Here is a 288,358-nt window from a genome sequence, read left to right as displayed (position 1 = left end):
AATGGAAAAACAAGGCATCAGAAGGAAAGGCAATGAAGGTGAGGAACAGCAGCGGGGAGACGGTGACCATGAGGGAAAGTAAAGGAATCAACGCAAGTAGAATAGGAAGAAAAACAGCAGAGGGGGAAAGGAAGGGGGAGGGGGAGGGGGTGGAGGGGGGAAGGGGGTGGAGGGGGAGGGGGAAGGGGGTGGAGGGGGAAGGGGGTGGAGGGGGAGGGGGAAGGGAGGGGGAAGCAAAGGGGAAGACAAGACAAAAGCAGGATATAGGTAGCAACAGGATAGAACAATTGAAGATATTATGTGGCAAGCTACTTGGCTCTTCAAGCCTGCTTCAACATTTATCAGATCATGGCTGATGCTCCATCTCAGAGCCAGTCTTTCTGCATCACGATGCCTTTTGTGTCCAGAAATTATTTGCCTCCTTCTTAAACCTACTCAGTGACTTGGTCTCTACAGCCCTCAGTGGAAGCAAAATCCACATGTTCACAGTCTTCTGAGTGAAAAAGGTTTTTCTTATCTCTGCCCTAAATATCTTACCTGTAACCTGTGACTGTGACCCCTTGTTCCAGACCCTACAGCCAGAGGAAACACTTCCAGTGTGTCCAGCTGTCAGAATTATCTGTGCTTCAATGAGATCTGCTCTCATTCTCCGAACCTTACGTGAATGCAAACTGAGTTCACTCAATCTCTCCTTATGTCTAGGTTCTTCCATTCCAGAACTTAGTCTGGTGAGCAGTTGAGGTATGCTGACGTACCTCCTCCCTTAGGTAAGGAGATGACACCGCACACATTACTGCAGATGTGATCTTACCATGTGTAACAGTAGCAAGACATCTTTGTTCTTGAACTCCAAACCTCTTGTAATGAAGACAACCTACCATTTTCCTTCTTAACCGTTTGCCTCATCTGCACGTTTGATTCCAGTGACTGGTGTTCAAGGACACCTAGAACCCTTTACAAATCAACATTTCCCAATCTATTGCCATTTCTGTTTATCCTTTGAAGTGGGTTTCTCCCCATTGTTTACAGACCTTGAAGACTTTTTGCATCCTCCTAGTAAATCACAACCCCCCCCATTTTTCATCAGCTCACATAAATAAACTGCATTCACTTCACTCATCCAAATCATTTATATAAAATGTTGGAAACTCTCAGCAGGTCCGGCAGCATCTGTGGAAAAAGAAACAAAGTTAACATTTCAGATCACAGAACCTTCATCCGAACTGAGGAATAGGAAAACGGGATCCCGGGAAAGGCAAAACTGCTGCAGGAGAGGAAAAAAACACCGGCAGGGAAGATGTAAAAAAACTTCAGGGGAAAAGGGAATTCACATCAGGAGAAGGAACGGGCAGCACCAGGGACAAGGGAAAATATACATCATCATGTATAAAGAAAAATATGTCACGAGAAAAATGAAATCACCTTTGGCTTGAAGGAAATCCATAGCAGGATGCAAGGGAAGTGACAGCAGACAGTAAACTAGCAACACACGAAGGGAAACCAACAACAGAAGAAATGGGGAAAAGGAAGGAACGATTTTAACAGAAAAGAAAATTGGCAACAGGGTGAAAGAGAAACAACTTCCTCTGAGATGAAAGGAGCAGAAGAGAGAACAGCATTTGGGGAAAAGTTAAACCTCAGAAAGGTAACGAGTGAACAGCTGAGGAATGGGAAAGACCAAACAATTCCAGCAGGGAAACACCAACAAGGGAAGTGACGAAAGCATCGAGAGGAAAGATATATAGTGTCAGGAAGCAAACGACATTAGAAGGAAGATAAATGGCTGCAGAGAGAAGGGGAAGGTCTACAGGGTTACAGGAAAGCAGCAGGTTTAGGGATCAAAGCAGGAGAAAGGGGAGTGGGAGAGAGGAGCAGCGTCAGGGGAGGGGGAGAGGCATCAGGGGAGGGGGAGAGCAGAGCAGCGTCAGGGGAGAGGGGAAAAGGGAAAGGGAACTGAGAGAGAGGGAAGCAGGAACAGAAGAACAAACGGCATCAGGAGAACAGGAAAATAGCAACAGGTTGAAAGGAAATCAGCAGCACGACAAAAGCTCAGCATCTGAAAACGAAACAGCGGCTGGGCAAAGGGAAAAGCAGAGAGGAGAGTGAAATACGCTTCAGGAGAGTAAACGAGAAAAGGGGAAGCAGCATTAGGACCGGCAACAACTGAACACAAACAAAGCTACAGAAAAGAAAACGGCAACGGAGGAAAGAGGGAATGAACCCCATGGAAAGGAAAGCAGCAACAGGGGGGATGCGGAGAGGACAAGGGTGGCGAGGAGAAGTAACCGAGGAAGGAAAGGAAGGTGCAAGAGGAGGGATGGAAACAGCCTCAGTGGAAAAGAAAATGCACAGCAGATGGGGAAATAGAACAGTGTAGCAGGAGAAAAGGAGGGGCAGCACTGAGGACAGGACAAGGAGAAACAGCTGCAGGGGAAGACAAAGAGCAGAAGGCAGGGAAAGTAAACAGGTGTTGGGTAAACAAAGCAGCAAGACCAGGAACAGAACAGCAGCAAGAGGAAGGTAAAAGAGGGGTAAACATTGACTGGGAGAAAAGAAAAAACTGTGGCAGAAATAAATCAGAAAAGTAAAGTAAAGGCCAACATCCTCAAGGAAAGCGGAACATTGGATTTGAGGAAAAGGAAAAAACAGGAATAAACATCTGGGGAAAGGGTGAAACATCAGTGAAAATCAGCAGGAGGAACATCTGGAGCAGCGTTGGGGAGCAGCGTATGGGAACATCTGGAGCAGCGTTGGGGAGCAGCGTATGGGAACATCTGGAGCAGCGCAGGGGAGCAGCGTATGGGAACATCTGGAGCAGCGCAGGGAAGCAGCGTATGGGAACATCTGGAGCAGCGTTGGGGAGAAGGGAGAGAAATGGAAAAGATGAGCTGGGACAAGGGGAAACAGCTGCTGGAAGGCATCAGTGGGACAAAGTGAACACTGCCACCAGGAAAGGGAAACAGCCGTGTCACTGGAAAACAGCAGTATGAAGGGAAAGCATCACCAGGAAAAAGGAAACTACAGCTGGACAAAGGGAAAACAGGAGCTGGTTGAATAGAAAACAGCGGCTGTTGGAATGGGAAGCGAGCAGCAGAAAGGGAAGGCATCAGCTGGAACAAGGAAAATATCAGGTGGACAGAGGGAAATCATCAGCAGATGGACACAGGAAACAAACTGCAGCTGGACACAGGAAAGGCTACGACTGGACACAACCCAACAAGTGGAAAACAGCCATGGACAGAGGAAAAGCCACACCTGGTTAGGGAAACCCATGGATAAACATAGGAAAAACTACAGCTGGACACAGGAAAAAGGTAAGCTGGTCAAAGGGAAAATTGTAGCTGGATGCAGGAAAAGTACAGCTGGACACATGGATAATACAGCAGGACTCAGGAAAAACTAAAGCCCAACAAGTTGAAAACAGCAGCTGGAAAAGGAAAATACAGTCGGACAGGGAAATCCTCAGAAAGACGCAGGAAAAATTACAGCTGGACACAGGTAAAACCAAATCTGGAGAAGGCGGTAACACCAGCTGGAGACAGCAAAAGCTACAACTGCACAGAAAATCTGCATCGGGACACAGTAAAATTTATAGCTGGACAAAGATAAAACACAGCTGGACAATGGAAAAATTGGAGCTGAATACAGGAAAAGCTACAGCTGGACAAATGGAAGCAGCAGCTGGATTCAGGAAAAGCTATGGATGGACGCAGGAATAATTACAGCTTGGTACAAGCAACAGGACAGGGAAAACAGCTGGAGAAGGGAAAACAAGCTGAAAACAGGGAAATTGTGATGATTGGAAAACCTACAGCTGGACAAAGAAAACAACAGCTGGACACAGGGAGCACAGCAGCTGGGAAACAACACAACTGCAGCTGTAACAGGGAAAGCTGCAGTTGGACAAATGGGAAACAGCAGCTGCACACAGGAAAGATACACGACGATGCTGGAGGAACTCAGCAGGCCAGGCAGCATCCGTGGAGAAAAGCAGGTGGTCAACGATTTGGGTCAGGACCCTTCTTGAAGATAGGAAAAGGGGAAGCCCAACATATAGGGGGGAAAAGCAGAGCAGTGATAGGTGGACTAAAGAGGGGAGGCGGGGTGGGCACAGGGTGGTGATAGGTAGATGCAGGTAAGAGGTAGTGATGGGCAGGTGCGGGGGAGGAGGGGAGAGCAGATCCACCGGGGGATGGGGCACAGGTAAGGAGGAAAAAGGGGGTAGGTAGAAAAAAAGAGGGATAGGCTGGGAAAGGGAAGAAGAGGCACGGTTGGAGGTGTGCTGGGGGGAGGGGTGTGGGGATTCCCCCGGTTTGTGCTTGGAATTCTCCTGGCAGTGGAGGAGGCCGAGGACTGACATGTCAGTGATAGTGTGGGAGGCCTCCCCCACTGCCAGGAGCAGTCAACTCAACAATGGGAAAACTACAGACAGAGCTGAAGTTACACCTCAGAAAAGCTGAAGCCGAAGACAGGAAAACCACATCTGGTCACACAAGAAGGGCCGATGTACACATGAAGAACTACAGCTGGACACAGGAAAAGCTACCACTGGACACAAGAAAAAGTACAGGTGGACAGGTGGAAAACCAAATCTGTAGAAAGCGAAAACAGCAGGTACACTCGAACACAGGAAAGTCAACAGGTCAGTGCACGAAAAGCTACAAATGGTCACAGGAAAATCCAGAGCTGGTCACAATAAAAAAAAGTCAGATAAAGCAAAAATCCAGCTGTACAGGGGAAAACAAAACTACCGTGTGATACTCAAAAGGCAACATGTCGACTCTGGAAAATCGACATCTGGGTAAAGAAAAAGCTGCAGCTCAACACAGGAATTACTACAGCTGAACACAGGAAAATTACAGCAGGACACAGTAAAACCTACAGCTGGAAACACGAGAAATACAGGTTGATCCAAGGAATACTGAACAAGGACAGGGAAAACTGTTGCTGGAGGAAAACAGCTGCTGGATAAAGGGAAAAGAGCAACAGGACCGAAAACTGCAGCTGAACAGGAAAATCTACACTGGACAGCTGGACAAAAGGAAAAACTGCAGCTGGACGGGAAAGGCAACAGCTGGACACAGGAAAAGCTATAGATGGACAGGAAAAGTACAGCTGGACACAGCAATAAGTAGAGCAGGAGACAGGGAAACGGAACTAGGGTAGGGAATAGGGAAACGGAACTAGGGTAGGGAATAGGGAAACGGAACTAGGGTAGGGAATAGGGAAACGGAACTAGGGTAGGGAATAGGGAAACGGAACTAGGGTAGGGAATAGGGAAACGGAACTAGGGTAGGGAATAGGGAAACGGAACTAGGGTAGGGGCAATGGAAGTAGCAAAAGGAAAACAGCAGCTGGAGGAAGGGAACAGCACTGCAAAACTGGACAGAGCGCAAAGTGTAGCTGGATAGTGGGAAAGCTTCAACAGGACACAGGAAAAGAGAGAGCTGGATCTAGGAAACACTACTGCTGGACACAGGAAAAGCAACAGCTGGACAACAGGAAAAATTGCGGCTGGACAGGAAAACTACGGGTGGACACAAGAGAAATGATGTGGACACAGAAAAATACAACTGGATACAGGAAACTTACAGTTGGGAACAGTGAAAACTACAGCTGGAAACAGTAATATTACAGATGAACATAGGGAAAGGTAAGACTGTACACAGGACAAACTGCAGCTAGACACAGAAAAAATACAGCTGGGCACAAGAAGATGCAGCTGAATATGGTACAGCTGGAAACAGGGAAAAATACAGCCAGACGCAAGGAATACTGAACTAGGACAGGGAAAACAGCAGCTGGAGAAAGGAAAACAGTCACTAGAGGAAGGGAAAACTGCAGCTGGACACAATAATATTACAGGTGGATAGGTAATGGGTAAGGTGGATAAGGTACAGGGAAGATTACGATTGACAAAGCAAAACAAAGTAGAAGCGACAGCTGGACACAAGAATCACTAAATTTGACAAAGTGGAAACAGCAGCTGTACACAGAAAAGCACAGCTGGAAGCAGGAAATGCAACAGCTGGACAAGAAAAGCTGCACCTGGGCATAGGATGTTACATCTGGACATAGGTAAAGCTACAGCCAGGAAAAGGGAAATTAAGATGTAAGATTTCTTTATTAGTCACATGTACATCGAAACACACAGTGAAATGCATCTTTTTGCGAGTGTTCTGGGGGCAGCCCGCAGGTGCTGCCATACTTCTGGCTCCAACATAGCACGCCCACAACTTCCTAACCCATACGTCTTTGGAACGTGGGACGAAACCAGAGCACCCGGAGGAAACCTACGCAGACACGGGGAGAATGTACAAACTCCTTACAGACAGTGACGGGAATTGAACCCGGGTCGCTGGCACTGTAATAATGTTAAGCTAACCGTTACACCACCATGTCTGTGTTCTGTTGTACCATACCGTACAACAGAACACATGCAAAGCTACAGCTGGACACAGGAAAAGCTAAACCTGACGAGTAGAAAACAATAACTGGACACCTGAAACTACACCAGTACACTGGAAATCCACGGATAAACACAGGCAAAACTATGGCAGGACACAGGAAAAACAACAGCTGGACACCAAATTTAGATAAAGTGAAAATGTCAGATGGGCACAGAAGTAAGTCTACATTTGGGCACAGACAAATAAAAAGATGGACACAGGAAATGATACAGCTCAACACAGGAACAACTACAGGTGGACAGAGGGAAAACTGCAAGTGGACAGATGAAAACCCAAATATGTACAAAGTGAAAACAACAGATACATTCAAAACACAGGAGAGTCGACAGGTCGGTACACGAAAAGCAACAGATGGTCACAGGAAAATCCAGAGCTGGTCACAATAAAAAAATTAAAGCCAGATAAAGCGAAAATCCAGCTGTGCACGGGGAAAAAAACTACCGTGGGATACTCGAAAAGCAACATGCCGGCATGGGAATATCAACATCTGGGCACAAAAAAACAACTTGACACAAGAATAACTACAGCTGAACACAGGAAAGTTATAGCAGGACAGAGTAAAATCTACAGCTGGAAACACATGAAATACAGTGAGATACAAGGAATGCTGAACAAGGTTAGGGAAAACATAATCTGCAGAAAAGGAAAACAGTTGCTGGAAAAAGGGATAGAGCAACAGTGGACATCGGAAAATTTGCAGCTGGACACAAGAATTGCAACTGGGCACCTTAGAAACTACAGGTGGACACGGAAAAATACAGCTTGACGCAAGGAATACTGAACAGAAACGGACAGCAGTCTGGGCAAAGGAAAAGAGGAGCTGGAAGAAGAGGAAACATCAAATGCAGGATGGGTAAACAGCAGCTGGACATAGTAGTATTATCAGGGAAAGGTAGCGCTGGACAAAGCAAAACAGAGCTGGGAAACTGTAGGTGACAGCTGGACACAGAAATAGCTACAGCTGGACACAGGAATGGCAACAGCTGGACTCACGGAAAGCGCAGTTGCACACAAAAAATTACGCTGGACTCGGTAAATACTACAGCTGGAAACAGGGAAAATTCCTTATGAATAGACTGAATAATGACAGGGAAAACGATCTGGAGAAAAGAAGTCACTGGACGAAGGAACATCGGCAGCTGCACACAGGGAAAACTACATCTGGAGAGCTGGACACGGTAGAAGCGACAGTTCGGCACAGGACGGAGGACAGCTAGACACAGGAAAAACTACAGATGGACACAAGGAAAACGGTACAAGGACAGTGGAAACATAAGCTGTACAAAAGCAAAGCAGCAGCTGGATGATGAACACCGGAAAAGCTAAAGCTGGAGACAGGAAAAGGTAGATGGACAAAGGGAAAGATACAGCTGGACACAGGAAAAGCTACAGGTGACACAAGAAAAGCTATAGCCTGACGTAAGTAAAACTGAACACGAACAGGGACAATGTACATTGCACAATGGAAAACTACCGCTGGGCTCAGGACAAGCTACAGCTGGACACAGGAAAAATGCAGCTTGACACATGGCAAACTAATGAAGGACAAAGGAAACACAAGCTGGAGAAAGGAACAGGGCAGCGGGACACAGGAAAGGCAGCTGGACACAGATGTAACTAGAGATGGACAGGGAAGAAGCCAAGCTGGAAATTGGAATAACTACAGCTGGACATGAGACAAAGTTCTGCTGGACACAGGACAACATTCAGCTGGAAATTGGATTTAATACAGCTGGATACAAGAACAGCTACAGCTGGGCACAGTAAAAGCAACAGCTGAACATAGGATAAAGCTGGACAGAGGAACAAATGGAGGTTATCACAGGAAACTACAGCTGGACACAGGAGGAACTACAGACAGACACAGGGCAAACTACAGCTGGACACAGGAAGAACATGGACACAGGGCAAACTACAGCTGGACACAGGAAGAACTACAGCAAGATCTAGGAAAAGTGCAGCTTGACACTGGAAAACAGCAAAAACAGGGAAAAGAAGCTGGAGAAAGGAACACTGCAGCTGGACACAGGAAAAACTGCAGGTCCACAGAAAGAAAACGGCAGCTGGACAAATGGAAAACGGCAGCTGGACAGACAAAAAAAGCAGCAGGACACATTGATATTAAATGTGGATACAGATGATGGGACCTGGGAGAACAGCAGCTCAAAAGAGAAAAAAGTAACCTCCACAGGGAAAACTGTAGCTGGACACAGGGAAAATGACAGCTGGACACAGGGAAAGTTGAACAAGGACAGTGAAAGCATAAGATGAACAGAGGGAAATCAGCAGCTGGACAAAGGAAACACAGCCGCTGGGAACACGTAGAAGTAGTTGAGCACAGGAAATACTGCAGCTGGACACAGGCCAAACTGCAGATGGACAGAGGAATGACCGAAACATGACAGTGTGAACATAAGCTGAACAATGCAAACTACAGATTGTCAGGAAAATCAGTACAGATGGACACTGGAATAGCCATAGCTGGACAAAGGATAAACTACTGCTGGTCAGAGGAAAACTGCAGCTGGACACGGGGAAACCGCAGCTGGACAGAAGGAAAACTGAACAAAGAGTGAAAACGTAAGGTGGACACAGCGAAAACTGCAGCTGGACACGGGGAACCAGCAGCTGGACACAGGACAAAGTACAGCTGGACACAAGGAAAACTGAACAAAGAGAGTGAAAACGTAAGGTGGACACAGCAAAAACTGCAGCTGGACACAGAGAAACCGCAGGTGGACACGGGGAACCAGCAGCTGGACACGGGAAACCAGCAGCTGGATAAAAAGTAAAGGGCAACTGGATACAGAAAAAACTAGAGCTGGACACAGGAAAAAATACAGCTTGATCCAATGAACAAGTACACGGAGAGTAGTGGTCGAGGGGTGCATGAGGGAAAGGTGTAAAAACAACAGGGTTGTTATAGTGGGTGACTTCAACTTCTCTAGTATAGACTGGAACCTTCTGAGCGCAAGAGGTTTAGATGGGGCAGAATTAGTTAGACGCATCAGAAGGGTTTAACTCAAAATGCAGATAGTCCAACAAAAGGAGGGGCCGTACTGGACCTGGTGTTGAGTGACGAGCCTGGCCAGGTGACTGACCTTTCAGTGGGAGAAATACTAGGGAACAGTGACCACAACTCCTTAAGTTTTAAGATGGCTACAGGTAGGGATAAGCATGGGCCTCGCAGGAGCTTATTAAATTGGAGCAGGGCAAATTACGGGAACATTAAAAGCATTAGGCTGAACTAGGGGGGTTTACTGGGAACAGCTGTTTCTCGGCAAGTCCACATCTGACACGTGGAGGGTGTTTAAAGACCAACTGCACAGAGTACAGGACAGGGATGTTCCAGTAAGAAGGAAGGCCAAGGATGGCTAAGGGAAGGGAACCTTAGACCAAGAGAGGTGGTGAATTTAGTCAACAAGATAAAGGAAACGCATGTAAGATTTAGAAAGCTAAAATCAAACAAAGCACTTGAGAATTATAAAGAAGCCAGAAAACAACTCAAGAACGGAATTAGGAAAGCCAGGAGAGGCCATTAAAAGTCCTTGGCAAGTAGGACTAAAGAGAATCTCAAGGCATTCTATACATACGTCAAGAGCAAGAGGATAACCAGGGTGAGGGTAGGACCACTCAAGGTCAAAGGAGGGAACATGTGCTTGGAAGCAGAGGATGTGGGTGAGGTCTTTAATGAGTACTTTGCATCAGTATTTACCAAGGGGAAGGACGTGCTAATATGCTGGGGCATTTTGAGATACCGAAGGAGGTAGTGTTGGGTCTCTTAAGGAACACTGAGGTGAATGTCCCCGTGGCTTGATGGGATATACCCCAGGTTACTGAGAGGCAAAAGATGAGACTGCTGGGGCCTTGACTAAGATCATTGTGTCCTATCTAGCCACAGGCGAGGTCTCAGAGGACTGGCGAGTAGCTAATATTGTTCCATTATTCAAGAAGGGAAACGGGGATAATCCTGGAAACTATAGACCGGTGAGTCTCATGTCAGTGGTAGGGAAGTTACTGGAGAGGATTCTTAGAGATAGGATTTATGAATATTTGGAAAACCATGGTCTAATTAGGGACAGTCAGCATGGCTTTGTGCAGGGCAAGTCATATCTTGCCAACTTGATTGAGGAGGTGACAAAGGTGGTTGATGAAGGTAGAGCTGTAGATGTTGTCTACGTGGATTTTAGTAAGGTGTTTGTCAAGGTCCCTCATTGGAGGCACATCCAGAAGATTAAGATGCATGGGATCCACAGTCAACTGGCTGTTTGGATTCAGAATTGGCTTTCCCATAGAAGACAGAGGGTGGTGGTTGATGGGACTTATTCTGGCTGGAGGTCTGTGACCAGTGGTGTCCCTCAGGGATCTGTCCTGGGACCTCAGCTGTTTGTGATAGATATAGATGTAGATGGGCAGGTTAGTACGTCTACCAATTATGCAAATTGGCGGTGTTGTGGACAAGACCCTTTACAGTTAATGGCAAGACCCTTAACAGTGTTGATGTAAAGAGGGATCTTGGGGTCCAAGTCCATAGCTGCTTGCAAGTGGCTGCACATTGATAGGGTGGTAAAGAAGGCATATGGCATGCTTGACTTTATCAGTCAGGGAATTGAGTTCAAGAGCCAGGAAGTTATGTTGCAGTTTTATAAAACTCTGGTTAGGGCACATCTGGAATATTGCATTCAGTTCTGGTCACCCCATTACAGGAAGGATGTGGATGCTTTGGAGAGGGTGCAGAAGAGGTTTACCAGGATGCTGCCTGGATTAGAGGGCATATTAGGGGAGGCTGGACAAACTTGGGTTGTTTTCTCTGGAACAGCGGAGGCTGAGGGGAGACCTGATAGAAGTTTATAAGATTATGAGAGGTATAGATAGAGAAGACAGCCAGTAAGTTTTTCTCAGGGTTTAAATGTCTAACACCAGAGTGTACGCATTTAAGATGAGAGCAGGTAACTTCAGAGGAGACGTGCGGGGCAAAATATAAGCTGTAGGAAAACAAAACTGCAGGTGGAGACAGGGAAATCAGAAGCTGGAGAAAGGAGAAACTACATTTGGACACAAGGAAATTTGAACAAGGAGCTGGAAAACATAGGCTGGAGGAAAAGGAAACAGCAGCTGGAGACAGGGAAACAGCAACAGGACACGGAAACAGCAGCTGGACAGGAAAAACAGTAAATGGACGGGTGAAAGCTGCTGGGTTAAGGGAAAACTGTAGCTGGACGGGGAAAGCAGCTGGACACAGGGAAACAACAGCAGGACACAGGGAAACAGCAGCTGGACAAAGGGGCAAATGCAGCTGGACAAAAGGGCAAATGCAGCTGGACACACAACAACCTATATCTGGATACAGGGAAAACAGTACCTGGACCAAACAGAAGCTGGAGGAAAGAAAAACAACAGCTGGAAACAGGGAAACTATAGCTGAATACAAAGAAAACTGAACAATGACCAGGAAAACAGCAGCAGAACACAGGGAAAACTGCAGCTGGAAACAGAGAAAACATAGCTGGACATAGAAAAGGCCAGAGCACGACACTAAAAAAGCCGCAACTGTACACAGCAAAATATCTGGAAACAGCAGCTGGACACAAGGAAACTGAACAAGGACAGGGAAAACACACAGGAGAAAGGAAAATTATAGCTAGAGGAAGTGAAGCAGCAGGAGAACAGAGGGATCTTGGGGTCCACGTCCATAGATCCCTCAAGGTTGCTGCACAGGTCAATAGGGTTGTTAAGAAGGCGTATGGTGTGTTGGCCTTCATTTGTCAGGGTATTGAGTTCAAGAGCCGCGAAGTGATGTTGCAGCTCTATAGAACTCTGGTTAGACCACACTTGGAGTATTGTGTTCAGTTCTGGTCGCTTCATTATAGGAAGGATGTGGAAGCTTTAGAGAGGGTGCAGAGGAGATTTACCAGGATGCTGCCTGGACTGGAGAGCATGTGTTATGAGGATAGGTTGAGCAAGCTAGGGCTTTTCTCTTTGGAGAAGAGGATGATGAGAGGTGACTTGATAGAGGCGTACAAGATGATAAGAGGCATAGATCGAGTGGACAGTCAGAGACTTTTTCCCAGTACGACAATGGCTAACACGAGGGGATATAATTTTCAGGTGATTGGAGGAAGGTATAAGGGGGATGTTTTCTTACACAGAGAGTGGTGGGTGCGTGGAACGCACTGCCTGCAGAGGTTATGGGGGCAGATACATTAGGGACATATAAGAGACTCTTAGATAACCACATGAATGATAGAAAAATAGGGGTCTATGTGGGAGGGAAGGGTTAGATAGATCTTAGAGCAGGATAAAATGTCGGCACAACATTGTGGGCCGAAGGGCCTGTACTGTGCTGTAGTGTTCGATGTTCTATGTTCTATGAGAAGGAAGAGTGAAGGGCAGCGGGATACAGGGAAAGCTACAGTTGGTCACAGCAGATACTACAACTGTACACAAGAAACTGCAGTAAGACACAAGAAACTACGGCAGGGCCAACCACAAACTACCACTGTATACAGGTAAAATGCCAATTGCCACAGGAAAAATTGAACGGCGAGCAGGAAAACAACCTCTGGACACCAGAACATATACAATTGTGCAAGGAAAAGCTACAACTGGGCATTGGAATATCCACAGCTAGGAAAAGGGAAACCAGCAGCTGGGTGAAGGGAATCATTAGTTGTATGGAGGGAAAATTCAGCTGGACACAGGGAAACCTAAAGCAGGACAAAGCGAAAACAGCAGCTGGACATGGAAAAGACTACAGCTGGACACAGGAAAAGCTGCAGGTTAACTAGGAAAATCCACAGCTCTACAGAGGAGAAAGCAAACGATGACAAAGGGAACACTGCAGCTGAACAAAGGGGAACAGAAACTGGAAAAGGAGTAACTGTAGCTGGATACAGGACGTACTCCCTCTGGACACAAGGAAACATATGTTGGAGGATAGGAAAACAGCAGCTGGGCACATGGAAAAATACAGCTGGATATGGGGAAAACTACAGCAGGTCACAAGAGAAAATAAGTGAAGACACAGGAAGAACCATAGCGGGACCCAGTACAAACTAGCGCTGTAAACAGGTGAAATACATTCTGCCACAAGGAAAATTAAACAGGGAGCAGGAAACCATCAGCTGGAACGATGGGAAACAGCAGCGGGGGTAGGGGAAAGCTACATGTCGGCACCGGAAAATATACAAATCTGCACAGGAAAAGGTACAACTGGGCACAGGCAGAGCCACTGCCAGAAACAGGGAAACCAAATGCTGGAAGAAGGAAATCATTAGCTGTATAGAGGGAAATAGCAGCTGCACACAGGAAAAATGAAGCTGGACTCAGAGAAAACTAAAGATGGACAAAGCGAAAACAGCAGCTGGACACAGGAAAGGCTAGCGGTGCACACAGGAAAATCCAAATCTGGATGCAGGATAAACAACTGCACAAAGTGAAACAGCACTTGGACAAAGTGAAAACAACAGCTGGACCCAGGGGAAACATATGTTGGAGGATAGGAACACAGCAGCTAGACACAGGGAAAACTGCAGATTGACACAGAGAAAACTTCAGCTGGTCCAGGAAAAATGACAGCTGGACACAGGGGAAACTACATCAGGACACAATGAAAATGTGTGTTGAAGGAAAGAAAATCAGCAGCTGGATGAAGGGAAACCTGCAGCTGGACATGATAAAAACATCAGGTGGAGAAATGAAACCTGCTGTTCCTTGAAGAGAAAAGAACAGCTCGACCCGGGGAAAGAGCAGTTGGATGAAGAGAAATTGGAAGCAAGACACAGGAAAATCTGGACAAAGCGAAACGCAGCAACACACTGGAAAAACTAGAGGTGGGCACATTGAATCCTGCAGCTGGTTACAGGTAAAGCTACAAATGGACACAGGGAAAACTGCAGCTGGACAAAACAAAGCTTGAGTTGGACACAGTAAAAGATACAGCTGGACAAAGGAATAGCTACAGCAGAACACTGACATTGCAACTGCTGGACACACAAGCAGCTGGAAAAAGAAAGAACTAAGGTAGAAAATGGAAAAACTGCAGCCAGAAACAGGGAAAACAGTAGTGGACACAGGAAGACAGCAGCTGAAAAGAAAGCGAGTTGGACACGGGAAAATAGACAGCTGGACCCTAAAATAGTAACTGCAGGACACAAGAGAAACAGGAAAATCTACAGGCGGAAAATGGAAAAAACTAGCAGCTGGACAAAGGGAAAGCATCAGCTGGAAAAGAAAACAGCAGCTGGACAAAGCAAAAAAAGCATCTAGACACCAGGAAAACAGCAGCTGGATAAAGGAAAACTGCAGCCGGACTCAGGGAAAACTGTAACTGAACAGTGGGAAACAGCAGCTGGACACAAGAAGACAACAGCTGGACAAAGTACAGGAAAATACACAGCTGGGCACAGGAACATCTGCACCTGGATCCTGTAATAGTAACTGCTGGGCACAAAAACACAGCTGGAAACTGGAAAATCTGCAGGTGGAAAATGGACACGGAAAACAGCAGCTGGACAAAGGAACTGGAATTGGAAACAGGACAATATACAGCTGGGCACAGGATTAGCTTCAGCTGGACACTGAAATAGCAACTACGGGACACAAGAAGAAACACAGCTGGAAACAGTAATGTCTACAGGTGGAAAATGGGAGAACAGCTGCAGGAAGAACGGAAAACGGCAGCTGGACACTGTGGAACAGCATCTGTACACAGGGAAACAGCAGCTGGACACAAGGAGACAGCAGCTATATACACACATATATATATATATATATATATATATATATATACACATAGGGAAAGAGCCGCTGGACCGAGGAAAGCTACAGTTGGACACAAGAAAACATACATCGAGACACATGAAAATATACGGCTGGGGACAGAAAAATACACAGCTGAGCACAGTAATAGCAACTGCTGGACACAAAAACACAGCTGAAAACAAGAAAAAGTGAAGGAGAAAAATGGAAAAACACCAGGTGGATGAGGGAAAACTGCAGATGTGCTCAAGCAAAGCAACAGCTGGACAGGGAAAACAGCAGCTGGAGAAAAGAAAGCTACAATTGGATGCAGGAATAGTTAAAAATGGACACTGAAATAGCAACTGCTGGACACAAGAAGAAACACACAGGAAACTGGAAAATTGAAATAATGCAACTAGACCAATGGAAAACCGCAGAGGGACAAAAGGAAAGAAGAGGTGAAAGAAAGAAAGCTAGATATGGACACCAGGAAATATACAGCTGGACACAGGAATTGCTACAGCTGTATATTGAAACAGCAACAGCTGGACACAAAAACGTAACTGGAAACAGGAAAAAACAACAGGTGGAAAATGGAAAAATTGCAGCCAGACACAGGAAAAACCATCTGCTGTACAAGGGGAAAACAGCAGCTGGACACAGAAACAGTAGCTAGACACATAGAAAACAGCAGCTGGATACAGAAAAAAAACACAGCTGGACACAGGGAAAACTGCAGCTGCATAATGGGAAAACAGAAGGTGCACCCAGGAAAACAGCAGACAAACACGGGAAAACAACAGCTATACTCAGGGAAAATAACAGCTGTATACAGAGAAAGAGCAGCTGGACACAAGGAAATAGCAGCTGGAAAAAGGGAAATTACAGGGACAAAGGAAATAGCAGCTGGATACAGGCAAATATACATATGGGCATGAAAAGCCACAGCTGGACGCTGAAATGGCAACTGCTGTTCATAAAAAGAAACACAGCTGGAAAGAGGAAAATGAATAGGCCAAATATGGAAAATCTGCAGCCGGTCAAATGAAAAGTGGCAGCTGGTCACGGGGAAAACAGCAGCTGGACACGGGGAAATATACAAGTGGACACAGGAATAGTGGCAGTTGGACACTGAAATAGCAACTGCTGGTCACAAGAAGAAACACACAGGAAACTGGAAAACCCACAGGTGGAAACCAGTAATCTGCAGCTGTACACAGGGAAACGTCAAAATAGCAGCGGGGCACAGGAAACACATCTGCTGGAAAAGGGGAAGCACCAGCTGGACACAAGGACACTGAAGGTGTATGCAGGGAAAACAGCAGGTAGACACAGGAAAACAGCAGACGGAAAAGGAAAAACGCAGCTGGATACAGGTGAATAAACAGATAGACACAGGAAAAACTACAGCTTGACACTGAAATAGCAACTGCTGGTAATAAGAAGAAACACGGCATGAAAGAGGAAACTCGATGGGTGGAATGTGGAAGAACTGCAGTCAGTCAAAGCAAAAACAGCAGCTGGACGGAGACAGCAGCTGGACACAGGGAGACTACAGCTGGATAAAGGGATGGAACAGCTGGGCACAGGGAGACTGCAGCTGGATAAAGGGATGGAACAGCTGGACACAGGGAGACTGCAGCTGGACACAGGGAGACTGCAGCTGGACACAGGGAGACTGCAGCTGGATAAAGGGATGGAACAGCTGGACACAGGGAGACTGCAGCTGGACACAGGGAGACTGCAGCTGGACACAGGGAGACTGCAGCTGGACACAGGGATGGAACAGCTGGGCACAGGGAGACTGCAGCTGGATAAAGGGATGGAACAGCTGGGCACAGGGGAAAGAGCATCCGGACACAAGGAAAACTGCAGCATGAAAAAGGGAAAACAGGAGCTGGACAAAAGGAAGCTGCAAGTGGACACAGGAATGTCTGCAGCTGGGCACGGGAATAGTTGCAACTAGACCCGGGAATAGTAACTGCCAGACAAAAGAGGAAACACAGCTGGAAACTAGAAAATCTACAGCTGGAAAACTGAAAAACCTGCAGCCGGACTAATGGAAAACAGCAGAGGGACAAAAGGAAAACAGAAGGTGGAAACAGAAAAGCTAGAGTTGGACACGGAGAAATATACAGCTGAACAAAGGAATAGCTACAGCTCAACACTGAAATAGCAACCGCTGGGCACAGAAACACATCTGGAACCAGGAGAGACTTCAGATGAATAACGGAAAAAAAGCAGCCGGGCATTGGAAAAATATCTGCTGCACAAGGGAAAGAGCAGCTGGACACAGGGAAAGCAGAAGGTGGACAAAGGAAAATAGGAGCTGAATACAGGCAAATATACAGATGGACACAGGGGACAATGAAACGGCAACTGCTGGGCACAAGAAGAAACATGGCTGGAAAGAGAGAAATCGAAAGGCAGAATTTGGAAAAAATGCAGCCAGTCAAAGGAACACCGGCAGCAGGACACAGGGAACACAGCAGATGGACACAGGGAACACAGAAGCTGGACATACGGAAAGAGTAGCTGGGCACAGGGAAAACCACAGTATGACAGAGGGAAAACAGCAGCTGGACAAAAGGAAGCTACAGTTGGACACAGGAATAGATACAACTGGACATTGAAATAGCAATTGTTGGACACAAAGAAATACAGCTGAATACTGGAAAATCTATGGTGGCAAATCTACTGCAGTCGGACAAATGGAAAACAGAAGGTGGAAAAAGGAAAACTAGATATGGACAATGGGAAATATACAACTGGACATAGGAAGTGAAACAGCTGGCCACTGAAATAGCAACCGTTGGGCACAAAAACAGCTGGAATCAAGAAACACTAACACTACAGGTGCAAGATGCAAAAATGCATTCGGACACAGGAAAAACATGCAGCACAAGGGAGCACAGCAGCTGGGCACAGGGAAACTGCAGCAGCTGGACACAGGGAGCACAGCAGCAGCTGGACACAGGAAAAACGTGCAGCACAAGGGAACACAGCAGCTGGACACAGGGAGCACAGCAGCAGCTGGACACAGGAAAAACGTGCAGCACAGGGAACCTGCAGCAGCTGGGCACAGGGAACCTGCAGCAGCTGGACACAGGGAACCTGCAGCAGCTGGACACAGGGAACCTGCAGCAGCTGGACACAGGGAAACTGCAGCAGCTGGACACAGGGAAACTGCAGCAGCTGGACACAGGGAAACTGCAGCAGCTGGACACAGGGAAAATGTGCAGCACAAGGGAGCACAGCAGCTGGACAAATGGAAAACAGCAGGTGGACAAAGGAAAAACAGTGGAAATGGGAACATGGCTGGACCCAGGAAAAATATCTGCTGGACAAGGGGAAAGAGCAGCTGGACACAGAGAAAACACCCGGTGGATACAGGGAAAACAACAATTGGACAAAATGAAAAATGCAGCTGTAGCCTGGGAAACAACAGCTGGGCACAGGGTAAAACAGCAGCTGGACACAGGGAAACAACAGCTGGACACAAGGGAGCAAAATCTGGACACAGGAAAAACAGCAGCTGGATAAAGGAAACCAGTTGCTGGACACAGGGAAATCAGTAACTGGACAGGGAAAACAGGTGGAAAAGTTTTTTTAAAGTTTTTTTTATTTACAGCATGGTAACAGGCCCCTCCGGCCCAACGAGTCCGCGCCGCCCATTCTAAACCCAAGTTAACCTACCTGTACGTCTTTGGAATGTGGGAGGAAACCAGAGCACCCAGAGGGAACCCACGCAGACACGGGAGAACGTACAAACTCCTTACAGACAGCGACGGGAATCGAACCCCGATCGCTGGCGCTGTAATAGCGTCGCGCTAACCGCTACGCTACCGTGCCGCTATAGAGTTAGACACCAGGATATATGCAGCTGGAGACATGGACACTGAAATAGCCTCCGTTGAGGACAAAAACACAGCTGGAAACACGAAGAGCAAGGGTGGAAAATGGAAAAATTGAAACCAGACACAAGAGAAACATCTGCTGGACAAGGGTTAGACAGCAGCTGGGCACAGGGAAACAACAGCTGGATATAGGTATGTACACAGATGGGCAAAGGAAAACGTACAGCTGGACACTGAAGTAGCCACTGCAGGCGATAAGATGAAACACCGTTGGAAAGATCAAAATCGACAATGGAAAAAATGCAGCCGGTCAAAGGAAAATTGGCAGCTGGACAAAGGGAAACAGCAGCTGGACACAAGCTCAAAAGCAGCTGAGTACAGGGAAATCTGCAGCTGGATGGAAGGAAGAAAAGCAGCTGGATCCAGGTAAACCACAGGTGGAAAAAGGGAAAACACTGGATGGGGGAAAACAGCAGCTGGATACAGGAAAACCACAGGTAGACAAAGGAACAAAGAACAGCTGGGCACAGGGAACGCAGCAGCGGGAAAAGGGGAAAACAGCAGCTGGACACGGGGAAAACAGCTGCACAAAAGGAAAAAGCTGCTGGATACAGGAAAACAGCAGCTGGACACACGGAAACACCAGCTGAACAAAGGGAATTCAGCAGTGGGACAAAGGAAAAATGAACAGGAGTTGGAAACAGGGAGCAGAGCAGATGGACACAGGGAACCCAACAGCTGGAAAAAGGGAAATCAGCATCTGACTCAGAGAACAGCAGCTGGACACAGAAATCAGCAGCTGGACACGGAACACAGTAGGTGGACAGGGAAAATTTACAGATGGACACAGGAAGAGGTACAGCTGGACACTGAAAGAGCAACTGCTGGTCATAAGAAAAAACACAGCTGGAAAGAGGAAAATCGATGGGCCGAATATGGAAAGATCGTGGCAGGCCAAAGGAAATCAGCAGCTGGTCAGAGAGAACAGCAGCTGGACACCAGGAAGACAGCAGCTGGACACAGGAAACTGCCGCTGTAAGAAGGGAAAACTGCAACTGGACACGGAAGAAAAGCAGCAGGACACAGGGAAAACAACACCTGGTGACGATAAAGATAGCAGCTAAGCACAGGGAAATTCACAGCCGTATTAAAGGAAAATAGCAGCTGCATACAGGGAAAACGCAGGTGGACACAGGGAAAACAACAGCGGGACAAAGGGAATTCAGCAGCTGGACACAGGGGAACAGCAGAATGACAAAGGAAAATTGGTGCTGGACACAGGTAAATACACAGAAGGGCACAGGAATAGGTACAGATGGAAACTGAAATTGCAAACGTTGGTCATAAGAGGAAACGGCAGGAAAGGGTAAAATGGAAAGGCACAATATGGTAAACTGCAGCTGGACACAGGGAACACAGCAGCAGGACACAGGTACTCTTACAGATGGACAGGAAGAGGTACAGCTGGACACTGAAAGAGCAACTGCTGGTCATAAGAAGAAACACGGCTGGAAAGAGGAAAATTGACAGGTCAAATATGGAAAAATTGCAGCAGGCCAAAGGAAACCAGCAGCTGGACATGGGGAATGAAGCAGATGGACACAGACAACAATGGGCTGGACAGGGAAAAGAGCAGCTGGACAAAGGGAAACCAGCTGGACACAGCAGAAACTGCAGCTGCTTACAAGGTGGACAAAGAGAAAAAAAGCAGCTGGACTGGGGGAAATTGGCAGCTGGACAGAGGGAAAACAGCATATGGACACGGAACACTGCAGCTAGACGCAGGGAAATGTAGATCTGGACAGAGAGAACAGCAGCAGGGCACAGGGAAGATAGCAGCTGGACACAGGGAAGAGCAGCTGGACAGGGAAATCAGCAGCTGGACAGTGACTACAGCAGTAGGATATAGGGAAAACATCTGTGGTAGGTAAGCTGCTAGAAAGGATTCTAAGAGATGGGATCTATGATCATTTATAGAATCATGGACTGATTAGGGACAGCCAGCATGGATTTGTGAAGGGAAGATCTTGCCTCACTAGCCTGATAGGGTTCTTTGAGGAGGTGACCAGGAAGATTGATGAGGGTAGAGTAGTAGATGTGGTCTACATAGATTTTAGTAAGACGTTTGACAAGGTTCCGCATGGTAGGCTTCTTCAGAAGGTCAGAGGCCAAGGGATCCAGGGAGGCTTGGCCGTGTGGATTCAGAATTGGCTTGCCTGTAGAAAGCAGAGGGTTGTGGTAGAGGGAGTGCATTCGGATTGGAGGGCTGTGACTAGTGGTGTCCCACAGGGATTGATTCTGGGACCTCTACTTTTTGTGATATTTATTAATGACTTAGATGAGGGGGTGGAAGGCTGGGTTGGCAAGTTTGCAGATGACACAAAGATTGGTGGTGTTGTGGATAGTGTGGAGGGCTGTCTAAGCTTACAGAGGGATATTGATAGGATGCAGAGCTGGGCTGACAAGTGGCAGATGGAGTTCAATCCGGAGAAGTGTGAGGTGGTACACTTTGGAAGGACAAACTCCAAGGCAGAATACAAGGTAAATGGCAGGATTCTGGGCAGTGTAGAGGAGCAGAGGGGTCTGGGGGTTCATATCCACAGATCACTGCAAGTTGCCACACAGGTGGATAGGATAGTTAAGAAAGCTTATGGGATGTTAACTTTCATAAGTCGTGGGATCGAGTTTAAGAGCTGCGAAGTAATGGTGCAGCTTTACAAAACTCTGGTTAGACCACACTTAGAGTACTGTGTCCAGTTCTGGTTGCCTCATTATAGGAAGGATGTGGAGGCGTTGGAAAGGATGCAGAAGAGATTTACTAGGATGCTGCCTGGTTTGGAGAGTATGGGTTATGAGGACAGACTAAGGGAGCTAGGGCTTTACTCATTGGAGAGGAGGAGGATGAGGGGAGACATGATAGAGGTATACAAAATATTAAGAGGAATAGAGAATGGACAGCCAGCGCCTCTTTCCCAGGGCACCAATGCTCAATACAAGAGGGCATGGCTTTAAGGTAATGGGTGGGAAGTTCAAGGGAGATGTCAGAGGGAGGTTTTTCACCCAGACAGTGGTAGGTGCGTGGAATGTGCTGCCTGAGGTGGTGGTGGAGGCTGATACGTTGGTCAAGTTCAAGAGATTGTTAGATAAGCATATGGAGGAATTTAAGATAGAGGGATATGTGGGAGGAAGGGGTTAGATAGTCTTAGGTGTGGTTTGAAGGGCGGCACAACATGGTGGGCCGAAGGGCCCGTATTGTGCTGTATTGTTCTATCGTTCTGTGGTTAAAACAGCAGCTAGTCAAAGGGATAGTAACACCTAAACACTGGGAAAACAGTATCAGGACATTGGGAAGATAGCAGCTGGACATGGAATTCGGCAGCTATATAAAAAGGGAAACAGCAGCTGGATACAGGGAAACCACAGGTGGACAAAGAGGAAAAAGCAGCTGGAAAAGGGAAATCAGTTACTGCACAGAGGGAAAACAGCAGCTGTGCACAAGGAATGCAGCAGCTGGACAAAGGGAAATCAGCAGGTGGACACAGGGAAAACCACAGCTGCATAAAATGAAAACAGCAGCTGGAGATGGACAACAGCAGCAAGATGGGGAAATCAGCAGCTGGATATGAAAACAACATCTGGACATAGGGAAAATAGTAGCTGCACAGGGAAATCTGCGGGTGGACACTGGGAAAAATGCAGCTGCATAAAATGAAATCAGCAGCTGGACAGAGGGATAATAGCAGCAGGACACGAAGAAAAATCAGCTGCAAACAGGGAACACCGCAGCTGGACTGAAGGAAAACAGCAGCCGGACAATGGGAAATCAGCAACTGGGCAAAGGGAAATCAATGGATGGACACAGGGAAAACAGCATGTGGAGAAAATGAAACAACTGCTAGTCACAGGAAATACAGCAGCTGGAGACAGACAATAGCAGCTGGACACGGGGAAATCAGCAGCTGGACACAGGGAAAGCTGCATAAAATGAAAACAGCAGCTGGATACAGGGAAACACAGCTGGATTCAGAGAAAACTGCAGCTGCACACCGGGAAAACAGCAGCTGGACAGACAATAGCAGCAAGACAGGGAAATCAGCAGCTGGGTACGAAAACAGCATCTGGACATAGACTGGGGGAAAACAGCAGCCAGACACAGAACTCAGCAGCTGGATTCAGGCGACACAGTAGCTAGACAGGGATAACAGCAGCTGCAAACAGGGAACACCACATCTGGACTAAAGGAAAGCAGCAGCTGGACACAGGTACAACAGCAGCAGGTCATAGAAAAAAACAGCATCTGGTCTCAGGGAAAACAACAGCTGGACAGAGAGAACGCTAGCAGGACATGGGGAATACAGCAGCTGGACACAAGGAACAGGTGGCTAGACACAGGGAAGATAGCTGCTGGACACAGGGAAAATGCAGCAGGTCACAAGGAACACAGCAGCTGGACACGGAACACACACCTGCACAAATGGAAAACAGCTCATGGACACAGGGTTATAGGAGCTGGATACAGGTAAATATCCAGATGGACACAGGAGAAGCTTGGCTGGACACGGAAATAGCAACTGCTGGTCATAAGAAGAAACAGCTGGAAAGAGGTAAACCGAAAGGCAGAACACAGGAAAAAATGCAGCCTGTCAAAGGAAAAGAGCAGCTGGACAGAGGGAAACAGCAGGTAGACACAGGAAAAATAGCAACTGAAATACAGGGACATCAGCAGCTGGACACAAGGAAAAGATCACCTGAAAACAGCAAAATCTGCAGCTGGACAAAAGCAAAACAGCAGTTGGAATCAGCGAAACGACAGGTGGACAAAACAAGAATAGCAACTGCACGGGGGGAAATCAGCAGCTGGAGACAGGGGAATCCGGCAGCTGGAGACAGAAGTAGCAAAGAAATATAGGACTGAAGAGGCTGGAATCTAGATGTAAAACACTGTGATGCTCGAAGAACTCAGGAGACCAGGCAGCATCCGTGAAGAAGAGCAGGCGGTTAACGTTTCAGGTCATCGTTTTTGACATCTTCTACTAACCCACTGATGCCCACAGCTACCTCCATTACAGCTCCTCCCACCCTGTCTCTTGCAAGGACGTGATCCCTTTTTCCCAATTTCTCCGCCTCTTTGTCGCATCTGCTCCCATGATGAGGGTCTCCACTCCAGGACACTAGAGATGTCCAATTTCTTTTCTAACCAGGGCTTCCCCCGACTGTGTTTGAGAGAGCTTGCACCCATATCTCTGCCATTTCCCACACCTCTGCTCTCACACCCACCCCTCCCTGACCCAACAGGGATAGGTTCCCCCTTGTCCTCACATTTCATCCCACCAGCCTACATATCCAACACGTCATCTCCACCACTTCTGCCATCTCCAATGGGACCTCACTACTAATCATATCTTCCCCTCCCCACCCCTTTCTGCCTTTCTAACCGACTCCATAGTTCACTGCTCCCCCCCCACCCATCCCGCTCCCACCCCGGGAACTTTCCACTGCCCTCGCCATAGGTGCAACACCTGCCCCTACACCACCTCCATCCAGGAACCAAACAGTCCTTTCAGGTGAGACAGAGATTCACCTGCACCTCCTTTAATATCATCTACTGCATTTGGTGCTCCAAGTGTGGCCTCCTCCACATTCGTGAGACCAAACGCAGACTAGGTGACCATTTCGCAGAACACCTGCACTCTGTCCTTAACCACGGCCTGTATCTCCCTGTTGCCAGTCACTTCAACTCCCCCTCCCACACTGTCACAGATATGTCAGTCCTCGGCCTCCCCCACTGCCAGGAGAAATTCCAAGCACAAACTGGAGGAACAGCACCTCATTTTCCATCTTGGAACCTTGCAGCCTAACAGCATGAACATTGAATTCTCCCACTTTAAGTAATCCCCCCCCCCACCCCTTCCCCACAACCCAGCCCCATCGCCATGTTTCTTCTCTTCTTCCCCTTCCCAGCCTCTCTCTCCTTTTTCTCCCTTTTTTTCCTTTTTCTCCTTACCTGTGACCCATTCCCCGGTGGATCTGCTCTCCCCTCCTCCCCTGCACCTGCCCATCACTATCTCTTATCTGCACCTACCTATCACCACCCTGTGCCCACCCCACCTCCCCTCTTTTGTCCACCTATCACTGCTCTGCTTCTCCCTCCTATATATCGGGCTTCCCCTTTTCCTATCTTCAGTCCTGAAGAAGGATCCTGACCTGAAACATTGACCGCCTGCTTTTCTCCACAGATGCTGCCTGGCCTGCTGAGTTCCTCCAGCATCATCCTGTTTTTAATATGGAAATAGCAGCTGGACAAAGGGGAATTAGCTGCTGCACACAGGGAAAACATCAGCTGGACACAAGGAAAAGGGCAGCTGGATAAAATGAAAACTGCAGGTGGATGCAGGGAAACCGCAGCTGGACACAGGGAAAACAGCATCTAGACTAGGGAAATCTGCAGCTGAACACAGAAACAACAGCAGGTGGACAGGGAAAGAATCAGCTGAAAACAAGCAAATACACAGCTGGATAAAAGGAAAAACAGCAGCTGAATACAGGGAAACAGCAGATGGACAAAGGGAAAACAGCACTGGACACAGGGAACACAACAGCTGGACACAGGGAACACAACAGCTGGACACAGGGAACACAACAGCTGGACACAGGGAACACAACAGCTGGACACAGAAAGTACAACTGCTGGTCATAAGAAGAAACACGGCTGGAAAGAGGAAAATTGCAGGGGATCTGCAGGTGGACCCCGGGAACGCAGCAGGTGGAAAAAGGGAAATCAACAGCTGGACAACGGGAACAAACAGCTCAAAACAAGGAAATCTGAAGCTGGATGAAAGGAGAACAGCTGCTGGATACAGGAAGATCAGCTAATTGACACAGGGAACACAGCAGCTGGACAAAGTGAGCACAGCAACTGCACACAGCAAGATCGGCAGCTGGACATGGGGAAAACCACAGCTGCATGAAATGAAAACAGCAGCTGGATATAGGGAACAAAGCCGCTGGGCACAGGGAAAGGCAACTGGACACAGGGAATAGAGCAGTTGGCCAAAGGGAAATCAGCAGCTGGACACGGGAAACAGCAGCTGGTCAAATGGAAATCAGCAGCTGGACACTGGGACAACAGAAGGTGGACACAGGAAACACAGCAGCAGGACGACGGGTATCAGCAGCTGGTCATGTAGAAATAGCAGATGGAAATAGGAATATCAGAGATGGATAGAGGTGAATACACAGATGGACACAGGGAAAGGTGCAGCTGGACTGAAATAGCAACGGCTGGTAAGAAGAAACAGCTGGAATAAGAATAATCTAAAGTATATGTAAACACTGCAGCCAGTCAAAGGAAAAGTGGCGGCTGGACACAGGGAAACGAGTGGCTGGACACAGGGAAACGAGTGGCTGGACACAGGGAAACGAGTGGCTGGATAAAAGGAAAACAGCAGGTGGTACAGGTAAACAGCAGCTGGACAAAGGGAAAACCGCAGCTGGACTAGGGGGACACAATAGCTGGACACGGGGAACACATCAGCTGGACACGGGGAAAACAGCAGCTGGACACGGAAACAGCAGCGGGATAAAGATAAGTACACAGATGGACACAGGAAAAGGAAGCCAGTGAAATGCAGCCAGTGAAAGGAAAAGCAGCAGCTGGACTGAAAACAACAGCTGGTCAAAGGCAAATCAGCAGCTGGACATGGGGAAAGCAGCAGCTGGACAGGCAACACAGCAGCTGGACACAGGGAACACAGCAGCTGGAAACAGGTAATAGTAGCTGGACACTGGGATATCAGCAGGTGGACAATGGAAAAAGCAGATGGACAGGGCACTCAGCAGCTGGACAGGCAACACAACAGCTGGGCACAGGGCACTCTGCAGTTGGACAGAGGGAACAGCAGCTGGATAGGGCACAGCATCTGGACAGGGAACACAGCAGCTGGACAGGGCACTCAGAAGCTGGACACAGGCAAAAGAGCAGCTGGACAGGTAATAGTAGCTGGACACAGGGAACACAGCAGCTGGAAACAGGTAATAGTAGCTGGACACTGGGATATCAGCAGGTGGACAATGGAAAAAGCAGATGGACAGGGCACTCAGCAGCTGGACAGGGAACACAGCATCTGGACACAGGGAACACAGCAGCTGGGCCAAGGGAAAAACCAGAAAACAAGGAAATCCACAGCTGGATACCAGGAAAACAGCTGGACACATAGATCAGCTAATGGCACAGGGATCACATCAGCTGACAGGGAAAACAGCAGCTGACACCGGTAGATCAACAGCTGGACACAGGTAATAGTAGATGGACACTGGGATATCAGCAAGTGGACAACGGAAAAAAAGCAGATGGACACAGGGCACTCAGCAGCTGGACAGGGAACAGCAGCTGGACACAAGGAATCTGCAGGTGGACCAAGGGAACACAGCAGAGCAGGGGAAAAAGGGAAAAACCAGAAAACAAGGAAATCCACAGCTGGATAAAAGGAAAACAGCCTGTGGGTATAGGTAAACACAGCTGGACAAAGGGAAAACCGCAGCTAGACTAGGGGGTAAACAATAGCTGGACACAGGGAACAGCAGCTGGACAATGAAAACAGCAGCTGGATAAAGATAAATACACAGATGGAGACAGGGAAAGGTGCAGCTGGACTGAAATAACATCTGCTGGTCATAAGGAAACATGGCTGGAAATACGAAAATAGAAAGGCAAATATGGAAAAATGCAGCCAGTGGAAGGAAAAGCCGCAGCTGGACACAGAAAACAACAGCTGGTCAAAGGTAAATCAGCAGCCAGACGGGGGAAAGTAGCAGCTGGACACAGGGCACAGCAGCTGGATACAGGGAACACAGCAGCTGGACACGGATATCAGCAGGTGGACAATGGAAAAAAGCAGATGGGCACAGGGCACGCAGCAGCTGGACAGGGAACAGCAGCTGGACACAGGGAAAGGCAGAGTTGGACACTGGGATATATACAGCTGGACACAGGAATAGCGAGACATGGACACTGAAACAGCAACGCTGGGGACAAAAACGGCACTGGAAGCAGGAAAAACTAAGGTGGAAAAAGGAAAAACTGCAGCCGGACACAGGAACCCAGCAGCTGGACACAGGTAATAGTAGCTGGACACTGGGATATCAGCAGGTGGACAATGGAAAAAAGCAGATGGGTACAGGGCACTCAGCAGCTGGACCAAGGGAACACAGCAGGGGAAAAGGGAAAAACCAGAAAACAAGGAAATCCACAGCTGGATAAAAGGAAAACAGCAGCTGCATACCGGGAAAACAAAGCTGGACACATAGATCAGCTAATGGCACAGGGAATACAGCAGCCGACTCAGGGAAAACAGCAGATTGACACAGGTAGATCAGCAGATTGACACAGGGAGTGCAGCAGGTAGACAATGGAAAGGCAAATATGGAAAAATGCAGCCAGTGAAAAGCGGCAGCTGGACACAGAAAACAAAAACTGGTCAAAGGTAAATCAGCAGGTGGACACGGGGAAAGCAGCAGCTGGACACAGGGAACACAATAGCTGGACAAGGAACACAGTGGCTGGACACAGGTAATAGTAGATGGACACTGGGATATCAGCAGATGGACATGGAAAAATGCTGGTGGACAAGGCACTCAGCAGCTGGACGGAATACAACAGCTGGACAGGGGACAGCAGCTGGGCACAGGCAACACAACAGCTGGGCACAGCACTCAGCAGCAAGACGCAGGCAACAGAGCAGCTGGATACAGGCAACACGGCAGGTAGACAATGTAAAAAAGCAGATGGGCACAGGTAATAGTAACTGGACACAGGCAACACAGCAGCTGGACACAGGTAATAGTAACTGGACACTGGGAAATCAGCAGGTAGACAATGTAAAAAAGCAGATGGGCACAGGGAACACAGCAGCTGGACACCGGAAACAGAAACTGGACACCGGGAACACAGCAGCTGGACAAAGGCAACACAGCAGCTGGATACAGGGAACACAGCAGCTGGATACAGGGAACACAGCAGCTGGATACAGGGAACACAGCAGCTGGATACAGGGAACACAGCAGCTGGACAGGTTATAGTAGCTGGACACTGGAATATCAGCAGGTGGACAATGGAAAAGCAGATGGGCACAGGGCACTCAGCAGCTGGACAGGGAACTCAGCAGCTGGACATAAGGAATCTGCAGGTGGACCAAGGGAACACAGCAGGGCAGGGGAAGAAGGGAAAAACCAGAAAACAAGGAAATCCACTGCTGGATAAAAGGAAAACAGCTGGACACATAGGTCAGCTAATGGCACAGGGATCACATCAGCTGACAGGGAAAACAGCAGCTGACACTGGTAGATCAACAGATGGACAAAGGGAACCCAGCAGCTGGATACAGACACAGCAGCTGGATACAGACACAGCAGCTGGATACAGATACAGCAGCTGGATGACGGGTATCAGCAGCTGGACACCGAGACTGAGAAAGGCAAATTGGAGATGGATACAGGTAAATACACAGATGGACACAGGGAAAGGTGCAGCTGGACTGAAATAGCAACAGCTGGTCATAAGAAGGAACTGCTGGACTGAGAATAATCTAAAGTATATGTAAACACTGCAGCCGGTCAAAGGAAAAGTGGCAGCTGGACACAGGGGAAACAGCAGCTGGACACAGGGAAACGAGTGGCTGGACACAGGGAAACGAGTGGCTGGACACAGGGAAACGAGTGGCTGGACACAGGGAAACGAGTGGCTGGACACAGGGAAACGAGTGGCTGGACACAGGGAAATCAGCAGCTGAACACAGGGAACACCGCAGCTGGATAAAAGGAAAACAGCAGGTGGTACAGGTAAACAGCAGCTGGACAAAGGGAAAACCGCAGCTGAACTAGGGGGACACAATAGCTGGACACGGGGAACACATCAGCTGAACACGGAGACAACAGCAGCTGGACAATGAAAACAGCAGCGGGATAAAGATAAATACACAGATGGACACAGGGAAAGGTACAGCTGGACTGAAATAACATCTGCTGGTCATAAGGAAACATGGCTGGAAATACGAAAATAGAAAGGCAAATATGGAAAAATGCAGCCAGTGGAAGGAAAAGCAGCAGCTGGACACAGAAATCAGCAGCTGGATGGGGAAAGTAGCAGCTGGACACAGGGAACACAACAGCTGGACACAAGGAACACAGCAGCTGGACAAGGAACACAGCAGCTGGACAAGGAACACAGCAGCTGGACAAGGAAAACAGCAGCTGGACAAGGAAAACAGCAGCTGGACAAGGAAAACAGCAGCTGGACAAGGAAAACAGCAGCTGGACAAGGAAAACAGCAGCTGGACAAGGAAAACAGCAGCTGGACACTGGTATATTTGCAGCTGAATAATGGAAGAAAGCAGGTGGACACTGGGCACTCAGCAGCTGGACAGGGAACAGTAGATCGACGGGGAACACAGCAGCTGGACAAGGGGTAAAATCTGCTGAAAATTAGGAAAAATGCAGCTGGATGAAAGTAAAACAGCAGGTGGACACAGGGAACACAGCTGACAAGTAAAACAGCAACTGGACACAGGAAAAACAGCAGCTGGACACAGGAAAAACAGCAGCTGGACACAGGAAAAACAGCAGCTGGACACAGGAAAAACAGCAGCTGGATGAGGGGGAAACAGAAGATCAACAGAGAAATGAGCAGCTGGACACAGGGAAGTCAGCAGCTGGACAAGGAACAGCAGCTGGACAAAGGGGAAACTACAGCTGGATACAGGGTACACAACAGCCAGACATAGGGAAATGAGCGGCTGGACATGGGGAAATCAGCAGCTGGGCACAGGAAACAGCAGCAGCAAGACACAATGAAGACAGCAGCTGGATACAGAAACAGCAGCTGGACAGGGAAATAAGCAGCTGGACACAGGGAAATAAGCAGATGGACACAGGGATATGAGCAGCTAGACAGTAAAAATGGCATCTGGACTAGGGGAAAACAGCAGTTGGACAATGAAAAAAAAGCAGCTGAACACGGACAACAACAGCTGGACGAGGGGGAAAGCAGATCAGAGAAATGAGCAGCTGGACACAGGGAAGTCAGCAGATGGACACAGAGAGAAAGCAGCCGAACACAGGGAACACTGCAGCTGGATAAAAGGAAAACAGCAGGTGGTACAGGTAAACAGCAGCTGGACAAAGGGAAAACCGCAGCTGGATACAGAGATCAGCAGCTGGACACGGGGAACACAGCTGCTGGACACGGGGAACACAGCTGCTGGACACGGGGAACACAGCTGCTGGACACAGTAAAATATCATGATGGACACAGGAAAAGGTAGAGCTGGACACTGAAATAGCATCGCTGGTCATAGGAAGAAACATAGCTGGAAATAGGAAAATAGAAAAGCAAACGGGAAAAATGCAGCTTGCCATAGGAAAAGCAGCAGCTGGACATTGAAAACAGCAGCTGGATGGGAAAACAACAGCCAGACACAAGGAAACAAGCAGCTGGACACAGCAAATTATCAGCTGGACACAGGGAACATCGCAGCTGGACAAAGGGAAAACAGCAGCTGGACACAGAGATCAGCATCTGGACAGGTGCATATACAGATGGACACAGGAAATGATACAGCTGGATAATGAAATAGTCACAGGCCATAAGAAGAAACACAGATGGAAAGAGGAAAATCAACAGGCGGAATATGGATAAACTGCAGACAGTCAAAGGGAAGCAGGGAAACTGCAGCTGGACAAAAGGAAAACAGCAGCAGGATACAGGGAATAGCTGAATGGAAGGAAACGACAGCTGGATACAAGGAACACTGCAGCTGGAGAAAAGGAAAACAGCTCGATAAAGGGAATCAGCAGCTGGACACAAGGAAAGCAGAAGGTGGAAAAGGGAAAGGCAGAGTTGGACACCGGGATATGTACAGCTGGACACAGGAATAGTGAGACATGGACACTGGAATAGTGAGACATGGACACTGAAACAGCAACGCTGGGGACAAAAACAGCACGGAAAACAGGAAAAACTAAGGTGGAAAAAGGAAAAACAGCAGCCGGACATGGGAACACAGCAGCTGGACACGGGGAACACAGCGAATGGACATAGGGAACACAGCAACAGGACACAGCAGCTGGACACAGGGAACACAGCGGCTGGACACAGCAAAACTGCAGACTGACAAAGGAAAATTGGAGAAGGATACGTAAATACACAGATGGACACAGGGAAAGGTTCAGCTGGACTGAAAGAGCAACGGCTGGTCATAAGAAGAAACAGCAGGAAATAGAAAAATCTACAGAATATGTAAACACTGCAGCCGGTCAAAGGAAAAGTGGCAGCTGGACAGAGGGGAAACAGCAGCTGGACACAGAGATCAGCATCTGGACAAAGGGAAAACAGCGGCTGGACACAGGGACCACAGTGCCTGGATACGGGGGACACAGCGGCCGGACACGGGGGACACAGCGGCCGGACACGGGGAATGCAGTAGTTGGACACAGGGAACACAGAAGCTGGACAATGGGAAATCAGCATCTCGTTAAAGGGAAAACAGCAGCCGGACATGGGGTAAACGGCAGCTGGACAAAGGGAAAACAGCTGCAGAATACTGAACAAGCAGCTGGACACAGGGATATCAGCAGGTGGACAATGGAAAAAAGCAGATGGGTACAGGGCACTCAGCAGCTGGACAGGGAACAGCAGCTGGACACAAGGAAAGCAGAAGGTGGAAAAGGGAAAGGCAGAGTTGGACACCGGGATATGTACAGCTGGACACAGGAATAGTGAGACATGGACACTGAAACAGCAACGCTGGGGACAAAAACGGCACTGGAAGCAGGAAAAACTAAGGTGGAAAAAGGAAAAACAGCAGCCGGACATGGGAACATAGCAGCAGGATACAGGGAAAACTGCAGCTGGGCAAAGGGAAAACAGCATCTGTACAAAAAGCAGTTGGACACAACAAAATATGCATTTAGACACATGAAAATATAAAGCTGGGCTCAGGGATAGCTACACCTGGACACTAACATTGCAACCACTGGACTCAAAAACACAACTGGAAACAGGAAAACTACATGGAAAATGGAAAAATTTCATACGGACAAAAGAAAAACTGCAGCTGGAGAATGGGTGGAAAATCGAAAAACTGCAGCAGGATGAAGGAAAAATGCATGTGGACTGAGGGAAAGCATCAGCTGGACAAAGGGAAACAGCAGCTGGACAGGGAAAAGCAGTTGCATACATGGAAAACAGCAGCTGGACTGAGGGGAAAACAGCAGCTGGACTGAGGGGAAAACAGCAGCTGGACTGAGGGGAAAACTGTAGCTGGACTGAGGGGAAAACAGCAGCTGGACTGAGGGGAAAACAGCAGCTGGACTGAGGGGAAAACAGCAGCTGGACTGAGGGGAAAACTGTAGCTGGACTGAGGGGAAAACAGCAGCTGGACTGAGGGGAAAACAGCAGCTGGACTGAGGGGAAAACAGCAGCTGGACTGAGGGGAAAACAGCAGCTGGACTGAGGGGAAAACAGCAGCTGGACTGAGGGGAAAACAGCAGCTGGACTGAGGGGAAAACAGCAGCTGGACTGAGGGGAAAACAGCAGCTGGACTGAGGGGAAAACTGTAGCTGGACTGAGGGGAAAACAGCAGCTGGACAAAGAAAAAGGAGCAGTTGGTCAAGAGTAAGCTAGAGATACACACAGGAAAATATACACTGCACATGGACATTGGAAAACAGCAGCTGGATTCATGAAACTATACAGATGGACACAGGAAGAGCTACAGCTGGATATTGAAAAAGCAACTGTTCACAAGAAGAACCACAGCTGGAAGGTAGAAAATCTACAGGCGGAAAATTGAAAAACTGCAGCCAGAAAAAAGATAAACAGCAGCAGGACACAGGGGAAAGCATCTGGACACAGGGATAACAGCAGCTGGACAAGGGAAACAACAGTCGGACAGGGAAAGGAGCAGCTGGACAGAGGAAACCAGCAGCTAGACATGGAAAACTACAACCACACAAAGGAAAGCGGTTGGATGCAACAAAATATACACTTAGACATGAAAATATGAAGTTGGACACAGCTGGACACTGACTTAACTACTTCTGGACACAAAAACGCAGCTGCAAACAGGAAAACTACAGATGGAAAATGGAAAAACTACAGCGGGACACGGAAAGAGCAACTGGACAAAAGCAAAGCAGCATCTGGAGGCAGGAGAAAGCATCTGGACAGAGGGAAAAAGCAGCTGTAAACAGGAAAACAGCATCTCAACAATGAAAAAGGGTCTGCGTGACAGAAGTGAGCTAGAGTTGCACACAGGAAAATATACGCCTGGGCACAGGAATAGATACAGTTGGACACTGAAATACTATCTGCTCGACACGAGGAAACACAGCTGGAAAACGGAAAAAAACTGCCGCAGGACAAAAGGAACACGGCAGATGGACACGGAAAACAGCAGCTGGATACAGTGAACACTGAAATCCACATCTGGACAAGTGTCTCAGCACGGATATAGGCCTTTTGGCCCAACGAGTCCACGCCGACCATAATACAAACTCACCTAGTCCTAATTTCCTGGGGTCAGGCCATATCCCTCTAAGCCCCGCCCCTCCATGTACCTATCCAAGTGGTTCTTAAATGACACTGTTGTACCTGCCTCACCCACTTCCTCTGGAAGCTCGTTCCATCTACTCAGCACCCTCTGTGTGAAAATGTTGCCTCTCGTCCCTTTTAAATATTTCCCTTCTCACCCTAAATCCGTACCGCTTCCTCCCCACACCCCCCAGTTTTGGAATCCCCTACACTGTGGAAAAGACTGCTATCATCAATCTATTCCCCTCATGATTTTATCAAGCTCTATGAGATCACCCCTCAGTCTCCTCCGCTCCAAGTAATAAAGACCTAGCATGGCCAACCTCTCCCTGTAACTCAGGCCCTCGAGTCCTGGCAACATCCTCGTAAATCTTCTCTGCACTCTTTCCAGTTTAACCACAACTTTCCTATAACAGGGTGACCAAAACTGTACACAGTGCTCTGTGCAGCCTCATCAATGACTTATACAACTGCAACATAATGCCCCAACTCCTACACTCAGTGCCCTGACTGACGAAGGCCAGCATGCTAAACACCTTTTTCACCACCCTGTCTACCTGTGATGCTGCTTTCAACAAACTATGCACTTATACTCCTCGGTCCCTCTGTTCCATTACACTCCCTCGTGCCCTACCATTCATCGTACGTCCTCTGCTGGTTTGAGTTTCCAAAATGCATCACCTCATATTTCTCTGTATTGAAATCCATTTGCCACACCTCGGCCCACTTCCCCAGCTGATCAAGATCCCCCTGTAATCTACAATAATCTTCTTCACTATCAACAGCACCTCTTAAATTCGTATCATCCACTAAGTTACTCATCAAGCCTTGTGCATTCGCATCCAAATCATTTATATAAATAACGATTTACAAGGGCCCCAACACCGACCCCTGCAGTACAGCACTAGTCACCGGTCTCCATTTCAAGAAACAATCTTCAACCACCACCCTCTGCTTCCTACCTCCGAGCCAATTTTGAATCCACCTAACTAGATCTCCCTGGATTTCATGGGATCTAACCTTCCAGACCAGCCTACCATGTGGGACCTCGTCAAGGGCCTTGCTAAAGTCCAAATAGACAACATCCACTGCCCTCCCCTCATCTACCTTTTTGGTTACCACTCCAAAAGACTAAAATGTTTGCCAAGCATGACTTTCCACACACAAAGCCATGCTGACTCCTCCTAATCAGATTCTATCTATCCAAATGCTGGTAGATCCTGTCCCTCAAAATTCCCTCCAGTAACTTCACCACCACTGATGTCAGGCTGACCAGCCTGTAGTTCCCTGGCTTGTCCTTGCTCCCCTTCTTAAACAACGGAACGACATGAGCCACCTTCCAGTCTTCAGGAACTTCACCAGTGGCTAACGATGAAGCAAATATCTCCACAAGGGCCTCTGCAATTTTTCCTCCAGCCTCCGAGGATGCACTTGGTCATGCCCTGGGGATTTATCCACCTTAATGCGCTGTAAGGCTGCAAATACCTCCTCCCTGGTAATATGAATATTCTCCAAATCACCTCTACTTGTTTCCCTTATCCCTTGAGCAACCACGATTTTCTCTTCAGTAAACATCGAGGAGAAATACTCGTTAAAAATCCCACCCACCTCCTGTGGCAGCCCTGCTGATCTCTAAAGGGATCTACTCTCTCCCTGGCCACCCTTTTACTCTTAATAAAGCTATAGAACCTCTTGTGATTTTCCTTAACCTTAGCTGCCAGATCCATATCATAACCTGTTCCTGCCCACCTGATTTCCCTCTAAAGAGTACTTAACCTTATTAAGGGATTCACTCGACCCTGACCTCCGAAACCCAGTGTACACTTTCTTTTTTTTTTGAGCAGAACCTCAATATCTCTTGTCAGCCAGGGTTGCCGAAACTTACCAGGTTTACCTTTCACCTTTACAGGAACAGACAAAGGGAAAAGAGCAGCTAGACTTAGGGAAAACAGGAATTGGACACAAGGAAAACAGCAGCTGGAAACAGGGAAATAGCAGCTGGACAAAGGGAAAGGAGCAGCTGGACAAAAGTAGACTAGAGCTGCACACAGGAAAATGTACACCTGGACACAGCAATAGCAAGAGTTGGACACTGAAACAGCGACTGCTGGGCACAAGAAGAACGCAGCTGGAAAATGGAAAATCTACAGGCGCAAAATGGTAAATTGCAGCAAGACAAAGGGAACACAGCAGCTGGACACAGGGTAACAGCAGCCGGATAAAAGGAAAACAAGAGCTGGATAAAGGGAAAACAGCAGTGGAAAAAGAGAAAACAGCAGATGAAAAAGGGAAAACAACAGCTGGACACAAGGAAAACGGGAACTCAACAGGGAAAGCAGCAGCTGGACAAGGGAAAGAGCAGCTGCACAAAGGCAAAACAGCTGGATAAAGGGAAAACAGCCGGACCCAGGGAAAAGAGCAACTGCACAAAAAGCAGGGATAGCTGCAGTTGGACACTAACATTGCAACTGCTGGACACAAAATCACAGCTGGAAACAGAAAACTACAAGTGGAAAATGGAAAAATGCATGTGGTAAAAACTGCAGCTGGACAAAGAAAATACAGCAGCTGGATACAGAAACAGCAGCTGCAAAATGCGAAAATAGCAGCTGTGCACAGGGAAAACAGCAGCTGGACACGGAAACAGCAGGTGGATACAGAGAAACACTAGCTGGATGAAAATTAGCAGCTCGATAGTGGAAACAGCTGGATACAGCAAAAACCTCCTGTGCGAGGGGAAACAGCAGCTGGATACAGGGAAAAAGCCGCTGAATGGAGGAAGCCTACAGTTGGACATGGGAAAATATACATCTAGACACATGAAAATATACAGCTGAGCACGAACAGCAACTGCTGGACACAAAAACAGCTGGAAGGAGGAAAAACAACAGGTGGAAAACAAGAAAACTGCAGCTGGATAAAGGAAAAAACTGCAGCTGTACTGAGGGAAAACAGCAACTGGACGAATGGAAATGGCAGCTGGACAAAAGTGAGCTAGAACTGCACACAGGAAAATATACACCTGGGCACAGGAAAAGCTGCAGTTGGACACAAGAAGGAACACAGCTGGAAACAAGTAAATGTACAGATAGAAAATGGTAAACAGTAGCAGCACAAAGGGAAAGTGACATCTGGACACATGGAAGGGCTGGACACAGGGAAAACAGCAGCTGAACAAAGGAAAGCTACAGTTGGACACAAAATATACATTTAGACAAATGAAAAATTAAATCTGGGCACAGGAATAGCTGCAGGACTGAAATGCAACTACTGGACACAAAACACAGCTGGAAGTAGGAAAAACTGCAGGTGGACAGAGGATAAACAGCAGCAGGACAGTGAAAACCAGCTGGACACAGTGAAAACAGCAGCTGGATGGAAATCAGCAGCTCGACAGTGGAAACAGCTGGACATGGCGAAAACATCTGATGGACAAAGGGAAAACAGCAGCTGGATATCGGAAAAGAGCCGCTGGACAGAGGGAATCAACAGTTGGACAAAGGAGGCTATACATCTAGACATGAGAGTACACTGCTCGGCACAGGAATAGCAACTACTGGACATAAGATCAGAAAGGGAGAGCAACAGATAGACAAAGGCTGAGTGGAAACAGCAGCTGGACACAGGGAAAAGTAGCTGGACAGAGGGGGATCAGCAGCTCGAAACAGGAAAACAGCAACTGGACAAAAGTAAGCTAGAGTTGCACAGGAAAATATACACTGGACAGAAGAATAGTGACAGCTGAGCAGCTGGACAAACGGAAAGCTGCAGCTGGTGATAAGGAAAAGCAGCTACACTGAGGGGAAACAGCAGGTAGAAACAGGAAAACCTACCAGTGCAAAAGGAGCATCTGGACAAAAGTAAGCTGGAGTTGCACATGGGAAAGCTGGAGTTGCACATGGGAAAGCTGGAGTTGCACATGGGAAAGCTGGAGCTGCACATGGGAAAGCTGGAGCTGCACATGGGAAAGCTGGAGCTGCACATGGGAAAGCTGGAGCTGCACATGGGAAAGCTGGAGCTGCACATGGGAAAGCTGGAGCTGCACATGGGAAAGCTGGAGTTGCACATGGGAAAGCTGGAGTTGCACATGGGAAAGCTGGAGCTGCACATGGGAAAGCTGGAGCTGCACATGGGAAAGCTGGAGTTGCACATGGGAAAGCTGGAGCTGCACATGGGAAAGCTGCACATGGGAAAATATATACCTGGACACAGGAAAAACAAGAGTTGGACACTGAAACAACAACTGCCGCCCACAAGAAGCAACACGCTGGAAACTGGAAAATCTGCCGGTGGAATATGGTAAACTGCAGCAGGGTAAAGGGAACTAGGCAGATGGGCACAGGGAAAACAGCAGCTAGACAAAGGGAAAACATCAGCTGGAGGAGGGAAAGAGCAGCTGGACAGGAAGACAGCTGCTGGACAGTGAAAACAGCTGCTGCACAAAGGAAAGCAGTTCGACACAAAAATGTACTTTTAGACACATAAAAATATAAAGCTAGGCACAGGAATAACTACAGCTCGACAGTGACATTGAAACTACTGGACACAAAAACACAGATGGAAACAGGAAAGCTACAAGTGAAAATAAAATAATTGCATCCGGACAAAATAAGAAGTGAAAACTGCGGCTGGAGAAGGAAAAACATCAGCTGAACAAACGGAAAACAGCAGTTGGGACCAGGGAAAACAGCAGCTGGACAGAGGGAAATATACAACTGGCCACAGGAATAGCTACAACTGGCCACAAAAACGCAGCTAGAAACAGGAAAAACTACAAATGGAAAAACTGCAGCAGGACAAAGGTAAACCTGCAGCTGGGTTCAGGGAAAGAGCAGATGGACAGCGGAAAGCAACAACTGGACACAGGAAAATGGCCGCTGAACACGGAGAAACGGCAGCTGGACGTAGGGAAAAGTAGCTGCGCTGAGGGGAAGCAGCAGATGAAAACAGGAAAACGACAGCTGGATAAAGAAAAAGGAGCAGCTGGACAAAGTAAGCTGGAGCTGCACACAGGAAAATGTACACCTGGACACAGAAATAGCAAGAGTTGGACACTGAACTAGCAATTGCAGGACACGAAGAAACACAGCTGGAAACAGGAAAATCTACAGGTGGATATATATGGTAAACTGCAGCTGGACAAAGGGAAAACAAGCAGCTGGACAGAGAGAAAACAGCAACTGTACACAGGGGAAGCAGCAGAGGGGCACAGGGGAAGCAGCAGAGGGGCACAGGGGAAGCAGCAGAGGGGCACAGGGGAAAGCAGCAGAGGGGCACAGGGGAAGCAGCAGAGGGGCACAGGGGAAGCAGCAGAGGGGCACAGGGGAAAGCAGCAGAGGGGCACAGGGGAAAGCAGCAGAGGGGCACAGGGGAAAGCAGCTGCTGGAGAATGAAAAGCTACAGTTGGACAGCAGAAAATAGCTGGACAGGAATAGCTACAACTGGATGACAGAGCAACTGCTGGACACAACTTTACAGCTGGAAACATGAAAAAATACAGGTGGAAAATGGAATAACTGCAGCTCAACAAAGGAAAAACACCAGTTAGAAACGGAAACTGCCAGCTGGAGAAATGAAAGCTACAGTTGGACAGTGGAAAATATACAGTTGGACACAGGAAAAGCTACAACTGGATCCTGAAATAGCAACTGATGGACACAAAAACATAGCTAGAAACAGGAAAAACTACAAATGGAAAATGGAAAGAACTGCAGCCGGACAAAGGAAAACCTGCAGCTGGGCTCAGAGGACGAGCAGATGGACACAGGGAAAACAGCAGCTGGACAAAAGTAAGCTGGAGCTGCACACAGGAAAATATACACCTAGACACAGCAATAACAAGAGTTGGACACTGAAACAGCAACTGCCCAACACAAGAAGAAACATGGCTGAAAACAGGAAAATCTCAAGGTAGAAGGACAAAGAAACCAGCAACACAAAGAGAAAATGGCAACTGGACACAGGGTAACAGCAGTGGACAATGGGAACACTGCAGCTGGACAACAAAATATACCTTCAGCTTCATGAGTACTTAAAGCTGGGCACAGGAACAGCTACAGGTGAACACTGAAATTGCAACTACTGGACTCAAAAACGCAGCTGGAAACAGGAAAAAAAACACAGGTGGAAAATGGAAAAACTGCATCCAGACAAACAGAAATCGGCAGCTTGGTTCGGGGAGACAGCAGCTGGACAGAGGAATGCAGGAGCTAGTCAAAGGGAAAACTGCAGCTGACGAGAAGGAAAAGCAACTGGACTGAGGGGGAACAGCAGCTGGAAACAAACTGCAGGTGAAAAAGGAGCAGCTGGACAAACATAAGATAGAGTTGCACACAGGGAAGTATACTTCTGGACACAGAAACAGCAAGTTGGACACTGAAGTAGCAACTGCTAGAAACAAGAAGAAACAAAATCAATAGGTAGAAGGACAAAGGGAAACTGCAGCTGTATAAAGGGAAAACAACAACTGGACAAAGGGAAACATCAACTGGACGGGGAAAACAGCAGCTGGAGACAGGGAAAGAGCATTTGCACAAAGGGAATTGTATAAAGGGAAAACCAGCTCGACAAAAGGAAAATAACAGCTGGACGGGGAAGGTACTTACACACATCGAAATATACATTTAGACACATGAAAACACAAAGCTGGGCACAGGAATACCTGTAGCTGCATAGTGACATTGCAACTGCCGGACACAAAAACACAGCTGGAAACAGTAAAACTACAAGTAGAAAATAGAAGAGCTGCATCTGGACAAAACAGAAACTGCAGCTGGACAAAGGAAAAACTGCAGCTGCACATAGGGAAAACTGCAGCTGCACATAGGGAAAACTGCAGCTGGAGATAGGGAAAACACCAGCAGGACACAGGGAAACAGCAGCTGGGAAAACAACAGTTGGATGCATATTTCACCTTTCACCCACAACCTATGTCCTCTAGTTCTAGTCTCACCCAACCTTAGGGGAAAAAGCCTGCATATATTCACGCAATCTATACCCCTCACAATTTTGTATACCTCTATAAGATCTCCTCTCATTCTCCTGCACACCAGGGGATAAAGTCCTAACCTATTCAACCATTCCTGATAACTCAGTCCCAGCAACATCCTTGTAAATTTTCTCTGCACTCTTTCAAGCTTATTGATATCTTTCCTGTAGGTAGGTGACCAGAACTGCACACAATACTCCAAATTCAGCCTCACCAACATCTTGTACAACTTCAACATAACATCCCAACTCCTGTACTCAATGCCCTGATTTATGAAGGACAACATGCCAAAAGCTCTCTTTAAGACCCTGTCTACCTGTGACACCACTTTCAAGGAACTATGGACCTGTATTCCCAGGTCCCTTTGTTCTACCGCACACCTCAGAGCCCTGCCATTCATTGTGCAAGTCCTACCCTGATTTGTCCTCAGAAAGGACACCTCACACTTGTCTGCATCAAATTCCATCCGCCATTTTTCAGCCCATTTTCCTACCTGGTCAAGATCATGCTGCAAGCTTTGATAGCCTTCCTCGCTGTCCACTACGCCCCCAATCTTGGTGTCATCTGCAAATTTGCTGATCCAGTTTACCACATTATCATCCAGATCATTGATATAGACAACAAACAACAACAGACCCAGCACCGATCCCTGCAGCACACGACTAGTCACTGGCCTCCAGTCAGAGAGACAACCATCTACTACCACTCTCTGGCTTCTCCTGCTAAGCCAATGTAGAATCCAATTGGCTACTTCATCCTGAATTCCAAGTGACTTAACCTTCTGGACCAACTTCCCCTGTGGGACTTTGTCAAAGGCCTTGTAATAGTCCATGTGGACAACGTCAACTACGTTTCCTGGATCAACCTTCTTGGTAAAGTTGGACACAAAAAAATATACATTTAGACTCATAAAAATATAAAGCTGGGCACAGGAAGAGCTTCAACCGGACACTGACTTTGCAACTGCTGAACACAAAAACACAGCCGGAAACAGGAACAACCTCGGGTGTAAAATGGAAAAACTGCATCTGGACAAAGGAAAAAAAGCAGCGTGATATGCAAATACCGGCAGGACAGTGAAAGAGCCGCTAGACAAAGGGAAAACAGCAGCTGGATACAGTGAAACAGCTGTTGGGCGTAGGAAAACAACAGCTGCACAAAGGAAAAATTGTAGCTGGACACAGTGAAAGGAAGCTGGACAGGGAATACAGCAGCTGGATACAGGTTAAACTGAAGCTGGAAACAGGAAAACAGCAGCTGGACAAAGAAAACAAAGCAGCTGGACAAAAGTAAGCCAGGAAAATATACAGCTGCTCATGGGAATAGCCTCATCTGGACAATGAAATTGTAACTGCTGGACACGAGACACAGCTGGAAACAGGAAAACCTACAGGTAGAGAAAGGTAAACTGCAGCAGGACAAAGGGAAAACGGAGCTGGACAGTGAGAAGCAGCTGGACACAGGGAAAAATAGAAGCTGGACAATTGGAAAACAGCAATGGGAAAACAACAGCTGGACACAGGGAAAACCTGAGTTGGACAAAGGGAAAACAGCAGCTGGTCAAAGGAAAGATACAGTTGGACGCAACAAAATATACATTTATACAAAGAAAATATAAAGCTGGGCACAGGAAAAGCTACAGCTGGACACTGACGGTGCAACTGCTGGACATAAACACAGATAAAAACAGAATAAACTACAGGTGGAAAATGGAAAAACTGCAGCCAAAGGAAAAACTGCAGCTGGGCTCGGGGAACCAACAGATGGACATAGGGCGTCAGCAGCTGGGGACAGGGAAGCAGCTGCTGGACTGATGGGAAACAGCAGCTGGACAAAGAAAGAGAAGCAGATGGACAAAAGTAAGCTGGAATTCCACACAGGAAAACACACACACGGGCACAGGAATAACTTGTTGGACAATGAAATAACAACTGCTGGACACAAGAAGAAACTTAGATGGAAACAGAAAATCCACAGGTAGAAAATGGTAAATTCGAGCAGGACAAAGGGAAAACAGCCGCCCACACAGGGAATAGCAGCTGGACATAGGGAAAACATCTACTGGACAAGGGGAAAACTGCAGCTGGCCATGAAACAGCAGCAGGACACAGGGACAGAAGCAGACAGGTAATGGGAAAACAGCAGCTGGACACGGGGAAACGGCAGGTGAACAGTGGAAACAGTTGGACATCAAAAACATCTGCTGCACAAGGGGTATACGGCAGCAGGATACAAAAACAGCAGCTGGATATAGGAAAAGAGCCGCTGGACGGAGGAAAGCTACACTTGGACACAGGAAAATACACATCTAGACAAGTGAAAATATACTGCTGGCCACAGGAATAGCAACGGTTGGACACAAAAACAGCTGGGAACAGGAAAAACCAGGTGAAGATTGACAGCAGCTGGACATGGGGAAAACAGCAGCCGGACGAGGAACACAGCAGCCGGATATGGGGAAATCAGCAGCCGCACACGGGGAAAACAGCAGCTGCACACGGGGAAAACAGCAGCTGCACAACGCAGTTGGACACAACTAAATAAACATTTAGACACATGAAAATATAAAGCTGGGCACAGGAATAGCTACACCTGAACATTGACAATTACAGTTGGAAACAAGAAAACTACAGGTGGAAAATAGAATAACTGCATCCGGATAAAAGACAATTGGCAGCTGGACAGAGGGAAATATACAGCTACACACAGGAATAGTTACAGCGTGACACTGAAATAGCAACTGCTGGACACAAAACCACAGCTGCAAACAGGAGGTTGCTAACCACAAATGGAAAATGGAAAATCTTCAGCCAGACAAAGGAAACCCTGCTTCTGGACACAGGGAAACAGCAGCTGGTCAAAGAAAAAGAAGCTGGACAAAAATAAGCGAGAATTGCACACAGTAAAATATGCACATGGGCACAGGAATAGGTGCAGCTGGACACTGAAACAGCAACTGCTGGACACAAGAAACTCAGCTGGAAACAAGAAAACTGCAGGTAGAAAATGGTAAACAGCAGGACAAAGGGAAAACTGCAGCTGGACACGGAAAACATTTGCTGGACAATGGAAAACGGCAGCTGGACACAGGGAATCGGCAGCTGGACAATGGAAAATGGCAGCTGGACACAGGGAATCAGCAGCTGGACGATGGAAAACAGCAGCTGGACGGAATCAGCAGCTGGACAATGGAAAACAACAGCTGGACGGAATCAGCAGCTGGACAATGGAAAATGGCAGCTGGACATGGAATCAGCAGCTGGACAATGGAAAACAGCAGCTGGGCACAGGGAAAACATCTACTGGACAAGGGAAACACAGCTGCCTGACAGGTTAAACAACAGCTGGATACAGGGAAACAGCAGGTGGACAGGGAAAGTAGCAGAGGGACAATGAAAAAACAACAGCTGGATGAAGGGAAAACAGCAGCTAGACAAAGGAAAGCTATAGAGTTGGACACATGGAAAACAGGAACTGGACAGGGAAAACTGGAACTGGACAGGAATAGCTACAGCTGCACACTGACAACTGTGGTTGGAAATATGAAAACTATGGATGGAAAATAGAATAACTTCTCAAACTACAGCACGTTTAAACTTAGAAAAAATTAGGAGTGGTACTGTTGATCCTTTGCTTAAATTTGAGGAAATTTGGAGCCCATTTATTCAGTATTTCCATATGATGTAAGCAGACCTTTTTCAAATCCCTTTCAATAACCTTCTATTTGAATACAGAGGAGAGGAGCTAACGACATCAGAATGTTTTTCAACCAAGAAATATGACAGTCCAGCTGTTTTTTTTGTAGTTTTTGGTTTGCTTTTGATTATTATTATCCTTTTTATGGTTTTTTTTTAATCTTGGGGTTTTCTTTTCATATAATCAAATTTCTTTTCAAATTCTTTTGTACCATGTTCATTTAGTAAGAAATTGGGAGGTTCAGATTATATATTTTACTCCCTGTGTTTGTATATGTCAACTGTTATCAGTGTAATCCCGGTCTCTTCGCACCGTGTGTATAATCACTATTATGTGTAATAGTTTGAAATTTAATAAAAAGATTGAAAAAGAAAGGAAAATAGAATAACTGCATCCAGACAAAAGGAAAACAGCAGTTGGACAGAGGGAAATATACAGCTAAACACAGGAATAGTGCAGCGGGACTGAAATGGCAACTGCTGGACACAAAACACAGCTGGAAACAGGAGGTTGCCAACTACAGATAGACAATCTGCCACAGGAGAAAGGAAACCCTGCAGCTGGACACAGGGAAACAGCAGCTGGGGGCAGCTAAAAGAGGATGGACTGAGGGAAAACAGCAGCTGGACAAAGAAAAAGGAGCTGGACAAAAGTAAGCCAGAATTGCATACAGGAAAATATGCACATGGGCGCAGGAATAGGTGCAGCTGGACACTGAAATAGCAACTGCTGGATGCAAGAAGAAACACAGCTAGAAACAGGAACATCTACAGGTAGAAAATGTTAAACTCTCGCAGGACACGGAAAACATCTGCTGGACGAGGGAAAACGGCAGCTGGACATGGGGAAAATGGCAGCCGGATAATGGGAAATGAGCAGCTAGACAGGGAAATGGCAGATGTCCAGTGGAAACAGCTGGACACAGCAAAAACATCTGCTGGACCAGGGGAATACAGCAGCTGTACACAGGAATACAGCAGCTGGACAGGGAAACAGCAGCTGGACAAAGGAAAGCACGGATTGGACATCAGAAAATATACCGCAGGGCAGAGGAATAGCTTCACCTGGACACTGAAATAACAATTCTGGACAGAAGAAACAGCTGGAAACAGGAAAATCTACGGGTGGAAAATGTAAAAACTGCAGGCGGACACAGGGAAAACCACAGCTCGACAAGAAATAACTACAACTGGACACTGAAATGCAACCTCCTGGCGCCAAAACAGCTGGAAATAGGAAGAACCGCATTCAGACAAAGTTAAAACAGCTGTTGGACATGGGTAAGCAGCTGAAAACAGAGAAAACTGCAGCAGGACACAGGGACAATAACAAACAGCAGCTGGACATGGAGAAACAGCTGGACAACAAGAAGGTTGATGAAGGAAAGACGGTGGACGTTGTCTAAATGGACTTCAGCAAGGCCTTTGACAAAGTCCAGAAGGTTAAGTCACTCAGCATTCAGGATGAAGTAGTCAATTGAATTCAACATTGGCCTAGTGGGAGAAGCCAGAGAATGGTAGTAGGTGGTTGTGTCTCTGACTGGAGGCCCGTGACAAGTGGTGTGCTGTAGGGATCGGTGTTGGGTCTGTTGTTGTTTATCATCTATATTCATGATTTAGATGATAATGTGCTAAACTGGATCAGCAAATTTGCAGATGACACCAAGATTGGGGGAGTAGTGGACAGCGAGGAAGGCTATCAAAGCTTGCAGCGTGATCTTGACCAGCTAGGAAAATGGGCTGAAAAATGGCAAATGGAATTTAATGCAGACAAGTGTGAGGTGTTGCACCTTGGGAGGCAAACCAGGGTAAGACTTGCACAGTGAATGGCAGGGCTCCAAGGTGTGCGGTAGAATAAAGGGACCTGGGAATATAGATCCATAATTCCTTGAAAGTAGCAGCACAAGTAAAGTCATAAGGTCGTAAAGAGAGCTTTTGGCACATTGGTCTTCAGAAATCAGGGCACTGAGTATACAAGATTGGATGTTATGTTGAAATTGTACAAGACATTGGTGAGGCTGAATTTGGAGTATTGTGTGCAGTTCTGGTCACCTACCTACAGGAAAGATATCAATAAGCTTGAAAGAGTGCAGAGAAACTTTATAAGGATATTGCCAGGACTTGAGGACCTGAGTTATAGGGAAAGGTTAAATAGGTTAGGACTTTATTCCCTGGAGCACAGGAGAATGAGGGGAGATCTTATAGAGGTATACAAAATTATGAGTACAGATAGGGTGAATACATGCAGGCTTTTTCCCCTAAGGTTGGGTGAGACTAGAACTAGAGGTCATAGGTTTAGGGTGACAGACTTAAAAATTTGAGGGGGAACTTCACTCAGTGGAAGTGGCAGATGCGAGTTCAATTGTAACACTTAAGAGAAGTTTGGATAGGTACATGGATGGGAGGGGTTTGGAGGGATATGGTCCGGGTGCAGGTAGATGAGACTAGGCAGAAGATCAGGCCGGCATGGACTAGATGGGCCGAAGGGCCTGTTTATGAGCTGTAGTGCTCTATGACTATGACTCTATAAGAAAAAATACTGCTGGACACGGGGAAAACTGCATTAAGATGCAGGAAAAGCTACAGCCGGACATAGAAAAACCCTGAATTAGGACAGGGAAAACAAGCTGGTGAAAGGGGGAATAGCAGCTGGATGCAAGGTAAAGAGCAGCTGGATATAGGGAAAGGTACCGACAGACACACGTTAAACTACAGCTGGACACAAGAAAAATAAAAGTTGGAGAAAGCAAGAACAGAAAATGCTACAGCTGGAATGTGGACAACCGGACAAGGGAAAACAGAAGTTGGACAAAATAAAAAAAAAACTCCCAGCAGGGGAAACAACAACCGGACAAAGAGAAAATGGAACCAAGACTGGGAAATTATCAGCTGGAGAAAGGAACACTGCAGCTGGACACTGGGAGAACAGCAGCTGAAGAAAGGGAGCACGAACTGGATAAGCGGAAAGCTGCGGCTGGACACACAAAGAGCTTCATGTGGACACAGGAAGGGTTACAGGAGTTACAGGCGGACACAGGAAAAGCTACAACTGGAAAACTTACAGCTGAACAAAATGAAAACAACAGCTGGACACTGGAAACACTAAGGCTGAAGACAGGAAAAACTACAGCTGGACACACAGAAAGCTACAGATAAGGGCAAGAAATACTACAGTTGGACACAAGGAAAGCAAAAGCTGGACACAGAGAAGATAGGAGGGCAGGAAAATCTTCAGATGAGTACAAGTAAAGCTATAGCTGGACACAGGAAAACTGAACTATTACAGGGAAAACATAAAAACTGAAAAACTGAAGCTGGACAAAGTGAAACCAGCAGCTGGACAAAGGAAAGGTTGCGGGTGGAGGGACAATCTATATCTGAACAAAGGAAAAGCTACATCTGGACACAGGTGAAACTATAGCTTGGTACCTGAAAAGTTACAGCTAAACCCAGGAACATCTACAGATGGACACAGAAAAAATCTACAAGTGCACAAAAGAAACACTGCCGCTGAACACACGAAAAAGTAAAGCTGGACAAAGGGAAGTCGGCAGGTGGACACAGGTAAAGTTGCAGATGAACACACACTGGAGAAAGGGAAACAGCAGCTGTACACAAGGTCAAGAGCAGTTGTATATGAGGAAAGCCTCGGTCAGAAACAAGTAAAACTACAGATGCACACAGGAAAATCTAAAGCTGTACAAAGTAAAAGCAACGGCTGGATGCAGAAAACGCTACAACTGGACACAGGAATATCTACAACTGGGCGGAGGGAAATCAGAAGTTTGACAAAAGGGAAAAAGCAACTGCCCACAGGGGAAACTACAGCTGGACACAGAGAAACAGAACTGAGATTGGGAAATTATCAGCTGGAAGAATGGAGAATATCCGTTGGACACAGGAACAGTTACAGCTGGACACAGGAAGAGCTACAGCAGGAAAATGTACAGCTGGACAAATAGAAAACAACAGTTGGACACAGGAAAAGCTACGGCTGAAGACAGGAAAAACTACAGCTGGACATGAAAATCTGCAGCTGGACACAATAAAAGCTGCAGATAAACGCAGGAAAGTCGATGGCTGGAGATGGGGAGAGCAATAGCTTCACATGGGAGGTAAGAGTTGGAGGGAATATCTATAGATGGGTACGTAAAACTACAGACGGACACAGGAAAAGCTACAGCTGGAAACAGCAAAAGCTACAGCTGTGTACAGGTGAAGCTACACCTAAGCACGGGGGTGGGGGGGATCGACAGCTGGACATAGGAATGCAGCCGTATACAAGAAAAACTGCTACTCAACACATGTAAAGCTGGACAAAGGGAAAACAGCAGGTGGGTGCAGGAAAAGCTACATCTGGAGACAGGAAAAGCTACAGCTGGACACAGGAAAAGCTACAATTGGACACAGGAAAGCAAGCTGCAGAGAGAAAAACAGCAGCTGGATTAAAGGTAAAGAGCAGCTGGAAATAGGGAAAGCTGCCATCGGAAACAATAAAACTACAGATGAACACAAAGATAACTAAAGTTAGACAAAACAAAAACAACAGCTGGACTCAGGAAAAGCTGCAGCCGGACTCGGGAAAAGCTACAGCTGGACTTAGGAAAAGTTGCAGCTGGACTGGGAAAAGCTGCAACTGGGCACAAGAAGGCAATCTGGAGAAAGGAAAACAGCATATGGATAAAAGGTAAAGAGCAGCTGGAAATAGGGAAAGCTACGGTTGGAAACAAAGAAAACTACACATGAATACAGGAATAACTACAGTTGGACAAAGCAAAAATAGTAGCCGGATACGGAAAATGCTGCAGCTGGACACAGGAAAATCGTCAAATGGACTGAGCAAAAACAGAGGTTGGACAAAAGGAAAAAACAAAACAACTGCCCACAGGGGTGTAACTACTGCTGGATAAAGGGAAGTAAGACGGGGAAATTATCGGCTGGAGAAAGGAATACTGCCACTGGAGGAAGGGAGGACAGCAGCTGGACACAGGGAACACTGAAGGTGGATACATGGAAAGCTACAGCTGGACACTGGAAATGCTTCAGGTGGACAGGTGAAGAGTTACAGGTTGATTACTGGAAAATCTACATCTGGAAAATCTACAGCTGTGTATAGGTAAGGCTACAGCTGGACACAGGAAAAGTAACATCCAGTCACAGGAAACACTTTACTACAGGAAGAGCCGTAGATGGACACAGGAAGAGCTACAGGTGGATACAGGGAAAGGAAACACTACAGCTGGACTCCCAAAACACTGCAGCTGGACAATGGGAATATCACAGACTGAGAGAGGAAAATTACTGCCGGACACAAGAACAGCTAGACACCTGAAACCTACAGATACACACAGGATATACCACAGACGAACATGAATAAAGCCATAGCTGGACACGGGGAATGCTACAACTGTACAGAGGAAAGCTAACAACTGGACACAGGAAAAGTAAGAGCTGGAAACGGGAAAAAAACTACACCTGGATACAGGAAGACCCACAGGTGGACAAAGGACATAACCAAGCTGAGCAAAGCAAAAAACAGAAGGACACAGGAAAAGCTACTGGAGACAGGAAGCACTGGAGCTGGACATGGAACACTGGAGCTGTATACATGGAAAACTACAGCTGAACATAGGAAAAGCTACAGCTGGACATGGGAAGAGTTACAAGTTTATTACTGGAAAATCTACGGCTGGACAAATAGAAAACCACAGCTGGACACAGGAAAATCTACAGTTAGACACAAGAACAGCTACTGCCAAAGACAGGAAAAACTGCAGCCGGACTCACGTAAATCTGCAGCTGGACACACAAAAAGTTACAGATAAGCACAGGACACACTGCAGCTGGACACAGGGAAAGCTACAGCTGGACATATGGAAGATAAGATTTGGAGGGAAAATCTACAGATGGGTACAAGCTACAGCCGGACACAGGAGAATCTCCTGCTTGACACAGGAAAAGCTACAACTGGACTCACAAAAAAACTGCAGCTGAATGCTGGAAATATTACAAATGGAGAAAAGAAAAACTACAGCTGGACCCAGGGAAGGCTGCAGCAGGACAGAGGAAAAATAGGAGGACAGATGAAAAGCTACAGGTGGAGAGATGAAAAGCTACAGAACAACACAGGAAAAGCTACAGCTGGACACAAAAAACTACATCAGAACACGAAAACCGCAGCTGGACACTGTAAGTATTACAGCTGAGAGAGGAAATATACAACAGAACCCTGGGAAAGCTACAGCTGGACAAGGGAAAACTTAGCTATTACAGGGAAAACATAAAACCTAGAAGACTGAAGCTGGTCAAAGCAAAACCAGCAGCTGGACAAAGGAAAGGTTGCAGGTGGAGGGACAATCTGCATCTGGACAAAGGAAAAGCTACATCTGGATACAGATGAACTAGAGCTTGGTACATGTAAAGTTACAGCTAAACACAGGAAAATATACAACAGGACACAGAAAAAAAAATCTATGAATGGACACAGGAAAACCTGCCGCTGGACACATGACAAAACTACAGCTGGACAAAGGGAAAACAGCAGGTAAAGGTACAGATGGATACAGAAAAAGCCACATCTGGACATGGAAAAGCAAGCTGGAGAAAGGAAAACAGCAGCTGTATACGAGGTAGAGAGCAACCGGAAATGGGGTAAGGTAAAGTCGGAAACAAGTAAAGCTACAGCTGAACACAGGAGAAAACTAAAGTTGGAGAAAGCATTTGGGTTAAATTGTGGACAAATAGTAAGCAACAGCTGGACACAGGAAAAGCTGTGGCTGACAAAGGAAAATTTATGGTTCGACACAAGAAAAGCTATTGATGGAGACAAGAAAAACTACAGCTGAACTCACAAAAATCTGCAACTGGACAGGAAAAGCTACAGATACACACAGGAAACACTACATTTCGACACAGAAATGTAATCGCTGGGAAGATAGGTGCTGGGGGAGAAATCTACAGCTTGGTATAAGTAAAGCTACAGCTTGACACAGGAAAAATTACACAGAAAACTGCAGCTGAATGCTGGAAATATCACAAGTGGAGCAGAGAAGAACTACAGCTAGACACGGGAAAGGCTACAACTGGAGATAGGAAAAGCTACAGCTGGACACGGGAAAGGCTTCAGCCAGACAGAGTAAACAAAACAGGAGGTCAGGTGGACACCAGAGGAGCTACAGACGGATACAGAAATAACTACAGCTGGGCTTACTGGGCTCTGGAAATATTACAGTTGGAAAGAAGAAAACATAGCTAGATACTGGCAAAGTTAGAGCTGAAAGCTGGAAAAGAAACAGCTGGATGGGAAAAACTACAGTTAGACACCGGCGATATTACAATTAGAGAGGGGAAAATACAGCTGGACACTCGGAAAGATACATATGGACACGGAAAGTTGCAGCTATAACCACAGCTGGACAGAAGATGACACATCAACAGGGAAAAGCCACCACTGGACACAGGAAAAGCGACAGCTGGACATGGGAGAAAGCACAGCTGGAGAATGGTGAAATGCATCTGGACACTGGAAAATCAACAACTGGCACAGGAAAATCTACAGCTGGAGAGGAAAGGTGACAACTGGACAGGCAAAAGATGGACACAGGCTAGAGTACAGCTGGATGCATGAAATAATACAGCTGGAGAAAGGAAAAGCTACAGCTGGACACAAAAGGAAAACAGCAGGTGGACACGGAAGGTTACAGCTGGAGGGAAATTCTACAGCTGGGGACAGGCAAGCTGCAGCTGGACACTGGGAAAGCTACAGCTGGATACAGGAAAAACTGAACTATAACAGGGAAAGATAAGCTGGAGAAAGGAAGACAGTAGCTACAGGTGGACACAGGAAAGGTTACAGCTGAAGGGAAAATCTGCAGCTGGGTACGTAAAGCTGCAGCTGGGCACAAGAAAAGTAACATCTGGATAGAGGAAAGACGACAGTTGGACACAAGCAAAGCTACTGCTGGAGATTGGAAAAACTACAGCTGGACGTGAAACACAACAGCCGGACGCTGGAAATACTACAGTTGGAGAGAGGAAACATGCAAAACAGACGAATCAAGAGGAACAGATTGAAACAGGAAAAGTTACATCTAGACGCAAGAAAAGTTAGTCAGACACTTGAAGACAGGTGGACATGGGAAAAGCTACAACTGAAGAGAGGAAAAAACTGAGCTTGGATAAAAGGAAAAACCAGCTGTCCACAGGGACAACTACAGCTAGATACAGAAAAAAACTGAACTGAGGCTGGGACAGAATAAGCTGCAGCAAGAGAAACAGTAACTGAGGGGAGAACAGCAGATTGACACTGGGAAAAAGTAGCAGGACACAGGCAAATCTACAGCTGGAGACAGGAAAACCTACAGCTCAGCACAGTAAAATCTACAGATGGAAAATGCAGCTTAGATACAGAAGGAAATGAAAGAACAAGTGCTGCAGAAAGAAAACGGAGCTGGACACATCGAGGTCGCCAGCTCACACGGGGAAAAGTGGCAGCTGGACACAGGAGGAACTGTGGATGGAGAAATGAATAAATGGAGCATGACAACGTGTAAACAGCAACGATACAGGAAAATGGGCACAGGAAAGGCTGCATCTGGGCACGGGTAATATTACAACTGGACACTGGGAAAGCTACAGATAGAGGCGGGAAAACTACATCTGGAGAGAGGAAAATCTGAAGAAAAAGCGGCTGCCCACAGGGGAAACAACAGCTGGACACAGGAAACAACAGCTGGACACAGGATAAACTACAGCTGCACAAAGCGAAAACTACATCTCGACACAGGAAAGACTACAGCCAGATGCAGGAAAATCTACGGTTGGACAAAGGGAAAACTGAACTAGGACACGGTAAACAAGGTGGAGGAAGGAGGAGCAGCAGATTGGCATAGGGAGTGCAGCCGCTGAGAAAGGGAAAGCTGCAGCTGGCCTTGAGGAGAAGCAACAGCTGGACACAGGAGAAGCAACAGCTGGACACAGGAGAAGCAACAGCTGGACACAGGAGAAGCAACAGCTGGACACAGGAGAAGCAACAGCTGGACACAGGAGAAGCAACAGCTGGACACAGGAGAAGCAACAGCTGGACACATGAAAACTGAACTAGAACAGCGAAAACATCTGCTGGAGAAAGGAAAACTAGCAGCAGCTGGACATGGGAGGCTACATTTGGAGGCAAAATCTGCAGCTGGATACAGGTAAAGCTGCAATTGGACACAGGAAAAGCAATAGCTGGACACGGGGAAAGATGCAACTGGATACAGAAGGTTACATCTGAAGGGGCAATCTACAGCTGGGTACAGGTAAAGCTACAGTTGGACATGGGAAAAACTAGAAATGGACACAGGAAAATCTACAGGTGGGCACAGGAAAAGCCAGAGGTGGACAGAGGAAAAGTTACAGGTTGACACAAGAAGAGCTATGGGAGGACACATGAAAAGCTACAGGTTATCAGGAAAATCAAAAGGAAAAAGGCAGCTGCCCGCAGGCCTAAGGGCAATGGACACAGGAAGAGCGACAGCTAGACACGGGAAACGTGACAGTGGGACACAGGGACAAATACAGCTGGACATGGGGTAAGCACAGCTGCACAAAGCAGAAACTATGCCTGGACACAGGAAAGGTTACAGCCAGATACAGGAAAATCTATAGCTTAACAGAGGAAAAGTAACAGGTTGACAGAGGAAAAACATCTCAAAACAGGAAAAAACTACAGGTGAACACAGGAAAAATTACAGCTGACACATGAGAAACTACATTTGGGCACAGGAAAAGCTATGTCTGGAAACAGGAAAATCTGCAACTGGACACAGCAGGGCAAAGGAAAACTTACAGGTGTACACAGAATAAACGACAGCAGCACAGTCAAAAAGCCACTGCTGCACACAGGAAAAGCTACTGCTAGAGATAAGGCTACAGCTACACCTACAGCTGGAAACAGGAAAGGTTACAGCTGGACACAAGGAAAGCGACAGCTCGAGAAGGTAAAGCAACCGCTGGACACACGGAAAGGACAGCTGGACATAGGAAAAGGTACAGCTGAATGGAAAAATGCATCTGGACACAGGAAAATCTACAGCTCAACATAGGCGAAGCTACAGAGGGAGGCAGGAAAAGCTACACATGGACACAGGAAAAACTAGTCTGGACACAGGAAGGGTTACACCTGGACAGGAATAAATACAGCTATACACAGGAAAAGCTACAACAGCACAAAGTGAAAGCAATACATGGACACAGGAAAGGCTACCCCTTGCTGCAGGAAAAGCTGGAGCGGGACACAGGAAGATTTACAGCTGGACACAGGTGAAACCCATAGCTGGACACGGGAGAAACCACAGCTGGACGCGGGTGAAATCCATAGCTGGACGCGGGTGAAATCCATAGCTGGACGCGGGTGAAATCCATAGCTGGACGCGGGAGAAACTCATAGCTGGACGCGGGAGAAACCCATAGCTGGACGCGGGAGAAACCCATAGCTGGACGCGGGAGAAACCCCACATCTGAACACGGAAAAATATAGAGCTGTACAAAATAAAACTAAAGATGGACACAGGTAATTCACAGCTGGATACAGGGAAGATGGCAACAGGGCATGGGAGAGGTTACCACCAGATGCAGGAAAACCTGGATGTGGACATAGAAAAAACTAAACTAGGACAGGGAAAACATACGCTGGGGGAAGGGGGGTTGACGTATGGGGTACAGCAGCTGCAGCAAGGGAAAACTGCAGCTGGACGCAAGGTCAAATGCAACTGGATATAGGAAACGCTCCAGCTGGATACATGAAAAACTGCAGATAGAGGCGGGAAAACTATGTCTGGAGAGAGGAAAAACTGGGGGGAAAGCAGCTGCTCACAGGGGAAACAACAGCTGGGCACAGGGAAAACTGTAGATGAGCCCAGGAAAAGATACAGGTACATGAAGTAAAGCGATCGCTGGACACATTAAAAGCTACAGCTGGACACAAAGAAAATTGCAGCTGGAGACAGAAAAAGCAACCAACAGAGACAGGAAAAACTACAGCTGGACAGAAAAAACTACAGCCGGACACAGGAAACACTACAGCCGGACACAGGAAACACTACAGCCGGACACAGGAAACACTACAGCCGGACACAGGAAACACTACAGCCGGACACAGGAAACACTACAGCTCAATACATGAAAAACTACAGCTGGACATTGGAAATATTATGGACGGAGAGAGGAAAATTTACAACTGGATAGAGGAAAAGCTACGGGTGGCCAGAGGGTACATGAAAACCTACAACTAAACACATGAAAGCAACAAATGAAAACAGATAAAACTACAGACACAGGAAAAATGTAACTAAACACGTGCAAAGCTGATAAAGCAAAAACAAAACCTCGACACGGGAAACCCCACAGACGGTCACTGGAAAATGCAGCTGGACAAGGAATACAGCTGGGCATAAGGAAACTTACAGGTGGACACAGGTAATTCACAGCTGCACAATGCAAAAACAACACCTGGACATGGGAAAGGCTACGAGACAATGCCAGCTGGAAATGGAATAAAACAGCAGCTGGATGGGGAAAGCAGCTGGGAGCGAAGGAAAACGTTGATGGAAAGGAGGAAGTCAGCAGCTGGAAAGGCAGGAGACAGTAGTTGGGGCAAAGGTAAAACAGCAGCTGGACAAACGGACAACTGGAGCGAGACAGAAAGGGGAAGACATACGTGGAGGACAGTGAGATCAACGTGGAGCGTGCCAATATGTGAGGGCATTTTGAGATTAAGGAAGAGGCAGTGCTGGATCTCTTAAAGAACATTAAGGTGGATAAGTCCCCAGGGCCTGACAGGATATACCTCAGGTTATTGAGAGAGGCAAGAGAGTAGCTAATGTTGTTCTGTTGTTTAAGAAGGGAAATGGGGATAATCCGGTATCTTTTTCCCAGGGTCAATATGTCTAAAACTAAGTGCATGCATTTAAGGTGAGAGGGGTAAGTTCAAAGTAGATGTGCAGGGCAAGTTTTCTTTACACTGAGAGCAGTGGGTGCCTGGAAATGTGCTGCCAGGGGTGGTAGTGGAGGTAGATGCGATGGAGGCGTTAAAGAGATAGGCACATAAATGTGCAGAGAATGGAGGGATATGGTACTGTAAGGGCAGAATGGATTAGTTTGGTTGGGCTTTTTATTACTAGTTTAATTAGTTTGACACAATATCATTGTCCCTTGTTCCTGTGCTGTTCTATGTTCTATCTTTGAGGGAAGCTGGAGAAAGAAGTTTGCAGTGACAAAGAGAAATGTGGAGCTGGACATAAACAACAGCTGGATAAAGGGAATAATGCAGCTGGAGACAGCAGCTGCACAGACAGAAACAGCAGCTGGACAAAGGGAAAACTGCAGCTGGACGAAGCCAAACAGCTGCTGGAGAAACAAAATACAGCTGGTGCAAGGCACCTGGACAGGGGTCAGAGTGCAGCAGGACAGGGGAAGAGCACCTGGAGAAAGAAAACAGCAGCTGGAGCAAGAAACAACAGCTGGAAAGGGGGAAGGCAGCAGCTGGACAATGGAAGACAGAAGATGCTGCAAGGGCAAACATCAGCAGGATCAAAGGCAGCAGCTACAGAAGGGCAAAGAGCAGCTGGAGGAAGGGAGCAGCTGGACAAAGCAAAACAGCTTCTGTAGAAATGGAATACAGGAGTTGGACAATGGGAAATCTACTGGAGAAAGGGAAGACAACAGCTGGTCACAGGTACAGCAGCAGCTGGACAAACAGAATCAGCATCTGGGCAGTGAAAATAGCTGCAAGGGAAAAGAGCAGCTGGGCGAGAATATCTGCAGCTGCACAAAGGGAAAGCTGCAGCTGGATGGAGAAAACTGCAGCTGGACACAGGGAAATACAGCTGGAGCAATGGAAGACCAGAGCTGGACGAGGGTCAGACAGCAGCTGAACAAAGGAAAAAGATGAGCTAGTCATAGGGACAATGGGAGCTTGACAAACTGAGAAGGCAAGCTGAAGAAAGGGAAAACTGCAGCTGGATCCAGGGAAAGAACATGTGGGCACAGGAAAAGCTACAGCTGGACATAAGGAAAACTGAAATAGGACAGGGAAAACCAACAGAAGAACAGTTGTGCAGGAAAAGCTGGACAGTGAAGACTGCAACTCGGCACAAGGAAACAGCAGATGCACAAAGTCAAACAGCTGCAAAGTCAAACACAATACAGCAGCTGGAGAGTGGGAAACCAGCAGCTTTGGGAAAGCTAAGAGAATAGCTGGAGCAAAGGAAAACAGCAGCTGGAGCAAGAGAATGGCAGCTGGAAAGGGGAAATAAGCAGCTGGACGGGTCAGACAGCAGCTAGGGCAGGGGGAACTAGCAGCCGGGGCGAGGTAAACTGAAAAGGGAAGACAACTGCAGGAAACAGGAAGGCAACATCTGGAAAATGGTCAACACCATCTGGAAAGGGGGACAACAGCAGCTGGAAAGGGGAAGGCAACAGCTGGTGCAAGGAAAACAGCAGCTGGAGAAAGATCAGATGGTCAAAGGGACAATGGGAGCTACAGAAAGAACAAGCTGAAGAAAGGGAAAACTGCAGCTGCTTCTTGGGAAACAGCAGCTGGACAACGGAAGCTGGGCGGTGGAAGACTAGCTGGGGGAAGACAACAACTGGACAGAGGGAAGATAAGAGCTGGACAGGGAAATGGCATCTGGGGCAAAGGCAGCTGGAGCACGGGAAGCATCTGGAAGGGGAGAAGACAGAAGCTGGGCAAGGGAAAAGCAGCTGTGACGAGAGGCAATGGCACTGGACAGGGGTCAGAACAGCTGGAGGAAGGGAAAGCCACAACTGGAGCAGGGGTTGGCAGTTGCTGGGGCAGGAGCTGGAAAGTGGGCAGAGAGCAGGGAATACTGCTGCAGGATAAAGTAAAATGGCAGCTAGACAAACTGAAAGGGAAGCTGGAGAAAGGGAACCTGCAGCTGGACAGAGCGAAACTGGAGCAAGGGAATACAGCATCTGGAAAGGGGAAGGGAGCAACAGCTGGGCATGGGAATACAACAGCTGGGGCAACAGACAAAACAGGCGGAGCAGGGAAAAGCATCTTTGTCAAGGGAAAACAGCAGCTGGGGCAAGACAATGGCAGCTGGAAAGGGGGAAGATCTGCTGGGCAAGGGAAAAGTGGTTGCAACAAGGGAAAGCAGCAGCAGGATCGAGGGTAAATACTAGCTGAAGAAAGTGCAAAGAGCTGCTGGAGGAAGGGAAACCAACGACTGGAGGAAGTGAAAACAGCAGCTAGAGCGAGAGAAAATGTCAGCTGGAAAACTGAAAAGCTGCAGCTGGAAAGGGGAAGAGCAGTCGGACAAAGCAAATTGGCTTCTGAAGAAATAAAATACAGCTGCTGGATAGTGGGAATTGCAAATGGGAAAAGGAAAATCTGCAGCTGGAAGCATCAGCTGAACAAACGGAGAGCAACAGCTGGACGGGGAAAACGAGTTGGACATGACAGCTGCAACAAGCAAAAACAGCTGCTGGAGCAAGGCAAGACAGCAGCTGGAAAAGGGAAAGGGAGCAGCTGAAAAGGGCAGCTGGACAAGGGAAAAGCAGGTCCAGCAAGAGACAATGGCAGCTGGACAGAAGACAACAGCTGGGGAAAAGGTATACAACAGCTGGAGCAAGAAACAGCAGCTGGAAAGGGGAAACACAGAAGATGGGCAAAGGAATACAGCAGCTGGACAAAGTAAAAATAACAACTGGACAAACAGAAAACGAGAGCTAAACAAGCTGAGAAGGGAGCTGGAGAAAGGGAAAACTATCTGGAGCAAGGGAATACAGCATCTGGAAAGGGGGAAGGGAGCAGCTGGGCAAGAAAAAGCAACTGTAACAAGAGACAACGGCAACTGGACAGGGGACAAAAAAAGCATCACAGGAAAAAACAACAGCTGGGGCGACGGAAAACAGCCGGAGCAAGGGGGAAAAACAGCCGGAGCAAGGGGGAAAAACAGCCGGAGCAAGGGGGAAAAACAGCCGGAGCAAGGGGGATAAACAGCCGGAGCAAGGGGGAAAAACAGCCGGAGCAAGGGGGAAAAACAGCCGGAGCAAGGGGGAAAAACAGCCGGAGCAAGGGGGAAAAACAGCCGGAGCAAGGGAAACAGGAACTGGAGAGGGCATGCAGCAGCTGGAACTGGCAACAACAGCTGGCAAGGAGTCAGAGAGCTGGATAGAGGAAAAGGAGCTCTGTCAAGAGACTTCTAGACAGCCGGACAGTGGACAAAAAGCAGCTGGACAGGAGGCTAACAGGCAGGACAAGGGAAAACTACACCTGGATGGAGAGAAAACAACAGCTTGAAGGGAAAACAGTGTCAGGATCAAGGGAAAGCAGCACCTGGAGAAGGGAAGAGCATCTGGCAAGGGGGAAGGGAGCAGCTGGGCAAAGCAAAAGCAACTCCAGCAAGAGACAATGGCATCTGGACAGTGGTCAGAAATCAGGCGGCTGGGAAAAGGGAAAATGACAGCTGGAGCCAGGGCGGAAGAGCAGCTACAGCGAGGGAAGCCAACAGCTGGAGGAAGACAAAACAACAGCTGGAGGAAGTGAAACAACAGCTGGAGTGAGAGAAAATGTCAGAGTGAAAACTGAAAATCAGCAGAAAAAGGGAACAACGGCTGGCCAAAGCAAAACAGCTTCTGGAGAAACTGAATGCAGCAGCTGGACAGTGGGGGAAAAAGGGAAAACTGCAGCTGGAAGTGGAAACAGTAGCTGAACAAATGGAAAACACTGGCTGGATCAAGGGGAAGCAGCAGCTGGACGTGAAGCAGCACCTCGAGAGGAGGAAGACAGCAGCTGGAGCAAGAGGAACCAGCAACTGCGGAGGCAAAACAGCTGGAGCAAGGGAAAAAGCAGCTGACAAAGGGAAACAGCTGCTCAACAGGCAATCAGCTTCTGGACAGACAGAACGAGCAGCTGGACGGAGAGAGAGCAGCAGCTGGACAGAAGGAAAGAGCGGTCGTACCAAAGGAAAATAGCAGCTGGCAAAGGGGAAAACAACAGCTGGAAAGTGGTAAAGCAGTAGCTGGAGAAACAAAATACAGCAGCTGGAGAGTGGTAAAACAGCAGCTGGAGCTAGGAAAAACAACTGGCGCAAGGGGAACCAACAACTGGGGCATGGGAAAACAGCTGGAGCAAGGGAAACTGGCTAAACAAAGGGAAAACAGTAGCTGGACAAAGGGAAACCTGCTTGACAGAGGCAATAAGCATTTGGACAGACAGAACGCAGCTGGGTGGAAGTTCAACAGCTGGATCAAGGGGAAAACAGCAGCTGGACACAAACAGCAGTTGGAAGTGAAAACAGCTGCTGGGCAGAATATCTGCAGCTGCACAACGTGAAACCAGCAGATGGACGGAGTAAATTGCAGCTGGACAAAGAGAAAAGAGCAGCTGGAAAAATGAATACAACAGCTGGACAATGTGAAATATGCAGCTGGACAGAGAGAAACAGATGCTGGACAGAAGAAATAACTGCAGCTGGACCCGGGGAAAACAGCAGCTTCGAAAAGCCCAACAGCAGCTGGAGAAAAAATATACAGCAGCTGGAGAGTGGTTAAGCAACATGTGGAGCAAAGAAAACAACAGGTGAGACAAGAAGCAATGGCAGCTGGAAAGGAGGAGACAGCAGCTGGACCCGGGGTAAACAGCAACTGGGGCGAGTGGATACAGCTGGAGTAAGGAAAAAAACTGGAGCAAGGGAAAACAGCTGGAGCGGGGGATATAGCAGCTGGCCATGGAAAACTAGCTGGCACAAGGGGAACCAACAGCTGGACACATGGAATACTGCAGCTGGCCAAAGGAGTAACAGCAGCTGCACAAAGCCAAACAACTGCTGGAGAAACAAAATACAGCAGCTGGAGAGTGGTTAAACAACAGCTGGAGCAAGGAAAAACAGTAGCGGCAGCAATGGAAAACAACAGCTTGCACAGTAGGAACCAACAGCTGGAGCGAGGGAGAACAACAACTGGACACTGAATACTGCAGCTAGACAACGGGATAACAGAAGCTGTGCACAGCCAAGCAGCTGCCAGAGAAAAAGCAGCTGGAAAGTGGTAACATAACAGCTGGAGCAAGGAAAAATGGCAGCTGGATGGAATCAGCAACTGGGCAACAAAAACAACAGCTGGACAGGGAAAATAGCAGCTGGACGGGGAAAACAACAGCTGGCAGTGAAAACAGCAACTGGGAAGTGGTAAAGCAGCAGTTGTAGCAAGAGAGAATGGCAGCGAGAGAGGTCAGAAAGCAGCTAGGGAAAGGGGAACCAACAACTGTGGTGAAGGATAACAGCTGGAGCAAGGGAAAAAAGCAGATGAACAAAAGAAAAGCAACAGCTGGAAAAGGAAACCCCTGCTTGACAGAGGGAACCAGCAGCTGGCCAGAGAATCAACATCTGGACAGAGGAGACCATTATCTGGACAGACAGAACTAGCAGCTGAACAGAAGTGGTTCAGCAGCTGGATAGAGGTAGTTCAACAGCTGGACGTTCAGTAGCTGGACGGGAAAACAGCAGCTGCAAAAAAGCGAAAGAGCTGCTGTACAAACACAAGGGTGGTAATACAGCAGCTGGGGTAGGGTAAAACAGCTGGAGCAAGGGAAAGGAGCAGCTGGACATGGAATAATAACAACAGTTATACTGGTAAAACAACAGCTGAGCGAAGGGAAAACAGCAGTTGGAGCAAGGAGCAACAGCACGTGGACACATGGAATACTGCAGCTGGACAAAGGGAAACAGCCACTGCACATAGGCAAACAGCTGCTGGAGAAACAAAATACAGGAGTGTATTTTGCTAGGGAGGTAAAACAACAGCGTGGGCAAAGGAAAACAGCTGGGAAACGGAAGCTGGGCCAGAGGGAAACAGCAGCTGAAAAATATGAAAACAAACAGCTGGAGTAGGAGAAAGCAGCAGTTGGAGCAAGAGACAATGGCAGCTGCACAGTGGTCAGAAATCGCTGGAGCAAGGGAAACAGCAGCTGGACAAAGAAATAATGTCAACTGGGAAGAGGGAAATCACAACCGGAGCAAAGGATGGCAGCAGCTGGTCAAAGACAACAGCTGGACAAACGAACAACGGGAGACAGACAAAAAGAAGAGAAGCACGAGAAACGGAAAACTGGAAAGGAAAACAAGGTGAACCAATAGCTGGGAAGAGGAAAAACAACAGCTGGAAATGGAATACTGCAGCTGGACAAAGGGATAACAGCAGCTGTACAAAGCCAAACAGCTGCTGGAGAAGCAAAATACAGCAGCTCGAAAGTGGTAAAACAACAACTGGAGCAGGGAGAACCAGAGCTGTGAGCAAAAACAGCTGGAAAGCAACAGCTAGACAAAGGAAAGCAACAGCTGGAGGGGAAAGCAACAGCTGGAGTGAGAAAATGGGAGGTGGACGTATCAGAAAGCAGCTGGAGCAAGTGGAACCAACAGCTGGGGCAAGGGAAAACAGCTGGAGCAGGGGAAAACTGCAGCTGGACAAAGGGAAACAGCTGCTCGACAGAGGGAACCAGCATCTGGACAGAACAAACAAAAATCTAAACAGACCAAACTAGCAGCTGGTCGGAGGACTGCAGATGGACAACAGAGAACAACAGCTGGATGTGAACAACTGGAGAATGGGAATTCCGCAGATGGACAAAGGGGAATGCAACAGCTGGACAGGGAAAACAGCAGCTGCACAAAAGGAAAACGGCAGCTGGAGAAATTGAAAATGCTGGGCAGGAATATCTGCAGCTGCACCAGGTGAAAGCAGCAGCTGAACACGAAGAAACAAGAGCTGGACAGGGAAAAGCAGCTGGACAGGGAAAACAGCAGCTGGACAGGGAAAAGCAGCTGGACAGGGAAAACAGCAGCTGGACACGAAGAACGCAAGAGCTGGACACAGGGAAACACTTCTGAACAAATTAATACAACAGGCAGACAATGTGAAATATGAAGCTGGACAAAGAGAAATAGCAGCTGGACGGAAGGAAATTCGTAGCCAAAAAGCTAAACAGCAGCTGGAGACTGGGAAACCAACAGCTGGGGAAGGGCAAAATAGCAGATGGATACAAGCAGCAGCTGCAAAAAGTGAAGGCTGTGAGAGAAACAAAATATAGCAGCTGGAGAGAGGGAAATCAGCAGCTGGGGCAACGGAAAACAGCAGCTGCAGTGAGGGAAAAGTGGCTGCAGGAAGGGAAAGAGACAGCTGGACAAAGGGAAAATGGCAGCCGGAGCAAGGTAAACCAACAACCGGAACGAGGGAAAACAGCCTGGACAAGGAAAACAGCTGGGATGAGGAAAAATAACAGCTGGAAACATGGCATACTGCAGCTGGACAAACAACAAAAAGTGGTAAAACAACAACTAGAGCAGGGGGAACAAGCAGCTGAGGCAAGCAAAACAGCTGGAACAGGGGAAAACAACAGCTAGACAAAGGGAATCAGCAGATGGACAAATAAATCAACAGCTGGAGGGGAAAGCAGCAGCTGGAGCGAGAAAATGGGTGGACAGGTATCAGAAAGCAGCTGGAACAAGTGGAACCAACAGCTGGAGCGAGGGAAAACAGCTGGAGCGGGGAAAACTGCAGCTGGTCAAAGGGACACAGCAGCTGAACAACCAACGGAGACAAAGAAAGAAGAGAAGCTGCAGAGGGAAACCTGCAGATGGACAGAGAGTAAACTGTAGCTGGAGGTGGACAACAGCTGGACAACTGGACAAACAGAACACAGCAGCTGGACAAAGCAAACGACAGGTGGAAGGGAAAGCAGTGCGGGAGCGAGGGGAACCAGTGGCTGCAGCATGGAAAACAGCACTTGGAGCAAGAGAAAATGGCAGCTGGACAAGGTGAAGACATGAGCTGGTCAGGGGAAAGCAGCAGCTAGACGACGGAGAACAACAGCTGGAAGTGAACGTAACAGCTGGATCAAGGGGAAACAGCAGCTGCAGTAACAGAAGTCAGCAGCTGGAGTGTGAAAACATCTGCTGCAGCAAGGGAAACAGCAGCTGTACAATGGAGAACAACAGCTGGAAGTGAACACAACAGCTGCATCAAGGGGAAACGGCAGCTGGACAATGGAGAACAACAGCTGGAAGTGAACACAACAGCTGCATCAAGGGGAAACGGCAGCTGGACAATGGAAAAAAAACATGTGGAAACAGCAGTTGGGCGGGAATATCTGCAGCTGGTCAACATGAAAGCAGCAGCTGGACAGTGAAAACACTGGACAAAGGAAAACACTGCCGGACAAATTAATACAACAGCTGGACAATGTGAAATAACAGAGGAACAGCAGATGGACAGAAGAAAAATACTGCAGCTGGACACAGGAAAACAGCTTTGAAAAACAAAACAACTGTTGGAGTTACAAAATTCTGCAGCTGGAGAGTGGTAAAACAACATCTGGAGCAAGACAATGGCAGCTGGAAAGGGGAAGACAGGATCTGCGGCAATAATCAGCAGCTGGACAAATGGACAACAGCAGCTGGACAAACAGACAATGGGAGTCAGACAAAGAGAAGCTGCAGAAAGGGAAAAACTGCATCTGGGTGGACCCAGCAGGATCAGGGGTAAACAGCAGCTGGAGAAAGGGAAAACAACAGCTGGAAGTAAACACAAAAGCTGGAGAAAGGGATAACAACAGCTGGACAAACAGAAAACAGCAGCAACATCAATGGGAAACAGCAGCTGGACCCAAGGAAAACAGCAGCAAATGTGCTGGAGCATGTCGAGGTTAAGAAAGAGGCAGTGTTGGTGCTTCTGAAAAACATTAGGATAGATCAGTCCCTGGAGCCAGACAGGATATACCCCAGGTTCCTATAGGAAGTGAGGGAAGAGATCACTGGGGCGTTGACAATGATCTTTGCATCTTTCCTAGCCACAGGAGTGGTACCAGAGGATTGGAGGATGGCAAATGTTGTTCCCTTGTTCAAGAAAGGTAATAGGGATAATCCTGGAAACTATAGACCAGTAAATCTTGTGTCAGTGGTGGGCAAACTATTGGAGAGAATTCTTAGAGACAGGATTTATGAGCACTTTGGAGAAGCATAGTATTATTAGGGATAGTCAGCATAGCTTCATGAGGGGCAGGTTGTGCCTCACAAGCCAGATTGAGTTTTTTGAGGAGGTGACAAAGCAAATTGATGAAGGTAGAACGGTGGATATGGTGTACATGGATTTTGGTAAGGTTTTTGACAAGGTTTCCCATGGTAGGCTCATCCAGAAAGTCATGAGATCCATGGATATTTGACAATGGATTCGGAATTGTCTTACCTACAGAAGGCAGAGGGTGGTAGTGGATGGAGAGTATTCTGCCTGGAGGTCGGTGACCAGTGGTGTTCTGCAGGGATCTGTTCTGGGACCCCTGCTCTTTGTGATTTTTATGAATGGCTTGGATGAGGATGTGGAAGGGTGGGTTAGTAAGTTTGCTGATGACACGAAGGTTAGAGGTGTTGTGGATAGTGTAGAAGGTTGTCGTAGGTTACAACAGGATATAGACAGATGCAGAGTTGGGCAGAGATGTGGCAGATGGAGTTCAATCCCAACAAGCGTGAAGTGATGCACTTTGGAAGATCGAACTGTAAGGCAGAATACAAGGTTAATGGCAGGACTCTTAGCAGTGTGGAGGATCAGAGTGATCTTGGGGTCCACGTCCATAGATCCCTCAAAGCTTTCGTGGAAGTTGATAGGGTTATTAAGAAGGTGTATGGTGTGTTGGCCTTCATTAATTGGGGGATTGAGTTCAAGAGCCGCGAGGTGATGTTGCAGCTCTACAGAACTCTGGTTAGACAACACTTGGAGTATTGTGTTCAGTTCTGGTCACCTCATTATAGGAAGGATGTGGAAGCTTTAGAGAGGGTGCAGAGGAGATTTACCAGGATGCTGCCTGGATTAGAGAACATGTCTTATGAGGAAAGGTTGAGTGAGCTAGGGATTTTCTCTTTGGAGCAACGGAGGATGGGAGGTGACTTGATGGGTGTGTATAAGATTATAAGAGGCATACATAGAGTGGACAGCCAGCACCTTTTCCCCAGGGTGGAAATGGCCACTACCAGAGGACATCCATTTAAGGTGAGTGGAGGAAAGTTTAGGGAGGATGTCAGAAGTAGTTTTTTTTTTTACACAGAGAGCAGTGGGTGCCTGAAACGCACTGCCGGGGGTGCTGATAGAGGCTGATACAATAGGGACATTTAAGAGACTCTTAGATAGGCACATGATTGTAAGAAAAATGGAGGGTTATGGGCTGTGTAGGAGGGAAGGGGTAGGTTGATCGTGAAGTAGGTTTATATAGGTCGGCACAACTTCGAGGGCCGAAGGGCCCCTACTGTGTTGTACTGTTCTATGTGACAACTGGTCATCAATATCTGCAGCTGCACAATGTGAAAGCAGCAGCTGGACACGAAAGAAACAACAGCTGGACAGAGGGAAACTGTGACAGCTGAACACAGGGAATACTGCAGCTGGACAAATAAATAGCTGGAAAGTGTGAAATCACAACTGGTCAAAGGTACAATGGGAATCAGACAAGTGAAACCTGAGAAAGGGAAAACTACAGCTGGACAGAGAGTAAACTGCAGCTGGAAGTGGACACAGCAGTTGGACAAACACAAGACGGCAGCTGGATCAAGGGGAAATGGCAGCTGGACAGAAAAAAACAGCTGCAGCGAAGGAAACATCTGGAGCCAGGGAAAGCAGCAGCTGGAGCAAGAGAAAGTGTCAGCTGGACAAGGTGAAGACAAGAGCTGAAAGTAGCAGCTGCAGCAATACAAATCAGCAGCTGGAGCATGAAAATATCCACTATATCAAGGGAAACTGCAGCTGGACAATGGACAACAGCTGAACAGGGGAAACTGCAGCTGGAGCAAGGGAAAGGGGCAACGGGATTGAAGGAAGACAGTGGCTGGACAGGAGGGAACATCTGGACGGGAGATACAACATCCAGACAGAGTGAAGAGGTAGCTGGATGGAGTGAATTCAGCAACTGGACAGGTGGAAAACAGCAAATGAAGCAGGAGACAGCAGCTGGACAGGTGAAGACAACATTTAAACAGGGGAAGACAACATCAGGACTGGGCGAAACAGCAGCTGGACAGAAGGAACAGCTGGAGCAGTGGAAATCATCAGCTGGCGCAAAACAGATGCTGGGGCAAAGGAAGCAGCTGGACAGATGGAAAATGAGAGCTAGATAACAAGAAAGGAAGAAAGGGAAACAGCAGCTGGACAAGGGCAAGTGAACATCTGGACAGGGGGAAGGGAACATATGGACTGGGGAGAACAGGAGCTGGACAATGGAAAAAAGCAGATGAAGCACAGAAAATGACACCTGGAAAAATGGAAAGCAGCAGTTGGACAAACGGGCATCGGGAGCCAAACAGAAGCAATGCTGGACAAAGGGAAAACAGCAGCTGCAGGAAGGGGACAAAGCAGCTGGAAAGGAGCAGCTGCTAATGACGGGCAAGACAGCAGCTGGGCAAATGGATGACGGGAGACAGGTACAGCTGGAGAATGGGAAAAACAGCAGCTAGAAGTGAAAGCAGCAGATGGACACGGAGATAACCAGCTGGGTAAAGGAAAATGGCAGCCGTACAAAGCAATAACAGCATCTGGGACAAGGGAAACCAACAGCTGGAGTGAGGGAAAACAGCTGGAATGAAGGCAGCAACTGGAGGGGAAAACAGCTGCAAAGGGGAAAACAACAGCTAAAGCAAGAGAAGTTAGCACCCAGAAAACTAGAGCAGCAGGTGGAACAAGAGAACAGCCGGACAAAGCAAACCAGCTTCCGCAGCAGTGGAATACAGCAGCTGGACAGCAGGAAATCACAACAGGAGCAAGGGAAGACGGCAGCTGGTCACAGGTACAACAGCAGGTGAACAAACGGACAACGAGTCAGGAAAATGAAGCTGCAGCTGAAAGTGGACACAACAGCTGGAGAAATGGAAAACGGCAGATGGACAGGGAAAACTGCAGGCAGAGGGATAACAGCAGCTGGAGAATGGGAACAGCTAGAGCAATGGAAGTGGGCATCTGAAGCTAGAAACAGGAGCAGCTGGTACAACAGCTGGAGAGGGAGGTTAGCAGCTGGACAGGGAAGTCAACAGTTGGAAAGGAGACAACATTTGGACAGTGGTGCAGACAACATCTGGACTGGGAAGAGAACAGCTGGACGTGGAAAACTAGCTGGACAAGGGAACTAAGGAACTGGGGCAAGAAAAAACAGCTGTCGAATGGGAAACCAGCAGCTGAACCAAGGGAAAGGGGCATCTGAAGTGAGGGGCAGGGCAGCTGTAACAAAGGAAGACAGCAGCTGGATGGTGGAAACATCTGGATAGGGCACGGGGGTGGTGAGCAGATAACATCTGGCCAGGTGCAGACAACATCTGGCGAAGGGAAAATAACAACTGGAGCAAGGGAAAACAGCAGCTGGAGTGAGGGAAGAGCAGCTGGACAAAGCTTCTGGGGTAGTGAATGCAGCACCGGAGAGCAGGAAATGACAGCTGGAGTAAGGTAAGAGAGCAGCTGGTCAAACGGACAACGGGAGTCAGACAAAGGGGGGAACAGCCGAGGCTGCAGGGAGGGAAACAGCTGGGGTGGGGGGGGAACAGCCAGATAGGGGCGGGATCGGCCTGATCCGGGGGGGGGGGGGGGGGGGAGGGGAACAGCCGGGGGGGGGGTGGGGGGGGGGGAACAGCCGGGGGGGGGGTGGGGGGGGGAAGCAGCTGGTATGGGGAGGCCAGCTGGAGCGGGGGGGAAGTGCAGCCGTAGGGAGAAGCCGCAGCTGGGGACACAGAGACGGAGCTGGTCACAGGAACGGCGGCAGCTGGAGGACAGACAACACACTGCAGCGGGAAAACAGGGAACCGCAGGAGAGGAAAACCAACGGAATGGGAATGCAGCGGTTTGGGAAAGGGAAAGAGCTGTGCCGGGGACAGAGCAGGCACCGTCACCACATGTGAAACTCAGCAGTGGGAATGGGAACGGCGAAAGGGATGGGTGGAGGACGGAAGCAGCAGTTGTGGGGCGCTGCCTGTGGCATCGGTACTGGAGGAGCGGCGGTGGATCACCGGGGTGAGAGGAGAGGGACGTGTAAAGAATGTGCAGCCGGTGTGGAGAACACACCAGCAGCTCCGCGCAGTCCCGGCGGTGGCCGGGGGCCGGGCACTCGGACCCGGCGGCCAGACACTCGGACCTGGCGGTGACAGGGAAACACACAAACTGCTGGGGCCACATCAGTGGAGAATTCGGCACATCTGCCGATCCCCCTCTCCTCCCTCCGCTCCCATCTCCCCTCCCCACCACCTCCGCCCTTCCCCACCACTCCCCCTCCCCGCCCCCCACAATCCCTCCCCCTCCCTCTCCACCCCCAACCCTCCAACCCCACTCCTCCTTCACTCCCACCCACTCACCCCACCCACCCATCCCCTCCCTCACCCCTCTCCTACTCTCCCCTTCCCTCCCCATCCCCCTCCCCCTCCCCACAGCCTCCCTCCTCCCCTCCCCACTCTCCCACAGTCTCCCTCCCCTTCCACATTTCCTGTTTCTCTGCCTGTGCCCCTCACATTTCTCCCACTGCTGCCTTGTCACCCAATGCTGTCAGAACAGGCTGCACCACAGGTCCTGCCGATCTCACCCCACCCTCACTCCCTGATCACTGCTCCAACTGCAAACCACCCACGCCCCTGACTGTTCCCAATTCCAAGCTCTGCTCCAGCGTCTCACCTACCCCCTTGTTCTCCCTACACATGAACCTTTTCGAATCACACACCAGCACCCCCGAACCCTCTGTAATCTCAAAACTCTGAAGTCTCTCACCATTTACAAAATTTCCTGTCAACATGGACGGTTTCATATTTTCCCACATTGTACGCCACTTGCCAGACTTTTGCCCACTCACTTGACCCTCTGATGTTCCGGTCTAGCCTACTTTTAACCTCCTTACAACTTATATTCCGCTCTATGTGGGTGTCATCAGCAAATTTCACAACCATTCCTTCAGTTTCTACATCAAAGTCTTTTTGAATATATTGTAAGAGTTGTCAGGGTGGACAATGGTATCCTCAAGGTTCAGTGCAGGGACTACTTGTTTCAGCATCAGTCAATGACGGGAGGTAGAGGTTCAGGGATGGGCAGGCACATGACTGCTGGAATCTAACAGAGAAGTGTGGTGGCACAATTTTGGCAGAAAGAATACAAGACAATTTAAACAGCAGCGGAGCTCGAAAGAGTGAGCTAGAACTATCAGACATTACAAATGGGCATAAATCTTAGCAAGTGGTTGAGGACATGGTTTATATGGCATGGGGAGGGGGGTCCTGTGAGTTATGATCAGAGGCCTCAAGTACAAAAGGGAGGTTATGTTGAACAATATAGACCAGTGGTTGGACCACTGCTGCGATATTGTCTCCTGTTCTGAAGACACTTTACAGAGGATGTGAAGTTTCAAGAGAGGATGCAAAAGAGATTTCCTGGAATTGTTTCAGGGATGAGGGATCTCAGCTCCAAGGCAAGACTGGACGAGCTGGTCTGCTCTCCTGGGAGTAAAGAAGTTTAGGAGGACATTAATGGACACAAACATGATCATGACTGCTTTATTCGGCAAATAATGGGCAGTGATCCCACGTGTGAATTGGTTCCAGGACATTTGTAAAGTGACTGGCAGAAGATACATGGAGGAAGGAAGGAAGACCCAATCTTACAGAGAGAGAAGTTGCAACAGATGGTGGAAAGAGCATCGATCAACTCTTTGTAAAGGGAACTGGATAATGGAAAAAAATTACAGAATGCTAATTCTAGTTCAGAGATAATTACTGAATAAACTTCCAAGGGGTCTTTATGATTGTCCAGGAGAAGAGCAAAGGAAATTTGTTTTGATGTCTCCTCGAAAAGGTGAATGAGAGAAGAGTTATGACTGGAGTTGTTTGGACCACATCAAGAGCTGCCCAGCGTAACCCATTTCCCACACTGCGGACTGGTCCTGCAGATCATAGCTCCTGAAACACACATCCACAGATGTATATGTGTGGGGAGGGTCACTGCAGAACCCATCATCTGGCTGGAAGAACCTCCTCTTCCTGATCTCTGCCCTAACCCTCCTATCAATGACTTTAGATTTATCCACTCCACCCTGGCTCTTTACCGTTCTGCTGAGAGAAACAGTCCTTCCTATTTACTCCATCTGGATCCTTTAAGAACAGAATCGCATGTTAATTGACTGCTGTGATTTATCTCTGTGTAGATAAGTAGACAGAAAGCAAAGGGAATGGGAGAGAATAAGGTGCAGGGATTCATGTGAATGGGACTGATGGGATAGCTCCCCTGGGGGCCAGTGTGGACCCAGTGGGCTGAATGGCCTTCTGTGTCATAATAAGAAAGAAAGAAGCAAGTGTAGGCCATTCAGCCCCATTCAGTCTGTCTGTGCCTGTGTGTGTATGCCTGTGCATCTGTCTGTCTTTATGTATCTGTGTGTCTGTCTGTGTGTCTCCACCCTAGCCTTCCCCTCCTTTTCTTTCCCAGCTCTTGTGCCCAGTTCTCCGTTCCCCTCCACCCTCACCCTGAGCTCCCGTTCTCTGGTTGGACCAGGTACTTGCCGTAGGGGCAGCCATAGACTTCGACCCTCAGACCGACGTAATGTCTTGGTCTCCAACTGATGGCCACGAAGCGAACGAACTGTGCAAGGACCGGTCGCCACAGCTCATGCAGAACCACGCTGTCCGCATTCCGATTGCCTGCAAATGTCTTCAACACAGCACCATCGTTAATGACCACCAACGGGAGGGGGGGAGGGGGATGAGGGGGAATCAGGTGGAGGGAGTAGAAGTGGGAGGAAAATGAGGGGAGGGGAGGGGAAGGGAAGTGAGAGGGAGGGAGGCGAGATGGATTGCAGGAGCAGAGAGCAGGATGAGGAGAAGGTGGAGGAGGAGGGCAGGAGGAGAATCAGGGATGGGGATCAGGGAGGAGGGATGGTGATGGTTGAGGGAAGGACAGAAACAGCCTGGGTGGAGAAAGGTGAATGGAGGAGAAAGGTAGGTGTGGAAGAAAGGGATGGAACAGAGAACAGTACAGCACGGGAACAGGCCCTTCGGCCCATGACGTTGTGCAGAACTAATTAAACTAGTAAATTAAATGCCTAACTAAACCCTTCTGTCTACACAATGTCCATATCCTTCCATTCTCTGCACATCCATGTGTCTGTCCAAGAGTCTTAAATGCCTCTATCTTATCTGCCTCCACCACCAGCCCTGGCATTGCATTCCAGGCACCCACCACTCTCTATGTAAAACACTTGCCCCGCACATCTCCTTTGAACTTTCCCCCTCTCACCTTAAATGCATGTCCTCTAGTATTACACACTTTGATCCTGGGAGAAAGATACTGACTGTCTATTCTATCTATGCCTCTCATAATCTTATAAACCTGTATCAGGTTAAGGAGAGGTAAGGGGAAGAGACAGACACTGCAGGGTCCCCCGTCCCCCTCTCAGCCACAAGTCTACCCCTTTGGATACTGCTGGACCTATCAGAGCACAGCAGCAGCAGCCAGGTCAGTGGCACTGTGGCCGGCTCTGCGGCTCAGCAGGAAAGGGTAAAATCAGGCAGAGCAATAGTGAGAGGAGACTCGATAGAGGACAGACAGGAGATTCTGGGGCCATGAAAGAAACACCAGGATGGTGTGTTGCCTCCTGCATGTCAGGGTTGAGGATGTCTCAGAGCAGCTGCAGAACATTCTCAAGGGGGAGGGTGAGCAGCCAGAGGTCGTGGCACACATTGGCACCAACAACGTAGGTAGAAAGGGGAAAGAGGTCCTGTACAGTGAGTAAAGGGAGTTAGGCTGAAGGGCAGGACCTCCAGGCAGTAATCTCTGGATTACTCCCAGTGCCACGTGCTGTCAGGGCAGGAATAGGATGATAGGACGAATGAGTGGCTGAGGAACTGGTACAGGGGGCAGGGTTTCAGGATCTTGGATCACTGGAACCTCTTCTGGGGCAGGGACAACCTGTACAAGAGGGACAGGTTGCACCTTAACTGGAGGGGAACTAATATCCTGGCCATGAGGTTCACTGGTGCTACTCGGGAGGGTTTAAACTAGTTTGGCAGGGGGATGGGAACCAGAGCACCGGGTCAGTAAGTGAAGGGATTGAGACGAAAGAAGATGTCATGTCCAGTAAGTCTGTAAGGAAGAACAGGCCGGAGCAGAGTAATAGACACAATGGGACGGACGGGTTGAAGTGTGTGTATATTAATGCCAGGAGTACTATGGCTGAGGATGATAAACTTAGAGCATGGATCAGTACATGGAATTATGATGTTGTGGCCATAACAGAGACTTGGCTGAGAGAGGAACAGGAATGGATGCTCAATGTTCCAGGGTTTCAATGTTTTAGAAAAGAGAGAGAGGGAGGTAAAAAGAGGAGGGGGAGGGAAGAAGAGTTGTGCTGTTAATCAAATACAATATCACAGCTGCTCTCAGAGGGGACATAATGGAGTCTTCTTTCATTGAGTCTATATGGGTAGAACTCAAAAATAAGAAAGGTGTAATCACTCTGATGGGATTATACTACAGACCCCCCAATAGCTACTGGAACATTAAGGAACAGACATGCAGGCAGATTAGGGAAAGGTGTTAAAACAAGAGTTGTTGTGGGTGACTTCAACTTCCCCAATATAGACTGGGACGTCCTTAGAGCAAGAGGTTTAGACAGGGCAGAATTTGATAGGTGTATCCAGGAGGGTTTCTTAAATCAATATGTAGATAGTCCAACAAGAGGAGGGGCTGTACTGGACCTAGTGTTGGGTAATGAGCCTGGCCAGGTGACTAGCCTTTCAGTGGGAGAACAATTAGGGAACAGTGACCACAACTCCTTAAGTTTTAAGATAGCTATAGATAAGGATAAGTATGGACCTTGCAGGAGGACTGGAGCAGGGCAAATTATGAAAGTGTTAGGCAGGGACTAGAGAGAGTTAACGGGGAACAGCTGTTTTTTGAGCAAGTCCACATCTCAAGTGTGGAGGGTGTTTAAAGACCAACTGCACAGAGTACAGGACAGGGATGTTCCAGTAAGAAGGATAGCAAGGTAAGGGAACCTTAGATGATGAGAGAGGTGGTGAAAGTCAAGAAGGAAAAGAAAATGTATGTAAGGTTTAGGAAGCTAAAATCAAACAGAGCACTTGAGGATTGTAAAGAAGACAGAAAAGAACTCAAGAACAGAATTAGGAGAGCTAGGAGGGGCCATGAAAAGTCCTTGGCAAGTAGGATTAAAGAAAATTTCAAGGCATTCTATACATACATTAAGAGCAAAAGGATAACTAGGGAGTGGGTTGGACCACTCTAGGATAAAGGAGGCAACACATGCATGGAGGTGGAGGATGTGGGAGAGGTCCTAAGTGAGTATTTTGCATCAGTATTTATGAAGGAGAAGGACATGGAGGACAGGGAGATCAGTGAGGAGCGTGCTAATATGCTAAGGCATTTCGAGATAAAGGAGGAGGTAATGTTAGGTCTCTTAAATAGCATTAAGGTGGATGTCCTCAGGGCCTGATGGGATATACCCCAGGTTACTGAGAGAGGCAAGAGATGAGATTGCTGCGGCCTTGACCAATATCTTCGTGTCTTCTCTAGCTACAGGTGTGGTCCGGAGGACTGGCAAGTAGCTACTCATGTTCCATTATTCAAGAAGGGAAATAGGGATTATCCTGGAAACTATAGACTGGTGAGGCTCACATCAGTGGTAGGGAAGCCATTGGAGAGGATTCTTAGGGATAGGATTTATGAGCATTTGGTAAACTATGGCCTAATTAGGGACAGGCAGCATGGTTGTTGCATTTTGGGAGATCAAATGTAAAGAGAGAGTACACTTAACAGTGATGATGTGAAGAGGGATCTTGGAGTCCAAGTCCATAGCTCCCTGAAAGTGGCTAAACAGGTTGAGAGGGAGGTAAAGAAGGCACATGGCATGCTTGCCTTTATTAGTCGAGGCACTGAGTTCAAGAGCCAGGAAGTTATGTTGCAGCTTTTTAAAACTCTACTTAGGCCACATTGCCATTGAGTCATGGATTACCACAGCATGGAAACAGGCCCTTCAGCCCAAATAGTCCATGCTGACCACATTGTGTGTGGGAGGTCATGCCTGACACATCTTTTGGAGTTTTCTGAAGAGGTAACTAAGGGGATAGATAAGGGGAGGGCAGTGAATGTTGTCTATATGAACTTTAGTAAGGCCTTTGACAAGGTCCTGCATGGTAGGCTGATCTGGAAGGTTAGAGTGCATGGGCTCAGGGGGAGCTAGCCAGGTGGATGCTAGTCCCAGTTGCCTGCATTCGGCCCATAACCCTCCAAGCCCCTTCCCTCCATGTACCTGTCCAAATGCCTCTTAAATGTTGCAATTGTACCCGTCTCGACCACTTCCTCTGGCAGCTCATTCCAGGTACTCACCACCCTCTTATCTTGTATCTATGCCCTCTAGGGTTGACTCCACAACCCTGGGGAAAAGTCTATGACCATCCACCTTATCCATACCCCTCATGATTTTATAAACTTCTATGAGGTCACTCCTCATTCTCCTACGCTCCAAGGAATAAAGATCCAGCATGACCAACCTCTCCCTATGACTCAGGCTCTCTAGTCCAGGCAGCATCCTCATAAATCTCTTCTGCACCCTCTCCAGTTTGGCATTGTCTTTCCTATAACAGGGTGACCAAAACAGTACACAATACTCCAAGTGCGGCCTCACCAACAACTTGTATAACTGCGATATAAAGTCCCTACTCTTAAACCCGATGCCCTGACTGATGAAGGCCAGCATGCTAAACACCTTCTTCACCATCCTGTCTACTTGTGCGGTCGTTTTCAGTGAACTGTGCACTTGTACTCCCAGGTCCCTCCATTCCACAACACTCATGCCCTGTCATTCACTGGATAGGTCCCACCCTGGTTTGAATGTCCAAAATGCATCACCTCACACTCATCTAAGTTGAAAACTTTTTGCCATTCCTCAGCCTATCTCCCTAAATGATCAAGATCTCTTTGCAATTCATTGAAACCTGATTCACTAACAACAAGACCTTCTAATTTAGTATCATTGGCAAACTTACTAATTGTGCCATGTACATTCATATCCAAATCATTTACATACATAATGAATAACAGAGGTCCCAACACTGACCCCTGGGGCACCCCACTAGTCACAGGCCTCCAGTCAGAGAATTGACCTTCAGCCATCACCCTCTGCTTCCTATCACTGAGCCAATTCTGAATCCACCTCGCTAGCTCCTCCTGAATCCCATGCGACCTAACCTTCCAGATTAGCCTGCCATGCGGGACCTTGTCAAAGGCCTTACCAAAGTCCATACAGACAACATCCACTGCCCTATCTTCATCTATCCTCTTAGTTACCTCTTCAAATAACTCCAAAAGATTCGTCAGGCATGACCTCCCACGCACAAAACCGTGCTGACTATTCCTGATCAGGTCTTTACTATCCAAGTGATGGTAGATCTTGTCCTTCAGAATTCCCTCCAGTAACTTCCCTACAACTAAAGTCAGGCTCACAGGCCTGTAGTTCCCTGGCCTGTCCTTGCTACCCTTCTTGAACAATGGAACAACATTAACCACCCTCCAGTCTTCTGGAACTTTGACAGTGGCTAATGACGAAGCAAATATCTCTACAAGGGCCTCCACGATTTCTTCCCTGGCCTCCCAAGGTCCGGGGGTGCACTTGGTCAGGCCCTGGGGACTTGCCCACCTTAATGAGCTTCAAGGCTGCAAATCCCTCCTTCCTCGTTATAAGCATGTGATCCAAGACCTCACTACTTATTACCCTCATTTCTTTGTCGTCCGTGATATTCTCCTTAGTAAACACCGAAGAGAAATAGACATTAAAAATCTCAGCCATCTCCTGTGGCTCTACACATAGGTGGCCCTGATGGTCTTTAAGGGCACCTCATCTCTCCCTAGTCACCCTTTTACTATTAATGTAACTGAAGAATATTTGGGGATTATCTTTAAACCAGCCTACCAAACCCATTTCATACCTTCTTTTTGCCCTCCTGATTTCCCTCTTAAGTCTGGTCTTAAACATTTTATATTCATCAAGGGATTCATACCCAGCTGCCTAAACACGACGTACACTTCCTTCTTTGTCCTGACCAGAGTCTTAATATCGCTCGTCAGCCAGAGTTCCCTGAACTTGGTATGTCTATCCTTCACCCTGATGGAAACATGCTGCCCCTGAACCCTTTTAAAAGCCTCCCACTTGCCAACTGTGCCTTTGCCTTTAAATAGAGTCACCAGGTCGACCCCAGTTAGATCTTGCCTAATGCCCTCAAAGTTGGCCCTGCTGCAGTTCAGGATTTTAACCTGTGGACCTGTTTTATCTTTTTCCATAACTATTTTTAAAACTAATAGAATTGTGGTCATTGGACCCAAAGTGCTCCCCAATGGCCACTTCAGTTACTTGACCCACTTTGTTCCCCAAGAGGAGGTCCAGTATTGCTCCTTCCCAAGTAGGTTATTCTATACATTGCGTGAGGAAACTGCCTTGGGCACACCTCACTAATTCCACCCCATCCAGGACCTTTGCACTCTGGGTGGCCCATTTGATACTGGGAATATTGAAATCTCCCACTTGCAAGGGTCAAGCAGATCGGCCATTGTATGAGTGGACAATGTTAGACTGGGGAATTGAGGCTTTAGCTCAAGAGGCATCGGTGTAAAGAGGCAGAGTAGATGAGCGGAGGCTTCTGGTAGGTTCTCTTTCTTTCTTTGTTTTTTGTTATTTTCTTTGTACAGAACAGTGGGAATGGCAGTCAGGGCAGGAGTCTGCTCCTCCTGTAGGATGTGGGAAGTCAGGGAGACCTCCGGTGTCCCTGAGGACTACACTTTCAGGAAGTGCATCCAGCTGCAGTTCCTTACAGACTGCGTTAGGGAGCTGGAGCTGCAGCTGGATGAACTCCGGATCATTCTGGAAGCTGAAGAGATGATAGATAGGAGTTACCACGAGCCAGTTACATCTTGGTGCAGGATGTAGGTAGTCGGGTGACCGTTCGGAGGGGGAAAAGGAATAGGCAGTCGGTACAGGATACACTGGTGGGTGTTTCTCTTGATAACAAGTATATCGTTTTGGATGCTGTTGGGGGGGGTGGTGGGGGGGGAATGAATCACCGGGTGGAGAGTCACAGCAGCCGGATCTCTAGAGCAGAATGTGGCTCTGTGGCTCAGTAGGGAAAGGGGGGGGGGGGGCAAGAGGATTGCAATGGTGATGGGGGATTTGTTGGTTAGGAGGACAGACAGGAGATTCTGTGGACAAGAACGAGGCTCCCGGATTGTATGTTGCCTCCCAGTGCCAAGGTCAGGGACATCTTGGATCGAGTGTACAGCATTCTTAAGGGAGAAGGTGAGCAGCCTGAAGTCATGGTACACATTGCCACCAATGACAGAGGTAAAATAAAGGATGAGGTCCTGAAGAGCCAGCTTTGGGAGTTAGGAAGGAAGTTAAAAGCAGGACCTCCACGGTAGTAATCTCTGGATTGCTGCCTGTGCCCGTGCCAAGGAGGGAAAGAATAGGAAGATAAGGCAGATCAGTGAGTGGCTGAAGAGTTGGTGCAGGGGTCAGGCGTTCAGATTTGTGGATCATTGGGATCTCTTCTGGAATAGGTATGACCTATACAGAAGGGACCCATGTCTTTGGGGGCAAGTTTGCTAGTGCTGTTGGGGAGGGTTTAAACTAGGTTGGCAAGGGGATGGGAACTAGAGTGTTAGATTAGTTGATGGATCAGTTGGTGTAGAAGTAGATTCACTGTGTACAGAGAACGCGAGGAAGGATAGGCAGAGGATAGGGCATAAATGCAGTCGGGTGGGTTGAAATGTGTTTAATGCGAGGTGTTAAAAATAAGGGTGATGGACTTAGAGCACGGATCAGTACATGGAATTACGATGTTGTGGCCATTACAGAGACGGCTGTCACAAGGGCAGGAGTGGCTGCTTGAGGTTCCGGGATTTAAATGTTTCAAAGGGGATAGGGAAGTGGGTAGAAGGAGTGGGGGGGGTGGCATTGCTAATCAGAGATAGTATCACAGCTGTAGGAAGGGAGGACATCATAGGATTTTCTATTGAGTCAGTGTGGGTGGAAGTCAGAAACAGGAAGGGAGCAATATCTCCATTGGGAGTATTCTATAGGCCCCCAAATAGCTTCCGGGACACTGAGGAGCAGATAAGTAGGCAGATTTTGGAAAGGTGCCAAAATAACAGGGTTGTTATCATGGGTGACTTCAACTTCCCTAATATTGATTGGCACCTCCAAAGTGCAAAAGGTTTTGATGGGGCAGAATTTGTTAAGCGTATACAGAAAGGATTCCTGACACAGTATGTAGACAGGCCAACAAGAGGAGAGGCCGTACTGGATCTGGTACTAGGCAATGAACCTGGTCAGGTAACAGACCTCTCAGTGGGTGAGCATTTCCGGGACAGTGACCACAACTCCCTGACTTTTAGCATAGCCATGGACAAGGATAGAAGCGGACATTATGGGAAAGTATTTAATTGGGGGAGAGTAAATTATGATGCTATTAGGCAGGAACTTGGGAGCGTAAATTGGAACAGATGTTCTCTGCTAAATTCACTGCAGAAACGTGGAAAGAATGGTAGGATGAAGGAACATGGTTAACAAGAGAGATGGAAGGTTTAGTCAAGAGGAAGAAGAAAGCTTATTTAAGGTTTAGGAAGCAAAAATCAGTCAGGGCTCTTGAGAGTTATAAGGTAGCCAGGAAGGGAGTTTAAGAAGGGACTTAGGAAAGCTAGAAGGGGGCATAAGAAGGCCTTGGCAAGTAGGATTAAGGAAAACCCCAAGGCGTTCTACACATGAGGAACAAAAGGGTGACTAGGGTGAGGGTAGGACCGCTCAGGGATAAGGGGAGAAAAATGTGTTTGGAGGCGAAGGAGGGAGGGGACGTCCTGAATGAATACTTTGCTTCAGTGTTCACCTAGGAGAGGGACTTAGATGAAGGGGAGGTTAGCTTAGAACAGGCAAATGTGTTGGAGCATGTCGAGGTTGAGAAAGAAGCAGCATTGGAGCTACTAAAAAGCATGAGTATAGTTAAGTCCCTGGGGTCAGATAGGATATACCCCAGAGTACTTTAGGAAGCCAGGAAAGAGATTGCTGGAGCATTAACAATGATCTTTGAGTCCTCGCTGACCACAGGAGTGGTACCAGAGGATTGGAGGATGGCAAATGTTGTTCCATTGTTCAGGAAAGGTAAAAAGGGATAATCTTGGGAATTATAGACCAGTTATTCTTATGTCAGTGGTGGGCAAGCTATTGGAGAGGATTCTTAGGGACAAGATTTATGAGCATTTGGAGACGCATAGTCTTATTAGGGATAGTCAACATGGCTTTGTGAAGGGCAGGTCATGCTTCACGAGCCTAATAGTGTTTCTCGAGGGAGTGACAAGGCAGATTGATGAAGGTAGAGCGGTGGATGTGGTGTATATGGATTTTAGCAAAGCATTTGACGAGGTTCCCCATTGTAAGCTCATCCAGAGGTCATGAGGTATGGGATCCATGGAAAATTAGCTATGTGGATTCGGAATTGGCTTGCCCTCAGAAAGCAGAGGGTGGTTGTAGAAGGAAAGTATTCGACCTGAAGGTTGGTGACCAGTGGTGTTCTGCGGGGACCCTGTTCTGGGACCCCTGCTCCTTGTGATTCTTATAAATGACTTGGATGAAGAAGTGGAAGGGTGGATTGGTAAGTTTTCAGATGACATGAAGGTTAGTGGTGTAGTAGATCGTGCAGAAGGTTGTCATAGGTTGCAACAGGATATTGACAGGATGCAGAGCTGGGCAGAGAAGTGGCAGATGGAGTTCAATCCAGAGAAATGTGAAGGGATACACTTTGGAAGATCTAACTTGAAGGCAGAGTACATGGTTAATGACAGGATTCTTAGCAGTGTGGAGGAATAGAGAGACCTTGGGTTTCTAGTACCTAGGTTCCTCAAGGTTGCTGTGCTAGTTGATAGAGTGGTTAAAAAGGCGTATAGTGTGCTGGCCTTCATTAGCCGGGGGATTGAGTTCAAAAACTGCGAGGTAATGTTGCAGCTCTACAAGACCCTGGTTAGACCGCATCTGGAATATCGTGTTCCGTTCTGGTCGCCACATTATGGGAAGGACGTGAAAGCTTTGGAGAGAGTGCAGAGGGGATTTACCAGGATGCTGCCTGAATTGAACAACATTTCTTATGAGGAGGGGCTCTTATGAGGATGAGAAGAGACTTGACAGAGGTGCATAAGATTAAGAGAGGCATAGACAGAGTGGAGAGCCAGCATCTTTTCCCCAGGGTGGTAATGGCCAATACTAGAGGTCACCCATTTAGGGTGCGTGGAGGAAAGTTCAGAGGGATGTCAGAGGTAGGTTTTTTTTTTACACAGAGAGTGGTGGGTGCCTGGAATGCACTACCGGGGGTGGTGGTAGGGGCTGATACAATACGGTCATTTAAGAGACTCTTAGATAGGAATAGGGATGAAAGAAAAATAGAGAGTTATGGGAGGTGAAGTAGTGAGGGGGATAGATAGAATAGAATGTGGATAAGATTTATATCGGCTGGCACAACATCATGGGGCAAAGGGCCCGTACTGTGCCGTCTGTTCTATGTTCTAGCACTACCCTACTGTTCTTACAGCTACGTGCAATTTCTCGGCACATCTGCTCCTCAAATTCCTGCTGACTATTGGGGTGTCTACAATATAGCCCCACCAAGGTGACCATCCCCTTCTTTTTTCTGATTTCTACACAAATGGCCTCATTAGATGATCCCTCAAGAATATCCTCTCTAAACACTGCGGTTATGTCTTCCCTTATCAAAAAGGCAACACCCTCTCCACTCTTACCTGTTGCTCTGTCACACCTAAAGCATCGGTATCCCAGAACATTGAGATCACAAGACAAAGGAGCACAAGTAGGCCATTCGGCCCATCGAGTCTGCTCCACCACTTCACCATGAGCTAAACTATTCTCCCACCTAGCCCCAATTCCCAGCCTTTTCTCATATCCCTTGATACCCTAATTAGATACCTATCAATCTCGGCCTTAAACACCCCCAATAATCAGGCCTCCACAGCTGTACGTGGCAACAAATTCCATAAATCCACGACCCTCTGGCTAAAGAAATTTCTCCGCATCTCTGTTCTAAATGGATACCCTCTAATTCTAAGACTGTGCCCTCTAGTCCTGGACTCACCCACCATGGGAAACAACTTAGCCATATCTACTCTGTCCAGTCCTTGCAACATTCAAAATGTTTCTGAGGTTCCCTCTCATTCTTCTGTACTCCAATGAATACAGTCCAAGAGCTGACAAACGCTCCTTGTATGTCAGCCCTTTCATTCTGGGAATCATCTTCGTAAATCTTCTCTGAACCCTCTCCAACATCAGTACATCCTTTCTAAGATAAGGGGCACAAAACTGCACACAGTATTCCAAATGAGATTTCACCAGTGCCCCATAGAGCCTCATCAACACATCCTTACTTTTATACGCTATTCCTCTTGAAATGAATGCCAACATAGCATTTGCTTTCTTTACCGTCAACCCAACCTAGAGGTTAACCTTTAGGGTATCCTGCATGAGGACCGCCAAGTCCCTTTGCACTTCCGAACTTTGAAATTTTCTCCCCATCTAGATAATAATCTGCCCGTTTATTTTTTCTTCTGAAGTGTAAAACTGCACATTTCTCAACATTGAATCTCATCTGCCATTTCTTTGCCCATTCTTCTAAACTGTCCAAGTCTCTCTGCAACCTTTCTGTTTCTTCAACACTTCCTGCTCCTCCACCTATCTTGGTGTCATCTGCAAATTTAGCCACAAAACCATTTATTCCACAATCTAAATCATCGATATACAGTGTAAAAAGAAGCGGCCCCAACACCAGCCCCTGCGGAACACCACTGGTAACTGGCAGCCAACCAGAACAGGATCCCTTTATTCCCACCCTTTGCTTTCTGCCTACCAGCCAGTGCTCTACCATTCTAATATCTTCCCTGTAACTCCATGGGCTCTCATCTTATTAAGCAGCCTCTTGTGCAGCACCTTGTCGAAGGCCTTTTGAAAATCCAAATACACAGCATCCACTGCTTCTCCCTTGTCCATCCTACTTGAGATTACCTCAAAGTTCTAATAGGTTGGTCAGGCAGGATCTTCCCTTAAGGAAACCATGCTGACTTGGACCTATCTTGTCACGCACCTCTAGGTATTCCATAACCTTGTCCTTGAGGATCGATTCCAATAACTTTCCAACCACCGATGTCAGACTAATAGGCCTGTAATTTCCTTTTTGCTGCCTCCCTCCTTTCTTAAACAGCCAAACTACATTTGCGACCTTCCAGTCCCCCGGAACCATGCCGGAATCTATTGATTCCTGGAAAATCATCTCCAATGCCTCCACAATCTCTAAAGCCACCTCCTTCAGAACCCGAGGGTGCACTTCATCTAGTCTGGGAGACTTATCTGTCCTTAGGCCATTCAGCTTCCCGAGCACCTTCTCTCTAGTAATCTTGACTGTACTCAATTTTATTCCCTGAGACCCCTGACTATCAGGTATACTGCTGATGTCTTCCACATTGAAGACCGATGCAAAATACTCATTTAGTTCCTCTGCCATTTCTTTGTTACCCATTATAATTTCTCCAGTATCGTTTTCAATCGGCCCTATATCTACCCGTCTCTCTTTTACTCTTCATATACTTAAAAAATACTCTTAGTATCCTTTTGTATGTTATTTGCCAACTTCCTTTCATAATTCATCTTTTACTTCCTAATGACCTTCTTAGTTTCTTTCTGTAAGTCTTTAAAAGCTTCCCAGTCTTCTGTTTTCCCACTAATTTTTGCTTCCTATTATGCCCTCCCTTTTGCTTTTATTTTAGCCTTAACCTCTCTCGTTAGCCACATTTGTGCGATTTTTCCATTCATAATTTTCTTCTTTCTTGGAATGTACCTATCCTGCACTTTCCTCATTTCTTACAGAAATTTCATCCATTTCTGCTCTGCCGTCCCTCCAGCTAGCTTACTTTTCCAATCAATTTGGGCCAGTTCCTCTCTCATGCCGCTGTAATTTCCTTTGTTCCACTGAAATATTGACACACCTGATATCAGCTTCTCCTTTTCAAATTTGAAATTGAACTCAATCATATCATGATCACTACTTCCTATGGGTTCCTTTACCTTTAGTTTCCTAATCACCTCAGGTTTGTTACACAGCACCCAATCCAAAACAGCCAGTCCCCTGGTGGGCTCATCAACAAACTGCTCCAAAAAGCCATCCCACAGACATTCCACAAACTCTCTCTCCTGAGATCCAGTACCTTCCTGACTTTCCCAATCGACTTTCATGTTAAAACCCCCCCATAATTATCTTGACATTGTCTCTCTGACACGCTTTTTCTATTTCCAGCTGTAACTTGTAGTCCACATCCCGGCTGCTGTTTGGGGGCCTGTATATAACTGCTATTATTGTCCTTTGACCCTTGCTATTTCTTAACTCCACCCATAAGGATTCTACCTTTTCTGATCCTATGTCGTTTCTTTCTAGTGATTTAATATCGTTGCTCACCATCAGGGCCATGCCGGCCCCTCTACCTAACTGCCTATCTTTCCTATACACTGTGTACCCTTGGACATTCAGCTCCCAATCACATCCATCATTAAGCCATGACTCGGTGATGGCCACAACATCATATCTTTTAATCTGTAGCTGTACTACAAGGTCATTCACCTTATTTCTAATACTACGTGCATTTAAGTACAGTACATTCAGACCAGTATCTGCTACCGATTTCAGTGTATTTCTATTGCACAGCACATTATCCTGTCCTTTCACCTGCCTGTCCCTCTTGCCATCTTTGCTGCACACTATCTTTGACTTGTTTCTATTTTCCTCTTCCTCGACCCTAACGCCCTGCTTTCCTTCCCCCTGCCAAATTAGTTTAAACCCTAACAGCTATATTAAACATTCCCGCCAGGATATTGGTACCCTTTGAGTTCAAGTGTAACCCAGCTGACAGTCCTGCCCTTCTCTCAGCCATGTTTCTGTTCTGGCCACAATATCCCAGTCCCTCGAGGCAATCCACACCCTCAGTTCATCTGCTTTACCTGTTAAGCTATGTGCATTGAAATAGATGCAGTTTCCAGCAGTGGTCCTCTCTGCCCTGTCACTGTGAACACGGCCGTCCTGATTGCTGGGCTCACACTCTTTGGTTGCTGCACGTACCCGTCTTTTCACTGACCAGTCACTCGAGTCCCACCCCCCCCACCCCTGCCAGTTGAGTTTAAACCCTCCCTGGTGGCAAAAGCAAATTTCCCTGCGGGGATATTGGTCCCTCTCCAGTTCAAGTACAACCCGTCCATCTTGTACAGGTTGCCTTTACTGCAGAAGAGATCCCAATGATCCAAGAATTCCAGTACCCTACACCAGCTCTTCAGCCACACATTCATCTGGCCTATCTTTCTATTCCTGGACTCACGAGCAAGTGGCACTGGAAGTAATCCAGAGGTCTGTGGAGTACTGGAGGATCTGGCGTGTTGCATTCAATTCTGGTCACCCCATTACAGGGAAGATGTCAAGGCTTTGGAGAGGGTGCAGAAGAGGTTTACCAGGATGCTGTACGAGTTAGAGGGCATGTGCTATAAGGAGAGGTTGGACAAACTTGGGTTGTTTTCTCTGGGCAGCAGAGGTTGAGGGGAGACCTGATAGAGGTTTATAAGATTATGAGAGGCACAGATAGAGTAGACAGTCAGTATCTTTTTCCCAGGGTCGAAATGTCTAATACCAGAGGGCATGCATTTCAGGTGAGGGGGGGGGGGGGGGAGTTCAAAGGAGATGTGCAGGGCAAGTTGTTGTTTTTTTTACACACAAGAGTGGTGGCTGCCTGGAATTCACTGCCTGAGGTGGTGGAGGCAGATACGATAGAGGCATTCAAGAGGCTCTTAGATAGACACATGAATGTGCAGGAAATGGAAAGATGTGGACATTGTATAGGCAGAAGGAATTAGTTTAGTTGAGCATTTGGTTACTAATTTAGTTAGTCCGAAGGGCCTGTTCCTGTGCTGTACCGTTCGATGTTCTATATTCCAGGTCTCCCCTCAGCCTCCACTGCTCCAGAGAAAACAACCCATGTGTGTCTAACCTCTAAGGGGGGGAACGTTGGTGGAAGGGGAAGGGGTTGGATTGGAGGGGAGAAGGGACTGCAGGAAAGATGAGCAACCTCACCACAGCACTGTGGTTCAGGGTGCCATTCAAAAGGGGGGAGAGAAGAGAAATGTAGCTGTAATTGGAGAAAGTATAGTCAAGGGAATAAGCACTATTTTCTGTCACCAGGACAGAGTCACCACAGCTGTGTTGCCTGCCTGGTGTCCAGGTTCAGGACATCTCATCTGGCCTGCAGAGGAATTTGGAGTGAGAGTGGAAAGATCCAGTTGTCGTGGTCCATGTGGGTACCAACAACATAGGTAGAACAAGGAAAGAGGTTCTGCTGAGAGAATATGAGCAGATAAGGACTAAATTAAAAAGCAGAACCAAAAAGGTAATAATCTCAGGATTACTACCCGAGTCACATGCTAATTGGCAGAGTCCACAAGATTAAAGAGCTAACGTGTGGCTCAAAGACTGGTTTGGGAGAAGTGGGTTTGAATTCGTAGGACAATGGCACCAGTACTGGGGAAGGATGGAGCTGTTCCGATGGGACAGGGTCCACCTGAATCATGTTGGGACCAGAGTCTTGGTGAATTGCATAACTAGGGCTGAAGATAGGGCTTTAAACTAAACAGTTTGGGTGGGGGGTGGTTAGGTTCAACAGCAGGGAAACTTCAAGAAAGGTTAAAGGGAGGGAGAGGTTATTAAAGATCCAGAACAAACAACAGGACAGAGAGTTTAGAAAGGGTTAGAAATCTAACTTCAGGCAACACAGGGATGACTTTGAGAGGTGAGGCAGTGAATACAGGACTGAGGGTGTTGTATTCGAATGCACGCAGTAAACGTAACAAGGTAAATGAGTCTACAGCACAGATCGAAGTTGGCAGGTACATTGTTGTGGGCATCACGGAGACGAGGCTGAAGGAGGGTCAGAGCTGGGAGCTAAACATCCAAGGATACACATCCTAGCGAAAAGACAGGCAGATGGGCAAAGGGGAGGGTTGGCCCTGTTGTTAAAAAATGAAGTTAAACCAACAGCAAGGAGTGATATAGGATCAGAAGGTGCACAATCGTCGTGTGGCGTTGAGGAACCGCAAAGGTAAAAAGACCCTGATAAGAATTGTGTAGAGGCTTCCGACTACTAGTCAGGATGTGGGGTACAAAAAACACCAGGAGATAGAAAAGGCATGTGAGAAAGGCAATGTTACAGTGATCATGGGGGAAAATGTAGATATACTGGGAAAATCAAGTTGGCAGTGGACCGCAAGAGAAGGAATTTGTGGAATGTCTACGAGATGGCTTTTTAGAGCAGCTTGTGGTAGAACCCACTAGGGAACAGGCGATTCTGGATTTGTTATGTAATGAGGCGGACTTGATCAGGGAGCTGAAGGTGAAGGAATTCTCAGGGGGCAGTGACCATAATGATAGAATTCACCCTGCAGTTTAAGAGGGAGAAGCTGAAATGTGATGTATCGGTATTACAGTTGAGTAAAGGTAACTTCAGAGGCATGAGAAGAGCTGGCCAGAGTTGATTGGAAGAGGACCCCAGCAGGGAAGACAGTGGAGCAGCAATGCAGGACTTAGAACATTGAACACAACAGCACAATACAGGCCCTTCGGACCATAATGTTGTGCCGACATTTTATCCTGTTCTAAAATCTATCTAACTCTTCCCTCACACATAGCCCCCTATTTTACTATCATTCATGTGTCTATCTAAGAGTGTGTTAAATTTCCCTAATGTATCTGCCCCCACAACCTCTGCCGGCAGTGCGTTCAACACACCCACCACTCTCCGTGTAAAGAACTTACCCCTGACATCCCCCTTATACCTTCTCCAATCACCTTAAAATTATGTCCCCTCGTGTTAGCCGTTGTCGCCCTGGGAAAAAGTCTCTGACTGTCCACTCGATCTATGTCTCTTATCATCTTGTACACCTCTACACCTCTATCAAGTCACCTCATCCTCCTTCTCTCCAAAGAGAAAAGCTCTAGCTCACTCAACCTATCCTCATAACACATGCTCTCCAATCCAGGCAGCATCCTGGTAAATCTCCTCTTCACCCTCTCTAAAGCTTCCACATCCTTCCTATAATGAGGTGACCAGAACTGAACACAATACTCCAAGTGTGGTCTAACCAGAGTTCTACAGAGCTGCAACATCATCTTGTGGCTCTTGAACTCAATATCCTGACTAATGAAGGCCAATACACCATATGCCTTCTTAACAACCCTATCGACCTGTGCGGCAACCTTGAGGGATCTATGGACATGGACTGCAAGATCCCTCTGTTCCTCCAAACTGCTGAGTCCTGCCATTAACCTTGTATTCTGCCTTCAAATTCGATCTTCCAAATTGTATCATTTCACACTTCTCTGGGCTGGACTCCATCTGCCACTTCACAGCCCAGCTCTGCATCCTATCAATGTCCTGTTGTAACCTACAGCAACCTTCTACACTATCCACAACACCACCAACCTTTGTATCATCATCAAACTTACTAACTCACCCTTCCACATCCTCATCCAAGTCATTTATAAAAATCACAAAGAGCACAGGTCCCAGAACAGATCCCTGCGGAACACCACTGGTCACCAACCTGCAGGCAGAATACGCTCCATCTACCACTACCCTCTGTTTTCTATGGGCGAGCCAATTCTGAATCCACACAGCCAAGTATCCCTGGATCCTATATCTCCTGACTTTCTGAATAAGCCTTCCATGAGGAACCTTATCAAACGCCTTACTAAAATCCATGTACACCACATCCACTGCTCAACCTTCATCAATGTGCTTTGTCACATCCTCAAAGAATTCAATCAGGCTCATGAGGCACGACCTGCCCCTCACAAAGCCATGCTGATTGTCCCTAATCAGCCTATGCTTCTCCAAATGCTAATAAATCCTGTCTCTAAGAATCTTCTTCAGTAATTTGCCCACCACTGAAGTAAGACTCACTGGTCTGTAATTCCCAGGGTTATCCCTACTCCCTTTCTTAAACAAAGGAACAACATTTGCCACCCTCCAATCGTCTGGCACTACTCCTGTGGCCAGAGAGGACATAAAGATCATCGCCAAGGGCACAGCAATCTCTTCCCCAGCTTCCCGTAATAACCTTGGATATATCCCATCCGGCCCCAGTGACTTATCTATCCTAATGTTTTTCAATAGTTCCAGCACATCCTCTTTCCTCACGTTGACATGCCCTGGCGTATCAGCCTGTCATACTCCATCCTCACAAACGTCAAGGTCTCTCTCTCTCTGGGGAATACTGAAGCAAAGTATCCATTAAGGACCTTCCCTACCTCTTCCGACTCCAGGCACGTTTCCTCTTTTATCCCTGATTGGTCCTACCCTCAACTCTAGTCATCCTCTTATTCTTCACATATGTGTAGAACGCCTTGGGGGTTTCCTTGATCCTACTCGCCAATGGCCTCTCATGCCCCCTTCTAGCTTCTATTAAGTCCATTCCTAAGCTCCCTTCTGGCTATCTTGTAACTCTCCAGAGCCCTGTCTGATCCATGCTTTCTAAACCTCAGGTAAGCTTCTTGCTACCTCTTGACAAGATATTCTACATCTCGTGTCAACCACGGTTCCTTCACTCTACCATCCTTACCCTGCCTCAATGGGACAAACCTATCCAGAGCCCCATGCAAGTACTCCTTAAACAACCCCCACATTTCCGCTCTGCACTTCCCCAAGAACATCTGTTCCCAATTTACGCTCCCAAGTTCTTGCCTAATAGCATCATAATTCCCCCTCCCCCAGTTAAATATTTTCCCATATCGTTTGCTCCTATCCCGCTCCAAGGCTATGGTAAATGTCAATATCTCCAAAATGCTCTCCCACCAAGAGATCTGAAATGTGATCAAGCTCATTGCCTAGTACCAGGGCCAGTATGGCCTCTCTTCTAGTCGGCCTGTCCACATACTGTGCCAGGAATCCTTCTTGTACACACCTAACAAACTCCGTCCCATCGATCCCCTTTACACTAAGGATGTGCCAATCAATATTTGGGAAGTTGAAATCACCCGTGACAACAACCCTGTTATTTTTGCACCTCTCCAAAATCTGTAATTCAGGAGACACAGCCGAATTTCATCCCAAGGAAGAAGCAGTATACTAAACTGAGGACAAGGCAACCATGGCTGACAAGGGTAGTCAGGGACAACATAAAAGCAAAAGAGAAGGAATACAATATGACAAAAATTAGTGGGATGCCAGAGGATTGGAAAGCCTTTAAACACCAACAGAGGACAACTAAAAAAGCTTTAAAGGAGGAGAAAATGAAGTATGGTAAACTAGCCAATTATATAAACTATTCCAAAAGTCTTTTTTGAATACATAAAGGGTGAGAGAGAGGCTGGAGTGGAATTTCGACCGCTTGAAAATGATGCTGGAGAAGTAAAAACGGGGAACAGGGAAATGGTGGAGGAGCTAAATAAGTCCTTTGCATCAGTCTTCACAGTGGAAGACACCAGTAACATGCCAGAAATTCGAGAGAGTCAGGGACAGAGGTGAGTGTAGTGGCCAGTACTAAGGAGAAGGTGCTGGAGGAACTGAAAGGTCTGAAGGAGGACAGATCACCTGGACCAGTTGGACTTCACCCCAGAGTTCTGAAAGAGATAGCAGAAGAGATTGTAGAGACATAGAAGTGATCTTTCAAGAAACATTGTAGTCAAGGAGGGTCCCTGAAGACTGGAAAATCGCAAATGTGACACTGCTGTTTAAGAAGGGAGGGAGACAAAAGACATCAAATTATGGACTGGTCAGCCTGACCTCAGTGGTTGGTAAGATTTTAAGTCCATTATTAAGGATGACATTTCAGAGTACTTGGAAGTACACGATAAAATAGGACAAAGTCAGTATCGTTTCATTAAGGAGAGATATTGCCTGACAAATCTGTTAGAATTCTTTCAGGAGGTAACAAGCAGGTTAGACAAAGGAGAGTCAATGAATGTTATTTACTCGGATTTTCAGAAGACCTTTGACAAGGTGCTGCACACAAGGTTGCTAAACAAGGTAAGAGCCCATGGTGTTAGAGGCAAGGTACTAGCATGGATGGCAGATCGGCTGACTGGCAGAAGGCAGAGAGTGGGGATAAAAGGGTCCTTTTCATAATGGCTGCCGGTGAGTAGTGGAGTTCCACAGAGGTCAGTGTTGGGAGCACAAATTTTCACTTTATACATAATGATCTGGATGAAGGAATGATGGCATTGTGGCCAAGTTTGAGAGGCAGAAGCTCAAATCAGATGTATCGGTACTACAGTTGAGTAAAGGTAACTACAGAGGCATGAGAAAGGAGCTGGCCAAAGTTGATTGGAAGGAGACCCCAGCAGGAATGATGATAGAGCAGCAATGGCAGAAGTTTCTGGGAGTAATTCAGAAGACGCAGGATCAGTTCATCCCAAAGAAGAAGCGTTCTGAAGAGAGGATGCGGTAACCATGTCTGACAAGTCAAAGATGGCATAAAAGCAAAAGAGAAGGCAAATAATATTGCAAAAATTAGTGCCAAGGTTTTAAAAACCAACAGAAGGCAACTAAAAAAGCAGTAAGGGGAGAAAATAATAATGGGAGCAATAAGGGACATTTAAGGGACTCTTAGATAGACACATGAATGATAGAAAAATAGGGGGCTATGTGGGAGGGAAGGGTTAGATAGATCTTAGAGCAGGATAAAATGTCGGCACAACATTGTGGGCCGAAGGGCCTGTACTGTGCTGTAGTGTTTTATGTTCTATGTTCTAAAAGATGAAGTATGAAGGTGAGCTGGCTAATAATATAAAAGAGGATACCAAAAGTTTTTTCAGATATATAAAGAGTAAAAGAGAGGCAAAAGTGGGCTGCTAGAAAATGATGCTGGAAAAGTAGTAATGGGGAACAAAGAAATGGTGGACAAACTGATTAAATATTATGTGTCAGGCTTCACTGTGAAAGACACCAGCAACATGCCAGAAATTCTAGAGAGTCAGGGGACAGAAGTGAGCATAGTCTCTATTACTAAGGAGAAGGTGCTTGGGAAGCTGAAAGGTCTGAAGGTGGATGTCTACCTTGGACTACACCCCCAGGGTTCTGAAAGAGGTAGCTGAAGAGATTGTAGAGGCATTAGGTGTGGTCTTTCAAGAATCACCAGAGTCACGAATGGTTCTGGAGGACTGGAAAATGTCACTCCACTCTTTAAGAAGGGAGGGAGGCAAAAGACAGGAAATTATAGGCTGGTTAGCCTGACTTCAGTGGTTGGTAAGATGTTAGAGTCCATTATTAAGGATGATGTTTCAGGATACTTGGAAGTACATGATAAAAAAGGCCAAAATCAGCATGGTTTCCTTAAGGGGAGATCTTCCCTGACAAATCTGTTGGAATCCTTTGAGGAAGTAACAAGCAGGATAGACAAAAGAGATAGACAAAAGTGGATGTTGTTTCCTTGGATTCTCAGAAGGCCTTTGACAAGGTGCCACACATGAGGCTGCTAAACAAGATAGGAGCCCATGGTATTACAGGAAAGGTACTAGCATGGATAGAAGATTGGCTGATTGGCAGAAGGCAAAGAGTGGGAATAAAGGGGGCCTTTTCTGGTTGGCTGCTGGTGACTAGTGGTGTTCCTCAGGGGTTGGTGTTAAGTCTGCTACTTTCCACAGTATATGTTAAAGATCTGCATGACAGAATTGATGGCTTTGTGGCCAAGTTTGTGGATGATACAAATGTAGGTGGAGGGGCAGTTAGTGTTGAGGAAGCAGGGAGTCTGCAGAATGGGCAAAGAAGTGACAGATGGAATACAGCGCAGGGAAGAGTACGGTCATGCACTTTGGTAAGCAGAATAAAGGCATGGACTATTTTCCAAATGGGGAGATAATTCAGAAATCGGCGGTGCAAAGGGACTTGGAAGTCCTAGTGCAGGATTCCCTAAAGGTTAACTTGCAGATTGAGTGGGTAGTAAGGAAGTCAAGTGCAATGTCAGCACTAGAATATAAAAGCAAGGATGTAATGCTGAGGCTTTATAAGGCATTGGTCAGACCACATTTGGAGTATTGTGAGCGGTTTTGGGCCCCGTATCTAAGGAAGGACTTGCTCGCATTGGAGAGGGTCCAGAGCTTTACGAGAATGATCCCAGGAATGAAAGGGTTAATGTATGAGGAGTGTTTGATGGCTCTGGGCCTGTACTCACTGGAGTTTAGAAGGATGAGGGGGGATCTCATTGAAATATTGAAAGGCCTGGATAAAGTGGACGTGGAGAGGATGTTTCCAGTGGTGGGAGAGTCTAGGACCAGAGGGCACAGCCTCAGAATAAAAGGACGTCCCTTTAGAACTGAAATGAGAAGGAATTTCTTCAGCCAGAGGGTGGTGAATCTGCGGAATTCATTGCCACAGACGGCTGTGGAGACCAAGTCATTGGGTGTACTTAAAGCAGAAATTGATAAGCTCTTGATTGGTAAAGGGGTTAAGAGTTACGGGGAGGTGGGAGAATGGAATTGAAAAAATGTGCCACGATTGAATGATGGAGCAGACTCAATGGGCCAAACGGCCTAATTCTACCCCCTTATCTTCTGATCTTATGGGAGAGGCGGGAGCAAGGAAAGTGCAGCAGAAGGCAGAGTGATGCAGGATGGAAGGAGGGAGGAGGGAGGAGTGAATGAAGGAAGGGGAGACAGACAAGGGGAGGAGAGCAGTTGGAGTTGTGTAAGGAGAGGTGAGAAAGGACAGAGGTGGGGGGGGGCATCAGAAGGGGGTGGGGAGTAGAGTCGACATGAGTGCCCACTTTACATTGCACAAGGGGAGACACATGTTTTAAATTTCAACCTGATGCCTCACCATCATGTGTGGGGGAGAACCTGTGGGAGTTCCAAGTGTGGCCACTGTGGGACCTTGCTGAACTGGTGGGTGTTTTCTATGATTTAAACCCCAGGGACAGCCTCAGGACAGGAACTGGGACCCTTGGATGGGCTCTCGATGTGGGTCCTGGGAGAGGACCCAAGGACTGGGTGTTGGCGACTGAGTGCTGGAGAATGAACTGATCTCCACCTTCCACATCTGCAGAATGAACTCGCCCTCAGTAGTGACCGAGGCCTAAATACACACCTTCGCCCTCACCCCACCTATTGTCCTTGGAACAATGTTCTGGAACCTCTCCCCAAGGTTGGTTCTGAAGGTTCTCACCCAGTTGTGCCCCTGCTGGTAGAAAGGATTCCAGTTGCGTCCTTGGTCACTGTAGAGGAAGAGGTACTTGGTCACCCAGTCGTTGGAGTTGTAGGTTCCCTGGGTGGCGATGGCCGTGATCTTTGACCTCTGCGACAGGTTGATCTGAAGCCATGGGAGTCGGTCTGAAATCTGGGGAGACCATCCCCCTCCCCCTGCAGGACACAACACTGTCTGGGTCAGCACACACGTGTCTGCACTGGACCAGGTCAGCACACGTGTCCGCACTGGACCAGGTCACACTTGTGTCTGCACTGGACCAGGTGCAGATCAACAGGAAGACCCAGGCCTGGGACCAAGGGAGGAGCAAAGTGAGAGGGGCCCAGAGTGGCCCAAGCCCCGCATATGCACACTGCGCCCCACACAGGCCCTCCCCACCACCCATCGCCCCTCTCCCACCCCCCCACCACCCATCGACCCTGCCCCACCCTCCTCACCACCCCTCACACCCCCAACCTCCCCACCACCCATCACCCCCCACCACCCATTGCCCCTCCCCCACCCTCCCACCCACCCAATGCCCCTCCCCCACCCTCCCCACGACCCACCACCCCTCAGACCCCACCCACCCCTCCCCAAACTCCCTATCCGCACCACCCCTGTTCACCTCTCCCAATCACGGCCCCTCACCCTCCTCCTCTGACACCACCCCCACCCCACCTCATCCCTTTTTTCTCCCCTCACCCCCACATCTCCAACCCCCTCCCCTCCCCCTCCCCCTCCCTCCCCACCCCCACCTCTGGGTGAGCCTCACCGTACAGCCGGCCGTATCCAGGTGAGTAGGAGATGGAGTAATACGAAGAGGCAGTGAAGGAGCTGGAGAACTGTGGAGTGGCCAGGCTCTGGTTACAGCGTTCTGTCAACACAGGGCAACAGTCAATGTCATCCAACTCCCCCCCAACGTTCCCCCAACACCATCTCCCCCCCTACACCTCCCCCCCAACATTCCCCCAACACCATCTCCCCCCTACACCTCCCACCCCAACATTCCCCCAACACCATCTCCCCCCTACACCTCCCACCCCAACATTCCCCCAACACCACCTCCCCCCCACACCTCCCCCCCAACATTCCAACACCACCTCCCCCCAACACCCCCTACACCACCTCCCCTACACCACCATACACCTCCCCCCACCTCCCCCAATACCCCCCTACATCTCCCCCCCAACACCTCCCCTTACACCACCTCCCCCAATACCCCCCAACATCTACCCCCTAACATCTACCCCCTCTCCCCCACCACCCGACACCTGAGGCCAGTGCTGGGCCAGGCGCGGGACCAGGCGCTTGCGCAGATCCCAGGGCTGAGCCACACAGAGGCCCAGGCAGGAGCTCATCCTCAGGGTATCACTAGGACCAGTCTGGTGCAGGTCACAGGGCAGGGGAAGGAGCTGACCAACAGGAATCTGTCTCAGGCCCTACAGCAGGAGCACCAGTCATGCAGCTTGGAAACAGGCCATTTGGCCCACCGTGTCCATGCTGACTACCCAGTCCCCATCTACATCTGCTATGGTGACTCAAGTGCACATCAGATGCTTCTTAAATGTGGTGAGCGTCTCTGCCCCACCCCAACACCACCTCAGGAGCTGCTTGCAGCTTGCAACTATTTTCTAAATTAAATAGTTCCTCCTCGAAATTTCATCAGGCTCTAGGGATTTAGCCATCTTTATTCTCACTGAAACCTCTGGTACCTCCTCCTCTTTAATAGGTTTGAAAACTTCATCTCTCACCCTCCCCCCACTCCCAACCCATCGTGTACAAGAAGGAGCAGTAGGTGAGCAGCTGGAGTGATTGTCAAGTAAATCTAATAGCAAAAACAGGCAGGGCCAGGTTAGTGAACACGTTGGGACTGACAGTCTGAAGTGCAGTTATTCTAATGCAAGGAGTATAAGGGGTAAGGCAGGTGAACTTGTAGCCAGGATTAGTACATGGAATGATGATATTGTAGTCATTACAGAGACTTGGTTGAGAGAAGGGCAGGACTGGCAGCTCAAGGATTCCAGGATCTCAGACATGACAGAGAGGGATGTAAAGGAGGTAGGGGAGTTGCATTATTGATCAGAGAGAAGGTCACAGCTGCTCCGAGAGGATATCTTGGAGGTATTGGGATTGGTTTATTATTGTCAATTGTACTGAGGTACAGTGAAAAACTTGTCTTGGCTCATCCAGCAAGGCAAAATGCAGAGATCTCAGGAATAAGAAAGGTCCAGTCACCCTAAAGGCCTCCTAATAGCCAGCAGGAGACAGAGGAACAGATATGTCAGCAGATTATGGAAAGATGTAAAAACAACAGGGTTATTGCAGTGGGTGACTTTAACTTCCCCAATATTGACTGGGACTTCCTTCATGCTAGAGGCTTATGTGGAGCAGAATTTGTTTGGTGCATCCAAAAGGGTTTCTTGAAACAATATGTGGATAGTTCCACAAGGGATGGAGCCGTACCAGACCTCATATTGGGGAATGAGCCTGGCTGGGTGATTGAAGTTTCAGTGGGAGAGCATTTTGGGAACAGTGACCATAATTCCATAAGTTTTCAGATAGTCATGGATAGTTGGTCCTTGGGTGAAAGTACTAAATTGGGCAGACTAATGACAACAGAAACTGAAGAATCCAGATTGGGAGTGGCTGTTTGAGGGCAAATCTTCAAGGCTAGCTGATCAGAGTTCAGGATCAGCATGTCACTGAAAAGATGAAAGATAAGGATGACAAGGTTTGGGAGTCAATCCTGGATGACTTGAGATATTATAAGTCCAGTTAAAAAGAAAAAGGAAGCTTATGTAAGGTTTAGGAAGCTGAAATCAGACAAGGCCCTTGAGGAATATAAAGAAAGCAGGAAAAAACAAGAAATGAGGACAGATCAAAGGGGAAATGAAATGTCCATGGCTAGTAGGATCAAGGAGAATCCTAAGGCACTTTATATGTTTATTAAGGGCAAGGCAGCTAGGGAAAGGGTAGACCCCCTCAGGGACAAGGGAGGGAGTTTTACGCAATGGGGCCAGAGGAAGTGGGTGAGGTCCTTAATGAGTACCAAGGAGGACAAAGATGATAGTGAGATTATAGTGTGTATTGATATTCTAGGGCATGTCAATATTAAAAAGGGTAGAGGTGGAAGGGTATTATTCTGGCTGGAGGTTCATGACCAATGGTATCCCACAGGAATCAGTGCTGGGACCTCTGTGGTTTGTGATATACATAAATTACTTGGACGAAAATGTAGATGGGTGGGTTAGTAAGTTTTCAGATGACACAAAGATTGGTGGAGCTGTGGACAATGTAGAAGATTGTCCAAGGATGCAGCAGGACATAGATCAGTTACAGATATGAGCAGAGAAATGGCAGCTTTCCCCATAGAGGACATACAGCCTTATTTGAAGATCCTGCTCAGACATGCTTTCTTGTTACTGCAATAATGGATTCCTTAATCAAAGTCTCTTCCTCTCTTACATCTCCCCTATCGTGCCTGAAGATTCTAGACACTGGAAAGCTGAGTTGCCAGTCCTGCCTTTCCTTCAACCCTGTCTCTGTGACAGCAACAATAACATAGTCTCAAGGGCAGGTCAATGCTCCAAATTCACCAGCCTTACTTGTCAGACTACTTACATCAAAATCAATGCAATTTAGCCTTGCATTGGTCCCATACCCCATTATAACTCTATGTTTCATCCAAATCATAGAGCAGAGCATAATCCAGGTCAACAAGTGGACCCCGGGCAGGAGGGGATCCCAGGACTCGAGCTGTTTCAGCAATCAGGGCACAAGGACACCCAAGTCTTGATGCACCTTTTCCCAAAATATCATCATTCAGATGTTTAAGAAGAGAGTGCTTCACCTCACATTTATCTACGTTGAACTAATCTGCCATTCACCTACCCTATCTAAGTCACATTGGACCCTCCTCACAGTTTTCAATACCACCCACACCCCCTCAGCTCTGCGCCATTTGCAAACTTAGATCTTCCTTCATCCAAATAATTGGTACATATTGTAAACAGCTGGGGTCCTCTATGGAACAGCAATCTGAAAAGGGCCCTTTTATTCCCACCCTCTGTTTCCTGTCACGAATCAGTTCTCAATACATTTTCTCCAGCCCAATGTGTTGTAAGTTTGACACTGACATAGGGCTTTGTCAAAGTTCAACGAGCCCCACATCCACTGGCCCCCTCATCTGCTCCCCTGGTTACTTCAGTGGATTTCTTCAGCATGCTTTCCCTTTCACAGACCCATGCTGACTGTGCAACCCTGTTAATATTTTCCGAGTGCTCTGTTATTGCACCTTTTGGAAGAGGTGTGAGCATTTTCCCCACCACTGATGTCAGGCTGACTGGTCTGGCAGTCCCTGGCTCCCACCTTCCTCCTTTTTTCCACTAGTGGGTGTCTCCTGAGGAACAATGGGACAGGCTAAGCTTGTGTCTGTGGTAGTTCAGAAGTGGGAGAGGGCATTTCACTGCAACTGCTCCCATTTCAAAGCTTTGAATGTCATTATGTAATTAATTCCAAGCACAGGAGAGGAACTGATCACAAGCCCAGTACAGCCCAGTGCAGACAATCCCTGGGTTACGACAGGCTTCTGTTCCTGAGAACTGTTGGTGAGTCGGGAATGAACAGGAACAGCGTGTGGGAGAGGATCATAGAAAGGCTGTGACAGGAGAGCTTGCAGGCGTAGGCAGAACAGCTGCCAGCCGGCCTTACTGACTCAGTGAGTGTGTTCAGTGCCCCCAGCTCTGCTCGACTCCACCCAGCCCCCATTCGTTGGTGGGTGAGGGATGGGGTGAGGGGAGAAGGCCGGTGGAAGTGCCCTGTTCACACCCAGCAGAAGAACACTGCAGCAGCTGGCAAATCCCCATCCATCCCACCACTCTCCCAAACACTCGTTCGTATGTATGGGATGTCCACAGGTCTGGGCAGGACCTGTACAAAACTCCTCAGGTGACATCAGACCCAGGCCTGTAGATGATTCCACGCAGAGAACAGGAGAAGGCCCCACGTGGTCTCCCTAAATATTTGCTCCTCTAACTCCCACTGACTACTGGGGGGGCTGAAGATTAATCCCATCCAAGTGATTCCCCCCTTTGTATTTCTAAGTTCTACCCTTACAGCCTCATTGGATGATCCCCAGGAACTGTTGACTGACATTCTCCCTAATCAGCAGGACAACTGCCCCTCCTGACTCACTGCCACCATTCCACTGTGTTTGGGCTCGCTGTACCTGTGGCTGCTACCCTGTACACTGTTCACTCTGTGAGCTTCACGCCAGCAAGGAATTTCATTGCATCCTGGTGTACATGACATTAAACGGATCTGAATCTCTGTAGCGCCTATAGCACCTGTACTCCAGAACGTGTACCCAGTCCTGCCCATCCCTGAACCATGTCTCTGTAACAGCTGTAATATCCCAGTCCCGTGTGCCAATCCATGCCCTGAGTCCCTCTGCCTCACCTGTCAAGGTCCTTGCATTAGAATAAATGCAGTTTAGCCTGTCAGACCTTCCTCGCTGGAGATGTTCTCTCTGAGGGCGGTGGGTCTTTGGAATCTCTTCCTCAAAGGACGGTGAAAACAGAGTCTTTCGATGTGTTTGAGGCAGGGGTCAACAGATTCTTGGTAAGCAAGGGGGTGAAAGGTCACCAATGGTAGGGGGCAGGGTGGCTGCCCTCAGATCAGCCACAATGATAAAAGGTGGGGCAGGGATGAGGGGTGGTGGTCAATCCCACTCCCAGATAATGAATTTAGGGCCAGAGGCAGGTCCCAGTCTCTCAAGCCCTGGGATGGGACTGATCCCCTCAGCTGTTCACCAACTCTCGGGGAAAACACACCCCAGCCCCTCTGCACCAACACACAACCTGTTGGACGAACTCAGCGGCTGAGCAGCATCTGTGGGGGGAGAGGGCCGAAGCCCTGCAGTAGGACTGAGAGTGGAGAGGGCAGGTGGCCGGTCCAAAGGGGAGAATGTCTGATCCTGGGGTGTTTAATCTGCTGACTGACACCAGCTGTTCTCTGACATACCTGCTGGTCATGGAGGGAGGGGAGGGGAGAGGAGGAGGAGGAGGGGAGAGGAGGAGGAGGAGGGGAGAGGAGGAGGAGGAGGGGAGGGAGGGAGGGAGGGAGGGAGGGAGGAGGAGGAGAGGGGGAGGGAGGGGGGGGAGGGGGAGGAGAGGGGGAGGAGGGGGGGGAGGGAGGGGGGGAGGAGGAGGAGGGGGGGAGGAGGAGGAGGGTGGGAGGAGGAGGAGGGTGGGAGGAGGAGGAGGGTGGGAGGAGGAGGAGGGTGGGAGGGAGGGGGGAGGAGGAGGAGGGGGGGAGGAGGAGGAGGGGGGGAGGAGGAGGAGGGGGGGAGGAGGAGGAGGGGGGGAGGAGGAGGAGGGGGGGAGGAGGAGGAGGGGGGGAGGAGGAGGAGGGGGGGAGGAGGAGGAGGGGGGGAGGAGGAGGAGGGGGGGAGGAGGAGGAGGGGGGGAGGGGGAGGAGGGGGGGAGGGAGGGGGGAGGGGGAGGGGGAGGGAGGGGGGGAGGAGGAGGAGAGGAGGAGGAGAGGGGGAGGGAGGGGGGGAGGAGGAGGAGAGGGGGAGGGAGGGGGGGAGGAGGAGGAGAGGGGGAGGGAGGGGGAGGAGGAGGAGAGGGGGAGGGAGGGGGAGGAGGAGGAGAGGGGGAGGGAGGGGGGAGGAGGAGGAGAGGGGGAGGGAGGGGGGAGGAGGAGGAGAGGGGGAGGGAGGGGGGAGGAGGAGGAGAGGGGAGGGAGGGGGAGGAGGAGGAGGAGAGGGGGAGGAGGAGGAGAGGGGGAGGAGGAGAGGGGGAGGAGGAGGAGAGGGGGAGGGAGGGGGGAGGAGAGGGGGAGGGAGGGGGGAGGAGAGGGGGAGGGAGGGGGGAGGAGGAGGAGAGGGGGAGGGAGGGGGGAGGAGGAGGAGAGGGGGAGGGAGGGGGGAGGAGGAGGAGAGGGGGAGGGAGGGGGGAGGAGGAGGAGAGGGGGAGGGAGGGGGGAGGAGGAGGAGAGGGGGAGGGAGGGGGGAGGAGGAGGAGAGGGGGAGGGAGGGGGGAGGAGGAGGAGAGGGGGAGGGAGGGGGGAGGAGGAGGAGAGGGGGAGGGAGGGGGGAGGAGGAGAGGGGGAGGGAGGGGGGAGGAGGAGAGGGGAGGGAGGGGGGAGGGGAGGGAGGGGGGAGGAGGAGGAGAGGGGGAGGGAGGGGGAGGAGAGGGGGAGGGAGGGGGAGGGAGGGGGAGGGAGGGGGAGGGAGGGGGAGGGAGGGGGAGGGAGGGGGAGGGAGGGGGAGGAGAGGGGAGGAGAGGGGGAGGAGAGGGGGAGGAGAGGGGGAGGGAGGGGGAGGAGAGGGGGAGGAGAGGGGGAGGGAGGGGGAGGAGAGGGGGAGGGAGGGGGAGGAGAGGGGGAGGGAGGGGGAGGAGGGGGAGGGAGGGGGAGGGAGGGGGAGGGAGGGGGAGGGAGGGGGAGGGAGGGGGAGGGAGGGGAGGGAGGGGAGGGAGGGGAGGGAGGGGAGGAGGAGGAGAGGGGGAGGAGAGGGGGGAGGAGAGGGGGAGGAGAGGGGGGAGGAGAGGGGGAGGGAGGGGGGAGGAGGAGGAGAGGGGGAGGGAGGGGGGAGGAGGAGGAGAGGGGGAGGGAGGGGGGAGGAGGAGGAGAGGGGGAGGGAGGGGGGAGGAGGAGGAGAGGGGGAGGGAGGGGGAGGAGGAGGAGAGGGGGAGGGAGGGGGGAGGAGGAGGAGAGGGGGAGGGAGGGGGGAGGAGGAGGAGAGGGGGAGGGAGGGGGGAGGAGGAGGAGAGGGGGAGGGAGGGGGGAGGAGGAGGAGAGGGGGAGGGAGGGGGGAGGAGGAGGAGAGGGGGAGGGAGGGGGAGGAGGAGGAGAGGGGGAGGGAGGGGGGAGGAGGAGGAGAGGGGGAGGGAGGGGGGAGGAGGAGGAGAGGGGGAGGAGGGGGGAGGAGGAGGAGAGGGGGAGGGAGGGGGGAGGAGGAGGAGAGGGGGAGGGAGGGGGGAGGAGGAGGAGAGGGGGAGGGAGGGGGAGGAGGAGGAGAGGGGGAGGGAGGGGGGAGGAGGAGAGGGGAGGGAGGGGGGAGGAGGAGAGGGGGAGGGAGGGGGGAGGAGGAGAGGGGGAGGGAGGGGGGAGGAGGAGAGGGGAGGGAGGGGGGAGGGAGGGAGGGGGGAGGAGGAGGAGAGGGGGAGGGAGGGGGGAGGAGGAGGAGAGGGGGAGGGAGGGGGGAGGAGGAGGAGAGGGGGAGGAGGGGGGAGGAGGAGGAGAGGGGGAGGGAGGGGGGAGGAGGAGGAGAGGGGAGGGAGGGGGAGGAGGAGGAGAGGGGAGGGAGGGGGAGGAGGAGGAGAGGGGAGGGAGGGGGAGGAGGAGGAGAGGGGGAGGAGGAGGAGAGGGGAGGGAGGGGGAGGAAGAGGAGAGGGGGAGGGAGGGGGAGGAGGAGGAGAGGGGGAGGGAGGGGGAGGAGGAGGAGAGGGGGAGGGGGAAGGAGGAGGAGAGGGGGAGGGGAGAGGGGGGAGAGGGGGGGGAGGGAGGGGAGAGGGGGGGAGGGAGGGGAGAAGGGGGGGGAGGGAGGGGAGAGGGGGGGAGGGAGGGGAGAGGGGGGGAGGGAGGGGAGAGGGGGGGAGGGAGGGGAGAGGGGGGGGAGGGAGGGAGAGGGGGAGGAGGGGAGAGGGGGAGGAGAGGAGGAGGGGAGGGGAGGGAGGAGGAGGGGAGGGAGGGAGGAGGAGGGGAGGGAGGGAGGAGGAGGGGAGGGAGGGAGGAGGAGGGGAGGGAGGGAGGAGGAGGGGAGGGAGGGAGGAGGGGAGGGAGGGGAGGGAGGGGGGAGGGAGGAGGGAGGGAGGAGGGAGGAGGGAGGAGGGAGGGGGAGGGGGGGGAGGGAGGGGGAGGGGGAGGGGGAGGGAGGGGGAGGGGGGGGAGGGGGAGGGAGGGGGAGGGGGGGGAGGGAGGGGGAGGGGGGGGAGGGAGGGGGAGGGGGAGGGAGGGGGAGGGGGAGGGGGGAGGGGGAGGGGGGAGGGGGGAGGGGGAGGGGGAGGGGGACGGGGGAGGGAGGGGGAGGGGGACGGGGGAGGGAGGGGAGGGGGAGGGGGAGGGGGAGGGGGGAGGGAGGGGGAGGGGGAGGGGGGAGGGGGAGGGGGAGGGGGAGGGAGGGGGAGGGGGAGGGGGAGGGGGGGAGGGGGAGGGGGAGGGGGGGGAGGGGGAGGGGGGGAGGGGGAGGGGGAGGGGGAGGGAGGGGGAGGGGGAGGGGGAGGGAGGGGGAGGGGGGAGGGGGGGGGAGGGGGAGGGAGGGGGGGGAGGGGGTGGGAGGGGGAGGGGGGAGGGAGGGGGAGGGGGGAGGGGGGAGGGAGGGGGAGGGGGGAGGGAGTGGGAGGGGGGAGGGGAGGGGGGAGGGAGGGGGGAGGGGAGGGGGGAGGGAGAGGGAGGGGGGAGGGGAGGGGGGAGGGAGAGGGAGGGGGGAGGGGAGGGGGGAGGGGAGGGGGGAGGGGAGGGGGGAGGGAGAGGGAGGGGGAGGGGAGGGGGGAGGGGGAGGGGAGGGGGGAGGAGGAGGGGGGAGGGGGTTGGGGGGAAGAGGAGGGGGAGGGGAGGGAGGGGGAAGAGGAGGGGGAGGGGGAGGGGAGGGAGGGGGAGGGGGAGGGGGAGGGGAGGGAGGGGGAGGGGGAGGGGGAGGGGAGGGAGGGGGAGGGGGAGGGGGAGGGGGAGGGGAGGGGGAGGGGGAGGGGGAGGGGAGGGGGAGGGGAGGGAGGGGGAGGGGGAGGGGAGGGAGGGGGAGGGGGGGGGAGGGAGGGGGAGGGGAGGGAGGGGAGGGGGAGGGGGAGGGGAGGGGAGGGGAGGGAGGGGAGGGGGAGGGGAGGGAGGGGGAGGGGGAGGGGAGGGAGGGGGAGGGGGAGGGGTGAGGGGAGGGAGGGGGAGGGGGGAGGGGGAGGGGGGAGGGGGGAGGAGGAGGGGGAGGGGGTTGGGGGGAAGAGGAGGGGGGGAGGGGGTTGGGGGGAAGAGGAGGGGGAGGGGAGAGGGGCTGTGATGAGGGACAGTGCGGGGGGTCTTCACCAGCTGCAGTATTTGCCTGGCGGCGGTATCGGTGACTCGCTGATTGCGGTGGCGGTGAAGCCGAGAGGGTCCGGGGCGGCAGCGGGGTGACGAGCGGTGCCCGCAAGGATCCGCAGCCGCTGCGCTGGCAGCGAAGGGCCGGGCCCGGAGAATCCGCAGTGAGCGGTGCCGACACCACGCCCCGCGCGGCCCGTCCGACGGGCTGTTTCACCCCCGGTGTGAGGCCGGACCCGGTCCCCGGCTGCAGGGAGGGAGCTCCGGGAACGCGGCCGATATCCCGCCCCGTCCAACAGCCGAACCCCTGCGCCGCTGCACGGATTTCCGGGGGTCCCGAGAGCGGCGCACATCAAGTGCAAGATGGCAGCGACGCCGGGAGGGGGATTTACTGGGAGATTGCATTGTGCACCCGCTCCCCACACCTGCACACATCTGCACCCGCTCCCCACATCTGCACACATCTGCACCCGCTCCCCACATCTGCACACATCTGCACCCGCTCCCCACACCTGCACACATCTGCACCCGCTCCCCACATCTGCACCAGAATCCAGAGGCAAAGAGCAAATAAAAATATCGGCAGAATTCTCAGAAAAATATCCGAGACAGTAATGTCAGCACATCTGGCTGAATGCTGATGCAGCCAGCGGTGCTCGGCTAGCTGCAGGCCACTGGACGAGCAGGAACCGCCGCGGCGGGATGAACCAGCGCCGGGTGTTCGGAGCCCGGAGCCCGGGGTCCGCCCCGGCCCACGCTTCCGTCACTCACCGGCTGTACAGGCAGCGGCGGCGGCCGTCAGGAGCAGCCACAACACGGCGGCAGGACTGTTCCGAGACATGTCTCCGGCTGCCCGAACCGCAGGCTCGGTGCGGTCAGGATGGCGCTCCGGGTCAGATCGCGCTTCTGCAGCGCTGCCGCAGTCTCCGCTCTGCCCGGGAAGGGATGCCGCAGTCGGTGACGTGCAGTCTCCCCACCCACCGGCGCCAGGCCGGGACTGCAGGGGGCTGAGACTAGAAAACGCCCATCCCAGACGCCGCGGTAGCGCGGTGGGACAGGAGCGCGCTGTGTGCTGGTTCAGGCAATCTGTGATAGTGGTCCGCAATCTGTGATAGTGGTCCGTAATCTGTGATAGTGAATCGCAATCTGTGATAGCGGTCCGCAATCTGTGATAGTGGTCCGTAATCTGTGATAGTGAATCGCAATCTGTGATAGCGGTCCGCAATCTGTGATAGTGGTCCGTAATCTGTGATAGTGAATCGCAATCTGTGATAGCGGTCCGCAATCTGTGTTAGTGGTCCGCAATCTGTGATAGTGAATCGCAATCTGTGATAGTGGTCCGCTGTCTGTATAGGTTATCAATAATCTTTAACAATGATCACCAATGTGTAACGGTGGGTTCCATTATAGTTATCAACAACTTCTAATAGTGATCACTAATCTGTAACAGCCATCACAATCTCTATAATATATATATTCAAGGGATGTGGGCTTCACAGGCTGAGCCAGCACTTAATTACCCAAACCTAATTGCCTTTGAGAGCTGTCTTCTTCAACTGCTGCATCCACAGTACTGTCAGGGAGGGAGTTCCAGGATTTTGACCCAGTGACGGTGAAAGAACGGCGATATATTTCCAAGTCAGGACGGGGTGTGGCTCGGAGGGCAAGTCCCAGGTGGGGGTGTTCCCCGGGCTTTTGCTGCCCTTGTCCTTCGAACTGGTAGAGGTCATGGGTTTGGAAGGTGCTGTCTGAGGAGTCTTGGTGAGTTGCCGCAGTGCACCCTGTAGATGGTACACACTGCTGCTACTGTGTGTTGGTGGTGGAGTGAGTGAATGGTTGTGGATGGGGTGCCTATCAAACTGGCTGTTACGTCCTGTATGGTGTTGTTGAAACTGCACTTATCCAGGCAAGTGGACACTGTTCCATCATATCCTGACTCCAGTCTTGTAGATGGAGGACAGGCTTTGGGGAATTGGGAGGTGAGGCACTCACTGCAGGTTCCTGGCCTCTGACCTGCTGTTGTAGCCACAGTGTGTACATGGCTACTCCAGTTCAGTTTCTGGTCAGTGGTAAACCCCAGGGCACTGATAGTGGGGGATTCAGTGATGGTAATATCATTGAATGTCAGGCATTGATAGCTGGATTTTCTCTTGTTGGATATCAGAGTCTGGCACGTGTGTGGTGTGAATGTTACTTGCCACCTATCACCCCCGGCCTGGATATTGTCCCAGTCTTGCTGTATTTGGTTACGGACTGCTTCATTATCTGCATTTACATTCTCATCCAAGTATAAACAATGGAGGTCCCAGCACAGATCCCTGTGGAACATCTCCAATCAGAAATAACACCTTCCACCATTACCCTCAATCTTCTATAGCCAAGCCAATTTTGAATCTAATCTACAAAGTCCATGGAGATTTATGTTCATCCAGTACATCTTAATCTTCCTGATCAACCTACCATGAGGAACCTTGTCAAATGCCTTACTAAAATCCATGTACACAATATCCACTGCCCTACCTTCAATCACCTTTGTCACCTCCTCAAAAATCTCAATCGTTTCTAAGACATGAGCTGCCCTGCGTAAAGCCATGCTGACTCTCCCTAATCAGTCCATGTTTTTCCAAATGCGAGCAAATCCTGTGGGAACCACAGGGATCAGTCCTGGGACCCCAGTGACCAGTGGGGAATCCTAGTGACCACTGCTGCATCATGGAAAAGATCATAAGATATGGAATTCTGGAACGAGAACAATGATGTCCTGAAACATATCAACTTTATGAAAGATAAGGTGTTGGTTGTGTTGAGGTGCTTAAAGGTGGATAAATCCTTGGGGCCTGACCAAACATATCCTTAGGTTGCTGTGGGAAGCTAAGTAAGAAATTGCAGGGACTTTTTTTAGAGATTTTTGTATCATCGTTAGCAATAGGTGAGGTACCAGAAGACTGGAAGTGGCTAATGTTGTGCATTAATTAGGACGGGTTCCAAGGACAAGCCAGGGTGGTGAGCCCAACATCAGTGGTGGGAAAGTTACTGGAGGATATTCTGAGAGACAGGATCCACCTGCATTTGGAAAGGCAAGGCTTGATTAGCGATGGTCAGTCTGGTTTTGTGCGTGGGAAATCATGTCTCACAAATCTGATTAAGTTATTTTTTTGAAGAGGAGACAAAGAGGATAGATGTTGTCTACAGGGACTTTAGCAAGGCCTTTGACAAAGTCCTGCATGGTAGGCTAGTCCAGAAGGTTGATCACAGGCTGAGCTAGCCAATTGGAAACAAATTAGCTTGGTGGAAGGAGGCAGAGGGTGGTAGTGGAGGGTTGTTTTTCAGATTGGCGGCCTGTGACCAGTGGTGTGCCACAGGGATTGTTGATGAATCCACTGATGTTTCTCATGAATACTAGCAATTTGGATGAGAATGTAGGTGACATGATTAGTAAGTTTGTAGATGACAATAAAATTGGTGGTGTGGTATACAATGAAGAAGTTTGTCCAAGGTTACAACAGGGTCAAGATCAACTGGGAAAATGGCAAGGACTGGCTAATGAAATTAAACACTGACAAGTGCAAAGTGATGCATTTTGTGGTTAAACCAGGGCAGGACATGACATACACAGTGAATGGCAGAGTCCTGAGGAGTGTTATTGAACAGAGAGATCTTGGGGTACACGTACATAGTTTCATGAAAGTGACAAAACAGCTAAACAAAGTGGTGAAAAAGCAAATGGTTTGGTGCCTTCATGGCATTGAGTATAGGAGTTGGGACATTATTGTTATAGTTGTAGAAGATATTGGTGAGACCACGCCTGGAATGTTGTGTGTAGTTCTGGTCACCATACAGGCTGTAATTGAGCTAGAGAGGGTGCAGAAAAGATGCACAAGGATGTTGCTGGGACTGGAGGGCTTGAGTTATTAGGAGAGACTGATTAAGCTGGGACTGTTTTTCCTGGACTGAAGGTGGTTGAGGGGTGACCTTAAAGAGGTTGATAAAATCATGGGGCATAGATAAGAAATATTGTCAGAATCTTTTTCCCAGGGTAGGGGATTCTAAAGCTATATATTAAGCATAGGTTTGTCAGAGGGAAAAGATTTAAAGGGGACCTGAGGGGGAAGTTTTTCCACAAAGACAGTGAAACCAGCTCCCAGAGAAAGTGGAAGAGATGGGTAAAATTACATTGCTTAAAGACATTTGGACAGGTACATGGATAGGAAAGAGTGAGAGAGATACAAGCAAAACTCAGGTAAATGGGACGAGCTCAGGAAGACACCTTGGCTGGCATGGATGAGATGGGCCAGAAGGACCTGTTTGTGTGCTGTATAACTCTCTGATTCTGATTCTATAACATTAAGCAGTCTATAACAGTGAGCAATAATAGATAACAGAAGCAACAACCCATAATAATGATTGTCAGTCTGTAATAGCATTCTGTGATAGTGACCAATAACCTGTCACAGTGAGCAGCAGACTGTAATAAGATCAGCACTCCATAAAAATGAGAATTCTGTTATAGTGATAAATGAGAAGCTATCTGAAATACTGATCAAACTGTAATAGAACAGTACAGCACAGGAACAGGCCCTTCAACCCATAATGTTGTACTGAACATGATGCCAAGTTAAACTAAATCTCTTCTGCCTGTACATGATCCATATCCTTCCATATTCATATCTAACAGCCTCTTAAACACCAGTATTGTAAATGCTTCCATCACTACTCCTAGCAGCCATTCCAGGCACCCACCGCTCTCTGTGTAAAACAAAATTTGCTCCGCACATCTCTTTTAAACCTGCCCCCTCTCACCTTAAATGAATGTCCTAATGGTAAGCAGTACTCTGTATAATTGGGGCACATCTGTAATTAGTAATCTGCAGCGAACTCGGTTCGATTCAGGCCACTGTCTGTAAGGAGTTTGTACATTCTCCCCGTGTCTGCGTGGGTTTCTTCCGGGTGCTCCGGTTTCCTCCCACATTCCAAAGACGTACAGGTTAGGAAGTTGTGGGCATGCTATGTTGGTGCTGGAAGCGTGGCAACACTTGCAGGCTGCCCCCAGCACGCTCTATGCAAAAGGTGCATTTCACTGTGTGTTTCGATGTACATGTGACTAATAAAGATCTTATCTTATCAATAAGATAATTAGTTAATTAGCTGGAACTGGTTATGAGTCAGCTGACAGAATCTGTGGAGCTTGGACTGAAACTTCTGTTCTTCATTCCAAGGCACAGTGTGCTCCAAATGTAATGTTTATGGGGTGTGTATTTTAGTGTGCTAGCATGATTTTCAAAGAAACCAATAAGTTAAATTAATTAATTGAATTAAGGATGCACAGCAAGTGATGTGTTGCAGCTGGAGCTGCAGCAGTAACTGATGGTAAATGCAGCAACACAGAGACCTGCAGTGAGTGGCAGTGGCTCAGGGAACTTCAGCTGAAGATAAAGGAGCTGCAGACAGATTCAGATGTGGTGGTACCTCGGGGAGGGCGCTTTGTTCGAAGGTGCAGTCACAACCCTTAGATTAAGTACTGTAGATTTTTTTCATAGGGACAGGAAGGTAAAATCATGAATGAGGTAGGTTGAGTGACCGAGAGAGTAGTGTTGGGGGGGTGGCACACTTGTCATTTGTCCAGGAGACACAGGGTTCTTGTAACCTGTGTGGATGAGAGGAGAGGTGGCAGGGTGGGTGAGCAAACTGACCACAGTACTGGTGTGCAAGAAGTGGGGTAGTGAAAGGGAATACATTAGCAATAGGGTCAGTGTAGTTAGAGGAGATACCGTTCTCTGCAGCTGGGTGGCAATGTGGGCTGTGTAGAAGATATTGTGTTGCTTCAGGGGATAGAGACAACTTAAAGTCTTAAAGTCTCAAAGTCGAGTTTATTGTCATCTGCACAAGTCCATGTGTGCACAGGTGCAATGAAAAACTTACTTGCAGCAGCATCACAGGCACATATGCTCAGAGGGACCTGGATATCCTTGTACCAAATCATTTAAAGGTAACAAACCTCAATCAATTAGGAAGGTAAATAGTATACTGGCGTTCATGACAAGAAAATTTGCTTTGAATTAATTTGAAATTCAATAAAAAGCTTGAAAAAGAAAGAAAATTTTGCATGGAGTCATAGAGTTAAACGTCCTTCAGCCCAACTCATCCATACAGACCAAGTTGCTCACCTGAGCTAGTCCCATTTTCCTGCATTTGGCCCATATCCTTATGAACATTTCTATCCATGTACCTGTCCATATGTCTTTTGAACATTGTCATTGTTCCCACCCCTACCACTTCCTCTGGCAGCTTGTTCCGCACACCCACCACCCTCTGGGTGAAAAACCTGCTCCTCAGGTCCCCTTTAATCTTTCCCCCGTCACCTTCAACCTGTGCCCTCTAGTTTTAGACTCCCCTACCTCTGAAAAAAGACTGTGACCGTTTACCTTATCTAAGTCCATCATGATTTTGTATACCACTGTGAGGTCACCCCTCAGCCTTTTACGTTCCAGGGAAAAAAGTCCCAGTCTCTCCTTGTAACTCAAGCCCTCCAGTTCCTTGTGAATCTTTTCTGCACCTTTTCCAGCTAATGATCCTTCCTATAGCTGGGTGATCAGAACTGCACACACTACTCCAAGTGCTGTCTCACCAACATCTTATACAGCTGTACCATGAAATCCCAACTCTTGTACTCATTGCCCTGACTGATAAAGGCAAGGGTGCCAAACACCTTCTTCACCACCCTGTCTACTTGTATCACCACTTCCAGGGAACTATGTACCAGTACCTCTGGGTCTCTCTGATCTACAATGCTCCCCAGAGCCCTGGTGTTTATTGTGTATGCCCTGCCCTGGTTTAACTTACCAAAATGCAACACTTCACACTTGTACAAGACTACAGACATCTTGCTTCAATTATATAGGGGCCTCGTGAGAGGGCATCTGGAGTACAGCGTATGGGTCTGGTCTCCCTACCTTAGTTCATTCAAGTTTATTGTCATAGGTATACATACACTGAGTAGAAATACCATGAGAGTTGTTTTTTGCAGCAGCACAGTACATTGCAAACATGCCAAACATCAGTTAACATAAACAAATTAAAATAAATTATACATGACTTACAGAACAAAATAAACATTATGACATTAGTGCAAGAGAGAAAAGAAAAGAAATATAGTCTGAGTTAATGTTGGTGTTTCTCAGGTGGGTTCAAGAACCTGACGGCAGTGGGGAAGAAGCTGTTGTTGAACCTTGAGGTGTGGGTCTTCAGGCTCCTGTATCTCCTGCCTGATGACAGAAACAAGAGGAGGGCATGGCTTGGATAGTGGGGGTCCTTGATGATGGACGTCGCCTCGTAGATATCCTCGATGGTGGGGAAAGCTGTACCCGTGATGGAACTGGCTGAGTCCACCACTCTCTGTAGCTCTTGCGTTCCTGTGCATTGGAGTTTCCACACCAGGCCGTGATGCAACCAGTCAGAATGCTGCCCACTGTACACCTGCAGAAGTTTGTCAGAGTCTTTGATGACCTGCTGAATCTTCTAAGAAAGTAGAGACACTGGCACCTCTTCTTCATGGTTGCATCTATGTGCTGGGCCCAGGATAGATCCTCTAAGGTGTTGACACCCAGGAACTTGAAGCTGCTCACCCTTTCCACTGGAAACCCTTCAATGAGGACTGGTGCATGTTCACCTGACTTCCCTTTCCTAAAATCCACAATCAGTTCCTTCGTTTTGCTGATGCTGAGCGCAAGGTTAGGCGCAGGTTGAGTAAAACCACTGACCTATCTCATTCCGCCTCCTCATCACCATCCGTGATTCTACCAACAACAGTGGTGTCATCAGCATATTTGTAGATGGTGTTGGAGCTATACATAGCCACACAGTTGCAGGTATATAGAGAGCAGAGTAGGGGGCTAAGCACACAGCCCTGAGGTGCACCTGTGTTGATGGTCAGTGAGGAGGACATGAGGTTTCCAATCCATACTGATTGTGGTCTCCCAGTGATGAAGTTGAGGATCCAATTGCAGAGGGAGATGATAGAAAAATGGAGGGCTATGTGGAAGGGAAGGGTGAGATAGAGCTTAGAGCAGGATAAAATGTCAGCACAACATTGTGGGCCGAAGGGCCTGTAATGTGCTATAATGTTCTATGTTCTAATACTCAAAGTGCGGCCTCACTAGCATCCTGTACAACTGCACCATGACCTCCCATCTTTTATACTCAAGTGCCCTGACTGCTGAAGGCCAGTGTGCCAAAAGCCTTCTTCACCACCCTGTCTACCTGTGAACCTTTGGAATTGTCCCACCAAGACAGCTGCAGGAACTCAATTGCTGAGCATGTTTGACACAGACATAGACATATCTCTCTTGAGTATACTCAGGGGTATAGGTTAGTGCAGCACCCATGAGTGAAGACACACCAACATCTCACCCATCAAGCCCCCTTAAGAACTTGTATGTTTGAATAAGATCACCCCTCATTATTCTAAGCTCCAAGGAATACAGACCCAAGCTGTCTGGTCTCTTTTGACAGGACAACCTCTCATCCCAGGAATTAGCCCAGTGACTTTCCTATGGACTGCCTCTGATGCTACTATATCCTTTTTAGATAAATGACCCAAAACTGTTCACCATACTGCAGGTGAGGCCTCCCCAGCACCCTGTACAACTGGAACTCTCTATTCTTGAACACCAAACCTTTCACAATAAAGGCCAATATGCCGTTTGCCTCCTTAACCACTTGTTGGACCTGCCTGCTAACCTTTTGTGATTCATGCACTAGAACACCTAGATCCCTCTGAACTTCACTCACTTGAGTCTCTCCATTTAGATAATTTATGCACCGGACTCTTATGTGGCACCTTGTCAAATGCCATTTGGAAATCTAAATACACTACATCTATAGGTTCCCCTCTATCAATGCTCCCTGTCACATCCTCTAGCAATTTTGTCAAACATTAGGGAGTCACTTTGGCTGTTTTTCAATCTTCTGGTACCTCCCAGAGTTTAGTGAGTTATGAAAATTTTCAGCCAATGGGCCCACCATCTCTGTAGCCACTTCCTTCAGAACCCTTGGATGCAGGTCACTGAGTGCTGGTGATTTGTCCGTCTTTGGCCCTGTGAGTTTCCCTAATACTTTATCCCATGTAATTTAGATTTTCACAGGTTCCTCTCCGTTCTTTGAAATGAGTCCATCTGTTATCTGAGGGATATTTACAGTGTCCTCCAATGTGAAGACAGGCAAAGAATTGATCCAACATATCTGCCATTTCTTTGTTTCCTGTTATTAGTTGACCAGTCTTGTTCTCCAGAGCTCCTGCACAAAGGTCTTAACCTACTTTCTACCTATTTATATGCCCATAGAAACACTTACTATTTGTTTTGATGTTGCGTGCAAGTTTTCTTTCAAAATCAATTTTCTCCCTTCTTATTAACTTTTTAATCTTTTGCTGCTGGATCCTAAAAACCTCAGTAGTTGGTGTGGTTAGTAAGTTTGTGGATGACACCAACATTGGTGGTGCAGTGGACAATGAGGAAGGTTGTCTAAGATGATAACTGCATCTGGATGAACTGGGAAAGTGGGCCAAGGAATGGCAGGTGGAAACAGTATTAGACAAGTGTGAAGTGGTACATTTTGGGAAGTTACACAGTGAATGTCAGGGCTCTAAAGACTGTTGTGGAAAAGGGAGACCTAGGGGTATAGGTGCTTAGTTCCCTGAAAGTGGCAACACAGGTAGACAGGGTGGTGAAGAAGGCATTTGGCACAGCGAAACAAAGGACTACAGATGCTGAAATCTAGATGAAAAACACTATGATGCTGGAGGAAGCGAGGCAGAGCACTTGCCCCTGTATGTATCAATGGTGCTGAGATGGAGATACTTGAGAGCTTCAAGTTCCAAGGTGTAAACATCACCAATAGTTTGTTCTGGTCCAACCATGTGGAAGCTATGGCGAAGAAAACTTACCAGTACCTTCACTTCCTCAGAAGGCTAAGGAAATTCAGCATGTCCCCTTTGACCCTCACCAATTTTTATAGATGGACCATAGAAAGCATGTTATCTGGATGCATCCCGGCTTGGTACAGCTACTGCTCTGCCCAAGACCACAAGAAACTGCAAGGAGTTGTGGACACAGCTCAGTCCATCACAGAAACCAGCCTCCCCACCAAGGACTGTGTCTACATTTCCTGAATATTGATTATGTTGGAAAGCAACCAACATAATCAAAGACCCCTCCCACTCCAGTCATTCCTCTTCTCCCCTCTTCCATCAGCAGAAGATACAAAAGCTTGAGAACATGTACCACCAGGCTCAAGGAGAGTTTCTATTCTGCTGTTGTAAGATTCCTGAATGGACCTCTTGATGAGAAGGATGAACTCTTGATCTCTCAATCTACTTGTCATAGCCTCTGCACCTTATTTGTCTACCTGCACTGCACTTTCTCTGTAACTGTAACACTATATTCTGCATTCTGTTATTGGTTTTCCCTTTGTACTACCTCAATGTACTTATGTTGTGAAATAATCTGTATGGATGGCATATAAAACAAAGTTTTTCACTGTATCTCAGTACATGTGGCAATAATAAACCAATTACCAATTTCAGGCTAGAAGGGAAAGATTTAAAAGGGACCTGAAGGGTAACTTTTTCACACAAAGAGGGCAGTGGATATATGGAACGAGTTGCCAGAGGGAGTGGTAGAGGCGGGTACAATTTCAAAGCTTAAGAGACATCTAGAAAGGTACGGATAAGAAAGGTTTTGAGGGATATGGGCCAAACACAGGCAAATGGGACTAGCCCAGGTCTGCGACTTGGTCGGCATGGACCAGTTGGACTGAAGGGCCTGTTTCTGTGCTGTATAACTCCTTGACTCTGACCTAGCACCAGCCCTTGCCACTTTTCAATTTAACATTATCCTCAATCTCCTTCGCTCACCGCAGAGTATGTTTCTTTTTCATGGAATCCCTCTTTCTCATGGGGATAAGTTCATGGCCAAGTGTTATGGACCAACTGTCTGAGTATCTACCACTGTTCACCTGCTGACCTGTCTCTTAGCTTATTTTCCCTAGTTCATCTTAAACAACTCCACCTTCATACCATGATAATTGTTCCTATTTAAGTTGAAGACAGTGGTTTTGGTACAGTGGTGTTCACCCTCAAAGTGCATCTGGAATTCTATCATATTGTGATTACTATCTCCAAGGTAGTCTTTAACCAGAAGCCTCATCACTCATGACCAAATCTAAATCAGCCTAGTCGTGGGTTGGTTCTGTAACATACTGTTCTAAGAAGCAATCCCTGACACATTCCTCAAATGATTCTTCTACAACATCCCTGTGTTGTGAACAGTTCTGGTCACCACACTGCAGAAAGGATGTGGTAGTGAGAGAGTGTGTGGGAAGAGATTCACCAGGGTGTTGCCTGGAATGGAGGGCTGTAGTTATAAGGTGAGATTGGACATGCTGGGTTTGTCCTCACTAGAATGTAGGAGGCTGAGGGGTGGCCTAATAGAGGTTTATAAAAAATACGAGGAGCATTGATAGAATAGGTAATGAGACTCTTTTTCCCAGAGCAGGGGTGTTTAAAACCAGAGGGCACTGGTTTCTTCATTTTTTGGTGTGAGGGAAGAAATTTAAAGGAGATGTGAGGGGTACGTTTTTCACACAGAAGATGGCGGTTATATGGAATGAGCTGCCAGAGGAGGTGGCGGATGTGGGCATAATTACTATGCTTAAAAGGCATTTGGACAAGTACGTGTATAGGAAAGGTTTAGAGAGATATGGCCTCATGCAGGCATGTGGGATTAGTGTAGATAGGCATTGCAGTCAGCATGAAGAAAGTGGGCTAAAGGGCCTGTTTCTGTGCTGTACGGTTGCATGATTCTCTATGATCCTTGCCAGTTTGGTTTGTCCAATCGATGAACATAGAACGTAGAACATTACAGCACAGTACAGGCCCTTTGACCCACAGTGTTGTGCCGACATTTTATCCACCAAGAGATCTGAAACCTGCTCAGGCTCATTGCCTAGTACCAGGTCCAGTACGGCCTCTCTTCTAGTCGGCCTGTCCACACACTGTGTCAGGAATCCTTCCTGGACACACCTAACAAACCGTCCCATCTATCCCCTTTACACTAAGGAGGTGCCAATCAATATTAGGGAAGTTGAAGTCACCAGTGACAAGAACCCTGTTATTTCTGTACCTCTCCAAAATCTGCCTCCCAATTTGCTCTTCAGCATCTCTGCTGCTACTGGGGGGGGGGGGGGGGTCTGTAGAATACTCTCAATAGAGTGATTGCTCCCTTCCTGTTTCTGACTTCCACCCACACAGACTCAGAAGGCAATCCATCTAGGATATCCTCCCTTTCTACAGCTGTGAGACTATCCCTGAACAGCAAAGCCACTTCCCCACCTTTTTTACCTCCGTCCCTGTCCCTTTTGAAACATCTAATCCCCGGAATATCCAGCAGCCATTCCTGTCCTTGTGACAGTCGAGTCTCTGTAATGGCCACCCCGTCATAGTTCCATGTACTTACCCACGCTCTAAGCTCATCAGCCTTGTTCCTGATACTTCTCGCATCAAATTAGACACACTTCAGCCCATCCAACTGACTGCAATTTTTCCCTTTCAACTGCCTATCCTCCCTCACAGTCTTCCTACACTCTGCATCTACTTGTACACTAAATGCACCAAGCTCTGACCTATCACTCTGGTTCCCATCCCCCTGCCAAACCAGTTTAAACCCTCCCCAACAGTTCCAGCAAACCTGCCCGCAAGAATATTGGTCCCCCTCCAGTTCAGGTGTAACCCGTCCCTTTCGTACTTTCCCTAGAAGAGATCCCAATTATCAACAAATCTGAAACCCTGCACCAATTTCTCAGCCACTCATTCATCTTGCAGATCACCCTATTCTTACCCTCACTGGCACGCGGTACAGGCAGCAATACAGAGATTACTACCCTTGAGGTCCTGCTTTTCAGCTCCCTATATTTCCTCTTCAGGACCTCATCTCTTTTCCTACCTATGTCATTGGTGCCAATATGTACCACGACCTCTGGCTGTTCACTCTCCCCCTTCAGAATGATGTGGACCCGATCTGAGACGTCCCTGACCCTGGCACCAGGGAGGCAACATACCATCCAGGAGTCCCTTTCACATCCACAGAATCTCCTGTCTGTCCCCTTTACTATGGAATCCCCTGTCACTACTGCCGTCCTCTTCTCCCCCCTTCCCTTTTGCACCATACAACCAGGCTCAGTGCCAGAGACCTGGTCACTGTGGCTTTCCCCTGGTAGGTTCCCCCCACCCCCACCCCCACCCCCAACAGTATCCAAAGCGGTATACCTGTTATTAATTAAAATCTCCCACGATAATTGCAGTTCCCTTCAAACATGTCCTTGATGACTTCTACAGAGAGGTCACATTTTTGGGCCTCTACACTACTCCTGCCCGTGTCTTCTTTCTTCTGCAGTTCATTATTTCAACCCAAACTGTTTCTACCTCACTCTCCACTGCCTCCATACCTCAACCTAGCACCTCTCTGTTACCTTCTGTGCCTCGCACACTACTCACCTCCTCTCCCTTTGGTCTGTTTATCTGGGACATTGTATAACCTGGAATATTGAGCAGCCAGTCTTGGTCACCCTGCAACCACATCTCTTGAACAGCTGTCAGATTAGCTTCCTGCAAATGCTGTGTGCATCCAAGTAAAGATGGTTAAACTTTGATTGTTCACAGTTTACTGCCTCTGGATTTGCTCAGTGCTCCACACTCTTCCCCAGCCTGTCACACTCTGCTTTTCAATCCCCTCTCACTATCCTGTGCCACCACTGTCTCATTTCCTCTAGATTTATTAAACACCCCACTCTTGGAGCCCTTCTCCTCTGATTCAGTTTAATGCCCTGCCTACAACGCTTTTCATTTGATTCCCCAGGACATTGGTCCCAGCACAATTCGGATGACACCCATCCCATTGGAACAGTTCCCTTTCCCCAGTACTGGTGCCAGTGTTCTATGAACCAGAATCATTTCCCCACACCACGCTTTGAGCCACACATCTACCTCTGTAATCCTATTGACCTTCTGCCAATGTGCAGACAGCTCTGGTCATAATCCAGGCATTATCACCTTCTGGTTCTGCACTGGATTTTGTGTTGGACTGTTGGAGGTGCTACAGATGAGTGTGCTGAGCATCTGCAAATTCTTCTCATTGCATACTGATTTTTATCACTGTTGTTTGTGCAGCTTAGTAAAGGTTATCACCTCCATCTGCCATGGCTTCTACAAGCTGTACACTTAGGTCAGACGTGTGAAAGCACCTGTTCTCCAGTCACAGGAAGGTTCAGATTTTGATCATAAAAACCACACAATGCAGCAGAAATCAGCAACTTGAGCAAAGTTGGTTAAATAAAACTAAACTCTGAGCAGATTGTCAACTCCTAACAGTGATCCTGATGTCTCAGTGTCTGGAGAAGCTGCAATTACCACAATGATTACAGGTTCACTGTTACAGGTGTTGGTGAGACCACACCTGGAATATTGGGTGCAGTTCTGGTCACCATACTCAGGAAGGATGTCATTTAGGGGGTGCAGAAAAAATTCACAAGGATGTTGCCAGGACTGGAATTATAAGGAGAGACTGGATAGGCTGGCACTGTTTTCCCTGGAGCGAAGGAGGCCTGAGGGTTGACCTTACAGAGGTTTATAAAATCATGAGGGGCATAGATAAGGCGGATGGTCACAGTTTTCTTTTCTCAGGGGAGGGGAGTCTAAAACTAGAGGTTTAAGGTGAGAGGGGAAAGGGGACCTGCTGGGCATGTTTTCCACACAGTGGGTGGTGGGTATATGGAACAAGCTGCCAGAGGAAGCAGAAGAGGCGGGTACAATTACAATGTTTAAAGACATTTGGACAGGTACATGGGCAGGAAAGGTTTAGAGGGATATGGGCCTAACACGGGTAAATGGGACTAGTTTAGGTGGGCACCTTGGTCAGCATGGACAAGTTGGGCTGAAGAGCCTGTTTCCATACTGTATCCATACATCTGGGGAGACACTTCTCAGTGAAAGTGAACATCAATGAAATTCACCATCAACTTCATTGCACCAGTGGAGACTTTGGCTGCGTGACAGAAAGTGTTTAAAGATCAAGACCTCAAAACACATCATCCAGTGAACATGCCCTCTGCACACCAGAGATATGAACTGCTCACAGCGGGAACATCAAAGCACTGGAACCGTACCATCAATGCTGTCTCTCCAAAATCCTCCAAATTCACTGCAGAATAACTACTCTAATGCCCACATTCTCTCCCGGGCCAACATCACCAGTACTGAGACTCTAATTACTTAGTTGGCTCCCACATTATTCATTTGCCCAACACTAGGCTCCCAAAGGAGACAATTTATTCCAAGAGATTTACAGGCAGACAGAGGGAATGCTTCAAGGATGTTCTCAAAGCCCCCTTGAGAACATGTAATATCCCACTGACCCCTGGCAGTCTCTGGCCCATGACCACTCAAAATGAAGAAGGATCCAGAGAGCACTAAGAACCTCGCGTCCCTCATGGGCTCGTGGAAGCCCAGTGCAAATAGCAGGAGTGCACCAGCTTCCAATCCAGGCAATGCGTCTCCAGCAAGTAGCTCCTGCCCCATCTCTGAGTTCCACATCAGCCTCACCAGCCACTTCAGAACTACAGAGATGGAGTGGAAACAAGTCACCCTCGATCCCAAGGGACTGCCTGAGAAACAGTGGGTGCAACACTGGAAATATAGGCAGGAAATGAATCCCCATGGAGATCAGTAGGTATAGGTTGGTAATCCAGTTCGGAATGTCTGGCATTGCAGCAGGAGGCAGAGAGGCACTCCGCTGGGAAAGATCTGCCAATGGTTTGGTCATCTGATTGGTCACTCACTCCTGAGGCCCACACTGAGTGACCCAATGGGCTCTCGCTCATTCATCATCTCAAACTGTCACCAGTCTCAGAACAACACCTCCACTGGGTGACAAATATCACTGGTTGTCCAGAGGAGCTTTTAAGTCACGTGCTCACTTCCTTACCTTAATTTCTCAATTACAAACTATAAATGATATGACAAGTAATAAGACAATGCCTTATGTTTTGTCTGACTTAAACGTTTCCAAAAATCAGTTTCTCTGTGACGTTTGTGCCAGAGCTGTGATAAAGTTATGTACAGGCTTAGCCGCATTAACCGCATCATAACATACAGGTGCCAAGTAACTTTGCATGTCTGAGACCCATTCCTCAGGGCATTCCCACAACATGTTTCTCAATCGTAACTACTCCCATTTGCACACTCACTGTGCAATCTCAGCATCATGCTACGTGTGTCAGCCAATGTGAGCCAACCTTTGTCTTCAAGGTGATCATCAAAAGAAGACAAAATGTCTGGCCATCTAGGCCTGCCTCTCCATCTTAGGCAGTGGTCGACTTAACAATGCAGTTCTCTGAAAACGGTCATCAAGAGGGACACAGGCTTATCCAAGAGAGAATCAATCAGAATCAGAATCAGGTTTATTATCTCTGATATACGTCGTTGTTTTGCAGCAGCAGTATGGTGCAAGACAAAGAAATAAAGATTACGATAAGTTACACAAATAAATAAATAGTGCAAAAGAGGCATAATGAGGTAGTGTTCATGGGTTCATAGACTGTTCAGCAATCTGATGGCAGAGGGGAAGAAGCTGTTCCTGAATCATTGATTGTTGATCTTCAGGCTTCTGTAGCTCCTCCCCGATAGTAGTAACAAGAAGAGGGCATGTCCCGGATGGTGAAGGTCCTTAATGATGGATGCTGCCTTCTTGAGGCACCACCTCTTGAAGATGTCCTCGATGGTGGGGAGGGTTGTGCCTGTGATGGCTGGTCCCACGTTCTCCCCCACTGACACATCAACCATTTTCCCAGCATCATTTCTCAAGAGGAGGTCAAGTGTAATAGCCCCTTCTCTAGTAGGACCATCTACATTTTGCTTCAGAAAGTTTTCCTGGACGCACTTTACAAATTCTGCCCCATCTAATCCCTTAGCACTGTGGCAGTCCCATTCAATATTAGTAAAGATAAAATCATCTATTACAACCTTATTATTCCAACCCTATCTGTGATCTCCCTACATATTTGCTCCTCTAATTCCTGCTGACTATTGGGGGCCCATAGTATAACCCCATCAAGGTGATCACCCACTTCTTATTTCTAAGTTCTACATTGTTCCCCCCGGGATATTGTCTCGAAGTACCTGCGTCATGTTCTCCCCTGCTAATAGTGCAATTCCCCCTTCTCTCTTATCTCCACCTCACACTGGAGGCATTGATACCCCATGGTCTTGAATGTACAATTGAAATCACCATCTCTTCTTATTCAGGAACTCTGGAAAATCTTTACTGTCCAATATTGCATTTCCATAAAACCATTAAAATATTGTGATCAGAACAGCCTCCTTTGATGAGACAAATCCCAGAAACATTCAAAATTATCTTTTCATGTTAACTCTTTGTTCACTTTTGCATTCATAAATAAACAATTCATTATTAGACAGACAGGTTTTGTCAAAGTTCAGCTTTGTTTCCATTGATGGTCTTACAGAAGTTAATACTTCACTGCTTGATATGCAGCAACCTTGCAGAATACACTTCTCTTTTAAATGCAACCAAGGTTTGATCATTTCCTTAGACAAGGTGAATTTCTCTTTCTAAATCTTAGTTTTGTCCAAGTCTCTAACAAACAAAGCCTGAACTTCTCATTTGTAGCAAGTGTTCAGATTTGTGAAGCTGCTGAATTCTGCTGCTGCTCTCCACACGGATCAAACACGATCGTCACGTGTTTAGAAAGGATGAAAACACTGCGGCTCTGACAGGGTCCACTGTTAATTTGTGACTTAGGGAGAATATCCACTTCAACTATCAGTAGAAAGGCGCAACCCCTCTGCAGGATATCCACACTCAGTGTAAGTTCATTACAATAACTCTCTTTTATATAAAGCTTTTGGATCTTTATACAAAGTCTCAGACCAAGAACCAAATAGAACATCAGAGACTGTAATTGACAACTCTGTCAATCGAAGGGAAGAGAAGAGGCTGAGTAAGGAAGACAATATTTGAGATTACACTCCAATTGTTTCCAAATGATTTCCCAAAATTATTTGCTAATTGCCCATTTTAAATACATGGGAATCTCATATCTGAAATTACAACAATAACCAGAATTCCACATGGCCCTTGCAGAATCTAGGGACTTATTTCATCTCTTCCAATGTTAGTTCAGATGGCGATTGTCCTTGATTGAAACACAATAACTTTAAAGCCAGGGAAGAGAGCAAAGAAACAGACCCTGAGCTTTGAACGGGAGAAGGGAGGCAAAATACAGCTCGATGAACTTTGCAGCTAATCTTGGTTGGCATGGAGGAGTTAGGCCGAATGTTCACACCAAAATAAAACTTTAAAACGCTCATACCAAAGGACAAAGGGAAAGGTAAAAGTAGAGCAGGCCATAACTCAGCAAAGACTGTGTATTCATGAGGTCAAATTACATTAGCTTCTTGAAGGGATACTGCCTCTTAAAATTTGCATTTCCTGCAACTTTATTTCACTTTAACACAGAGAGTCGACTTTAATCACATTCCCCAGAACATTGTTAGTTCAGACAGAACACAGGATCGATACAAGTGTCCTCCCAACACTTTATCCTTTCCTCTCTCCCTCACTCAGTCGTGCAATGTACCCTCTCCATCCTTACATAATGCAAGTAAAAAGTTGCCAAACTCATTTAAACTCATAGAGCATTCATAATCTTTAAACTGGTTCAAACAATGACTCACTCTTGAGTTGAGCAGACATGACAGCTTAAAACACAACCACACTTTAAGGAGACTTTTAAATTTTAAGGCTTTAGAATTGTTGAAAGCACACAAATATTCAAACATCCCCAAGTCAACCAAACTCCAGTTGCCTCCCAAGTTTTCTCACATTCCAGCCTCTGGTCAGTGACAAAACTCAGATTATAGGACCTGTGCACCTACAACCTGCTCAGTGTTAGCACAACTGAAACATACTGCTGAACTCTTAAAATGAGTGGGCACATGATTCTTCTATCAGTGAGCACCCTTCCTGAGTTCTCTGACACTGATGTTTAGCATATGTCCATACTCTGATTGCATCACAGTCCATGAGTGAAGAGCAGTTCCCAACAAAGGCTGTGGATTCTCAAGGTACACCTTTAAAAAGTAACTTTACTGGAGTCAAGACGGTGTCCCCAGACCATCTCATAAGTTAAGTATAACCTGTCTTCAGAAGCTGCAGAACTTTTGTGAGGACTTTGTTTCAACTTCTGTGCCCAGTCCACAAAACCTCTACTCAGAAAGCAGGTTGTGTGACTACAATGACATGGTGCAGGCTCGTACACTGATGAAAGATGATAATTGTAGTTCTGGGGAAAGTTCAACGGCAGTGACGTGCTTTATATCACCAAGTTAAGTCACAGAATTGAAACACCTGTAGCTGCTCTGCCAATAAAGAGGGGAATTTGGAGGCTCATCTTCACTGATGTTCATTGGACACCCGGTTTCCTGAAGATTCTGTACCAATGAGCCAGTCTGAACCATATGTACAAACTGTTGCTGTGTAACCACAGTGAGTTGGTGCCAACGGCACTGCAGCCTGACCCAGTAACTCTGATATCCCCCCTCACTCTGATATCCCCCACACTGATCTCCCCCCACTGATACACCCCACACTGATACCCCCCCACTCTGATATCCCCCACTCTGATCTCCCCCCACTGATACGCCCCACTCTGATATCCCCTCCCACTCTGATATCACCCACTCTGATATCCCCCACACTGATCTCCCCCCACTGATACGCCCCCCACTGATACCCCCCCACTCTATCCCCCACACTGATCTCCCCCCACTGATACGCCCCCCACTGATACCCCCCCACTCTGATATCCCCCACACTGATCTCCCCCCACTGATACACCCCACACTGATACCCCCCCACTCTGATATCCCCCACTCTGACCTCCCCCTACTGATACGCCCCACTCTGATATCCCCTCCCACTCTGATCTCCCCCCACTCTGATACCCCCCACCCTGATATCCCCTCCCACTCTGATACCCCCCACTGACGATTGCACTGATCTCCCCCCACTGATACCCCCCACTCTGATATCCCCCACTCTAAAACTCCCCACATATTCCCCACTCTGATACACCCTCACTGATACACCCCACTCTAATACTTGCCCCCACTCTGATATCCCCACCACTGATTTCACCCACTCTAATACCCCCCCAGTCTGATACTTCCCACCACTCTGATATTCACCGCCCCCCCTCCACTCTGATCTATCCTGAGCAAGATAACCTCCTAATTTGTGCTGTTCACGGCTACGTGAGCCGTCAGACTTTTCTCCGTCTGCTTCCACTGATTTAAAAGTGCAGCAGAAAGATGGGGAAATTGTTCGGCCCAAGGATTCCACTCCAGATGCTGCATGCAGGCAGCTCACACCAGCAGAACCAATGACACATTTAACAGACAGGATCACATTCAGTGCTAAGCCCAGTTCCTGTTCTCTTCATCTCCTGTGCATGTTTGACTAAAACACAAGCTGAAAGGTGGCATTTGGCACTCAAAGCGGGTGGTGAGCAGTCATGCATTGTCCATCCAGGTCAGGGCCCACCGCTCCTCCAAATCACAGAACAACTTCACATGTTCTGTGCAGAATCAGTGCACAGAGACATCACAACAGCACATGACAGCTATTGTTTCAGTTCAGATGCCAATATAGATATCAAGCATTGATTCACCTCACTGACAGAAGCCTTTTGAGAGTTGAAGTAAACCATGAATAAAACTAACAAATTCCCTAAAATCAGGCAAAAATAAAACAATGTATTCAAGTATATTCCAGGCTGAGATCTGACCTTTTCTTCCTCTGCAGATTGTTCCTGGCCAGGTCAGCATTAACTGCCCATCTTTCACTGTTCCTGCGAAGGCAATGCTGCCTCATAGCACCAGAGACCCAGGTTCAGTCCTGCCCTCTGGCTCTGTCTGTGTGGAGTTTGCACGCTCTCCCTGTGACCATGTGGGTTTCCTCCAGGTGCCACAGGTTGTCCACCGTAAATTGCCCCTAGTGCGTAGATCAGTGGCAGAATCTGGAGAGGAGTGTTAATGAACGAGAATATGGGGAGAATAGAAAATAGAATTAATATAGGATTAGTGTAAATGGGTGGCTGATGATCAGTGCTCATTTCCTGCTCTCTCTCTCCCCCACCTTTTACTCTCCCTCTCTCTTTCTCTCTTTCTCTCTTTCTCTCTTTCTCTCTCTTTAAGTCTCTCTATAACTCTTGAACCACTGTGGTCCTTCTGGTGAGGGTAGCACCATTGCACTATTGGGCAGAGAGTCACTAGAAAATTCCAGCAACAATAAAAGAAAGGCCATAAGAAAGAAAAAACAAGATGCTGGAGGAACTCAGCGGGTCAGGCAACATCTGTGGAGGGAAATGGACAGTCAACGTTTTGGGTCGACCCTTCATCTGGACTGAAAGATAGAGGGGAGAGAGCCAGTATGAAGAGGTGAGGGGAAAGGGTAGGGGAAGGGGTGGGGCAGGAGCTGGCAGGTGATAGGTGGATCCAGGTGAGGAGGGGGGATAAAAGTTGAACAAAGGGGGAGAGAACCTGAGAGTGTCAGTAGGTATGGAAAAGGAACACGGGGTGTGGTTTAGCTGAAACTGGAAAATTCAACCTTCATATCATGGGCTGTCAGCTACCAAGGGGAATGTGAGGTGTTGTTCTGGTTTGTGTTTGGCCTCACTGTGACAGTGGAGAAGCCTGTGACCAGAGAGATCCAGGTGGGAATGGAACGAGCAGCTGAAATGACAGGCAATCTCACCCATTTCCTGAAGTTCCACTCCTAGATCAGCACACTGATCCTTTCGTAGACCTATTCTTACCCTAGCTACCCTTTTGCTCTTGATATACCTTTCAAGGTATATTATGTACACACAGTACCTTTTAAGATTCCCCTTTGTCTTGTCTGTCTGATGGTGGAAAGGCTTTGTGGTGTTATAAGATGGATTTGTTACAAAATACCCAACTTCTCTGTTACTCTTATAACCATAATGTGGCTGACCTGGCTTCACTTCTGATCGATGGAGACCACCAGAGTGTGGGTGGTAAGTGCTGCCACAGGATGTCAGAGGTTATGCCTCCTCACAGACAGCATATGAGGAGGAAATGTTTATTTTGTGGAGGATCCACACTTTGCACTTCCCTGCCCAGTCATTAAAAATATTTTGGGCTCAGATTGAGATGTTTTGAATCATAGAATCAGAAGAAATCAGGTGGGGACATAGAGCTTGGAATCAGCTCCAATCTGGCTGTGTGGTAGAGCTGGCCACACTTATCTTTTTCTCTCATATCACGTATGATCATTGTCTGACATGTACGGTGTGAACAGTAGAATTCAAAGGAAGGACATAGTCACAGGGCGAGGCCATTTGGCTCTGCCTCAAAGACACAACGGCTGATCCAATTTCCTCCACAGCTCCATCCTCCCAACTCTGTTCCAAAATCCTCGATTCCCCACAAGACCAAAGTCTGACCTCCATCTTGAATCAGTCACCAAGCTCTCCGCAGTAAGAAGTTCCAAAGAGTCATCACCCTCTGAAAGAAAAATTTCCTCCCATTACCAACAAAACTGCCATTTGGCAATGGAGTCACTACATGTCCACCTGCCCTTGGAGATGGACAATGAGCCATGAAGCTGTGGACCACAGACCCTGTGCCAGACCCACACAGTCAGCTGAACGGCCATTTTCTGTAATTCATCCCAGGGATCAAAAAGTAAACCATTCCCGAACTGCCTCCAGTCTCTCCTTCCCAAAATAATGGGACCAAATATATTCAGTGCTCCAGGTATGGCTTCATCAGCACGTGCTGATTCTCTGAAATGCCAAATACCTCTGAATGTTCTTGGCCTCCGTCACCTGTCGCCCGTGTCTGTAATGGACACACACGTCAAACCCATTTCTGTCTAGTTAGTGTCACAGAGGCACACTGCACAGAAACAGGCCCTTCAGCCTCTCTGTGGGTGTGTAAGTGTGCGTGTGTGTGCAGGTGTGTGACTGTGAAGGTGTAAATGTGTAAGAGTGTGTGTCTGTAGGTATGCGTGTGTAGTATGTGAGAGTATATAGGTGTGTGTGTGTGTTTGTAGTGTGCTAGAGTATGTAGGTATGTGAGAGCATAGGCGTGTGTGTGAGTGTGTGTCTGCATGAGTGTGTAGTCGTGTGTATGTGAGTGTGTGTCTGCGTGTGTGTGTAGGTGTGTGTGTGAGTGAATATGTAGGTGTGTGTGAGTTTAGGTGTGTATGAGTGAGTGTGTGCATGTGTGTGTGTGTGTGTGTGTGTGCATGTGTGTATGTGTGTGTGTCTGTGTGTGCATGTGTGTGTGTGTGCGTGTGTGTGTCTGTGTGTCTGTGTGTGTCTGTGTGTGCGTGTGTCTGTGTGTGCATGTGTGTGTGTGTGCGTGTGTGTGTGCGTGTGTCTGTGTGTGCATGTGTGTGTGTGTGTGTGCGTGTGTGTGTGTGTGTGTGTGCGTGTGTCTGTGTGTGCATGTGTGTGTGTGTGTGTGTGTGTGTGTGTGTGTCTGACAGCAGGTTTCGTATTGGGGTGACACATTGAGCGCTGTGACGAACTGTGGGTGTGTTCAAGGTCCCACGAAGTGTGCAGGCGGTTTTCCGAGCTGGCAGCGGGTTTCTCTGGCCGGACTGCGGGTCTGCCGCGTGTGAGCGGACTGTGGATCAGCGATCGGTGGGAAAAAGTGGGTCACAGGGAGGTGCGGTCGCAGAGGACGGGAGCGGCGGCGGGGTCGGTAACGGTGTGAATGTGATTGTGGGCATTGGGGGAGCGGGAGAAAGTTGATGTGGGAGTCGGGGAGAGAGGGGAGGGGGGAAGAGCAAGAGGGAGAGAGGAATGGGGAGAATGGAGGAGAGAGAGGCGTTGGGGAGGGGAGTGGGGGAGAGAGAGGGGAGAGAAAGGAGGAAGCGCGGCGGGGGGGAGAGAGAGCAGGGGAGCGAGGTGGAGGGAGAGAGAGCCAGAGTACAGGGGAAGAGGGTGCGGAGGAGGGGATGGGAGAGCTGGGATGTTCATAAAAAAACAGAAAAAGTGAAAACTAAAACAAGATGGACAAAGAGATTGTGAGAAAAGATTCGCTGCCAACGTCAGTGGGAATCCCAAAGTATTCTGTAGCACATGGGTAGGAAGGAGAAGTCCATGAGCCCAATAAGGACCAAACTGAAATTTGCTTAAAGCGGTGTTAAGGTACTAAATAAATACTTTGTATTTACCCTAACCTGGGAAGCGGGTGTCTCCAAAATAGTAGCGAACAAGGAAATAGTTGAGACACTAGATACATTAATAGTTGATAGTACAGAAGCATTAAAAAAAATTGGCCGAGTGGGTAAGGCACCAGGACCAGACGGGATGAATCCTGGCATTCTGAGGGCCGAATCACAGGGACACCGACTGAGATCTTTAGGAGCTTTTTAGATGCACAGGTGGTGTCAAAGCGTCGGAGTGCGGCAGATTTACTTTGGAACTACATGCAGGTCAGTTTATCCTCAGTAAGTTAAAATAAAAACTGCAAATGCTGGAAATCTGAGACAAAAACAGAAAATGCTGGAAACACGTAGTAGGTCAGGCAGGGTCTGTGGAGAGAGATGGTTAACACTTCAGCCTCAATTCTGGATCCTTCATTAGTACTGGGAACAAGAGAAAAGAAGTTAGATTTCAGTAGCAGAGAAGGTGGGGGAGGGATGGGTATAGCAAGGAGAACATCACTGACAGGGTGAGACCAGTGAGTAAATACAACAGTCGGTGAAGCAGTCAGGATCAGGTTCTGCTTCATTGTCTGCGGAATGTGTTGCAGAGCTGAGAGACGTGCCCAGCAGGTCAGACAGTACACACAGAAAGTAAAGCAAATCTTTTCTATTTGTATAGTCTGGGAGAGAGAAAGAGGTTGGGGAGAGGGAGGTGGGAGAGACAGGGAGCTGGGGAGCTGTAGAGATAGATGAGGAAGAGGCAGGGAGAGAGGGGGTGCTGGGAGGGAGGGAGCTGGGGGGAGAGCCGGGGAGAGGGAGCTGGGTGGGGGGATCTAGGGAGAGGGAGCTGGGGGACAAGGGGGAGCAGGAGACGGAGCTGGGTAGGGGGAACTGGGGAGACCTGGGGAGTGAGTTGGGTGGAGGGGTCTGGGGAGAGAGGGAACTGGGGAGAGAGAGGCAGGGAGAGAGGGATCTGGGGGACAGAGGGAGCTGGGTGGGGGGAGCTGGGGGAGAGAGGAAGCTGGGGAGAGAGGGAGCTGGGGAGCGAGGCTCAGGAAGAAAGGACTGGGGAGAGAGGGCTGGAAGAAGGTGAGCAGAATGTGATTGATTGGATGTGGATATAGTGGTGTAATCAGCAAGTTCTCATTTGAGACTAAGACTGGAGCATAGTCTGAGGCTACAGGGTGATATTGATGTACCAGTGAAATGGGCTATAAATGGAATTTAATCCTGATAAATGTTGGGGGATGTGCAACATTTAAAAGGTATTTGGGCAGGTACATGGATCGGAAACATTTAGAGGGATACGGGCCAAATGTAGGCAAATGGGACCGGCTCAGGAAGGCAATGTGGTCGGCAAGGACGAGTTGGCCCTGAGAACATGTTTCCATGCTGTATAACTCTATGACTCTACTAATGAGGCGAGGACATATACTGTCCAAGGATCCTTGAAGATGGCAATGCAGGTAGATATTGCATTAAGAAGGCATATGGAATACCGGCCTTCACTAGTCAGGACACTGAATACAAGAGCAGGGTGGTTATGTTCCAACTTTATAAAACCATGGTCAGATCTCAGCTGGAGTATTGCATGCAGCCCTGGTCACCACACCATAGGAAGGATGTGATAGCAATGGAGAGGGTGCAGAGGGGATTCACCAGGGATTTTAGAGTCATAGAGCAATACAGCGTGGATACAGGCCCTTCGGCCCAACGAGTCCATGCTGACCATAGTGCCCACAGAGCTAGTCCCAATTTCCTGCATTCAGCCCATATCCCTCTAAGCCCCGCCCCTCCATGTACCTATCCAAATGCTTCTTAAATGATACCATTGTACCTGCCTCAACCACTTCCTCTTAGTTAGAACAGAGAACACTTCTGTGTTTTAACCAAGAGGAAGTGGTTGAGGCAGGTACAATGCAGGAACATGCCTTTCGGCCCACAATGCCTGTTCCGAACATGATGCCAAATTAAACTAAATCCCTTCTGCCTGCACATGATCCATATCCCTCCATCCCCTGCATATTCATGTGTCTGCCTAATAGCCTCTTAAACGCCACTATTGTATCTGCTTCCACCACCACCCCCCCCCCAACCCCACCGACAGACCATTCCAGGCACCCACCACTCTCTGTGTAAAAATACTTAATCCACACATCTCCTGTAAACATTCCCCCCTCACCTTAAATGCATCATTCCTGTAATGAGATGACCAGAATTGCGCAGAATACACCAAGTGCGGCCTAACCAAAGTTTTCTAAAGCTGCAACATGACTTCCTAATTCTTCTACTCAATGCCCCAACCAATGAGGCAAACATGCCATACACCTTCTTTAGCACCTATCTACTTGCTTGGCCACTTTCAGTTATGAGGGGAGATTAGAAAGGCTGGGTCTGCTTTCTTTGGAGTGGAAGAAGTTAAGAGGGGACATGATTAAGGTATATAAAATTATGAGGGGTATAGATAGGATTGACTACAGGAATCTTTTCCCCTTATTAGAGGTGAATAAAACTAGAGGACATAGTTTCAGGGTAAGGGATAAGAGATTTAACAGGGATTTGAGGGTGTTCTTTTTGACCCGGAGAGTGGGGAGCACCTGAAGTACATAATTGGAGAGAGTGGTGGAAGCAGATTTGCTGACACATAGGCTATAAAGTCATCCTTCAGCCCCAGTCTGTCCACTCTCTCCATATAACTCAGTCCTCCGGTCCTCCCAACATCTTTGTGAATTTTTTCCGCACCCTCTCTGGCTTAAACACATTCCTTCCGTTGTATGGCGACTAGAACTGTACACAATATTCCAGGTGCCGTCTACACAACGTCTTGTACACTGTAACATGATGTCCCAACTCTTGTACTCAGTGTCCATTCTGATGAAAGCAAATGTGCCATATGCTTTCTTCACTCTGAGGTCTCTTTGTTCTACAACACTCCCCAGGGCACTGTCATTCACTGGGTAAGTCCTGCCCTCGTTTAACTCCCAAAATGCATCACTTCCCACTTGTCAGAGTTAAATTCCATCTGCCATTCCTTGGCCCACTTTCCCAGTTGATCTAGATCCTGTTGTAACCTTAGACAATCTTTTGCACTGTCCACCACACCACCAATGTTGGTGTCAAACTTACTAATCATGCCACCTACATTCTCATCCAAATTATTAATAAGTACAACAAATAACAGGGGACCCAGCATCAATCTCTGTGGCACACCACTGGTCACGGGCTTCCAATCTGTAAAACAACCCTCCACTACCACCCTCTGCCTTATACCACCAAGCCAATTTTTTATCCAGTTGGCCAGCTTACCCTGGATCCCATGTGATCTCACTTTCTGGACCAGCCTCCCATGCAACCCTAGAGACCCATAGACACCTCTATGACTGTATGAGAGGTTGGTGTAGAGAGAAAGAGGTGGGAGTGAGGGAGGTTGGAAATGTCAAATATTAGAGGGCATAGGTTTAAGATGAGAGGGTAACTTTAAAAGAGATTTATGAGGCAAATTTTTTAACACAGAGAGTGGTGGGTGCCTAGAACACGTTGCCAGGGGAGGAGGAAATTAGCAGATACGATAGCAATGTGTAAGAGGCATTTGGGCAGAGACATGAATAGGCAAGGAATGGGGGGATATAGACCATGTGCAGGTAGATGGGATTCATTTAAACTGGCATCATAGTTAACACAGACATTGTGGGCCAAAGGGCCTGTTATTGTGCTGTAATGTTTTTTGTTCTATGTTCCAGGATTGGAGGGCAGAGAGACCAAACTAGGAGAGGGCTGATGAAGAGACGGAGTTGGGGAGACAAGGAAAAGTGCGGGGAGGGAGAAATGCTGGGGTGATAGAAATTTGGGAGAGAGGGAGCTGAATTTGCTGAACTACAGCTGATGTTGCTGGTTGTGCTGTGATTTTTTTAGATGTCTTCTACAACCAAATATGGTGATGAATTCAGCACCAGTACACTGGATTATTCCGACTTCCCTTCTCTCTGTGATAAGAGTGAGGTGCAGAAGATCATTAGCATGCTGCAGCTTTGCATTTACTCAGTGGTGTTTATTCTGGGCTTGTTGGGAAATGGTCTGGTGCTGGCAACGTACATTCGTCACAAACACCGAATGGCAATGAGTGACGTATACCTGCTGAATCTGGCCATTGCCGATCTCCTGTTCCTCTTCAACCTCCCCTTCCTGGCTGCCAGCTCACAAGTCGGATGGATCTTCGGCGGCTTCCTGTGTGTGCTCGTGCAGATGTTGTACAAAGTGAACCTGTACAGCGGTTTCCTGCTGTTGATGTGTGTCAGCGTTGACCGGTACTTTGCCATTGTGTGTGCTACTACCACTCACAGGCTGCGATCCAGACACCTGCAGTATAGTCGCCACATCTGCCTTCTGGTCTGGCTCTCCTCTCTGCTCCTCAGCCTCCCTGAAGTCATCTACACAAAGGTGGAACACCACTCCACCAGCATGTGCTTGGTCATTTTCCCAGAGAGCCTGAGCAGTTGGATGCGTGTGGCCACTCCAATGGTACAGATGTTGCTGGGCTTCCTCCTCCCCTTGCTGGTCATGACCTTTTGCTACTCCATTATCATCAAGACCCTGTTGCAGGCCCGAAACTTTGAGAAGCACAAGGCCATCAGGGTGATTCTGGTGGTGGTGCTGATCTTTGTCATATTCCAGGCCCCCTACAACATCTTCCTCCTGCTGACCACAGTGAAGACCCTGGGCAGTGGGGGCATGGTCTGTGAGGAGAGCAAACGCAGGGATGTGGTCCTGCAGGTCACCAGCTGCCTGGCCTATACCCGCTGCTGCCTCAACCCCATTCTCTACGCGTTTGTTGGGGTGAAGTTCAGAAACAACCTGCTGAAGCTGATACGATGTCTGGGCTGCCCTTTGCAGAGATTGGACATGGTGGCAGTGAGGAGACCCAGCCGAGTCTTCACACTGATCACTGACACCAGCAGCACTGTCACAGTGTAGATCTCCCCCTCCCCATCATAGCAGCTGAGCATTCAGTGAGGTTGGAGTCTGGGGTCAGAGAGGCTCAGGGTCAAGGTCAGGGATCAGGCATCATGACATTGGGGAAGGTGGTGCTCTCCGGTAGGCGTGGACTTTTGGGGTCACAGTTTAAAGGGGCAGCAGTGAGTTCAACAACTGCAAAACATCACGCCTGTTTTGGTTAGATAGTAGAGCTAGTGAAGCAATAAATGTATTGTTTTCACTTTCATTAAACATTTTTTGTATTAATTAAAATGACATCCAAAAGGGCAGCCCAACACACAACCATAGCAGGCCACAAATCTCTGAAAATCTGTCCATTCAGATGCTACATACTTGTTATATCACTTGTGTGTACTGGGTAGTTCAGAGGCTGTTAGTTATTAGCGAGCAGGAGCACAGAACATAATCAGGAACAGGAACCCATTCTGCCCTTGAGACTGCCCCACAATTCAAGAAGATCATGACTGATCCTCTACCACAAGAACCATGTTCCTGTCCTGAGCCCACGTCTCTGATTCCTCCGATATCCAGAAATCCAAGTTTTAAATGAAATCAGTGACTGATCCCCCACATCTCAGTCCTAAATCAGTCACCCTTTATTCTGAGACTCTGACCCTGAGTCGAAACTCTCAGCCAAGGGAAATATTCTCCCAGCATCAACCTTCCAAACCCTGTAAGAATTTGTATGTTTTTCAATGAGCTTGTCTCCTATTCTTGTAAATTCTGCCAGGAGCCAGTTAGAGAATCTTCACTGAAGTCTCTCTGTGTGAGGAATATCATTACTCAATGAGATCAAAACCACAATACTCCAGGTGCAGGCTCACCAAGGTCCTGTATTGCTCCTGCATTGAAATCTTCTCGAAATAAAGGTCAACATAGCATTTGTCTTCATAATTGCCTGCTGCACTTTCATGTTCACTTTTAGATGACACAAAGATCGGTGGTGTTGTGGATAGTGTGGAGGGCTGTCGAAGATTGCAGAGGGATATTGATAAGATGCAGAGCTGGTCTGACAAGTGGCAGATGGAGTTCAATCCAGAGAAGTGTGAGGTGGAACACTTTGGAAGGACAAACTCCAAGATGGAGTACAAGGTAAATGGCAGGATTCTGGGCAGTGTGGAGGAGCAGAAGGATCTGGGGGTTCATATCCACAGATCACTGAAAGTTGCTTCACAGGTGGATAGGGTAGTTAAGAAAGCTTATGGGATGTTAGCTTTCATAAGTTGGGGGATCGTGTTTAAGAGCTGCGAAGTGATGATGCAACTTTACAAAACTCTGGTTAGGCCACACTTAGAGTACTGTGTCCAGTTCTGGTCGCCTCATTATAGGAAGGATGTGGAGGTGTTGGAAAGGGTGCAGAGGAGATTTACCAGAATGCTGCCTGCATTGGAGAGTATGGATTATGACAAGAGACTAAAGGAGCTGGAGCTGTTCTCATTGGAGGGAAGGAGGATGAGGGGAGACATGATAGAGGTGTACAAGATATTGAGAGGAATAGATAGAGTGGACAGCCAGCGCCTCTTTCCCAGGGCACCAATGCTCAAAACAAGAGGGCATGGTTTTAAGATAATGGGTGGGAAGTTCAAGGGAAATGTCAGAGGGAGGTTTTTCACCCAGAGAGTGGTTGGTGCATGGAATGTGCTGCCTGAGGTGGTGGTGGAGGCTGATACATTGGACAAGTTCAAGAGATTGTTAGATAAGCATATGGAGGAATTTAAGATAAAGGGATATGTGGGAGGAAGGGGTTAGATAGTCTTAGCTGTGGTTTGAAGGGTGGCACAACATGGTGGGCCGAAGGGCCTGTATTGTGCTGTATTGTTCTATGGTTCTATAGTGTCCTGGTGTCTCTGAACATCAATATTATCAAATATATCACAGTCAGGAGGTTTGCCAGTGCCACTCGAGGAACACTGGAGGTGGGTGGGACCCAAAATGACAGTGTAGCCAGAGGGGAGAGAGAAACATGAGTGCACCAATAAAAAAGGCTTCCTTCTCTGGGCTCCACATGTTTTAATTGCTAGGTTTATGTGTGTTTTTACTTAATGTGTGCAGACAAGTGTGAGGTGTTGCACTTTTGGAGGTCAAACCAGGGGAAGACTTACACAGTGAATGGTAGGGTTCTGAGGTGTGCGGTAGAACAAAGGGACCCGGGAATACAGATCCATAGTTCCTTGAAAGTGGTGTCACAGGTAGATAGGGTCATAAAGAGAGATTTTGGCACTTTGGCCTTCATCAATCAGGGCACTGAGTACAGGAGTTGGGATGTTATGTTGAAGTTGTACAAGACATTGGTGAGGCTGAATTTAGAGCATTGTGTGCAGTTCTGGTCACCTACCTACAGGAAAGATATCAATAAGCTTGAAAGAGTGCAGAGAAAATTTACACGGATGTTGCTGGGACTTGAGGACCTGAGTTATAGGAAAAGATTGAATAGGTTAGGACTTCATTCCCTGGAGTGCAGGAGAATGAGGGGAGATCTTATAGAAGTATACAAAATTATGAGGGTGAATGCATGCAGGCTTTCCCCCTCAGGTTGGATGAGACTAGAACTAGAGGTATACAAAATTATGAGGGGTATAGGTAAAGTGAATGCATGCAGGCTTTTTCCCCTCAGGTTGAGTGAGACTAGAACTAGAGTACATAGGTTTAGGGTGGAGTGAAATATTTAAGGGTAATCTGAGGGGGATCTTCTTCACTCAGAAGGTGGTGTGAGTGTGAAATGAGCTGCCAGTGGAAGTGGTGGATGCGAGTTCAATTGTAACGCTTAAAAGAGGTTTGGATAGGTACATGGATGGGAGGGGTTTGGAGGGATATGGTTTAGGTACAAGTAGATGGGACTAGGCAGAAGATCAGATCAGTATGGACTAGATGGGCCAAAGGGCCTGTTCCTGTGCTATAGTGCTCTATGACTCCATGACTCCATGACATTGAAGGATGAACAAAGCTTGCCTTTCGTATGATGTAGGGGTTCTTTTCCTGGAGCTGTTGAGCTGTATGGAATCCAATGACTTGATTAGGGAAAGCCAGCATGGCTTTGTGCGGGGCAAGTCGTGTCTTAATAACCTGGCTGAGTTTTTTGACAAGGTGATGAGAGAGATTTATGTCATCTATATGGACTTCAGGAAGGCATTTGACAAGGTCCCACATCATCAGTTAATCAAGAAAGTTCAGATGCATGGGGTCAGTGGAGAATTGGCTGTGTGGATCCAGAACTGGCTTGCCCATAAAAGACAGAGGGTGGTGGTTGAAGGGACTTATTCAGGCTGGAGGCCTGTGAGTAGTGGTGTTCCTGAGGGATCTGTATTGAGACCTCTGCTGTTTGTGATGTACATAAATGACCTGGACGAGTATGTTGATGGGTGGGTCAGTAAGTTTACAGACAATACCAAGATTAATGGAGTTGTGAAGACTGGCGACGGATACAACATGATAAAGATCAGTTGCAGATGTGGGCAGAGAAATGGTAGATGGAGTTTAACCAGGATAAATGTGAGGTATTGCACCTTGGTAGGACTAATGTCAAGAGGCAAGACCCTCAACAGTGTTGAAGAGCTTAGGGACCTTGGGGTGCAAGTCCATGGCTCACTGAAAATGGCTACACAGGTAGACAGGGTGGTAAGAAGGCTTGTGGAATTCTTGCTTTCATTAATCAAGGCATTGAGTACAGGAGTCAAGAAGTTATGATGCATTTCTATAGAATTCTGGTTAGGCCGCATTTAGAGTATTGCGTGGAATTCTGGTTACCTCACTATACGAAGGATGTCAAGGCTTTAGAGAGGGTGCAGTGGATGTTTACTAGGATGCTGCCTTGATTAGAGGGCATGTGCTATCAGGAGAGGCTGGACAAATTGGGCTCTTTTTTCTGGAGCGGAGGAGGCTGAGGGGTGATCTGTTGGAAATGTATAAAATGATGAGGAGCACAGATAGGGTGGACAAGCAATATCCTTTTCCCATTATTGAGCGATCCAATACCAGAGGGCATGCATTTAAGGTGAGGGGGGTAGATTCAGAACAGACGTGAGGGGTAAGTTTTTTACTGAAAGAGTGGTGGATGCCTGGAATGCGTTGCCTGATAGGGTGGTGGAGGCAAATTAATTGGGGGCTTTTAAGAGGGGCTTGGATGAGCACATGAATGAGAGGAAAATAGAGGGACATGGGCATTCTGTAGGTGGGAGGAATTAGCTATATCGGCACAACATTGTGGGCCGAAGGGCCTGTCCAGTGCTGCACTGTTCTATGTTCTATGTGTGGTTGTCTGAGATGGAGATGAATTTCATTGATTTCAAGTTTCATCTTGCCTCAACTGTTTCAGGCATTATCAAGTCACAATGACATAACTGGTGGTGCAGATCCTCTCACCAGCTCAGTTAGTATTGGATATGTGGAGGGGTGAAACACTTGTCTCGGTGCAGGTAACATTGCAAAAAAAAGGTGGAAGCCTTATGTCTGTAGTTAAGAGATGTACAAGTTGATTCTAAAGCTTGCTGGCTGCAGCCAGAGCAGGAAGTGACATTTGAAGAGAGGTTTCAATAGTTGGATAGTGTCACTGTCCCAGCCTCAGTTCTACAAGATGATGAGCTCAACAGCTGGACTCTGCATTCCAGTGAGGCAAATTGCTGCCTACTACAACTGTGGTATCCCTTTAAAAATTTAAAAGCACAGTTTGTGAAATTCTAGGCAGGTGAACTTAAAGGATGCTGCTCAATGAGAAGAATGTAACTTTCAAGTAAACGTTTGATATTGCCCTCCAATAGCCCAGAGCATTAACAAGCCCCACAAAATCCGAAGGAATGAGGTTACTGTTGTGGCTGCAGCTTCCAGAGAACGTGCAGTCTGTTTGCCATTACTGTGTATCAAGGAACATCTGTGAACAGCTTTGTTGAAAGCAAACCAAGTCTGCGGCAAATGCAGGCACCAAGCTGTGTGAAGCCTACCAAAGTGCAGCGTAACATGCACCAAGTGAAGAAGATGGCAACCTCGATGGATTGTATTGACTACTATACTGTCAAAGTTCTACCAAACCTTCCAGATGTTAGTCTGCTGTGAATGAAAGAGCACGATTGGACATTGACACAGCGGGAGTATCAGTGAAGTGTGAGCAGGAATTGGTCAATTGAAGTTCGAAGAGTCACCTTGCTACCTTTAGACTGCAGTCCTCACAAGGAGATGGGGATGAGAGAGAATCAAAGCTCCATCTTGTAATTGTCCCAGGTGAAGGGTGAAATTTGAAACAGACAGAGGTGAAGGTAGATCATGGAGTGATTTAGAATAGGAGGAAGAGCTGCTTGTATCAGCTGCACTTGACCAGGACCTCAAGATCTTTCATGATGAAGACACAGGAGACTGTAGATGTGGGAATCTGAAGCAAAAAAAAGAGCTGCTGGAGGAACTCAGTGGGTCAGGCAGCATCTGTGGAGGGAAATGGACAGTCGACGTTTCGGGTCAAGACCTTTCATCTGTAGAAAGGGTAGGGGGAGAGAGCCAGTAAAAAGATGTGAGGGGTGGGTGGAGCAAGATCTGGCAGGTGATAGGTGGATCAAGCTGAGGAGGGGTTGATTGGCAGATGGGGTCAGGCGGGGAAGGGAAAGGTGGAGATAGTGATAGAGGCTGGGAGGTGATAGGTGGAGGCAACAAAGTGCTGAAGATGGTGGAATCTGATAAGAAAGTAAGGAACCAAATAAGAGAGGTGGGGAGGGCAGATGGGAACAGTGTGGGGAGGGGATCCAATGGGAGGGGTGTGTGGATGGTGGGCAGATGAGATGGAATGGGTGAGGACGGGAAAGAACCTGGATGATAATGGGTTGGGGGGGGGGGGGTTGGAAAGAAATGTGTGAGAAGAACTGGGTAGATCACAAGGAGAGAGAAAGGGACAGTGGGTTACCTGTTGGGTTGCAGATGACCCAGGCGGAATACAAGGTGCTGTTTGCCTTTAGCCTCACCCTGGCAGTGCAAAAGGCCAAAGACAGACATGTCAGTGTGGGAATGGGGAGCATAATTAAAATGGCTGGTAACTGGGAGCTCCCGACGGCCATGGTGGATGGAGTGAAGGTGCTCAGAGAACCAGTCACCCAGTCTGCACTTGGTCTCACTGACATAGAAAACGCCACATCAGGAGCACCAAATGCAATAGACAAGGTTGGAGGAGGTGCAGGTGAATCTCTGCCTCACCTGGAAGGGCTGTTTAGGTCCCCGGATGAAGGTGACAGAGGAGGTGTAGGGACAGGTGTTGCAGCTCATGTGTTTGCAGGGGAAAGTGCCTGGAGAGGGGAGCAGTGGTGGGGATGAATGAACAAACCCGGGAGTCACGAAGAGAGTGGTCCCTGCAGTAAGCAGAAAGGGGGAGGGGAGGGGAAAATGTGGCTGGTGGTGGGATCACATTATAGCTGTTGGCAGTGTCGAAGGATGATGTGCTGGATGAGGAGGCTGGTGGGGTGAAAGGTGAGGACCAGGGGAACTCTCTCCCTGTTCTGTCCAGGGGTTGAGAGCAGAAGTGCAGGGAATGGAGGAGGTGAGGGCTCTGTCAGCTTCAGTGGGGTTGGAGGGGTGAGTGTTGGGGGGTGCGGAGCCCCATTTCCTGATGTTTGGAAGCATTCAGAGTTTAGAAAATGAGAAGACCTGAAGAGAATCCACACCTTGGTTCCTGCAGCCCACAGAATGAACAGCAGCAGACATCTGTCTCCCTGCCAATAATGTTGAGCTTTTATACCACTACACTGCATTAACCTCAAATCCCTGGATTCCCTGAATATCCAGAAAGCTATCTATCTCTGCTTTACATGTGCTCAGTGACTGAGTCTCCACATCCCTCCCTGGGTGGAGAATTCCAAAGATTCACCCCCACCCCCACACCATCTTAAGAAATGTTTCTTATCTCAGTCCTGAATGGTTCACCCTTAGTCTGACTTAGTCTGAGCCTGTGATTCTGAGTTCTAGACACCACAGCCAGGGGAACATACTTCTGCGTTTACTCTGCCATGTACCTTAACAAGTTTGAACATTTCAATGAGATCACCTCTCATTCTTCTAATCTCACAGAATAATGCTTAATGTCACCTCATGCAATGACCCACCTGAGCTGACCCCAGGAATCAGGTATCATTGAGCAGCTGAGTTTTCCAATGACATCATTCCTGAGTGAAGACAGATGTCACCACCAGCAGGTCAAACTCAACAAAGGTTCTGAGGAGTACTCAGTGAGAAAATCTCACCCTGGACTGTGAACACAAGAATTTTAAAGGTGCACTGATAATTCTGAGAAGCAGAAGCATGGTTAAGGAAAGGTAAATGTGTCCCTGCTGCCTCAGACATAATCTGTCTTGATTATAAGTCAAGTGCTGAAGGATTCCCCTCAGATGAGACCAAGGTTAAAGCAGTGTTGAATGCATCTAGTTCACCCAACATGGTAGAGTTGTAAGCCTACTTAGGACTACTTGGCTGTTTTCCCGCCTTCTTAAAGCAAGGCGTCAGGAACTTTTGAAGTGGTCCTGAGGGTCCATTCCAGTTCCAGTGTGGAATCCATAGACTCTGCCACAGGTAGGACAAGAGGTGTGATGGAGTAATTGTGGAGGGCAGTGGTGCATTGCTTCTACCCTTTGTGTTGTGCTTCTGTGTGCTCCTGATGACAACAGTGTTGGTAATGTCTCTCCAGTGCCTTAATGTGCCTGCTGTAGGTAGCCAGGGTGTCAGAGAGAGGGAACCACTGCTGCCCAGCACACTGGGCAGTGGTAAATGTCATGGTTGATATCGACCTTGCTAAGAGGTGGCTCATGTGAAATGGAATTGCTGTAAGTTTTCCAGAGTCTGGTAGGTGTTTATTGTTGGATGATGGTGTTGTACAGTGGGTTGAGCTGTAGAATCACAGGACAATTACAACACAGAATGAGGGCATTCAGTCCATTGTCCATGTGCTGATTCTCTGCCAAAGCAACTGAATTGTTAACATAGAATATAGAACATTACAGCACAGAACAGGCCCATCGGCCCACAATGTTGCGCTGACCTTTTAACCTACTCTAAGATCAATCTAACCATTCCCTCCCACATAGCCCTCCATTTTTCTATCATCCATGTGCCTATCTAAGAGTCTCTTAAATGTCCCTAATGTATCTGTCTCTATCAGCACCCCTGGCAATGCGTTCCAAGCACCCACCATTCTCTGTGAAAAAAGCTTACCTCTGATAATCCCCCCTGTACTTTCCTCCAATCACCTTAAAATTATGCTCCCTCATGTTAGCCATTTCTGCCCTGAGAAAAAGTCTGTGGCTGTCCACTCGATCTATGCCTCTTATCATCTTGTACACCTCTATCAAGTCACCTCTCATCCTCCTTCTCTCCAAAGAGAAAAGCCCTAGCTCACTCAACCTATTCTCATAAGACATGCTCTCCAATCCAGGTAGCATCCTGGTAAATCTCCCTTTCTAAAGATTCCACATCCTTCCTATAATGAGGCGACCAGAACTGAACACAATATTCTAAGTATGGTCTAACCAGGGTTTTATAGAGCTGCAACATTACCTTGCGCTTCTTGAACTCAATACCCCAACTAATGAAGGCCAACAGGTCATACACCTTCTTAACAATCCCATCAACCTGCACGGCAACTTGGAGGGATCTACGTACTTGGACCCCAAGATCCCTCTGTTCCTCCACACTGCTAAGAATCCTGCCATTAATTCTGCCTTCAAATTCAACCTTCCAAAGAGAATCACTTCACACTTTTCCGGGTTGAACTCCATCTGCCACTTCTCAGCCCAGCTTTGCATCCTATCAATGTCCCATTGTAACCCTCGACAACCTTCAACACTATCCACAACACCACCAAGCTTCGTGTCATCTGCAAACTCACTAACCCACCCTTCCACCTACTCATCCAAGTCAATTATAAAAATCACAAAGAGCAGGGGTCCCAGAACAGATCCCTGCAGAACACCACTAGTCACCGACCTCCAGGCAGAATACGCTCCTTCTACAACCACCCTCCACCTTCTATGGGCAAGCCAATTCCAAATCCACACAGCCAAGTTTCCCCAGATCCCATGCCTCCCGACCTTCTGAATGAGTCTATCATGGGGAACCTTATCAAATGTTTTACTAAAATCCATGTACACCACATCCACTGCTCTACCCTCATCAATATGCTTTGTCACATCCACAAAGAATTCAGTCAGGCTCGTGAGACATGACCTGCCCCTCATAAAGCCATGCTGACTGTCCCTAATCAGATTATGCTTCTCCAAATGCTCATAAATCCTGTCTCTAAGAATCTTTTCCAATAATTTTCCCACCACTGAAGTAAGGCTCACTGGCCTATAATTCCCAGGATTATTCCTACTCCCTTCCTTGAACAAAGGAATAACATTTGCCACCCTCCAATCATCTGGTACTACTCCTGTGGCCAGTGAGAGCACAAAGATCATTGCCAAGGGCTCAGAAATCTCTTCCCTCTCTTCCTGTAGTGTGCTGGGATATATCTCCTCTGGCCCCGGGGACTTATCTACCCTAATGTTTTTCAAAATTTCCAGCACGTCCTCCTTCTTAATATTAACATGTTCTAGCTTATCATCCTGTTTTACGCTGTCCTCACAAACGTCAAGGTCTCTCTCACAGGTGAATACTGAAGCAAAGTATTCATTAAGGACCTCCCCTGCCTCTTCTGACTCCAGGCACATGGTTCCTTTTCCATTCCTAATGGGTCCTACCTTCACTCTAGTCATCCTCCTTTTCTTCACATACAAGTAGTATGCCTTGGGGTTTTCCTTAATCCTACTCACCAAGGCCTTCCCATGCCCCCTTCCAGCTCACGTCCATTCTTAAGCTCCTTCCTAGCTACCTTGTAACTCTCTAGAGCTATGTCTGATCCTTGCTTCCTAAACATTAAGTAAACTTCTTTCTTCCTCTTCACTAGATATTCCACATCTCTTGTCAACCGTGGTTCCTTCACCCTACCATCACTTTCTTGCCTCAATGAGACAAACCTATCCAGAACCCCATGCAAGTGATCTCTAAACAACCTCCACATTTCCATTGTGCATTTCCCTGAGTACATCTGCTCCCAATTTACACTCCCAAGTCCCTGCCTAATAGCATTATAATTCCCCCTCCCCCAATTAACTATTTTCCCATACCGTCTACTCCTATCCCTCTCCAAGACAAGGGCAAAGGTCAGGGAGTTGTGGTCACTGTCTCCTAAACGCTCACCCACCGAGAGATCTGACACCTGACCAGGTTCATTGCCTAGTACCAGATCCAGAATGGCCTCTCCTCTAGTCAGCCTGTCTACATATTGTGTCAGGAATCCTTCCTAGGCACACCAAACAAAACCCCTTCCAAACTTTTGCACTAAGGAGGTGCCAATCGACATTGAGGAAGTTGAAATCACCCATGACAACAACCCTGTTATTTTTGAACTTTTTCAAAATCAGCCTCCCGATCTGTTCCTCAGTGTCTCTGTTGCTAATGGGGGGTCTAGAGAATACTCCCAATAGAGTGATTGCTCCCTTCCTGTTTCTGACCTCCACCCCACACTAACTCAGTCGATGATCGCTCCAGGACGACTTCCCTTTCTGCAGCTGTGATACTATCCCTGATTAACAATGCCACTCCCCCACCTCTTTTACCTCCCTCCCTGTCCCTTTTGAAACATCTAAACCCAGAACATTCAGCAGCCATTCCTGCCCTTGTGACAGCCAAGTCTCTGTAATGGCCACAACATCGTAGTTCCATGTACTGACCCATGCTCTAAGTTCATCACCTTTGTTCCTGATACTTCCTGTATTAAAATAGACACACTTCAATCCATCCAACTGACTGCAATTTTGCCCTATCAACTGTCTACCCTTCCTCAAAGTCTCTCTACACGCTGCATCAATCTGTGCACCAACTGCCCCATCCTCTGACCTATCACTCGGTTCCCATACCCCCGCCAAACTTGTTCCACCCACCAGACGTTTCTCTGTGTCTTTCTCTGTAGCTTTGCAAATTTATTTCCATCCATTTGTTTATCCAATTCCCCACAATGCCACAATGGAGCCTGTCTCCACCATATCTTCAGGCAGTACATTCCAGGCTCCAAACACGTTGCATAAAGAAGTTCGAGTCATTAAGTCATAGAGTCATGCAGCACAGGCATTTGGATAAGTACATGGATGAGAGGGATGACGCAGGCAAATGGGACTACCTTGGTGGTCACCATAGTTGGCATAGTCAAGTTGGGTCGAAGGGCTGTTTCCTTCCTATATTACTCTGTGACTCTATGACCCTCCATTGCCTCCACATCCTTCCTATAATGAAGCAACCACAATACTCCACTTGAGGCTGAACCAGTGTTTCATTTTTCATATTTTCTCACATTTCCTTACAACATAGGAGGAGGCCATTTGTCCCATCAAGTCTATACTGGCTCTCAGAGGATTCCGATCAGTCCCATCCTCTCATTTCCCTGTATTTCTCATGTGTCCATTAACCCCCACCCCCTCCCCAACTACCCTTATGGTAATTAACCTACCAAAGAGCATGAGATAGAACATAGAACATTACAGCACAGTATAGGCCTTTCGGCCCACAATCTTGTGCCGCCATCTTATCCTGCTCTAAGATGTACCTAACCCTTCCCTCCCAATAGCCCCCCACTTCTCTACCATTCATGTGTCTATCTAAGAGTCTCTTAAATGTCCCGAATGTATCTGCCCCCACAATCTCCGCCGGCAGTGCGTTCCACGCACCCACCACTCTCTGTGTGAAAAACTTACCCCTGACATCCCCCTTATATCTTCCTCCAATCACCTTAAAATTATGTTCCCTCGCGTTAACCATCGTCGCCCTGGGAAAAAGTCTCTGACTGTCCACTCGATCTGTGCCTCTTATCATCTTGTGCACCTCTATCAAATCACCCCTCATCCTCCTTCTCTCCAAAGAGAAAAGCCCCAGCTCACTCAACCTATCCTCATAAGACATGCTCTCCAATCCAGGCAGCATCCTGGTAAATCTCCTCTGCAGCCTCTCTAAAGCTTCCACATCCTTCCTATAATGAGGCAACCAGAATTGAACAGGGGAAACCCTCACTCAAGGAGAGTACCCAAGGTCAAGATCAAACATAGGTCGCTGGAGCTGTGAGGCAGCTGCACTACCTGCTGCACTGTGCCACCTACGTACTCTGCTGCATCAATAAATCTTTATTCATCATGTTCTCAGCCTGCTCTGTCACTTCCAATGATCAGTGTATCCAACACCGAGGGCATTTCACTCCTGTACCTTTCAGAACAGTTGCCTCTTCTCACACTGCCTACCAAAGGCCGCACCTCACATTGCTCCACATTAACCTTCATCTGCCACACATCTGCCTTTCAGCCTGTTCATAACCTACTTCAGTTTATCACTTTCCTCTTCAAAGTTCACAATACAATCAAAGAAATTCAAAGCACTGGGAAAAAAAGAAAATGAATCAGGTTTAAGTTGGGAGAAGGTGAGGGGTGGACAGGATGAAGGCAATACCTCAGACAGGGTGAGGCTTGGATTGCCATTGGGATAAGTTGTAGAGATCGTCCAGGTCAATGGAGGCAGTTGTGAAACTGTATCCTGTTAGTGACTGAACCCCGCGCCTTCCTCTGTGTCTCTTTTGCATCCAGAGAGTTCTGGATTTACTTGTTGCTCCTTTGCCTCTCATGAGAATATGCCTCAACTGTAACTGAACCACTTCTGCCTTAAAGGTGAGTCATAAAAGGCTGCAGATGCTGGAATCTGGAGCAAAAAAAACAAATTGCTGGAGGAACTCGGGGAGTCGAGCAGCATCTGTGGGGGGGGGGGGGGGGAAACGAATTGTTGATGTTTCAGGTCGAGACCCTGTATCAGGACAATTCGCTCTCCCCCACAGATGCTGCTTGACCTGCTAAGTTCCTCCAGCAGTTCGGGTTTTGCTCTTTTTTCTTCCTTAAAGGCAGCTGTTGTCCAATTTGTAGAGCTCTTTTGATTTGCAGATGACAAGTGTAAGGCCCATGATGGGGATATACAGCAGAGAAACAGGCCCTTCGGCCCACCACGTCTATGCTGACCATCATGCCTATCTATACTAATCCCACTTACCTGCATTAATTCCACATCCCTCTCTGCCCTGCTCAATTCAAGTATCTGTCCAGGTACCTCTTAAATGTTGTTCCTGTTCCTGCCTCCACCACCTCCTCTGGCAGCTCATTCCAGATACCAACTACTCTGTATGTGAAAAATTTACCCCTCAGATCCCCTTTAAACCTCCTCCCTCTCACATTCAACCTATGCCCTCTAGATTTAGACACCCTTACCATGGGAAACAGACTCCAGCTATCTACCCTATCTATGCCTCTCATTATTACATATCATATCCCTCTCAGAGAAAACAGACTCAGCCCATCCAATTAATCCTTATAACTCAATCCCTTCAGTCCAGGCAACATCCTTGTGAAACTTTACCACATCTTTCCTATAGTGTGGTGACCAGAACTGCTCACAATACTAAAAGTGAAATCTCACCAATGATTTGTGCAACCGTAATATGATGTCCCAACTCTTGTACTCAGTACCTCTGCCGATGAAGACAAGGATGCCATCCACCTTCTTCGCCACCCTGTCTACCCTGTGTTGCTACTTTCAGGGAACGATGTATTTCTATACCAAGGTCTCTCCCATGACTCTGTCATTGACTGTATGTCCTTGGCCCACTCTCCAAGTTGATCTAGATTCCATTGTAACCTTACACAACCTCCACTACACCACCAATTTTAGGGTCACCTGCATACTTACTGATCATGCCACCTACATTCTCATCCAAATCATTAATATACATGTGGACCCAGCACTGATCTCTGTGGCACACCACTGGTCACAGGCCTCCAATCTGAAAAACATCCCTCCACTACCACCCTCTGAATCCTACCCAAACCAATTTTGTATCCAATTGGCTAGCTCACCCTGGATCCCATGTGATCTAACCTTCTGGACCAGCCTACCATGCAGGACTTTGTTGAAGGCCTTGTGAAAGTCAATGTAGACAATGTCCACAACCCTGCCCTTGTCAATCCTCTTGGTCGAAAAACTAAATCAAATTTGTTAGACATGATCTCCCAATACCCAGAGCCATGCTGACTGTCCCTAATCTTTCCAGGTGAGGCAGCACTTCACCTGTGAGTCTGAGGGTGTTATTTATTGCATCCGGTGCTCCTGGTGCAGCCTCCTGTACATTGGTGAGACCTGATGCAGATTGGGTAACCACTTTGTCGAGCACCTTTGCTCCATCCGCCACAACAGCCAGGACCTCCCGGTGGCCACCCACTTCAATTCCACATCCCACTCCCATACTGACATGTCTATCCAGGCATAGACAGAATAGACAGCCGGTATCTTTTTCCCAGGGTCCAAATGTCAAATAACAGAGGGCATGCATTTAAAGTGAGAGGGGGTAAATTCAAGAGATGTGCAGAGCAAGTTTTTTTACACAGAGTGGTGGGCTCCTGGAATGCGCTGCCAGGGGTGGCGGCAGAGACAGATATGAGAGAGGCGTTTAAAAAGCTCTTAGACAGGCACATTAATGTGCAGAAAATGGAGGGATAGGGATCTTGTGTAGGCAGAAGGGTTAGTTTAGTTGAACATGGTGGGCTGAATGGCCTGTTCCTGTGCTGTACTGTTCTATGTTCTGTGTGAATAAAACCTTTCAATCTCACTTCAGGAGAAACCACAGCTGTGCTGCTGCTCACAGCTGACCCAGTGCCAGTGCTCCTCCCTCACAGCTGGCCCACCGCCAGTGATCCCCACAGCTGGCCCACTGCCAGTGCTCCTCCCTCACAGCTGGTCCAATGCCAGTGCTCCTCCCTCACAGCTGGCCCAGAGCCAGTGGCCACATGATGCAAGCAGCCAGGAGGTGTTCCCTGTGTTTGGGGCTGGCTTGGTGACGCAGTAGTACTGGTCTGGAGGGAGCAGTTGGAACACTTGTGGCTTTGCTGCTCTCTCTCTCTTCCCCCTACTGCAGGAGGGCAATGACAGTGTGAGACTGGACAGCTACAGCAGGGCTTCTTCTTTCGCTGGCCACTCAGAGCCAGTCTCCACTGAGGCAGGACTTTGAGGAGAGGAGCCACGGATGCCGGGAGGCCTGGGAATAAGGCCTACATCCCAATGCCTCTGCGAGGTTTGTGTTGGCTCCTTTGCTGCCGACAAGGTTTCCGTTTGCTGGGCCGGGATTATGGTGAAGCTGATAAAGCAGAAGAGCTTGTGGAACTGCAGAGGGAACAAGTCAGGACGGTGAGTGTTGAGAGGGTGGATGACAACACAGGCCACTTCCTGTGGCTGAGGATTGTAAGGTGGGGCAGGGCTGCAGGGGCAAGTAGGGCAGCTGGAGCTGCAGCTGCATTAACCCTTCACTCTCTCCTTTGGCCCATCAGCTCCATACTGCTTCCATGTAAGAACAATCCACTTGGTTCACAGGGTAGAGGCCAGTTCCCTTCTGAACGCTAAATTGTCTTGGCCTCCTTGACTCCCCAGCAGTGTTTTCCAATTTCTCTCCATCTGCTATGGTTACATCATTTATAATTTTAAATTTCTCTGTCAGATTGTCTCACAACCTCCTCTGTTCCAAGGACAGCTGCCCAAACTTTCACATAACTAAAGGGTTGCATCCCTGGATAACTCTGCGCCCTCTGCAAAACCTTTACCTTCCCTGAAGTGTGACTCCCAGAACTGGTCTCAACTCTCCAGCTGTGGCCGAACCAGCATTTACAGATGTTCACCATGAATTCCTTGCTCCTTACACTGTGCCTCTATTTACAGAGCATGCAACCCCACAGGCTTCCTCAACCTGCCTTTCACTTTCAATGAACTATGCACAGGGTTAAGGGGTTGGTGCTTCGACTTAGAACAGGATGCCTGGGGTCATCAGGGTTTAGATGCTGGGTTGGACTGTGTGTAGAGAGGGTAATGTAAAGGTGTTTCAGAGGATGTCCCAGAGGACATGACAGATGGAATATAATGTGAAAAAAATGAGAGGGTATCCATGGTGCAGGCAACAGAGATGCAGAGTATTTGTTAAATGGTGAGAAATTGGGAAAGATTGATGTTTCAGGATCTCAGTGGTGTTTGTACACGTCACTGAAAGTGGCCGTGCAGTTAGGAGAGGATGAGGACAGGACCAAAAATGTCTCACTGTAACTGAGACCTCATCTGGAGGGTGGTGGACAGTTCCAGACTCCATACATAAGGAGGGTGCATTGAAGCTTCACCAGACTGGTCCAGGGATGGGAGGGGTTGCTGTGTGAGGACAGATGAGCAGACCGGGTCCCTGGTTCCCTGTCCCAATGTATCCACATTCTCAGCTCTTACTCACATTCACCACAACTTACCAAATATTCCTTTCTCCTGACCCCAATCCCCAATTCCTGCACATTTCGCTCCCAGTTCATTATCCCATACTACCAATTCCTTATCCCACATTCCCTGCCTCTGCACCTCATATTCCCAGCTTTTTGCCCTGTGTTTCCCACTCCTCCATTCGTATTCGTAGTTCTTTACCCTACAGTCCTGGTTCCTTATCCCATCTTCCCAGCTCCTGCAGCACATTCCCACCTCCCTCACCCATTCCCAGCAATTCCATTCACATTCCCATCTCCTTATCCAATTCCTTATCCCATCTTCCCAGCTCCTGCACCTCACATTCCCAGTTTCCTCACCCCTCCCCAGCTCCTTCACTCCATGTTCCTAGTTCTTTATCCCATGTTCCCAGATCAAGTACCAACAGTCCTGGTACAGATGATCCTGTGTTATGGGGGGTTGCATCCCTAGAAGAACATCCACATTGTGATTTTCTGTAATGTGAAGACGCTTCATCTGCACCTGTGACAAGAAATGCAAGTTTTAAAAAAATGAAGATTGACACACAAATTCTGTGAGAGCGAATTTGTATTCCATATCTCAGACTCTTGGGTAGTGATGTGTGAATTCCACAAGGGTGAATTTCCATTACCTGAACTGCTGTAATGCGGGAATCACCTGTGCCCTGCCCAACATTCCCCGTTCGTCAACAATTCAGCTCCAACTACCTTCCCCGTCGCAACCACTCCCTGTGTAAAAGAATTCTTCACCAGATCCCCTCGAAACCTTCGACATCCTCCCAGTCACCTACGGTTCCCCATCCCAACCCCCACTCCCCGTCCCTCCCCTGTTTCCCGTCCTTACCCCAGTTCCCCATTCCTACCCCCGCTCTCCACTCCTACCCCCATTCCCCGTCCCTGCCCCCATTCCCCGTCCCTCCCTGTTCCCCGTCCTTATCCTCGCTCCCTGTCCTTATCCCCACTCCCCATCCTTATCCCCGTTCCCCGTCCCTACCCCCTTCCCTATCTTTGCCCCCCTTCCCCGTCCCTACCCCTTCCCCATCCTTGCCCCCGTTCCTCGCCCGTCCTTCCCGTCACCCCCATTCTCCACCCTTACCCCACCTTCCCCATCCTTTCCCCCATTCCCCATCCTTCCCCCATTCACCATCCTTCCCCCACCTTCCCCATCCTTTCCCCCATTCTCCACCCTTACTCGACCTTCCCCATCCTTTCCCCCATTCTCCACCCTTACTCGACCTTCCCCATCCTTCCCCCATTCTCCACCCTTACTCGACCTTCCCCATCCTTTCCCCCATTCCCCATCCTTCCCCCATTCTCCACCCTTACTCGACCTTCCCCATCCTTCCCCCATTCACCATCCTTCCCCCACCTTCCCTGTCCTTATCCCCGTTCCCTGTAATTACCCCTAGTTCCCCACACTCCACATTCTCAGTCCTTTCCCCACCTCCCCTGTTCCTTATCCCATGAAATTTATTCCTGATAAGTGTAAGGTGATGCACTTTGAGGCGAAATAAGACCAAATACACAGTAAATGGTGGGTCCTAGGGGGTGTTGGTGAACAGAGCGACATTAGGATAGAGGTCCATAGACCCCTAAAGGTGCAGCACAGTGGGACAGTGTGGTGAAGAAGGCAAATGGATGCGTATCTTCATTCACCACGGACGTCATGTTACAGCTTTATAAAACATTGATGCGGCCACACCTGGAGTTCTGTGTGCAGTTCTTGTCGCCATATTGGAAGAATGTCATTGCCCTGGAGAGGGTGCAGAGCAGATTAGACTATAAGACATAGGAGCAGAATTAGGCCACTCGGCCCATCAAGTCTGCTCCACCATTTGATCGTGGCTGATTTATTTTTGCCTCTCGACCCCATTCTCCTGCCTTCTCCCTGTAACCTTTGACGCCTTTACTAATCAAGAACCTAAAGGGACATCCTTTTATTTTGAGGTTGTGCCCTCCTGTCCTAGACTCTCCCACTACTGGAAACATCCTCTCCGCGTCCACTCTATCCAGGCCTTTCAATATTCGGTAGTTCAATGAGATCCCACCCCCCCCCCCCCCCCATCCGTCTAAACTCCAGCGGCCATCAAACGCTCAGAGCCCAGAGCCATCAAACGCTCCTCATACATTAACCCTTTCATCCCCGGGGTCATTCTGAACACAGATTCACCTGGTTGTTGCCTGGACTGGAGTGTTTCAGTAATAAGGAGAGACTGGACTTACTGGGTTTGTTTTCCCTGGAGCAGAGGATGCTGAGTGGTGACCTGACAGAGTTGTACAGAACTATGAGAACGATAGAAAGGGCAGATAGTAAGAATTGTTCTTGCCTGGAGTTGGTGTCTGAGACAAGAAGCCATAGGTGTAAGGTGAGAGTAGGAGGTTAGAGGGGTATCTGAGGGGGAATTGTTTCACCCAGAGGGAGGTTGGAATCTGGAACACACTGCCTGAGAAGGTGGTGGAGGCAGAGACTCTCACAACATTTAAGAAGCATCTGGATGAGCACTTCAATCACTAAGACATCGAAGGCTATGGACCAAGTGCTGGTAAATGGGATTGGTGTAGGTAAGTACAACAGGCATCACCGTTATAAAATGGATGTGATTAAACTGGAAAGAGCGCAAAAAAGATTTACAAGGATGTTGCCAGGACTTGAGGGACTGAGTTATAGGGAGAGGTTGGACAGGCTGGGCCTTTACTTCTTGGACCGGAGGAGATTGAGGGGTGATCTCATAGAGGTGTATAAAGTCATGAGGGACATAGATAAGGTGAGTGGTTTTTTTGCCAGAGTTGGGGAATTGAAAACATAGTTTTAAGGTTAGAGGTGAAAGGTTTAATCAGAGGCAACTTTTTTATACAGCAGGTGGTAGATGTATGGAACCAGCTGCCGGAGGAAGTGGGTGAGGCAGGTACATTGGATACATTTAAGTAGTATTTGGACAGGTATATGGATGACAATGGTTTAGAGGGTTATGGGCCAAGTACTGGGAAATGGGATTAGTTTGAATATACATCTTGGTCGGCATGGACATGTATGAGCCGGAGGGCCTTTTTCCCTGCTGTACAACTCTATGACCCTATGACCCTAGATATCATGGACACAGTGGGCTAACTGGCCTATTCCTGTGCTGTCCAGCTCTGTGGCTCCAAGACTTTATATTCCCAGCTCCTGTTCTACATATTCCCAGCTCTTTCACCCAACATTCTCAGTTCATTACCCCCTGTTTCCAGCTTCGGGACCCCACATTCCCACCTCTCTGACCCCATCTTCTCAGTACTTTACTCCACATTCCCAGCTCCTGCAATCTATGTTGTAGAGTCACACAGCACAGAAAAGTGCTGACTGTTGTACCATCTTCACCAATCCCGTTTCCCAACACTTGACCGTAGCCTTCTCTGCCTCAGCGATGCACTGGCTTGTCCGGACTTCTAAACTCACCACCTCCTCAGGCAATGTGCTCCAGAGTCCATCCGCCCTCTGGGTGAAAAAATTCTTCCTTATTCCCCCTCTAAATCTCTCATGTCTCCCTTATACCTCTGGTCAGGTTCCCCTCGAAAAGTTTACCATCGTCTACCCTTTCTATGCCCCTCATAAGTTTCTGCAATTCTGTCAAGTCCCCGCTCAGCCTCCCCTGCTCCAAGGAAAACAACCCCAGCCTCTCCAGTCTCTCCTCATGACTGAGATACTCCATCCCAAGTAACATCCTGGTGAATCTCCCCTGTGCTCTCTCCAGAGAAATCATGTCCTTTTATACTGTGGCAACAAAAACTGCACAGTGTTCCAGCTGTGATCTCAGCAATGTTTTATAAACATAAGAACATAAGAAATAGGAGCAGGAGTCAGCCATCTGGCCCCTTGAGCTTGCGCCAGATGCAATAAGGTCATGGCTGATCTGGCCGTGGACTCAGATCCACCTACCTCCTTTTTCCCCATAACCTTTAATTCCCATACTATGCAAAAATCTAACGGTGTCTTAAATAGATTTCATTACATAGCCTCTTCTTCTTCCCTGGGCTGAGAATTCCACAGATTCACTACTCTCTGGGAAAAGCAGTTTCTCTTCATCTCCATTTTAAATCTATTCCCCTGAATCTTGCGGCTATGTCGCCTAGTTCTAGCCTCACCTACCAGTAGAAACAACCTTTCTGCTTCTAATTTATCTATCCCTTTCATAACTTTATACATTTCTATAAGATCCCCTCTCATTCTTCTGAATTCCAATGAGTATAATCCCAAGTGGCTCAATCTCTCCTTATAGGCTAACCCCCTCATCTCTGGAATCAACCTGGTGAACCTCCTCTGCACTGCCTCCAAAGCCAGTATATCTTTCCTCAAGAAAGGAGACCAGAACTGCACGCAGTACTCCAGGTGCGGCCTCACCAGTATCCTGTACAGTTGCAGCATGACCTCCCTGCTCTTAAATTCAATCCCTCTGGCAAGGAAGGCCAACATTCCATTTGTCTTCTTGATAACCCGTTGCACCTGCAAACCAACCTTTTGCGATTCATGCACAAGCACTCCCAAATCCCTCTGCACAACAACATGTTGCAATCTTTCACCATTTAAGTAATAATCTGATCTTCAATTCTATCTTCTAAAGGTCTGTCATAACTTCCCTGCTCTTGTATTCTCTGTCCCACCTAACAAAGGCTGGCATCCTGTTTGCCTTCTTTACCACCCGATCTATGTGTGCTGACATCTTTAGGGATATTTGAATGTTACACCAAGGTCTTTCTGTTCCTCAATACTCCCAAGGGCCCTATCATTCGTTGTGTGTGCCCTACCCTTACTTCACCTCCCAAAATGCATCACATTTCAGTTCTTTATCCTATGTTTCCAGCTCATGTTTCTCATTACTTAGAGGAGGCCATTGAGCCCACACCAGCACTGAGAGCAATCCCAATAATTCCATTCCCCCTCTTACTGCCTGTCATCTGTTCTCTCCCACATGCCCATAAATTGCCCCTCCCCAACTTCCTTACCACCCCTCTACACTACAGGCAATCTACAGCAGCCATTTAACCTACCAGAAAAAGAGATGTGGGAGAAACTGGAGCACCCGATGGAAGCCACACGGTCACAGGGAGAACGTGCAAACTCCACACAGACAGCACCGGAGGTTGGGATTGAATCTGGGCCTCTGGAGCTGGGAGGCAGCAGCTCCCCACATTCCCAACTCCCCACATTCCCAACTCCCACACCACATGTTCCAGGTTCCTGATACTTTATGACTCGTGACTCTTATCCCACATCCCAACTTATGACCACATGTTCCCAGTTCCTTACCCAGCATTCCCAGTTCCTATGCTTAACATTCCCTGTTTTTAACCCATGTTCCCACTTCCATTCTCCATTCCGAGCTCTTTTCCCGTGTGCCCAGCTCTTTTCCCGTGTTCCCAGCTCTTATCCCTGTGTTCCCACCTCCTTTCCTTGTGTTGGAGCACAGAACAGTACAGCACAGGAACAGGCCCTTCTGCCCATGATGTTGTGCCAACTAATTAAACACCTAACTAAACCAATCCTTTTGCCTACACAAGGTCCATCTCCCGCCATTCCCTGCACATTCATGTGCTGATCTAAGAACCTCTTATATGCATCTGTTATATTTGCCTCCACTACCACCCCCGACAGTGCATTCCAGGCACCCACCACTCGCTGTGTAATAAAAAACTTGCCCCATACATCTCCTTTGAACTTACCCCCTCTCACTTTAAATGTATGTCCTCCAGTATTTGGACCCTGGGAAAAAGATATTGGCCGTCTACCCTACCTATGCCTCTCATAATTTTATAAACTCCTATCAGGTCTCCCCTCAGCCTCCACCACTCCAGAGAAAACAACCCAAGTTTGTCCAACCTCTCCTTATAGCACATGCTCTCTAATCCAGGCAGCATCCTAGTGAACCTCTTCTGCACCCCCTCCAAAGCCTCCATATCTTTCCTGTAATGGAGCAACCAGAACTGAATGCAATACTTCAGATGCAGCCTAACTAGAGTTTTATAAAGCTGCAACTTAACTTGCCGACTCTTGAACTCAATACCTCAAAGTTTGTCCAACCTCTTTATATAGCACATCTCCTTATGCACTCCTCTGCACACTCCTGGTTTCCATCACACCACTGGTGGTTCTGTCAGCTACCTGGGCCCTGAGCTCCGAAAGACCCTCCCTGAAACCCTTCAGTCTCTCCTCCTTAAAACTAAACAGGTTTTTCACTCAGGTCCTTGTGTGACTATGATAATAGTTGCCAAGAAGCATCTTGGAAGATCTTCCAGTCCTTTCCCAATGTTCCCACCTCCTTTCCCCATTCCCAGCTTCTTTCCCCATGTTTCCAGTTGTATTCCCATGTTCATTCCAATTAACCCAACATTTGATGTTGTTGCACCAATTCCCAGTTCCTGAATCCCACAGTATTAGTTCTTTCCATGAGGTTTGCAACTCCTACCCCTATATTCCCAGCTTCTTCCCCCATTGCCAGATCATCCCAAGTCCTCTGCTGTCAGATCATGGAATCATACAGCATGGAAGCAAGCCATTCAGCCCAACTTGCCCACACCAACCACTGGGCACTCATCCACATTAATCCCATTGCCCAGCACCTGGTCCATAGCCCTCTGAGCAATACAAGTGATCAAAAGGTGCTGCTTCCCCCCCAGAGCCCATGTGCATCTCCTCTCTCGCCTCACACCCATGGCCCCCATCAGTCTCACTCCTCCACTCCATGTTTCCGTCCAGCTCTGCAGCTCACTCACTTTCACATATAATGGGATTGATCAAAGCCAACATAGAGTTATAGAGTCATACAATATGGAAACAGGCCCTTCAACCCAACTCATCCATGTCAATGGTGTTGCCCAGCAAGCTAGTCCCATCTGCCCACGTTTGGCCCATAGCCCTCTAAACCTCTCCTATCCATGGACTTATCTAGATGACTTTTAACTGTTGCTGCTATGCCCCCCTCAACCACGATTTCTGGTGGCTCATTCCAAATATGCACCACCCTTTGTGTGAAGAAGCTGCCCCTGATGTCCCCTTTAAATCTCTCGCCTCTGATCTTAATCCTATACCCTCTTGTTTTTAGCAGCCCCTCCCTGGGGAAAAAACTGTGTGCTTTCACCCTAGCTATGCCCCTCATGATCTTATATACCTCTTATCAGGTCACCCCTCAATCTCCTACGTTCCAGGGAGTAAAGTCCTAGTCTTCGCAACCTCTCCTTGTAACTCAGGCCCCCAAGTCCAGGCAACATCCTGGTAAATCTTTTCTTCACCCTTTCTAGTTTAATAACATCTTTCCTAATAACAGGGTGACCAAAACTGTGCACAATACTCCAAGTGCGGCCTCACCAACATTTTATATAACTGCAACATAACTTCCCGACTCCTATACTCAATGCCCTGACTGATGAAGGCCAGCGTGCTAAATGCCTTCATCGCCAACCTATCTACCTGTGATGCCACTTTCAGTGAACTATGCACTTGCACTCCTCAGTCCCTCTGTTCCATAACACTCCCCAGGGCCCTAGCGTTCACTACACAAATCCTAGCCAGGTTTGATCTCCCAAAATGCAATACCTCACATTTATCTGGATTGAAAGCCATTTGCCCATCCTTAGCCCACATACCCAGCTGATCAAGATCCCCCTGTAATTTTTGACAACCTTCCACACTGTCTACAACACACCTATTTTTGTTTCATCCACAAACTTACTAACCATGCTTGTACATTCATATCCAAATTGTTTATATAAATTACAAACAACTCAGGTCCCAGCACCGACCCCTGAGGCACACCACTAGACACAGGCCTCCAGTCTGAGAAACAACCCTCAACCATCACCCTCTGCTTCCTACCAAGTATGAATCCAATAAGCTATGTCCCCCTGGATCCCATGTAATCTGACCTTCCAGACTAGCCTGCCATGATGGACCTTGTCAAGGCCTTGCTGAAGTCCGTATAGATAATATCCATTGCCCTACCCACTTGGTTACCTCCTCAAAGAACTCCAAGAAATTTGTCAAACGTGACTCCTCATGCACAAAGCCATGCTGACTGTCTCAAATCACCCCCTGTCTCTCCAAATGTTGGGAGATCCTGTCCTTCAGAATCCCCTCTAGCAAGTTACTACCGATGTCAGCCTCACTGGCCTGTACTTTCTTGGCTTGTTTTTGATACTCTTTTTAAACAACGGCACCACATTAGCCACTCTCCAGTCCCCCAGAACCTCACCTGTGGCCAGTGATGAAGCAAATATCTCTGCAAGGTCCTCTGCAATTTCTTCTCAAGCTTTCTACAAGGTCCGAGAACGCACTAGGTCAGGCCCTGGGGATTTATCCAACAATGCAGTTTAAGGCCTCCAATACCTCCTCCCTGCTAATTCGTATGTGGTCCAAGACATCACCACTCATTTCCCCCATTTCCTCAGCTTCCATAGTTTTCTCCACAGTAAAAACAGAAGAGAAATATTCATTAAAAATCTCACCCATTTCCTTTGGCTCCTTGCACAGATGGCCATGCTGATCTTCAAGGGGACCTATTGTCTCCCTAGCCACCCTTTTACTCTTAATATACCAATAAAACCTCTTGGGAATTTGCCTTGCCTTGCCTGCCAGATTGTTCTCATATCCTCTTTTTGCCCTTCTAACTTCCGTCTTTCCTACACTTCCTGCAGTCATCAAGACACAGTTTTGTGAAAGGAAACTTGTGTTTGATGAACCTGCTGAGGAAGTGGTGAGTATGTTAGACAAGGGAGACCCAGTTGGTGTGATGCTTTCAGTGAGCTCCTATGTGGGAGGTTGATCAGCAATGTTGGAGCATCTGTAACTGGGGGGAGCAGTGAGGTGGGTTAGGAACTGGTTATCGGACAGATAGCACAGAATGGATCCTTCTCAGGCTGGCAGGTTGTGCATTGGTACTGGTTAGTGGGCTGTAACTAGTGGGTACTGGTTAGTAGGCTGTAACCAGTGGAGTACTGGTTAATATCTGTGACTAGTGGATACTGGTTAGGGCTGGATGTTTGGGCCCCAAATTTTCACAACCTGTATCGGGGATTTGGCTGAGGGACTAAGTGTCACATTTCTGAGTTTGCTGAGGATATTACATGAGGTGGGATGGAGGATGTAAAGAGGCTCCAGGAGGATGTGGACAAGCTGAGTGAGTGAGCAAGAACTAGGAACATGGAATGTGGAAAGATGTGAAGTTACCCACTTGAGTGACCATAATACAGAAGTGGAGTATTTGTTAATGATGAAAGACTGAGTAGTGTCGAGGAATGTGCTTGGACACAAGCTGATGAAGGCCAGCACACAGGTGCAGCAGGTGACTGATATGTTAGCCTTTATTATGAGAAAATTTGAGTGCAGGAGTTAAGAAATCTCATTGCATTATAAGTGTCCTCGGTGAGACCGTACCTGGAGTATAGTGAACAGTTCCAGTATCCTTATCTGAGAAAGAATGTACTTGCCTTAGAGAGAGGGGTGTAGTGAACATTCATGGGGTTGGTTTCAAGGATATCAGATTGCCGTGTGATGAGACCAGGCCTGTACTCTCCAGAGAAGAATGATGATAGACAGCTCATGAAAACTGAAAAAATTCTTAAAGAGCTTGACAGGCTGTGCACAGGAGAATGCTTCCCCAGCTGGGCGTACAGGTCAGGGACACATGTTGAGAATAAAGGGTCAGCCATTTAGCACTGAGATGAGGAGAAATGTCCATGGAGGCTTGGTTACTGGGTTCAGTGAAAACACAGGTCAACTGATTTCTGGATTTTGAGGGAATGATGGAGACATAGAAAAAATCAGCAGGAGGAGCCTGCTCCCTATTCCCACAAGCACGGCTGATCACCACCTTAAGCGCCTGTTCCCACTTCTCCCCATCTCCCTTAACCCCTTTGGTGTAGCTCCTTCTGCAGTAAGTGTATGCCCTTGGCCTCCCAAAGTTCACCATCCTTTGGCTGAAGGAATTTCTCCTGACCCTGTTGTACCACAGAGTCACAGATTCAGACAGGAGGGAAACAGGTCCGTTGGCCCAGCAAACTCCTGCCGTCCCTCAACCACCCATCTACACTAACTCCTTTCTTATTCCCTCTACATTCCCATCAACTGTCCCCAGATTCTACCACTCACCTGCACACCAGAGGTAATTTATAGCAACCAATTAACCTACCAACCTGCATGTCTTTGAGATGTGGAAGGAAACTGGAGCACCCGAAGGAAACCTGTGTGATCACAAACAGTAGGTGGAGGTCCGGATTGAACCCAAGTCACTGGAACTATGAGGCAGCAATACCACCTACTGTGCCACTGTGCCAACCAGTTCTTCTGTACCCCACAATCCTGGATCCTTGCCCCATGTTCCAGCACATTCCCAGCTCCTGACCCACACACCCGTGATCAGTCTCCCTCGGCTGTGGTCGGTCTCTGTCGCCCTTGGTCTGATGATGATTCTCTGTTCTTGCTGCAGGTTTCTTCAGATCAGAGTCTAATTGGTGTGGAGGTCCCCGAGGTTCACCACAGGTAGGAAATGTCTCCAGGAACGCTGCACGGGCTGTGACTGCACCGTTGGTTGGTGTCCTGTTACTTGGGGGAGTGAATGTTTTTCTGCTCGGTATTTCAGTCCAGCCTCAATAAAGTTTGAATATTTTCTTTCAGACCAGAAGCTCCAGAGGAAATGAGAAGTCTAATCATCCAAGAAGTGAAAAGAGAAACAATAGTTGTCGAAGGGAACATCATCATCCAAGGTGAGGTCTGAGATTTGAATCAATACTTGAACTGAAGCTGTGAGGAGCCAGGGACAGGATTCAGCCCAGAGTCCCGGAGCATCGGAGTCCCGAAGCATCGGAGCCCTGAAGCCCCAGTGTCATACAACATGGAAACAGGCCTTTCAGCCCACGGTATCCACAGTGACCAGTGGGCATCCATCCCTATTAATCCCATCTTCCAGCACTTGGCCCACAGCCTTCATTGTCAGGGTGATTCAAGTGCTCATCTAGAGACTGAAACACTGACAGCAACTCTGCTTCCACCTCTCTCTCTCTCTCTGGCAGTATGTCCCAGGTGCTCGCCATTCTCTGGGTGAAGAAGGTCCCCCTCAGATCCCCTCTAAATCTTTTCTCCCTTACTCTAAATATGTGTCCTCTAGTTTTACTCACCTCTGGTATGGGGAAAGGTTTCCTGCAGTCTACCCTATCTGTACCCCTCACAATTTTATCCACTTCACTCATGTCCCCTCTTAACCTCCTCCGCTCCAGGGAGAACAGACCCAGCCTCTCCAGTCTCTTCTCATGACTGAACTGCTCCATCCCAGTTACTGCATCTTGGCTCAGGGTAGCTATTTATAGACTGAAACTTTGCTTCAGTTTTAGGGCAGCACAGTGGCACAGCTGGTAGAGGCGCTGCCTCACAGCTCTAGTGACCCGGGTTCAATCCTGACCTCCAATGCTATCTGTGTGGAGTTTGCATGTTCTCCCTGTGACCGTGTGGGTTTCCTTCAGGTGAATGGTAGGATCTGGGGGGAGTTGATGGGAATGTGGAGAGAATGAAATAGGATTAGTTTAGGATTAATGTAAATGAGTTCTTGATGGTTAGCATGGACTCAGTGGCCTGCTTCTGTACTGGATGTCTCTATGACTCAGGGAGCTAACAGCAGTGGGACTGCATTATCTGAGGAATTCCAACCATCAATCACTCTCCCAGCACCCATATTGAGACGTGTCATTATTGGCCAGGGCACAGAATACAGGAGCAGTGGGTGATGATCTCGGTCACCACACCACAGCAAGGAGGTGTCTGCACCAGGTGGCAGAGGGCATTGATCAGAATGTTGCTTCAGATGGAGAGTGGTTGAGGAGGAGGGGCTGGCATTGTGGAAGTTGATTTTTTGGTGTGAAGGAGACAGAGGGCAGGGAATGAGAGTGCCCAGGGGTCAGTGACCTCAGTATGTAGTGAGGTGCTCTGCCTTGGCAGTCAGCTACAGACATCACCTCCCTTGATTTAAATAATATTTTTCCCAACCTTCTCTGTTGTTACTACCAATTAACTTAGATCCGTGCTCCTAGTTACTGACTGTTGCTGATGATTTTAAACCCCTCAGTTAATTCTCCCCTCTTCCTCCCCAATCCAAAGGGAAGTGATGGTTTGGTGTCACCTCTCTGCCAGTGTTCTACCCACTGGCATCTGGATCTGGAGAGCTGCTGACTCTCCAGTCACAATTCCACTTTGATGAAGCAGGACACCCTCCAAATCTCCGATACTTGAACCTCAGTGCCAGCTGGTTTACACAAGCAGGTCTGGGAACCCACAGGAAGACATTCCTGATGCAGGGTCTCGACCTGAAATGTTGACAATTCCTCCCACCCCACAGATGATGCTCGGCCAGCTGAGTTCCTCCAGCAGTCTGTTGTTTGCTTCAGATTCCAGTGTCTGCAGTCACTTGTGTTTCCATTTGTATCTGACTGATCGTTCTGTGAATCTTTCGAATTCTGGAGCAGTGTGTCTGGTGATATTTAGGAGCTGAGTTTAATCCACAGTCGGCTCAGCACCATCTGAGAGTCCTTTGAACAAGAAATGTATGGCCATTGAGAACATCAGCTGCTATAAGCTCTGTGGTCAAAGATGTGACCAACAGTCACTGCTGCTGGGAAGGTGTAGGTGAGAAGAGCAAGGAGTGGATTCATGTGCAGCACACAAAAAGCTGGAGGAGCTCAACGGGTCAGGCAGCATCTGTGGAGGGAAATAGACAGTCAACGTTTTGGGTCGAGACCTTTCATCAGAATTGGGCTGGACTAGATTCATGTGCAGCATTCCCACAGAGGAGGCAGAGAGATAAACATCAAAACAGAAGACTATTAAAAATTAAGGTGGTTGGCTGCTGGAATTTCTCTGCCACATGATACCAGGGCTAACACTGGCCTCCATCCATCTCCCCACCACCGTCTCATGTTCCCCAAATGTGGAAAAACCTATCAGTTTCAGAGTCGAGCTTCCACAACGAAGCTTCCACATCTCAGTCCTAACTAGTAACTGTAACATCTGCAAAGTGCACTGCAGACACTTGCCTTGGTTCCTCCTACAGCACCTCCCAAACCCACCACACCATTAACCAAGAAGGTCAAGGGCAGCAGACACATGGGAACACCACCACCTGCAGGTTCCCCTCCACGTCACACACCTTCCTGACTCGAAAATATATCACCAGTCCTTTGTTGTCACTGGATCTAAATTCTGCAACTTCCCTATTGCAGTGTGGGAGCCCTTCACCACATGGAGAAGGCAGCTCACCCCACTTTCTCAAGGGCAGTTGGGGACGGCGATAGATGCTGGCCATGCACTGATCAAATCATAGAGTCATTGAACAGTACAGCACAATACAGGCCCTTCAGCCCACAATGTTGTGCCAACCTTTAAATCTCGCCTAAGTCTACCTAACCCCTTCCTCCCACATATCCCTCTATTTTAAATTTCTCCATATGCTTACCTAGCAATCTCTTGAATTTGACCAATGTACCTGCCTCCACCACTACCCCAGGCAGCACATTCCATGCCCCAACCAATCTCTGGATAAAAAACCTCCCGCTGATATCTCCCTTGAACTTCCCACCCATCACTTTAAAGCCATGGCCTCTTGTATTGAGCATTGGTGCCCTGGGAAAGAGGCACTGGCTGTCAACTCTATCTATTCCTCTTAATATTTTGTACACCTCTATCATGTCTCCCCACATCCTCCTTCTCTCCAAAGAGTAAAGCCCTAGCTCCTTTAGTCTCTCCTCATAATGCATACTCTCTAAACCAGGCAGAATCCTGGTAAATCTCCTTTGTACCCTTTCCAAACGCTTCCACATCCTTCCTATAATGAGGCAACCAGAACTGGACACAGTACTCTAAGTCTGGTCTAAACAGAGTTTTGTAGAGCTGCATCATTATCTCGCAGCACTTAAACTCAGTCCCACGATTTATGAATGCTAACATCCCATGAGCTTTATTAACTACCCTATCCACCTGTGAGGCAACTTTCAGGGATCTGCTCCTCCACATTACCCAGAATCCTGCCGTTAACTTTGTACTCCACCTTGGAGTTTATCCTTCCAAAGTGTACCACCTCACACTTCTCTGGATTGAACTCCATCTGCCACTTGTCAGCCCAGCTCTGCATCCTATCAATGTCCCTCTGCAATCTTCGACAGTCCTCCACACTATCCACAACACCACCAACCTTTGTGCCATTTGCAAACTTGCCAACCCACCCTTCTACCCCCTCATCCAAGTCATTAATAAAAATCATAAAAAGCAGAGGTCCCAGAACCAATCCTTGTGGGACACCACTAGTCACAGCCCAATCTGAATGCACTCCCTCCACCACAACCCTCTGCTTTTACAGGCAAGCCAATTCTGAATCCACACGGCCAAGCCTTCCTGGATCCCATGCCCTCTGATCTTCTGAAGAAGCCTACCATGTGGAACCTTGTCAAATGCCTTACTAAAATCCATGTAGACCACATCAACTGCACTACCCTCATCAATCTGCTGGTCACCACCTCAAAGAACCCTATCAGGCTTGTGAGACATGATCTGCCCTTCACAAAGCCATGTTAGCTGTCCTTGATCAGACCATGATTCTCTAAATGCCCATAGATTCTATCTCTAAGAATCCTTTCCAACAGCTTGCCCACCACAGACGTAGGGCTCACTGGTTTATAATTCCCTGGACTATCCCCACTACCTTTTTTCAATAAGGGGACAACATTTGCCACCATCCAATCCTCCAGTACCATTCCCATGGACAACGAGGACTCAAAGATCCTAGCCAATGGTTCAGCAATCTCCTCCCTCACCTCGCAGAGCAGCCTGGGGAATATTCCATCAGGCCCCAGGGACTTATCTGTCCTAATATTTTCTAAAAGCTCCAACACATCCTCCTTCTTGATATCTACATGCTCTAGAACATTAACCTTACCAACACTGTCCTCAGCGTCATCAAGGCCCCTCTCCTTGGAAAATACTGAAGAGAAGTATTCATTGAGGACCTCACCCACTTCCACAGCTTCCAGGCACATCTTCCCACTTTAATCGGTGGGTCTCTAATCGGTCCTACCTTTACTCTCGTCATCCTTCTGCTCTTCACATGTGAAAAATGCCTTGGGGGTTTTCCTTAACCCTACTCACCAAGACCTTTTCACGTCCCCTTCTTGCTCTCCTCAGCCCCTTCTTAAGTTCCTTCCTTGCTACTCTATATTCCTCAATAGACCTACCTGATCCTTGCTTCCTAAACCTTATGTATGCTGCCTTCTTCCTGCTAACTGCTTGTTCCACCTCTCTCGTTCCCCATGGTTCCTTCACCCTGTCATTCCTTCTTTGCCTCACCAGGACAAATTTATCCCTAACATCCTGCAAGAGATCCCTGAACAACAACCACATCTCCATAGTACATTGCCCTTCAAAAATGTCATCCCAATTTACACTTGCAAGTTCTAGCCTTATAGCTTCATAATTTGCCCTTCCCCAATTAAATATCTTTTGCTCCTATCCTTGTCCATCACAATGCTAAAGGTTAGGGAGCGGTGGTCACTGTCCCCCAAATGCTCACCCACTGAGAGATCTGTCACCTGACCCGGTTCATTACCTAATACTAGATCTAATATGGCATTCCCTCTAGTCAGTCTGTCAACATACTATGTCAGGAATCCGTCCTGGACACACTTGACAAACTCTGCCCCGTCTAAACCTTTGGTACTAAGCAGGTGCCAATCAGTGTTTGGGAAGTTGAAGTTTCACATGATAACAACCCTGTTATTTTTGCACCTTTCCAAAATCTGCCTCCCAATCTGCTCCTTAGTATCCCTGCTGCTACCGGGGGGCCTATAGAATACTCCCAGTAGAGTAACTGCTCCTTTCTTGTTCCTAACTTCCACCCATACTGACTCTAGAGAGGATCCTTCTACATTATCCACCCTTTCTGCAGCTGTAATAGTGTCCCTGACCAGTATCGCCGCCCCTCCTCCTCTTCTTCCCCCCCCACCACATCCCTTTTAAAACACTGAAATCCAGGAATATTCAGTATCCATTCCTGCCCTGGTGACAGCCAAGTCTCGGATTCTGGAAGGTGTATACACATATTTTTAAAAGGACTCAGAGATATAGAGTTAAGGTTTTGGGCAAGAGAAACGAGGCTTGTGAGGAAGGAATATTTTACACAATGAGCGGTCATGCCTTCGAACTCATGGCTTTTGTGGGGGTGGAAGCAGAGGAAATCAGTAGTTCATAGAGACATAGTTACAGCACAGAAACAGGCCCTTCAGCCCACCACATCCATGCTGATCTTTTTGCCCATCTACACTAATCCCATTTGGCTGCATTAGGTCCCTGTCCATCCACGCCTTGCCTATTTAAGTGCCTGTCTAAATGTCTCTACAATGTAGTGATATTTAAATTTTAAATTTAAATATCTGACTCCACCACCTCCTCTGGCAGCACATTCCAGATATCAACCTCTCTCTGTATAAAGAAACTCCCTCAAATCCTCTCCTCCCTCTCACCCCTTTAAAAGGGTAATGAAAGGTGCTTGAGGGTAAAATCTCACCAGGCCGTAGGGTGGAGAGGAACTGAGGAGGATGTATTGCTGGGACAATAACCCGATTGTGTCAACAGGGGACAGAGTGTAAAACAAATGAGTGACTAAAAATAGAACCCAAACAAAAGAGCATGGAACTGGGACAAATCAGGCCTTTCTACAAAAAAAACTGTTAAAGTAAAGTGCATGGAGGTGCTGTCTCTGAAGTGTCTGTAATGAAGTAAATGAACTGGCAGTGTAAAGAGAGGTGTGGTTACAATTCTGGAGTCATGGCTGTAGGGGGACCAAAGCTGGGAGCTGAACATCCAAAGACGGGTTTCAACAAGGTCCTGCATGGTAGTCTGGTCTGGAAGGTTAGGTCCCATGGAATCCAAGGACAGCTAGTTAGATGGATTCCAAATTGGCTCAGAAGTAGGAAGGAGAGGGTGGTGGTTGAAGATTTTTTCTTGGAATGGAGACCGGTGACTAGTGGTGTGCCGCAGTGGTCAGTTTTGGGACCCTTGCTGTTTGTTATTTATATAAATGATTTGGATGCAAATGCACAAGTAAATTTGGGGATGACATGAAATTAGGAGGTGTCATTGATATTGAAGGTTATCATAGATTACAGGGGGATCTTAATCAGTTAGGGAAGTGGGCCAAGGAGTGGCAAATGGATTTCAATACAGATGTCAGGTGATGCATTTTGGAAAGTCAAACCAGTGTAGGACTTATACTATGAATTAGAACACAGAATATAGGACATAGAACAGTACAGCACAGAACAGGCCCTTCAGCCCACAATGTTGTGCCGACATAGCTATTCCCTCCTATCTACAGAATGCCCATATCCCTCTATTTTCCTCTCATTCATGTGCCCATCCAAGTCCCTCTTAAAAGCCCCCAATGAATTTGCCTCCACCACCCTATCAGGCAACACGTTCCAGGCATCCACCACTCTCTCAGTAAAAAATGTTCTCCTCACATCTGTTCTGAACCTACTCCCTCTCACCTTAAATGTATGGCCTCTGGTATTGGATCTCTCAATAATGGGAAAAAGATATTGCTTGTCCACCCTATCTATGGCCCTCATTATTTTATACACTTCCAACAGATCACCAGAGAAAAGAGCCCAAGTTTGACCATCCTCTCCTGATAGCACATGCCCTCTAATTCACGCAGCATCCTGGTAAACCTCCTCTGCATCCTCTCTAAAGCCTCGACATCCTTCCTGTAGTGAGGTGACCAGAATTGCACGCAATACTCTAAATGCGGCCTAACCAGAGTTCTATAGAGATGCATCATAACTTCTTGACTCCTATACTCAATAACCTGATTAGTAAATGCAAGCATTCCATAAGCCTTCTTAACCACCCCGTCTACCTGTGTAGCCACTTTCAATGAGTCACGGACTTGCAACCCAAGGACTCTCTGCTCTTCAACACTGTTAAGAGTCTTTCCCTTAAGAGTGTACTGCCTCCTGACATTAGTCCTACCAAGGTGCAACACCTCACAGTTATCCTGGTTAAACTCCATCTGCCATTTCTCTGCCCACATCTGCAGCTGATCTATATCACGCTGTATCCGTCGCCAGTCTTCTACACTATTCACAACTCCACCAATCTTGGTATCGACTGCAAACTTACTAGCCCACCCATCAACATACTCGTCCAGGTCATTTATGTACATCACAACAGCAGAGTTCCCAGCACAGATCCCTGCGAAACATCACTACTCACAGGGCCTCCAGACCGAATAAGTCCCTTCAACCACCACCCTTTGTCTTCTACAGGCAAGCCAGTTCTGGATCCACACAGCCAATTCTCCACTGACCCCATGCATCCGAACTTTCTTGATTAACCGATTATGTGGGACCTTGTCAAATGTCTTACTGAAGTTCATGTAGATGACATCCACAGCTCTACCTTCATCAGTCTCTCTCGTCTCTCTGTCAAAAAACCCAACCAGGTTAGTAAGACACGACTTGCCCTGCGCAAAGCCATGCTGGCTTTCCCTAATCAAGCCATTGGATTCCAGATGCTCATATATCCTATCTCTAAGAATTTTCTCCAGCAATTTCCCTGCAACTGACATGAGACTCACTGGTCTATAGTTCCCCGGATTTTCCCTTGTTGCTTTCTTAAATAGAGGAACAACATTAGCCACTCGCCAGTCATTCGGGACCTCACCCATGGTTAAAGAGGACACAAAGATATTGGTCAAGGCCCCAGCAATTTCCTTTCTTGCCTCCCTCAGTAACCTGGGGTATATCCCATCAGGCCCTGGGGACCTATTCACCTTAATACTGTTTAGGAGATCTAACACTAACCCCTCCTTGACCTCTAAATGCCCTAACATGTTTCCACCTTCAGTTCCAATTTCTGCATCCTGCATGTCCCTTTCTTGGGTAAACACTGAAGAGAAATACTCATTCGAACCTCACCCACATCCCCTGCATCCAAACATAGATTCCCTTCTTTATCCTGAAGTGATCCCACCCTTTCCCTCATCATCCTCTTATTCCTGACATAGGTATAGAATGCCTTTGGATTCTCCTTAATCCTACTTGCTAAGGACTTTTCATGGCCCCTCCTGGCTTTCCTAATTCCTTTCTTGAGTTCATTTCTAGCTTCTCTGTAGTCCTCACATGCTCTGTCTGATCCTAACTTCCAAATCTCTACATACTTGTCCTTTTTCTTCTTAGTCAAGATGTCCAGAGACCAAGGTTCCTTTATTTTCCCATTCATGTCCTTCCTTCTAATCGGGACATACCCATCCTGTACTCTGTGTATTTGATCCTTAAACACTTTCCACATGCTCGACGTGGACTTGCTAGCAAAAGATTTTCCCAGTTTACTCCCACCTAGTTCCTGCCTTATGCCTTCATAATTAGCCCTGCTCCAATTTAAAACCCTCCTGCTAGCCGCATACCTATCCTTAGCTATAGCTATACTGAAAGTTAGTGAGCTGTGGTGACTGTTCCCCAATTGCTCACCCACTGATTGGTGAGTCACCTGGCCAGGCTCATTACCCAACACCAGGTCCAGAATAACCTTTCCCTTGTTGGACTGTCAACACATTGATTTAGGAACCCCTGCTGGACACTGCTAACAAACTCTGCCCCATCTAACCCCCTTGCACTAAAAAGGTCCCAATTTATATCAGGGAAGTTGAAATCCCCCATGACCACAATCCTGTAATGTTTACACATTTCCCTAATTTGTTTGCATGTCCATTCCTCAATGTCCCAGTGGCTATTGGGAGGTCTATAGCACACCCCCAAGAGAGTGATTGCACCCTTCCTATTCCTGAGTTCTACCCATATAGACTCTGTGTCCAAACCCTCCATCATGTTTCCCCAGAGTGCAGCTGATATATTATCTCTAATTAGCATTGCAACTCTCCCCCTCTTTTACCCCCCTCTCTATTCTTCTTAAAACTTCGAAACATTGGTACGTCAATTAACCATTCCTGTCCCTCCCTCAACCCAGTCTCTGTAATGGCCACGACATCATAGTTCCATGTAGTGATCCATCACTCTTGCCCATAGTACTCTGAGCATTAAAGTACAAACACTTCAAACCATTTGTCACATCACATCTGTTATCAGGAATCTGCCTAATACTACATTCCCTGACATCAGCCGTCCTACCCGTTCCCTCACTTACTGACCTGTTGTTCCACTTCCCATCCCCCTGCGAAGCGAGTTTAAATCTTCCCCAGTAGCATTAACAAACCTCCCCGCCAAGATATTGCTTCCCCTCCAGTTCAGGTGCAACCCATCCCCCTTGTACAGTAATCCGGAGATTACTACCTTAGAGGTCCTGCTCTTCAGCCTCCTTCCTTACTCCTTATACTCATTCCACAGGACTTCTACCCCTCTCCTGCCTACATCATTGGTACCAATATGCACCATGACCTCTGGCTGCTCACCCTCCCCCTTAAGAATATTCTGCAACCACTCAGAGACATCCAGGATCCTCACACCCAGGAGGCAACACACTATCCTGGCGTCTCTTCAGTGGCCACAGAATCTCCTGTCTGTCCCCCTAACTATTGAGTCCCCTATGACTATCGCTCTGCCTGAATTCTCCCTTCGCTTCTGAGCCTCAGAACCAACCACAGTGCTACTGGCCTGGCTGCTGCTGCCTTGCCCAAATAGGTCATCCCCCTCAGCAGTATCCAAAGGGGTATACTTGTTGCTGAGGGGAATGGCCACAGGAGGACCCTGCACTGACTTCTTTCTCCCCACCTCTCTTGGTACTCACCCATCCACTACCTGAATCCTGCCCTCTGGGTGTAGGGCACTAGGAGTGTAATGGAACAGAGGTAGGAGTATAAGTGTACAGTTAGTTGAAAGCGACATCACAGGTAGGCAGGGTGGTGAAAAGGAGCCTGAAACGCTGGCCTTCACCAGACAGGGCATTGAGTATAGGAGTTGGGACATTATGTTACAGTTGTACAAGTCATTGGTGAGGCCACACGAAGTACTGTGCACAGTTTTGGTCACTCTGTTATAGGAAGGATGTGGTTAAACTGGGAAGAGTGCAGAAAAAATTTACAAGGATGTTGCCAGGACTTGAGTTATAGGGAGAGGTTGGCCAGGCTAGGTCTTTATTCCTTGGAATGTAGGAGAATGAGGGGTGACCTTATAGAATTTTTTTAAATTATGAGAGGTAGAGATAAGGTGGATGGTAACAGTCTTTTTCCCAGAGTAGGGGAGTCCAAAACAAGAGGTCATAGGTTTAGAGTGAGAGCGGAAAGGTTTAAAAGGGACTTGAGAAGCATCTTTTTCACACAGAGGGTGGTGAGTAGATGGAACGAGCTGCCAGAGGAAGTGGTTGAAGCAGGTACAACAGTATCATTTAAGAAGCACTTGGACAGGTATATGGAGGGGTGAGACTTAGAGGGATATGGGCCGAACACAGGAAATTGGGACTAGCTGGGTGGACACTGTGATCAGCATGGACTGGTTGGGCCAAAGGGCCTGTATCCATGCTGTTTTGCTCTATTGACTCTAAGAGGTGGTTAGTGTTTCAGATGCAGGAGCCTTCATCAGTATGAAGAGAGAGTTGGCTATGATAGGTAGGCGAGCTTCACTGAAAGGCAAGAAGGTGACAGGTAATGGCTAACGTTCAGGGAATAAATGCAGAATCCACATTCCTTTCTGGCACAAGGACACAAAAGAAAAAGTGACCCACTCATGACTAACAAATGAAGTTACAGACAGCAGTAGACCCAATGAGGAGTTGGGCCAAAGGGGTTGTTTCCATGTGGTTCAGAGGTATGTGTATTGCCAGAAACAGCGACAGACGTGAGGATTTTGAGAAATTCAGAGGAGCTGGGGAATTGGCCAGTTTTACTTCCAGAGACTAATCCCATTTCTGTGTTTGCCAGGTTGGCTCTTCCTGGAGCTGCCAACCAACATGAAGATGCCTTGGCCAAGTATTTGGAAACGTTGGTTTGTGCTTACACAGGACTCATTGGATTACTACACCAGCAGTGCAATTAATGCCAAGCGACTTGGCTCAATGGTCCTGACCAGCCTGTGTTCTATCCAAGGAGATGATGGGAGCTGCTTCAGAGGAACAGGTAGAAGATTCCATGAAAGAGTTCCACAACTTTCAAATCACACAGGCTTCTGGTGGGAGTGCCATGGGATCAACTGGGGGTCACCACATGATTCATTCCAAATCTAAATTGATAAATGTCTATATTGTGTGTTCTGGGCACTCTGCAGAGTGACTCAACCCTGACAAGGGAAGCAAGGCAGGGAGTCTCCAAACTCCTCCCCACAGTCAAGTAGAGGACTGGTCTTACACCTGCCTCCATCTGCTGAATGAATCTTTAGTTCCACCCTCTCCCCAACTCCCACAATCCTCACTCACTCCAAAGGAGCTGAGTTTGAAAACCTGAAACTTTTTCTGGGGGGACAAGGAGGTGGTGAGCTGGACCTGTAACATTCAACATGCTTCAGGCTGTATTTGTGATTAATGACAACCTCACTGCTGAGCATGATGGAGACAATGGCTGTTTCTGTTTCCTTGCCTCGACCAATAAGGGCAAACCTGCCATACGCCTCACATTCCCAGTCGAGGCATTGAGTAATGTTGCAGCTATATAAAACTTTCGTTAGGCCACATCTAAAGTATGGAGCATAGAACAGAAAAGAATAGGAACAGGCCCTTCGACCCACAGTGTTGTGCCAAACCAATTAAACTTATGACAACTAATTAAACTAATCCCTTCTGCCTGCACATGGTTCAGATCCCTCCATTCTCTGAATATTCATGTGCCTATCTAAGAGCCTCTTGGACCCCTCTATCGTATCTGCCTCCACCACCTCCCCGGCAGCCTGTTCCAGGCACCCACCACTCTCTATGTGGAAAAAAAACTTGCCCTGCACATCTCCTTTGAATTTGCCCTCTCTCACCTTAAATGCATGCCCTATAATATTGGACATTTCAACCTTGGGATTAAGTATCAACTGCTCTTCTATGCCTTTCATAATCTTATAAACTTCTATCATGTCTCCCCTCAGTATCTGATTTTCCAAAGAAAACAACCCAAGTTTGTCCAACCTCTTTTTATAGCTCATAACCCCTAATCCAGGCAGCATCCTGTGGTAAACCTCTTCTGCACCCTCTCCAAAGCCTCCACATCTTTCCTATAATGGGGTGTGCAATGCAATACTCCAGATGCAGCTTAACCAGAGTTTTATAAAGCTGCAACATAACTTCCTGACTCTTGAACTCAATGCCTTGACTAATAAAGGCAAGCATGCCGTACGCCACCTTTACCACCTATCAACGTGTGGCCACTTTCAGGGAGCTATGGACTTGAACCCCAAGATCCCTCTGTACATCAACACTGTTAAGAGTCCTGCCCCTTTACATTTGATCTCCCAAAGTGCAACACCTCACACTTGTTCAGATTAAATTAAAATTTGTGTGTGGTTCTGGTTGCCCCATTACAAGAAGGATGTGGAGGCTTTAGAGAGGGTGCAGCAAAGGTTCACCAGGATGCTGCCTGGATTAGGGGTTATGAGCTATAAAAAAGAAGTTGGACAAACTTGGGTTGTTTTCTCTGAAGTATCGGAGACTGAGGGGAGACCTGATATAGGTCTATATCTATAGATAAGGTAGATAGAGTCTTGTTCCCAGGGTAAAAATGTCAAGTACTAGAGGGCATAGCTTTTTAAGGTGAGAGGGGGAAAATTTAAGGGAGATCTGCAGGGCGTTTTTTTTTACACAGAGAGTTGTGGGTGCCTGGAATGCGCTGCCAGGGGTGGTGGTGGAGGCAAATATGATAGAGACGTTTAAGAGGCTTTTAGACAGACACATGAATGTGCAGAGAATGGAGGGATATGGACCATGTGCAGGCAGATGGGATTAGTTCAATTTGGCATCATGTTCGGCACAGACATGGTGGGCCGAAGGGCCTGTCCTGTGCTGTACTCTTCTGTGTTCTATGTTCTGTGTTTTATGAGTCATGCAACAGGCCCTTTGTCCACCATCTCCATGCCAACTACCGTCCCCATCTATACCAGTCCTGTTTACCAGCAGCAGTCTGTCACCTTCCATGCCTTGGCAACCCAAATGCTCATCAAGATATTTCTTAAATGTTGGAGTCATCGAGTGGTGCAGCACAGAAACAGGCTCTTTGGCCCTTGTAGATGGACAAGCTGCTTTGTCCATCTACAACAATCCAGTTTGCCTGCATTGGGTCTGTATCATTCTATGCCTTGTCTATCTGTGTCTGTCTAAATACCTCATCAAAGTAGTGATTTATCTGATTCACCCACCTCCTCCAGCAAAGCCTGCCCTCACCCTACAAATATTAACCCCTCTCTGTGTAAAGAACTGATTCCCTTTAAAACACCTCCCTCTCACCTTAAACCCATGCCCTAATGTTTTTGATTCTCCTACCATGGGAAAGATTTTGACTGTCTTCTCTACCTTTGCTTCTTATATTCCTATATACTTGTCTAACTGCACACCATTTATTCAGGTAAGAGTCACTCACTGTGTAACTGTGCAGTGACAGGGGTAACTCTCAGCTCAAAGAAACATTTATACACTGAGTGGCCCTTTCTCTGGATAATCAGTGATTCTGTACAGTTACAAAGTGTGTGACCTTAACTCTGAATGAGTACTGTCTATATACAGTTAAATGGTGCATGGCCCTTACCCTTGAATATAGAGTAACTTTGCACAATTACGCAGTGTGACTCTCAATCCTAAATAAATAGCAAAGGCACCATTAGACAGTGAGGGACCCTTGTCCTGGTAAATAAACTGTGGAAGTTCGTAGAATGATAGGATAGAGAATCTTTTTCCCAGGGAAGGAAATCCAGAACTAGAGGGCACAGGTTTAGGGTGAGAAGGGAGGAATTTAAAGGGGATCTGAGGAGTAATTTTTTCACACAGAGGATGGTGAATATGTGGAACCAGCTGCCAGCAGAGGTGGGGAGGCAGATATAATGACAATGTTTAAAAGATATTTAGACAGGGACTTGGATAGGAAGGATAGAGAGGGACACGAGCCCAATGCAGGCAAATGGGATTAGCATAGACAGGCATCATGGTTGGTGTGGACGAAGTGTTGTTTTCTGCTCCAGCAGCTGCTCCCAATCTACCTCTCCCAGGCTCTGTCTTACACTATTGAAATGTGCCTTCCCCCAGTTTAGAGCCTTCACACGAGGACCAACCTTGGCTTTTTCCATGACCACCTTGAAGCTTACCAAATATGGTCACTGTTCCCAAAGGGTTCCTCCACAGACACTTCTCTCACTTGCCTGTCCTTACTTCCTTAGATAAGGTCAAGTACAGGTCCCTCCCAAATAGGACTCTCTACTGTTTCAAAAGACCCTCCTGTAAGCGTTTTACAAATGCCATCCATTGAACCCCCCCTGCGCTAAGGCAATCCCAGTCAATATTAGGAAAGTTACAATCCCCGCCGCTACAACCTTATGGAGGCCAATAGTATAACCCCAACAAAGTGATCACCCATTTCTTATTTCTACAACCTCATTGGCCGATCGCTCCAAGATATCCTCGCTGCAATGCTCTCCCTGATCAACAGTGTAACCCCACCCCCAAAACATCTATACCCTAGGACACTGAACTGCCAGTCCTGTCCTTCCCTCAACCACCTTTCTGTGATTGCAACAACATTATGTGCCAACCCACACTCTCAGTTCATCATCCTACCTGTGAGGCTCCTTGTATTAAAATAAATGCACTTAGGTCTCCTGGCCCTCTCATGGTTCCCCTTCCTATCTCTGTCTGCTCTTCTCACTGAACTTGCCTGCTCCATACAAGTCAGCCTCCCCATCTGCTGCACTATCGTTCTGGGTCCAACCCCCACCCCCTTCACTAGTTTAAACTCACCCAAGTAGCAGTAGCAAACCACCATGTAAGGATATTGATCCCCATCCAATTTAAATGCAACACGTCCTTCTTGTATGGATCACCGCTACCCCTGAAGAGATCCTAATGATCCAAAACCTGATGCCCTCCCTCTGCACCAGCTCTTTAGCCGCACAATCATCTGTCCTATCTTCCAATTTCTATACTTGTTGGCATGAGGCACAGGGAGTAATCCTGAGATTACAACCCTAGAGGTTCTGCTTTTCAACTTTCTACCTAACTCCCTAAATTCCCTTTGCAGGATGCCATTTCCTTTCTTACCTGTTGCTCTTGCTCACCACCAACCTCAGGTGCTGCCGGTCCCCCTGCCTTTTGTAGGCCTTACCTTGATCCCTCTCGCTTTCTCTTGCAATCTCTAGAGTACTGCCTGTCCAGACTTATTCCAATTTTGGTAATTTAGTTAGTAAAAGAATTTCATAATTTTTTTAAGGATACTGGAACCTCACAGTCTATGGACGGAAACATCACTACCAACTGTACACCAAAAGGTTGAGTGAGTGTATCCAATGGACCCGCGCCATTCAGAGCGTCATTGATCGTAAAGCTCCTGTTGAGACACCGACTTTGCTTCTGATCAAAGACATTGAGGTATTCTTCAAAGGATGTTTATTTCCTCATTGATATTACTGGTTGTAAAGCTGAGTGACTCACAGCCTGACTCCACCATCCCTTCCAACATCTACAGTGCACAAGTCGGGAATGTGAATATCTTCTCTCCACTTGTCTGCGAATGCAGCTCCAACCACATTCGAGAAGCTCAACACCACCTGGGGAATCGCAGCCATTTGACTGGCACCCCATTCACCACACCCAATGTTCACTCCCTTCACTGAAGCAGATGTGAGTGCCATCGACAAAATGCACTGCAGTTACTTGCCCTGGCTACACCAACAGTAGCTCCCAAACCTCTACCAACACATGGGCAACAGCCACAGAGGAATCTCACCAACCACAGATTCCTCTCCAAGTCAGTCTCCATCCTCACTGGGAAATTCATTACCATTCCTTCATCATCACTGGGTCTAAATCCTGGAACTGCCTCCTCAGCATCTTCACCACACGGACTGCAGCAGCCTGCCAGCACCTCATCAAGGGCCATTAGGGATGGGCAATAAATGTCAGTCAGATCCTGTAAATGAATAAAAACACAACGAATGATAGGAAGTTCCATCATTGTCTATTTGGTGATGGGTGGTGGAGTTACTGACTTTTGACTGTTTACTCAAAGGCCAGGTGAGGTGGTTTTTGTAAATGATAATAAAAGGCAAGACTTTGACATCAAGGACCACGATACCATTGGAAGGAAGATCTGCTGGCAGGAGTTTTAACGTTTGCTCTTGTGTCTCCATTACAGGTTCTGCCTGACTTGTTGTATTGAAGCAGTAGTTGCAGTTCGCATTTTCCCATTGCCGATGTATAATGTGGCTTTGTATTTATGACAGACTCTGATTCTGCTACTGATTTCTCAACCTAGAATCTGTTTTGCCTCCTTTATTCTAGGAGAATTTGTCCAATGCTGAAACTGTGGAACATATTTACAAATGGAATCCTATTCTGCAGCACAGCCAGAAACCACTGTATGCCCCCCTCCTTCCATTCCCCTATGGAGCTGTCAGCCACTGCTGTAAGTGCACACCCTGTTTGATAATTCACTGAATGAACACTGACCTAACACATTACCATCAGTGCACAGTCTTAGAATTGGATGGCGTTTGAGGGAGGCTGGCTCAGGTATAGTGCAGGGAAGGGAATGAGATGCCTGTTAAAGCCAGAGATTGATGTGCATTTAGAAATTCAAAAGGTATTTTGCAAAGTTCTGTACAATAGACTCTTTTGAAAATTTATAATCTGTGGAGTTAAACAGGTAATGGTTGTGTGAATACAAAGTCAACCAAAGAGCAGATAGTATTGGGTAACAGTTGTGCTTCATTACTGATGTAGACTGAGCTTTCCCAGGCTGTGTTTTGGAATCACTGTTCCTTGAGATATACGTTAATAACTTCCATTTGGACTACAGATGGAGAATCACATCTCCAAGGTATGTGGACCTAATGTGGGTAAATGAGGTTAGTGTAGATAGGTACAGTGGTCAGCACGGACATTGTGGGCTGAAAGGCCCCTGCAACTTCTTCCCTAGATTCCCACAATATCCTGGGATACACTCAGTCAGGCCCCAGCGATTTGTTTTGTTTTTATTCCTAATGGTGGGACCAGGTGACATTTACCATCATGTAAAGTGGCTCTGCACTTCCCTAACTGAGGAGTCAGCCTTTCCCATCTGACCTGCTCACTGATGAACACGTTAGTATTTGTGGACTTGGCTGATTCACTGGGTGACTGATCTGCCAGGGAGCTGGCAGACTGCACTCGCCCCCAGACCGTTCACTGCCTTGAGTGGCCAGGTTCCTGTACGTGGCACGTGCTGGTTCTGCATTCCTTATGGTGTGGGCTTGCATGAAACAAGTACTCATGGGCTGAAAGGCCTGTTCCTGTGCTGTACTGTTCTATGTACGTAAGTAATGAGGCTCTGAATTCAGAAGCTGTGGTTCAGGGAATGTTGCTTACACCAAATATCTGCCCTTTTTTTTGCAGTCAAGAGTACCAAAGGTTACACAACTCTTCAGGATGAAGCTCTCAAGGTCTTCAATTCATTGCAGCAACTTGAGACCGAACGAGATCCAATCCCACTCATCCAGGGTATCCTGCAGACTGGCCTTGACCTGGAGTCTCTCCGCGATGAGATGTACTGCCAACTGATTAAACAGACCAAAAATCCTCCACGTGTAGGAGACATCAGTGACCTGCGGAACTGGCAACTGCTCACCTGCATGAGCATCACGTTCCTGCCCAGCAGCACTGTCCTCAACTACCTGAGGTTTCACATCCAACGGTGAGCTTTATCCATCACCATCAGTCAGCACTGATTCTAAGCTTAAAGGCTGAGGAGTACAAGGGATGTTGGGGTAAGAAGGAAATCAGGAGAGCAAAAGGGGGACATGAGACATGCTGTACTTGGCAGATAAGGTAAAGCAGAATCCTAAAGGAATCTATAAGTATATTAAGAGCAAAAGGGAAAGTTTGAGCGCCATTGAAGGTTAGTGTAGTCGTCCATGTGTGGAGCTACAGGAGATGGGTGAGGTACTAAATGAATATTTCTCATTGGTATTTACTGTGGAGAAGGATATGGAAACTAGTAAGTTCAGGGAAGAGAACAGCGACATCCTGAAACATATCCACATTATGAAGGAGGTTTGAGGTGGATAAATCCCTGGGGCCTAACCAAGTGTATCCTAGGATATTGTGGGAGGCTGGGGAAGCAATTGCTGGGGCCCAGGTAGGGATATTTGTATCTTTGTTAATCACAGGTGAGGTACCGGAAGACTGGAGGGTGGCTGATGTTGTGCCTTTACTTAAGGGCTACCAGGGCAAGCCAGGGAACTGCAGAAAAGATTTACAAGGATGCTGCCAGGACTTGAGGGACTGAGTTACAGGGAGAGGTTGGACAGGCTAAGACTTTACTCCTTAGAGCGTAGGAGACTGAGAGGTGATCATATAGAGGCATATAAAATCATGAGGGGTATAGAGAGAGTTAATGCACTTAGTCTTTTTCCCAGCATTGGGGAATCAAGAACTAGAAGGCATAGGTTTAAGGTGAGAGGGGAAAGATTTAAGAGAAATTTGAGGGACAAGTTTTTTTACACAAAGGATGGAATCAGCTGCTGGAGGAAGTGGTTGAGGCAGGTAAGATAACAACCTTTAAAAGACAGTTGGACGGATACATGATTAGGAAAGATTTAGAAGGTTATGGGCCAAATGCTGGCAAATGGGACTGGTTTGTATGGGCATCTTGGTCAGCATGGACGAGTTGGGCCTGTTTCCGTGCTGTATGACTCTATGACTCTATGATTCTACAGACTGGTCAGCATTACATCAGTGGTGGGAAAGTCACTGGAGGGAATTCTGAGAGACAGCATCTACCTGCCTTTGGAAAGGCAAGGACTGATTAGGGACAGTCAACACAGCTTTGTGTGTGGGAAATCATGTCTCACAAATTTGAATGAGTTTTTTGAAGAGGTGACCAAGAGAATTGAGGAGGGCAGGGCAATGAACATTGTCTACATGGACCTTAGCAAGGCCTTTGACAAGGTCCTGCACAGTTGGCTGGTCTGGAAGGTTAGATCACATGGTGAGCTGGCAAATTGGATACAAAATTGGCTTGGTGGGAAGAGGCAGAGGGTGGCAGACTGGAGGCCTGTGACATGATGTGCCACAGAGATGGGTGCTGGGACACTGTAGTCTATCATCTATCATAATGATTTGGATGAGAATGTAGGTGGTATGGTCAGTAAGTCTGCAGACAACACCAAAACTAGTGGTGTGGTGGACAGCGAAGAAGATGATCGAAGATCTGGGGTCTGGGATCAGGACTGGGGTCGAAGGACGGGTCTGTGATCTGAGATCTGGAATTGGGGTTCTGGGATCAGGGGTCTGGGATCTGGAATTGGGGGTCAGGAGTCAGGGGTCTGAAGTCAGGGATCAGGGGTCAGGAATTTGAGATAGAAAAATGGAAATGTTGAAAACCTGCAGCACAATTCAGGCCCTTCAGCCCACAAAGTTGTGCTGAACATGTCCCTACCTTAGAAATTACTAGGCTTACCCATAGCCCCCTATTTTTCTCAGCTCCATGTACCTATCCAAAAGTCTCTTAAAAGACCCTATCGTATCCGCCTCCACCACCTTTGCCAGCAGCCCATTGCATACACTCACCACTCTCTGAGTAAAAAACTTACCCCGATATCTCCTCTATACCTACTCCCCAGCACCTATGTCCTCTTGTGGCCACAATTTCAGCCCTGGGAAAAAGCCTCTGACTATCCACACGATCAATGCCTCTCATCATCTTATACACCTCTATCAGGTCCCCACTCATCCTCCGTCACTCCAAGGAGAAAAGGCCGAATTCCCTCAACCTGGCAGCATCCTTGTAAATCTCTTCTGCACCCTTTCTATGGTTTCCACATCCTTACTGTAGTGAGGCAACCAGAACTGAGCACAGTACTCCAAGTGGGGTCTGACCAGGGTCCTATATAGCTGGAACATTACCTCTCAGCTCCTAAATTCAATTCCATGATTGATGAAGGACAATACACCATATGTCTTCTTAACCACAGAGTCAACTTGTCCAGCTGCTTTGAGCGTCCTATGGACTTGGACCCCAAGATCCCTCTGATCCTCCACTCTGCCAAGAGTCCTACCATTAATATATACTCTGCCATCATATTTGACCGACCAAAATGAACTACTTCACACTTATCTGGGTTGAACTCCATCTGCCATTTCTCAGCCCAGTTTTGTATCTTATCTATGTCCTGCTGTAACCTCTGACAGCCCTCCACACTATCCACAACACCTCCAACCTTTTGTGTCATCCGCAGACTTACTAACTGATCCCTCCACTTCCTCATCCAGGTCGTTTATAAAAATCACAAAGAGTAAGGGTCCCAGAACAGATCCCTGAGGTACACCACTGGTCACCGATCTCCATGCAGAATATGACCCGTCAACAACCACTCTTTGCCTTCTGTGGGCGCCAGTTCTGGACCCACAAAGCAATGTCCCCTTGGATCCCATGTCTCCTCACTTTCTCCATAAGCCTTGCATGGGGTACCTTATCAAATGCTTTGCTGAAATCCATATACACTACATCTACTGCCCTCCCTTCATCGAAGTGTTTAGTCACATCCTCAAAAAATTCAATCAGGCTCGTAAGGCAGGACCTGCCCTTAACAAAGCCATGCTGACTATTCCTAATCACATTATACCTCTCCAAATGTTCATAAATCCTGCCTGTCAGGATCTTCTGCATCAACTTACCAACCACTGAAGGAAGACTCACTGGTCTATAATTTCCTGGGCTATCTCTACTCCCTTTCTTGAATAAAGGAACAACATCCGCAACCCTCCAATTCTCCGGAACCTCCCGTCTCCATTGATGATGCAAGGATCATCGTCAGAGGCTCAGCAAACTCCTCCCTCAACTCCCACAGCAGCCTGGGGTACATCTTATCCGGTCCTGGCGACTTATCCAACTAGACGCTTTCCAAAAGTTCCAGCACATCCTCTTTCTTAATATCTACATGCTCAAGCTTTTCAGCCTACTGCAAGTCCTCACTACAATCACCAAGATCTTTTTCCGTAGTGAATACTGATATAAAGTATTCATTAAGTACCTCTGCTATTTCTTCCGGATCCATACACACTTTCCCACTGCTGCACTTGTAGGTCCTATTCTTTCACATCTTATCCTCTTGCTCTTCACATACTTGTAGAATGCCTTGGGGTTTTCCTTAATCCTGCCCGCCAAGGCCTTCTCATTTCCCTTTCTTGCTCTCCTAATTTCCTTCTTGCCTGGGATCTGAGATCTGGGATATGGAATCGGGGGTCGGGGGTCTAGGGTCAGGGATTAGAGCCTCCATGCAGGCAGCAACCTGTAGCAGGTGTTGGGGTTCAGGTACCACGTGTTGGATGGCTCAGGTACCAGGTGTTGAGGTTCAGGTACCAGGTGTCAGACGGCTCAGGTACTAGGTGTTGGATGGCTAAGGTGGGCTGGAGTCTTGACCCGTTTGGCTTGAACTAATTTTCCTTTTGCTGATATTTCTCTGTGCACAGATCACGACAGCAGTTCCCAGGGACTGAAATAGAATGGTATGCAGAATTCATCACACGTTCACTGACGAAAACCAAGGGCAGGTTATGTGTACCATCCTCCCAGGAGATTGGGCTCTTGATGCAGCAGCAACAAATGAAGTGTACCGTCCACTATGCAGGCTCCAGGTTCTGCAAGGTCACCATCAACTCACACACCACAGCAGGGGAGGTGAGAGTTCACCACTGTGAGATCAGTTAAAGTCCTGCACCCTGGCTGCTGAATCAACCAAGCCATGAGTCTGATGTGTGTGGAGACCCCTTGACCTTTACCATGGCCTTGGAGAGGGATAGGAGCAAACGATATGGGAAAGTATTTAACTGGGGGAGGGGGAATTATGATGCTATTAGGCAGGAACTTGGGAGCGTAAATTGGGAACAGATGTTCTTGGGGAAGTGCACAATGGAAATGTGGAGGTTGTTTAGGAAGTACTTGCATGGGCTTCTGGATAGGTTTGTCCCATGGAGGCAGGGTAAGAATGGTAGAGTGAAGGTTGATAAGACACAGAATATCTTGTCAAGAGGAAGAAAGAAGCTTGCCTAAGATTTAGAAAGCAAGGATCAGACTGGAGACTTACAAGGTAGGCAGGAGGGAGCTTAAAAATGGACTTAGGAGAGCTAGGAGGGGGCATGAGAAGGTCTTGGCGAGTAGGATCAAGGAAAACCCCAAGGCATTCTACATGTATGATATGTGAAGTATAGGAGGATAACAAGAATGAGGGTGGGATCGATCAGGGATAAAAGAGGAAACGTTCCAGGAGTCGGAAGAGGTAGGGGAGGTCCTTAATGAATAGTTTGCTTCAGTATTCACCAGTGAGAGAGACCTTGATGTTTGTGAGGATGGGAGATTGCTGCACCTTTGGCGATGATCTTTGTGTCCTCACTGGCCACAGGAGTAGTGCCGGGTGATTAGAGGGTGGCAAATGTTGTTCCTTTGTTTAAGAAAGGGAGTAGGGATAACCCTGGGAATTACAGACCGGTGAGTCAGTTAATTCAGTGGTGGGCAAATTACTGGAGAAGATTCTTAGAGACAGGATTTATGGGCATTTGGAGAAGCATAGACTAGTTAGGGACAGTCAGCATGGCTTTGTGAGGGGCAGGTCATGCCTCACAAGCCTGATTGAATTCTTTGAGAATGTAACAAAGCACATTTATGAAGCAGTGGATGTGGTGTACATGGATTTTAGTAAGGCGTTTGATAAGGTTCCTCATGGAAGGCTCCAGGGAAACATGGCTGTGTGGATTCAGAATAGGCTCGCCCAGAGAAGACAAAAGGTGATGGTAGATGGAGAGTATTCTGCCTGGAGGTTGGTGACCAGTGGTGTTCCGCAGGGATCTGTTCTGTGATTTTTATAAATGACTTGGATGAGGATGTGAAAGGGTGGGTTGACAAGTTTTCTGATTACACTAAGGTTGGTGGTGTTGTGGATAGTGTAGAAGGTTGCTGTAGATTACAACAGGACATTGATATCAGAGCTGGGCTGAGAAGTGGCAGATGGAGTTCAACCCGAAAAAGTGTGAAGTGATACAATTTGGAAGATCGAATTTGAAGGCAGAATACAAGGTTAATCGCAGGACTCTTTGCAGTTTGGAGGAACAGAGGGATCTTGGGGTCCATGTCCATAGATCCCTCAAGGTTGCCGCGCAGGTTGATAGGGTTGTTAAGAAGTCGTATGGAGTGTTGGCCTTCATTAGTCAGGGTATTGAGTTCAAGAGCCGCCAGGTAATGATGCAGCTCTATAGAACTCTGGTTGGACCACACTTGGAGTATTGTGTTCAGTTCTGATCGCCTCATTATAAGAAGGATGTGGAAGCTTTAGCGAGGGTGCAGAGGAGATTTACCAGGATGCTGCCTGGATTGGAGAGCATGTCTTATGAGGATAGGTTGAGTGAGCTCGGGCTTTTCTCTTTGGAGAGAAGGAAGATGAGAGGTTACTTGATAGATGTGTACAAGATGACAAGAGGCATAGATCGAGGGGGCAGTCAGAGACTTTTTCCCAGGGCACAATGGCTAACACGAGGGGACATAATTTTAAGGTGATTGGAGGAAGATATAAGGGGGATGTCAGAGGTAAGTTTTTTACACAAAGAGTGATTGGTCCATGGAACGTACTGCCGGCAGAGGTTGTGGGGGCAGATACATTAGGGACATTTAAGAGACTCTTAGCTATCTGAGGCACATGAATGATAGAAAAATGGAGGGCTATGTGGGAGGGAAGGGTTAGATAGGACTTAGAGCAGGATAAAATGTCAGCACAACATCGTGGGGCGAAGGGCCTGTACTGTGCTGTAATGTTCTATGTTCCATCTATGAGCCATGCTCCTGTGTGTGCTTCACTCACTGTGGGTCTGTTGTCTCGCTCTTCTGTCCCTCAGATTGCTCACCTCTTCATTAACTAACACTTTGGAATAATACTGACGAGACATTGGATAATTCTGGAAGGGCTGATGCTGATTTCATTCTACAGACAAGGCTTTACACAACTAGTTGCAGGGGCTGCATTTATATGAGGGAAAAGTTTGAAATTTAGAGAGGGAGTTCTTGGAAGTAATTCAGTGACAGGAATGAACAGTGTTTCAGGGTCAGGATGCAGTAGCAAATAGGGTCAAAATACAGATGGTGGTAATTTGAAAACTGAGGACTCCATCTGAGTGCACAATGCATTCATAACAAGAAAGATGAATTAGTGTCATAAATGGAGATGAATAGGTTTGATCTAACGGTCAGTACAAAGCGATTGCATGGTGACTTAGCCTAGCAACTGAAGCTTCCAGAGGAGTTGATTTTCCAAAGGAAGGAAAACCAAAAAAGTAGGTGGGGTCACTCCAAAATTAAATGATGTAATGGGGACAGTAGCGAGAAATTATGGTGGCCTGAAAAATTAGGAAATAAAGTTAGTTTGGGTGGAGATTAGAAAGTAACAAAGGGTCATAATATTCCATGACTGACGTAGTACCTACAGTAGGTTGGCAGTGTTTGGCATACATAGTGTTGGTATTGGTATACCCATATTGGAACACCAATATTGTCCTCTTTGGTACACAGTCCCTCAAAACGCTTGCTGATAAAGTCCGTGATGGTGGTGACATACTCACCTAGGCTGGGAGCTGAGTCTTTGAACATGGACCAGTTCACTGACTCAAAGCAGTTATGTAGAAGCTCATCTGCTTCCTCAGACCAGCACTGCACGACTTTCTTTACTGGATCCTCCCATTTCAGCTTCTGTTTGTATGCATGGAGAAGGAGCACAGCCTGGTGGTCTGATTCACCAAAGTGAGGGCAGGGGGTGGCTTGGAAGGCATCCTTGATGGTTGTATAGCAACAGTCAAGGGTGTTTGGGCCCCTGGTGGCACAGGAGACATGCTGGTAGTACTTTGGCAGAGTATCACTAATGGGTGCTTGTAACAAAAGGAACGCCATAATCACAAGGCACTTTAATCTTCAAGTAGATTAGGCAAATGAAATTTGCGAAGATAATCTTCAATATGAATTTGTGGAAGATATTTGAGACAGTTTGCAGAATAATACATTTTGACCTGGTCATATTTACTGAGGCAGGATTAACTGGTAATCTGATTGTAAAGAGTCCTCTGAAGAAGAGTGATGATAATACAATAGAACTGCACATTTATTCAGTTTGTGAGTGACAAACAAATCTGAAACTAGAAGTTTAAACTTAAATAAAAACAATTACACAGGTATGAAAGGTGAGTTAGTTCAGGTAAACTGACTGATTAGCTTAAAGGGTAAAATAGTAAATAAACAAGTCCCAGTGTCCGAACCGTTCAGTATAGTTCATTGGATCTGCTTCCCATTGAGGTGATGACGACAGAGTCTGGACATAAGTAAGTGACGTCAGCATCCTGCAGATCCCCGACTGAAGTGGTGTGGCAGAGAAGCAAAAACTGCAGATGCTGGAAAGTTGAAATAAAAACAAAGTTCTGGAAACACTCAGCAGATCAGGCAGCATCTGTGGGGAGGGTAAAACCAAACTAATTCTACAATGGATGACCATGCATCAGAAGTGACCGATACTGACATAAAGGCCTGGTTACCTGAAACCTTATGGATTGGGTTGTGATGTGCTTAGATAGAAAGATGAGGTGCTGTTCCTCAAGCTTACAATGGACTTTGTTGGAAAAGTGTAGGAGGCCAAATGCAGAGAAAGCAGAGTGAGATTGGGTGAACAACTGAAAGCTCAGGGTCATCCCTATGGACTGAATGAGGTGCCATGCAAAGCATCACCCAATCTGTATCAGTTTCTCCAATGTAGAGGAGACCACACACTACACCTGACTGGAAGAAGTGCAAGTGAATCACTGCTTCATCTGGAAGGGGCCCTGGTGGTGGGAAGGAAGGAGGTGAAAGGGCAGCAGTTCCATCTCCTCTGGCTGAAAGGGAAAGAGCTGTGATAGAGATTGGGAAGGGAGTGATCCCCTTGGAATGCTGGGGGGTGGGGGAGGGGGAAGATGTGTCCAGTAGCAGAACCTTGTAGAAGATGGTGGAAACTATAGAAGATAATCCATTGGAGGCTGGTGGACTGGAAAGTGAGGACAAGGGGAACCCTAACCTTGCTCTGACTGGAAGGAGAAAGTTGAGACAAGTGGTGGAGGACATTGAGATATGTCAAATGTGGTAGAAAAAGGGAAGCCACCAAAAAGGAAAAAGAAAGACATCTCAGAGGCACTTGTGGGTGACCTTTGCTCTGAAGTGGAGGCCATGTACATTTCCCATTTGTTCTGTGGATGAGCTAAAGTGCAGCAGAAAGTGCTGGAGACGATACATCATTGAATGGGGAAGAGTTCATAGGGATGTGGGACCAGTTTGTATGCCGACCTAAGGTGGAGGCAGGTTTCTGCAGTTGCCAAAGTTGAGGAAGATGCTCTGCACTCCCTCCCTATTGGAGTCAAGATCTTTACTAAGGACACAAAAAGCCATGTGTGGTTTCCAATGTTTCTGCTGCATTTGTCACAAGGTGAAGGACATGTCAGTGATGGATGGAGTCCACACTGCAATTCCGGGACCAGATCAATGGCCACTAGGAAACACACAGTGAAATTCATCTTTTTGCATGTGTTCTGGGGGCAGCCTGCAAGTGTCGCCACGCTTCCAGTGCCAACATAGCATGCCCACAACTCCTACCCTGTATGTCTTTGGAATTTGGGAGGAAACCGGAGCACCCGGAGGAAACCCACACAGACACGGGGAGAAAGTACAAACTCCTTACAGACAGTGGCCGGAATTGAACCCAGGTCGTTGGTGCTGTAATAGCGTTATGCTAACCACAACACTACTGTGACAGAATTCAAGATAATCTGTATGAATATCCCATTCCATGAGTGGTTCAGTCTACAAGAGAGCAACATGGATGATACAGAATAGCTCAATTCACCTATTGCCACAAACAGGTTTACAGCAGACACCATCGCACTGGCTCTCCACTCTGCTCTGGACCACCTGGACAACTGGAACACATATGTCAGGCTGTTGTTCATTGACTACAGCTCAGTGTTCAACACATTCATCCCCTCAAAACGTCTGATAGATCCTCTAAGATGTTGACAGCCAGGAACTTGAAGCTGCTCACCCTGCCCACTGCAGACCCTTCAATGAGGACTGGAGCATGTTCACCTGACTGGGCCTCTGTACCCTGCCCCCTCCCCCTCCCCCCCACCCCTGCAATTGGATCCTCACTGGGAGACCACAATCAGTATGAATCAGGAACCTCATCTCTTCTTCACTGACCATCAACACAGCCACATCTAAGGGCTGCGTGCTGAGTCCCCTGCTCTACTCTCTATATACCTACAACTGTGTGGCCAAGCCTAGCTCCAACACCATCCATAAATTTGCCAATGACACCACTGTTGTTGGCAGAATCACAGATGGTGATGAGGAAACGTACAGGAGTGAGATTTGTCGGTTGGTTGAGTGGTGTCATAAGAACAGCCTTGCTCTCAACGTCAGCAAAATCATGGAACTGATTGTGGATTTTAGGAAGGGGAAGTCAGGTGAACATGCTCCAGTCCTCATTGAAGGGTCTGCAATGGGAAGGGTGAGCAGCTTCAAGTTCCTGGCTGTCAACATCTTAGAGGATCTATCCTGGGCCCAGCACATAGATGCAACCATGAAGACGGTGTGCCAGCATCTCTACTTTCTTAGAAGTTTAAGGAGATTCAGCAGGTCATTGAAGACTCTGACAAACTTCTGCAGGTGTACAATGGGCAGCATTCTGACTGGTTGCATCACAGCCTGGTGTGGAAACTCCAATGCACAGGAACACAAAAGTCTACAGAGAGTGGTGGACTCAGCCAGTTCCATCACGGGTACAGCTTTTCCCATCACTGAGGACATGAGGACATGTCTCGGGATGGCAACATCCATCATCTGGGAGACCCCCACCATCTGGGCCGTGCCCTCTTCTCAATGCTGTCCTTAGGCAGGAGGTACAGGAGCCTGAAGACCCTCAAGGTTCAACAACAGCTTCTTCCCAACTGCCGACAGGTTCTTGAACCCACCTGAAAAACCCTAACACTACCTTGGACTATATTTCTTGTCCTTTCTCTCAACTTGCACTAATGTCATAATGTTTATTTTGTCATATATGTATAATTTATGTTAATTTAAATTTATGTTAACTTATGGGATATTGGCTTTCATAAATCGTGGGATCGAGTTTAAGAGCCGCAAAGTAATGATGCAGCTTTACAAAACTCTGGTTAGACCACACTTAGAGTACTGTGTCCAGTTCTGGTCGCCTCATTATAGGAAGGATGTGGAGGCATTGGAGAGGGTACAGAGGAGATTTACCAGGATGCTGCCTGGATTAGAGAGTATGGATTATGATGAGAGACTAAAGGGAGCTCGGGCTTTACTCATTGGAGAGAAGGAGGATGAGGGGAGACATGATAGAGGTGTACAAGAGGAATAGATAGAGTAGACAGCCAGCACCTCTTTCCCAGGGCACCAATGCTCAAAACAAGAGGACATGGCTTTAAAGTAATGGGTGGGAAGTTCAAGGGAGATATCAGAGGGAGGTTTTTTACCCAGAGAGTGGTTGGTGCATGGAATGCGCTGCATGGGGTGGTGGTGGAGGCTGATATGTTGGTCAAGTTCAAAAGACTGTTAGATAAGCATATGGAGGAATTTAAGACAGAGGGATATGTGGGAGGAAGGGGTTAGATAGACTTAGGTGTGGTTTGAAGGGTGGCACAACATGGTGGGCCGAAGGGCCTGTATTGTGCTGTATTGTTCTATGGTTCTATGGTTCTTATGTTTGTCATGTTTGTAACATATGGTGCTGCTGCTGCAAAAAGATCATTTTCTTGGCATTTATACCCTGGGTGCGTCTGCCTGTGACAATAAACTTGAACTTGAAAAAGAAACAGCTAATAATGAATAAAACAATGCTTGTTTGAAATAACCAGGGGTGTGATAGCCAGGGAGAATGTTGATTGGCATGAAGAATCAATGAATAGTATAGGTTCAGAGAAAACCCACAGAGGGGTAATGCCAGGCAAGGCTCCAAGGAACAAACTGTAGCGAACAATTTACTGAAGGAAAACTGGTTGAGCAGCATCTGTGGGGGGAAGGAACTGTTGATGTTTCAGGTCGAAACTTTGCATCGGGACAGGGTTTTGACCTGAAACATCGACAATTCCTTTCCCCCCACAGATGCTGCTCGACCCACTGAGTTTCTCCAGCAGTTTGTTCATTGCTCCAGATTCCAGAATCTGCAGTCTCTTGTATCTCCAAGAAACTGCGACTGTATTCTTTGATGAATATTGTCTCTTTCTTTTGGATGCAACTTAATAAATCTGTGGTGCTTATAACCAACATACCTGTTGCCAGAGTAGTTTGTTGTTGAAATGAACAAGTCTTTTAAATTAGTTTAAATCAGATGTCAAAAGTAAAGCCAAATTTAAACTTAGCAAATGTTGCACCAGCTCAGGTATCAGTTTCTCAGCTTGCTCCCACCCATTCAGTACAACCAATCAAAACTCACTTTTCCTGCTCCACAGGTTGTGAAGACTTTACTTGTGAGACTCAACCTACAGAATAGTCGTAATCGGTTTGCTCTCTTCGAACGGAATGTAAGTGATGATCAGTTTGTGGACGATGACACAATTGTGGCAGACATCATAACCAGGTTTGAAAAGTAAATATCCGTTCAAGTGTGTAACTTTCATTTTGGTCTTTTACTCTGATCTCCTGGTAGCCAGGAAATTCATATAGAGCTGGGGAGATTCACCAAAATGATTCCAGGGATGAGGAAGTTTATGTGGAGAGACTGGAGCAGCTGGGAACAGAGAGGGTTGTGAAGAGATCTGAAGGTGCTGTCAAAATCATTAAGGTAAAGTAGAAATATTGGGAAAATTTTAGGTCACATGGATCAGTTGGAAGGGCAGTCGGACTTCCTGAGGAGCATGCAGGAGGCAGAGAGTGTTACAGATGAGAGGATACAGAGGGTGTTATAGATGGGAAGAGACAGAGGAGAGCTTCAGCCAGATCAGGTGATACTATAGGCCTCCCAATAGTTAAGGAGGATTAGAACAGATATGTAGGCAGATTGCAGAAGGTTGTAAAAGCAATAGGGTTGTGGTGGGGGATTTTACGGTTCCCAGTATTGACTGGGATTGCCTTAGTGCAAGGAGCTAAGAGCTACAGAGTAAGTGTTAGACCACACAGAAATAGGCCCCTCGGTCCAACTTGTCCATGCCAATCAAGTTACCGACCTGAGCTAGTCTCATTGGCCTACATTTGGCCCATATCCCTCAAAGCCTTTTCTATCGATGTACCTGTCTACATGTCTTTTAAACATTGCAAATGTACCTGCCTCTACCACTTCCTCTGGCAGCTCATTCTGTATAATCACCACCCTCTGTGTGAAAAAGTTGTCCCTTGAGTCCCTTCTAAATCCTTCTCCTCTCACCTTAAACCTGTGCCCTCCAGTTTTAGATTTCCCTACCCTGGGAAACATAAGAACATAAGAAATAGGAACGGGAGTCGGCCATCTAGCCCATTGAGCCTGCTCTGCCATTCAATAAGATCAAGGCTGATCTGGCCGTGGACTCAGATACACCTACCTGCCTTTTCCCCATAACCCTTAATTCCCCTACTATGCAAAAATCTATCTAACTGTGTCTTAAATATATTTAATGCCTAGCCTCTACTGCTTCCCTGGGCTAAGAATTCCACAGATTCACTACTCTCTGGGAAAAGCAGTTCCTCCTCATCTCCATCCTAAATCTATTCCCTCAAATCTTGAGGCTATGTCGCCTAGTTCTAGTCTCACCATCCAGTGGAAACAACCTTCCTGCCTCTATATTATCTATCCCTTTCATAATTTTATATGTTTCTATAAGATCCCCTCTCATTCTTCTGAATTCTAGTGAGTATAATCCCAAGTGACTCAATCTCTCCTTATAGGCTAACCCTCTCATCTCCGGAATCAACCTGGTGAACCTCCTCTGCACCATCTCCAAAGCCAGTATATCCTTCCTCAAGTAAGGAGACCAGAACTGCACGCAGTACTCCGGGTGCAGCCTCACCAGTACCCTGTACAGTTGCAGCATAACCTCCCTGCTCTTAAATTCAATCCCTCTAGCAATAAAGGCCAACGTTCCATTTGTCTTCTTGATAACCTGATGCACCTGCAAACCAACCTTTTGCGATTCGTGCACAAGCACTCCCAAGTCCCTCTGCATAGCAACCTGTTGCAATCTTTCACCATTTAAATAATAATTTAATAATCTGATCTTCTATTTTTCCTTCCAAAGTGGATGACCTCACATTTACCAACATTGTACTCCATCTGCCAGACCCTTGCCCACTCACTTAACCTGTCTATATCTCTCTGCAGACTCTCCACATCCTCTGCACAATTTGCTTTTCCACTCAATTTAGTGTCATCAGCAGACTTAGACACGCTGCACTCGGTCCCCTCTTCCAAAGTGATAATGTAAAGACCTTTATCTACCTTTATCCCACCTTATCTACACCCCTCATGATTTTATCTACCTATAAAAATGACAGATGAAGTTTAATCCGGGCAAGTGTGAGGTATTGCACTGTGTGAGCTCAGATGTAAGGAAAAAGTATACAGTAAATGGCAGGACCCTTAACAGCATCGATGCGCAGAGGGATCTTGGGGTCCCTAGAAGTAGCCACGCAAGTAGATAAAGTGGTAAAGAAGGTTATGGCATACTTGCCTTCATTGGTCAGGGTATTGAGTATAAGAGTCAGGAAGTCACGCTGCAGATGTATAAAACTTTGGTTAGGCCGCACTTGGATTATTGTGTGCAGTTCTGGTCGCCCCATTACAGGAAGCATGTGGAGGCTTTAAGAGGATGCAGAAGAGGTTCACCAAGATGCTGCCTGGATTAGAGGGTATGAGTTATAATGAGAGTTTAGGCAAGTTTTTTTACACAGAGTGGTAGTAGTTGCCTGGAACGGTCTGCCAGGAGTAGTGGTGGATATGACACAATAGTGGTGTTTAAGAGGGTTTTAGATAGGGGAAGCAAGGGAGAAGATTACTGGGGCTCTGACAGAGATTTTTGCTTCTTCATTAGCCACAGGTAAGGTACCAGAGGCTGGAGGATAGCTACTTTAGGAGGAGTCAGCAAGGTTTTATGCAGGAAAGACCATGCCTCACAAATCTGAGCTTTTTGAGGAGGTAGCCAAGGAGGTCAATGAGTGGTGGTTTACATGGACCAGTAAGGACTTTAACAAGGTCCCACATGTTTGACTGGTCCAGAAGGTTAAGGCACAAGGTGATTAGAGGTGTGTTGGCAAACTGGATCCAAAGCTAGCTGGATGATAGGAGGCAGGGAGTAGCGGGGGAGTCCAAGCTCCAAGCACCGTGACACAGCAAGGAGAGGGAGAGTTCCCAGGACATGGTATTTCAGAGGTAGTCACACCCCTTAAATTAACTACATCTAAACTGGTGAACTGTCAGGGACAGGACAGTGTGACTGAAGAAGAGGCAGGTAGAGGGATCCAGAGGATAGTTAGGAGGAGCCTCAGCCCTTCCCCTTATCCAACAGGTATGGAGTTTTTGCTCCCTGTGTGGATGAGGGTGGAGATTACAGGGAGAATGTGCACCAGGATCCAGGGAGCCATTCATGTGGGGGGAGGAAAGAGAAATGTAATAGTTATAGGAGCTAGTACAATTAGGGGAACAGACACTGTTCTCTGCAGCAGACACGGAGTCCTGACAGCTGTGTTGGCTGTTGCTGGGGTTAAGGACATCTGGACTGGAGAAGAACTGGGAGTGGGAGTGGGAGGTGTCATGGTCCATGTAGGCACTGATGACATAGGTAGGACGAGGAAGGAGGTTCTGATGAAGGATTATGAGAAGCTCAAGGCAAAACTGAAAAGCAGAACCACAAGGATGATAATCTCCGGGCTATTCCCTGAGTCACGTGCAAATTAGCAAAGGATAAATAGGGTTAGGGAAGTATATGAGTGGCTCGGGGCTTGGTGTGGGACAAATGGGTTCTGGGGCTTGAGACACTGACAACAGTATTGGCGAAGGGGAGAGTTGTTCCATTGGGATGGCTCCACCTGAGCCAGTGGCCTGGTGAATCTGTACAGGGCTTTAAACTAATGATGAGGGAAAACTGGAAAGCTTAATAAATCAGGAGGAAATGAAAGAGCAGTGAAGGTGAAACTATCAGTCTTTGTGTGATAGGCCAGGACAGAAAATGTAAATAAAAATATGCAAAACACAACAAATCCAGAGTTGCAAATGACTGTCAAGAACCTAAGCTTAGTGTTCTGTAATTGGATGCATGTAGCATTTGCACGCAGGTAGATGAGTTGATAGCACAGACAGCAAGATCTGAGTATGGTGTAATAGCTTTTGTTCTTTTGCCAGATTCTCTGCTAGTGTGGCTGAGCCAGCGCCTCAGTGCAGACTGTGTTTCAAGCTGTACTGTTTCCTGGATCCAGACCACAGCCCACAGAACAATGTAGAACTCAGCCTTCTCTTCGAACAGGTAAAAGTAAAGCACTGGTTGGTCTTCCCCACCAACAGGTTAACCAGTTCATCCCTTACAAAGGAATGTCAGCTTATTTGGCAGGGCAATTGGTTCTGTCTCTGTGACTATCTGCCTCAACCACTCCAGTTGTTAGTCAGTCTGACACGAGAGTCTAGACCAACACAACATAAAATGCTGGTAAATAAGAGAGCCTTTGCTTGGCCAGAAGGAAAGGTATTGATGTATAAGGTGACAAAACATTTAAATATTCAGGCATGGGCTGATGTGGCAAATAACACTTGTGCCACATAAGTTGCCAGCTCCATCAGGAGAGGGTCCAATTACCTACCCTTGACATTCACTGATGTTACCAGGCCCTTTGGCCCAACTCGTCCGTGCTGACCAAGTTGTCTACAGAGTTGGTCCCACTTGCCTGTGTTTGGCCCATATCCCACTAAATCTGTCCTATCCATGTACTGTACTTGTCCAAATATCTGTCAAACAACGTAATTGTACCCACCACTCCAAATGTAATTATACCCACCTCTACCACTTCCTCTGACAGCTCGTTCCACACACCCACCACCCTCTGGGTGAAAAACCTGCCCCTCAGGTCTCCTTTAAATCTTTCCCCTCACCTTCAACCTGTGCCCTCTGGTTTTAGACTAACTTACCCTGGGAAAAAGACTGTCACTGTCCATTCCCTCACCCTGACCCCTGACCCTGACCCCTCACCCTGACCTCCTCCCCACACCCCGACGCTTCACTCACTCCCCATCCTCCTCCCCCACACCTCCCCATTCCCCCTCCCCTCACTCCTCCCCCACCTCCCACTCGACTCTCCCCTCTCCCCCCTCTCCCCATCCCACTCCCCTCTAACCCTCCCCCTCAATCACTCCCCTCACACCTCTCCCCTCCCCCTCCTCATTCCCCTTCATCCCCTTCCCCCTCCCCTCACTCCTTCCTCATCCCGTCCTCTCCCCCTCTCCCTCACTCCCTCCCCCTCCTTCCTTCCCCTCCTCTCCCCCTCATTCCTTCCTCCCCCACCCCCTACTCCCTACCCCCTCCCTGCTTCTCCTCCCCTCACTCCCTCCTCCTCCCCTCCCTTCCCCGCTGTCCCTCACTCCCTCCCCTGCCCTCCTCCTCCTCCTCCCCTCACTCCCTCCTCCTCCCCTCCCTTCCCCGCTGTCCCTCACTCCCTCCCCTGCCCTCCTCCTCCTCCTCCTCCCACTCACTCCCTCCCCTCGCTCCCTCTGCTCCCTGCTCTCCCCACACTCCTTCCCCTCCCCTTCCCCCTCTCCCCTCCCTCACTCCCTCCACTCCCTCCCCTCCCCACACCCTCTCCCCTCACTCCCCTTTCTCCACTCCCTCCCCCTCCCCTCCCCCTCACCCCCTCGCCCTCACTCCCTCCCTCCCCCCTCGCCCTCACTCCCTCCCTCCCCGCTCACCCCCACTCCCTCCCCTCCCCTCACTCCCTCCCCTCGCTCCCTGCTCCCTGCTCTCCCCACACTCATTCCCCTCCCCTTCCCCCTCTCCCCTCCCTCACTCCCTCCACTCCCCACACCCTCTCCCCTCACTCCCTCCTCCCCTTTCTCCACTCCCTCCCCCTCCCCTTTCTCCACTCCCTCCCCCTCCCCTCCCCCCTCGCCCTCACTCCCTCCCTCCCCGCTCACCCCCACTCCCTCCCCTCTCCTCCCCACACCCTCTCCCCTCACTCCCTCCTCCCCCTTTCTCCTCACCCACCCCCTCCCCTCCCCTCACTCCGTCCTCCCCTTCACCCCCTCCCCTCGCCCTCACTCCCTCCTTCCCCGCTCACCCTCCCTCCCTCCCCTCCCCGCCCCACCCCCTCTCCCCTCACTCCCTCTCCTCCCCCTTTCTCCTCTCCCCTCCCCTCCCTCCACTCTCCCCTCACTCCCTCCCCTCCGCCCCTCTCCCCTCACTCCTCTCCCCCTCTCCCCTCCCTCCCCTCATCCCTCTCCCCTCACTCCCTCCCTTCCCTCCCCCCACTCCCTGGGCCAGAGTGGGTCACATTTTCTTCCTCTTTGACGGAAGCTTCGTGAGTCCGTCTCACTGCTCCACCTCTGTGATCTCTGCTTCATCGAGATTCCAGCATCTACAGTCCCTTGTTTCTCTGGGACACAATCTGTGTTGCTGCACTCCTACTTGCAACACTTTTGTGATGCTTGTCAGGGAGGTCCTGAACTGCACCTGAGGTGAATCCAGTTTCTTGCCAATGTTTTCTTATTTTTACTTAAAAATCCAAAATAATTGTTATATTATTTAATTCTGGAGTTGTAGCCAATGCACCACAATACCTATCCCCATCTGACCACTGCTTCCCCTATACTACAACAAACAATAAGGAACAGGAGCAGGAGGTTACCAGTTAGCCCCACCAGCTCCTTCCAATCTTGGTCTCATCACCGCTTCCCCGCTTCCTCCCCATATCTCCCTGGTGATATACATTCATGCTGAGAAACATGCCTGACCCTGGTCCTCAATGTCAGCCTGAAACAGATGTGCTGACCATACAGTTCAGTGTGAACACTCATGAGTAACTCATGAGACAGGAGGTTCTGTGGACATGAGCAAGAATCCCAGATGGTATGTTGCCTCCCAGGTGCCAGGGTCCAGGATGTATCTGATCAGGTCCACAGCATTCTTGTGTGGGAGGGAAAGCAGCCAGAAGTTGTGGTACATGTTGGTACCAACGACATAGGTAGAAAGAGGGATGAGGTCCTGAAAAGTGAGTTTAGGGAGCCAGGCAGAAGGCTGAAGAATAGGACCTCAAGGGTAGCAATGTCAGGATTGCTGCCAGTGCGACATGACAGTGAAGGTAAGAATAGGAGGAGATGGCAGATGAATGTGTGGCTGAGGAGTTGGTGCAGGGGGCAAGGTTTTAGATTTTTGGATCATTGGGATCTCTTCTGGGGAAGGTGGGACCAAGATTGGATGGGTTACACCCGAACTTGAGGGGGACCAATGTCCTTGTAAGCAGGTTTGCTAGTGTGGTTCGGGAGGGCTTAAACTAGTTTGCGAGGGGGATGGGAACCGGAGGGATAGGTCAGTGGAAGAAGTGCATGGAGTAAAGCCAGATCTAACATATAGAGAGGCTTTGAGGAAGGAGAAGCTGAGTATAGGGTATAAAAGTAGTAAGGTGGATGGGCTAAAGTGCATTTACTTAAATGCAAGAACTATCAGGAATAAGGGTGATGAACTGAGAGCTTGGATAAATACATGGAACTATGATATTGTGGCTCTTGCAGAGACTTGGTTGTCACCAGGGCAGGAATGGATACTGAATATTCCTGGATTTCAGTGTTTTAAAAGGGATGGGGGGGGGGGGGGAGGAAGAGGAGGAGGGGTGGCGTTACTGGTCAGGGATACTATTACAGCTACAGAAAGGGTGGATAATGTAGCAGGATCCTCGCTAGAGTCAGTATGGGTGGAAGTTAAGAACAAGAAAGGAGCAGTTACTCTACTGGGAGTATTCTATAGGCCCCCTTGGTAGCAGCAAGGAGACTGAGGAGCAGATCGGGAGGCAGATTTTGGAAAGGTGCAATAATAACAGGGTTGTTATCATGGGAGACTTCAACTTCCCAAATATTGATTGGCACCTGCTTAGTACCAAAGGTTTAGATGGGGCAGAGTTTGTTAAGTGTGTCCAGGACAGATTCCTGTCACAGTATGTTGACAGGCCGACGAGAGGGAATGCCATATTAGATCTAGTATTAGGTAATGAACCGGGTCAGGTGACAGATCTCTCAGTGGGTGAGCATTTGGGAGACAGTGACCACCGCTCCCTAACCTTTAGCATTGTCATGGACAAGGATAGGAGCAAAGAGGACAGGTAAATATTTAATTGGGGAAGGGAAAATTATGAAGTTATAAGGCTAGAACTTGCGAGTGTGAATTGGGATGACATTTTTGAAGGGAAATGTACTATGGAGATGTGGTCGTTGTTCAGGGATCTCTTGCAGGATGTTAGGGATAAATTTGTCCCGATGAGGCAGAGAAGGAATGGCAGGGTGAAGGAACCATGGGTGACAAGAGAGGTGGAACATCTAGTTAGGAGGAAGAAGGCAGCATACATAAGGTGTAGGCAGCAAGGATCAGATAGGTCTCTTGAGGAATATAGAGTAGCAAGGAAGGAACAAGAAGGGGTTGAGGAGAGCAAGAAGGGGACATGAAAAGGTCTTGGTGAGTAGGGTTAAGGAAAACCCCAAGGCATTTTTCACATGTGAAGAGCAGAAGGATGACGAGAGTAGAGGTAGGACCGATTACAGACAAAGATGTGCCTGGAAGCTGTGGAAGTGGGTGAGGTCCTGAATGAATACTTCTTGTCAGTATTCACCAAGGAGAGGGGCCTTGATGACACTGAGGACAGTGTTAGTAAGGGTACTGTTCTAGAGCATGTTGATATGAAGAGAGAGGATGTGTTGGATCTTTTAGAAAATATTAGGACAGATAATTCCCTGGGGCCTGATGGAATATTCAAAACGCTGCTCCGCGTGGCGAGGGAGGAGATTGATGAGCCTTTGGCTAGGATCTTTGAGTCCTCATTGTCCACTGGAATGGTACTGGAGGATTGGAGGGTGGCAAATGTTGTCCCCTTATTCAAGAAAGCTAGTAGGGATAGTCCAGGGAATTATAGACCAGCAAGCCTTATGTCTGTGGTGGGCAAGCTGTTGGAAAGGATTCTTAGAGATAGGATCTATGGTCATTTGGAGAATCATGGTCTGATCAGGAACAGCCAGCATAGCTTTGTGAAGGGCAGATCATGTCTCACAAACCTGATAGTATTCTTTGAGGAGCTGACCAGACAGATTGATGAGGGTAGTGCAGTAGATGTGGTCTACATGGATTTCAGTAAGGCACTTGACAAGGTTCCACAAGGCTTCTTCAGAAGGTCAGAGGGCATGGGATCAAGGGAAGCTTGGCCATGTGGAAGCTGAATTGGCTTGCCTGTAGAAAGCAGAAGGTTGTGGTGGAGGGAGTGCATTCAGATTGGAGGGCTGTGACTAGTGGTGTCCCACTAGGATCAGTTCTGGGACCTCTACTTTTCGTGATATTTATTAATGACTTGGATGAGGGGGTAGAAGGGTGGGTTGGGAAGTTTGCAGATGACACAAAGGTTGGTGGTGTTGTGGATAGTGTAGAGGATTGTCGAAGATTGCAGAGGGACTTTGACAGGATGCAGAGTTGGGCTGAGAAGTGGCAGATGGAGTTCAATCCAGAGAAGTGTGAGGCAGTACACTTTGGAAGGACAAACTCCAAGGCAGAGTACAAAGTTAATGGCAGGATTCTGGGGAGTGTGGAAGAGCAGAGGGATCTGGGGGTCCATATCCACAGATCCCTGAAAGTTGCCTCACAAGTGGATAGGGTAGTTAAGAAAGCTTATGGGGTGTTAGCTTTCATAAGTTGAGGGATCGAGTTTAAGAGCCACCAGGTAATGATGCAGCTCTATAAAACTCTGGTTAGACCACACTTGGAGTACTGTGTCCAGTTCTTGTTGCCTCATTATAAGAAGGATGTGGAAGCGTTGGAAAGGGTGCAGAGGAGATTTACCAGGATGTTGCCTGGTTTAGAGAGTATGCATTATGAAGAGCTAGGGCTTTACTCTTTGGAGACAAGAAGGATGAGAGGAGACATGATAGAGGTGTACAAAATATTAAGAGGAATAGATGTAGTGGACAGCCAGCGCCTCTTTTCCAGGGCACCAATGCTCAATACAAGTGGGCATGGCTTTAAAAAATATGGCTTTAAAGTAATGGGTGGGAAGTTCAAGGGAGATTCAGGAAGTTCAAGGAAGTTCAACCCGGAGAATGGTTGGGGCATGGAGTGTGCTGCCTGGGGCGGTGGTGGAGGCAGGTACATTGGTCAAATTCAAGAGATTGCTATATAAGCATATGGAAGAAGATAAAATAGAGGGATATGTGGGAGGAAGGGGTTAGATAGTCTTAGGCGAGGTTTAAAGTTCGGCACAACATTGTGGGCCAAAGGGCCTGTATTGTGCTGTACTATTCTATGTTCCATGAGTAACTCCTTTCTGTGGGAGTAGGCAGATCCCATAAAGGGACAGGTTTTCTCTTCCTGAAAAAGTATGCTTGAGATTGCCACTGCCCAGGAGAACCACACACTTTACTTAAGGCATACTGAATTACTGGTAATTTTATCCAATGTTGGAGAATTGCTCTGTTTTTGACCCAGGCCCATGAGATGGTGATGAAAGGCTGGCTCCCTGCCCCCGAGGAAACGCTGCACACTCTGGCCGCCCTGAGGTTACAGTTTATATTTCAGGATTTCACCACCCATGTGCCGCTGCCCAAACTTCAAGAACTGTTTCCTGTGTGTGCTCTCCACACAAGACTCAAGCAGTCAGTGAAGCTATTGCCTTCCACAAATAAGAAGGGGCGGAGTCACTTGCTGCCAGGAACATTGGCAAGGAGCCTCTGGGGAAACACGTGTCACAAACAAAGACTGGAGGAGGAGCAGCTGCTGAAAGTGCAGCTCAAAGAAGAGACAGCAGCCTCAATGTCCACCATCACTGAACAGTGGAAACGGCTTCAGGGCATGAGCCAAGTGGAGGCAATGACAACATACCTCAACGTCCTGAAGGAATGGGGAGGATATGGAGCCACACTGTTTGAAGTGCAGGTATTTACGGTAAGTTAATTGATAATTCTGGTAACAGATCATTGGTCTGAAACACTAACATTGATTCTCAAGGAACTCAGCAGGCCAGGCAGCATCCATGGAGAAAAGAAAGTGGTCAACATTCCGGGTCAGGACCCTTCTTCAGGACTGAAGATAGGAAAAGGGGAAGCCCAATATCTAGGAGGGAAAAGCAGAGCAGTGATAGGTGGACAGAAGAGGGGAGGCGGGGTGGGCACAAGGTGGTGTTAGGTAGATACAGGTAAGAGATAGCGATAGGCAGGTGCGGGGGAGGAACTATAGAACCATAGAACACTACAGCACAGAAAAAAGGCCATTTGGCCCTTCTAGTCTGTGCCAAAACTTTATTCCGCTAGTCCCATTGACCTGCACCCAGTCCATAACCCTCCAGACCTCTCCCGTCCACGTACCTATCTAATTTATTCTTAAAGCTTAAGAGTGAGCCCGCATTTACCACGTCAAATGGCAGCCCATTCCATACTCCGACCACTCTGTGAGAAGTTCCCCCTAATGTTCCCCCTAAACCTTTCCCCTTTCACCCTAAAGCCATGTCCTCTCGTACTTATCTCTCCTAATCTAAAGTGGAAAGAGCCTACTCCCACTTACTCCATCTAAACCCCTCATAATTTTATAAACCTCTATCAAATCTCCCCTCATTCTTCTGCACTCCAAGGAATAAAGTCCTAACCTGTTCAATCTTTCCCTGTAACTCAACTCCTGAAGACCTGGCAACATTCTAGTAAATTTCTTCTGCACTCTTTCAATCTTACTGATATCCTTCCTGTAGTTTGGCGACCAGAACTGCACACAATATTCCAAATTTGTCCTCACCAATGTCTTATACAACCTCACCATAACATCCCAACTCCTATACTCAATACTTTGATTTATGAATGCCAGGATGCCAAAAGCCTTCTTTACAACCCTGTCTACCTGTGATGCCACTTTCAGGGCATTATGTATCTGAACTCTCAGACCCCTTTGTTTCTCTGCACTCCTCAGTGCCCTACCATTTACTGTGTATGTCCTACCTTGATTTGTCCTTCCAAAATGCAACACCTCACACTTGTCTGCATTAAATTCCATCTGCCATTTTCTGGCCCATTCTTCCATTTGGTCCAGATCCCTCTGCAAGCTTTGAAAGCCTTTCTTGCTGTCCACTACGCCTCCAATCTTAGTGTCATCAGCAAACTTGCTGATCCAATTTACCACATTATCATCTAGATCATTGATATAGACAACAAACAACAATGGTCCCAGCACAGATCCCTGAGGCACACCACTAGTCACAGGCCTCCAGTCTGAGAAACAATCATCCACTACCACTCTCTGTCTTTTCCCGCACAGCCAGTTTCAAATCCAGTTTACAACCTCTCCATGGATACCTAGAATCTGAACCTTCCGAACTAACCTCCCATGTGGGACCTTGTCAAAGGCCTTACTAAAGTCCATGTAGACAACATCCACAGCCTTTCCTTCACCTGCTTTCTTGGTAACCTCTTCGAAAAACTCTACAAGATTTGTTAAACACAATCTACCATGCACAAAGCCATGCTGACTATCCTTAATCAGCCCTTGGTTGTCCAATACTTGTATATCCAATCTCTCGGAACACCTTCCAATAATTTACCTACTACTGTTGTCAGGCTCACCGGCCTGTAATTACCTGGTTTACTTTTAGAGCCTTTTTTAAACAACAGAACAACATGAGCTACTCTTCAGTCCTCCAGCACAGCAGGGGAGAGCAGATCCACTGGCGGATGGGTCAAAGGTAACAAGAGAGAGACAAAAAGGCTAGGAAAGGGTAGAAGAGAAGCATGGTGGGGTGGGGGGGTTGTGGGGAAGGGGATGGGGATTACCTAAAGTGGGAGAATTCAATGTTCATGCCGTTAGGCTGCAAGGTTCCAAGATGGAAAATGAGGTGCTGTTCCTCCAGTTTATGCTTGGAATTCTCCTGGCAGTGGAGGAAGCCGAGGACTGACATATCTGTGACAGTGTGGGAGGGGGAGTTGAAGTCACTGGCAATGGGGAGATGCAGATCGTGGTTAGGGACAGAGCGCAGGTGTTCTGCGAAATGGTCACCTAGTCTGCGTTTGGTCTCACCAATGTAGAGGAGGCCACATTTTGAGCACTGAATGCAGTAGATGATATTAAGGTGCAGGTGAATCTCTGTCTCACCTGAAAGGACTGTTTGGGTCCCTGGATGGAGGTGATGGAGGTGGTGTAGGGGCAGGTGTTGCACCTATGGCGGTGGCAGTGGAAAGTTCCCGGTGGGACCAGGATAGGTGGGGGGGAGGGAGGAGTGAACTAGGGAGTGGCAGAGAGACCGATCCCTGTGAAAGTCAGAAAGGGGTGGGGAGGGGAGGGGAGGATATGCTTGGTAGTGGAGTCCCGTTGGAGATGGCAGAAGTGGCAGAGAATGACGTGTTGGATACATAGGCTGGTGGGATGAAATGTGAGGACAAGGGGGACCCTGTCCCTGTTGGGTCTGGGAGGGGTGGGGGTGAGAGCGGAGGTGCGGGAAATGGCAGAGATACAAGTGCAAGCTCTCTCAACCACAGAAAAGAAGTTGGACATCTCTGATGTGGAGAGCCTCATCATGGGAGCAGATGTGGCAGAGGTGGAGAAATTGAGAAAAAGGGATCATGTCCTTGCAAGAGACAGGGTGGGAGGAGCTGTAATTAAGGTAGCTGTGGGCATCAGTGGGTTTGTAGAAGATGTTGGTGGATAAAGAATCTCCTGAGATGGAGATGGAAAATAGAGGAAGGAGAGAGAGAGGTGTCAGAGATAGTCCAAGTGAATTGCTGGTGAAAATTAGTGGCGAAATTTATGAAACTGTCGATTTCCGCACGGGTGCAAGAGGTGGCACCAATGCAGTCGTCAGTATAGCGGAGAAGGAGTTGAGGAATGGTGCCAGAGTAGGCTTGGAACGGAGACTGTTCAATGTAGCCAATGAAAAGGCAGGCATAGATGGGGCCCACGCGAGTGCCCATAGCTATGCCCTTGGGCTGTAGAAAGTGAGAGGAATTGAAATTGAAATTGTTTAGGGTGAGGACAAGTTTAGCCAGGCGGAGGAGAGTGTTAGCGGAAGGGGACTGTTTCTGTCTCTGGTCAAGAAAGAAGCGGAGGGCGGTGAGGCCATCACGATGGGGAATGGAAGTATATAGGGACTAGATGTCCATGGTGAAGATGAGGTTGTGTGTGCCGGAGAATTTAAAGCTACGGAAGAGTTGGAGAGCGTCTGATGTGTCACGGAAGTAGGTGGGAAGGGATTGGACCAGGGGGACAGGATAGTGTCCAAAGATGAGGATACAAGCTCCATGGGGCAAGAGTATGCGGAGACAATAGGTCTGCCGGGACAGTCCTTCTTGGGGATTTTGGGGAGGAGATAATTTCTATCTTCCGCCCATTTAATATCTCCTCCCCAAAATCCGCAAGAAGATCACAGACTAGGTGACCGTTTCGCAGGACACCTGCACTCTGTCCGTAACCACGACCTGCATCTTCCCATTGCCAGTCACTTCAACTCCCCCTCCCACACTATCACTGACATGTCAGTCCTCGGCCTCCTCCACTGCCAGGAGAATTCCAAGCGCAAACCGGAGGAACAGCACCTCATTTTCTGTCTTGGAACCTTGCAGCCTAACAGCATGAACATTGAATTCTCCCACTTTAGGTAATCCCCACACCACCCCCTCCCCCCCCCCCGCCCCCACCATGCTTCTTCTCTTCTTCCCTTTCCTTGCCCTTTTTCCCCCTCTCTTCTTACTTTTGACCCATCCTCCAGTGGATCTGCTCTCCCAGCACATCACGGACACCAGCCTCCCCTCCTTGGACTCTGTCTTTACCTCTCATTGTCTTGGTGAAGCAGCCAGCATAATCAAAGACCCCACCCACCCGGGACATTCTCTATTCTCTCCTCTTCCATCAGGTAGGAGATATAGGTGCCTGAGGACACGAACCACCAGACTTAAGGACAGCTTCTACCCCACTGTGATAAGACTATTGAACGGTTCCCTTATACAGTGAGATGGACTATGACCTCACGGTCTACCTTGTTGTGACCTTGCACCTTATTGCACTGCATTTTCTCTGTAGCTGTGACACTTTACTCTGTACTGTTATTGTTTTTACCTGTACTACATCAATGCACTCTGTGCTAACTCAACGTAACTGCACTGTGTAATGAATTGACCTGTACGATTGGTTTGTAAGACAAGCTTTTCACTGTACCTCGGTACAGGTGACAATAATAAACCAATACCAATACCCTCCTCCCCCACACCTGCCTATCACTACCTCTTACCTGCATCTACCCATCACCACCTTGTGCCCACCCTGCCTCCCCTCTTTTGTCCACCTATCACTGCTCTGCTTTTCCCTCCTATATATTGGGCTTCCCCTTTTCCAATCTTCAGTCCAGAAGAAGGGTCCTGACCCGAGACATTGACCGCCTACTTTTCTCCATGGATGCTACCTGGCCTGCTGAGTTCCTTCAGACCAAGCAACCCTGGATGCTGAGGGATAGCAAGGGCTGGATAAAAAAAATGCAAGTTTATGCTAGATATAGAGAACAGAGGAGGTCTTTGAGGAGCACTCAAAGTGTAGATGGGTACTTAAAGAATGTAGGAGAGCAAAAAGGGCCATAAAATGTCACTGGTAGATGAGATTAATGAAAATTCCAAAGCATTGTAAGGGCAAGAGGGTAACTAGGGAAAGAATAGAGCCCATAAGGGACCAAAATGGCAATCTGTGCGTGGATTCAGAGGACGTAGGTGAAGTCTTAATGAGTATTTCTCATCAGTATTCACTAAGAGGAAATCGAAGAATTCATGGAGAGGCCAGTGAAATTCTAGAACCTGTTAGCATTAAAAAATGAGGTATTAGATGTCTTAGTGGCCTTAAAGGTGGATAAATCCCCGGGTGCCTAATAAGATGTTTTCCAGGCTGCTATGGGAGGTTAGGGAGGAGATGGAGGGGCTCAAGAGATTTTTAAATCTTTGTTGGCCACTGGTGAGGTGCTACATGACTGGAGGACAACAAATATGATACCTTTATTCACGGATGGGCCAGCAGGGATTAGCCAGGTACTTTCAGGTCTGTGTCTAATGTCAGTGGTAGGGAAATTATTGGAAAAAAATTCTCAGGATCAAGATTAATCTACAATTAAAAAGGCAGGGGTTAAGCAAATATAGTCGGCATGGCTATGAGGGGGAGACCATATCTGACAACTTTGATTTTTTTCCAGAGGTAACAAAAGGTATTGATGAGGACGGTGAGGTTAATGTAGTCTACATGGACTTCAGTAAAGCCTTTGACAAGATCCCACATGGGAAACTGGCCCAAAGGATTAGACTGGGTTGTCAGAGCTAGGGATCAGGCACCAGGTCAAAGAATGCTGCTGCTTTGGAATCCCTCACCCAAGATAACTGTGGAGGCTGTCACTGATGATATTAAAGGTAGACTTCAATCAATGCTGGATATTATAGGAACCAAGCCATGGGGACATGGCAGGAAAGTCTCACTGAATGTACCAAATGGCCTGAACCTGCTTTTATTTCTTTCCTGCTGTGGAATTCAACATCTTTCCAGTCTGAAAAACTTACCTTTACCCCAACTGTTTGCTTGTGCAACTATTTAGCAACATATGAGGCTGTAAAACTACCTTCCAAGTCTCAGTGAAACCAAAAATCTTCAGAAATCTGTACAAATTATAATGTCTTTATCTACCTTTAACACAATACTACTTCAATTAACAACTCCTTTTATTTGTAGGACACCCCCTATGTAACCAAAGTGCCAAACCGCATTTCACAGGAGTGCAAACAAACGATAACACTGCCCTGCAATATAAGTATGTTCACTGATCAGACAGTGTAGGGTTAACATAACCATTTTAGAAATGCACACCAAGTGCTTTAATTAACTATTTTTTTGAAGTAAGGAAGTCATTTTCAGCTATATAAAACTTTGGTTAAGCCGCACTTGGAGTACTGTGTGCAGTTTTGGTTGCCTCATTACAGGAAGGATGTGGAGGCTTTGGAGAGGGTCCAGAAGAGGTTCGCCAGGATGCTGCCTGAATTAGAGGGTATGAGCTATAAGGAGCGGTTGAACAAACTTGGGTTGTTTACTCTGTAACATCAGAGGCTGAGGGGAGACCTGATCGAAGTTTATAAAATTATGAGAGGCATAGATAGGGTAGACAGAATCTTTTTCCCAGGGTGGAAATGTCAAGTACTAGAGGACATGCATTTAAGGTGAGAGGGGAAAAGTTTAAAAGGAGGTGTACGGGGCAAGTTTTTTTTACATACAGTGGTGGGTGCCTGGAACGTGCTACCAGCGGTAGCGGTGTAAGTAGATACGATAGTGACGTTTAAGAGGCTGTTAGACACATGAATATGCAGGGGATGGAGGGATATGGATCACGCACAGGCAGAAGAGATTTAGTTTAATTTGACATTGTGTTCAGTGCAGACATCGTGGGCTGAAGGGCCTGTTCCTGTGCTGTACTGTTCCATGTTCAATGTTCTATGAAGTTTATTAAATTTGGCCATACAAGCATAGTCAATATTACTGAGCATCTTGAACAACACACAAGGTGCTGGAGGAACTCAGTGGGTCGGGCGGCATCCAAATAGGGAAATGGACGGTCGATGTTTCGGGTGGAGTCACTTCATCTGGGCTGAAAGATAGAGGGGAGATAGTATAAAAAGGTGGAAGGAAGGGTGGAGCAAGAGCTGGCAGATGATAGGTGGATCCAGGTGAGAGGGATGATAGGCATCTGATTTCAGCTTCTCTTTCTCTCAAACTGCAGGGTGAATTCTATCGTGTTATGGTCACTGCTTTCTAAGTGTTCCTTCTCAAGCTTGAGTTTGTTCCAAACTCCAACCATCCTCTGAGTGAAAAAAATATTCTTCTATCCCCTCTAAACCTCTTGCTCCTTACCTTAAACCTGTACCCTCTGATTATAGATACCTTTGCTACGGCTTATTACTGTCAACCCTGTCTCTGCCCCTCAATGTTGTACATCTCTATCAGTCTCCTCCACTCCAAAATAAACAACTTCAGCCTCTCCTCACAACTGAGGCACTCCATCCCAGGCAACACCCTGGTGAATTTCCTCTGCACACTCTCCAGAGTAATTACGACCTTTCTATACTGTGGTGACCAAAACTGGACACAATATTCCAGCTGTGGCCTTACCAATGTTTTATAAATCTCTATCACAGTCTCTCTGCTCTTACATTCTACACCCCAGCTAATGAGGGCCGGCATCCCGCATGCCTTCTTTACCTGATCTAGCTGTGCCGGTGTCTTTGGACATGCACCAAAGTTCCTCTGTTCCTCAATACTCCCAAGGGTCCTACCACTCATTGTGTGTACTCTACCTTTATTTGACCTCCCAAAATCCATCACTTCACACTTATCAAAATTAATTTCCATCTGCCATTGCCCTGCCAAGTTTCCTGTTGACCAATGTCTACGTACTGTCTTCTCAATATCCATCACAACACCACCAATGTTTCTGTAGCAACACACAGAAAGTGCTGGAAGAACTCAGCAGGTCAGGCAGCATCTATGGAGGGAAATGAACAGTCGACGTTTTGGGTTGAGATCCTTCATCAGGACTGGAAAGGAAGAAGCTAGAATAAAAAGGTAGGGGGAGGGGGAGGAGCACAAGCTGGCAGGTGATAGGTGAGTCCAGGCGAGAGGGTATGAAAGGGAGTTATGTGAGAAGCTGGGAGGTGATAGGTGGAAGAGGCAAAGGGCTGAAGAAGGAATCCGGTAGGAGACGACAATAGATCATAGAATAAAGGGGTGGGGAATGAGAGGGACATGATGAGGAAGTTGTGAGGGTGGGGAGGGGAAAGAGAAAAGGTGAGAGGGCCATAGGAATGAGGGAAGACAAAGGGGGGGGGGGGAGAAAACAGGGGTTACTGGAAGTTAGAGAAATCAATGTTAATGCCGTCAAGTTGGAGACAACCGAGGTGGAATATGAGGAGTTGTTCTTCCAACCTGCGCCTGGCCTCATCATGGCGGTAGAGGAGGCCATGGATAGACATGTCAGTGTGGGAATGGGAAGTGGAATTAAAATGGCTGGTCACTGGGAGATCCTGGCTGTGGCGGTGGACGGACCAAAGGTGCTCGTTGAAGTGGTCACCCATTCTGCGTCAGGCCTCACTGATGCAGGAGGCCATGCTGGGAGACCGGATGCAATAAATGACACCCTCATCTGCAAACTTACTAATCATACCTCCTACATGAACAACCAAGTCATTAATGTACAGGGGCTCCCCAGATTACAAAATACCTGATTTACACAAATCTGACGACGCAAATTCTCCCATAAATTTTTGAAATATCTTTCAGGATAGGAAAATTAGTTACAGAGATGCTGAGGAGTTATGGAATAGGGTAGCAGCTAGTTAATTCAAAAGATAACCAGTGATTTGCCCATGTCTCTGCTCCTCCGTCTCCCACTTACTGTTGGGAAGCTGTCGTATAACCTCAACAAAGTAATCACCCCTCTAGTTTTCTCTACCCATAAGACCTCATTTGAAGAGGCTTCCAGGATATCTTCCCTCTTTACTGCAATGATGGTCTCTCTAATCATGATTGCAATGCTACCTCCTCCTCTACATCCTTCTCTATCACACCTGAAGATTCTATACCCTGGAACATTGAGATGCCAGTCCTGCCCAACCTTCAACCATGTGTCCGTGATAGCTACAATATCGTAGTCCTCTGTGATCATCAGTTCATCCATCTTACCAGTCAGACTCTTGCATTGAAATACTTGCAATTTAGTTTACCCCTCCTCCCATATGCCTGAGTGTGCCGTCTGCTCCACCTACTACACAGATCTAGCTTTCCACCTATATTTGACTGTCTCCCTCCCAACAGCACACATACTCTGTGCTCCAATCACCCTTCTATCCCTGACAGCATCTCCCACGGTTGGATGGGAAGTTGCTTAATGAGATAGAAGAAGAGGCTGGTCACAGAGAGAATGGTCCTTTTGGAACATTGAAAGGGGAGGAGAGGATGTGTCTGGTTGCAGTATCAATCACGTTGAAGGTGGCAGAAATTATGGAGGATGATCTGTTGGCTGTGGAGGCTGATTGGTTGGAAGTTGTATTTTGTTTGTGCTTTGGGTAGGAGCAGAAGTGAAGGAAATGAAACAGACATTACTGAATGTCTGTCGACCACAACAGAGGAGAGGCCACAAGTAAAGAAAAAGACATGTCACAGGCATTGCAGTGGGAGAAAGAAACCGAAAATGTACACACTGAAACAGGCCCTTCAGCCCATTGCATCTATGCCATCCCATCTATACTGCTCCCCTTTACTTGCATTAGGACCATATCATTCTTTTCTTGCCTCTCTGAATGCCAGTTCAACTCAGTGAAACTTTCATCTTTGCTTTCCTATTCTCCACAGCCCTTCTGCAGAGAAATGGAAATAGTTTCTTATCAATGTGAAGGGTGTGCAGGAAATGAGATGATGTGTGTGTGAATTCACCATTAACACTATGCTGAACAACTCAGTGATTTATTTGACTGGTGCCATTGACAAAGAGTTCACACAGCAAGGAATGTTATTGTTCACTGTCAGGGTTTTCAAGTGCTAGGACTGAACAGTTTGTACAGTCACGGTGCATTTAGCTCAGGCTGTAGGGTAAACACTGAACTAGTAGGACCACTGCCTCACAGCTCCAGTAACCTGCTTCAATCCAGACCTCCAGTCTGTCTGTGTGGAGTTTGCACATTCTCCCTTTAACCACATGGGTTTCCCCCAGGTGCTCCAGTTTCCTCCCACATCCCAATGGTGCTGATCGATAGGTTGACTAACTGCTGTAAATTACTCATAGTGTGTGGGTGAAGGCCAAAATCTGGAGGGAGTTGAGGGGAGTTCTGAGAATAAAACAGAGTGCAGGGGTAATGTAAATGGGTGCTGGGTTCTCAGCACAGAGTCAGTTGGCTGAAGGGCCTGTTTCTGTGCCGTGTGACTCTATGACTTGCGATGCACTTTGGTTAAACCAGAGCAGGATTTGCACAGTAAATGGCAGAGTCCTGGGGAGCGTGTTGTAGAACAGAGAGACCTAGGGGTAGAAATACATAGTTCCCTGAAAGAGGTGACACAGGTAGACAGGGTGGTGAAGGCATTGGCATGCTGGCCTTCAACAGTCAGGGCATTGAGTATAAGAGTTGGGACGTCATGTTACAACCGTACAAGATGTTGTGAGACCGCACTTAGACTTCTGTGTGCAGATCTGGTCGGCCAGCTATAGGAATTATGTCATTAAGCTGGAATGGGTGCAGTAAAGATTCATGAGGATGTTACCAGGACTGAAGGGCTCGAGTTATTGGGGTGTTTTTTCCTGGAGTGTAGGAGGTTGAGGGGTGACCTTATAGAGGTATATAAAATCATGAGGGGTGTAGAGAAGGTGGATGGTCACAGTCTTTTTGCCATCTGGCCCTGATGACTGATACCTCCTTTTCTAATACCTCCATGCTCTCAATGTTTAACATATCCAGTGTCTCAATCTCCTTCACTATTACCTTGGAAGCACCATCTTCTTTGATGAAGACCAATGCGGGGTATTCATTTAGTTCCTTAATACTGTCCTCAGCATCCATATGTAAGTTATGATTTTTCTCCTTAATGTGCCCCACTCCTCCATACACTACCCTTTTACTACTTATGTGCCCATAGAACACTTGTGGATTCACATTTACTCTCTTTGCCTCTTTTGATTTTCCCTTTCCTTCTGATCTTTTGTAATCAGCCTGGTTCTTGCTGGTATCTGCAACCCAGCACTTGCCATAAGAAGACTTGATTTGTTTTGTATCCCTGTATCTCTTTCACCATTCAAGGAGCTCTGGATTTATTTGTTCTTCCTTTGCCCTCATAGGAATGTCCCTCAATTGTATTTGAAAAATATCTTCCTCATAGGCAACGCATTGTACTAGTTTGACCAAGCATTAAAGTCTCCTTGTCAGGGTGTCAAATATTGTCTGATTAAGTACCTGTGAAGGGCATTGTACACAGTACTCCAGCTCTGGTTTCATTAATCTGTACCATAACACTCCTGCTCTTATGTGCTGTCCACACTGATGAAGGTAAGTATCCCGTACGCCTTCTTCACCAGCCTCTCGTCCTGTGCTGTCACCTTCAGAGATCCTGACTTGATCATTGAGGTCCCTCTATTCCTCAATGCTCCCTGGGACCCCACCATCCATGGTGTACATTCTACCCTTGTTAGTCATCCCAAAACACATCAACATGCACTTATCAGAACTGAGAGATAAGATGTAAGATATCTTTATTAGTCACATGTACATCGAGACACACCGTGAAATGCATCTTTGTGTAGAGTGCTCTGGGGGCAGCCCACAAGTATCACCATGCTTCTGGCACCTACATAGCGTGCCCACAACTTCCTAATCCATACATCTTTGGAATGTGGGAGGAAACCAGAGCACTCAGAGGAAACCCACACAAACACAAGGAGAACGTACATACTCCTTACAGACAGTGGCCGGAATTGAACCCGAGTCGCTGGCTCTGTAATAGCATTACACTAACCGCTACACTACCGTGCCTGCCCTAAATTCCATCTGCCATTGTCCTGTCCATTTACCAACTGATGAGTATCATCCTGTAGCCCACACCCCACCTCACTATGAACAACATTTGAAAACTTCCTAATCACAACTCCTACATTCATATTAATGTTGTTAATGTACATAGTAAACAGTATGGGTCCTAGCACTAATCCCTCTGGTTACAGGTCTCCAATCACATCCACCATCACCAAACCAGTTTTGGATACAATCTGCTAACTTGTCTTGGATCCCATGGGATCTAACCTTTTGATCCAATTTTGCATGTGGGACCTTGTCAAAGACATTCCTAAAGTCCATGTAGACTACATCAACCACACTCGCCTCATTGATCCATTTTGTTAACCTTTTGAAAAATTCAGTCAAATTGGTCAGCTGGGATCTCCACTTCATAAAGCTATGCTGACTAACTTTGATCAATCCCCACCTTTCCAAGTGTAGGTTAATCCTGGCTCTCAGAACTTTTTCCAATTATTTCCCAGGTTTTGATGTTAGACACACAGGCCTGCAATTACCTGACTTATCCTGATGCCTTTCTTGTTGACTTTCAGTAACAGTCTTTGAGGTATACAGCATGGAAACAGGCCCTTCAGCCTAATTCGTCCATGCTGACCAAGCCATCCACTTGAGCTATTCCTATATCACCACGTTTGGCCCATACCCCTCTATCCATTCATGTACCTGTCTAATTGTCTTTTAAATGTTGTAATTGTACCCGTGTCTACAGCTTTCTCTGTTTGTCATCTATATTAACAATTTGGATGACAATGTTGTTAACATGGTTACTAAGTTTCGGTACTGGAAGGCTTGAGTTATAAGGAGAGACTGGATAGGCTGTGACTTTCTCCCTGGAGCATAGGAGGCTGAGGGGTGACCTTATAGAGGTATGTAAAATTGAGGGAAATAGATAAGATGAAAGGTCACAGTCTTTATTACAGGGTAGGGGAGTCTACATAGATAGGGAAGGTTTAGAGATATACAGGCCAAATTCAGGAAAAAAGCCTGAAAGGCCTGGATAGAGTGGATATGGAGATGTTTCTATAAGTAGGAGAGTCTTGGATCCGAGGGCACAGCCTCAGAATAAAAGGACAAGGAATTTCTTCAGCCAGAGGGTGGTGACTCTGTGGAATTCAAGTCATTGGGTGTATTTAACCCAGAGATTGATAGGTTATTGATTGGTAAGGGGAGAAGGTGGGAGAATAGGGTTTAAAAAATCAGCTATGATTGAATGGCAGAGCAGACTTGATGGGCCAAATGGCCTAATTCTGTTCCTATATCTTATGGTCTAAATGGAACCAGCTGAGTTAGGCATCTTGGTCAGTATGGATGAGTCGGACCAAAGGGCCTGTTTCTGTGCTGTATAACTCTAAGACACAATGTAAAATTCTATCATATTATGGCCATGCTTATCTAAAGGTCCCTTTACAAAAATATTTTTAATGAACTTTTTCCCACTACATAATACAAGATCTAAAACTGCATTTCTCTTGTTGGCTCCTCAGCATAGTGATCTAGAAAACTACCTTGCATCCATTCTATCAATTCATCTTCCACCTTATTACCACTAATTTGACGGCCAAACTAGATGTAAATTAAAGATCCCAATGATTACTGTATTACCTTGTTATATGCTTCCCTTACTTCCTGATTTATGGTGTGTCCAATAGTACAACCACCTTTTGGTGATTTATGTAACCACCTTTTGCTGTTCCTTGGCTCCACACAAACTGATTTTAATTCTACATCATCATCTGCTGAGCAAAGACTATTTAGTTATTGAATCATAAAGTCATACAGCTCAGAAACAGGCCCTGCAGCTCACCAAATTGACCATCATCTGTACTAATCCCATTTTCCAGCACTTGGCCCATCACCTTTTGCCTTAGTGATTCAAGTATACATCTCGATATTTAACTGTTGTGCCTCACCACAATACTAGTGTCAGTTTTTTTTTTATTGATAGTGCCATTAATTCATCTACCTTATTGTGAACATAACATCCATTTTGATGTAGTGTCTTTAATTTTGCCCTTTTAACATTTTTCTGTACTTTAATTCCACTTACTCCTTGCCTTTACTTTCTTTGCCTATTTATTTTGTACTTTTCTAACTTCTACTTAGCTTCTCTCCTCACTGAACTTCCACTTCCATCTCCCAGACCAAACCCAAATCCCAAACTACGTCACTCCCAGTAGTACCAGCAAAAGTTCCGAGAGGATATTGCTCCTGGTTTGCTATGAATATGATCATTTTGATACATTTAGTAAGTAATTTATTTATACAAGCACTGAACAGAACCTGATTTTAAGAACTTAAGAAAGAGGATGTGCTGGAACTATTGAAAAACATTAGGATAAATAAGTCACTGGGGCCAGATGGGATCTATCCAAGGTTATCATGGGAAGTGAGGGAAGAGATTGCTGTGCCCTTGGCAATGATCTTTGTGTCCTCGCTGGCCACAGGAGTAGTGCCAGATGATTGGAGGGTGGCAAATGTTGTTCCTTTGTTTAAGGAGTAGGGATAACTCTGGGAATTACAGACCAGTGAGTTATCCTTCAGTGGTGGGCAAATTACTGGAGAAGATTCTTAGAGACAGGATTTATGGGCATTTAGAGAAGCATAGGCTGATTAGGGACAATGAGCATGGCTTTGTGAGGGGCAGGTCATGCCTCACAAGCCTGATTGAATTCTTTGAGGATATGACAAAGCACATTGATGAAGGTCGAGCAGTGAATGTGGTGTACATGGGTTCTAGTAAGGCGTTTGATAAGGTTCCTCATGGAAGGCTTATTCAGAATGTAAGGAGATATAGGATCCAGGGACACTTGGCTGTGTGGATTCAGAATTGGCTCACCCAAAGAAGGCAGAGGGTGGTGGTAGATGGAGCGTATTCTGCCTGGAGGTCGGTGGCCAGTGGTGTTCCGCAGGGATCTGTTCTGGGACTCGTGGTCTTTGTGATGTTTATAAATGACTTGGATGAGGATGTGGAAGGGTGGGTTTGTAAGTTTTCTGATGATACAAAGGTTGGTGGTATAGAAGGTTGCTGTAGATTACAACAGGATATTGATAGGATGCAGAGCTGGGCTGAGAAGTGGCAGATGGAGTTCAACCTGGAAATGTGTTAAGTGATACAATTTGGAAGATCGAATTTAAAGGCAGAATACAAGGTTACTGGCAGGACTCTTAGCAGTTTGGAGGAACAGAGGGATCTTGCAGTCCACGTCCAAAGATCCCTCAAGGTAGCCGCACAGGTTGGTAGGGTTGTTAAGAAGGCGTATGGAGTGTTGGCCTTCATTTGTAGGGGTACTGAGTTCAAGAGCCGCCAGGTGATGTTGCAGCTCTATAGAACTCTGGTCAGACCACACTTGTAGTATTGCGTTCAGTTCTGATTGCCTCATTATAGGAAGGATGTGGAAGCTTTAGAGAGGGTGTAGAGACTTACCAGGATGCTGCCTGGATTGGAGAGCATGTCTTATGAGGATAGGTTGAGTGAGCTCGGGCTTCTCTCTTCAGAGAGAAGGAAGATGAGAAGTGACTTGATAGAGGTGTACAAGATGATAAGAGGCATAGACCGAGTGGACAGTCAGAGACCTTTTCCCAGTGCTACAATAGCTAACACAAGGGGACATAATTTTAAGGTGATTGGAGGAAGGTAAAAGGGGGATGTCAGGGGTAAATTTTTTTTTACACAGAGTGGTGGGTGCGTGGAACGCACTGCTGGCAGAGGTTGTGGGGGCAGATACATTAGAGACATTTAAGAGACTCTTAGATAGGCACATGAATGATAGAAAAATGGAGGGCTATGTGGGAGGGAAGGGTTAGATAGATCTTAGAGCAGGATAAAATGTCCGCACAACATTGTGGGCTGAAGGGCCTGTACTGTGCTGTAGTGTTCTATGTAATTATGATCTGACGTTACAGAGTTCTGCAGGGAGCACGGCTGAGACGCGGTGGCTGGCAATCGGAGCAAGGGCTGTTTCTCTCTACAAGCAGGGAGATACTGAATCCGTGGAGAGTTTTGATTACCAGCAGATTTCATCATTTGAGGCAACAGATAAGAAAACGTTCAAAATTACTGTAAACAAAAGGGACGTGTTGCTCAAATCCTGCAAGGTATTGTCCTGAACTGTAACTTGCAAATCAGCCACCTCAGATTTCATAGAAACAGACACAGGAAGTTACCACTCAGCTCCCCAAACATCCTCTGCTATTCACAAACTTCACAACTGAATGGCTCCAGCTCCTCTTCCTGCTTTTCCACCTTTGACTCCCAATATTCTAATTCAGTCTTGAATATCATACCTCAGATTCCACAGAGAATTCCAAAGATGCACCTCAGAGAAGAAATTGTTCCTCATCTGTTTTAATGGGCATCCAATATCTGGGAACTATATCCTTTTATCCTGGTATAATATCCCTTTATCCCAGGCCGTGCAGTAGGTAGGGTCACTGTCTCGCAGCTCCAGAGACCCAGGTTCAATCCTGTGTGATCAAGTCCTCTGTGTGGACATTCAGCCTGTGACCATGTATTTCCTCTGGGTGCTCCAGTTTCCTCCCACATCCCAAAATCGATGGGACTGTGGGGAGAATTTTTTAAAAATGGGATTAATATAGGATTGGTGTAAATGGGTGGTTGATGGTTGGCAGAGACTCAGTGGGTTGAATGGCCTGTTTCCCCGCTGTATCTATCACTCTACATCCCTCTGTCCTAATCCTAGTTTGCTCCACAAGGTAAAGCTTGCTCTGTGCATCCACTCCATCAAGTACTCATTGAATCTTGAATGTTTCAATAAGATCACCTCTAATTTTTATGAATTCCCAATAAACTCTTCACCCTACCAAATCTGCTCCACAGCAAGTACTCCCTCTTCCGATAAGGAGAACCAAAATTTTCATCAGTAAACTTGGACATAATGCATTCAGCTCCTTCATTCAAACCGTTAATAGAAATTGACAATCAAATGAAAATCAAAAAAGTACCAAGGGTGCCAGATTATCAATATTTTGTGTCCTGTGTGCAGTCTTCAACTCTTCTCTACTCTTTCAATCTGGTGGGATGTTTGCATGTAATATAGGAGGAATTATTCTAGAAGGTTACTGATGTGAAAAAAATATTTTCTGAATGATGCCTTTAGACATTAATTTATTTTTTTGATCTTTAGGTCCAAGAGATTGCTCAGCTAATGAAGGTCTACAGCACCAACCACGTTAGAACACGAACCCGAGCTGGCGGCCATCCAACAAAACCCAAAGCAACCGGAGTCTTGCTCAACATTCCCCAACAGGGTTTTAGCACAGAGCAGAGTTTTACCTTGGGAGGCATGTGACATGAAAGTACAATGGGAGAGCCATTTTTGGCAATGGTCCCAGTTCGTTTTACTACTGCATCAGTGGGCCTCAGCGCATCCATGTTAATGCAGAAAGCAAACCTCACCTTATTGTGCCTTATATTCTTCCCAACCACTTCCGAATGAGTTGCTGAAGAAGGGAATGGTCCCTTTTAGGGAAATCCAATGAAACACAAGTCGGTACAAGGTGTCCTCTAGGTCTCTACAGTCTATATTGCATTGTGCTCATGCTTAAGGTTCAGGTGATTCATACTGAAGATCCAACATAGAGCATAATTTTTGAAATGTTTTTTCAATTCTTGAAAATACTAAGTCACAGAGTGGGGATGCCCTCAGCTATTTGATTACCATGAACACAGAAATTGGAGAAACAGCATTTCCTCAAAGACTGAGCAGTGGGAAAAGAAATAGCACTATACCACAATCAATGCAAATGAGAAGATATTGTGGAGAGATGCCCCTTAGCATCTGGTATCTCAGCAGCAGAACAAAATCTGTAAACTCTACAAGTTACCAGCTCCCAATCTTTACAAAGTAGTTAATAGAGATATAAAGAAGTCACTCATTCTGGACAAGGTGATGTGTTAAAAGCAAACAGAACTGAAGCCAGAATGTCACAACCTCGTGCCCACCAGAAATCAGGAAAAAATTGGGAATGTCATATTTCCCTCCTTTTATGAGTTCTATTCTTCCCAACATGAAGTATTGTAACCCAGCACTAAAATTACTGCCACAACATGAATAACAGGTGAAGACCTCGAGGACCAGTAGTGACAGAGAGCTGAGTCAATCTGAAACTTGTTTTATTGTTTGATTTGGCGCAGGCTGAACAATCTACGTAAAATAACGTGTAGGAAATTCTCTGGAAGCAGTGGGTAACAGATTGCACTAATTTACACAAGTCTGAAACTGCTGTAAAACAGCATCAACACTAGAGTTCTAAGCCCCATTGTTTAAAGCTGCTGGCAGCTTTAGTTTTACAGGGGACAACCCTTCCCTCATATTGTAAACCTGCTTCATAATAGAAAAGCATTTTTAAAATTTAATTCGCTACATTTCCTTTCTCTTCCAATGTACATTCACTGCACTACATTGTACAGTTGAATATGTGTGCAATATGTAAAGGCTTTCCAGATTAAAACAACTTACTGTATTACCAGAAAGTTACCTGCATCAGATTTATTGGCTTTGTCACATATATCAGTAGTTAATCTTCAAGCCCCAGTCAGATCCACATCCACATCAAGCCCAGTGCCATATCATTGGCATACAGCACAGAAACAGGCCCTTTGGCCCACCCTGGACATGCCTATCCATCTATACTAATCCCATTTGCCAGCACGGTCCTTAGCCTTCTATGCCTTGGCGATTCACGTTATTTGTCCAGATACTTAACAGTGGTAAGGGTCTCTGTCTCTCCTACCTGTTCAGGCAGCTCAGTTCAAACTCCAACCACCCTCTGGGTGGAATAAAAATTCTTCCTTATATCCCCTCCTATTCTTATCTTATACCTTTGCCCTCTGGTTATAGATACCTCGCCAGGGGAGAGGTTTACTACTGCCCACCCTATACCCCTCAATTTTGTACACATCAAGACCCCCTCAGCCCTCTCTGCTCCACAGAAAACAAACACAGCCTCTCCAGTCTCTCCTCATAGTTGAGACACACCATCCCAGGCAACATCCTGGTGGAGACACAATAGACTGCAGATGCTCGAATCTGGTGCAAAAATCAAACACAGCGGGTCGAGCAGCATCTGTGGAGGGAAAAGAATTGTTAATGTTTCGGGTCAAGACCCTGCATCAGGACTGAGTGGAAGAGGAAGGTAGCCAGTATAAAGAGGAAGGGGAGGGGTGAGATGGAGGCTGGTAGGTGATAGTTGGACCCAGGAGGGGTGAGGGATGATGAGCAGATGAAGCCAGGTAGGAAGAGGGTGAAGGTGAAGTTGGTAAGTGCCAACTGCTCCCATGGCTTCAGAAGATTTGCCCCCAGATGAGTAACTCAAATGCTCATTGCCTACTAACCAATTCCATCTACCTGTCTTTTAAATATCAAAAACCAATAAGCACCCATTTATTATTGCTGTACTAAGATTGTACAAGTAATCATTGTGTGACTGTGTGAACTCTGAAATGCAGGACGATAAAGTCCAAATTAGTGCACTTTGTGGGAGATGCAAAAACTACTGTTCAAAAGAAGAAAAGTCTTTTATTGCCAGTGTAAAATGGGTGCCTTAACCATACATTCTACAACCCTTCAGATTATTTCCCCAGCCACTCCTATACCCCCAATACTCAAAGTACAAGATAAACATCTGAAACTTCCTTCAACCTTTAAGACTGCTTTCAGTTGAAGGGGCCTCTGATGCAGACATGTTAAGACTACACAGAAACCAAAGAAGCTGTAACCAAACACTAGCCAATGTCACCTTAAGTGAGCAGAATTCTAATTTCCTGAAGCCATTTGCTAAACTTTGAGTGCTTCATTAAGTGTACTAAAGCCCAGAAGAAATATCTACAGATTGAGTGTTCAAGCATGGGTCCATCTGCTACCTCTGACCCATCAGATACTACAACTAGGTAAGTTGAAGAAAAAACCTAATTCTAAACTTAAATAATTGATCCATTTACAAATTAAACTGTCTATATAATTCTGCAATAAATCAGAAGGGGAAAGTGGATCAAAAATACACAGCAATTGAAAATGCCACTACGAATTAGAAGTTGCAGACTTTTACCAAAATGCTTCTTTTTACAGTAAGCTGCTTGTGGCAGTGTTTCCAGGATTGTCAGAACATGCCCAGTGACATGCTGCCACATAGGATTTACAACCCACTGTACACATTAGACACTGACTCACTATATACACCGGAGACTCATTCCACACCAGTACTGCAAAATTGCAGAATTGTGTCACAGTGAATCACTGAACTGAATAAAATACAATAATACAACTAAGCTTTATAACCAATGCCTCAACACCAGTTTTCACCCAGAGCCTTCCTCAAAACATGTCTAGGAATGGAATAGAACAGTGGTATTCAGCAAGGCCATTCATTTCCAGACACAACCCAAGCAGATGTAAGCCAAGCCTGTGCATTTGCCATATTTTGGCACCTCCAATTAGTCACTTCACAAGGGATAAACAGAAATGTTAACACAGGTATAGAGACAACTTATCAGCACACAGTGGATGGAATCTGCAGTTGTCGTGTATGTGTAGTTGAGCCTGGCTGCAGTACCATTTGGTGTGCACGCAGTATCACTGCTCCTGTGTACCCCAGGAGATGTAGTCAGGACGGGTAGCAGCATGATATTCATCAATCAGCTGCTGGACAATCTCCCGGGAGTTATCCAATTCAGCAAAATTCTCCTTAAACATGTCCTCTTTGCGAAATTGTTCCAGGAATGCTTCTCTTTTTCTGAGCTTGTCGTACTGTCTGCTGGTCCTCTCAAACAACTGTGGGATGAAGAGTTAAGAGGAAACTTTTAATGCCATAATGCACACATTACATTGTGCAGCATAATTTCACATAAATTTCTTTGATAGAACCTTTTAATGTTGAAAGCCTTATTTAATTCTGATGTCCAGTATGGCAGGAATAATAAACTGTGTATTTTTACATTAAAGGTTTTATACTGGGTGAGTTTTAAACAGTGCTTTGTAATGTTATATATTCAACCAAAAAATTTTGACAACCATTCTAATCTTGCTGCCTAGAACGTACTTCCAATTTATTCACTAACTTTCTTGAAACAGACATACCCAGCAAAGAATGACACCACACTCAGCCAAATCTTCCACTGGCCCACTCACAGTCACTCCATTAACTGCTGACATTTATGGGCTTTTCATATCAGGAAATACACAAGCAGGCATGGGCACCTGTTTATTTCACTGGCCTCCTGCTAACCCAGCAAGTACCCCTGCCATGATGCTGTGCAGCACTAACCTGAATTGGCAAACTTGGACTGCTTAACAGTAGAAGACACGTCATAGAATCAAGAAATCATACGAAGTGTACTGGACAGGAAGACCTCGTTCTGCTCATTGTCGACTCGAGATGGAATCAAGGGACTATGAGTTAGAGAGAGAGGCTGGGCAGGCTAGGAGCATAGGAGAATGAGGGGTGATCTTATAGAGATGTATAAAATCATGACGGACATAGATAGGGTGAATGCACAGTCCTGGGTGTCTCAGGCTTAGTTCAGGGTGTGTGGGCTCAGACCCAGATTACATTTACCGTCTGTTTTTGTTTTGCTTTCCACAACTTCATTTATTTATCTATTTGTTTTCAGGTTTATTTCTCAGAATCAGGAAGAGGTTTATTATCAGACGCATGTCATGAAATTTGTTGTTTTGCAGCAGCAGTATAGTACAAGACATGAAAATTACTGTAAGGTACAAAAATAAATAAATAATGCAAAAAAGGGATAATGTTCATGCACCATTCAGAAATCTGCTGACATTCCAAATCTCCTCAAATGAAGTAGAACCACTGGCATGCCTTCTTTGGGCCCAAGATAGATCCTCTGAGATGTTGATGCCCAGGAACTTGAAGCTGCTTCAATTGCAGAGAAGCTCCTCCAGTTGCAGAGTGTGAATCACAGGAGTGAGTTCACACCCCTATGTATGCCATCACAAGGTTTCTAGGGATAGCACAGCAGACAGTGAGCTGCAATGCCATCCTGATGAAGGTGTGTGCCAGTCTCCCGATGTCTCCCTTCTGCTGAGTTTTATTTAAACTACATCAAACTTTCTGAGGCAGATTGAGTAATGTGCTTGCTTAAGCACGGCAAGATTCATAAAATGTCAATCAAAAGATAAAGGAATACTTATGACCGACTGTTCATGTTTCCATGATGTTTCACTTACAACTAAAAATAATATGCTTCAAGGATAGGCAAAAGAATGGGTGAGAAAATGGATCTTTATCTGATCTGTGGACCATAAAGCTGACATTGTTAAAATAATTTCACAGTATCCTGTAATAATACCAGAGCAGGGAGACATGGTCTCAAAAGTTTCAAGGCCATTTGGAACCAAGCTGGTCAGTTATGGCTGATCAGTAAGGGATTTTGTACTGGGAGCACACTGGAAGGAATGATGCATTCTCATGACTGTGTGGCTAGGCACAGCTCAAACGCCACCTATATATTCACCGATGACACAACTGTCGTTGACAGAATCTCAGGTGGCGATGAGTCAGCATACAGGAGTGAGATCGATCAGCTGGTTGAGTGGTGTCACAACAACAACCTTGCACTCCACAGCAGAGGAGGTGACCAGACAGATTGATGAGGGTAGTGCAGTAGATGTGGTCTATGTGGATTTTAGTAAGGCACTTGACAAGGTTCCACATGGTAGGCTTCTTCAGAAGGTCAGAGGGCATGGGATCCACGGAGGCTTGGCTGTGTGGATTCAGAATTGGCTTGCCTGTAGAAAGCAGAGGGTTGTGGTAGAGGGAGTGCATTCAGATTGGAGGGCTATGACCAGCGGTGTCCCACAAGGATTGGTTCTGGGACCTCTGCTTTTCGTGATTTTTATTAATGACTTGGATGAGGGGGTAGAAGGGTGGGTTGGGAAGTTTGCAGACAACACAAAGGTTGGTGGTGTTGTGGATAGTGTAGAGGATTGTCGAAGATTGCAGGGGGATATTGATAGGATGCAGAGCTGGGCTGAGAAGTGGCAGATGGAGTTCAATCCGGAGAAGTGTGAGGTGGTACACTTTGGAAGGACAAACTCCAAGGCGGAATACAAAGTTAATGGCAGGATTCTGGGGAGTATGGAAGAGCAGAGGGATCTGGGGGCCCATATCCACAGAGCCCTGAAAGTTGCCTCACAGGTGGATAGGGTAGTTAAGAAAGCTTATGGGGTGTTAGCTTTCATAAGTCGAGGGATCGAGTTTAAGAGCTGCGAGGTAATGATGCAGTTCTATAAAACTCTGGTTAGACCACACTGAGAGTATTGTGTCCCATTCTGGTCCCCTCTTTATAGGAAGGATGTGGGAGCGTTGGAAAGGGTGCAGAGATTTACCAGGGTGCTGCCTGGTTTAGAGAGTATGCATTATGAGGAGAGACTAAGGGAGCTAGGGCTTTACTCTTTGGGGAGAAGGAGGATGAGAGGAGACATGATAGAGGTATACAAAATATTAAGAGGAATAGATCGAGTGGACAGCCAGCACCTCTTTCCCAGGGCACCAATGCTCAAAGCAAGAGGGCATGGCTTTAAAGTAATGGGTGGGAAGTTCAAGGGAGATATCAGAGGAAGGTTTTTTACCCAGAGAGTGGTTGGGGCATGGAATGCACTGCCTGGGGCAGTGGAGGAGGCAGGTACATTGGTCAATGTACTAGATAAGCATATGGAGGTATTTAAAATAGAGGGATATGTGGGAGGAAGGGGTTAGATAGTCTTAGGTGAGGTTTAAAGGTCGGCACAGCATTGTGGGCTGAAGTGCCTGTATTGTGCTGTACTGTTCTACGTTCTATGCTCCATGTTCTATGTCAGCAAGACCAAGGAATTGATTGTTGACTTCAGGAAGGGGAAGTCAGGAGAACACACACCAGTCTTCTTTGGGGGGGGGGGGGGGGGGGGGGGTTCAGCGCTGGAAAGGGTGAGCAGCTTCAAGTTCCTGGGCGTCAACATCTCAGAAGATCTATCTTAGTCCCAACACATTGATGCAATCATGAAGAAAGCACGCCTGTGGTTCTACTTCGTTAGGCGTTTGAGCAGATTTGGTATAGAACATAGTACAGCACAGAACAGGCCCTTCAGCCCACAATGTTGTGCCAACATAGCTATTCCCTCCTGCCTACAGAATGCCCATATCCCTCTATCTTCCTCTCATTCATGTGCCCATCCAAACCCTTCTTGAAAGCCTCCAATGAGTGCCTCCACCACTCTATCAGTAAAAAACGTACCCCTCATGTCTATTCTGAACCTACCCCCTCTCACCTTAAATGCATGCCCTCTGGTATTGGATCGCTCAATAATGGGAAAAAGATATTGCTTGTCCACCCTATCTATGCTCATAACTTTATATACTTCCTCAGCCTCCACTGCTCCAGAGAAAAGAGCCCAAGTTTGTCCAGCCTCCCCTAATAGCACATGCCCTCTAATCCAGGCAGCATCCTAGTAAACCTCCTCTGCACCCTCTCTAAAATCTCAACATCCTTCCTATAGTGAGGTCACCAGAATTGCGTGCAATACTCTAAATGCAGCCTAACCAGAGTTCTATACAGATGCATCATAACTTCTTGACTCCTATACTCAATACCTCGATTAATGAATGCAAGCATTCCATAAGCCTTCTTAACCACCCTGTCTACCTGTGTAGCCACTTTCAATGAGTCATGGACTTGCACCCCAAGGTCTCTCTGCTCTTCAACTCTGTTAAGGGTCTTGCCCTTAAGAGTGTACTCTCTCTTGATGTTAGTATGTCACCAAAGACATTTGGAAATTTCTACAGATGTACAGTGGAGAGCATTCTAACTGGTTGCATCACCCTCTGGTCTGGAGGCTCCAATGTGCAGGATCGAAAGAGGCTGCAGATGGTTGTAGACTCAGCCAGCTCCATCACAGGCACAACCCTCCCCACCATCAAGAATGTCTTCAAGAGGCGGTGCCTCAAGAAGGCAGCATCCCTCATTAAATACCCTCACCATCTGGGACATGCCCTCTTCACATTACTACCTTTGGGGAGGAAGTACAGGAGCCTGAAGACCCACACTCAACACTTCAGGGACAGCTTCCCCTCCGCCATCAGATTTCTGAATGATCTTTTGCACTATTTATTTATTTCTGTAACATAGTAATTTTTATGTCTTGCATTGTACTGCCGCTGCAAAACAACAAATTTTACAACATATGTCAGTGATATTCAGATGCTGATTCATTCCCAATGTCAAGTGAACTCAGCCAATCCGCCAGTCACTAGAAAATCTAGCCCAACATTTATTGTCTGGTTCAACAGAATTTGTTTATAAAATGTTCCTTACCCTGGATCATTCATTTCACTTTCCACTGCACATCGACAATACAAACAGAGAAATGTAAACACTCATCGGCAGACAATAAGAATCAAACCATTAGAACCACCGCCTTTCACTTGCCCGTTGTAAAAATGGTTAGTGTGATACTGATACTTACCGAAGAGATGCTGGTGTGATTGGCCATCATGAGCCCACTGACACGATGAGCTGAAGGCAGGTATGGAGATTTCCGTGACAATGCCACCTGAATGCTGGCTGGCCCCCACGGAATGAAGTTGGCCAACTTCCGTTCTCGTATTCTTTGCAGACTCTTATGGACCTATTTAAACATAGAACAGTACAGCACAAGAACAGGCCCTTTGGCCCACAATGTCTGCGTTGAAGAGAATGTCAAACTAAACTAAACGTCTTCTGCCTGTACATGATCCATATCCCTCCATATTCATGTGTCTATCCAAAAGACTCTTCAAAGCCACTATTGTATCTGCTTCCACCACTACCCCTGACAACACATTCCAGGCACCTCAGTGTAAAAAAACTAGCCCCGCACATCTCCTTTAAACTTTTCCCTCACCTTAAACGCATGTCTTCTAGTACTTGACATTTCGACCCTGGGAAAAAGATTCTGACTGTCCACCTTATCTATTATAATTTTATAAACTTCTATCAGGTGTCCCCTCAACCTCCAACACTCCTGAGAAAATAAAAACAAATTTCTCCAACCTCTCCTTATGGGTCATACCTTCTAATCCAGGCAGCACCCTTGTAAACCTCTTCTGCACCCTTTCCAAAGCCTCCACATTCTCTCTGTAATGGGGCAACCAGAATTGTACACAATGCTCCAAGTGTAGCCTAACCAAACTTTTATGTATATGTAGCTGCAACATGACTTACTCTCATACTCAATGCCCCAACCAATGAAGGCAAGCATGTCATATGCCTTCTTTTTGTACTTTGTGTGGCCAATTTCAGGGAGCTAAGGACCTGGAGAGTTAATTTGAGTAGGCTCTTTCCACCTAGATTAGGAGAGAGGACATGGCTTTAGGGTGAAAGGGGAAAGGTTTAGGGGGAACTTCTTCACTCGAAGAGTGGTGGGAGTATGGAACGGGCTGCCATTTGATGTAGTAAACGGGGGCTCATTCTTGAGTTTTAGGAATAAATTGGATAGATACATGGACGGGAGAGGTCTGGAGGGTTATGGACTGGGTGCAGGTAAATGGGACTAGCGGAATAACAGTTTGGCAGATTAAAAGGGCCAAATGGCCTGTTTTCTGTGCTGTAGTGTTCTATGGTTCTATCCCTCTGTACATCAGTAATCCTAAGGGTCCTGCCATTAACTGTACACTTTCTCCTTGCATTTGACCTACCAAAGTGCATCGCCTCACACTTAATTGGTTTAAATTCCATCTGCCACTTCTCCATCCATATCTGCACTGATCTATATTTCGCTGTATCCTTTGACGGCCCTCTACACTGTCCACAATTCCACCAACTTTTGTGTTCTCTACAAACTTACTAACCCACCCATCTACATTTTCATCCAAGTCATTTATACACATCACAAACAATAGTCCCAGCACTGATCCCTGCAGAACACCACTGGTCATAGACCTCCAGCCAGAATAACACCCTTCCACTAATACCCTGTCTTCTATGGGCAAGCCAATTCTGAATCCAAACTACTCCATCACCGTGGATCCCATGTACCTCAATCTTCTGGATCAGTCTACCATTGGGAACCATGTTAATTGCCTTACTAAAATCCACGTAGACAACATCCACTGCCTTACCTCATCAATCACCTTTGTCACCTCGACATAAAACTCAATCAAGTTTCTAAGACATGACCTGCCCTGCACAAAACCATGCTGACTCTCCCTAAGCAATCCACGATTTTCCAAATGTGAGTAAATCCTATTCCTAAAAATCCTCTCCAATAGCTTCCTTACCACTGATTTCCACTGAAGTTACTCCATGTAGACACAGCGTTATCACAGTCTTCCTTATGTTCACTGGACATTTCTTAATAGATGTGGAGAGGTTCTATGCACATCCTTTCCTTTATTCTTTCCAAACCTGAATCTATAGCCCTACCTGAGTAGGATCCACCTCCCCTTGGATAATATTGAGAATGGCAATGTAACAGTGGTTAGTTTGTCTGTCTCTGCCAGTGGACACCATCACATTCTTCGGTTGCAGCAGTCTTCGCATAACATCCAGGACCGTTGTTTTACGTACACTTGCCACCTGAGGACAAAGATGCACCCATTTTAAAAATCAGAGGGTTGCCATTTTCTATCTCTCCCTTTTTTTGTTAAACAGAAATAGCATATAACTGTTTCTCATTAAACAGCTAAAAACACATGTATCATAACTTGCACGGTTACAGACACCAATTGCTATCAAGACTGCTTAAACAGATCTTCAAACCTGTATAAACCCACAACTCCCTTAGACTGACCATCTTGATCAAATTTAAAACTCAAACTTGGCATCAGTTCACCCACACTTCATAATTTACCATATGTATTACTTTGGTCAACTTTGGAGTTGTGTGGTGGACACAACTTTTAATGTGATTTACCAAGAAAAATCTACTTTTTCCACACACAAACAGACCAAATCAATGCAGCAGAGATAGCAGCCCCTCCAAAAGCTGCTAATACAAAAAAGGCCCAGGATTGTTGAAAACACTTGTTGAAAACTTGCATTGAACTTGCACTTTAAGTTTTTTTTGCATCAATGTAGGAAGTAAACATGTCCATCTTCCATGTACCGAGGGTGTACATGAGGCAATACTTAAGCATGCAGTGAATAACTATGATCAGGAACGAGCTACCCAAATCTCTGATGGTGGGCACCGGATAAATAATTAAAGTTTAAAAACTTGAAACAGGACTGGCTAGAATATTGTAAATTGATTGGATGGGCCAAATTACCTCTTTCTGTGCCTAAATACCTGATGTCAAAGATGTCTTCTTACGGTTACTTCAAATCAATTGCTACCAGAACCACTCAGCATCTGCTTAAGCCGGTAGACTCTGGATAACTCCTGCAATATTCACTTCAAAATTAATTACTTACATGATTTGGCTACAGTAGCAAATGACCAATTCACCTCTCATCTGCTCATGAAGGAGACTAAGCATTGTAATATTATAATGGACATCCTACAGAGAAGCCAAGCTCCTGAATTACTTATACTGTGAAGTGTGAAACTTTACACACCAACACTGTACCAGAATGTGATCATTTTCAGATGTAGGCCATAAACACCTAAGAAATAGGAGCAGGAACTGGCCAGTGTCCCTTTGAGCTTGCTCCACCATTTATCATGACCATCTTCTACCTCAGTATCATTTCCCAGCACTATTCCCTTATCCCTTGCTTTATTCCTTTAATATCCAAAAACCTATCCATCTCTGTTTTAAATAAAGACCAAGACTGTGCCTCCACAGCCCTCCAAAACAGAGAATCGTTAAAAGCACTTTGAAATGTAAACATTTGTGGTTTCACTGCCTTGCAGAACACCAGTGAGGTTTGCAAATATATGAGCAATCACAAAATTAATTCAGCACAGAAGAAAAAAAAGGTTATCAAGTCTGCCTTCTCCTCAAAGAACAATCTCATTAGTCCTATTGCCCTGCTCTTTCATGTAGCTCAGAAAATAAGTGTCTCAATTCTGTTTGAAGGTACCAATCGATACCGTTTCCTCCACTAGAACCTCAAAGTCACAGAGTCAGTCGTACAGCACAGAAACAGGACATTCATGCCACTATGTCCATACCACTATTTTATTCATTTCTAAGAGTACCACTTACCTGTATTTGGTCTGTAGCCTTCTATGCTCTGGTGATTCAAGTGCTTGTCATGGAGTCTAGAGTCATACAGCATAGAAACAGCTCCTTCGGCCCAACTCATCCATGCTGACCATGGTGCCCACCAAGCTAGTCCCAGTTGCCTGCATTTGGCTCATAACCATCTAAACCCCTCCTATCTACATACTTATCCAAATGTCTTGTTAATGTAACTACCTCAATCAGTTTCTCTGGCAGCTCATTCCACCAATGCACCACTTTCTGCGTGAACAAGTTGCCCCTCAGGTCCCTTTTAAGTCTTTCACCTCTCATTTTAAACCTATGCCCTAGGAAAAAGACTGCATCAGATGCTTCTTAAATGTTATGAGTGTACCTGTCTTCTCCTCCTCCTCAGACAACACATTCTAAACTCCAATCACCCTCTAGGTAAAAGAATTCCCTATCAGATCCCCTCAGCTTATGCCTTCTTATCTCAGACACTCCCACCAGCAAAAAAAGATTATCATTTATCCTACGTATGCCCCTCATAATTTTACATTCCTCTATCAAGTCACCCCTCAGTCTCCTTTGCTCCAGGGGAAACAAATCTCTTATAACTAAAATGGTCTAAACCTGGTAAATCTCCTCTGTACCCTCTCTAGTTCAATCACATCCTTCCTATAGTGTGGCGACCAGAACTGCACATAATATCCCAGGTGTGGCCTCACCAATGTTCTATAAATTTGTAACATGATGGCCCTGCTCAGGTATTCTATGCCATTACTGATGAAGGCAAGCACCCCATATGCTTTCTTCACCACCCTTTCTACTTGTGCTGTCACATTCAGTGATCAATGGATTTATATCCCTTGGTCTCTCTGTTCATCAACACTCCCTAGGGCCCTACCATTTATTGTGCAAGATCTAACCCTTATATAACTTCCCAAAATGAATCACTTCACGCTTGTCAGGATTAAATTCCATCTGCCATTGCTCCACTTAACTTTCCAGCTGATCAACGTCATACTGTAGCTGAAGATAATCCTCTCACTATCCACACCACCAAATTTTGTGTCCTCTGCAGACTTACTAATCATACCTCCTTCATTCACATCTAAGTCATTAATATACATCACAAACAATCAGTTCCAGCACTGATCCTCAAGATACACCATTGGTCAAAGACTTCCAACCAAAAAAGTATCCCTCTAACACCACCCTCAGCCTCCTACTAACAAGCCAATTTTGGATTCATTGCCAGCTTGCCTTGGATCCCATTGGCACTAAACCTTTGGACTAGTCTACCAGGCAGGACCTTGTCAAATGCCTTACTTAAAGTCCACACAGAATCCTACCGCACTGCTATCATCAATATACTTGGTTACCTCTTCAAAAAATTTCAATAAAATTTGTGAAATAGGATTTCTCACAAAGCAATGTTCACTATCCCTAATCAATCCTTACCTTTCCAAGTTAAGATAAATCCTGTCTAGAATTGTTTCCAATAGTTTCTCCATCACTGATGTAAGACTCACTGGCCTGTAGTCATCTGGCTTATCCTGCTGCCTTTCTTAAATAAAGGAATTATATTTGCTATTGTCCAAAGATCTGGTACCTCAGCTGTGGTTAGCGAAGATGTAAAAATCTGCATCAAGGCCCCACCAATCTTCTCCCTTGCCTCTTGTACAGTCTAGGAATCATATGGGGGGGGGGTGGGAGTGGAAATCTTGATCAGCTGGCTAAGTGGGCCGAGGAATGGCAAATGGAGTTTAATTTGGATAAGTGAGTCACAAGTAGAAAGGGTGAAGGCAGCTTTTGGCACGTTGGCCTTCATAAATCACAGCATTGAGTATGAAAGTTGGGAGGTCAATATGCAGCTGTACAGAATGCTGGTGAGGCCCCACTTGGAGTATTGCGTTCAGTTTTGGTCGCCCTGCTATAAGAAAGATGTTATTAAACTGGAAAGAGTGCAGAAAATATTTACAAGGATGTGGCCAGGAATTGAGGGACTGAGTTATAGGGAGAGATTGGATAGGCTAGGACTTTATTCCATAGAGCGTAGGAGATCTTATAGAGGTGTAGAAAATCAGGAGGGGCATAGACAGGGTGAATGCACTCCAGAGTTGGGGAATCAAGGGCTAGAGGGCATAAGTTTAAGGTGAGAGGGGAAAAATTTATTAGGAGCTTGAGGGGCAATTTTTTTTTACACAAAGGATGGTATGAATGTGGAATGAGCTGCCAGAGGAAATAATTCAGGCGGGTACAATAACAACTTTTAAAAGACAGTTGGGCAGGTACATGGATTGGAAAGGTTTAGAAGGTTATGTGCCAAATGCTGGCAAATGGGACTAGCTTGGATGGGGCATCGTGGTCAGCATGGACCAGTTGGACCGAAGGGCCTGTTTCTGTGCTGTATAACTCTATCTCATTAGGCTCTGGCGACTTACCCAACTTCATGAGTTCCAAGACATCTAAGACCTCCTCCTCCTTAATGCTAACGTACTCTATGATATCACTGGCCCTCTCCCTGAACTCTCCATTTACCATTTCTCTTATCTCAATTCACTAAGGTGAGAAGTACTTAGCCATGAGAGTAGGGCAGTGGATGTTGTCTATATGGACTTCAGGGGTGGGTCAGGATGGGACGGGACTGAGGCTTTGGCCAGAGAAGGCTAAGGTAAGTCACTTTCTTTCTTGCTTTGGTTTTTCCTTTACTGCCAGGCCTGAGAAGTTAGAGTGGCTCCGGGGTCAGTGGTGTGTTCATCTTGTGAGATGTCTGGGAGACCTCCAGTCTCCCTGATAACTGCATCCTGCAAGGTGCATCCAGCTGCAGCTCCTTACTGTTTGTATTACAGAACTGGATATGCAGCTGGGTGTCCTTCGGCTCCTACCAAAGAGTTCATAGATAAGAGCTACAGGGAGGCAGTTACTCCTAAGCTGCAGGAGGCAGGTAGCTGTCAGGAGAAGGAAGGAGAATAGACTGTCAGGAGAAGGAAGGAGAATAGGCAGGTAGTGTAGAATACCGCTGTGGCTGTTCCCCTCAATAACAGATATACCACTTCGGATATAGTTGAGGGGGAACAAACTACCAGAGGAAAGCTGCAGTGACCAGGTCTCTGGCACTGAGCCTGGTCGTGTGGCACAGAAAGGAAGGGTGGAGAAGAGGAGAGCGATGGTGATAGGGGATTCCATAGTAAGGAGGGCAGACCGAAGATTCTGTGGATGTGAAAGAGACTACCAGATGGTATGTTGCCTCCCAGGTGCCAGGTCAGGAATGTCTCTGATCAGCATTCTGAAGGGGGAGGGTGAACAGCCAGAGGTCATGGCACATATGGGTACCAATGGCATAGGTAGGAAAAGAGATGAGGTCCTGAAGAGGGAATATAGGGAGCTAGGTAGGAAGCTAAAAATCAGGACCTCAAGGGTAGTAATCTCTAGATTGCTGCCTGTGCCACGTGCCAGTGACAGGTAAGAATAGGTCAATTTGGCAGATGAATTCGTGGCTGTGGAGTTGGTGCAGGGGATAGGGTTTCAGATTTGTTGATCATTGGGATCTCTTCTGGGAAAGGTACGACCTGTACAAAAGGGATGAGTTGCATCTGAACTAGGGTAGACCGATATTCTTGTGGGCACGTTTGCGAAAGCTGTTGGGAAGGGTTTAAACTAGTTTGGCAGGGAGATGGGAACCAGAGTGATAGATCAGAGGTTGGTGCATTTAGTGTTCAAGTAGATGCAGCATGTAGAAAGACTGAGGAAGGATAGGCAGTTGAAAGGGATAAATTGCAGTCAGTTGGATGGGCTAAAGTGTGTCTACTTTGATGCAAGAACTATTAGGAACAAGGGTGATGAACTTTGAGCATGGGAGAGTATATGGAACTACGATGTGCTGGCCACTACTGAGACTTGGCTGTCACACGGGCAGGAATGGCTGCTGGATATTCTGGGGTTTAGATGTTTCAAAAGGGACAGGGACGGAGGTAAAAGAGGTGGGGAAGTGGCTTTGCTGATCAGGGACAGTGTCAAAGCTGTAGAAAGGGAGAATGTCCTGGAGGGATTGTCCACTGAGTCAGTGTGGGTGGAAGTCAGGAAAAGGAAGGGAGAGATCACTCTATTGAGAGTATTCTACAGAACCACCCCCCCCCCCCCCCCCCCAAATAGCAGCAGAGACACTGAGGAGCAGATTGGGAGACAGATTTTGGAGAAGAGCAAAAATAACAAGGTTGTCATGGGTGATTTCAACTTCCCTAATATTGATTGGCACCTCCTTAGTGTAAAGGGGATAGATGGGACAGAGTTTGTTAGGTGTGTCCAGGAAGGTCTCCTGACACAGTATTTCAACAGGCTGACTAGAGAGGCCATACTTGACCTGTTACTAGGCAATGAGCCCAATCAGGTTTCAGATCTCTCAGTGGGAGAGCATTTTGGAAATGGTGACCATAACTCCTTGACCTTTACCATAGCCTTGGAGAGGGATAGGAGCAGACAATATGGGAAAGTATTTAATTGGGGGAGGGGGAATTGTAATGCTATTAGGCAGGAACTTGGGAGCATAAATTGGGAACAGACGTTTTGGTGAAGTGCACAACGGAAATGTGGAGGTTGTTTAAGGAATACTTGCATGGGGTTCTGGATAGGTTTGTCCCATTGAGGCAGGGTAAGGATGGTAGAGTGAAAGAAGGTTGACAAGAGATGTAGAACATCTTGTCAAGAGGAAGAAAGAAGCTTACCTAAGGTTTAGAAAGCATGGATCAGACAGGGCTCTGGAGAGTTACAAGGTAGCCAGGAGGGAGCTTAAAAATGGACACGACAGCTAGAAGGGGGCATGAGAAGTCTTTGGTGAGTACAATCAAGGAAAACCCCAAGGTGTTCTACACGTATGTGAAGAATATGATGACTAGAGTGAGAGCAAGACTGATCAGGGATAAAAGAGAAAGCATGTGCCTGGAGTTGGAAGAGGTAGGGGAGGTCCTTAATGAATACTTTGCTTCAGTATTCACCGGTGAGAGAGACCTTGACATTTGTGAGAATAGCGTAAAACAGGCTGATACGCTAGGACATGTCGACGTGAGGAAAGTAGATGTGCTGGAACTTTTGAAAAACATTAGGATAGATAAGTCACTGGGGCTGGACGGGATATATCCAAGGCTAAGACAGGAAGCGGGGGAAGAAATTGCTGTGCCTTTGGCGACGATCTTTGCATCCTCACTGGCCACAGGAGGATTTGACAAAGCACATTGATGAAGGTAGAGCAGTGGATGTGGTGTACATGGATTTTAGTAAGGTGTTTGATAAGGTTCCCCACGGAAGGCTCACAGGGGGCATGGGATCCAGGGAAACTTGGCTGTGTAAATCAGAATTGGCTCGCCCATAGAAGACAAAGAGGGTGATTGTAGATGGAGAGTTTTCTACCTGGAGGTCAGTGACTAGTGGTGTTCTGCAGGGATCTGTTCTGGGACCCCTGCTCTGTGATATTTATAAATGACTTGGATAAGGATGTGGAAGGGTGGGTTAGTAAGTTTGCTGATGATACAAAGGTTGGTGGTGTTGTGAATAGTGTAGAAGGTTGCTGTAGGTTACAACAGGACATTGATAGGATGGAGAGCTGGGCTGAGAGGTGGCAGATGGAGTTCAACCCAGAAAATTGTGAAGTGATACAATTTGGAAGATCGAATTTGAAGGCAGAATACAAGGTTAATGGCAGGACTCTTAGCAGTGTGGAGGAACAGAGGGATCTTGGGGTCCACATCCATAGATCCCTGAAGGTTTCCACCCAGGTTGATAGGGTTGTTAAGAAGGCATATGGTGCGTTGACCTTCATTAGTCGGGGTACTGAGTTCAAGAGCCGCGAGGTAATATTGCAGCTCTATAGAAGTCTGGTTAGACCACACTTGGAGTATTGTGTTCAGTTCTGGTCACCTCATTATAGGAAGGATATGGAAGCTTTAGAGAGGGTGCAGAGGAGACTTACCAGGATGCTGCCTGGATTGGAAAGCACGTATTATGAGGATAGGTTGAGTGAGCTCGGGCTTTTCTCTTTGGAGGAGGATGAGAGGTGACTTGATAGAGGTGTACAAGATGATAAGAGTCATAGATCCTGTGGACAGTCAGAGACTTTTTCCCAGGGCAAAAATGGCTAACACGAGGAGGCATAAATTTAAGGTTGTTGCAGGAAGGTATAGGAGGGATGTCAAAGGTAAGTTTTTCTTTTACAGAGAGTGGTGGGTGTGTTGAACGCACTGCCGGCAGAGGTTGTGGGGGCAGATATATTAGGGACATTTAAGAGACTCTTAGAAAGGCACATGAATGATAGAAAAATGGAGGGCTATGTGGGAGGGAAGGGTTAGATAGATCTTAGAGCAGGATAAAATGTCAGCACAACATTGTGGGCTGAAGGGCCTGTACTGTGCTGTAATGCACATTCTAAGTCTCTCTCCTCCTTTCTCAGTGACTCTCTCTGTGACTCTCCCTCATTGACTTTCTCAGAGTCTCTCTCTCTTTCTCTCTCTCATTGCTTTATCACACTCAGTCACATACTCTCCTCTTATTTCCTTTTATTTGTTACATTTCCCCTTCTTTCACTTTCTGTCACTTCAGTCTCACTCTTGGTCTTTTCCTCTTCCCGCTTTGCTTTCTGAGTCCGCTGCTCTCTTATGAACTCTCTCCTGTCTTTACCAGCTGAATCTGACTCACCTGTGGCTTCTGGTGCTGTCTCCCCCACTCATTTTATTCCTTTTCTTCCCCTCTTCTCTGTGTCTTTCTCTGCCTCTGCCACTGTATTTCTTTCTTCTCCCTCACAGTTGTTCCCTCTCTATCTTCCTCGCATCAAACCTTCCTAAATACCTTCTTGGTCTCCCTCCTGCTATGTCCCCTTTTCCCTCCTTTTATTTTGCTTTACTTTCGTGTGTGTGTGTGTGTGTGTGTGTGTGTGTGTGTGTGTGTGTGTGTGTGTGTGTGTGTGTGTGTGTGTGTGTGTGTGTGTGTGTGTGTGTGTGTGTGTGTGTGTGTGTGTGTGTGTGTGTGTGTGTGTGTGTGTGTACACGTACGTGCAGGCACATGTGTGCAAGTTTCCATCTGGAAGTAGAGCTAATCAGTACCTGTTGAACCAACAGCAACTGCACTCCAGAACCAAAGCTACCCAGACCTGCAGTATGCAGAAGACTCTTGTATCTGTACATTCAGAGACTGAGCACCAGGCCTTTGTCAGTGCTTCTGTTGAAGCAAACGAAGCTGGGGCTTATATTAACATGTATGAGGACTGACTGACAGACAGCAGAGGGTGGGGATTAAAAATATGATTTCCATGGTGACACAGTATTGCTCTGCATATGACAGAGCTCCCCCTGGTGTGCATGCTCAGGCACGAGAGAGCAAGAAAACAAGAGTAATAGAGCACAAGAGCATCTCCCATATCCTGCAGCAGCTCCTGATCCCAACCACACACTTGGCCCTGTTCCCAGCAGTGTCCCAGTTCCCCTGCTCCCACAGGAACAGCACTTGGGGTCCAGCCTAGCCTCCTTCTAGCTCTCCTAAGTCCACTGTTAGGGGTCAAGAGTGAGAGCACCGGAAGCCATGGGTGAGAGATTCAGCTGGTAAAGACAGGAGAAGAAAGTTCATAAGAGAGGAATGGACTCAGAAGGCAAAGTGGGAATTGAGGAAAAGACCAAGAGTAAGATTGGTGACAGTGACTTTCCCCCAGACGCCAGTGCGCAGGCGCGGGAAGCGGCAGCAGTGGGAAGAAAGTGGAGAGTCACCTGACCCAGTGAGTTTTTTTCTCTCTCCTCGATTGGGTTCTTTAACCATAAAGGAGAGGTATAGTGTAGCAGAGCGGCCATCCTTGGAGGGGCTAGAGTCAGAGTGGGAAATTAGAGTATTTGACACAAGAAGCTTCGATGAGAAGAGGCCGAGGCAAACGAACAGGTAATAAGAGCAAGTTTGTACTTTGATTATTGCTGCTTTGGTCTCAGATTCCCTTAGTACAGTATAAGCAGCATGGCAGATATGGCAGTGGAATGCTCCTCCTGTGGGAAGTGGGAATTCATGGAACTCCCTGATGACTACACCTGCGGGAAGTGCAGCCAACTTCAGCTCCTGAAAGACTGGATTAAGGAGCTGGAGCTGGATGAACTGAGGATCATCCAGGAAGCTGAGCAAATCATAGATAGGACTTTTGAGCAGGTGGTTACCTGGGCAGGAATCAGGTAGTGGATGGGTGAGCACTGAGAGAGTTAGGGGGAAAAAAGTCAGTGCAGGGTTCCCCTGTGGCCATTCCTCTCAGCAACAAGTGTACCCCTTTGGATACTGCTGAGGTGGGTGCAGCAGCCAGGTCAGTGGCACTGATCAGGCTCTGAGGCTCAGAAGGGAAGGCTGAAGTCAGGCAGAGCGATAATCATAGGGGACCTGATAATTAGGTGGACAGACAAGAGATTCTGCGACCGCAACAGAGATGGCAGGATGGCGTGTTGCCTCCTAGGTGCTAGGGTTCTGGATGTCTCTGAGTGGTTGCAGAATATTGTTAAGGGGGAGGGTGAGCAGCCAGAGGTTGTGGTGCATATTGATACCAATGACATAGGCAGGAGAGGGGTAAAGGTCCTGCAAAATGAGTATTGGGAGTTAAGAAGGAGGCTGAAGAGCAGGACCTTTACCCCTCTCCTGCCTAAGAGTTAACTCCGGATTACTCCTGGTGCCACGGGTTAGTGAAGGAAAGAACAAGATGATAGCACAGACAAATGTGTGGCTGGGTAGATGGTGCAGTGGGGAGGGTTTCAAGTTCTTGGATCATTGGAACCTTTTCTGGGGAAGGGGTGACCGGGACAAGGACAGGTTGCACCTGAACTGGAGGGGAAGCAATATCTTGGCAGGGAGGTTTGTTAATGATACTGGGGAAGGTTTAAACTCGCTTCACAGGGGGATGGGAAGTGGAACAACAGGTCAGTAAGTGAGGGAACGGGCAGGACGGCTGATGTCAGGGAATGTAGTATTAGGCAGATTCCTAATAACAGATGTGATGTGACAAATGGTTTGAAGTGTTTGTACTTTAATGCTAGGAGTATTATGGGCAAGAGTGATGGATCACTACATGGAACTATGATGTTGTGGCCATTACAGAGACTGGGTTGAGGGAGGGACAGGAATGGTTAATTGACGTACCAATGTTTCGAAGTTTTAAGAAGAATAGAGAGGGGGGTAAAAGAGGGGGAGGAGTTGCAATGCTAATTAGAGATAATATATCAGTTGCACTCCAGGTCGACATGATTGAGGGTTCAGACACAGTCTATATGGGGAGAACTCAGGAATAGGAAGGGTACAATCACTCTTGGGGGTGTACTATAGACCTCCTAATAGCCACTGGAACATTGAGGAACAGATATGCAAACAAATTAGGGAAATGTGTTTTAAAATAATATTACAGGGTTGTGTTCATGGGAGACTTCAACTTCCCTAAATTGGGACCGTTTTAGTGCAAGGGGGTTAGATGGGGCAGAGTTTGTTAGCTGTATCCAGAAGGGATTCTTAAATCAATCTGTTGACAGTCCAACAAGGGGAGAGGCTATTCTGGACCTGGTGGTGGGTAATGAGCCTGGCCAGGTGACTCACCTGTCAGTGGGTGAGCAATTGGGGAACAGTGACCACAGCTCATTAACTTTCAGGATAGCTATAGATAAGGTTAGGTATGGGGCTGGCAGGAGAGTTATAAATTGGAGCAGGGCTAATTATGAAGGCATACGATAGGAACTACGTAGAGTAAACTGGGAACATCATTTTGCTGGCAAGGCCACAAACATGTGAAAAGTGTTTAAGGATCAAATACATAGGGTAAAGGATAGGTAATGCCCCAATTAGAAGGAAGGACATAAATGACAAAATAAGGGAACCTTGATGTCCAGAAGTGATGAACTTAGTCAAGAAGAAAAAGGACAAGTATGTAGAGCTTCTGAAGTTGGGATCAGACAGAGCAAGTGAGGACTATAGCAAGAAATGTACTCAAGAAAGGAATTAGGAAAGCCGGGAGGGGCGATGAAAAGTCCTTAGCAAGTAGGATTAAGAAGAATCCAAAGGCATTCTAGACCTACATTAGGAATAAGGATAATGAGGGAGAGGGTAGGACCACTTAAGGATAAAGAAGGGAATCTATGTTTGGATGCAGAGGATGTGGATGAGGTTCTGAATGAGTATTTCTCTTCAGTATTTACCTAGGAAAGGGACATTCAGGACACAGAAATTGGAACCGAGGGTATAAACATGTCAGGGCATTTAGAGGTCAAGGAGGAGTTAGTGTTAGGTCTCCTAAACAGTATTAAGGTCGTTAAGTCCCTGGGGCCCGATGGGATATATATCCCAGGTTATTGAGGGAGACAAGAGAGGAAATTGCTGGGGCCTTGACCAGTATCTTTGTCTCCTCTTTAACCACAGTTGAGGTCCCGGAGGACTGGCGAATGGCTAATGTTGTTCCTCTCCTTAAGAAAGGGAACAAGGGTAAATCCGGGGAACTATAGACCGGTGAGTCTCACGTCAGTTATAGGGAAATTGCTGGAGAAAATTCTCCTAGATGGGATATACAAGCATCTGGAATCCAATGGCTTGATTAGGGAAACCCAGCATGGTTTTGTGCGGGGCAAGTCGTGTCTTACTAACCTGGTTGAGCTTTTTGACTAGGTGACAAGAGAGACTGATGAAGGTAGAGCTGTGGTTGTCATCTATATGGACTTCAGTAAGGCATTTGACAAGGTCCCACATCATTGGTTAATGAAGAAAGTTCAGATGCACGAGGTCAGTGGAGAATTGGCTGTGTGGATCCAGAACTGGCTTGCCTGCAGAAGACAAGTGGGTGGTGGTTGAAGGGACTTATTCGGGCTGGAGGCCTGTCAGTAGTGGTGTTCCACAGGGATCTGTACTGGGACCTCTGCTGTTTGTGATGTACATAAATGACCTGGACGAGTATGTTGATGGGTGGGTCAGTAATCCACTTTGCAGACAATACCAAGATTGGTGGAGATGTGAATAGTGTAGAAAACTGGCAATGAATACAGCTTGACATAGATCAGATTGCAGATGTGGGCAGAGAAATGGCAGATGGAGTTTAACCCGGATAAATGTGAGGTGTTGCACCTTGGTGGGACTAATGTCAAGAGGCAGTAAAGGGCAAGACCCTTAACAGTGTTGAAGAGCTGAGAGACCTTGGGGTACAAGTCCATGGCTCACTGTAAGTGGCTACACAGGTAGATAGGGTGGTAAAGAAGGCTTATGGAATGCTTGCTTTCATTAACTGTGGTATTGAGTACAGAAGTCAAGAAGTTATGATGCATCTCTATAGAACTCTGGTTAGGCCACATTTAGCGTACAATTCTGGTCACCTCACTACAGGAAGAATAGAGGCTTTAGAGAGGGTGCAGAGGAAGTTTACTAGAATGCTGCCTGGATTAGAGGGCATGTGCTATCAGGAGAGGCTGGACAAACTTGGGCTCTTTTCTCTGGAGCGGTGGAGGCTGAGGGGTGATCTGTTGGAAGTATGTAAAATTATGAGGAGCATAGATAGGGTGGACAAGCAATATCTTTTTCCCATTATTGAGCAATCCAACACCAGAGGGCATGCATTTAAGGTGAGAAGGGGTAGGATCAGAACAGATATCAGGGGTACATTTTTTTTTACTGAGAGAGTAGTGGATGCCTGGAATGCGTTGCCTGATAGGGTGTTGGAAGCAAATTCATTGGGGGCTTTTAAGAGGGGCTTGGATGGGCACATGAATAAGAGGAAACTGGAGGGATAAGGGCATTGTATAGGTAGAAGGGATTAGCTACATCGGCACAACATTGTGTGCTGAAGTGCCTGTACTGTACTGTTCTATGTTCTGTAGGAGCCACAGTTGGTTCATGGGGCTTTGTAACGAACACCTGTCCAAACACGAGAGCAGAGGTCAGTCTACTGTCTCCCCCACTGCCACACTAGACCTAGAATCAACCTGGTAAACATTTATTACACTCCTCCCATCCCAAGTAGGGAGACCAGGCCTGTACACAATATTTCAGCTGTGGTCACACCAGGGCCCTATATAACTGAAACAAGGTATCTCTCCCCTTGTACTTGAACCTTCTTGCAATATAAGCCAACAAAACCGTGGATTTATCCACCTTAATGTGCTCCAATATCTCTAGCACTTCCTCCTTCCTGATAGCAATGTCTTCCAGAATATCAGCATATCACTCCCTTAACTGTCAAGCCTCCATGTTCTTCTCCAATGAATTCATTTAGGACCTCATTTATGTCACCGGGCTCCACGTATAGATCACGAATCATCCTGACCTGGCAACTTCTTTAATGGTTATGAGCCTCATTTGTCTCTTCTTTTAAAATTGCTGTCCTTCCTTCGATTCTGCTACCTCTCCTTCTGAGATTTTGACAGCATCATCTTCTTGGTAAAGATGGAGCCAATGCACATATTTAGCATTCCTGATATGCCTTCTGCCTCTAAGGTTAGATCATCATCATCTTCATCCCAAATTGAACTGACACTACACCTTCTCTTACTACTTGCATGCCCACAGAAAAAGGATTCCTTTTCATGTTAACTGCTATTCTTCCTTCAATCACTGTATTTTTCACTTCCCCTCTCACCTCGCTGTATTCAGCCTGGTTCTCACGAATTATTCGCTTGATATGGGTCATTTTACCTTCTCTCTTTCATCCTCCTCTACATTCTGTTACACTCTGGGAGCTCAGGCTTTGGTAACCTTGCCTTTCTGGAATGAAAGGCTTTAGTTATAAGGAGGGTTATTGGGTAGGCTAGGATTATTCTCACTGGAGCACAGGAGGCTGAAGGGTGATCTTATAGAGGTTTATAAAATTCTGAGACATAGACAGTGTAGATAATCAGTCTTTTTCCAAGAGTTGGGGAGTCTGAAACTAGAGAACGTAGTTTTAAAGATGAGAGGGGAGAAATTTAAAGGAGATCTGAGGTACAGGTTTTTCCACACGAGGGTGGTAGTTCGACAGAACACACTGCCAGAGGAGGTAGTAGAGGCTGGTACAGGAAAGGATTAGAGATATGGGCCAAATGCATTAATGTAGATGGGCATCTTGGTTGGCATGGACAAGTTAAGCCAAAGGGCCCCGTTTTCCTGCTGTATGACTCAATAGATTCTCTCCCTCTTGTAGGAATATACCCAACCTGCACCTCAGACATCGGCTTTTAAAAATCACACACTTTTTTTAGTTACAGTTTTACAAACAAACATTTTGTTATATTTTACCAAGGCTTAGCCCACTCTCACCCAACAGAAGGTTATCCTCCAGTTTAGATTTCCCCTTACCCTTCTCCAAAATTCAACACCATAACTGCATCTGATTCCACCACCTCTGGCAGCACGTTCCAGATATCAACCACACTCCTGTAAATAAAAAACTTATCCCGCAGATCCCCTTAAACTCCTTCCACTCATCTCAAACTTACGCTCTTTTATTTTTGATATCCTTACCATGAGAAAAAGATTTTGACCATCTACCCTATCAGTGACTCTCACAATCTTCTATCAGGTCACCGCTTGGCCTCCACTCCAGGGAAAACAAACCCAGCCTATCCAATCTCTCCCCATAACTAAGGTCCTCCAATCTAGCCAATATCCTGCTGAATCTCCTCTGCACTTTCTCCAGCACATCACATCCTTCCTGTAGAGTGGCGACCAGAAATACACACAATACTTCAAGTGCAGCCTAACCAGTGCTTTGTACATCTGCAACATAATGTCCCAATTCTTATATACTATGCCCAAGTGATATATGAGCAAGCATACCATATGGCTTCATCGTTACCATATCAACCTTGTTGCCACCTTCAGGGAATTCTGAATTTGGACTCCTAGGGACTCTCTGGTCATCAACATTCCTTGGTGCTCTACCATTTACTGTATCTGTCCTACCCTTATCTGACTTTCCAAAATGCATCACTTCAGACTTGTTGGGATTAAATTCCATCTGCCAATCATTTGCCCAACCTCCTATCTGATCTACATCCTGCTGTAGCCTAAGACAACCTTCCACACTATTGGCAACACCACCAATTTTGTGTCATCCACAAACTTACTAATCATACCTTCTGCTTTCATAATCCTTGCGGTACACCACTAGTCTGAAAAACATCCTTCCACCATGATCCTCTGCCTACTACCACCAAGCCAATTTTGAATCCAATTAGTCAGCTCGCCTTGGATCCCACGTGCCTACCATGCGGGACCATAAGATACAGAAGCAGAATTCAGCAAGTCGGCCATCAAGTCTGCTCCACTGTTCAATCATGGCAACCTCATTTTCCTGCTTTCTCCCCATAACCCTTAGCCCCCTTACCAATAAATTGCTAAATTAAATTGGTAAATTGGTTTAGTATTGTCACATGCACAGAAGTACAGTGAAAAAACTGTTTTGCATATCCATAAGAACCTATCAATCGCTGCCTTAAATACACACAGTGACTTAGCCTCCACAGCCCTCTGTGGCAATGAATTCCACTGATTCACCGCCCTCTGGCTGAAATAATTCCGCATCTCAATTTTAAAGGGATGTCCCTTTATTCTGAGGCTGTGCCCTCAGATCCTAGACTCTCCTACTAATGGAAACATCCTCTCCATATCACTCTATCCAGGCCTTTCACTATCCTGTAGGTTTCAATGAGATTCCTCCTTATCCTTCTGAACTCCATTTAGTACAGGCCCAGAGATATCCAACATTCCTCATACGTTAAGTCTTTCAAATCTGGGATCATTCTTGTGAACTTCCTCTGGACCTTCTCCAGGGCCAGCACATCTTTCCATAGATATGGGGCCCAAAATTGCTCTCAATATTCCAAATGCAGTCTGACCAATGCCTTATAAAGCGTCAGCAGTATATCCTTGCTTTTATGTTCTAGTCCTCTCTAGATGAATGCTAATGCATTTGCCTTCTTTACTACAGATTCAACCTGCAAAGGTCTTACCAGAGTCCATACAGACAACATCTACCGTCCTGAATTCATCATTCTCCTTAGTTACTGCCTCAAAAAACTGTATCAAAATTAGAGACAGGATTTGCTCTGCACAAAGCCATCCTTGGTGTACGTTCATAGTTTCCTGAACATGGCAACACAGGTAAATAGGATGGTGAAGAAGGCATGTGGTATACTTGCCTTCATTGGCAGAGGCACTGAGTACAGGAGTTGGGACTTCATGTTACAGTTCTACTAAATGGTTGGTTCAGCCGTTGTGTTCAATTCAAGTCACCACACTATAGGAAATGTGTGATTAAACTAAGAGAGGATGCAGAAAAGATTCACAAGGATGTCGCCTGGACTGAAGCGCTTGAGTTCCAAGGAACAATTGAATAGGCTGGGTCTGTCTTCCCTGGAGCAAAGGAGGCTGAGAGGTGACCTCATTGAGATATACAAAATTATGAGAAGTATAAATAGGGTAGATAGCCAGAGTCCATTTCCCATGGTAAAGTGTTTAAAACTAGAGGGCATAGGTTTAAGGTGAGAGGGAGGGAGTTTAAAAAGGGATTGGAGGGGTAAATTTTTCACAAGAATAGTTGGTATCTAGAATAAGCTGCCAAAGGAGGCAGGAATAGTAAGAACATTTAAGAGGCATCTGGACAGGTACTTGAATGAGCAAGGTTTAGAGGGATATGGAATTAATACAGGCAAGTGGGATTGGTATGATGGTTGGCATTGACATGGTGGGCCGAAGGGCCAATTTCTAGCTATACAAGTATGACTGTGACTACGCCTAACCAGTACCTGCCTTCCCAAGTGAATTTTCTCCAATAATTGCTCCACCATCAATGAAGTTCTCTCAAACATATTTCAGAAAATCCTCCTACTTTCCCCTTTACCTCAACAATGCTGCAATCAATAACAAGGTAAATGAAATCCCTTATTGCACATTTCTGCAGATTTGTTCTGCTCCCTATTTAGTGTTCGATGGAACATTAGCAATGTAGGCTGGTACTCTCAACATTTAAGAAGTAAAAATAGAAAATGATGGAAATACTCAGCAGATCAGACTGAATCTGTGGAAAGAGAAACAGAGATGATGTTTCAGGTCAAAGTTGAAATGTCTTGTTACAACTGTTCACACCTGGAATATGAAGTTACCGTCACCTTATTATAGGAGGGATGTGACAGGGTACAGAAAAGATTCAAAGATGTGGCCGGGACTGGAGGGCTTGGGACACTTTACAATATGAAAAGGGTTACATAAATCAGTTTGTTATTGAACCAAGGGCAGAATGCCTTGTGTAAGGGATTGAAGAGGACAGGCAGGAGAGTTTTCTGGGGCAGGACTGAGCAGTAAAAATGTAAAATATATAGATTCTGCATCATCCACTGGAACTTCTGTTGACACTGAGATAACTTGTGTTTAGCAGAACTTTAGAATGAGGGACTTGGAAATATTGCTGGCTAATTTCTAGATATAAACAAAAATATCTGACTTTCTGTGAAAATACTGTTTAAATTTCTGCATAGTTAAGACAAACATGATTTATACATTTATTGATATGTTGAGAAACCTGTATTTGGTGGTAAAATGGAAACTACAATCCAAATATTAAAATTCTTATTTAAACAAAAATGCTGACAGTCATTCTTATGACAATAAATACAAGTCACTAAGTTTTCATTGCTAAGGAATATCACAGTATCTGAGTATTTAACATTTACATCACGAGAACACATGCAGATTTATGCACCATGTGGAACATAGGTCCATGTACCATGCAAGAAAAGTGGAGGACATCGACCCTTTAAGACGCAAGGCACTCCCATGTTGTCTGACAAATCAATTAATTAGATCAAAAAATCATTTAAGACAATACCAATCAATACATACCGATTGATCTGTGGTAAGCGGAGTGTAGCCAGTCATAAGAAAGTGTAGTCTTGGAGTGGGAATGAGGGACGCAATCAGTCCAATCAGATCATTGTTCATATATCCAGGGTACCTCAGTGTGGTAGTACTTGCGGACATGATGGTGGATACCTGTGGGGAAAAAGATCACAAAGCAATGTTGCAAAGTCATATTGCAGCTAACATGAAAATAGGAAGCATGTTCCAGTGTATCATTGTAACTCATCAACATGCTTTCTAAGTATACCTGAACAGAAGAGATAGAGCTGCTGAAAATGATTGTGTCAGGAAACAATAAATGGAAGTATCCATTCTTCATCAGAACAAACCCAAGAAAAAATTTAACCTTGATCAGAAAAGATAATTCCAGGTGCTCCCAAGATTGCAATTCAACATTAGGTTTTCATCTATGACATCCTCCTCCCTGCACAGTTCTTCCCTACATTTGCACGTCAAATATCCAATGTGTCAGAGTAACATGCAGTCAGAGTGCTTTTACTTCTACTCTATTGCAGAAACCAATCCAAACTCTAAACTAGCAAAGTAGATAGGGGGGAGTAGCAGGCAGGCAGAGGAGCAGTCTATGGAGGTAGTGACAGACAGCTAGAGGGGCTACAGTAACACATTGTCAGAGATGGTGTCTCTTAAATAAAAGAGAACCATAGAACAATACAGCACAAAACAGGCCCTTCGGCCCACCATGTTGTGCTGTCCATCAAACCACCCTCACACTATTTAACCCTTTCCTCCTGCATATCCCTCTATCTCACATTCCTCCATATGCCTATCCAACAAACTCTTGAACCTGTCCAACGTATCTGCCTCCACCACCACCCCAGGCAGTGCATTCCATGCACCAACCACTCTCTGGGTGAAAAACCTACCCCTGACATCTCCCCTGAACCTCCCACCCATAACCTTAATGCCATGCCCTCTTATCTTGAGCATTGGTGCACTGGGAAGGAGGTGCTGGCTGTCTACTCTATCTATTCCTCTCAATATTTTATATAACCTCTATCATGTCTCCCCTCATCCTCCTTCTCTCCAAAGAGTAAAGCCCTAGCTCCCTTAGTCTCTTCTCATAATCCATACTCTCCAAACCAGGCAGCATCCTGGTATATCTCCTCTGCACCCTTTCGAATGCTTCCACATCCTTCCTATAATGAGGCAACCAGAAATGGACACAGTACTCCAAGTATGGTCTAACCAGAGTTTTGTAGAGCTGCATCATTACCTTGCAGCTCTTAAACGCGATCCCACGACTTATGAAAGCTAACATCCCATAAGCTTTCTTAACTACCCTATCCACCCGTGAGGCAACTTTCAGTGATCTGTGGATATGAACTTCCAGATCCCTCTGCTCCTCCACACTACCCAGAATCCTGCCATTAACCTTGTACTCCACCTTGGAGTTTGTCCTTCCAAAGTGTACCACCTCACACTTCTCCGGACTGAACTCCATCTGCCACTTATCAGCCCAGCTCTGCATCCTATCAATATCCCTCTGCAATCTTCGACAATCCTCTACACTATCCACAACACCACCAACCTTTGTGTCGTCTGCAAACTTGCCAACCCACCCTTCTACCCCCTCATCCAAGTCATTAATAAATGTCACAAAAAGTAGAGGTCCCAGAACCAATCTTTGTGGGACGCCGCTAGTCACAACCCTCCAATCTGAATGCACTCCCTCACCACAACCCTCTGTTTTCTACAGGCAAGCCAATTCTGAATCCACACAGCCAAGCCTCCGTGGATCCCATGCCCTCTGACCTTCTGAAGAAGCCTACCATTTGGAACCTTGTCAAACACCTTACTAAAATGCATGTAGACCACATCTACTGCACTACCCTCATCAATCTGTCTGGTCACCTCCTCAAAGAACCCTATCAGGCTTGTGAGACATGATCTTCCCTTCACAAAGCCATGCTGGGTGTCCCTAATCAGTCCATGATTCTCTAAATGCTCATAGATCCTATCTCTAAGAATCCTTTCCAACAGCTTGCCCACCACAGATGTAAGGCTCACTGGTCTGTAATTCCCTGGACTACCCCTACTATCTTTTTTGAATAAGCGGACAACATTTGCCACTCTCCAATCCTCTGGTACCATTCCTGTGGACAACGAGGACTCAAAAGATCCTAGCCAATGGTTCAGCAATCTTCTCCCTCGCCTCATGGAGCAGCCTGGGGAATATTCTGTCAGGCCCCGAGGACTTATCTGTCCTAATAAGATGCTGTAATTGAATCAGAGCAGTGTGACACTGGAAGGAATTATATGGAGTTCCCACGGTCAGTTGTGATATATAATTGAATATCCTGCTCTCGTTGAATTATGCTTACTTCACCACCTCTTTTTCCTTTCACCAACCTCCCAATTCGATCTACATTAAGCAATGTTTTGTAGATCTCCAATCTAGAGAATGAGCCTTGGTTTTTACTTACCAACTGATTGATCTGAGAAAAGGAAGGGTTCTGAATATGAAGCCTGTCTGTTGCAATCCGATTGAGTGCTGTGTTGTCAAGAACAACCTTTAAACAAAAAACACAAAGCAGCAGCTCAGTCCTCAGCGCTAGACAGCAAACCATTTGACAGATCTTTGCCAGAACTTACCACATGACGTTTAAACATTTCACTTGGAGTTACTTACCACACAGTCTGCATTTTGAGTTAGTCTTTTCAGTGTCAACAGTGAGTTATAAGGCTGCACCACCACGTCACTCATCTCATCTTGATTAGGGAAAACGGAGTAAGTTTGAACCAACTTCTTTGGGTACCTTCAGAGATTTAATATAAATAGGTTTGCAAATGCTGAACAATTCAGAATAGTCAGACTTTCAAACTCAGCTAAGCAACACTGGTTTTGCTCCCTAAACATTTGTGGAGAACAAAGAAACTCAAATAAGTTAGCATTAGTTAAAGATTAATACTGGGGAAATTAATGGGACTCAATAAATCTCCAGGACCTGTTAACTACATCCCAATGTTTTAGAAGGAGACAGCTAAGGACAGAGAGATGCATTAGTTGGTTCCATAGAATTCTGTATAGTTTCTACAGATTGGAAGGTAGCAATTGTAAACCCAATATTTAAGAAAGGAAGAGTAACTTATTATTAAGGAAGTGGTAAAAAGACACTTAAAAGCATAACAACAGAACTGGTTCAGTCAATACATTCTTATGAAAAGAAAGTCACACTTGACAACCTGTTAGGTTTTGTTTTGAATTTGTGATTAGCAGGATAAGGGCATTCAATTGGTATGGTATACTGGGATTTTCAGAAGGTCTTAAATAAAATGCTATACATAAGATTATTAAACAAAATTAAAAGTACATGGTATTGAGGATCATATATTAGTTTGGACTGAGGATTGGTTATGGACAAAAAACAGAATAAATGGGTCATTGTTGGATTGACGTGCTAGAAAAATTGAGGTGCTTTAGGGATTGTTCCTAGGAACCTGTTTATGATCTGTACTGATGATTTGGATGAGAGATGTATGTCTGTGCACAACAGATCCAATTTTATTGATGATACAAAGTTAGCTCAGTGTGAAAATCAAAAAAAAAGTGCAAATGCTGGAAATCCAAACAGAAACAGAAGTAATGAAAGGTTTTCGACCAGGAATGTTTACTCCATTTCTCTTCCCACAGATCCGCCTGACTCTTCTGCTTTTATTTTAGGTTACAGTGTGGGTTGTGAGAGGCTTCAAAGAGATAGAGCTGGAGTAAGTGAATGGTCATGAACAAGGTAGATGAAACATAATGGAGAGGGTGCAGAGGGCATTCACCAGGATGTTGCCAGCATTGGAACATTTCAGTTACAAGGAATGTTTTCCCTGGAGTAGAAAAGGTTGAACAGTGACCTGAGAGGTATACACAAGAATACAAAAATAAAAGGCCACTCACCCCCTCCATTGGATATGCTCATGGCTGATCTACACTGGCTTCAACACCTTTTCTGTACCAGTTCCCCATAACACTCAATTCCTCATCCGTACATATATATATCTATCTCCACAAGTGTATTGAATGCGCTGACCTCCACCACTTTAGGGGTCAGAGAATTCCAGAGATTCAGTATCCTCCAAAAAAAAGAAATTTCTATGCACCTCAGTTTTACACAACCTGTCCTTATAGTTATGTCTCCATGTTCTTAATTCTTGCACGAGTGGAAACATCTCAACATCTACTCTAAGCTCCATTAGGATCTTCTATGTTTGAATAAGGTCCCTCATTTCTAAACTCCAAGGAATACAGATTCAGATCGTCTAGCTCCTCATGATAGGACAACCCTCTCATCCTGGTGAATCTCCTGCAGTGTCTACCATCTACAGAATGCACTGCAGTTACTCATTCAGATTACTCCAGTAGCAATCCCCATTTCTAAGACCTCTTCCACCAAGAAGGTCAAGGGCAGCAGATGTACAAGTATGCCACCACATCAGTTCAGAGTCATAGTTGTACAGTGCAGAAACAGGCCCTTCAGCCCACTCATCCATGGCAACCAAGATTATCTTTCCAAGCTAGTCCCATTTGCCTGCATTTGGCCCATATCCCTCTAAACCTGATAGTTTCTGACTATACACCACTCACAATTTTGTACATCTCAAACTGGTCCCCAGTCAGCCTGCTCCACTCAAACGAAAACAAACACAACATAGCTCATTTCTCCTCATTCCTGAAACACTCCATTTACTATGTCCTGATGACCCCATTATATGAACCCTCCCCATTATATTTCATCCACCTTGTCCATGACCACTCACTTACCCTCTGCACATTCTCCGATGCAAGCACATCTTTCCTATGTTGTACTATATAACTGCATACAATACTCCAGCTGTGGCCTAACCAACGCTTTACCATAACCTCCCTGTTCTTGTATTCTATTTTCTGGCTAACGAAGGCAAATATCCCGTGTGCCCCTGCAATCTCCTTCCTTGCTCGCACAGGCACAAGGCCCGAGGATGTATTCACCTTTAAGCCCACTAAGACATCTAATAAATCCTCTAAGAACAGAAGCAGTATCATAGAACATAGAGAACCTACAGCACAATTCAGGCCCTTCGGCCAACAAAGCTGTGCCAAACATGTCCTTACCTTAGAAATTACTAGGCTTACCCATAGCCCTCTATTTTTCTAAGCTTCATGTACCTATCCAAAAGTCTCTTAAAAGACCCTATCGTATCCACCTCCACCACCGTTGCCAGCAGCTCATTCCACGCACTCACCACTCTCTGAATAAAAAACTTACCCCTGACATCTCCTCTATACCTACTCCCCAGCACCTTAAACCTGTGTCCTCTTTGGATGTTTTTAAGGTAGAGATAGATAGTTTATTAATATGCAAGGGGTGAAAGGTTATTGCAGGTGGTCAGAAAAGTAGAATAGAGATTACAGTCAGGTCAGCCAGATTTATTAAATGATGGAGGTTTAAAGGGCTGCATGAATTACTCCTGTTCCTCACTTGTACGTTCATAAGTAGTTAACATGCAGGTGCTGCAAGCAATTAAGAAGACAAACAATATGACAGACTTTATTGGAAGAGGATGCACAACAAAAGAGAACAGTTGGCCACTCAGCTCCTCAAGCCTCCACCACCATCTAATATGATCCTGGTTGATATGTCCCAGGTCTCGACCACTCTGCTGTGTCAGCTGCCCCAGCACACAACTATCCGATCTTTCAAAAATTTGTCTCCATCCTCCAGTGATCAAGCCTCCACAAACCTCCATAGAACATAAAAAATTACAGCACAGGCCCTTCAGCCCACGATGTTGTGCTGACCTTTTGACCTACTCTAGGGTCAATCTAACCATTCACTCCCACATACTCCTCCAGTTTTTTTTATCATCCATGTGCCTACCTAAGAGTCTCTTAAATGTCCCTAATGTATCTGCCTCTACCAGCTCTCCTGGCAGCACATTCCACACACCCACCACTACGTAAAAAAACTTACCACTGATATCACCCCTGTACTTTCCTCCAATCATAAAATTATGCCCCCATGTGTTAACCATTTTTGCCCTGGGAAAAAGTCTCTGGCTGTCTCCTCAATCCACTCAGAAAGGAGGTGTCCACTCGGAAAAGAGGCGAGTCTCTGTGCCTGTGAGTTTCACCTTGCAAGTCTAAACAAGGTACATTTGCAAATTGTTACCAGTTGATTGGCTCAGTAACAGCAGCAAATAAAAGGAAGGTAGGTAATAAGTGGAGTGGCCATTGTGTGGGGGAGGATTGAGGTTTTGGCTCAAGAGGTGTCAGTGAGAAGAGGCAAAGGCAAGTCTCTGGTAAGTTCCTTTCTTTCTTTGCTTTGGTGTTTCCTTTAGTGCCAGGCCAGAGTAGTGAGAATGGCTCCAGGGTCAGTAGTGTGTTCAGCTTGTGAGATGTGGGTGTTCTGGGAGACATCCAGTCTCCCTGATAACTACATCTGCACAAGGTACATCCAGCTGCAGCTCCTTACAGACTGTAAGGGAACTGGAGCTGCAGCTAGATGACCTTCAGCTCCTATGGAATAATGAGTTCATAGATAAGAGCTACAGGGAAGCAGGTAGCTGGGTGACTGTCAGAAGGATGGAGAATAGGTAGGTAGTGCAGAGTACCCTAGTGGCTGTTCCCCTCTGTAACAAGTATACTGCTTTGGACACTGTTGGGGGGATGACCTACCAGGGGAAAGCTGCAGTGACCAGGTCTCTGGCACTGAGCCTGATTGTATGGTGCAGAAGGGAAGGGTGGAGAAAAGGGCAGTAGTGACAGGGGATTCATAGTAAGGGGGCCAGACAGGAGATTCTATGGATGTGAAAAAGACTCCTGGATGGTATGTTGCCTCCCAGGTGCCAGGGTCAGGGATGTCTCTGATTGGATCCACAGCATTCTGAAGGGGGAGGGTAAACACAGGTTGTGGTACATATTGGTACCAAGTGACATGGGCAGGAAAAGAGATGAAGTCCTGAAAAGAGAATATAGAGAGTTAAGTAGGAAGCTAAAAAGCAAGACCTCAAGGGTAGTAATCTCTGGATTGTTGCCTGTGCCATGCCATTGAGGGTAAGAATAGGATGATTTGGCAGATGAAAGTGTGGCTAAGGCATTCGGGCAGTTTTTCAGATTTGATGATCACTGGGATCTCTTCTGGGAAAGGTAAGAAATGTATAAAGGGGATGGGTTACACCTGAACTAGAGGGGGACCAATATTCTTGCGGGCAGGTTTGCTAGAACTGCTGGGAGGATTTAAATTAGTTTAGCAGGGGGATGGGAACCAGAGTGATAAGTCAGAGGTTGCTGCATTTAGTGTACAAGTAGATGCAGAGTGTAGAGAGACTGAAGAAGGACAGATATTTTAAAGGGCAAAATTGCAGTCAGTTGGATGGGCTGAAGTGTGCCTACTTTAATGCGAGAAGTATCAGGAACAAGGGTGACGAACTACTGACCAGTGGCTCTGACATCCACCATCATGAAGTGCTTTGAGAGGCTGGTCATGGCACACATCAGCTCCAGCCTCCCAGACAATCTTGACCCACTGCAATTCGCCTATTGCCAAAACAGGTCTACAGTGAATGCCATCTCCCTGGCCTTACACTCAGCTCTGGAGCATCTGGACAGTAAAGACACCTATGTTAGACTATTGTTTATTGACTACAGCTCTCCCTTCAATACAATAATCCCAAGCAAGCTTGTCACCAAGACCTAGGACTCAACATCTCCCTCTGAAACTGGATCCTTGACTTTCTAACAAACAGACTGCAATCAGTGAGGACAGGTAGCAATACCTCCATAGCATGATTATTCTCAACACTGGTGCCCCACAAGGCTGTGTCCTCGGCCCTCTACTCTACTGCCTATACACTCATGACTGCATGGCCAGATTCTGCTCTAATTCCATCTTCGAGTTTGCAGATGATACCACCATTGTAGGCCGTATCTCAAACGGTGATGAGTCGGAGTACAGGAAGGAGAGAGAGAGCTTAGTGGAATGGTGTCATGACAACCACCTTTCCCTCAATGTCAACAAAAGAGCTGGTCATTGACTTCAGGAAAGGGGGTAGTGTACATGCACCTGTCCACATCAATGGTGCTGAGGTTGAGAGCTTCAGGTTCCTGGGAGTGAACATCACCAACAGCCTGTCCTGGTCAAATCATGTAGATGCCACAGCCAAGAAAGCTCACCAATGCCTCTACTTCCTCAGGAGGCTAAAGAAATTCTGTTTGTCCCCTTTGACTCTCACCAACTTTTATTGACGCACCATAGAAAGCATCCTATCTGGATGCACCACTGGTATGGCAACTGCTCTGCCCAGGACTGCAGGAAACTGCAGGGTTGTGGACACATCTGGTGCATCACGGACACTAGCCTCCCCTCCTTGGACTCTGTCTTTACCTCTTGGTGAAGCAGCCAGCATAATCAAAGACCCCACCCACCTGGGTCATTCTGTCTTCTCTCCTCTTCCATCAGGTAGAAGATACAGGAGCCTGAGGGCATGTACCACCAGACTTAAAGACAGCTTCTACCCCACTGTGATAAGACTTGAACGGTTCCCTTATACAATGAGATGGACTATGACCTCACAATCTACCTTATGACCTTGTGCCTTATTGCACTGCACTCTCACTGTAGCTGTGACACTTTACTCTGTACTGTTATTGCTTTTACCTGTGCTACCTCAATGCACTCTATTAACCCAATGTAACTGCACTGTAATGAACTGACCTGTACAATTGGTATGTAAGACAAGTTTTTCACTGTACCTCAGTACAAGTGACAATAATATACCAATACCCATTTTGAGCATAGGTAAATATGTGGAACTATAACGTGGCCATTAGAGACTTTGCTGTCCCAAGGGCATGAATGGCTGCTGGATATTCTGGGGTTTAGATGTTTCAAAAGGGTCAGGGATGGAGGTAAAAGAGGTGGGAGAGTGGCTTTGCTGATTAGGGAATGTCCTGGAGGGATTGTCTGAGTCAGAAACTGGAGGGGAGCAATCACTCTAATCTGTGTATTCTGCAGACCACACTCCTTTTTACCACCCAACCCCCCCCCCCCCCCCCACCACCAAAAGCAGCAGCAGATGTTGAGGAGCAAATCTGGAGGCAGATTTTAGAGAGGTGCAAAAATAACAGGGCTGTTGTCATGGGTGATTTCAACTTCCCTAATATTGATTGGCACCTCCTTAGTGTAAAGGGGATAGATGGGATGGAGTTTGTTAGGTGTCCAGGAAGGATACCTTGCATAGTATGTGGACCAGGCTGACTAGAGGAGAGGCCATTCTGGACCTGGTACTAGGCAATGAGCCTGATCACGTTTCCGATCTCAGTGGGAGAGCATTTTGAAGATAGTGACCATAGCTCCTTGACCTTTACCATAGCCTTGGAGAGGGATAGGAACAGATGATATGGGAAAGTATTTAACTAGGGGAGGAGGAATTATGATACTATTAGCCAGGAACTTGGGAGCGTAAATTGGGAACAGATGTTCTTGCAGAAGTGCACAGTGGAAATATGGAGGTCGTTTAGGGAGTACTTGCATAGGGTTCTGGATAGGTTTGTTCCATTGAGGCAAGGTAAGGATGGTAGAGTGAAGGAACCGTGGTTGACACGAGATATAGAATATCTCTTCAAGAGGAAGAAAGAATCTTACCTGAGGTTTAGAAAGCATAGATCAGACAGGGCTCTGGAGAGTTACAAGGTAGCCAGGAGGGAGCTTAAGAATGGACTTAGGAGAGCTAGAAGAGGGCATGAGAAGTCCTTGGCAAGTAGGATCAAGGAAAACCAAGGCATTCACACCTATGTGAAGAATAGGAAGATGACTAGGGTGAGGGTAGGACCAATTGGGATAAAAAAAAAAGAAACATGCCTGGAGTCAGAAGAGGTAGGGGAGGTCCTTAATGAATACTTCTCTTCAGTATTCACCAGAGAGAGACCTTGATGTTTGGGAATAGCATACAACAGGCTGATACACTAGGGCATGTCGACATGGGGAAAGAGGATGCGCTGCAACTCTTGAAAAACATTAGGATAGATAAGTCACTGGAGCCAGACAGGATGTATCCAAGGTTCTTATGGGAAGTGAGGGAAGAGATTGCTGCGCATTTGGCAATAATCTTTGTGTCCTTGCTGGCCACAGGTGTAGTGCCAGATGATTGGAGGGTGGCAAATGTTGTTCCTTCCCTTAAGAAAGGGAGTAGGGATAACCCTGGGAATTACAGACCAGTGAGTCTTACTTCACTGGTGGGCATATTACTAAGATTCTTAGACAGGATTTATGGGCACTTCAACGTAATAGGCTGATTAGGGACAGTCAGCATGGCTTTGTGAGGGGCAGGTTGTGCCTCACAAGCCTGACTGAATTCTGAGGATGTGACACAGCACATTGAAGGTAGAGCAGTGGATGTGGTGTACATGGATTTTAGTAAGATGTTTAAGGTTCCTCGTGGAAGGCTCATTCAGGTCAGGAGATATAGGATCCAGGGAAATTTGGCTGTGTAGATTCAGAAATTGGCTTGCTCATAGACAAGGTGGTGGTAGATGGAGCGTATTCTGCCTGGAGGTCAGTGACCAGTGGTGTTCCTCAGGGATCTGTTCTGGGACTCGTGCTCTTTGATGTTTATAAATGACTTGGATGAGGATGTGGAAGGGTGGGTTAGCAAGTTTGCTGATGATACAAAGGTTGGTGGTGTTGTGGATAGTGTAGAAGGTTGCTGTAGATTACAACAGGATATTGATAGAATGCAGAGCTGGGCTGAGAAGTGGCAGATGGAGTTCAACCCAGAAAAGTGTGAAGAGAGGCACTTCAGATCGAATTTGAAGGCAGAATACAAGGTTAACGGCAGGACTCTTAACAGTGTGGAGGAACAGGGATCTTGGGGTCCACATCCATAGATCCCTCGGTTGCCATCCAGGTCGATAGGGGTGTTAAGGCAGCATATGGTGTATTGGCCTTCATTAGCCGGGGTATTGAGTTCAAGAGCCACAAGATAATGTTGCGGCTCTATTAGAACTCTGGTTAGACCATACTTGTAGTATTGTGTTCAGTTCTGGTCACCTCATTATAGGAAGGATGTGGAAGCTTTAGAGAGGGGCAGAGGAGATTTACCAGGATGCTGCCTGGATTGGAGAGCATGTCTTATGAGGATAGGTTGAGTGAGCTGGGGCTTTTCTCTTTGGAGAGGAGAGGATGAGAGGTGACTTGATAGAGGCATACAAGATAAGAGGCACAGATCGATTGGACAGTCAGACTTTTTCCCAGGGTGACAATGGCTGACACGAGGGGGCATAGTTTTAAGGTGATTGGAGGAAGATATAAGGGGGATGTCGGGGTAAGTATTTTTAGAGTAGTGGGTGTGTGGAATGCACTGTCGGCAGAGGTAGTGGAGGCAGATACAGTAAATTAGGGACACTTTAGACTCCTAGATAGACATATGAATGATAGGAAAATGGAGGGCTAAGTGGTAGGGAAGGGTTAGATAGATCTTAGAGCAGGATAAAATGTCGGCACAACATTGTGGGCCGAAGGGCCTGTGCTGCAATGTTCTATGCCTCTAATCATCTTGTGCACCTCTCAGGTCACCTCGTCCTCCTCCAAAAAAAAAGACCTAGCTCACTCAACCTATCCTCTTAATGCATGCCCTCCAATCCAGGTATATTCTGGTCAATCTCCTCTACACCCTTTCTAAAGCTTCCACATCCTTCCTATAGTGAAGTGATCAGAACCGAACACTGTATTCTAAGTTTGCTCTAACCAGGGTTTTTATAGAGCTGCAACATTACCTGGCGGCTCGAACTCGATCCGATTAATGAAGGCCAACAGGCCATATGCCTTAACAACCCTATCAACTTGTGCGGCAACTTGGAGGAATCTATGGACTTGGACCCCAAGATCTCTCTGTTCCTCCACACTGCTAAGAATCTTGCCATTCAAGAGTCAACCTTTCAAAGTGAATTACTTCACACTTTTCTGGATTGAACTTCATCTGCCACTTCTCAGCCCAGCTTTGCATCCAATCAATGTCCTGTTGTAACCCTCGACAACCTTCTACACTATCCACAACTTCACCAACCTCTATGTCATGTGCTAACTTGCTAACCCACCCTTCTACTTCCTCATCCAAGTAGTTTATAAAAAAATATCACAGAACAGGGGTCTCAGAACAGATCCCTACAGAGCACCACAGGTCACTGATCTCCAGGCAGAATGCCCTCCATCTACAACCACCCCTGCCTTCTATGGACAAGACAATTCTGAATCCACACAGACTAGTTTCCCTGGATCCTGTGCCTCCAAACCTTTTGAATGAGCCCATCATGGGGAACCTTATCAAATGCCTTAAAGTCCATATCACCACATCCACTGCTACACCCTCAATGTACTTTGCTACACCCTCAATGTACTTTGCTACATCCTCAATCAAATCAGACTCATGAGGCATGACTTGCCCCCCTCAAAGCCATGCTGACTATCCCTAATCAGACTGTTTCCCCAAATGCTCATAGATCCTGTCCCTAAGAATCTTTTCTGATAATTTACCCATCACTGAAGTAAGACTCACTGGTCTGTAATTCCCAGGGTTATCCCTACTCCCTTCCTTAAACAAAGGAACGACTTGTCACCCTCCAATCATCTGGTACTACTCCTGTGGCCAGTGAGGACACAAAGATCATTGCCAAGGGCTCAAATCTCTTCCCTCACTTCCCATTGTATCCTGGAATATATCCTGTCCAGCCCTAAGGACTTATTTTCCTAATGTTTTTCAAAAGTTCCAGCACATCCTCCTTAACATCAAGATGTTTTAGCTTATCAGCCTGTTTTACACTGTCCTCACAAACATTGAAGTCTCTCACAGGTGAATACTGAAGCAAAATATTCATTAAGGACCTCCTCTACTACCTCCAACTCGGCACATTTCCTGCTCTGTCCCTCATTGGTCCTACCCTCACTCTAGCCATCCTCCTGTTCTTCACATACAAGTAGAATGCCTTGGTGAGTAGGATTAAGGAAAACCAAGGCCTTCTCATGGCCCCTTCTGGCTCCCAAATCCATTCTTAAGCTCCTTCCTGGCTTTGTAACTCTAGAGCCCTGTCTGATCCACGTTTACTAAACCCAAAGCTTCTTTCTTCTTCACTAGATATTCCACATCACTCGTCAACCATGGTTCCTTCACCCTACCATCCTTTTCCTGCCTCAATGGGACAAACCTATCCAGAACCCCCTGCAAGTGATCTTTAAACAATCTCCACATTTCCATAGTGCCTTTCCCTGAGTATATCTGCTCCCAATTTACACTCCCAAGTTCCTGCCTAATAGCATTATAATTCCTCCTCACCCAATTAAATACTTTCCCATACCATCTGCTACTATCCCTCTCCAAGGCAAGGCTAACGGTCAGGGAGTTGTGGCCACTGTCTCCAAAATGTTCACCTACTGAGAGATCTGACATCTGACCATGTTCAATGCCTAGTACCAGATCCAGAATAACCTCTCCTCTAGTTGGCCTGTATACAGATTGTGTCAGAAATCCTTCCTGGACAAACTCCAACCCATCCAAATCTTTTGCACAAAGAAGGTGCCAATCAGTATAGAGAATTCCCACTCACCTCAGTTTTAAGTGACAACCCCCAGAGAACTGTGTCCCTTTGCTCAAGACTTCCACTAGTAGAAACCCCTCATTCTCCTTAACTCCAAAGCATACAGATCCAACTTCATTAGCTATTTGAGGTCAGCTCCCTCTTCCCAGGAAATAGCCCAGTGAATCTCTTCTGGACTGCCTCCTCTGCTAATATCCTTTATTAAATGAGGAAACCAAGTACAAGAGATGTCTTGCTCCAATTATATTGGGGCTGGGTGAGACAGCATCTGGAATACTGCTTTTTGGATCTGGTATCCCAAGAAAGAGCATACTTGTGATTGATTCATGGTTAGGGTGGTAGTTCTCATATGAGGTGAAATAAAGCAGATTGAGCCAACATTTAAGATTAGAAAAGAATCTCATTGAAATGCATGAAAGTTTCATAGGGTAGGTGTGGAATTGGTGTTTCCCTTGGCAAGGGTGCCCAAAACCAAAACAAGGAATCAGCCGTTCAGGACAGAAATGAGAAGAAATGTTTTCACCCAGAGAAGAGTGAATCTTTGGAATTCTCTACTCAGCAAGGTTATGGAGGGTCAGTCTCAGAGCAGTCTCAAGACAAAGAACAACAGATTTTTGGATATTCAGGGAATCAATGAATATAGAGTTTGTGCAGGAAAGTGGTGCTGAGATAAAAGATCAATCATAATCTTACTGATCAGAGCAAGGAGAAGGGCCCAAATGGCCACTATTTTTCAGGTGAAAGTCAGGAACATGATACTGCAAATAAACAAGGCTTTGAGTCCACAACTAAACTAGAACTGGGGTGGGGGGGGTGAGAACCAGGGTGGCAGGGCAGCAAGCGGAGTGGCTGTGGGGAAAGTAGATGTTACGCCTGCAAGCAAAGACAGAAATTGACAAGTTGATGAGCATGTTGGGACTAATGTTCTGAGATACACCTATTTCAATGTGAGGAGTATTATAGGAAAGGCAGATGAATTTAGAGCATAGATTGATGTGTGGAATTATGATGCAGCTATTAGTGAGACGGTTGCAGGAGGGGCAGGACTGGCAGCTCAATGTTGCACAGTTCTGATGTTTTAGACATGATAGAGGAAGGTATTAAAGGGGGAGGGGTGGCATTGCTCATCAGGGAAAATGTTAATAGGTCTATATTACAGACCTCAATAGTCAGTGGGATTTAAAGGAACAAATTTGTAGCGAGATAGCAGAGTTGCAAGAAAAATAAGGTTGTGATGGCAGGTGATTTTTAACTTTTCACATTGACTGGGACTCCCATACTGTAAAGGGATTGGATGGGATAGTTTGTCAAATGTGTTCAGTAAGGTTTCCTCAATCAATATGTAGAGGTCCCAACTAGAGACAGCACAATACTGGATCTCCTCTTAGGGAACGAGACAGGGCAGGTGACAGAAGTGTGTGTAAGGGAACACTTTGGATCTAGTGATTATAATTCCATTAGTTTTCAAGATAATTATGGAGAAGGATAGGACTGTTCTTTGGGTTGAGATTCTAAATTAGATCAAGGCCAATTTCAATGGCATCAAAAGGGATCTGGCAGGTGTGGATTGGGATAGGCTGTTTTCTGGCAATGGAATGCTTGGTATGTGGGAGACTTTCAAAAGTGAAATATTGAGAGTACAGAATCTGTATGTTCCTGTCTGAATAAAAGACAAGGCTAACAGGTTTAGGGAACCTTGGTTATCGAGGGATATTGAGGCCCTAGTAAAGAAAAAGGAGGTGCATATCAGGTATAGGCAGCTAGGATCAAATGAAGCACTTGAGTAGTACAAGAAATGCAAGAGGACACTTAAGAGAGAAATCAGGAAGGCAAAAAGCAGACATGAGGTTGCTCTGGCAGACACGGTGGAAGAGAATCCCAAGGATTTCTATAGCTATATTAGGAGCAAAAGTGTAGCAAGGGACAAAATTGGTCCTCTTGAAGATCAGTATTGTCATCTGTGCATGAAGCTGAAAAAGATGGGAGAGATCTTAAATGAATTTTTTGCATCTGTATTTACTCTGGAGACAGATACAGAGACTATAGAACTGAGGCAAAACAGTAGCAAGGTCATGGACCATATCCAGATTATGGAAGAGGAGGTGCTGGCTGGCTTGAGGCAAATGAAGGTGGATAAATCTCCAGAGCCAGACAAGGTGTCCCCTTGGACTTTGTGGGAGGCTAGTGCAGAAATTGCAGGGGCCATGGCAGAGATATTTAAAACGTCCTTAGCCACAGGTTGAGGTGCCAGAGGACATGAGGATATCTAATATTCTGCTGTTCAAGAATAAGCCGGGAAACTGTAGGGCAGTGAGTCCGATGCCAGTTGTGGGTAAATCATTGGAAAGTATTCTAAGGGACAGGACATAAAAGTACTTGGATAGATGGGGCCTGATTAGGGATAGTCAACATGACTGTGTGGTAGGTCATGTCTCACCAATCTTCCGTGTCTGCATGGGTTTCCTCCCACATTCCAAAGGTGTATGAGTTAGGAAGTTGTGGGCATGCTATGTTGGTGCCAGAAGTGTGGTGACACTTACAGGCTGCCCCCCCACCACCCCCCCCCCCCCAGAACATTCTACACAAAGATGCATTCCACTGTGTTTCAATGTACATGTGACTAATAAAGCTGTCTTATCTTGAATCTTATAGAGTTCTTTGAGGAGGCTACCAAGAAGGTTGAGGGAAAGGCAGTGAATGTTGTCTACATGGACTTTAGCAAGGCCTTTGACAAAGTCCTGCATGGGAGGCTGGTCCAGGAGGTTAAGTTGAAGTTGTACAAGATGTTGGTGAAGCTGAATTAGGAGTATTGTGTGCAGTTCTAGTCACCTACCTACAGGAAAGACATAAGCTTGAAAGAAAAAGTGCAGAGAAAATTTACAAGGATGTTGCCAGAACTTGAGGACCCGAGTTATATAGAGAGGTTGAATAGGCTAGGACTTTATTGCCTGGAGTGCAGGAGAATGAGGGAAATCTTGTAGAGGTATACAAAATTGATAGGGTAAATACATACAGGCTTTTTCTAAGGTTGGGTGAGACTAGCACTAGAGGACATAAGTTTAGGGTGAAATATATATATATAAGGGGAATCTGAAGGGAAACTTCTTCACTCATGGTGGTGTGAGAGTGGAACAAATAGCCAGTTGAAGTGCAGATTCAATTGTAACATTTAAGAGGTTTGGATAGACACATGGATGGGAGGGGTTTGGAGGGATGTGGTCTAGGTGCAGGTAGATGGGACTAGGCAGAAGATTGAGTTGTCATGGACTAGATGGGCCAAAGGGCCTGTTTCTGTGCTGTAGTACTCTTTTGACTCTAACTGATGAAATGAGTGCTTTGGTCCCTTGCCCTAAGAAAGCATGTCTATAGTGTCAATGCAATGATACATCACTATACTGATTCCTGGGATGAGAATATTTTACTTTCTGGACAGGCAGAGCAGAATGATCTATGGAACTTAGAAAACCGAAGGGTGATCTTACTGGTATATATACTATTCTTAAAAGAAATAAACAATAGAGGCTGAGGATATTTTTAGTTGGAGTGAGGACACTTGGTTTCAAGATGATGGATTGGGCATTTAGGACTAATGATAGGAGAAATTTCTTTATACAGGAGCTGTGAATCTTTGTAATTCTCCATCCTGAGGGCTGCAGATGCTAAATGGTTGAGTACACTGAGGAACTGCATGCAATTCAGCAACAAACAAAGTGCTGAAGGAACTCAGCAGGTCAGGCAGCATCTATGGAGGGAAATAAATAGTTGACGTTTTGGGTCGAGACCCTTCATTTATTTTCCTCCAATAGATGCTGCCTGACCTGAGTTCCTCCAACATTTTGTGCGTGTTGCTCCATGCTCCAGCATCTGCAGAATCTTGTCTCCTGCATGCAATTCAGATTGGAATTGAGGATGTTGTGAAAAGGCAGGAGAGTGGAGTTGATATGGACATTAAATCATGCCATAGTCATATGACATGGAAACAGGCCCATCAGCCCATCTTGTCCATGCTTACCAAGGAGTCTTCCTCAGATACTCCCATTTGGCTGCATTTGGCCCATCTCTCTAAATTTTTCCAATCCATGAAACATTGTAATTGTACCCACCTCTACTGCTTCCTCATGCAGCTAATTCTATATATCTACCACTCTGTGTGGGGGAAAAAGTTGCCCCTTGGGTCCCCTTTAAATCTCTCCCCTCACTTAAACTTATGCCCTCTAGTTTTAGACACCCCTACCCAGGGAAAAAGACTGATAATCCATTGCATGTTTGCCCCTCTAAGGTCACCTCTCAGTCTCCATCACTCCATGTAAAACAGCTCCAGCCTATTCAGTCTCTTACAACTCAGGCCCTCCAGTCCTGGCAACATCCTCGTGAATCTTCTCTGCACCCACTGTAGCTTAATCACATCCTTCCGAAATATAGCAAATGATAAAGCAAGCTAAGTCTTATCTACTACTCCCAAGTCTTCCAATTCCAATCACATTCCAACATGGAGATAGAGGATGAATCTTAGTTTTCAACAGTCATTTATATTCACAATAAGTGAATGTTACTCACCTGTCATTTAACTTCTCTAGGAGGTAGGAACCCAAACCAGAACCTGTCCCACCAGCAATAGAATGGCAGAGAACAAAGCCCTACATTTGAAAACAGGATTTTAAAAAAAGCTTTAAACTTAATTTAAATAATTGAATCAAAGTTGCAATCCAGATGATTGTTTACAGAGCAATTCCAAATTATCAGAACAATACAATCCATACAGAAAATTTATTAATTACTGAGGATCTGGAGCTACTGCTTGATCACAGCAAAAACAAAAGTGATTTAAGAAAACGTGTTCAATTTCTGAACACTTTATTGAACCAGGGTTGATATCACCTGGCTTGATAGCAATGTAGAGTGATATATGCCAGGCCACCAAGATACAGATTTGCAACGATGTACATTTCTAATGCTGATGATGGTCCGGTGCCCTCATGGATGCCTGGGCAGGCATGGTAGTGTAGTGGTTAGCGTAATGCTATTTACAGCACCAGCAACCTGGGTTCAATTCCAGCCACTGTCTATAAGGAGTTTAAGTTCTCCCCATGTCTGCATGGGTTTCCTCCCACATTCCAAAGACGTACAGGTTAGGAAGTTGTGGGCATGCTATATTGGTGCCAGAAGCATGGCAACACTTGTGGGCTGCCCCCAGAATACTATGCAAAAGCTGTATTTCATTGTTTTGATGTACATGTGACTAATAAAGTTATCTTATTTTAGTTGTCAGCTGACAAACTGTTCTCTATCCCACTTAGCAAAAAATGTATGCCACACCAAACAATGAAGGGTGTCCTCAACGTGAAGATACTGCTTTGTCTCCACAAGAAGCATTTCTATCAATGCTGCTGTAGATAGATGCATCAGCCACAGATAGATTAGTGAGAAAGACATCAAGTAGGTTTTCCTACCATTGATTTGCTCACTGCCTGCTACAGACAGTCTGGTAGTGGTGTCCTTTAGGACTTGGCTGGTTTCATCTGTGGTGGTGCTTTCAAGTCAATTTTGGACAATGAAGCCCCTCAAGTACTATTCAACACAGCACTGATTCATCTGTTATGGGAGGACAACAGATGGTTTCCTTGCCCATGCATGACTCATGCCATAAAACTTCATATAGTCTAGAAAAATTTTGAAAACTCAAATGGCTAATCCCCCCTGCCTGAATACTACAGCATTACCTCCTCATGGGTTTGCTTTGATGAGTTGTTTATTTTTACATTTTGGTGAAATTTGTTGAAATTTGCTCCTTTCTCTACTCCCACAATGCATACCCACCAATGAAGCAGCTCTTTTTCCACCCTTGATGTTAACCAAATAAATTTCAATATTTGAATCTCCAGTTCTAATTCAATCTAATTCTTTCTGAATGAATCATAAGCATGAATTTTAGTTCGCATTTCTACCCATGCTTATGCCAGATCCCCATGATCAGCACTACAGCACAACCCTATCTGATAACCCGCACAGCAAGTCATGACCGTTCCCTGCAATACTCAGTATTCAGAGTTTGAAATAATTAACTTCAACCAGAGGCAAGTGACTGAGGTGGCAGAATTCATTCCACTGATTCAAAAAGATAAAGGGCATAGTTATTTTCATTATCATGAGGCCAACAGGCATATAGATTCCCAGGTTTAACTATAACCATCATATGCAATACATTTGTTTTCCACAAATCCAAGTTAACCCTCAATTCAATCCTGTTGTTCTGGAAAAAAGACAGAGGCAGGGGTCATGGATTACCAGGTATTATATCACCTCTCAAAATCAGCATCGATGGAAGGCACAAAGGTGGACTAAAACAGTTTTATTTTGCAACCAATCATTCGATATCACCACCAGGTATTTCTACTGGGGGGGGGGGGGGGGTGATTTAAAAAAAAAGTGGATACATAAGAGACTGCAGATGTGGAATCTGGGGGAAAAAAAACAAACTGCTGGAGGAACTCAGGAGGTTAAGTAGCATCTGTTCAGAGAATGGAATTGTAGGCATTTCAGGTCAAGACCCTGGATAAATGATAATAAAAGTGTTTGTCTTCCTTCACTAACATTCTATACCTCAACAGATATGGACCTCTACATCCTACTTCATATGGAAGCATTTAGTAAGCATACAAGAAATCACAAAGCATTACAACAGACTTGATAAGCTACCCTAATTCATGAACTCAGGAACACAAATATTTGCATCTCTGAATGGTCAAAACAAGATGCATCTTCAGCTCATTTAAAGAATAGCATATAGCTGCAAACTGGCATCACGATGTCTGAAGGTCTTCAGGCTATTTTTAGCAATCCCTTGATAAACCAAAGGCTAACTCACCATTGTTCTATGCTTAGTGAGTTGGCCAAGTGCTTGTTTACTCTGCACCAACTGGTAAATGTAAAAAAAAGTAAGCTTTTTCTTATCCTGTATTCAAGTGTCATTTGAAATGGAATTCTTCAATTAAACCAGATAGAAACTGCAGACATTTCAATCATGAGATAGTGATATTCACAAGAACAGCTTCCCAATAGATGTACCAGCTGGTATTTTGATCATTTTGATAGAAAACTGAAAAGCTAGATTAATAAAATGATAAAACAGTTAACAGGTATAGTGTTTACTGGTGAACTACATTGCTTATTTGAACTATTTTATGGAATTCAATTGAAATTCACTTTGTAAAGTCAGATCATAGCAGGACATATAGAGTAAATGGCAAGGACCCTAAGAGTGTTGATGTCCAGAGACCTTGGGGTACATTCCATAGCTCCCTGAAAATGGTGACACAGGAGGATGGGATAGTGATAAAGGCACTTGGCATGCTTGACTTGATTGGCTAAGGCATTTAGTTAAGAGTTGGGAAGTCACGTTAGTTGTATAGAACATTGATTAGACCATACTTGTAGTATTGTGCACAGTTCTGATCACCACACTACAGGAAAGATGTGGTAGCAATAGAGAGGGTGCTGAAAAGATTTACCAGGATGTGGCTTGGAATGGAGGGCTGTAGTTATAAGTTGGATTGGCTGGGTATATTCTTGCTGGAACATAGGAGACCAAGGTGTGACTTTAAAGGAGGTTTATAAAATTATCAGGGACATAAATAAGATATATAGTCAAAGAATCTTTTGCCCCCAGAGTAGGGGTGTCCAGAACTAGAGGGAACAGGGTTAAGGTGAGAAATTTAAAAGAGATCTGAGGTCTACGTTTTTCCACACAGAGGATAGTGAATATCTGCAATGAGCTGCCAGAAGAGGTGGTTGAGGCAGATATAATTACAGTGTTTAAAAGGACTTGGACAGGAAAGACGTAGCAGGACATAAGCCTAATGCAAGCAAATGGGCTTGGAATAAATAAGCATCATGGTCGGCATGGTTGAGGAGGGCCAAAGGGCCCGTTTCTGTGTTGTATGGTTCTACAAATATCCAAGAACAAATTCAAAGTGCAGACTCACCTCCAAACTGTCACTGCCATCAGCCTCTCGATCAATAATATCAAAAATATCCTCATGGATTTTCTCACCCTATGCAGAGGGAAATTACTTGATCATAGCTCTTAAAAACAAAGCACATCTTTCCATTGTAGCTGGCCAGGCAAATAAAACACACACAACTATCTCTTCCCCAAGTATATAGGTCCGCTCCGGGTTACAAATGCCTGACTTATGACAGCCCATACATACGAACATACGTTTGGGAGAGCAGTGGGCTGGATGGGGATGGATTTACCAGCAGACTCACTCCCTCACTGAGTCAGTAAGGCCGGCTGGCAGCTGCTCTTCCTGTGCCTGCTCACTATTTTGTCACAGCTGTTTCTGTGATCTTCTCCCACACACTTTTTATTCATTTCAGACTTACAAACAGTTTGGATTTCGAAAAGTTCTCAGGAACAGAACCATGTCATAACTTGGGAATTGCTTGAATAATAAAGCATGCAATTCAGATAGCTGTGGAACCCACTGAAGTCTAAAAGTCTGCCCAATCCCCTTTAGCCAACTCTATTCTCATTCCATTGTAGTTCCCTTTAAGTTAAACACAGTTGTTTATAAACCTCACACAAGATTAATATAAAATTCTATCATGCTATGATTACTACTTCCACTGGGATCTTTTGCTCTCAGGTCATTTATGAACCCTGCCTTTACTAGATCCTACATAGTCTGTTCCTTTAATAAGCTCCACAACCTATTGTACTAGAAAATTACCCCAAATGCACTCCCATTAATTTGTTCTCATTCCTACCCTTTCCAACTTAAAGTCTCCCATAATTATTGCACTGCTCTTCCCACACTCCTGTTATTTGTACATTTATACCCTTCCCCAGAAGGTGGAAACAGTTTGGGGATCTATACACTACTCCTACCAGTGTTTTCTTTCTCCTGCCATTTTTTATCTCCACCCATATGGATAAACATCTTCTGAGCCTAAATAGCCTCTCATATCTCTAATTAACAGTGCTATCTCAGCATCTTTTCCTCCATCACCTGTGCAACCCTCCCCTCCCCCCATCCTTCCTAAAAGTCACATATCCTTGAATATTTAGTTCTTGGCTTTGATCGTGTAACCATGTCTCCAGAACAGCTATCAGATCATACCTGTCCATCTCTATTTGTGCCATTATTTTATCTACTTTATCACATTTGCTTCATGCAATGATACAAAGTCTTGTGTTTACTCGTGTGAAATGAAACACAACAAACTATAATGCTCAAATAACCTGTTGTGGTTGCAATTCTGATGTTAATTTCATTTCCATTTTAAGGAGTACCCACCTGTGAGTAGCCGCTGGCCCAGTTATTACCTGCACCTCCACCATGCTCAGACAGGTAGATGTTCTCTGGATTGTACAGATTGGCATAAGGCGAATTCAAGATGGAATGAATCACACGAGGCTCCAAGTCCAATAGCACAGCTCTTGGGATATAATGCTCATCGTCTGCCTAAGCAAACACACATTAAGCTCACAACACAACAAATCGAGAGTTAGATGCAGTGCAGTGATTTCATAAACATAGTAGGACTCCAACAAAGCACAGTCCACTGATTTGATCCCTACAATGATTCTGCAACCTCCTTCAGCCTTAGAACCCTCAGAGTCAGAGCTATACAGCATGGAAACAGGCCCTTCAGCCCGACTCATCCATGCTGACCAAGATGCCTATCTGAACTTGTCCCATTTGCTTGCATTTGGCACATATCACTCTAAACCCTTCCTATCCACTTACCATCTAAATGTCTTTTAAATGTAGTAATTGTACCCACCTTTACAGCTTACTCTGGCAGCTTGTTCCACATACCCATCACCTCTGAAAAAGTTGTGCCTCAGGTCCCCTTTAAATCTTTCCCCTCTCACTTTAAATCTATGCCCTCTAGTTTTAGACTCCCCTATTCTGGAAAAAGGACTGCGACCACCCACCTTATCTATGCCCCTCATGATTTTATAAACCTCTAAGCCTCAGCCTCCAATGCTCCTTAGAAAAAAAGCCCCAACTTACCCTTATAGCTCAAGCCTTCCAGTCCCAGTAACATTCTTATGAATCTTTCCTGCACCCTTTCCAGCTTAATGACATCCTTCCTATAGCTTGGCAACCAGAGCCGCACACAACATGCTGAAGCAGGTAACAACATTTAAAAGACAAGGACAGGTATAGGGATAGGAAAGGTTTAGAGAGATATGGGCCAAACACGAGCAAATGGGACTAGCTTAGATGGACATCTTGGTTGGCATGGACCAGTTGGGCCAAAGGGCCTATTTCCTTGCTCTATGACAATACTCCACATGCGGTCTCACCAATGTCTTGTACAGTTGTAACACAACATCCCAACTCTTATACTCAATGCCCTGAAGGTATGCATTCTTCACCATGTCTACTGTATCGCCACTTTCAGGGAACTACATACATAGAACAGTACAGCACAGGAACAGGACCTTCGACCCATGATATTGAGCCAAACTAGTGACGAAAATAACACCTAATTAAACAGATCCCTTCTGCCTGTACATGGTCCATATTCCTCCATTCTCTGTATTCACGTGCCTAGGAGCCTCTTAAACACCTCTATAGTATCTGCCTCCACCACCACCCCGGCAGTACACTCCAGGCACCTACCACTCTCTGCGTAAAAAAAACTTGCATCGCATATCTCCTTTGAACTTTCCCCCTCTACCTTTCTTGATGGTCACCCAATTACCTGCTGCCTGCACCTTCAGTGTGTGACCACCTCACTAAAACTCCTGTCCAGGATGCTCCCAGCATCATGGATGCTCCGAGTGAGTACAACTGCAGCTGGATGGAGTCAGTTAGGAGCTGCAGCTGGATGCACTTCCCACAGGTCTCGTTACCAGGGACACTGTCAGTTTCCCTGATCTCCCACGTGCTGAAGAGGAGCATGAGACTGCCCTAACTGCCATCTCTAAACCACTAACAACAGAGGAAAGTAAAAGATCTTGCCTTATTCTACCTTTACCACTTCTCAGCCTCCTCGCTGAAGCCTCTTGTGACGAAGCCTCAGCACCACAAACACAGGATTTGTTCTGCAAATGTTTATGCACAATTTGGATAAGGCACAGGGGCGGCAAGTTAAATAAGCCAGCTTGGGCAGTATTTTTACTTGTATTAATTTGGGTAATGTTTAGGGAACATTGCTAAGCGCAACAGTTAGTTACCCTTACACAGAGCTTTTTAATGCAATACAAAATGCTCCCAAGACAATTCACAGGAGCATTATCAAATGAGATGCCAGGATATAATCAACAGCTTGATCAAATAAGATCAAAGAGGTTAAGGTGGACAGAGTTGGAGTGGTAGAGTGCACTTCCAGAGCGTAGGAGTTTGGCAATTAAAGGCACAATTCCAGAGGTGGAGCAATTAAAATTTGCGGTCATCAGGAGGCTAGAATTGGAGGGCAAGTTGCATTTCAGTAAGTTAAACCAGGGCAGGACTTAGACAGTGAATGGTGGGGCCCTGGAGCATGTTATAGAACAGAGAAACGTCAACACAAATAAACAGGGTGGTGAAGGCAGCATTTGACACGCTTGCCTTCATGATTCAAAAACAGTTTCTTCCCCTCCGCCTTCAGACCTCATTATTCCTTTTTTTGCACTATTTAATTTTGTAATTTATAGTAATTTTATATCTTTGCACTGTACTGCTGCCACAAAACAACAAATTTCAGATCATCCAAGTCAGTAATAATAAATCTGATTCTAATCCAGGCATGGGCAAGTAGTATTTGTGCCAGGCTACGACCATCTCTAACAGAGAGTCTAACAACTTACTTTGACATTCAGTGGCATGCCCATCACAGAGTTCCCCACCATCACTATCCTAAGGGAATCACCACTGACCAGAAACTCAACTAGATTAGCCACACAAATTCTATGGCTATAAGAGCAGACTGAATTTAGTGTGGCACATGGCTCACTTTCTGACAAAAAGTCATTCCACCATCCTCAAGGCAGAGGTCAACAGTGTGACAGAATACTCTCCACTGCATGATAGAGTACCAATAACTCCCAGGAAGCCTGACAACACCCAGGACAAAGCAGCACCCTTGTCTGGAACCCCATAAACATTGATTCCCTCCAGCAACAGTGCATAGTAGCTGCAGGGTATACCATCTACAAAATGCCCTGCGGTTACTCATCCAGATTACTCCAATACCCCAATTCCATGACCTCTACCAACAAGATGGACAAGGGTAGCAGATGTACGAGAATTCCACAACTGGCATGTTCACACACTAACCTGACGTGGTCACAGGGTTTATTGCTTCCTAACATTGCTGGGTTTAAATCCTCCTCAATTACACTGTATGAGGACCTTCACTAGAAGGATTGCAGCAGCTCAAGACTGTGCACACATGCAGAGAATCTAGAACTAGGGGGTCACTGTTTAAAAATAAGGGTCCCCCACTTAAGACAGATGAGGCAAGGTTTCTCCCCCTCAGAGTTATCAGTTTTTGCTAGTCTCTTCCACAAAGGCAGTGGAAGCTGTCTTGAAATTATTTTGAGGTAGATTCTTGATATGCAAGGGCCCAAAAGCAGAGTACACTCAAGGGGTCCAGTAGCCAGCATTTGATCCTAATTTGTGAGTTTTTATAAAAGTAAAATTATCACAATGTCATCTTTAGAAACGATACATTTTGGGTACAGCCTAGGAAAATACAAATTTTCAAAATCCTCGAGATACGGAGAAGGTTCCACTAAATTAGAAAATAGCAGGTGTAACTGCTTCATTCAAAAAGGATGTCATAAAGCAACAAATTACAGAACATTATGGCAGGGTACATACAAAATCTAAAGGTAATCAGGAAAAAATCAGTATAGTTCTGTGAAAAGGAATTTATGTTTGACCAACTTATTGGAGCTCTTCAAATAAATAATATGCACTGTGGATAAAGGAGAAAAAGTGAATGTACTATACTTGTGTGAGGAAAGAGTTAAATCAGCCAAAAGTAATTTCTGAATCCTCCTTAGTACATGCAGTAGTGTGTAACACAACATGGTGTCAGCTCGAACTGTGGGAATGTTTTGAGAACTAAAGGGAGTACAGATGCACATCTTTGAGATTAGATACTGGTGAAGAATGTTTTTTCCTTTACAGACCTGTTGTCTCTGTTTCTAAGTTAGGTGTTTAGGCCGAAGGTCGCGAGTGATAAGAAGGTACAGGCTGGTACCACTAAGGAACAGAAAAGTATTGGGGTAAAAGTTATATTAAATTTTTGAGGGGTATAAAAAGGGGCTATCTTCTTTGTGCAAACCGGGACCTTCCCTTAGGCTGGGTCACGACCAGTGCTAAGACACAGACAGAAGGCTGCGTGAAAGATTGTCGGCTACCCGAGGTTCCCTCCAGCATTATGTAGATCAGTTTACTGGTTGGTTGATAAGTATTATTTTGCTTGCTTCTGTATTTTAAGTATTCTTCTTTCTTTTTGTATTTTATTCTTCATACAACTCTAATAAAGTAGTTTCTATAACCTTTAACAGGTGTACAGTGCCTCCTTTGTTTGCGAATACCTCTTGCTGCTGAATCAGGAAAGAACAAAAATGAATTTAAAAATATTTTCGTTACAACTTGTTTTACAAGGAAAGGTTGGACTGGCTTATTTCAGTTGTTACAGAAGAATGACGGGTGAATCGAGGGGCCTAGATTAAATTAATTCAGAAAAGATGTTTCCTCTTGTGCGAGAATCAAATCCAAGGGATTATTTAAAAATAAAGGGAGGTCTCTAAAACAAAGGATCGTGTGTAATTGGAACTCTAATCCTCAAAGGGCAGCAGGAGCAGAATTTTTAAAGCAGAAGGAAATAGATTCTCGATATCAAGGAGCGTCAATTTGTACATGACATCAAACTTCAAGATGATAGTAAATGACAGAGAGGCCGAAAGAAAGACTAATGGAATTCAAAATAGAAAGTAAAGGATTTCATTTTTTTAGGATGAAACACAATGTAGACCAGGAAAAAAAAATGTCATTTCTGAGAGACTTGCTTATGTACATCAATCTTTATTGGCAGCAAGCCATAGTTGGAGCAGTTAGTAAAGAATATGGAATCTGGATACAAGAATACAAAAGCTTAAGTGTTACTTTAAATCAATATAAAATACTCAATAGGCTCCAATTGGAGTCATAGCTAGATGGGGAAAAGTTGCATGGGAAGACCTTTACTTCCAAGCCCCCTTCCCCGTTACACAATGATCTGATCTGGATGTATATTGCCTTTTCTTCATCTTTATCAGTCAAACTCCAAAAACTTTCCACCCAACAGACCAATGAGAATACTTTTACCACACAACTTGCTTGGCACAAGACTTGGCACACTACTTTCTCAGGCCAACTAGGTATCAGTATTAAGTGATGGCCTTGCCAGCAATCTTATTTTTTTTTAAATCCTACCTACAGCCATTGGATATATGCTTTAGGTCCACCATGGACTTATTCTGCTTAATCTCTTACCACCATAAAACTCAAATCTAGAATCACTAACAGAAAATAAATGTAGCTTCTATTGTAACAGTGCATCCTATGTGATCTACTACTGCAATTGAATCAAAACAGGAACTTCAAAAGGCATTTTATTTCTAGTACGAGGAAGCCCCATACCTGGTAGAAGAAAACATCCTTCCTGTCAGTTCCTTCAGTGGCAAATTCTTCAACGATACCTTCAGGGCTGATACCATGTTCTGCACAAAGCTGTTTCCAGAATTCAAAGCCAACTGTCAATACAGAAAAATTACAATGAACGTCACCGTCAAAAATCGATTTTTACACCTGAATGTAATTTATCTTCCCTTGCCCACTTCCATACTGTAACCCTATATTCTGCATTGTTATTGCTTTTCCCTTGTACGACCTCAATGTACTGATGTGATGAAAAGATCTGTATGGATGGCACGAAAACATTTTTCATTGTACCTTGGTACGTGACAATAATAAACCACTTTATTTATTTTTTTTGAAGGTGAGATTAATGAATTTTTAAAAAGAAAATAGTAATATACCAGCCTCTGATTCACCCCTCCCTCTCACTTCTACACACCAGCCAGTTTCCCTCTACACTCAGTCCCGATGCAGGGTATCAACCCAAAACATTGACTATCCTTTTGCCTCCACAGTTGCTGCTCCACCCACTGAGTTCTACCAGCAATTTCCTACAAACATACGAGCTAGCACCATCCCACTCCAAGCCAGATTTGTCATTTAATAAAATTTTGGTTGTAACCTCAACATATTTCTGTCTAACAGCAGTGACCTTTCAACCCCTTGTTCATGTATCTAATTCTGCCCTAAAAACATTCAAAGACTCTGCTCCCACTGCCCTTTGAGGAAGAGACTCACAAAGACTCACAACCCTCAGAAAATTTTTTGTCTCATCTGTCTTACATAGACAACCTTTATTGTTAAATCTATATTGTCAGAGGGCAGTGCAGTGCAGTAGGGGCAGGCCGGTGGAGGATTGATGTCTTGCGAATATTTAGTGCAAGACTGATCTTCCCACAGGCTTCAGTTGAACTATTGACAATGGTTTGTAGCTTGGCCTCCAAGCTTGTGCACTTGCAAACATCTTCTGAATACCAAAGCTCAACTCCATAGGTTTGGGTAACTTTGCTTCTCAAGTGTGATTGTTACGGGTTAAACCGCTCCCCATTAGTTCTGGGCATTTGCTCCATTCCCACAGAAAGACTGTTGCAGACATGCTCAACAGTACAGCAAGAAAGACTGAGGAAATTGTTGGAACCTTGCACCCTGGAAAATGGGAACCACCCATAAGTGAAAGTAGTAATCAGTGATGAAATTCACCACTGCCTTCAAGGCACCAGCGCAGCTTTTGGCTGATTGTGCAAAAGAGTATTTTAAGATTAATACCTCACACCTGGCACAAAACTCATGGTTTACTAGACAGCAAGAATCCTTTCACTCCAATATGATTCTGAGGTCTGAACTGCATTAAATAAACCCATTGCAATCCAGATGTTCACAAATCTCATTTTGTTCCAGATTCAATAAACTGAGGAGAAATAGGCAAGGAGAAAAAAAAGAGATTGGTTAGGAAAGAGAAGAAAGCAGGCATAGTGGGGGGGGGGGGGGGTGGGGGTGGGGGGGTTGGCTTACTTAAAGTGAGAGAATTCGATGTCCTCACATTTCATCCCACTAGCCTACATATCCAACATATCATTCTCCACTACTTCTGCCATCTCCAACAGGACCCCACCACCAAGTGTATCTTCCCCTCCCCACCCCTTTCTGCCTTTTGTAGGGACCGCTCTCTTCGCGACACCCAAGTTCACTCCTCCTTCCCCACCCATCCTGCTCCCACCACAGGGACTTTCCACTGTCCCCACCACACCTGCCCCGACACCACCTCCATCAGGGGACAAAAACAGTCCTTTCAGGTGAGGCAGAGATTTACGTGCATCTCCCCTAATATCATCTACTGCATTCAGTGCTCCAAGTGTGGACTCCTCTACATCAGTGAAACCAAACGCAGACTAGGGGACCGTTTCGCAGAACACCTGTGCTCCGTCCATAACCGCGATCTGCATTTCCCTGTTGCCAGTCACTTCAACTTCCCCTCCCACTCCATCACAGATATGTCAGTCCTCAGCCTTCTCCACTGCCAGGAGAAGTCCAAATGCAAACTTGAGGGGCAGAACCTCATTTTCTGTCTTGGGACCTTACAGCCTAATAGCATGAACATCGAATTCTCCCACTAAGTGAACCAAAAGCTGCCTACAACTATGCCTCTTCTTCTCTTTCCTTTCCTAGCCTCTCTCTTTTTTCTCCTCCCCTCATGGGGCACCTGCCTCCATAACTTTGACCCATCCCCTCGTGGATCTGCTGTGCCCTCCTCCCCTGCATCTACCTATCACCATCTTGTGCCCACCCTGCCTCCCCTCTTTCGTCCACCTATGCTGTTTCTCCCCCCCAAATATTGGGTTTCCCCTTTTCCTATCTTCAGTCCTGAAGAAGGGTCCTGACCCGAAATATTAACTGTTTTTCTCCACAGATGCTGCCTGGCTTGCTGAATTCCTCCAGCATCTTGTTTTTTTTCATCTAGATTCCAGCATCTGCAGTCCTTTGTTTCTCATAGTAGGATGAAGGGCTTGTTCCTGTGTATACTGTTCTATGTACAGAAGGCATCCCAATGCACTGGAAAATTACCAAAACTATCTCTGCATAATCTTCTAGATTCATTGGAGGACAAGCAAATTAACATTAGGCACTAGTACTAAGGCCCAAGTTACACTTAGACGACTATGTTTAGCAGCCCATATTGATCACGTGACCAAAATGAGATTTCCAAAACTGACACTTTATTCTGAGCTCTATTACGACTACCAGGTGTACAGAAGATTCAAGAATGTGGTGCTTGAAGAAATGCAACATTCCTACCAACTCACAGAATCTCTGACCCATGATTGCTCCAAGCAGAGCAGCAGCATTCAGAGTGGTATTGATAACTACAAGTCCATACATCAGGGGCACACAGGGGCCCTGCTGAGGTGCCAGACATCTCACAAACTATCCACCCCATCTTGTCAGCTGCCACCTATCCCGACTACGCAAGAATCTGCAGTTCCCACATTGGTCAGAACCCACAAAAACGGTGATTAACCAGACATTTAAACTAGTTCTAAATTCTCTTGCACGCGAAGCATCCTCTCTGCATCCATTCCATCCAGACCCCTCACCATCTTTTGTTTCAAATAACTCTCCTCTCACTCTCCTAAACTCCAGCAGATACAATCCTAGCTTGTCCAACCTTTCCTTATAAGACAAGCTGCCTAGTCCAGGTATTAGTGTAGTAAATCTACTCTGAACAGATTCCAACTCATTTACGTGCTTTCTTAAACGAGTTAAATACAGGTGCTTCTTGGTTTATGAATGACCTGACTTATGGAAATCCAACTTTACACAAATTCTCCCAAACATTTTTAAAGCACTTCACAAGTTACTAATAACAAAACATTTCATGGTATTCATTAATGACAGAATACAGTATATATTCCTGGAATGAAAGGGCTTACGTATGATGAGCATTTGTCGGCTCTTGGACTGTACTCACTGTAATACAGAAGAATGAGAGGGGACCTCATAGAGACATTTAAAATGTTGAAAGGACTGGACAGAGTAGATGTGACTAGGCTGTTTCCCTTGGTGGGTGAGTCCAGGACCAGAGGGCACAATCTTAGAATTAGAGGGTACAGGTTTAAAACAGAGATGAGGAGAAATTTCTTTAGCCAGAGGGTGGTGAATTTGTGGAATTCCTTGCCAGGTACAGCAGTGGAGGCCAGATCATTGGAGGCTTTTAAGGAAGAGACAGATGGATATCTAAATAGTCGGGGTATCAAGGGATATGGGGATAAGGCCGGAAATTGGGGTTAGAATAGTGTGTTTTTCTTGGCGCCCACCACCACCCCCCCCCTCCAATTTCTCATTTCTTTCTTTTTTCCCTTTTCCTTGGAGCAGACTCGATGGACCGAATGACCTACTTCTGCTCCCTCGTCTTGTGATCTGTGATCTATTCCATTAGTTTACTCATGGGTAGTGTCATGGTTATATTCAATGAAACTGAAGGATTAGGAAGAATTATAGAAGCACGTGTAGAACAACGCAATACGAGTCACTACAGAAAACAAACGTTTCTGATTTATGGAGAAATTGGCTTATGGACAGCTAACAGGAACAGAACTCTTACACAAGTCAGGGACTATGTACTATGTACTCTCGACATGGTCACTGAAGCAGACTCCCTACTTTCATATTCAATTCTTCTCACAATAAACAATAACATTCTGCTAGCTTTCCTAATTACTTGCTGTATCTGCATGCCAGCTCTTTCTGATGTTTGCTCTGGGACACCTAGATATCTCTGCAATCTCTTACCACACAAGTAATATTTTGTTAATTTTTCCTGCCAAGATGATCAATTTAAGTGCCTGTTCATGTTCTACTTTTTTCAGTTTCACACACTAATATCATCATTAATCACATGTACATTGAAACACACAGTGAAATGCATCTTTTGCGTAGTGTGTTCTGGGGGCAGCCCACAAGTGCTGCCATGCTTCTGGCACCAACATAGCATGCCCACAACTTCCTAACCCATATACCTTTGGAACGTGGAAGGAAGCCGGAGCACCTGGAGGAAACCCACGCTGACACGGGGAGAATGTACAAACTCCTTACAGACAGCGGCAGGAATTGAACCTGGGTTGCTGGCGCTGTAATAGCATTACGCTAACCGCTACACTACCGTGCCTGAGCTACAGTCCAGTTGTCAGATCTTTGCCTACTCACTAAACCTCCCTTTGTCACCTTTTCTTCTATTTACAACTTACTTTCCTATCATTATGTCATCAGTAAATTTATCAATCATACTTTCAGTATTTTCAGCTATTATTTATATAAATTATGAAAAAGTTGATCCCTGTGGCATATCTTTTATTACATCTTGCCAAACAGAAAACATCCATTTACGCCTTGTGCTGTGTCAGCAAGCCAAATTTATCTCCACACTAATACTATATCCTACACCAAAAAATGTTCATTCTCCACAAGTACCTTTCAAATGATACCTTAAATTCCTTCTAGAAATCTTAGTACCTCAACAAATTCTCCTTTATCCGGAGCAAATGTTATTTCCTCAAAGAATAGTCAAACATTACTTTCCTTTCACAAATCCATATTTATTTTGCTTTCTACCTTGAACTGGATGTCCTTTCAGAACTGATTTGCTTTCAATACAAGAACAAAAAGGATGCAAGAAAATAGGAGCAGGAGTGGCCACTCAGCACCACAAGGCTCCCACTCTGGATCATGGCTGATCCGTCACAGATCTCACCTCCTCTTCTGTGCCGCTGACCCAAACCCTAAATATCCTGATCTTTCAAACCCTGAACCATAACTCCTGTATTCAACTTCTTACATAGTTAAGGCCAAATTATCATTTGCTTTCTTAATGAGCTATCCCCAAACGCTAGCTTTCAATGACTTGTGTTAGTCAACATTTCCCAACCTATAATCATTTTAAAAATATTTGGCTTTTCTGTTTTGCACAACAAAGTAGGTGACCTCACATATTCCCACATAATATTCCATCTGCCATGTTATCGGCCACGCACTCAGATTATTTTTATAGAGTCATAAAGTACTACAGCACAGAAACAGGTCCTTTGGCCCATCTAGTCCAGGCCAATCTGATCTTCTGCCTAGTCCCATTTACCTGCATTGGGACCATATCCCTCCAAACCCCTCCCATCCATGTACCTATCCAAACCTCTTAAATGTTACAATTGAACCCACACTTACCACTTCCGCTGGCATCTCATTCCACACTCGCACCACCGAGGTGAAGAAGTTCCCCCTCATTTCCGCCTAATATATTTAACCCTTCATGCTAAACCTACGTCCTCTAGTTCTAGTCTCACACATTAGGGGAAAAAAGCCTGAATGCATTCACCTTATCTATACCCCTCATAATTTTGTACACCTCTATAGGATCTCCCCTCATTCTCCTGCAGTCCAGGCCATAAAGTCCTAACCTATTTAACCTTTCCTCAGGCCCTCAAGTCCTGGCAACATCCTTGTAAATTTTCTCTGCACTCTTTCAAGCTTATTGATATTTTTCCTGCAGGTAGGTGACCAGAACTGCACACAATACTCCAAATTCATCTTGTACAACTTCAACATAACATGCCAACTCCTGTACTCAATGCCCTGATTTATGAAGCCCAAAGTGCCAAACTCTCTCTTTCCATCCCTACCTACCTGTGACACCACTTTTAAGAAACAATGGATCTGTATTCCCACGTCCCTTTGTTCTACCGCACACCTCAGAGCCATTCACTGTGCAAGTCTTACCCTGGTTCGTCATCCCAAAGTGCAACACCTCACACTTGTTTGCATTAAATTCCATCTGCCATTTTTCAGCCCATTTTCCTAGCTGGTCAAGGTTATGCTGCAACTGCCACTGACATGCACTAGCATGAAGTACTTTGAGAGGCTGGTCATGGCACACATTAACTCCAGCCTCCCAGAAAACCTCGACCCACTCTAATTCACCTACCGTCAAAAGAGGTCTACAGTGGACGCCATCTCCCTGGCCCTATGCTCAGCTCTGGAGCATCTAGACAGTAAAGACACCTACATTAGACTATTGTTTATTGACTACAGCTCCACCTTCAATACAACAATTCTGAACAAACTCATCACCAAACTCTGACCTGGGACTCAACATTTCTCTTTGCGGCTGGATCCTTGACTTCCTGACTGACAGACTGCAATCAGTAAGGATAGGCAGCAACACCTCCAGCACAATTATTGTTAACGCTGGTGCCCCACAAGGCTGTACCCTCAGCCCCCTACTCTACTCCCTATATACTCACGAATGTGTGGCCAGATTCTGCTCTAACGCCATCTACAAGTTTGCAGATGATACCACTGTAGCGGGCCGTATCTCAAATAATGATGAGTTGGAGTATAGGAAGGAGATAGAGCGCTTAGTGACATGGTGTCATGACAACAACCTTTCCCTCAATGTCTGCTAAACACAAGAGCTGGTCATGGAATTCAGAAAGGTGGGGGGGTGGGTGGGGCAGTGTACATACACCTGTCTACGTCAATGGTCCTGAGGTCGAGAGGGTTAAGAGCTTCAAGTTCCTAGGAGTGAACATCACCAATAGCCTGTCCTGGTCCAACCACGTAGACATCACACTAAGGCAGCTTACCAGCACCTCTACTTCCTCAGGAAGCTAAAGAAATTTGGCCTGTCTGCCTTGACACTCACCAACTTTTAACAATGCACCATAGAAAGCATCCTATCTGGATGGATCACAGCTTGATATGGCAACTGCTCTACCCGGGACCGCAAGAGACAGCAGAGAGTTGTGGACAGCTCAGCACATCACAGAAACCAGCCTCCCCTCCATGGACTTTGTCCATACTTCTCACTGCCTCGGTAAAGCAGTCGTCATAATCAAAGGCCCCACCCACCCGCGACATTCTCTCTTCTCCCCTCTCCCATCAGGCAGAAGATACAAAAGCCTGAAAACACATACCACCAGGCTCAAGGACAGCTTCTATCCTGCTGTTATAAGACCATTGAACTGTTCCCAAGTATAAGATGGACTTTTGACCTCACAATCTACCTCATTATGACCTTGCACCTTAATGTCTACCTGCAGTGCACTTTCTCTGTAGCTGTGACACTTTACTCTGCATTCTGTATCATTTTACTTTGTACTACCCCAATGCATTGTGTAATGAATTGATCTGTTTTAACAGTATACAAGTTTTTCACTGTACCTCCGTACAAGTGACAATAATAAACCAAATCCAATTATGTCCTCGCCGTCCACTACACCCCCAATCTTGGTGCCATCTGCAAATCTGTTAGGTTAGGATGAGACAGATTTACCTGCACCTCCCTCAATATCATCTACTGCATTCAGTGCTCCAAGTGTGGCCTCCTCTACATTGGCAAGACCAAACACAGATTAGGTGACCATTTCACAGAAGACCTGCTCTCAGTCCGTAACCACGATCTGAATCACCCCACTGCCAATCACTTCAACTTCCCCCTCCCACTCCATCACAGATATGTCAGTCCACTGCCAGAATTCCAAGCGCAAACTGGAAGAACAGCACCTCATTTTCTGCCTTGGAACCTTGCAGCCTAATGGCATGAACATTGAATTCTCCCATTTTAGCTAATCCCCACAACTGCCCCCACCCCCCCACCAAGCCACTTTTTTCTTCCCTTTCCTAGCCTCTCTTTTTTCTACCCTGCCTCCTTTTTCCCTCCTTACCTTTGTCCCATTCCCCAGTGAATCTGCTCTCCCCTCCTCCCCCACATCTGCTTATCACTATGTCTTACCTGCATTTACCTATCACCACCTTGTGCCCAGCCCCCTGCCTCCCCTCTTTTGTCCACCTATCACTGCTCAGCTTTTCACTCCTATATACCAGGCTTCCCAGTGCTGAAGAAGGGTTCTGACCCAAAACATTGACCACTTGCTTTTCGCCACGGATGCTGCCTGGCCTGCTGAGTTCCTTCAGCTTCATAGCATTTTTCAACTATATTCCAGCATCAGCAGTCTTTTGTTTCTCTATCCATGTACCTGCTCAAATGTGTTTTAAATGTTGTTATCGTACCTGCCTCAACTACTTCTCTGGCAGCTTTTTCCATATATGCATCGCCCTCTGCATGAAGTTGCCACTCAGGTGCTTTTTAAATCTTTCCCATCGCACTTTAAAGCTACGCCCTCTAGTTTTTTTAATTCTCTTTTCTTGGGAAAAAGACTGTGTCCATTCACCCTATCTATGCACCTCATGACTTTATGCACCTCTACAAGATCCCCCTCTGTCTCCCATGCTCCAAGGATAAACTCCTACCCTGCCCAACCTCTTCATATAACTCAGAACCCTTGAGTCCTGGCAACATTCTTCTAAATCCTCTTTGCACTGTTTACAGCTTAATGGCACCTTTCCTATATCAGGGCAACCAAAACTGTGTACAATACTCCAGCCTCAACCCCCTGAAGTGGAGCCACTAGGTAAATGATTGTCAGACCTGTTAAGACCTGGAGTGGATTCCCCTGGACTGGAAGATAAGTGACTGCCAGTGAACAGACTTGGAAAACTTGGAGTGGATTCACCTGGACTGGGAAGTAAGCTTGTAAGACCTGGAATGGATTCTGCTGTCTTGTGAAGCAAGTTGTTGTTTCCAATACAGGTTTAAGTGTCAAAGAGTAAAGTGACTCTGACCTCACGACCTACCTTATGACCTTGCACCTTATTGCACTGCACTTTCTCTGTAGCTGTGACACTTTACTCTGTACTGTTATTGTTTTTACCTGTACTACCTCAATGCACTCTGTACTAACTCAATGTAACTGCACTGTGTAATGAACTGACCCGTACGGTCGGTATGCAAGACAAGTTTTTCACTGTACTTCGGTACGTGAATGATAAACCAATACCAATATATCACAAACAGCAGAGAACCCAGGATGGATACAACTATGTAGATGTACTGGTTTATTGTCATTTGTACTGAGGTACAGTGAAAAACTTGTCCTTGCATACTGATCGCACCGTGTCATCTCTCTTCCCCCCCCCCCCCTTCCAGGCACTGTGTTATCTCTCCCCCCCCCCAACCTTCCAGGCACCGTGTAATTTCTCTCCTCCCCCCCCCCACCTTCCAGGCACCGTGTCATCTCTCCCCCCCCCCACCTTCCAGGCACCGTGTCATCTCTTCCCCCCCCCCCCCACCTTCCAGGCACCGTCATCTCTTTCCCCCCCCCCACCTTCCAGGCACCGTGTTATCTCTTCCCCCCCCTGCCACCTTCCAGGCACCGTGTTATCTCTTCCCCCCCCCCCCCCACTTTCCAGGCACCGTGTTATCTCTCCCCCCCCCCACCTTCCAGGCACCGTGTTATCTCTCCCCCCCCCCACCTTCCAGGCACCGTGTTATCTCTCCCCCCCCCCCACCTTCCAGGCACCGTGTTATCTCTTCCCCCCCCCCCACCTACAAGGCACCGTGTTATCTCTTCCCCCCCCCCCACCTTCCAGGCACCGTGTTATCTCTTCCCCCCCCCCACCTTCCAGGCACCGTGTTATCTCTTCCCCCCCCCCCCCCCCCACCTTCCAGGCACCGTGTTATCTCTTCCCCCCCCCCCCCCCCCTTCCCGGCACCGTGTTATCTCTTCCCCCCCCCCCCCCCACCTTCCAGGCACCGTGTTATCTCTTCCCCCCCCCCCACCTTCCAGGCACCGTGTTATCTCTTCCCCCCCCCCCCACCTTCCAGGCACCGTGTTATCTCTTCCCCCCCCCCCCACCTTCCAGGCATCGTGTTATCACTTCCCCCCCCCCCCCCCCACCTTCCAGGCACCGTGTTATCACTTCCCCCCCCCACCTTCCAGGCACCGTTATCTCTTCCCCCCCCCCACCTTCCAGGCACCGTTATCTCTTCCCCCCCCACCTTCCAGGCACCGTGTTATCTCTTCCCCCCCCCCCCACCTTCCAGGCACCGTGTTATCTCTTCCCCCCCCCCCACCTTCCAGGCACCGTGTTATCTCTCCCCCCCCCCCACCTTCCAGGCACCGTGTTATCTCTTCCCCCCCCCCCCCCACCTTCCAGGCACCGTGTTATCACTTCCCCCCCCCCACCTTCCAGGCACCGTGTTATCTTCCCCCCCCTTCCAGGCACCGTTATCTCTTCCCCCCCACCTTCCAGGCACCGTGTTATCTCTTCCCCCCCCCCCACCTTCCAGGCACCGTGTTATCTCTCCCCCCCCCACCTTCCAGGCACCGTTATCTCTCCCCCCCCCCACCTTCCAGGCACCGTGTTATCTCTCCCCCCCCCCCCACCTTCCAGGCACCGTTATCTCTCCCCCCCCCCACCTTCCAGGCACCGTTATCTCTCCCCCCCCCCCCACCTTCCAGGCACCGTGTTATCTCTCCCCCCCCCACCTTCCAGGCACCGTGTTATCTCTCCCCCCCCCCACCTTCCAGGCACCGTGTTATCTCTCCCCCCCCCCACCTTCCAGGCACCGTTATCTCTCCCCCCCCCCACCTTCCAGGCACCGTGTTTTCTCTCCCCCCCCCCCCAAACCTTCCAGGCACCGTGTTATCTCTCCCCCCCCCCCCACCTTCCAGGCACCGTTATCTCTCCCCCCCCCCCCCCCCCCACTTTCCAGGCACTCTGTTATCTCTCTCCCTCCCGCCCCCCTTGCAGGCGCCCTGTCGCCTCCACACACCCCCCAATCAGTCTCCCCTTCCAGGCGCCCTGTCGTTTCCCAGCGGACCGAGGCCCTGGCGCTGTCCCATTGACCCGCTAAAGCGGCGCCCCGGGGCCTGGGGCCTGGGGCTCCGACCGCGACACAGCCCCGAGCAAAGGAAGGAGGCACCAGGAGCCGGTGGTCCAACCACCACCAACCCCGACCCACTTACTCTGGTTGCCGCACTGGCCCAACTGCAGCGTTATAATTTCCCGAGGCATCGCCGCCGCTCCTCCCGCCAACCGCACCGAGCATGCGCACAAACCCTGCCCGACGGCACACGAGCGCAGCCCGGCCGCCGGGAAAGCACATGCGCATATCTGCCGCGTCTGCCCGGCCGCCGGGAAGGCACATGCGCATATCTGCCGCGTCTGCCCGGCCGCCGGGAAAGCACATGCGCATATCTGCCGCGTCTGCCCGGCCGCCGGGAAAGCACATTCGCATACCTGCCGCGTCTGCCCGGCCGCCGGGAAAGCACATGCGCATATCTGCCGCGTCTGCCCGGCCGCCGGGAAAGCACATTCGCATACCTGCCGCGTCTGCCCGGCCGCCGGGAAAGCACATGCGCATATCTGCCGCGTCTGCCCGGCCACCTGACCCTGTCCTTCTGTAAATTGTGCCCATTCTAATTGTCATCACCAAGACTTCATAGTGTTACACAGCACGGAAGCAGGCCCTTCGGTCTAACTGGTCCATACCACCAAGGTG

The 288,358-nt window shown here is 46.9% G+C and overlaps 4 protein-coding genes across 10 annotated transcripts in view; 2 read left to right on the top strand and 2 right to left on the bottom strand.

The window, feature by feature from the left end:
* The window catches only part of cntnap1 (contactin associated protein 1), a 152,470-nt gene extending 45,841 nt beyond the window's left edge, over positions 1 to 106,629 (bottom strand). The window contains exons 1-4 of the mRNA XM_052038778.1: positions 106,434 to 106,629; positions 96,421 to 96,522; positions 95,628 to 95,821; positions 72,893 to 73,040 (exon numbers count right to left, since the gene is read on the bottom strand). Coding sequence (XP_051894738.1) covers positions 72,893 to 73,040; positions 95,628 to 95,821; positions 96,421 to 96,522; positions 106,434 to 106,503 — 514 coding nt within the window. The 5' untranslated portion in view covers positions 106,504 to 106,629. The remainder of the gene's footprint in view (positions 1 to 72,892; positions 73,041 to 95,627; positions 95,822 to 96,420; positions 96,523 to 106,433) is intronic.
* A 22,805-nt stretch (positions 106,630 to 129,434) lies between these two features.
* Positions 129,435 to 135,622, top strand: LOC127583040 (C-C chemokine receptor type 7-like). The gene is made up of 2 exons (XM_052038747.1): positions 129,435 to 129,518; positions 133,883 to 135,622. The coding sequence occupies exon 2, from the start codon at positions 133,883 to 133,885 to the stop codon at positions 134,939 to 134,941; it is 1,059 nt and encodes a 352-aa protein (XP_051894707.1). The 5' UTR covers positions 129,435 to 129,518; the 3' UTR covers positions 134,942 to 135,622.
* Positions 135,623 to 149,857: 14,235 nt separating this feature from the next.
* Positions 149,858 to 221,645, top strand: plekhh3 (pleckstrin homology, MyTH4 and FERM domain containing H3). Of its 7 annotated transcripts, none has more exons than XM_052038456.1 (13): positions 149,858 to 150,223; positions 161,760 to 161,812; positions 161,948 to 162,036; positions 173,238 to 173,432; positions 177,702 to 177,859; positions 178,772 to 178,895; positions 179,864 to 180,161; positions 183,941 to 184,148; positions 191,999 to 192,135; positions 195,856 to 195,976; positions 202,169 to 202,624; positions 218,182 to 218,373; positions 219,423 to 221,645. In XM_052038456.1, exons 1-13 carry the CDS (start codon positions 150,098 to 150,100, stop codon positions 219,585 to 219,587), a joined length of 2,322 nt encoding a protein of 773 aa, XP_051894416.1. In that variant the 5' UTR covers positions 149,858 to 150,097; the 3' UTR covers positions 219,588 to 221,645. The 7 variants fall into 7 exon arrangements, with proteins under 7 accessions (XP_051894416.1, XP_051894419.1, XP_051894418.1 ...); XM_052038459.1 differs by having other exon boundaries at positions 149,894 to 150,110; XM_052038458.1 differs by having other exon boundaries at positions 149,894 to 150,223; positions 191,999 to 192,126.
* Positions 221,646 to 222,324: 679 nt separating this feature from the next.
* tubg1 (tubulin, gamma 1) lies at positions 222,325 to 287,980 on the bottom strand. Its single transcript, XM_052038463.1, has 11 exons — positions 287,823 to 287,980; positions 276,472 to 276,584; positions 271,138 to 271,305; positions 269,821 to 269,889; positions 266,396 to 266,475; positions 250,913 to 251,039; positions 250,707 to 250,793; positions 248,245 to 248,394; positions 229,694 to 229,846; positions 227,757 to 227,918; positions 222,325 to 223,067 (listed from the first exon to the last, which is right to left on the bottom strand). Exons 1-11 carry the CDS (start codon positions 287,869 to 287,871, stop codon positions 222,870 to 222,872), a joined length of 1,356 nt encoding a protein of 451 aa, XP_051894423.1. The 5' UTR covers positions 287,872 to 287,980; the 3' UTR covers positions 222,325 to 222,869.
* Between the last annotated feature and the right edge of the window lie 378 nt (positions 287,981 to 288,358).

This window comes from Pristis pectinata, chromosome 25 (assembly GCF_009764475.1).
Source record: "Pristis pectinata isolate sPriPec2 chromosome 25, sPriPec2.1.pri, whole genome shotgun sequence".
NCBI classification, from domain to species: Eukaryota; Metazoa; Chordata; class Chondrichthyes; order Rhinopristiformes; family Pristidae; genus Pristis; species Pristis pectinata.
The sequence above is the reverse complement of the archived record's forward strand: the minus strand, read 5'-3'. Positions and strand labels throughout refer to the sequence as shown.

Excerpts from the sequence above, each read along its gene's own strand:
- LOC127583040 (XM_052038747.1), top strand. The coding sequence starts at position 133,883 with ATGTCTTCTACAACCAAATATGGTGATGAATTCAGCACCAGTACACTG.
- plekhh3 (XM_052038456.1), top strand. The coding sequence starts at position 150,098 with ATGCCTCTGCGAGGTTTGTGTTGGCTCCTTTGCTGCCGACAAGGTTTC. Across the intron at positions 150,224-161,759 it reads AGAGGGAACAAGTCAGGACG|GTTTCTTCAGATCAGAGTCT; the intron begins GTGAGTGTTGAG and ends TTCTTGCTGCAG. Across the intron at positions 161,813-161,947 it reads GTCCCCGAGGTTCACCACAG|ACCAGAAGCTCCAGAGGAAA; the intron begins GTAGGAAATGTC and ends ATTTTCTTTCAG.
- tubg1 (XM_052038463.1), bottom strand. The coding sequence starts at position 287,871 with ATGCCTCGGGAAATTATAACGCTGCAGTTGGGCCAGTGCGGCAACCAG. Across the intron at positions 229,847-248,244 it reads CGCTTACCACAGATCAATCG|GTGGCAAGTGTACGTAAAAC; the intron begins GTATGTATTGAT and ends CTTTGTCCTCAG. Across the intron at positions 227,919-229,693 it reads GGGAGGTGGATCCTACTCAG|GTCCATAAGAGTCTGCAAAG; the intron begins GTAGGGCTATAG and ends ATGTTTAAATAG.